Source organism: Xiphophorus hellerii, chromosome 4 (assembly GCF_003331165.1).
Source record: "Xiphophorus hellerii strain 12219 chromosome 4, Xiphophorus_hellerii-4.1, whole genome shotgun sequence".
In the NCBI taxonomy this organism is placed as follows: domain Eukaryota; kingdom Metazoa; phylum Chordata; class Actinopteri; order Cyprinodontiformes; family Poeciliidae; genus Xiphophorus; species Xiphophorus hellerii.
The window spans coordinates 16,859,165-17,147,522 of NC_045675.1; the positions used below are offsets into that span (position 1 = coordinate 16,859,165).

At 38.7% G+C, this 288,358-nt stretch overlaps 1 protein-coding gene and 4 long non-coding RNA genes across 9 annotated transcripts; 3 read left to right on the forward strand and 2 right to left on the reverse strand.

The window, feature by feature from the left end:
- The first annotated feature begins 1,909 nt into the window (after positions 1-1,909).
- On the forward strand, positions 1,910-226,123 carry zfhx3b (zinc finger homeobox 3b). 5 transcript variants are annotated; one of them, XM_032559863.1, is made up of 14 exons: positions 1,910-2,172; positions 19,418-19,452; positions 43,662-43,732; positions 71,015-71,357; positions 131,399-133,912; positions 134,076-134,655; positions 137,683-138,176; positions 162,867-163,098; positions 197,718-197,825; positions 208,881-209,017; positions 209,552-209,752; positions 213,068-213,191; positions 213,604-219,123; positions 219,497-226,123. In XM_032559863.1, the coding sequence occupies exons 5-14, from the start codon at positions 131,435-131,437 to the stop codon at positions 221,218-221,220; spliced, it is 11,598 nt and encodes a 3,865-aa protein (XP_032415754.1). In that variant the 5' UTR covers positions 1,910-2,172; positions 19,418-19,452; positions 43,662-43,732; positions 71,015-71,357; positions 131,399-131,434; the 3' UTR covers positions 221,221-226,123. The 5 variants fall into 5 exon arrangements, with proteins under 5 accessions (XP_032415754.1, XP_032415755.1, XP_032415756.1 ...); XM_032559864.1 differs by lacking the exons at positions 1,910-2,172; positions 19,418-19,452 and having other exon boundaries at positions 42,859-43,732; XM_032559865.1 differs by lacking the exons at positions 1,910-2,172; positions 19,418-19,452; positions 43,662-43,732; positions 71,015-71,357 and adding exons at positions 83,758-85,127; positions 94,563-94,620.
- On the reverse strand, positions 46,580-48,402 carry LOC116718166 (uncharacterized). Its single transcript, XR_004338889.1, has 2 exons — positions 47,771-48,402; positions 46,580-47,468 (listed from the first exon to the last, which is right to left on the reverse strand). It is a non-coding gene; the product is annotated as an uncharacterized LOC116718166 (long non-coding RNA).
- On the reverse strand, positions 79,242-94,550 carry LOC116718167 (uncharacterized). The gene is made up of 2 exons (XR_004338890.1): positions 85,358-94,550; positions 79,242-83,761 (listed from the first exon to the last, which is right to left on the reverse strand). It is a non-coding gene; the product is annotated as an uncharacterized LOC116718167 (long non-coding RNA).
- A 29,769-nt stretch (positions 226,124-255,892) lies between the features above and the next one.
- LOC116719015 (uncharacterized) lies at positions 255,893-270,295 on the forward strand. Its single transcript, XR_004339049.1, has 3 exons — positions 255,893-255,903; positions 263,808-263,809; positions 267,816-270,295. It is a non-coding gene; the product is annotated as an uncharacterized LOC116719015 (long non-coding RNA).
- Positions 270,296-280,404: 10,109 nt separating this feature from the next.
- Positions 280,405-283,065, forward strand: LOC116718097 (uncharacterized). Its single transcript, XR_004338870.1, has 2 exons — positions 280,405-281,102; positions 281,199-283,065. It is a non-coding gene; the product is annotated as an uncharacterized LOC116718097 (long non-coding RNA).
- Positions 283,066-288,358: the final 5,293 nt, after the last annotated feature.

The window sequence follows — 288,358 nt, forward strand, 5'->3', positions numbered from 1 at the left end:
CTTTAAAAAAATAACAGAAGGAAGTTTTTATGATTATGATGGTGTTAAAATGATTGAGATGCGCTGGTAATACCACTGCAGTAATTTTCCAGCTCTACTTAAGTTCTAATGTCAGTGATAGAACGGTTCAGCCTGGCTTGGGGTGAAATTATTTCTCTTTGCATGTGAAGTAGATATGCATCCTGTGGTTGAGAATTTGGTAACTGGTTCAGCACAGACATTAGTGTAGCTAAATGCAGCACAGGTTGTGTCACCTGTATGGCCATTGGTGTGTAATATTTGCAAATAAGTTGTGTTCACTCAGTAAATCTGCTTTTGTTTCAGCGTTTGGGATTTTAACTCTTGCATTGGTGTCACAGCACACTTAATATCAGTTATTTTTCTGGATAGTTGTGTTTCCGTTGTGTTAGTCTGTTGCTCCCGCTGCAGAAAAGGGGCAGTGCTGATGGTGCTGACAGAGTCTTGAGGGTCCACTCTGCAGTCATGACTTCGCCTGGACGTTTAATCCCACGGGGCCACACTGCAGCAGTCTGTTGACCAGCGGGGCAAGTTGAGCTTACGCAGGCACTTTAAGACTGTGTGAGCTCCCTTTTTCACTGTCTACGTCTAAAGATTATGCTAATACACATTTGTCCATTCATATTTTGTTGTAAACAGTAGGTTAAATAAACGAACACAGCCATTATTTTAAAAATATTTTTTTCATTTTTGTTTTCTAAATCACTAAATACAACTCAATAACAAAAGGAAGTCGATGTTAGAAACACAGACTGGTGTTCTGTCTTTGTAGTGTTTTTAGTTATTCTCCTCAGTACACACAGATGTATCATAAACTCGTGTTTTTATTCGACTGCAGGAGTGTATGTAAAAAAAAAAATGTGAAAAATTGTAAAATGTTGTGGATTCAGTTCAGTGTTTTTTTGTGTGGAGTGGATTCATTTTGCACAAAATATGGCAGCGTGATTTGGGATTGCTTGGAGCCAGCAGTGATGTCATTAGGCAGCACCTTGGATGATAAGGCAATCCCAGGCACTGAATAAATAAATAAATTAAAATCATTTCTTATGTATTCTTTTCACCTCCCTGCACAACCCTTCTCTCCCGAAGCCTGACCCCCTCATCCCTACCCCCAACTGCCCACCTCCCCTAAGTACACATATCACAAATACAACCCTTATGTAGTCGTCACCGCTGCTCCCTTCCCCCTGCATGTCCACAGGCATATCAGGGAGGGGGGGAAAAAAATGAATGCAGGTTTTTAATAAATAATGTATCCTACTAATATGCATTCAGGTGGAGTCAGTCTTCGGCCCATCTCGCGCACATCCGCAAAGAGGAAAAATATAGAATCCAAGAAGGGAAAGCTTTCCTCCTGAACTGAAATCGTTGACGGCTCGATAATAGGCTAAAACAACGAGCACGAGAGTGAAAGAGTCAGAGAGGGAGAGAATGATGAGAGAGAGGGAACCGGGAAAGAAGAGGTGAAGGGGGGGTAAGAGAGAGGGAGAGAGTGGCAAGCATATTATAACTCATCCATGTGGATCACCCTAGTAGATTGGGAGCAATCCCTTGTTGAAATTGTCTTCTAAACACTTAGAGAGAAGGAGACAGAACGGAGCGGCCAGCCCATCTCAGTGTGCCTGTGTGTGTGCTCTCACACTGCCTGCTATCCCAGCCAAGGTAGAGAGACCTTTGACAGACTGCGTGTAGGGGTGGGCGTGTGTGTATGTGTGTTTCACCTTGCTCCAGTGTGTGTTGCCTATCTTGTCAGGCAGCCAGCAAGTGTGTGATGGTGTGTGTGTATGTGTTTGAGCAAGAGGGAGAGAGAAGATGCATCTGAGTGTGTGTGTGGTGGAGGAGGTGGTGGGTATTATGCACCCTGGATGTTGCCTCGTGCTTTAAACAGTTGCCTACAAGCCCAGGTAGTGTGTGCCGGCTTCTAAATAAGCAGCACATTCACCGTCCCCTTCAGGACGGGAGGCAAGGCTGCAGAGTGTGAAATCAGACTAATACAGTGGCGTAGGACTGAGCAGGAGCAGGAAGAAGCTCCCGCATGACTTACTCAGACTAGAGGGGTAGAGAGAGAGGGGTAGAGAGAGAGAGAGAGGACAAGAACCAGCAGAAGATAAAGAGGGGATTGGACATCAGAGATAAAAGGGAAAAAACAGAAAGGTCAGTATTTTTTATTTTAATTGATTTTATTTAGTTATTTCTTCTCTGTGGATGCTTCCTTTAAGTCTTTCCTACTTTCAGTGGAGTTAGTGTGGAGCTGGGACTGAGCCTGTGACTGTTCTGATTTGCTAGAGAAAGTATTGATTGTAAGTTTGTGGGAAGTGTGGTTATTTGATCCTGCCAGGTGAGAACAGATAGAGTGGAGGTGGGGGGACGAGTATAGAGTGGCCTAACCTTATATTTAGTATGTGTATATGTAAGAGTGTGGAGTATATATTTTTTGTTTGCATAACTCTGTATGTGTCTAGATTTAGTTTTACTGTACATGGTGTGCACCTGCATTCTGTGTACTTTGCTTTCTTTTTTAAAATTTTCTGAATTTATGCTAACAGCTAAGGTAGATGTGCATATACCTGTGGAAGTGCAGAGATTGGAAAGTCTAGGGGTGAATGAGACAATACTCCACAGAATCAAATGGGTCATGATGGGGCGGAAAAAGAGGACTTTTCATCTCCAGTTTGTGTGTATGACGTAAAGAAAAGATGCCAGTGACAGACAGACGGTGTAAAGCTCGAAACACAGCGAACAGTCAGTATGTCATGCGGCGACGTGCTATCCAATCACAGCCTGCGTGCACATATACAGAAAGACCATGTGACCATGGCGCACACACAAGATGGTGTCCACAGTTACTGTACGGAAATTTTTGTCCACAATATAATTCAGAAAGTTTTTTCTTTATCAATTAGTTTTAAATGTTTATTCATCAGACTTCTTACATCTTAAACATTTTGTCATGGAGTTGCAATTCTAATTAATATTGTATTGATAGCAATAGCAGGGACTTTTTTTTCCAAAAAGCATATTTTTAAGCAGGAAGGAAAAGCAAAACTGTCAACATACAGATGTGTTCAACCACACACACAGGCACAGGAAAAGTGAAAAAGCCCAGACTACCAAATTGTCAGCAATACTAAAGACATCAACACAAAAATTTCAGCCATCCATCACAGCTGTCGGCCTTTTTCTGTGGCGACAGTGATTTATTCCAGGGCTGAAATTATTTGGAGTCTCTTGCTCCCTAACTCACTGGCTCTGTCGCTTACATTCACTGACACACACACACACGCACACACCCCTACCATGCACAGCCACTCCTCCAGTCTTAATAGGTGTTGGATTTGTCCTGTTGTAAATTTCTGAAGTAGAGATGTGATGTATATGGAATTATATATGTCCTCTTAAAAAGCTGACCTTACTAATATCTTCTTGGGTATGTTGTGTGCTGGGTGCTAACAATGTTTCATCTATGATGAACCCTCGTCAGTGTGTGACAACAAATACTCACAATGTTTCTTTAAAAGACGATTTAATCAAATCTCTAGCCTGCAGAATAAATTTAAGTTTAATTTTTTTATATATATATTTTAAGAACTAACATTTCAAATGTCACATTGCAAACTTTATTAGATTTTACTTTTCTTCATACAGATGAAAATAAGTTTAAGTCTTAAATTTCTTGTTTAAAATATTGAAATTAAACTATATATATACTGTATATTTCCTACAAATCCCCATTCAAAAGACTAGACTTACCCACCAACTGAGACAAGAGATAAAAAGTGTTCAACTGTATTTTTTCACTTCAGTTACAGCAGATTGTATTAAAAATCAGTCATGTTTAATAGATGTCAGCGTTTCTCTTTTTTTGCAGCACTGTAATGATGTAAATAAAAATAAAATCTGTCACACAGTGGTGACCCAAATTCTAAACTCCCCTATAAATTCCACACAGGAAGTGGCAGGCGTTTCTCTAAGACTATTTTTGACATGTGTGTTAGCCATGCATCTAGCAGAATAAATGCGGAGACATTAATTAAAACTGATATGCAGTGAGTATTCTTTCACATACTGTGCTTGTTTGTTTGTAGAAATTATGAGCAAAACAGCTGCCCACAGCAGTGCTAGTTTGACCCCCCTCCTTTATTTTTAATACCACTGTCATTTCATTTCCTTTCTTTTCTGCACAGCCTCTCTGGTATTCTTTTCAGATGTCGGATGATAAATCAGGTCTTTTGTGCTGGAGCATTTATAAGTCAGTCCAATGCCCCTAATAACCCCACTCTTCCAACAAGCGCACACACTTCTCTAAGCTTGTGCTCTACCTCTAAGCCTTAGTCCAAGCCCTATGGCTGCGTTTTAAGATTGGCGTGTGCATGTCTTTCTTCAAGTGGGTACATGCACATGGAGTCACGTGGCGTTGCGCTCACTGCTGTTGTTTTTGGTGGATGGGTGTTTTGTTTGATTTGCTTAAACATGCCAGTTTTGCACATGCATGGTCAGGAGCCATCAGCTCTTGATATTTTCGTCTTCATTGCTGATCCGAGGTGGCCTGTGTGGTTATGGAGTTGAGCAGAGCACAGATTGCGTGGTTATGTGTCAGCTCTGCTCTGGCCTTTTTTATATCTGGAGAAATGATGTTTGTGCTGGCATTGAAATCGGCCAAGGGGGTCACTCGGGCTCAGTCAGAGACAAAACTCTGAGCGTGCCTTATGTTAACAGAATCCAGCGCACATTAAAAATGAAACATCTGGTTGTCTTGTTGAGCAAAATACATCTGAGGGAGTGAGGAGTTGGCAGAAAATAAATAGCTAATTGAAATTTAAATTAATCTTCACAGAAAATTTACATGAACTCAAAGAAACTTTAAACACTAAAAAGTTCCACAAAGACAGAGTATGATGTACATTATTAACCAGCCAATCATTGCAGTCCAGATGCAGTGGAAGTCATATGATGCCTTTGTGATTCAGGCTGCCTGGGCTTCTGCATAGTGATTGAGCTCAGCCTAAGGTCTGGGCCTTGTCATGATAAGGTGCCAAACTTAGCTTTACTTCTAAAATCCTGGATTAATGCCTGCTTTAAGAGCTTAGCATGGTCATCCATTCAGACATGCACTGGATTGACTGGCCTACCCTGGTTGCCTGTTATCTTCTTTGAAGTTCTACAAGCACAGTACACTATGAAGCACCACCACTTGCTGTGGGTATTCATCATGTCCCCTACTAAGACTTTTTACCTTATAGAAGCTTTTTAATTATGTTCCACCCCCCCAATACAATTATTATTTATTTCTGTAATCAAACAAAGCAGTGCACAATTTTTATAAAATTTATTTTTCATTTTTATGGCAGGATTCTGTTTTATAGAGTCACTTTAACATGTGGCCACAGCTAAATAATGTAATATCAGTTTGCATTTATTTGTTTTCCACTAGCAGCGGACGATGTGGGTCTCTGGGAAAGAGTTAGTTTCAGTCCCTTTCCCACACAATTGTTTACCTATTAACTTTAAGAATTTTAAGTCTTATTCACTTTAAAATAGATTTTTATGAAATTATTTATGTATGTTTCTAAAATGCTTGCTGCAAAAACAGCTGTTTTTTAAAGAAGTCATCAAAACCAAAAGATGACCCACAATCTTATGAAAGTACATTTTTGCTGCTGATTTTGAAATGCATAAAAAATAAAGATGTGCAGCCTGGACGTAAAGCTTGCCGTAATTTGCTCTGACATGCTGGGTGTCCGGCGTTATGTTCGAGGTGAAGCTATGACATTATTTTTAAATTGTTGCATATTAGTTATCTGCATAAAGGATTCCGCAAATTAAAACACCACCCGGTCGTCTCTATGGTTGTTCTCACTATCATGAGTCTTTGTCATATTTGTTTGAAAGGCTACAATGTCTTAAAATGTGGCAGAAGATATGTTAGTATTTTTGCTATTGATTAAACAAATATCCTGTTATACTTTGGCTTTTTGTTGTTTATACTACTTTCCATTCAAGGAAAATAGAATGGATGTGAAAACAGTTCAATGCACTCTTTCATGTCCTCTCACTTCTCTGAGCCTCAATATTAAAAGAACATTGTGCTAATATTTGGCTATTATTTCAGTCGTACTAGAAAAGGCAGAATTAATATTTGTTTTTCTTTCTTCCTTTATATTTTTACTCAAAAAATACTTTCTTGAAAAATGCTTCTGATTTTACCTGTACTTTGAGAGACAAAGTGTGCAATAGAGCTAAAAAAGCAAAATTTTCATGAGGTTTTTTTTAAAAAAACATGATTTGTAATATTACAAGTACTCTCTTTTAGTAAATAAGTTTTTTCTCAATTATAGGTACCTGTTCTCTTTATGAAATATATTCAGGGAAGGCGGTGCAGTGATTAAATGCAAACTACAAGCAAGTGATTGTGAGGCAGATTTTTGAGTCTAACTAAAATGTCCATAAACTCCATGTTGGATTTGGCCTTAGGGACAGAATGTCAGAAATACAGTGTGAAAAGTCTTATAAGGACTTTGTGATGTTTTAGACTGAGTAAAAATTATTCTTGATTCCTATCTTACATTGTGTCTGACATTTTTGCACCTTTATTTTCCATGAAAATAAAGGTAGAATATTTGTAAAACTGGCTAAGTGTATTTCCGATCATGATAATTGTCATCATTATCATTCGCACTAGTAATTGAAGCAGTAGTAACAAAAGTAGCATTAGTAGTACAATTAAAACTACCAGTTTTAATTGTAATTAATTGTAAAGTGTAACTCTTGGGTATGACAGATTTTGTCACTTTACTCTTGACATTTTCTGCTGCATATCCTATTATCCATTTTTGTAAGATAAGTAGGTAACTAAGGTATTTAAAAATGTGTTCAATGAGGCAGGTGGTGTTTTTTTTTTTACAGTTTCACCAACAGAAGTTTTGAATGGAATAGCTCCTGATAATCTACAGTCACAGTTTGTTTTTCATCTTGTGCTGTTGGTAAGAGTAACGATAAAGGAGTTTGGAGCTATGTTGATTCCATCTTGACTACTCTGCAATAACTCAGGAGTGGAGGAGAGGGCGGGGTGGTGGGCAGCCACCATTTTACTCCTTCAATCCTCCTCCGCTACCACTGGAATATAATCTGCTGTCTCCTGACCTTCAAATCATGCAACGCTAGAGCCATTTCAATTGGCCTGTCCACCATTAACGTGAAACGCCCTCTAAACACTCTGCTTCTGCTCATGGAAGATTTCCCTTCTCCCAGCATGTTTTCCTTCCGCGTTCCACGCTCCGTTGTTCCATATCTTCTTCTGTTTCCATCATGCCCCCTGGATCCTCACAGCTGTGGAAGGTGGGAACCTCTTGCACTTTAGAACTGTGCCACCACAGGAGATACTGCTGGTCAAAAGATGGGAATGGGAAATATTCCATTTGTTGTTCTCTGAAATGTTTGTGTTGCACCAAATGAACAAAGAAAAACCGTTTTAGAATACATTGTAAACAGACTATTTTCTTTTTCAGAATATTGGAGTTCACATATGACATTCATCCATGAACTGCTCAACCACAGTGCTTTAACCCACTAGTTTTTTGAAAACAAAAAGACAAATTTTTATTTGAATAAAATATGAAGGCAAAAAAAATTAAACTCTGATTTCTGTCCAACAAATATGTAAGGAAGCTCTTAAAATATTATGAACCTACATTTTGCAGTTTTTAAGGAAGTGCCAAATCCCTTGTCATAGTGCATCACATTTACAAATCAGACGGGTCCCCCTTCGTACTCCAAAAAATGTAAGGAAGATGCACTGATTGGAGCATAAAATCCCACTCCAAAGCTCAGCATGTTATGTTGCCAGTAGATGGATAGATCTATTATTGAAAAAGGACATATTTGATATGATCTGAATATTAAAAATATATCAGAGGGCAAACAACGTTCATTGCTGCCATCTGATCTGTGCTGAGAGATGTGTGTCAAATCTCAAGGGAGAAGCTTTATTCGGCAGGGTCAAGGGGTTTTCTAAGTGCTTGATGAGATGCAAGAAGTTTTATTTTTATTATATTTTTGCTGTTTGGTTAGCATTAAAGTATCACTGGTGCCTTTTAAACAGGATCTTTATCATCAGCCCAATTGCTAATTATTTTACCATCATGAACACAGATGAATGTATTATGACCTAGAAATCTTCTGACAACAAAATATCTTCACAAACACTCATATTTCAGCATATTTTCCCTCCATATGATGTTGTTTTCCTGTTTTTGCTCTGACTGATTTTATTTCATCTTGTCACTGTTTATTATCATCTGTCTAGGGCAGTGACAAATGTAAATGTGACTTAATGCAGCTGTATGACTGATTGTGCAGCAGCTTTAGTAAGGTGGGCAAACTGGTGAGACTGGTTTGTTTATAAAGTCAGTGTTTCTTGGCCACATATAAGTCCTCATCTTAAAGCTTCTGTGTAGTCTATTCCACTGGTTGTTATTACGTATAATAAATGTATTTATGATTAATGACTCCATTGGGGTTTATCCATAATGCTATGACCTCAAGGTAAAATTGAAATGCATGCACTGGATGTAGAGCATTTGTATATTATTGCTCAATATACTTAGCAGCCATTACATTTGTTGGCCCTGGTGAAAATAAAACAGAAGGCTATGGGGTTTCAAATCAACAGGGCCACTCTAAGAAATGGACTTATTGGAATTGCATTAAGTTGATTAGACTGAGAAATGAATACTGTTTACAATGGAGCAGTGTTAAACACTCTTGTTTCTCCCAGCTATAGTAGTGCATCGACAGTCAGTCAGCATCAATTAAAGCTCCTGATCTGTATATCCTGAGAGCCTGGTCCTGTTGTCTTCTAATAAAGCCAAGCCTGTGGCGGCAGAATGTTTCATTTCCTCCTAGAGATTGCCCCCAGTAATGCCGAGCACTTATCATAGTCCAGGAAAAAGGCTGTAACGACACAACAGTCAGATGCTTGATGCCCAGATCAAACCGAGGCCAGATGATGAAGCACGTCTGAGCACCATGTCAACATTTTACACTGCAAAAATACCTGATACGTTAGAAGAAGATGACTTTAAATTTCATGTTGTGCTCCAAACTCTGTAGTTAAAAAAAAAAAAGTGACAAAGTTGTTCACTTAATAGGTTTTTCCATATCTAAGGTTTGGGGAATACAAGGTATTTGGGGAATATTATAAGCGGTTGCATGTGTCTGTTTGTTCAGATGAAAATGAAAAATGGGGTCTGGGAAATACAGGGTTGTGAAGGGGGCCAAGCTGTCCCTGGCCATTCATTCTCTCTGGCCCCTCTGTCTAATTAATGGGGCACATTCATACACGTTATTGCACCAGAGGGTCTGTCACTCATTAATCATGTGACCTTCTGTGGCACATTTAATGACCTTGGAGGAGTAGATCAGCTGGAGATGGCCGAAGCTGTGGAATTAAATTGTTTCTGGAAGTGGTCATGGCCACATCAGGTGCTTTAACAGCCTCTCTGCTCGGGCCCTCTCCTGTGCCTCATCTGAAGGATCTTTGCAGGCTCTGCAACCAAGATGGGAAAGAAAACTCTAGGGCTGTGGTCTAGATTAGGGAAAGAAACAATGTCAAAGTAAAAAAAAAAAAGTTTTTTTTATTCTAATAGAATAAACAATGAAAAAGATGCACACATTTCTTGTAAACATGCACTCTCCATACCTTAATGAAAATGTCATGATTTTCAAATATATTTTTTTCTATTAAGTACAAACATGAGAATGTTGCAAATCCTTTGCAGGCTTAGGAATTACACATTTGTCTATAAAACATTTTCAAGTAAATAGAAAAGCTTAAGTGCAGCCTAATGTTTGTATATTTTGATTTGAACCCCAATTTAAAGGTTATGCATCCTTACTTCTGTATTATCACTCCTCAAATTCATGTTTATTGAAGATTTATAGAGTTGGAATGATCATGCAGTTAGCAGAGGGTCAAAATGAATCAATCTTTTTTGTTTTATTTATTAAAAATGTTGTTGACAACTGAAATGAAATATTTTTCTTAGACCATAATACTGGTCTAAAATACTTAAACCTGTCCTCCGTCTGAGACACTTTTAATTGAGACTTGAAGGATGCAGCTCTGGAGGCTGGCTTAATTTCCTCCGGCAGGAAAGTAGTCATTAAGCAAACAAAAAAAAAAAAAATACAGTCGGCCCTACCACAGGTTTTTCAGCAGAGATGACAGGAATGGTATGTTTTCTGTTTTGCAATCTACCTTCTTATTTCTGTGTTAAGTCTAAATTATTATTTTGGAGTGCATAAATTTGACCTGAAATGAAAAAGCATCAAAATACAAAAATAAAATCACATTAAATTGTGTTTTAGGTCAAGAAATTATATATTCTGTTCATTTTTAAACAGCTACAGTTTGTTGTGAAGGGTAACTAAGGGTCACTGCAGTGGAAGATTGACCAGTTTATTAATGCAATAATTCTGTGATCTAACTAAAGCACTGATGTAATTTGAGCCTCCTAACTGCATAATGTTATTGGGGGGAAAGCAATATTCAAATTCTTCTTTTTTTGCAGAAATGTGAATACTGATGTTGTCTAAAAGAATTATTCAGTGGAGTTATTAAAACAAGACAAAAGAAAATGTCTAGGCTAAAGACAACTTCCACAGTATCCGTTTTTTCCTACAAAAGAGTAAAGCTGGAGGATTTTCCATATAATGAATGCCCATGTTGTTTATATAGCAGGTCTGCAATTAATGTTTGCGCAGCACCAAAATGGTACTTATGTTTTGTTGCATGTTTAAATGTGGAGAAAGAAAAAAAAGTAATTAACAACAAACTTTAAAAAAATAAGTAAAAGAATCTCCCACAATTCCACATTCCACTATGTAAAAAGTACTGAAACATGTTGTTGTTCTGCAAACTTTCAGGATTCCACTTCATGCAGGAATTCTCTTACAGTGAGGTTTGGAAATTCCCTTTTTTAAATTTTTTTTAACCTTTTTTTTACTGTCCTGATCACTGCATGTCATAAGATAAACATGAGTTATTTTTTTAGCCTTGCTTTTCCGAGTTTTAGTTGTTTTAAACGTCTTTGCCCTATGTATAATATGAGTTAGTTTAGTCCAGTGGCTGTATCTTGACATTTTCTTAGGAAGATCAACACACGTCTGACTCACTTGAAAGCCATGTTCTGTTGTCTTTCCCTTTTTGATATCACTAATGGAAATCGGCCCTTTATTAGATATTTATACTACAGGGCAACAGAAAGGCATGGATTATTAAAGTAACCAGAGACTTTGACTTAAAAATGTGAAATTGTGAAAGAACAAAAAAGCCAAAAAAAAAAGGCATCATAGGAATTGTTAGTGAGATCAGTATTTGTGGCATGTGTGTATTTTTTGCATATCTTTTACAGGGGTTATTTCATAGGCTATAAATAGCATACATTTACTGCATCATGTTAGACGCTACCACATTCTTAGTCGCTTGATAGGCACCATCTTTCAATTAACATTTTATTAACATTTTAGGAAAAAAATCCCAATTTCTTTGCATCCAAAGTTTAAACACAGATCTCGTTATGGCTGCCACCTTCTGTTCACAGCGGCAGCGTGAAAATGTTGGCTTTCTTCTCAGTGACATTGAAATGGAAGGATTTTGTTTATCCCCGTCTTTGTTTATTTAACATTTTGCTCAGTGGGGGGAGTTTCAGATAGATTGTTTTCAAGACAGTCCCTGCAGACAGCGAGCAAACACACTACAGCTTCATCAAACAGAACAATCTTCAACTTTCCCCTTCTGCAGCGTGCAGGGAAATGTGACTGAGAGGAACATCATAATGGAATATGATTGAAAATGATCGGCGTAATTTTTGCGTGCATCTGTAACAGTATGCCAGCGTTGTTTTTTTTCAGAGGATTTATTTAGAATCATGTGTAAGTGTACCCTTACATAGAAAAAGAAAGCACAGTGATGGATGAAAACATTTCATTTTCATGTGGCAAACATTTGCAAGTTGGGTTATTAATGGATTCATGCGTGTGTGATGGATTGTCGATGTGCAGGGATTGTTTTATTTCCTTGCCAAGGAAGCGTCAACAGAAATTGTGGCACATGAAATTCAACTTGAAAAACAGGGAGGGAGCTAAAATAAATCTTTGTGAGCTGAAAAGTGAGTTAACCCCCCTGGTATGAAATGAGTTCGGAATTGAGTTCATTTCACATGTTTGACTCGTCTTTGTGTAAATGTGAGCAGGGCGAGAGCTGATGGAAGCAGCAGCGTTTTGAAATGTATTTATAACAAAAGAGAGAGAATCTGTTGTCAAAAGTGGCATCTTCAGTGTCAGCATGCAGATGTTCAAAGCTTGCAAGGGACAGTTATGAACTTTTGCAACTTCACTCATTAAAACGCATCAAATCAAACACACAGAGGCTGTGCCATTACCCCCTCTCCCTCTGTCTGCCTCACTGCTGTCGTTCGTCTCCTTCCACCATCCCATTTCTCCTTGTCGTAAGCGCAGGCCTGATTAATATTTTTCACCGTCCTGTAACCATGGCAATAAGGTCACTGCATATGATACTTAATTGAATCTTCCCTGTGCTTTTGTGTGCGCCTCCACTGTCCGGGCAATAAAAATCTTCCGCTGATGACTCCGAGCCCCTTTTCTGCTCCCCTCCATCTTTCTCTTCATGTTTGGCCCATGAATTTATTCATTTGTTTCCTCTTTCTTGTGCCCCCCTCCCCACCTTCCCTCTTTCATTCCTGACCTCTCTCTGACCTAGTCTTCCTTGTCTTGGTGTAGTATTTTTTTTTTTCCTTTTTCCTCTTCAAACACTGTTTTTGCGCAGGTTAGTCGCTTGTTAATGTGTTGAGTTCAAATCTTTTTGTGTGTGTGTGTTCTGTTGTTTGCAGAACAACACTTGATGGATTATTGCTTTTTAATGTCAGAGTAATGCACAGCAGGTCCTCTCAGCTTGGCCTTTTTTTGCCCTACTCTGGTCTTCTTAATGCTTACTCTTTTTCTCCCCATGTAAGAATTTGCATACTCAAATCAGTCTCGGGCACAATTGTTAAATTGATTTCAAATGACACTGATGACTGAAGTGGGGAAACAAAGAGGCCGGCAACCAGGAAACCGCTGGGTACACAAAGTAAGCCTCTGACACAGGTTGCTCTCTGAGCAGGTGCTCTGATTAATGCCTAACAAATTGGGGTTCTCTAAGATCTGGTCGTAAGTGGGAGACATGTTTCCTCTTCACACAATGCAAGGGCCAACACATAAACACACCCTGATGGAGTCTTTGTTCATGCTGGTGTGGGGGTAATCCAGGACAAGAGGGCATGCAGGGTTACATTGGGAAAACACCAGCATGACTAAACAGTAAAAAAGCAAAGGGAAGGAAGGAACTGTTTTATGGGGATCCTGGAATAAAAATACTAACAGGCTTGCCTTATAAGATATATAGTATATTTTAATTTCATGTCCTTCTATTCTGTATGTAAAAGTTCTCCTTTGTCGTAAACTGTTTTTGAGGTTATTCATGTTAGTTTTTCTCTCAGTGAAGTAACTAGAGTTGGATAGGGTAACCAGATATTGCACTTAAGTTGGAGCAATATCATTTGAAATAATGTTACGCATGTAAGATCAGGACCTCAGAGGTTTTTTAGAGAACATTAAAGAACACCTCATCACAGTGGAGGTGCCAGCCTCATGGTGTTGGGTGAGACAGGTAAGCTGGTCAGAGTGCATGGGAAGATGAATCCAGCTGAATACACTCATGACCTGGGCACAAGTTTATCTTCCAACAGAAAAGCATCCCCAAACACACAGTCATATCTGCAATAGCATGACTGAGATGAAAGCATTGCTATTGTTAAAAAGTCTAGATTTAAAGTCTATTTAAAATATGTACCAAACCTTTAAAAAACAATGTTCTTAAACCCGATTTGTCCAATCTGAATGAGCAACAGCGATTCTACAGAGAATAAGAAACAAAAAACAGTTTGTTTCTATGCAAAGATGATAGATACACACCTAAAACATTTGCAACCATAATTGCAATGAATGTATTATCCAGAGAGGGGAAAGGGAGGCACAAATACATTTGCATCCCTACCTGCCTGATTTAAAAAATAAAAAAAATAAAAATTGTTTCATGACGTAAAACAAAATGTTTGTAAAATTAGCAAAATGTGAACATTTTGAGTATAAATGTGTTTTTTTTCTGTTAGATGCCTTATGCCGCTTTGATAACACAGAGAATGACTGATAGTATAATTAAATTTATACTTTGCTGTATTCCTCGCAGGCCATGTTTGTGAAAGGTCAATACTTGCTAACATCTCTCCAGAATTAAGGACTTACTGTAATAAAACTGTGACAGTGATCTTGGGTCAATCATTAAGCTCAAATTAAATGAACTAGTCCAGTTTGTCAGAGGAGAAAAAAAAAATACAAATCAGATCTGACACATGCATCATAAAATAACCATTAGCTGTTACCTGCAATTTGAAGTGACAGTATATCAATAATGTCACTTGGAAAATGGGACAGGTTTGTTGTTGTCTTTAAATCACCCGAAACTCCATGCAGCAGAGGAGTATGCAGGTACTGGAATTGCATTAAGGCTTGATGGTAATGGCCACGGTGGAAGCAGTGGGACACGAGAGAAGCAGGGGAGAACATCATTCACTCCTCACTTGGTCACAGACTTTTCACGTCTGACTTCGTAACAAACTCAACATTAAATGTTCTTTTTTAATAATTAGCAAAAATGTTTCCAAAATATTTTCCCCATTCAGCCTATTTCTCATTATCTCACAATTATTTGGTAGACTAAAAGATGTGCATCTGTGTTAGCCCAAACGATTGCAATATAGAATAAAATGCATGTGTATTGGAAAAATCTGTTAAAATATTCTTTTTACCCGACTATTTAATCTACGAGGCCTTTTGATCACTCACCATGCAAACGGCCTCATTCAAAGATACATAAGCACACATTCAAACTGTGCAAACAACCACCCCCTTTCCTTACTGATGGGGCATTTGTGTACAATCACACTTAATGTTGCATATGAATGGGCCTCTTAATGAATGGGACATGCATACGGTCTCTGCCAGCTTTGAGGGCCGAGAGCGGAGCACGTGTCCTTTCTGCTGTTTGTCATGGAAGCATGTGGAGGCTATAGTGTGCCCATCTGTTCCCCCGACACACACACTCCTCAGCCACCTAATTTCTGCCATGCGTCGGTGTAACAGGCGAGCATTGTGGCAACAAGTGTCTCTACATTACCACGCTTGCCAGCTCCCCTCACTTGGCAGTGAGCCCGCTCAGCTGCCCTGCCCTCTTGTGAGAAAAAGCCTTGATTGTGCCAGAGGGAGAGAGCCGAGGGGGCCCGACCGGGAGGAGGGACGAGGAGGGGGAGGGATTTGATTTACATACTCCAGCTTATGTGGCACTCATCTGATTTTAAACAGCTCCAAAGCAATTAAGGGTTATTAATCCTTTTGTTTGTTTGTTTTATTTTTTTTCTTTCTCCCAGAGGCATGATGCTGCAGTAGCAGAATCTGAGGCACAGTGCCACCTGTGAGGGCTCCATGTGGGAATGTCAGCTCAACACAGGGTGTTTCTCTCAGCCTTCGTTCCCATTCATGCCTACTGACACAGCTGTGCTCTGTGTGTAAACAAACACAGCACCAGCTTGGCACTGCAAGGGAAGGTACTTTGGCAAAGACCCAGATCTGGAGTGTGCAGCTGGTGATGGCGTGCAGGGGCCATGGGCTGCTTATCCTAATTGTTCTAATTATGACAACAGTTTCTTTCATTTGATATAATCTGCAGAATTGAAGCACTTAATTAAATTTGTATCAGGGCAAGGCAAGTGCTAGAATGTGTTTCCACTGGAATTTTTTGTTGATTTAGCTTTAAGGGCTTCACTCCGTGTAATGGGAAATGCACTATAAATGTGATACAACTGCATGATATCGCAGATTATGATTCTTTATCTCGACACGTGTGTATTAATGTTTTTTATTTTTATTTTTATTTGTCCGTATATACTACCGACCACTGAGAGGAAATGAATAATATAAAATGATTTAGAATACATTTTCAACTATAACAGCATTCTAATGAGTGGATGTGATGAGGCAGGTATTTTAAATAAGACATAATGCAGAAAATAACATTGTCTCAAGGTCAATTGTGGTGCAGTAATGAGGGCTTGGCTTGGGAAACATTCTTCAAATATTTATTTCTGCATCATCCATTACTCACTCAGGAGGCAGCGCTGTGTTAAGAGACCCTCACTACGGTGAAAATGCATCACAGAGAGCAAAAGGAAGACAGGCATGGCGTAGAATGTGAATGTTCTCATGTCCATTCTTGTGGCCGAACGACCCTCCTCACTTGGTATAGAAAAACACTTACTGGTAATGTAAATAGCAAGGCAGCATAAATCAGGGGACACGTGCGGCCTGGGAGAGTATTGTGTAATAGTTATAGCGAAATGAAGTGGCATTGGGATCAATATCCTACTATATCTCACTCTGGCGTAATGGCACAGAGGGAAACTGGAGGCCAGGGGAGTCTGATCCCTCCACCCCACTATGGGCCTATAAATCTGCCCGACCCGCAGACTGCTTATTAAAGTACATACACAATCGGCAGCAGCCATCCAAAATAGCAAGCTTACTTACTGACCTGAAGTCAGGGGAATGGATGCCTTTACCTTGTTAAGGAGCGGGGTTACAGATTGATTGGCATTGTCTCATTATCCTGCACAGGGAGGTAAGGAAAAGTTGCATTATTTATAACATTGAAATAATTTACTACTGAACATTGAAAATATGTTTTCACTGTTACTAAGTTAAAACAACTTAATAACAGTTAAAGATTTCTCTTAAATTAATACTCGTTGTTTTATCTTTTAAGAGACTAATGTCTTAGTTCTTCTTAGCAGTACACTTCTAAGTTGAATAAAAGTAACTTGTAAATCTTAAATTCCTTCCTTGTTAAATCAGGAATTACAATTTTTTGAGTTCCTTTATCTTGTTAGCTAAACCTAGGACTGATTACAAGAATATGAGTAGAACTTGCCTGAAAACATGATATTTTTAAAAGCAGGTAATGCCTGTAGCATCACCAAGACAGAGTTGCTTGAGTGGAGGCCTCATTACTCCTTTCTAAAAGTTTTGCATGTATGCTTGTACATTCGGCAAGCCACATATTTAATAAAATGTTAGGCATGCAAGTCAAAATCTCTTTCAATGAGTCAACAGTGATTTCTTCTTGCTGAGTTAACTAAAAATGACGTTTCAAATTTTAATGTTTAATCAGATTTTTGTGGTCAAGCACCAACAAGCGGTCCGGTTTGCTTTTGACATTCTGGGCTGATAACTATGCACTTCGTTTTTGTGATAAGATTACCTTGGTCATAACAGTTGAAACTAAATGTTTAAATATACAATGTAAATAGACACAATCACATTGTTTCTTACTGCCCAATGTCAATTCAAACTAAACTTTTACTGTTGTGGACAGTTATGATTATTAACATTTCCTCTATGTCAAATGCCAGATTAATTAAGGACACAATATTTGAGAAATATTTCTATTAATTTATCCACTTTCAGAATTTTTAATAGACCTCTTTATTGTTTAAGCTGTATGACTTTGATCAGATATTTTGGGTATACTTCTCTGTGGTAAATTATGCTTTTTACTCTTTTTGGTGGGGGGGTGATTTGCATATTTTGTGTCAAAGCGTATTCATTTCTGGGACACAGAACCCTTCCCCTTCCTGGCTTGTATGAAGGCTTTACATTTCTATGACGTTTATACTTGCACATATTTGTTTATACAGACAAACTGCTCACCTTCAACCATCTGGAAATGGAAATCCAATGTTCTCTTCCTTGCCAGATTTCTTTTGATTTTCCCATAAATATGGAGAGTTTGAAGTGTTTCTCCATGTGACTTAAGCTACCTTCCAGTTACCTCACAAGTCAGAGCTCAGGGATGGATCTAATGTCAGAAATGAGGTAATAGCATTCTGATTAAGAAGTTGGAATTTCAACACAGCAATGCTCAAAAACATTGTTTTCAAACATAATTTTAGGCTTTACTTTCTATAAGCAAATATCACTATTAATTTGTTAAGGTTAGAGTTGCAGGCGCTAGGTAACATTGATTTTATTAGCACTTCTTGTCTTGTAAAATACACATTTTCACCACATCTTACTGCTGTTGATACGAGGAGCGGCCATATTGAAATGCGAAGTTGTGGGTAGTCGGAGTTGCTCCCAGTTTCCCAGTGGGAAATCTGACTTGGAAGGGCATTCCAGTTGATTTTTTTTATGGGAAAGTCTGAATTTTCCAGTTCCGAATGCAGCTGGAATGTGGAATTTACCTGTCACAGGCTTACAAAGCCATGACATCACCATCATGTAGGCTTTTTCAAACTGTTTAAAAATACAGTAATCTGAGGTTATATTAACTTCTATCCTTGAATATTAGATGTGAAAATTGTCTGTTCTCTCATTATTAATGAGCAAATAGAATTAAGTTTGGCTAAGGCAGAAATATTTTAGTCTCATTTAATAGATGACAAAAAAGGGATATGTGGTTTTTATGCAATGTATGTAATTTACCTGGCTCCAATTCAATATACAAATTGAATTAAACAATTTGTATGTTGTTTAATTTTTAAAAAATGCCATTAGTGTATGACTGCATGAGTATCATTTTTGCAATAACATTCAATGGAAAGGATGCCACTGCATGTTGCAATTTCACTATGTACAGGCTGTTAGTGTGCAGATCACTTTGTATTCTCGTGAGATGTTTGCGGGTGATCATTCGAGTGGGAGAAGTACATTTTAAACAAGTAAGGGACAGTGCATTGGACTGTCTAAAGTGCTGTAATAAAGTGGTCTAAATAATGAAAATGCCGTCGGTGTGTGAAAGACGAGTAGTTTTTGATTTACATTTAGATTTTCTCTGACAAAGATTGTATTTTTAACATAGCTTTTATGTATTTTTTTGCATAATGTGTTTGTAGATTGTCCTTTTATCAACCTCAGGTTGTAATAACTTTATAAAAAAGAATATAGAACCTGAAGGCAAAAATAAGTGCAAAATACAAATATAATGGCTGCCTGTGATTTTCCAAATTATTCAGGTTTTATCCATTTATTTATAAGATCTTGTTGAAGCTTAGCACAGCCCTGAGGCAGAAGGATGTTGGCAAAAGGTTGCGAATTGTAATTGTAATAAAATAAAAGGAAAAACAAGAACAATGGTTTACTTCAGTATTATCTCAGATCTTTTTTTCCAGTAGGTTATTTTGTGAACTGCTGAAGACTGTGGACAGTAAAAAACATGTCTTGTATTTTACAGGACCATGAAGACATCTTTGCCCTGTTTCAGAGTGGGTAAGTGATTCTTTTACACATTTTTTTAATCACTGGAAATCTTTTTCTCTGAAACAAGATCCTTTGATTTGAAGGAAGCAATAATGATTTGGAATGTGAAGTATGAGCAATGCTTCAGAATATTTTAACTAATCCATCTAAAATGTATGAACATATAATCTATGTATGTTTTTCTTCTAAATCCAAAAATATTATTTAAATATCAGTATAATGTAAATATCAATTACACTGAACCAGTAAAATCTTCTCATTTGCTATGGAGTTTTTCCTCTTCAAATTTTGACCGTTTAGCCAGTTCTAACTGTTTAAAGTACACCACTTAATAAAACCTTAGAAAATAATTAAAATTCATGACGGGTCAAAAGCCTTACTTTAAATAAAACCATAATAGATTCAATTTCAAAATTATTTGGGGTTTTAAAGAAAGATTTAAAAAAAACAACAACAACATGGACCATAGGTCAATCTTCTGGTGTCTTACTGGGACCATAAGGTTGACCTTTGGCATGCTACCTTTGGCATGCTATCCTATTAAATAAATCATTAGATCAGCTGATTATTCATTCATTCAGTTTTGTCAAGTCTTTGCACCTTGTGGAAGGCGTCGGTAAGCACGACCTCCTTTAAGCAATTCATTCCACATCTAAAAATTAATATATGGTTTAATGCCTACAAAATAGAGAAAGGCTATATAAAGACATTGAAGCTCTTCCACCATGCAATTTCCACTCTCTGAAATGTCATTAAAATTAGAGGAGATGTGAAAGTCAAGAGAAAAAATCCAAGAAAACTTTCACACGTAGGTACATGTGGTAGACAGAAAAAGAGTGCAAAATCTGTAGGGACCTGCTGGAAAACATCTGATATGTAGTCTCCGTGCAACACCGATGCATAAATAGCTTCAACATAGAAGAGCAGAAGTAATAACTTCAAAAAATACCTGGGACTGGTTTACAAGATTCAGAACCTAACATCTGAATAATTATATTCATTTTGTAAATAAATCTGCTTGACACAGATTCATATACTGATTCAAAATGAGTCACAGTGGAGGCAGCATTTGTAAAACCTTATAAATGCTGTGTACCTTGCTTTATTACAAAATGGAATATGCTAGAAACTTCTCCTCTTTGAAAACACCTTATTCCTTTAATATGCATCTAAAAGTGAAACAATAGAAAATGTACAATGTAAAACAACAGGTTCAAGACTTAAACAAATTTTGTGACTGCTAGGGGCCTCAGGAGAACATCAGTTAATTTCACAAATGAATTTTTTTACATACTGAAAAATAAAATAAAATCCATTATTATTTCAAAAGTTAACATAAATTACTTTTAGTATCTTGCTTTCTGCTGCTTGTATGTGCACCCAGGGTCACATTTCAGGCACACTACTCCTTCTATGTCAACAAGTAGCTGAGTTTTTCTTTTTTTTTTTTTTTTTTTTTGCCATAGTTGCTGGTGAGCAATACAATAATTTTCTCATCATCTCTTACACTACCAAGTGTGGAATAACTACAAAGGTGTTTGTTTGGAAATGGGCGCCACAAAACTGCTCTGGACCTCATAGAGATATGATCTGGCTCTGTCCTGTAATGGTAACCACAGTCATTTTCTGTTTCAGTTCTCCAGCAAAATAGTTCATTAATTACATCTAGAAAATCAAAATGGGTTTTATAGTACTGTTGAAATTTAGTTTTTATCTGCTGACAAGGCAAATGGCAACACAGTATAAAATAATGTGATGCTTTACTAAAAAAAATATTTTGTGACTCCCAAAGCAATTGTTTTAAAACTCAATGCAAAAAAAAAAAAGAAATAGGAGTCACATGTCAGTAATGCAAAGTGTTCTATGGTTAAAAGTTGTGCATAAGAAAACATTCACATGATTAGGTGAATAGATAATAAGCAGCACATAATTTTTTTTATGTGCCATACCTTTTTTACCCTGTGGTGGCAGTAGTTTACAGGACGTCCTGGCAATGTTGGAGATTCTCCTTTTGACCTTCCTAAATAAAAGTGTCCTAAATGTAATGAAAAAGATGCAGATGTCATAAGGTGAGTTAGGAGAAGTAAACAGAATTTCTATAATAGAAAAATTAGTTGATGCCAAAATAAAAACTTGAAAGAATGTCACATAGATGTTTCTGAATGTTATTGTTATTGCAGACAACTGTTTACAAAATGTATGATCCTAAATATTATGTTTGTATCTGACAATATATGCTTAATATTTGTCTGATCTGCCAGTCAGTGGAAATAAAAACACAGTTAATGAGATTAACCTCTTCCAAACAGCTGAAAACATTGCAATATTACAAAATACAGGCTAATCGAAAGAAAAGACATTTATTTTACTCTAAATTGTGGAAACAGAAACTTTTTGTCATTTGAAAAACTATTTTGTCTTTGTTTTGAGTATTATGTAGGAAAATTGTGTCTCGTTCTAATTTAGACAATGTCTACAGACATACACTTGTCTCAATCTGAATGAAATATTTATTTGAGTAATTTAAGAAATGAAAATTGTAATAACATTCTTTCATTGTTGTGTCAGAAAATCTAAACATGAACTAAGTTAATTATTTATTTAATCTTTATTCTATTGCACTGTTATATACCGGACAGGATTTTAAAATCGTAAGATTTTGCAATAACAAATTTGAAGTTAAACTATTGGCAATAAATAAATAAAATAAAAATACATTAAATCCAAATTGAATTTAGAATTAGGAATTTTGAATTTAAATTTTAAAATAGATAAAATTATTATGTTAGTCAAACTGGGCATTCCCTTTACAATCTTACACAAAACTAGTACTTCTAAACTCGTACCAGTACAAGGTTAGACTGATGGTGAGGCTATGTGATCAGTAGATATGTACTACTTCATTTTTTTATAAGACCACATCGAGATTGTCATTTAAAATAAATGATAAATCAAGAAATGCTCTCTGAATCTTACATTTATAAAGATCTAAGTGATCTGTGAACTTGACCTATAACAAGCCTTTCCCCTCACACCCACCTTTCCACCCCTGCACACACACACACACACACACCCACACACCCCCACACACGCACACACACGCGCCCACACATCCCACGCACGCCTTCAGCTCTTCACTGAGTGTGTGTTTGCCTGCGAGTCTGTCACCGTCCATGGCCTTGACCTTGCTGAAGGTCTTAGCAGTCACCAGACAGTGATGACAGTGGTCTCCTTTTTGGAGTAAATGTTTTAGTATGAAAACTGACCTAGAAGAGAAAATTGACACAAACAAGCCTGCAGAACAGCTACTTTTTAAAATCCACTACAGGTGTTCCCACAATGCAAACTTGATTTTTGGAAATCACATGTAAATATTCAGTCAGCCTGACCTTTTGGTCTGTCTGTGTGAGGATCTTTGACCAGTGTCTGACCTATAATCCTCTCCTAAATGATTTGACAATAGAGAGACCTATTGATCTTGTCAGACCCTGTTTGCAAAGGGTCAAGAGCCTGATGTGCAGTGCAGCTCTTCTTGGTGTGTTTAGGTAAAATGGTGTCACCAATGCTGAATGAGGCACCTTTGTCTTTCCACAACCTGCAGTGTTTGTGCTGCTTAATAAGTGGATCAGGCTTCTGTTTCCATTCTTGGGGCAGAGAGGCTTCATACGTCAGATCCTACGTCACTTGCTTTGCTGCATTAGTAATGATTACAAAGAAGCTCTGTGCTAAAATTGAAAAAATAACACATTAGGAGTCATGTGGCAGGCTCAGGAAATGGCTTCTTTTTCTCTTTAACACAGCACAAATTGCTTAAAGTAAAACGTATGCCTACAAGCTCTGGTTACCTGTCCTATTAAACATGCTGCTTTTAAAATTGTGAAAAAAAGAAAAGAATAACTGCATACTCTTTCTCAGAGCTCTCGCTGCAGCCCCTGGGTGGCTCCTCTGTGTTCACAAAGAGACGCTTTGGCAGCTCCTACATCTGGCCAGACAGAGAAAACATGGAGAGATTCTCCCGCTGACCACTAGTCTCCCCATCTTGCGTAATAAAACCATCCCTCGCTCTCTTTTCTCTCTCTCTCTCGTGCTCTCCTGGATTCTTTTGGAGTGACTGCTGTTGGAGCAACATCTGGAATGAGCAGCAGTTTTCTTTCCCTGTGTTTTTTTGGGGGGAGATTTAGGCCCCCGATAATCCGTCTCCCTCCTCATTAAAGGGGCTGAATAAACACAGGCCTCTTCCAGTTGTTCCTATGAATTTCCTTACCAGGCGTCAGGAGACCGAAGTGGGGGCTACTGGATCAAAGCTGCCGGCAGCCGTGGGTGAAAAGAGTGAGAGTGCGTTCCGGGGTTGGGCCCATTACCTTTCTCCCTGGGAACCCTGGAGACTCCTAGGTCACTGGCTGTCAGCTCTTTGGCCCAAACTCAGCAGAGAGAAGAAAGAGTAGAGGAGAGAGAGAAAAAAAGAAAACATTTTTTTTTTTAACAAAAGTTGCCTAGAGGAGATGCACAGATGTTGTATTGTCTGTGTGCTTAAAAGAAGGATAGCAAATTAAGAAATACAATGCTGAGATTTTTTCAGCAAACTTGAATTTTCTGTAATGTTGTGTGTAAATCTTTTTCAAGTGTGTTTTTAAATAAGTGCTCACTGATGATGTCTACCAGGTAGAATTTGTTTTTGTCCTAGGGGTTTAACATGAGCTCTCTGTGCATTTGTCCGACTTCAGCGTGTTTGACTGATGATTGATGATTGAACACAGGAATCTGTAGAGTTTAGAGATCAGGTCAAACTTTCGGGCCCATCAAGCCGTCCATGAGCAGCTTTTGTACATTTTGAGGTTGCTTTGTTCCACTGCAGGAGGTCATTGTTTTGTTGTTGCCCTGAATGTAATGGTTCACATGAATTCCACACCAAAAGGCTTTTAGTATTTTCTTCAGAGTCGAGCTGGATATAGAGCTGGTCAGAGTTGTTGCCTATGTTCACATCTGCCACTAAAATGATGGATGCCTTTGTCTCCTATGGATGAAGGTCCAGGAAAAACAAAACAAAAAACCCCAGCATGGCATAGATGAAAGAAAGTACACTAGTTTCTCATTTTATCTCGTAAAAATGCTGAATTCCTAAGGAACTTTTAATTTGTACTTTAATCCCAGAGCTATAACTGAAACTGTGGTTTTGTTTTTTCGACAGATGAAACTAAGGCTGAACTTTTTAAAAATAATGTCTACTGTAAAATATGGTGAGAGATCTGTGATGCTGTGGGCCCATTTCTCCTCCATAGGCATTTTAAATCACGTTCTCGTGTATACCAGATTTTAAATAGAAAAATCTTGGCTTTCTCATTATAGTAAACATAGCTTTTTCATGGATATCTCAGCAAAATTAGACAAAGAAATCAAGTAGCTCTCAGAACCCAGGCCTAAATCCTAGATAATAAGACATAACCTGCTAGAGATGCCAGAAATTGTACTCAAGCATGAGTAGCACTACTTCAGTGTATTTCTACTCAAGCAGAGACAAAAATAAGTCATCAAAAAATTCACAATATTACAGCAAATTAAAAAAAAAAAAAAACCCACAATATTACTGTATAAAAATAACAAAATTACACATTCGACCAGAAGAAAATAAAATTCAAACCTCACTTTTCCACAACACAAAACCTTTGGAACCAATATGTAAAGCAAGCATATGCTAGTAAAACAGTGGAAGAAAAATAGTTCCACTTACAATTTATACTCTTTATTTTATCTCCAAAAAGGCACAACAGGCTCAACAGATGGAAAATAAAATTAGAACAGTGAACCTGCGGTTTTGATTAAAACATGTTTGTTTTTTTATTCAGTTAAGTAACTCAAGGTGGGTAGTCAGAATTTTTATGCAGGGAAGAGTAGTGTAACTTCCTAATAAAATTACTCAAGTAGAAGTAAAAAGCTTGATACAGTAAAATTATTACTATTATTACTTTTTTCCCCAAAATACTACTCAAGTAAATGTTACTGCATAAATGAAACTAGTTACCACCCACCTCTGATAAGCTGTGAGGTGAGTTGAAGAGAAGAACATCTAAGAGAAGACCCAAGACTCTGGAGGATCTAGGGATATTGTGAAATAAATAGTTAAATATCACTCTGTGTTCTCCAGCTGTGGGAAGTGTTATTGGAGAAGAATAACTGTTATTGACAGCAAGGGTGCCAGCAGTTCTGCCACCGGCAATTGTCTTAAAAACTGCAATTACTTTACATGAAATGTTGACTCAATGACTGTGCTTCTCCAATAAAATCAAAATTTATTTTAAGCCATTTTATACATCTTTTTCAGGAGTGAACTTTTTTGTGTTAGCCCTCTAACATGTTGAAAAAACATGGTGCAAATGTATGTGTGCCTCTCTAATGCAGTGACCCCTGAGTAGCATTAATTTTCTAATTCCCTCACACATCCTGGCAATCAAGTTATAGGTTCGCTTCAAAAGTTTGCAGTAGAGGCAATTAAAGAAAAACCAAAAAGCTTGGAAATAGGAGCAGGGTAATCAACATAGGAAAAGGGTGATGCCTTGGACTGCAATTGTTACTCACTAACTCAGAAAGATGATAAAATTGATCAAATTGCATCCCCTATGGTTCAAAGGGAAAAAAAATGCCAGTATTAAATGGTCAATGTAATTAACTTGCTTGGCCACTAGCTGCGTGGTGGGAGCAGCTGCGGCTGGATATAGTGTTTGTGTTTGTATATGTGCACTCTGCGTGTATGTGTACAAATGGCCCTGTGGTCGTCATCAGGCCCCCATCAGCCCCTCCATTAGTTACTGAGCTGCGGGTCTGCGTTGCAGCCCACCTGCACTGAATACAGATTAGGGTAGGAGCATGGACTGCAAGCGCAATGAAGACAAACGCGCACGTGAGCTCTCACAAAAGACAACATTACCATATTATCTGCTTTGACACGCCGTGACATATTTTGAAACACAGGCTTGCAATTAAAGCCGAGACAGAACTGTTGCATCATGGGCTTAAATTAACCGCGAGACCATTCAGCTGCTTCTGTATGTTTCCTCTGGCTGACACAAAACATCTGTCACTGAACAAACACCAGAGCTTCTGGAGACCACTTTATCTGACGCCAGCACATCATAGCTTACACGTTCTGAAATAACGTCACACACAGCAGAGTACACACACCGGCAGCCATGCACAAAGGCAAACATGGCTGCATGGCGATCGTCTTCTTCTGGAGTCGCAGGCTCACACGCTCGTGACAAGAAATCTGCTGGCGGTCATTACGTCGGGCCGAGTAAACTCGGGGCCGCCACGCTGACAGATAGCGTTTTCACGTGCTCTGCTCCTGCCAGAAGCAGGTGTTTATGATCCATAAGACATTGCCTTAAAATTTCAAAACAAATGGTTTTGGTATTAAACTATGTGCAAAAATTTATTTTAAACGATGACCTTAAGCTATTTTCTGATTTAGATCCATATGTCCAAAGGAAAAAAAAAAAAAAGAATTAGCTGTCCAGATTGAGATCAAGGTTAGAGAGCAATGTTTTGCCCTGGAGTTCAAGCAGAACCTGTAGGGCATGGGGACTGGGGGAAGGAGAGAGAGGCTGTGTGATGGCTTCAGTGTGTCTCTGTGGCAGTGCAATGGGACTCTTGGGAGACCCAGGTCAGGAGCCCCCGCCTCCAATCCCCTCCCACCCCCACATTACTGTGCCATTTAAAGCCACCCAGCATCTATTTCCTCCAATAAAAACTAATAACCTTTTCTGTCGGAAATCACGGCAGCTCTTGAGTGCTGGAGCAGAGGCCTGGCTGGATGGCCTGTAATTGCGGCCCTGTAGTTTCCCTTTAGTTTATTTTTTGCACTGTTTTGGATTTGATTTTTTTTTTTTTACCCTGTCCTCTTGGTGCTCTGAGCTTTGTGGCTGATTGCCTGCACAGCTCACCCCACACTCAGTAATCAGACAGCAGCTAGAGAGGGGGCAAAACAGCAACTCAAGGACCTTTTATAATTGGGAGGGATTTGGGGGGCAGTACGACTTTACATTTGGTGACAGAATTGGTTGTGATGGTGACCGCACATGCCGAATAACAGGTATGCCGAAGCCCCCTCTGCAGTCCAGTCATTGTGAGGTGGCTATGAATAGTTTGTACATACCGTATTCTTGTTCTGGAACTGTCCATTTGCCACTGAGACTGGCATATTTGGTAATAGGCTAAAACCATCCATCTCCACATTTTGCACACATTTTCACCGATGCTTGAATGATACTCCACCATTCATTTATGGTAATGTTTTACAGAAAGGTTGTTATTTCAAATATTCAAAGTGTCAAATGTTGGTTACGTACTTTTCGTTTTTTGGCAGTGTTTTCAGCTTGTTTTGCATTTGTGTAAGTAACCTGAGATGGAAATAGGTTTTTAGGCATCTCTCGGTACATGTAACTGACTTTGTGACCACCGGCAGATGAAGTAACATTGCTTTTACCATTGCAATATTTTTCTGCAGAAAACATAGAATATGACTCTCACACTCTCATTGTACACACCTACATAATTTTACAGACAAGTCCCATTTTTCACCTGGAAACAGAACCTCCCAACATCAGCTTGATCAAATCTAAACAGGACAGTGGAGGAACCCGCAAACTAGTAAAAATATAAGAACCATTTATAAAACATAAATAATCATCTAACATACACTAAAAAAGGGGTTTTTTAATCCAAAAAGGACTGGTAGCATATTCAACATTTATTGATTATAAATATGATCATTTTTTCTTGGAGATATTTGTTATATCTTTTCTCGCTATTATCACATGTTTCAACTTAAAATAATTTTATATCCAAATCTCCCTTTGTGTGGTGGTTGTAGTTACAATGAACAGTTTGCTCAAAAATATTGAGGAGTTTATTTCACTATACCAAAATCAAATACCATTCATATAAGAGTGTTCTGCACCAGAGTGAAGTTCAGTGGGTTCGTGATGATTTGGTGGACAAAGGAAAATTGAATCTTTGAGCAGAACTAATGTTTGGGTTATAACAACTGCTTTGGTTTTAATTATTTCACCAGGTTTTTCAGTAAGTTGCTTCTGTATCATATTTTGATAGAATTGCAATCATCTGTACTTTCAAAGTTTTTGCTTTTGTATTCATATATGCTCATAAGGCTACCTAGAGATGTTTGGACAAAGAAGCCACAGGCAATAAAACAATATTTAGCATCTGTAAAAGAACAAATGTTAATGGTTTCCACAATGTTTGGCACAATTTTGGCATATCCTTTTTGTGTAAGAAGGCTAATTTTCTCTTTTGATCTTGCAGAGCAAGGTAGTTCTGGGAATTTAAGAAGCGCTGCGAACTTAAATTTAAAACACGGATGTCAATGGCTGCTTTGTCATCTGTGGACTACAAACTGTGGTCAGATGAGCTCGATTTGTTGCTGGATATTTTTTCACTTAAAGCACTAAACTTGACAAGAAACTTAGAGGAATTCAATTTGTGAGTTAAACATTGTAATGACAGATCAATAGTAATTATGGAGCCTTCATGCCTGACAAAAGACAGCACTGTGTATAAACTACTGCTTGTGACCTGTGTGAGCACAGTTATGAATGTGAGCATAGGCTCTTGTCAGTGTGGGTTAATTAGAATTGTGTAATATAGGGGTGTATTTTTCAGACACATGAAACCCAACACTGCAGTGTCAATTTATGCAGCTTTCTTTATTTATTCATAAAGCTGGTTCTTTTAGCTAACTAAGTCTTTCTTGCAAAGAAAAAACTGATTGTATTGAAGAGAAGCTTCACAAAGTATTTAGGTGAGAAAAATATGTGTTGATGTTTTTGAAGAAAAATCCTAAATCTTCACAGGAGGGACTATAATATGGCATTTTCAGGAGTTTTTCTATCACCATGGTGTGTGCGGGTGGTATAATTCATTCTAAAATACAAAAAAGCAAACTCACTTTATATGTCCTATTTTTTCACATTCAAAGCTGGTTTAAGTTTGCTTTGTTATAATAAAACATTTTCATTTCTTAATTTCATCATTCAGTGGACTTAATCAGTTCAACAAGTTTATTGCTTATCACGTTAAAGTCTTTCCAACTGCAAAAGAAATCGAAAATGGGCTTATTTAATAGAAGACTTATGATCCTAAGATGTGGTGTTATTACTTCAAATTTGCTGCAATTACAAATTAAGGATGAATTTCTTAAGCTAAAGAAAACCATAGTTATCACTTACCTTTTGTAGCCTTTCTTACTTGTCTCAGTAACACATAAATAAAATGTGTTTAAAAAAAGAGGAATCCTGGAGTGTTTTCTAAATGGCAAAAATGAAAAAAGAAAAATACTAAAATCTGAAATTTGGTGGTTTATTCCCACCTTTAACAGAACAGACACACACATATAAGGAAAACTATATCTCTTTTTCACAAATTAGTTGCTCAGCATTCTATGGCTATTGTTGCCTGACTGAACTCTTCACAATACAGCACACATTTTTACGGAAAGTGAAAGTGCATCAGTGATGGCCAAGTCCATGAGCACATGCTACAAGCTTGCTTTAGCAGCTTTGCTTAAAACAATAGAAACTGTTGCCAATTTTCCTTAAAATAATAATTTAAAAAAGATAACTCTTTTTATCAGAGAACCCCTGTCCAATATTTCTGTCTTTTTCACATGAGTTTGAGCACAAAAAATGTGCAGTTTTATTTGTGCAATTTATAATTGCTTTTTTCCTTAATAATTTATTTTTTTACTTATATTTGTGGATGCACTGGTTAAATGTATATTACTTGAAACAAGTTTTCTAAAACAGGCTCATCACCACTTAGTTTTGGGCTTTAGACCATACAACAGTTGGGTCTCTTCATCCTTGGACTTTCCCTGAACCCCCTTTATCTTTTCAAAAGTTTATGTAGAACTGAATGGACTCTTGAGTCTTGAGAGTGTTTTTAACCTCCTATATTTTTGCTAAATGCAGTGCTGGCCACTTTTATTGGCACTCCTAGTGAATATGTGTCAAACCCCCTTTAAACAAATGAAACTAACCTTTAAATTGAGCAAATTTATTTAGTGGCATTAAGAAAAAAAAAAAAAATCACACAAAAGAAGAACTTTTTGTCATTTTTCCAGACTATTTTTTCCATGCACTATTCCCTTCAGCTCAACCCACAGATTTTCTTGGATTTAGTTCCTGTGACTAAGTTGATCATTAAAGAAGGTTCATTACCAAGTTTAGATACTCGGTACCAAATAATTTTTTGTTTTCTGATGTAGATCATCAGATTCTTCTTTAAAGTGTCTCACTTTTTCACAGAGTTATTGATGCTGCACACTCCAACAATTATCCCAGGGTCTTTCAAAGAGAAACTGGCTCATAACTTTATAGATCATTTGCCATATTTTACAGTAATCATGAGATACTTTTCTATATATTCATCCTTTATTTCATGCCAGATCCAACAGGCCATCCTGTCTGTTGCAGCAAAATAAAGGTGGATCCTTTTCATGCTAGGTAATGGCTAAAAAAATGACCTCTGTGTCACGTAATACATATACCCCATATAAACATGGGATTTTTCCCCATTGAATAAATGTCCTCAGAGTAAAGGTTATACAGTGAGGTTAGGGAAGTGCAAGGAAAACTATATTTTTATGGGATTTTACAGAATGTTGTCAATGACAGTCTTACCTGAATTTCAAGTCTCTGATTGTTTACCATAAAAGATGTTCAATTTTATTTCAAACTGTTTTCTTTCAACTTTTCTGAGGTGATAATACTGAAATCACATTCTCAATTTTTTTTAACACTGGACACATTTATCTTGTGTTATCTTCTGTTCAATTGAAAAGAATTAACACCACCAACATTTTTCTTGGGAGGTAGAATTGCCAGGAAAACAATTAGACAACTACAGTTTGTTTACCTTTAAACAGGTACTAAAGCTGTGTACAAAAATGAAGTTGATGGCTACATTAGAGAGAAAACACTCTATCACAAACTTTGAACATCATATCTAAGATGCTCTGAATATGACATGTGATGCAACTAAGTAAAAGGGTTGCTTTGCCTAATAAATCGACCTTTTCCGCTTGCTTTTCTGTGCTTTGTTCTCTCTATGTATTTCTGTTTTTGTGTTACGCACCATCACTGCATGTTTGTGTGCACACTTCCTTAATTGCATTAAGAGGATGACGCACTTTCTTACTCTGTTTAAGCTCACTTTAATTGCCTCTGAATGGTGCTCTGGGGAAGCAGGGACTGACGGTACAATGTGGACATGCAATTAGCTAGCTTTCATAAGGCGCTCCAGGGAAAAAGAGAGGGTTTCAGTTCATGGAGGAATTTCACACACAAGGCAGCGAATGCTATTTTGTGTCACTGATGTGGTGGCATCTTGATGGAATGGCATTTTATTCTTTAAAAAAATGAGACTTATAGAAGAACCAAATAGAGAAAAATCAATTTACCAAGAAAAAGGAGAAAAAATGGGCAGAAAAGCACCAGTTTATATAAAAGGTTAGGTGCATTTAGAAAAGAGGTGAGAAAAAGATGGATATGTAGGCAGGTGTGATAGGAATAAAATACATTAAAAAAGAAGCATGGCAAATTTTGCCATAGTGAAAAAGTTGTTCTATAGTCCTATCCATATTTTTAATAATAACGTTATCCGTTTAGCAGTTTTCTATGGCTGATCATTACATGAACCGAGAAAAATACTTTGTAAACAGAATCAATGATAGCTACCATAGTTTAGCACTCAGCTAAGCTATGGTATATATATATATTACATATATTATGTAGTTAGTGAATTGAAAGAAAAGGAAAAATAGCCCTAAAATGGAACAAGTTAATGTTATAAGACTGTCAGTGCTCAAATTGCTAATTAGAAGGAAATTTGAATGACTTAAATCTCTGATAAACTCAGCTTTGGCTTCCTGTAAGGCCTCTAAGCTCCAGCTTGGAACAGTTTTAAGCATCAGCAATGAAAAAAACGTATATTTATGTCATTTTATCCTAAACTAATTTATCTCTGCCCAGACACACGTCTTACTTTAGTCATTCTTAAGGACAGTGGAAGTGCCAATGAGCACTGTGACCAGTTGCGAGCCTTTGCAGCACAGTGGTGGAGACCAGTTGATTTTATGTTGTGTCTGGTGTCTGGGAAAGTCCTTGGCTTGGAGCAAGACAGTGGTGGCAAGACCAGTTGGAGGAATAAACAGCTGCAGCGGCAGGGCATTGTGTGTGGAGCTGCCTTCTCTCTCAGGATGGTGGAAGTAGCACTGGTGTGTTCGCAGAATCAGAGGCAGCGTTTCTTTTGGGGTCTTTATGATTATTTAGATTCCTTCTGCATGTTTTCAGATAAGCCTGGGTCAGCATTTATTCTTTGGCCAGCATGCAGCAGCCTAAATGCTAAGCTGAATATTGACTTTGGATCCAGGGTTACTTTAAAGATGCAGAACCTTTCTTCTCTGCCAGAAAAGATGGCGTCTCACATGACTGTGTCGCGTCACTGCAGTCCCCTATAGTAAAGTGACAGACTTCCTTCAAGGGTAGGTTTTGGTAAAACATGATGTCACAGTGAAACCCCTCCTCTTCTTTTTTAAACTGAAAGTGTGTTATTACAGTGCATTCTGGGATTCAGAGTTTTTATACCAGTCTCTTTGTTCCCTGTACATAATTCAGTTCTTCATGGCTGGGTCCCAACAGCACATCTTTTCTACTCAACAAACATGATAACCAAACAGAAAACATTTGTGAATAACTTAATACACCTTAAAAATACTGTACATAAATGCAAAAATACTTGTAACCCTATTTCTTTTAACTCTTAATAAGCATGTAAAAACTTTAAAACTTTCTAAGATTTAGTTTGTTCTGCCATTTTTGTTACACTCACATACACGTTTCATGTAATCAAACAAATATTCTCAGAGAAAGGTAACATGCGTAAATAAAGCAGGGAGTTTTTGAAATAATGTTTTTGGTTATCAAAGGAAGTGAGAAAAAGTAACCATTCCTGTTTTCAAATAATTAACTGTGATTAATCAAACCTTGAAGTGATACTCATCAGATCTCTAAAATGAAGAGATTAAATTTATCTAACCTCTCTGACAACACAAAAGAAGCTACATGATCTAAAAAAGAAACAGATTATGCCCTAATCAAAAGGAATTCAGGAACAGGTGCAAAACAAAATCACTGACATCCATCACTCTGGAATTAGGTGTATATGTAGACTGTACTCCAGATTCCAGATGGTCATTTCTTAATAAAACAAAGATGAGGTTAATATGCAAAAGTTTGTGAAAAACTTAGTGAATTCAAAAGTACATGATTCTCAATTATTTACAAAGGGTTAAATTACTAAAGTATTTTATTCTATAACTGTAAACATACTGTAAATACATTGACTTCATCTAACATTGAGCCAGCTAGCAATTATATAGGAAATACCCCTGTAATCATCAGTTTATGATGCTTTACCTAGATTTTGACGAGTTTTACCATGCATTTTCCATGTGGGTAATTTTTACACAGCATTAAAAGTACAATATGTGGTTATGCGCCGAGTTAAAGATATTGTTGTAATGCAGATCAGAGACTTTTCATATTAGATAATGTAATAGGTACGTAAAGCAAAACCCCCTGTCTCCTTTCTTTTGCTCTTGTAGTCATTCTTTATGCCCTTCTCCACACTCCCACCCCCACCTTTTTTTATTTTTCTATAACACCCCACCACCTCTACGCTACCCTGATACCCCTTCCTCCTGTCTTGGACAATCCTTTCCTGTGTATTGCTGTCTTTCCTGTTCTTCCTCTCTCTCTGTCTGTCTGTCTGTCTGTCTCATCCCGGCTCCATTCTCCCTGTCCCTCCCTCCACTCTTCTTCATTTAATAGTGGACCTCAGCGCGGTTGCCATGTCGACCAGCCGGCATATTACTATGGCAACCACTCGGAGCGAGACAAGGCTGCTGATTAGGGAGAGATGTCTAGTGTTGCCTGGCCAGTGGAGGGTGGGGGAGAAAAGGAGGGAAACTGTTGGGGGGTGTCAGAGAAGGTGGCGGTGGGGGTTTATTATAGACCTGATCATTGTGTGTGTGTGCACGTGTGTGTTTATTGGAGAGTGTGTGTTGAACGTGTGTATGTCTCAAAATAGAAATTTACAGAGGTTGGTTGGATTTCAAGTAACTAGCTAAAGGACATTTTACCTTAGACTTTATATCATGGCTACCTGCATTTATTTACTTTTCAAAGGCCTTTTTGCTTTCTGTAAATACATTTGATTTAATTTAATGTATTACTGCTTGAAATCTAATATGGTTTTAATTCATATTTTAATAATAATTAAAAAATCATTAAAAATTGCATAATCATTGCACAAGAATGATCTTATTTACAGCATTGAAATGGAGCTCCTCTGGTTTATTTTGTGATCTCAAGGCATTCTGAACCAAACTAAACGCTGCTGGTTGTATTTGGGCAGGTTCATATCCAGTGTTATGACATGTGAGCGAGGGAGCAGGGAGAGCTTTTTAAGAGCTAAACCCGCCTCCAAGAACACTAATGAACACTGTGAGGATGCCTGAGACCTCCCAGATCCATCAGAGAAACTAATTACAAGATCCAATTAAAGAGAGAGAGAAAAAGAAGAAGGGGATAGAGAGAAAAAAGGGGGGCTGGGAGGGCTAGAAGATGACGGGGTCCCTCTTTACCATTGACCAAGCCAAGCCGTCAGCTCATTCAAGGCATTAATTATAGCTTATTTATTATTCATCCTTGAGCTAAATAAGAGCATGACATTTCAATAACAATAATAAGGGCAGAAAAAAGGCAGCGCAAACTACAGACTTACTAATTGCAGTACTCAGAGATTAAACGACTGGAAAAATGTTGTTATTTACTTATTCATAACACTGAGAACAGTCATAAGAGCAGAGCGAAGCACTTTGCTGGAAATGAGTCTAAGGGGGTTCTCTCATGATCTCCCCAGTGGACATAATCCTCAATGAAACCAGGATGACATGCTTTCCTTAACAAGTGTTGCGATCAGTATCACAGGGCAAACTGTTCTCTGTGGTGACTGAGCCTCATTAGTCCAAGGGGAGGAATTTGGTAAAGTGATGCAAAAATGTTTACATCAGACACAATAAGGGAAATAATTAAATTAATAACTTGAAAGACAATCTTACATCTTAGCTATTTAATTGCAAGATTATATCCTACCTTTTCATACTGTGAATATTTCTACAAATATTGACTTATTTAACTCATGTCCCTGTGTCTTCACTCCTCCTCGTCCTTAAGCTGAACTTGCAGGCCACCTATTTGTGCTGCCAACTCTTGGCCTCATTGACTGCGGCAGAGGTGAAGAATATCACATAATCATGAAGTGGATAAGGCATTACGCTCATCACAAATTATGAATGAGTTTTACTACGTGGCAGCCCAGCGGACTACAGCTCGGTTTAAGTGACTGTCACAGGGGTTTGCAGCTCCTTTCTCATTTTCTTGTTTAAAGCAGCCCCCCATCTCTCGTTCCTGAAGCTAAAATTTAATAAGCCTGCCTGGGTTAACATCTGGAATCTGTGCATTACATCTCTCATTACGTTTTCTTCTTTTTCCTCTATGCATTAGGATTTACTTTAAGATCAAATAAGAGAAGTTTCTGGTTTACTCTATGAAGCTAAAGGTCAATGTTATCCAAATCCAGTGAACCGTTGATGCATTTCACATTGAAATATATCAAGAAACTGATATTGAAAATGCAAGGCTGGCCGTAGTCTAGCTGGTATAAATCACATTTAAAAGGGAGATGGATTATTCTTACCCATTAACCTTTAATTATGAAGATATTTCATATTCTCTTAGGTAATTTATTTTCCTGGAATTGACATCTATGTTTGATTGTAACATTTTCATGTTAGACCACAGGATTCAACCATTATGAGTCTGCCTGGGAAGTTATTTTGTGAAACATGCAACTGTAGCCACACATTTTTGCTGTAATTTATTTATTTATTTTTTTGGTTTCCATTTTATTTTTTTTCTTTAGTCATCTGAAAAGCTTTCATGGTGCTTAAGACCACTAGAGTGTTCACTCTAGTGGTCTTAAGCACCACCAGTCTCCAGTTAACTATTCAGTTCCTTGTTTCATTTTCTCTATTATAATCTTGTCCTTGAATCTTATAGGAGCCTTATTAATGTTGTTAGTTGAATGAAGCAGCCACAGAGGTGGTATAAATGAATAGTCAGTATTAAAAGATAGGTCAAAGACATGTTAAGAGATGAATTTTGGTTTCCTTTTATCTTAAATGTTCAATCTCATGAAACCGAAAATTGTGTTAAAACTGTTAGTTTCATCAGCAGTTTTTTTTGTGTAAAATAGTCATACCACTTAAACATTTTTAAAAGTAGAGCAGGATTTTGACGTGGAAGAAAATGGATACGAATTTCCTGTAACTTTTACAAATTGATTTATGTAAAGTGGGGGATGCTTTTTTTTCTGATTTCCCTTAAATAATATCCAGTGCAGCTCAATGGTTTCAGAAATCACCTAACTTGTCTACCCGCCTGTTATTTAATGTTTTAATGAGCACAGATGTTCGGTGAAGGCCTCAAAAGTTTAGCCATAATTAATCCACAGTATGTGATCATTGTACCTGCTTTTTCTTATATATGTTGTATGCTTAGTTAATATGAATTTGCTTATGTGTGTTTTTTTAATTATTTAATTTATTATGTTTTCTGCTTTATGATCTACTTTGCAATCTTTTGATGCTTCCAGGCTAGGTCATTTTTGAAAATTATGATTTGTTCTCAGTCACTTACCAGGTAAAATAAAGTTTAAAATAAAAAGATAAAATAACATAATTACAGATGCAGCCAAGGAGCTCATGTTGGAGCTGCAAAGATCTACACCTGAGTTTATCAGGGAGAGGGATGTGGATTAAATGCATGGCAATCCTGTTAGAGGCTGTGGAACACTTTGGATCTGAGTAAAGGTTTGCCCAGGTTCAGCAAGACATTGACTGTAAACGCAAAGTAAGTTGTACAATAAATTGCTTAGATTAAAGAATATTATTTTGCTTGAGTAGCCCGGTCAAAGTTCAGACCTAAAGAAACGGGGGAAATTTGTAGCAACACTTGGATTAGATTTTTACATATGCTCGTCCTATAACCTGAATGAACATCAGTTATTTTAAAGTTTATCTCTGACACAAACTGGCAGACATATCCCAAAACACTTTTCTATAAATGCAGTAAAAGGTGATTCTACAAAGTGTTGACTCAGGAGTTATGAATACAAATTCACATCATATTTTTCAGATTTTATTTACAAAAAATGTAGACAACTATGTAGAATTTCTCCTCAACTTTCTAGTTGTATTTCCTTCCTCTTGTGATGTGCCGAAATGCAAAAGAAAATCCGTCGTGTGAATACTTCTGCAAGGGACAGTATTTCATATAAATGCAGCTAAGCACACGACTGAATTTCACACTGACAGATATAAACTTGCAGAGTTGTAAATAAAAAGGAATCAGTCGCCCAGGTGACCTGAGGAAGACAAACATTTTTATTTTACTATTTCTGATTTTCCTTTCATGTCATTTAGTTTAAATCTTAGTTGTTTTTTTTCCTTGGAGAAGGATATTTTTACCACTTATCAGCTGATACAGCCAATTTTATTGACTCTTTGGTGACTTTTCCATACAGTTGCCTCACATTTTTTGAGTGGTTGTAGGACTTTAGTTGAAATGAGGGTTTCTCTTTTTCTGTGATACACAAAACAAGTAACGGTGCTATTTCTTGAATTTTAAATTGCATTTATCCAGTCAGATAAACAGAACAATGATAAAACAACATGCTAGCTTTACTCTGTACACTGTAAATAATTTCCTCTTCATTCACTGTGCTTTTAACTCTGTCACAGAAACGATGCGGGAAAGCATCCCAACGATTACACCCATTTAGGTCATAATTAGGCGATCACATCAGAAAAACAGACAAACACATTGGCATATTGCTTCCTCAACACCCTCACCAAAATACATACACACTGACCAGATCCCACCCCCTCGGGGCTGTGGGGCAGTGCTTGAGCGATGTGTCCCCAGGGGGCTGATATTTTATAGTTTGTGTCCATCAGTGCTGTAGCCTGGGGCGCAAGGGTTGACAGTAAGTGCTCTCAACACCGGTGACACTGATTCATCTGAGCCATGACACACATGAGAGGAGAAAGGGGAGGAGGATCAGCCAGAAAAGAAAAATTCTGAGCTTAAAAATATTGTAATTCATACAGCACACCGAATCATGTTCAAGTAGATTATACTATCGCCTAGCATCAAATTGTTTTATGTTTTGTAGGTTTAGGTTTATTTACTAAAAGTCAAAGGTTTGTACTATGATATAGTGGACTAATATAGGCCAGCCTTGGCTAGACTAGAAAGATTGGCTCGAGGAAGAGACTCCAATCTAACATGGCATTTCAATTTCTCATTCCCCGTTATGGCTGTGCTGTGCACTGCTGAGCCTCTTCTACATATATATAGGAAGGACGCCTCTGAACCCCAGCTTTCTAGATGCGCATACTAAGCAATCAATGTGTCACCTCTTCCTGACAATCCTATTTTTGTTGTATGGGGGCCGTGCTCATTTTTTCTTGTCAGCAGAAGGTAATTTGCTGTATTGTGATTCAGTCCTAAAACTTGGTGACGAGGTGTCTGATAAGTCACTACCTCCCTTCGGTACACCCCCACCGCCCCTTACCCCCAGCATCCCTGCCACAATACGGAAAATCCAAAGGTAGCACCCCAACCCCCATTCTATCCACACCCTGCTGCACCCCCACACCTCTGTCCCGTTCTTCCTACACCAAGTCCAACATAGTTGTATCAAGGCAGGCTGCTAAATTAGATAAGCAGGACTGTGGTGCAGCGGCCCTGATTAATAAAAGATGCGGCATTCCCTGGGGATGGCCCCTCTGAGGGCTGAGCAGAATCTACCCACAGACAATAGAGGTTGCTTGCACACAATGAACAGGAAATGGAGAGAATGAACCAATCATGGAAATATAACATTTGAAAAAGAACTATCCTGTGACCCTCTTGAGCATTATGCATGCATTGATGCAAATTAAGTCTTGAGAACCTTAACAATTACTTGTAAACCTGCAGCTGACTCTAAAGGTGTATATGAAGATGCATTATGTTCATGCCCACAGAAATGGATGAAGTAAGTTAGACACGTTTGGGCAGTGCGCAGGACCTTGCCAAATAAACTTGGTGAGTCTGTAGTTTAACTGACAACATGTAGTTTTAAACCAAGCTCTTGAAATAATAAGGCTCCCTAAGGACTTATGTGGTACAGACAGGAGTGATATTTTCAGTAGAAGGAACATGACAGCAGATGGAAGGTGAAAGGCATAGTTATCCTGAGAGCAGAAATCGCCAATTTACGACAAAAAAAAAACATTGTAGAAAAAAGTCAGCCTACATTTATAATTTAAGCTAAAAATATTCATATCTCTGACAAATTTAGATGTAAAATTATTTTCATTCAGCCAAGAACTTTGCCACTGGAAATGAGACAGGCAGGTTTCATGGAAATGACTTTGTCATTTCCAGTAAAACAATGCAAAAGTGAGTTTTGAAAAAAAGCTGTTTTATTTACATTTGATAAAAAAATGACATTTCAAAAAATATTCACAATTTTCTCAATAATTAGTTGATATTTTTCATCACAGCAATTTTACTATTCTTATAATTGTTAACTAGCTTTTAGCATGTCTTCAATGGTACATCCACACTATACTTTAGGTTATGAGTTCTCAGTATTTTAGATCGGAAAACCTTTTTGCCATTAAAACTAAAACACGTCTTCTGTCAAATTCAGTCAGGGCTCTTGCCGGACAATATCAAACAAATTGTTAGAATTACTTCCAGTTGAAATAAAAATATTACTTAAAATCTAAATCTAGCATGAGTATGAATAATTTTGGGCTCAATAGCAAATCCACTAATATTTGGTGAAATAATAAAAAAAGAATTTTACTGATGAAATCAGAACTGACTTTTCTTAAAGTCAGTGTTAGATACAAGTATGATGTCAAGCCCGCTTCTGAGGATAAACTTACTCTTTCTTACTACTATATATGTAGTATGTATTGATACATCTGATTAAAATATTGAAAATGACAGAAAAATACTTAATGGTCATAGCAAATTTGTAATCAGAAAATCATTATTATGTAGGCTATTTTTTTTGGGGGGGGGAAACTACATTGTTTCCCAAAACAATTACCAATAGACTATAGAAGCTTGACTGCAGGGAATAATTTTATGAGATTATTTTATACATATTTCACCCACAGCTTTATATCTTTGTTTAGGATAATAGTCCATGGTAAATTCCCATATGTAAAGCATACTGTATGAGAATCCTGAAACACTCTTTGTAAATTTATACAATCATTGTAAAGAAAAGGTATATTGGGCATCATTTCTAGCATTTCAATTCATAAACTTTATTGTTACAATGATATGAAATCATTGAATTTAAAGGGGATGTTATTTCATTTAACTTTGACTATATGCTCGAATGCATACTTTAGAAATCACAGATCCACAAGCCTCCATAAAAACCAAATTGAGTATTTCACTTGGCTGGTACACATTCCATTGGCCATTCAAAGCATCAACATAAACAAGGTTAAAAAGTTTTTTCTACCACTGGAGATTATAAAAAGCCTAATACTCAACCATTTTTTTACATCCACAAGTCTCATGTTGTCATGTAATTTCAGCTTTTCAGAGTTCTATTCATGTTTGTCACCTAATGCCTTTGTTACTCGGAGGACATTATCTCTCTCATTGCTCATTTTTATAAGTGAGCCAGCAGTGAACCAGTTGCCTATGGAGACCAGTGAAATCAAGGTTGTATAACTACCTGACTTTCTTTTCTAAAGTGAGCTTAAATTGAGCATTTAAGCTGTTTTTTTAATTGCTCATCGTGATGCAAAATTGTTCTCAGAAACCTTCCTGCCAGATGGGTTTACCAGCCAAATAAAGAGCTACTTACATGCTGAACATTCACCATTAAAGCATCACAACAAAGCCTTGTTGGTGCACATCTACCTCATCCAATCAGACTGCATGCTACATTCTACCACGAACTCTGGTGTGTGATTACTGCATGGATCATGAGCACTTAAGCATTTATCTTTAAATAACCTCCACTACTGTCCCCCCTATTGGTAGTGAACAATAGTGAGATGTGTCTAATTTTCAGCAAGATAATGGTAGTCATATTGAGATGAAAAAGGTCAGGGGTTGGCTCGTAAGGTTCTGATTGGCTCAGAGCATCCCTTTGCCCCCCGGAGATAAAATGGAAAGTGATATTTCATTTATAACCCCGCCTTTGCTTAGCAGTTGTAGATGATGAGGAGACCCACTGCTGCAATGATTGGAGTGTAGCCACCAGTCAAATGCTAAGCACAAAAAATTATGCCTGGGATCCCTTGCATCAGTGGGTTTTTGTGTGTGGGTGCGTGGGGGGTGCGCGTGCGTGCGTGTGTGTGTCTGTGTTTCCAGATCAGACATATGGTGTATATATTTTCTCATTCTGTTTTTAATATTTAAGAATTCAAATTTTCTTTATACCCCTCCAACCAGAAAAGATTGATGGATTTTGTTTATACATATGTATAGGATGCTGAAATGAAGTTGAACCTATCTTTGACCTTTATCTTCTCACATGTTCTCACTGAGCTACAGTTGTAACACTATGCATTGCTTTAGCTTTTATAAAATGATTCTTTGATCATTAGAATAAGCATGGCTTTAGTTATTTTTCTTCACTTCATTGGAAGCTCATAATAGAGGTAATTCTGATATAGTACCTTATTAATAACACAGCATAAACATTTAGTTTCATATTCCTCAAATCACAGTACAGTTTTATATCCTGCTTGTCAGCTTGCATCTTTCTGGCCTGGTTTCTGCTCTATGTTGATGATGTTTTTTTTTTTTTTTGCTTTAATATCCACCCTGAAGGCTCGATGCATCACATTATGCAGTGACCCTAGCTATATTTTGCACTGAACAGTTCAGCCAGTGGGAGTGGCCGGAGCTTGTTGAGGAAGCTGCCCTTTAAGGTCATTGCAACGGTCATGTGATAGGCCAGTGGAGCCCCCTGAGCCATATGACAAACCGAGCTGCCAGACCAAGGTGTGTGTCTGGGGTGTTTTTCCACAAAGCATTCTATAAAAGTGTAACTGGGCTGTATTTGCCCTTTTCTCCTGCTATGTGTTCAGCCAACAGGCCCCTGAAGATCTCTTAAAAAGTGCTGATCCACAGAGCTGGGTTGGTGCTCTTGTAATCCTTCCAGCTCAGCCCCACCTCCCCTCATGTTCCGACCGTTTCCACCGCCTCCTCTTCCCTCACATTCCCCCACTCTTCCCCAGATGACGCCTGGTGTTGGTGTGAGGGACAAGGTGATGCTCTAATGTCGTCAAGCACTAATGTGAGCTAATTAGCCCACATTAGAGCATGACTAAATAAGGCGTAAGTGTTGCTAATTGGTCGGCAATGAAAACAATAACTGTTGTTCCTGCCTAGAGGCTCTGGGGTACTGAGCGGCTGGGACACAAGGGACCTGGGGACCTGGAGACCCTGGCACTAGGCCAGCAAAAGGCACCGGCAACATCAGTCAACTGCCTTCATGCTTGAGTCACACACCACTTGGCACTGCTGCTCTCATGCTCCCTCTACCCCACACCCACCACCCAGCCCAACAGTTACTCTCCCTGCAGCCGTCACCAGCAAACAGTAAGCTCTACATGACAAGCACAGACAAACTCAGTCTGTCTGTGGAGCCATCATACATCACAGCATTAATAAACATGAATTAGTAATGGCACAATTAGATGGGGCTGTACTGACATTTACTGGTACAATAATGGTGTGCTCCTTTCGACAGCCGCCTTTGGCCTTTAGTGGAGCTCCAGCAGACCTTAGACATTTAGATATGATGGGTGGAATGGGGAGAACTGTCTCAGTCAGTTTGTATCTTAATCACATTTTTGGTCCAAAGGGTGTGACTCCAGACTGTGTTTTTATATTCTCCAACAAATGGTACAATAATGATTAACAGTATTAGTCAGGCTATGTTCCGTGCATAAATGCATGCATATTGTGTGTTTGTTTCCCCTTTAGGTTGCAGCCTGGTCAGTGTGTGAAGACAATATTTGAACAGCCTGGCCTGCTCGAGCTGCTTTGGACCAAAGGTATGTTTGGAACAGACAGACCATCTCTGACACAGAGTGAATAGAATAATCTCCCAGTTCTTTGAGCATTCTCTGTCAGATAGTATTTGAACCACTGTCATAACAATAAGACATTACCTTGTTGTTTTTGCTATGTGGAATTATGCAGTATTTTCTGCTGTGAACCTAAAAATAATAAGAAAAAATAATCTGTTCCTATTATCAGAAAATTTTCTTTGAAATCTTAATGTTAACTTGGGTTAAGCACAGCTTTTCTGCTATGTGTGTTTTTTTTAATGTGCTTTGCAAGTCAATTTGACTTATCAGTTTGAAACTGATCAAAGTAATGCATCAACACAATAAAGTTTATGATTAGAGGAGCTAAACAGCTTAACCGCGCGCCAAGTGTCTAGTGGCTTTCTCCTTTTCCCTCTCAAACCAGTAGCTTTTCATCCTTGCTGTCATTCTTCTTCTGGGTTTTACTGCTTTCCCAGGGGACTCATGTGCTTTTGTTAGCTTTTCTGTGTACACACATGGCCTAATTAGTTGATTAGTTCAGCTCGACTGGCTTGTTAATTGAATAGTAATTTATGTTTGATGTGTCTAATGAATACCCTAATTTGATGTTTGGCACTCATCCAAAGGTTTGTTTTTGACAGAAGGAATTAATCAAAAGAATGAATGGAAAGATGAAAACGACTTAGTGCGCAAATTTTGCCTTGATAGCACATGAATTAAGTCTTTGAGTGAGGTGATAATGCTCATGAGTTTATCTTTGTGTAATTAAGCTGTTGTAGACAATAGGATTACCAATGTGTATAAAGGGCAAATCATGATCAGTAACACAATGTTTTGTTCTAGGGGTCAAAACTGTTGTCGAATACTTTTTATATAATAATTCATGCACTGGCCACAATGAGAGGCAATGTCAATCATGATAAAACAAGATGCAAAGGAAGATATTGATTATAGCTTTTTCTATGCTTCGACGGGGGGGAGGGTAATTAAGTATTTCAGACTTGTTTTATACACTTCAATTTTAATTAGTCAAACTATTTATTGACTTTTTAAAAAAATCAAGAATACTTTAATTAAATTTTTAGAGTAATGTTTTTAGGGATTTTGAGCAATCGTCTGGTGACCTTAACCAGTGAAAACATTAATTGCAGGTGGCTCATATACCTGCTAAGACGTTTGTTAGACTTGGCAATATAATGAAAAATGAAAAGAAGAGCTTATGTTTGTTCACCTTAAGAAAGCTCTTAAAACAAGAATGGCACTTTATTGTTATACTACATTGTGAAAAAAATAAAACGTACCCATTTAGTTGAACTTTTTCTTTGATAGGTAGACAGTTGAGATTTTGCATTGCATCAATATTACTGTTATTATATTATGCAGTGATATAATTCTCTAATTTTAATGTATACAATACTGCAGGGAATAAATAACACTTGACCCAATAAAACACAATACTTTGCACAGAAAGGTACATCCTTTTTCTTCAACCTTTTCTTTCACTTGTTCTAATAATGTTGCTATAGTATCTAAAAGTTTTGTGCAATTTATCATGTAACCATAATTTTAGTTATATACTTTCATGATTCATAATTTGTGCATTGATCAAACAAAGCCAAGGTGTTAATTACTTGTCCTAACTTCAGATTCAGCTTCTACATCTTCTACTTACTGATTCTTGTGCCTCATTTTCTATGTACCTGACTTAAACTTCAGCTCAAGATCTGAATTTAAATAAACTATTGCATCCTACCTCTCACTGGAAAACAATACTTTTGCATTATTATTCACTTACATTTAGGTTTTAATGAAATTTGTTTTGAATGTCTGGAAAATGTTTGACTCTCAGAACATTGCATATGTTGCAAAACAATGGAGTTCTTACTAATCTTGCTGTTGTCTAGAAGGCATAATCTATTTAAGCTTTATGCCTGTTAAATAAGAACAACCAATGTTTATAAATGAATGGGAGGAATTGGTGGAATTACATATTCCTCATTATAACCACAGTCCTCAGTTAACTTTGTGATAACCCAAAACAATGTAGTGCCGAAGTAGAAGGGAAGTGTTTTCATAAATAAAAATATAACTAAAAGTATAGAAAACATTCTATTCGGTTCTTTTTACGTTGATGCAATTAATAAAAATCGGTTCCATATTCCTTCAGAAACCCCCAATATAGTCTTTTCAATTGGAAATGTTATGCTACATGTGTAATTGAAACCCATCCACCAATGAGAGAACATTATTCAGAGAAGCATAGAAACTTTGGAGAAGTCGCAGACATCTACTGCTCAGAATAACAGCCAGGACTCTTGTTCTTTGTGCACTCTACAAGTCTGGTCTTTATGAAAGAGTGGCAGAAAGTAAGCAATTGTTAATGGAAGGAAGTCTCCCTTGCTGACTGCCACAAGCCTTGAAGAAGGCATTGAAAATTGCTTGGGGTGGGGTGAAGGGTTGTAAAACATTGTCATAGCAGCATAATGCTGTGGGTATGTTTTACTACACACCTAATGATATTTAAAGGGTTGATTGATAGAGCTAAGTAGTCCTGGAAGGTAAATCTCTTTAGTGGCTGCAAAAGACCTGAAACCTTTGTGTATATTCACTTTGTAGCAGAACAATAACATAAACTTACTGCAAATACAGTTTTAAGTTATTTCTGGTGTGTTTGCAATCTCTTAGCAAATTAAGTCTAATCTAAGTTGCATGTGTAGCAACTTTTATGCTTAGCATCTCACTTGATTATAGGATTTTGACTAAGGCATTCTTACACATCAATGAGCTTAATCATAACCAATACTCTGGCTGTAGAGGGCTGTTTTAAAATTACTGAAAAGCAAAACTGAATTCAAATACACACCGTAGTTCTCAGATTTTTATTTGTGTAGTCTTTCTATCCTTTTCCTTTTGGCTCACAATAATGCATCATTTGTATCAAAAGGTCAGCTGATAAAATTTTATCAAAATTTAAAAGTCACCATAAATCCTTTATCCTCTGAGATGTGCAATGTGTGTTTTTTGTTAATTCATTAGGAAAATTGTTTACAAGTGTCTCTTGCCCTTAATAAGCCTTGATAAGCCAACGTCCTTTTTTTTTTTTTTTTTTTTTTAGCTTGGTCAGAGAGGCATGAGCCATCAGGCCTTTTCATTGAGTGCTTCCACACTAGTCTCCAGAGCACATGAGTTCATGTGCATCAAGGTCTTTCCCTACAGTTCGTTTGAGGAATTCATCTTCCTTCAGATCCTCATTTATGCACAACACATCTTATTTAAAAACCAATCAATGAAACTTGATTTCCCCACAGCACGAGGGAATCACAGCAAAAGCTTTTGACTTGTCCTCCAGCGCAGGGCAGATTGTGGCCTTGTACTTGTGTTGAGTCATCCAGTGAGTCATCGCTTCAGTAAATCTCCTACTTGTGTTTTAAATGTAAAGCAATCATCCAATTTAGTGAATTCCCAGACAGTAAAAAGTAATCCAAAAAGCCAGCCATCCACGTGTTTACAAAGCGGCAGCAATCCTGTATGTTGAAGATGGTCTTCATACTGCCATGTTTGTCTTTTGGTATTAACATCGCCTTTACATGCTTTTGCAGTTCTTCTTCCATAATGATGATGTGGAATTATTCCTCTCCTGAATGTTAAGGATGTTTCAGGAAATGTAAGTTTTGATCATTTTGCAGCAATTAGATTGTGTGCTCTCAGATGCCTCCGTCTCTTCTTCAAGAGTTTCTTTCTAGGAATAACAGAAAAACAAAAATCAAGCTGTACTTAGACATAAACCTCTATGAATTTGTTTATATTATCATCACTTATCATCTTATCATCCCACACAAATTTATGGAAAGCAATCTCATTTGACCTCATGCAGTCATGCACATGCAGTAGCGTACCTGTTTGTGTTACATGCTATAACAGGCCTGAACTAGAGCAGGAATTTTACAAAGTTATTCCCACTTTTTCTGTCATCATTCACTGTCTCGAAACTGTCATCAGTTGCCGTCGCTCCCTCCCCTTTGTTAATGAGAAAGCAATTACCATTTGTTTTCCTTAGTCCCAACGGCCTAGCAGCGTTTTCCGAAATCTGCATCCTCACCTGCTTCCATCTCTGCGTCCGCCTCTCCCTCAGTCTCTTCCAACCTTCCACCTCTTTTCCTTTTCACTGTGGTTGCAGACTCGCTCTCCTTTGCCATCCTCTATGCAGCCTCTCTCTTTTGCTCCTCCCACCTCTGAGCTCTAGGCTGTTCTGGGTTTTAGACGGATCACTCTCACAATGCCTGATCAATACAGGTATTGATCTGCTGGCAAAATGTTTATAAAATCATTATGGGCAACAGCAGTTCAGTGGGGACGGAAGGCGGGGCCACAAGACAGCCAACATTCCATATCATTCGCCTGCAAGAGAGCTTGCACACATCTGATTGGCTGCCTGTCTTGTGCCATGCGAAGGATAAGACTGGCACATTTTGCCAGTTTTTTATATCTTTGCTTAGTGCACAACAACTCTTCTTAGATTCAACAACACTTTCTAGACTGCAAATGTTTTGATCAGCAGTTTAATATGAGTCATTTCACTCTGCCTGCAAAGTAATATCACCTGCTCCCACTCTTTGTACAGTAGATTAATTTAGGAAGCAGCAAGGGACTTTAATTTATTGATTCATGTTGTACCTCTGCTTTTCTCTGAGAAAAAAAATATAGAAAACCCAAATTAAGAGGATACGTTCTGCAGTACTCTGATTACTGCCCATTCTTTCTGTCATGACCACCCCAGAAATTTTGTACCTGCCTTGATCCCCCACTCCCTACAACCTCCTCCTGTGCTCTGTTGTACAGCAATAACAATCTGTCACTTTGCTTGGGAAAGATTGACGGGGCAAGCGACTCGAACACCACAACACTTCAGCTCTGCGCAACTGCGTGGCAGATTCATTGCTTTCGGGAGACTTTGTAATCCACAAACGTGCTTTTGCTCATGTCTTGTTGATCGATGATCTATGAGATCTTCATTAAACAGAGGAGATTATTCCAGCATGCAGCACAACATGGTGTAAAGTTTTCCAGAAACACAACTCTTGTTGAAGCAGATGAACATCTGTGAGCCATAAGGCCAGGCAGCCAGTGTGACCCAGAGTCAACCTCACCACTCTGGGACGTCTGACTGCGCCTGCTCTCCTCCCTCTCTGGCACCAATCCAAGACCCAGATGCCCAGACGCTGGCTCAGACCACAAGGTCTGGTCCTGCCCGTCTTCTATTAATAGACAATGTTCAACAAATTATGAGAGATACTGCATGCTACACCAACTGCTTAAATGTTGCATGTTTTAATTTGTATGTTTCTGCTTTGGCCAACTTGTAGGGAACCATATTATGTCCACACTTGCTTAGGCAGACACAAGCATTTGCGAGCACATCCAAAAAGTGTCACTCACACATACTGCAAAGTGGTGATTACTCTAACACGTACAGAACTGGCCACAGACCATTCATTACCATAACATGTTGCAATGAAGTTTAATCCCTCATCATGTTGTCTGTGGTTGGAGAGCGGCATGTGGCTGTTATCCTCCTCTACTCCAGATGTCTCCCAGTCTGTGTCTCCTCAGTGCTGCACTAGACTGAAGACATGAAATTCAGTATGGCACATTTAGACATTTCCTTCCATTTTTTCCATCCCAGCTTTTCTTTCCCCTCATAAAATCATTTTGACCCCATCCATCTTTGTTTCTTGCCTTCCTCCCTGATCCCATTTTCCACCTTCTGTTCCTTCTTCCACATACCCCCCCTCCCATCTTCACAAGAGTATGTTATTTATTTCATCTGAAAGCAGAGGCTCTTTGGTGCATGCTTCTCACAGAAATCAATTTCAGCTCAGACAGCATAACCAAACAAAGCACTACACTCATTTCAGCACGGGCAGAGTTGTAACCCATCTCTCTCATTTTCTCCCTCCTGCTCCTTTATTGGAAGACATTTTGTTCTCACTCTGATGCCATTATGTCAATCACTGCAGACATGTCGTGATGTGTGGATGCAGCTGCTAAATGAGTCATGGCAAGCAATGATCATTAGAGACTGCAGAGTTTATATATGTGCTAATGTGTTTTTGCATACAATTGTCACCTTTTTCTCTGCATGAATATTTTAAAATTGTCTTTTTTTTTATTCATTGTCACTCACTTGCATGTGGGCGTGCGTGTGTGTATGTGAGTGAGACCCTTCATGTCTGTTGAGACTTTAACAAATGTTTTTTTTCAGAGTCTCCACTGCTTTACAAAATTACAACATATAGTGTAGATCACAAGCAGAATTCTTGCACCATGGGATGAATGAGAGGCTGGAGCTTCCCACTCTCCACTGCCAGCAGCCCACTTTATACCACAGTCAAGACCACCAGTTAATGCAGCTGTTGGATCGTCCTCTTTCCTTGCTCTGCCTTTATTGATTTCAGTCAGACACAGAGACAGACAGAAAGAAAGGGCCTTTTCAGGAAGAAGTTAAATGGTCAAGTAGCGGGTGGAGGGTGGCTTTCACCACTTTATTGACGAGGTGGAAAAATGTCACTATTATGGAGGCCCTTGCAGCAGATAGCGAGCTGATTGGATGAGTGCCCCCAGGTCAGAGTAGAGCACATTCCCCCCCGCAACCAAACGAGAGCAAATAAAAGGGCAGAGTAATCCGCTTGAATTGCAGGTGAGATTTCTCTCTACCAGTCCCCTCTTTATGCCACATTTTTCTGGATGCATGAGTGTTGGCGAATGTGGACCAAGTCCTGATCTCTGGTGAACTTCCTCCCACTGAACGGCTCTCAGAGCATTTTACGCATTCACATAAATGTTGAAGCTGTACCACAAATTCATAGTAAGACCACCTGAAAATGGGTAGGAGATGAAGAAGCTAATGCAACTTGGAGAGGACTTTTTTCCATTCCCTCAAATACACATTAGTTAGGAATGACAGAATGGACCTATTTGTTTAATCAACATTCTGTACTGCTATTGTACCAGCAGTCAGACAATGCATAAATTTGGTATGTTCACATGTAGCATGCACTTTTATGTGGCTCTATATAGACAGGTTTAAACTAGACAAGCATTCCTCATCCTTTTTTATATTTTAATACCTCTTTTTTGCAGTTAAAACTTTTACAAAGTTTATGTAGCAAGTCCACTTTAACTGTACTAATGTCATAGGTCAAGCACAAATATGTACGAGATGTGCAGGACATCAAAAGCACACTAATAATGGTCCATCTATAAATGCCTAAAAAGTATTGACAAATAAAAAAAGGTTTTGGAGTGATATAGTCAAATTACAAACTTAAATCTGTGTGAGAAACTGGGACATATGATTAAACTTGCTGATCATGGTTGAAAATTCACCAGTGTGACTGAATTAAAACAATTCTACAAAGAAGAGCAGGCCCAAATCCCTCCACAGTGATGTAATGCCAGTTATCAGAAACTACTTACATGAAATGTTTTTTAGTCAGACATCACCTACAAACCCTTCTAGGACCAAATTGCCAGAAAAGCAGATTCTCATCATACAAAAAGGTCAACAAGACAGACCTTTTCAATGTCCAACACCCAAAACACTGAAAATGTAGCGAGCTCACCAAAAGTGAAAGCATACTATTTTATAAACTACATTCAAAAATATGACTGATAATACGTTATAAATCTAAATGTCAAAATTTAACAGTGATACATTTTTAGTGTTACCAACTTTGAAGTAGTGAAGGCATTCATGACTGTTAAATGTGGTGAATCCATAGATGTTCATTATTTTTACAAAATTTGAAAGACAGTGGAGGGAGGTTAAAATAACAGGTTTAGTACAGTCCACTTCAGAGGGATCCAAATTTCTAATACTCCAAATATTATGTAACATGCCTAGTGTGAACATATGAATGCTTGCTTTTCTCCTCTAGGTAAGTGTCACCATGGTCAATGTGCAATCACAAAATTTCTGGTTGCATGGGATAGATGAAAAAAATTGTCACAAGCCTTGCAGTAAAGTAGACAATTGAGGGGCTGGTTGATCTTCAATAAGCGTCTAACAGGGGGGAAGGAGACAGATAGTTGTTCCTGCAGAAAGTCTCTTTTAAGACTCTAAATTAGGAATCTTACTCAAGAGGATCCAAATACACGATGTGTGGTTGATGTACCCAGTGCATCTGATTTTCAGACTTTTCTAAGTTTGAGCAAAGGATACCTTTCCCTAAGTGTAGGAAGACCCCAAAGGGAAGTCGACCCAAAGCAAGCTGTGTTATTTACCACCAAGCAGGTGTTTCGTTTTTCAATTTCTGCACAAGGGAAAAAAGAGAGAGCATTGATTAGAAAAATAAAAGCAAACCATATGCTAGAAAAATTTGCAAAGAAAGAATTTATGCTCAGCACACAAAAATGAAATCGGAGAGACTTGTGAGACTGAGAGTCCTTAACAGAGATGCAGTTGTGAGTCCTGACAAACGGTTCAAATACAAGCCACCATGCCTTCTGACGTCAATCAGTCTAATTAGCCCTGCATATCCTCTGTTTAGCCCTGCCTAGAAGCACAAGACAGACCTCTGGAAAGGTCAGCATGCCACAGCAGACAGAGCTGTGCTTAAACAGAAGCAAAATGGTTTCTTTTCTAAATTGATTCTAGTTCAAATCAGACAAGACTATGTTGTGTTGAGCCACTTAAAGACTTAATGGAAAGGCAGCAGTCACTATTAAGGGGGCTTTTAAAACAAGACATTAACAAACAAAAACTGCTCTGGTGACATCTGGACCTGGGCCCAAAGAGCAGCTTGTCACATGTAAGATCTGCCCGTCTCTATCTTCATCTCTTTCTGCTCTTTCTGGTCTATTTCCTTTCTCTTGTGTCTCTTTATCTCCTGCTGTGCTTGAGGCACAGTCTGTACATCCACATCTGGACGCAAAGACTCAGATGAACAGAGAAAATTCATCATAACTCTGTAGGAAACTTTTTTTCCCCCCACGCATGGTAAAACTTGAAATATCACTTCTCTCATGTTGACACAAAACTGTATGAAATAAATATTTTCTCTTTGTTTCCACAAAGTAAATCAAGTACCATTATCTCTGGACCCCTGGGGCATTTTATCTGTTTTACACCCTCTTTTAAAAAAATAAAATAAAATAAAATAACACAACAGACATGTCACAGTCATGTATACATAGAGGGAAACATCTGAGTTTGCCAACACCCACACGCAGGCATCTGCATAGTGCACATTCACTACCTCCCTTTTGCTGAATGCATAATATATGTAATGAAATAATGTTTCCAGTGGGGATGGTTTTGGCTGGGGGATGGAGATGTGTGGTGAATATCAATTTGCTACCCCCAGACTCCCTGGTTCAATTGGCGTGATGGTAGGGGGTAAATGAATATGTGGAAGTGAGAGAAGCTTTATCCCTCTGCCCAGAGCAACAGTAGATGGAGGCGGGGTCCTTGAGAGTCTCACTCCAAACTTGTAAACTTAAGGTTTTTACTGCTGATTTGTCGAGCACACTATCAGTTTTATTTTTTCTAATAGGCACTATTTGCTACTTACTAAATTATGATATCCACTATAATATGTTACAAAAATAGCCTGATGTCTCATTATATTGTACGAATGCAGGCGAGACCATTGACTGGCAAGACCAACTAGTTTCATTCACTTTACAAATCCCAAAAGGCAATGTTTTTTACTCTAATACCCCGACATAAAATCTAAAATCTGCCCTCAAAAATTGCCTGATCTGTAGATGTAGTCTGACTCTGTGTAATTTAATCTCAGTCTGCTCTGTGAAGAACTAAGAGGAATGTTTATAGAGGAGGTTAGTGAACTACTGTAGTAGCAACATAAAGATAAAGAAACACAATAAAGAGGTTAGGGATGAAGTTAAAATTTTCCATTGAAGCAGAAATGCAAGTCAAAATTTCTTAGTTTTGTCTTAACGCTGGTTAGCTTTAAGGTGTGTTTGAAATGTTAGCAAAAGGTCAGTGTCCTGCACCCAGAGGGGAAACTGGATCCAAAGCAAAAATACCTTTTTAAGGAGTGAAAAAGATTTTGTACTGAATTCAAAATTTAATTGGGATCCTATATAACAATGCCAATAAATTAAAAATATAAACTATTTGAAAGTCTCTGAGGTTTGTTAGAGAATGCTTGTAAAAAAAACTCGACTCGTCAGACTCTCTAAATGGTTCAAATCGCGCTGCGCTAGACCCTCGAAACACACCGCAACAGGCCCTCCACGTGCCTCCAAATAGACTTCTTTCTAGCTATCAAACTGCACTATTATTTGTTGGTTAATAACATAACATCATATTAAAAAATGATGTGTAATATTGAAAATGTGAAACAGACTGTACATTCCTAAATCAAATCCTATATACAAAAACATTAACCGATTTTGGTCAACAAATTCCATGATATCTCAATGAAAATCTGCAAGGAGGTAAATTATTTCCACCCCCCGTGCCTCACCTTGACTGACTCCAGTGTGCTCATCTGTTCCATCTCGCCTGACTGAAGATGCTGCGTCTCTCCGTCAGCCGGGGCTTTGATGTTTTAAACATTACTATTAATAATGTTTTGAGCATCAGAATTAATTGCTCTGCAACTCTGTCCTGTTCTCTTCATCCTAAGTGGAGGTATGCATAAATCAAACCTAACTACCTTTGTCTTGAAATTTTGAGGTCAGGAGTTTGGGATGAAACCAAACTTTTACATATTTGTGAAGTTCTGCTAGTGTGTCTGTTGAGAGCTTGTGAGAATGAAGCAGTGTCGCTTTGAATTTGTTGGTTGAGTTAATTACATGTTGACGTATGTGCCACTTGTGCCTTTTGAAAATGAGGCTGGTGGTTGCGTGATATGATGAGTTTGGAACAGTTTTGTTAGAAGTTTGATGTAATTTCTATGTCCCCTTAGTCTTTGTCCCAAATCTGATGAAGCAGTGCTTCTAAATATAGAATGCATGAAGTTTTGGCATAATTACTATACTGCTATATCTGTCAGTTTATTATTATTTTTTTAACAAAAGCAGAAATACTGGGCCTGTCAAATCTTTGGTTTTGGGATGTCGCTCATAGCAAGATGTGGCAACTTTTGAATTAGTTTGAATCAGTCGTCAGAGAGGTATTTTTGTGACTTCCAGATGTTCTGTTATCTATAACTCCCAGCTGTGTTCGAAGAGCTTAAATGAGCTGGAAAGTTCCTGTCCAAGTTCTGTTACACTCATCAGGCTTTGAGAAATGTAATTACTGCCTTTTTGAGTTCATGTCGCTTAGCAACTCCCTCCTAAATAAACACACACATAAAAATCTCTTCCATTTTCATTTAGCCACACCTCTTATACACCAAACACCTCCTCTGGAGTGGCTTTGGCAGTGTCCAGGCTGCAGGGGCCCTGTAATCTGAAGACAGAGTGAGGAATGTGTGAAGCATCCAAGGAAACATGAACTGCTATTTTCCCACAAGTATGAAAAAATAGAGGTTACGGCTGTGGAATCTTTCTGACGCAATCAGTTAGTGGGATGGCCTTGGTACGTTTGGGATTTGGACTAGGGCTTTGGCCAGGACGCTGTTAAAGTCTTAGAACTTAAAGATCTAAACTGGGAAAGTGAGAGAGCTGCTGACAGAGGTAAAAATCAAATGAGGAAAACCGGATGAAAACATTCATGAACTGGCCCCAACTCCCCAATTGGGAACATTCTATTGTTCCTGCTTATTTCATTTTTTTTAACAGGCATCTATTGGGCACCAAATTAATTGTATGTTGGTCAAACAATCATTAAAAACACAGAGAACAGAGTGGCTTTTGCAGAGCTGTGTGTGGGAACAAAGAGCTAAAACAGGAGAAAGCGTCACTGAAGAGGCCCCAAGAGCTCTTCCTACAGACCCAAATGATTACCATTCTCCTGTTGGCTCTGCCATTCTTCATGCATTAGACAGAAGATGAAGTTCTCAAACACAGAAACGGAACAAACTTCAATGAGTCTGTTACTTTCCTGATCTAATTATGCCTGCACCCATAATCACTGTTATATTCATCACAGTGGTGCGTATTTATAGGGTCTGTTTTCATCATACTCTAATCTCACTCTGAAATTCCCAAGCAGGAAGACAAAGCATGGAGTGGAGGATATGGATGGGAATGCCATTATATATTTTTATGTTTAGGATACCATTAGGGTATGACTGCCTCCTTTATTTTTTCTGGATTTTTGTCTTCTGTACATAACATGCATTCAGCTTGGTTTTAATTTTCACTTCGCCTATGTCAGTTTGCTAAATGCCAATGTAAGTCATACCTCCAACTCCTGCTACTTATGTGGCATCATAGAAAAAAATCTGAAGGAATCAGACAAGATATTAGAAAGAGAATAAAGAACTTTAAAGTTAAAAAAAATCTAACTGATCATTTTGTGCAGTTTTCAGATGCCTGGAAGGTGTCATGTTTATCCGTTGAAACATTTGGGCGCAAGTAGAAAAAATCCTGGAAGATCATCCTGTTTTTTTGTCCCAGAGATTAACATGATTGAACTGAGATGAATCTATCAACACAAGAGCAACATACATTCTGAATATCTTTGCTAAGGGGGTTAAGAAACTGTTTTTGTACACTGTCAAGGAAGTCATTTACTATAATTGGTGGAAAGGCCCCTCTGCAAGGTAGAAGCTATTGCACCTAAAGCAACACAAAAAACAGTAACAGTATACAAATGCCTCGTTTCCACCGAGCAGTACAGGATGGGACGTTTTCATTTGCTATTTCATGGGTATATCCAGAAAGTGCTTTCTATGGATAAATGAGCCAAAATTCCAGCAAACCATTGCGAGAAGCTTGTGGGAAAATTATTGGTTCACCAAAGTCATATAAGGTCAAAAGGGAAATTCTTAAGTAAATTTATGAAAAAAATACATATATATCTCATTATTTTTGTATCTTTAATAGGTATTTATTATAATTGTACAAAAAAACTGAAATGAAACTAGTCTAAATTCATGTCAAAGTGAAAAAATAAAATGTTTGTCTTTTTATACTGTGTATATTTGGATTGAACTGTATGTCTTCATCCCTTCAATATTGCAACCTCAACAAAAAACTCTGTCTTCCTGTCTTTCTTTTCTCTAAATCCCTTCTTCCCATTTTATTCTTGCTCCAAAAGAGCCCGCTGAATCCTGTTCTGTGCCCCCACAATGTTGCTCCCAGTATTTGGATATATATTTAACACCCACATGTGAGGCCTGGTAGAAGTGCCTTGGGAATGGAAAGAAAAACAAGCATGCCCTCTGTCCTGGCCCTTTAGAGCTGGCCTGCTATAAATACCTCCGGGTGGCGCGCCGGTTCCAGCACCAATGGCATGGGAACCTCTCCCCCCTCCTCTGGTCCATTGCTTGGCCACTCATGTCTTGTCTGGGAAGCTTGGAACTCTTTAGCCAAACAGCCTAGCCTAAAGGGTGGGTGGGTGAGAAGGTGTGTGCAAAATGTGCAGTGCAGGAAAAAAAAAAAGTAAAAAAATCAACAGAAAACGCAGGCCTTTGTAGCATTGATGGTCTTCCTGGTTGTTTTGTCTGCTCCGTATAGGAGCATCCCCGTGTCTTTTTGCTTTCTCCCGTCCTGTCATCTCTCTTTTCAAAAGACTTCATGTATACTGCATTTATTCTGTTTTGCCTTATGAAGATTGTATGAATATGTGCTTTTCAAAGCGTGAAAAAAAAAGAGATCCCCCCCTTTCAATGCTGCGGTGAAGCGTTTGTTATGTTACTCCCCCAAAAATTGATTTAGACTTTTCAAAGGTTTGTTCTTCTCAACGCTGTCGATGCACGACAGGCTCAACTCATATTCTCAGAGTTTGAGGTAATAGTTTTAAACTGACAGACTAAACAGACTCTCCGGCTGTTCCACCTCTATGGAATGAATAGTTTTATGTGCACAACCGTACACACAAAGGCTGTGTGAATGATTTCATCTCTTGATCATTTTTTTTTTCTCTTTTTCATTTTGGGACTTCAAGAGATTTTGGAAGCTGAAAGTTTACATCCTATTGGTCCTTATTTTTTAACCCAAAATCTTCTAATTGTTGTTCAGTATATCATATTCAGGACACATGATGTGCATGCCTTGTACTTTTAAAATCATAGATATGTTCTTTACTTTTGCACACAAAGTGCACTTTTTATCTGGTTATTTACCAAACTAAATCCACACATTGAATATCTCAGCTATTCCTCCCCAAACGTCTTCCGCCATCCTAGTTCTGTCCCTTTTTCTCTCTCCTTTGCCTAATGCTCCACATTTCTCTCTCTCTCTCCTACAAGTCTTACTTGTTATTTTTTTGTACAAGGTCCTTTAATTAAGTTTGACATAAGCACAGGGATTAAATATGCGGTTGAGCCGGGAGAGAAAGGCGCTCTGTTACAATTTCAAGGCCAGCTGTAAAATGGAACCAGATTGCAACACTTGGAGCTGGAAAGTTTGTAGAAGGAGGTTTCTAGCACAGCCAAGAGACTACTGAGTGTCCAGCCAAAAACATTAATATTAAAGCTCCTTAGGCAGAGAACTAACACTAAGTCCGATCCAATGATTATTTCTTTTCTTGCTAAAATACTACCATTGCCTCGAGCAATGTGTTAAAAGTTGTCTGTCCGGCCAGATGAGTGATAAACCTACATGGCAAAACTCTGCTGCCAAAAGCTTTCTAGAAAACATAGTTAGCTGCACATTTATGGTCCATGGGTTTAATGTATTATTTCCTTTGGGAAACAACAGCTAATTTGTCTGCTAGTTTGTACATAGTTATCACTTGTAAACAAAATCGTTTGAATGAAACCAGATGTCTTCATTTAAAGTCACAGCTTTTGTTATTAAGCAAGCAAGTTAATTAATTTCACAAATGAGGACAAAACCTTCAGTCTTTAACTTCTATGCATGGGCCTGTATGAGATCTTCAATTATGAGAACTTGATGTTAACAATATATCACATTCTCATAGTATTTACACAAAAAACTTATAAAATAATTTAATTGCACAAAACCAAGCCACCCTCTGAGGTACTTTGGTTTTGTGCTCCAACTGTGTTCTTTGAACACAAAAAATGCTTTTCAAAAGATTACCATAAATGTATAATTTACCAACTTATTTTTTTCCAATTTTTTTTTCCAGATTCCATTATTATCGCAGTCCTCACTATACATAGAACATATTAAGAAATATAATAAGACTAAATCAAATACTTTTTGGAAAACTGTATTTGATTAATGACAACTCTAAGACATCTCTGACATGGAATCCAAGGATTATGCATTATTTAGGTGTGATTATGACCCATTCCTCCAAACTATCTTCAAATGTTGAAGGCTCTAGGGGTTCTTTCTTTGCTCTTTATGAGATCTTCAGCTGTGTACAATACTGTGACATATGTGACAAAACCCTTTGGCAAATACTGCAGTTGGAGGAGTTTCACTGGAGCTTGACTCGGTGTGTGCCAATACAAACATCCCCATACCACATGGTCGCGCGTTAACAGTTCCACTTCAGTCCGACTGTGTTGGGCCGTTTATGCAGCCCACATCATGATGTTCCCACCTGCAAACTTGACGTTTGCAGTAAAATAAAGGGATGAGGTGCAGAACCGTTCCATTCCCAAACATGACGAGTGCATTGACACCGTAGAGTTCAGCTTTGGCGTGATGTCATCAGTCTATATTATCCTAGTATTTTGCTGGCTCGTTCAAGTTGTCTGCAACAAGTTTTAAACAAGTGTCAAGCTGTAATCATGTTCTTACTTCAGCAAGATCTTCTGCAGTGAGTTTGCATGAAGGCCATTACTGTTAAAGGAATTACTTATCATTTTCACAGGGAAAAGCTGTTCCTGCTATTCCCAAGTCTTTCTTGAGTTGTCTGTGAAAGCTCCTTGGCTGCTAGATAGCTCTTTTGATTTTTATTTTTTACTCCTCTCCAAGAAATCTTGTGAGGGGCACCTGGTCATGACTGGTTTATGGTGAAATTATGTTCTTTCCAATTTTGAATTATGGATTCAGTGGCACATGCTAGAACATTCGGAAGTTAAGAAATGCTTTGGTAACCATTGCCATTAGTGTGATTTGCAACAGTAAGATATTTTTGTGAAGGCCTCTTTGCTTTTACCAGCTGTACCACTCTGAGCAATACTTCGGAAATGAGAGACATTTTTACAGGCCATGATAATCTTAAACCAGAAAACCTTGAATACTTTCTAAATATTGAAAGATTTTCTAAATATTGACTAGTTGTCTTTTTGTACATTATTTCCCTAATGTGCTCAATACTTATCCCATGTTTCATTCCCCTTCTTTGAAATTAAGTTAAATTATTGATTAGTTTTTTTTTGTTGTTGTTTTTGTATGTGTGAATTTCTTGGGTTGTTACTAAAATCCAGTTTGAAGTTCATGTCAATAGAAATATTAGAAACAAATTTCCAAAAACTTTGACATGTTCAAGAACTATTTTAAACGCTGTATACCATAAGATGTATTTTTATATCTGGAGGAATGAACAAAGTCATTAAAAACAGAACAAAAATGGTAGTAATTTCTGTATTTAATTTAAAGAGTAAAAGTAGAGAAGATAATTATTAACCTGGCCTAATTGAATTTTCATAAGCCTAGCCAGGCTTATTCTGACATAAAAATAAAATCACATTCATGTCAATGAAGCAAGAGAGTGAAGACAGAAAATCAACAATGGATCCTAAATTAAAATATATATGGGCTATTACTTATTTTTATAATATCTATAATATTAATTTATTATTTTGTTTCTGAAGCAAAATATTAAGCAAATAATTAACACCTACTGAATTCAGTGGTAGTGTTCATGTTTTTACTGAACTGAATATTTATGTTTTTATCCGCCTGCTTTTTATAGTGACAAGATCACAGCGAACCAAAAGGTATCGATATAGATTCTAATCAATGTAAGTTTTTTTTTACACTTAAAATGTTTCAAAAACATTTATTTGTTGTTCTTTTAACTGAGGCAAAAACAGTCGCCTTCTTTTAGCCAGCTGATCCACATAGGCAGCAACAGGTCAGGGAGGGGCAGTGCTGTGTTACTGACATTGTTTCTTATTAAAAAAAAACCCACACTCATTTCTTCACACACCATGTGAAGAAATGATATGATAGAACATTTTAATAGTTTTCAAAACATAAATATTTTTCATTTCTTGATATGCTGTAACACCAGTCTTTTAACCATGTGAAGAAAAAGTGATCACAACTCTAAACCATACTGCATCAGGAAGAACACATTCCACATGCTATCACTCAATCACTGACACCAAATATAGAAATATAGGGTAAGATCAGCCCCAAGTGCACCGAGCGTGTCAATAGGATTTTCTTCTGTTTTGAACTCTGAGAGGTCTCACATGGAACTTTGCATTCTTAAATAACTCTAGCAAAATGCTTTAATCTTAATGAGTCTGAACAGCAAATCTCTCATCTGCAGCAAAAAGGATTAGGAATTCAGGAAAAAAAAGGAGAGAGACCGACGTTCCACTTTGATGAATTGTGTTTCGAAAATCCCTGGGCATAAAGTTCCCCCAGTGAACAAAGCATAAGACGAGAACGGATGCTTTTTTAAACAACACAACTTATCTGTGAAAAACAGAACATGCATTTAAGTGAAAACACAAAAGCAGAGCTGATTCCCCTCCTCTGCCAATGATAAAAGTGACTAACTCCTTTTCTCCAATCTGCTTTGCTACTTTTGGAATCAAACCTGGAGTAGCTTTGCACAAATTATTGTGCATTGTGTTTTCGGTGCCTCATCAGTGTTTATTTATTCTGCCTGATGCATTCTGCCATTGTTAAGAGTAAATAAATGACTTCATAATTTTTTTTGCCTCCTGGTAAAAGCTTAAAATGGATGATGCTGTGATGAAAAAGGAAGCTGATGAGCCCAGGCAGTTTAAGTGCCAAAAAAATGGGGCTTCTGAAACCACAAAAAAGCGTCTGCTGCTTCCTCTGTACTCTGCTGTGGGTTTCCGTGTTGTTTGAGGAAGATGAGCTTTTCCAGTTTAGTTATAAATTTTAGCTATTTAAACATGCCATTATGCGGAGGTGTTTATTTGTATTTGATTTATGCATTATTGATAATATGTTAATGTAATCCAAATCAAAGCAGTTTGGTGTTTACTTGATTAATTATTACGCTGTGGTGTAATTTCCCCAAACAGGCTCTCTGAGTGGTTGGGGTTAGAGCAGTAAGCCTCTGGCTTGTTCAGAATGCTCCAACTACAAAGAGCCTTGCTGCCCTGGGACCTGGTCTGGGTTCCCCCCTTCCAACCCAACACCCACCCCTTTAAATGCCCCCAGGCCTTCAGAAATACCCTAGCTAATGTCTGCTGCATTCATTTTACCTTTGCTTTCAAATCCACTCCTCCTTTTGTTCCCTGTAATAGACAAATCCATGTCTTGCCGATGCAGGTCAAGCATATAATCTATATAAATAAAAAAAATTCTCAGCTATAAAGGTTTTTGAAGTCAATAAGAATATCAGTAAATGGGTTAAATGGCTAGCTGCATGCAAGTATTCTATTATTTTGTGTTGTGAAGACATCAGCGTGTTGGCAGAGTAGTTGTGAGTATTACCATCCCACTTGCCCTGTATTGATCTCCCACTTGCATGCATATCCACTCCACCACATTGAGCCCAAACACCTGGTCACCAGAATGTTGTGAATGACAGATAACATCTGTGAAGTCTTCTGCTATCACAGGAAACATTGTTCCTATCTCCTCCTCCTTGCCCCCTTCCTCCCCATGTCCTGCTCATAAGCACATCCTTCTTATCGATTTCTCATTAACCCCTTCTAGACTGTGAGTATCTCCCCATCCAGACACGCAGACATCAGGAGATTGATTAACAACATAATGACATCACTATGGCTGCCTGTTCTCATCAGTTTGACCAGGAGATCCTGTCCCTGTTCTGCACTCCTCCTTTATGTTTCCAGGCTTCCGTCCTTTTTTTTTGTTTTCCTCGATACTCAGAAACACTTTCTTTACTTTCCCCTACAGTTTCCTTCTCATCCTCTGCATTTTCTTCCTTTTAGTTTCCCAATATTTTTTTAAATGGCACTCATCCTCAAAGCCAGCAGTGACTTTTGATATGGGTGATGAAGCTCAACGATCTGAGTGGCACGGCCAGTAGAGGAGCTACACTCATGCTACGGAGAGAAAAAGTTAGGTGTCAATGGGTTTTCTATAGCTTTTTTACTTCTCCTGCCAATTTTGAGTTGGCCTTCTCCTACACTGTGTGCAGTGTACACTGTCAGAACTGTAAAATAAATAAATAAAATGGCTGGTAACACTGAACTTGCTATTTGAGTTGCTATTGATGTCTAATTAATGGGCTATTTATGTGTAAAGAAGTTACTGAAAACTGAAAAACTGAAAAGATTCTTATTTTTCTTGACCAAAATAAGGGACTCACTCCGCTGGACCACCATTCACACAAGAGTCACTGTTGAGCATGTACAGTATCTTCCTGTTTAGTTTCACAATGGCAGAAGAGACGCGTGTGTACGTTTGGAGGCATTCTACGTGTATGGCTGCCACTTACGTGTTAATTGGTGCGTACGTCAGCAGTTAGCTTCTGTAATATTTGTGTTTTGGTGCAAGAGAATAGTTTTGAAGTTGCAGTGAGGACGCGTACAAAATTCAAAATAAACTCATCTCTACTGGGGGATGGGTGTTTTTAGATTTCTCTTTTCTGCCTCACAGTCTGCTAAAGACATGCCCGCTTGCAGAATGCTGTGTCTGTTTTAGTATGTGTTCCCTCTCTTTCTTTTCCAACAGCTCTGGTGGCAGAATATAGTGTGCGTTTGTTCGGTTATGTTGTTCCAAACCACAATGGAAGTAAGTTAGAAAAAGCAGTTGATTTAAGCATGGCATGCCTCCATCAGTCCCAGTCTCTGATGTACAAAGAGCCCAGAGGAAGGAGCTTCACAGCTGTTTGTAAACTATGAGAACAGGAAAGGTCAACAAAGTAATGCAGCGCGCTTTTTTTGTAACACATTTTCATCTCTCTCTTTTCCATAGTGAGACAGCAGGGCTGCACCCTGCCTCAGTAGTACTGGTGCATTTAAATTACTGTTCTTGCCTGGAGAATAATGGTGAAAGCATAACCCTATTGTATTCTTTGATAAACTCTGGAAAATGCATGGTATAAGCTGGGAGAGAGGCACGGTTTAAGGGCACAATTGCCTTGCAAATCTACCATGGCAAAGTTTTTTTTTTTCTGAAGGGAGAGAGGGAGGAAAAGAGGAAGGGAGCGATGACGGGAAAGAATGGTGGAAAAGGGAGATAGAGGATCTTGCATGTGGGGACAGTCGAAGGGGGGACTGAAGGGGAGTCTCAGTTTCAGGGACATGTGTTATCTGTGGGTGCAGAGGCCTTTGTTTGTGGGGCACAGAGGTGTAGATTTCTTCTCCATGTCAGTGCCTTTATTTGGGGCTCAGCACTCAGGGGACAATAGAGGACTAATCCACTCGTGAATCAGGATTAATATTCAAACCACAAATATTAATTCACAGTGCAAATAAAGGAAATGCAGAATCTGTCAAAAAACTCTCAAACAAATAAAGAACAAAACAGCCAGCGATGTTTGACCAAAAAATACCCTTTCAAAGTCTTTTCATACGTGTGCATTATTTTGACCGGGGGCCTGCCGACTTGCCTCAGCATTCTGTTTGATTTCAGTATTAATCTTTATAATGAGTTTCTATAGAAGAGTGAGAGCTGGAGGAAGCTGAAGAGCCGCATGTTGTTTTTGGCTATTCTCCTCACTAAGCTCTGGATTTAAGATCTGGATTTGAATATTTATGATTGAAAATAATGGGGGTTATAAAAATAAGTCCCTGCAGAGCCGGGCTGTAAGTTATAGGGGGTAGACGCAATGCCTCCCACATGAAAGGAGCCTGAAGAAGTTGGCCACTATAGTCTGATGCCAGTGAAAGCCTATGGTTCTTCATTCTGGCCCAATTGAGAGTTTGATCCTGCTGAAGATTTATGATCCCAATAGTGTCATTCACTCTCAGCGCTTGCAACAGTGCAGAATTTATTAGAATTAAGTTATTTAGTGCAGTTTACTTTAACACAAGACGAGAGAAAACAAACCAGCCCTCTGGGTGAGATCATTTGACTTGCTTCAAACACAGTTGGACTTGTTTTGAGATTGAAACAAGTGATAGTGTTTGTAACTGACAGTTGAGTGACTTACAGGATTCAAGAAAATGTTTTAAACATGCTAGTTTGAATATAAAACAAATGACACTTTGCCTCCCAGTGCCAGTTTTTCTCTCTTTTTTTTTTTGCATCCTCAGATGCTGATATTCAACAGAAGTGTGAAAGTAATATCTGCTTTCCCTGTTTGTGTCTCACCAGGAGAGTAAAAGACAAAAATCCCGATGGACACCTATTTATTAGTATTAGATCATTCATTTTATGTATAGAAATAATAAAATACTAATGTTCTGACAAGCCATCTCAGTCTGATATTTCTTTATTTTCTTTTAAATTACAAGCTTAGTAGTTTTGAAACATCTGGCAAAAATATAGAATTTGTTTATCTATTAAACATTTTTCCCATTTAAATTTCACTTTGGCCTGCATGGTGGCGCATTTATTTCCTTGCAGTAAGAAGGTGCCAGGTTTGAATTTCGGCCTGTGATTAGTCCAGGGGGCTTTGCTTCTTTTCCCTGTGCAAAACCTACTACTACTATTCAAAAACTTGCATATTGGGGCGATGGGTTTCTCTAAATTGCCCTTGGTGATGGACACAAGACCTGTCGGGGTGTTTTTTGCCTCTTGCCCACTGACAACTGGAGACAGGCACTAGGCCTCTGCAACCAAGAAATGCTAAGTGGATTTAGACAATTGATGTCTAAACCCATTTGTATTTAGGCTTTAAAAATTGTCCTAAAAGGTACCTTTTCCAGACTATTTTTAGTCTAGAAAAGTACTTGAATCAAAGGATTGGATGGAAAACTGTGAGTTACTAATAACCCTATAATTATTTGTCCAGAGTGGCTATAAAAGAGGGAGAATAAAGTTTTTTACACAAGATTAGTTTTTCAATATAGTCTGAAAAAGCAACCATGCGTGTCCACAACACAGCCCTTTCTGCACACACACATACACATAGGCACAGTAATCCCACAATGGGGGGTAGAAGCCTGTTGTACACCAACCTACAAAAACCATTGTGATGTTCAAAGGGGCTTCATGGAGGCTCTGGCCATTGATAAGCTCTAATGTTATAAAAAAAACTGTAAACTTCATCTTTTATACATAGTAACATAATGTGAAAGGTCATCTTATCTTAATCCTCAAATCAGCAGCATCCAGGCCCATGCCCCCTCCCCATTTTTCATGAAGTTAAAGAAATAATCTTAGAAGGCACTCCAAAGAAAGCCTGCATTATCTTCTCCACTAGGTCCAATCAGAAGATGTCATTAAAGTGTGCCATGAATGCACTGTCAGGAATGATTATTTCTCTTTTCTAATCGGCCTCAATCATATCACAGAATCAGCTGGACTGTGAGCTCGTGGTGAGAAGTGTTATTATGTCCAGTGATTAATCATCAAGCACTACCTTATCCCTCTCAGACACACAGCAGACTGCTTGCCTGTTCACAGACAAAAAAAAAAGAAGACATAAAAACTTTCATCTGCATGCTATTTGCTTCATTTTCTCTACTCTCATAACTGCGTCTGTTAAGGTAGATGGTCTATGTATTTTGTGAACACCATACCTGTTGTTTTAGGAGCTGTGTTACTCTGCAGCTCTGCAGTCTAATGAGAGTCAAAAAGCAACAGTAATAAGGCATCACTGCTTTTTGTTTTTATATGGTTTATCCTTTTTAGTGAACAATTCAAAGACTAACTATCTTGTTTTGACTAGTCCTTCTTGATCTGTTTCAGCATGCCCCTTCCATACCTACCAACAGAAATTTTTATCAGCTTAAAACAAAAGCTCCATAGAAATTGAGGAGAAATCATGTACACAGTTACATGCTGAATTAATGCAGGTCAAAGAGGTTATTATCTCAAGTTTCAGTTTGTGCAATTTGTTCCTCAGGAATCCTTTGTTCTTGACTAAAAGTGTGTCAAATGTAGACACATTGTGAAATATTTATTCCATGACTGAAAATCATATTAGAGTGTCGTTGTTTGTTTCGTTTTTCCATTCCACCCCTAATTTGCCAACAGTTACAGGGTTTTTGGCAAAGTCTTACAAACAGACATCAACTTTAACACAGTATACCCCATCCTGTAGCCTTAATTAGAAAGAAATTGTAAACAACCACGCCTGCCTTTTCTTTTGCAGATTATCCATACTTTATGACTGAGCGTTTGAAGTTATGAGGGATTCTGAATCAGCACTGCAGGAGCGGTACTCTTATAGGACATTGTTGTCTTCAATTATTTTCAGTCATATTCCCGTCTCTAAGAGGCAGAGGGTCATTTATTATTTAAAGATGCAATCGCTGCTGTTTATCTGAGATTTTTTAAAACCGGGTTATCTCTTCACATAGCATTTTTTTGATTAAACGGAACAAAGTGCAATAAAACGCAGTTTCAAATAGACGCCTGTCTCTCCAGAGCAAGAGCTCATCTGCCATTAATGTGATTTAATATGTACGGTGGCAAGCAGTTGCAGAGAGACGAGAGTTAACGAGCAACAGAGATGCTTTAGTATGTACATAAAGGGGCTTGCACAGACACTAACGGGCACAAACACACACAAATACACACATAGTTACTGACTAACAATCTCATATATTTGTCTCCCTATGTTGTAGTAAAGGAGATGGCAGGCTCAAAGAAGAGATGCCAACTTTTGGAGTTAGCTCTGTTTGAACAATGACTGATTAGTGCCTTCTGCATTTAACTTAAAAATCTTGGATGCAAACATCAACAAAAGCTGAAAGAAAAAAATGCATTCTAAAACAATCTGAAGAATATTATTTGCTAAATACAGAATTTTTTAAGCAATTATTTTTGTACTCTGTAACAACAGATTGTTAAACAACAGTTACAACTGTTGTTGCAACTGTTGTTGCAATTTAACAATTAGTTATTTTGAATAATTTCCAAATAGACATCTGCCAAACCTGAATCCCAGCCTGATATTACATTAAAATCTATGTGATTAGAACTCCATCCATTGCTTTACAGTGCTGCTTTACATTGTTCTTAAAAGGAACAGATATTCTAGCAAAATGGCTTTTCGCTATAAAATGTGTATTATCTATTTAATAAAACAATCTCTATCTGTTTCTTTATTTTATTAGTGGAACAGAAAATGTGGAGAAATAATGAAGAACATTGATTTTGATCCCCATTTAAATATTCCTCAGAAAATAGGATGAGCCATGCCTTGGTGCAATACTGTTCTATTGTTCCATCTTCCTTTTTGTCATGTTCATTGTGATTTTTAGATGTAGTAAGTGGTCCAGGTCTGCTCTGGTTTTTAAGTTGAATGGTTTGATTTTCTGGCAGTTTTGCATTAGAATAAATTTGCCAGAATAAAATGTGTGGTTTATGTCCTATAAGCTGCTGTATAGAGTAGATATTATGTCAAAGTAAAGAAAATGAAGATAAGACTTCACAAAGTAGTGAGTGGTACAAATCTGACTCCAAGCGTTCAGCTTGCTGTGGAAAAAAACTGCCCTGCACAAAGTTTGATGGCCCATATACAACATTTTTTTTAAGAATGAACAGTCACTGTCTCTGTCTTGCTGCTACATCTCACTCTTCTCAAATCCCAAATCCCCACAGCTCCTCTGGTGGACCCTCTTATGTTCACTTGTATCCACAAGCTGCACTATCACTGCTGTTAGTTCCAATGCTTAACTTTACCCTGAAGTCTTTGCCCCTGAGACCCTGGTGTTAGGAGATTAGTCTAACCTCAGCCGAAGCAGACAAACTGCAATCAATACCTGATAGGAACAATTCACCCGGGTCAGCTGACCTCGTATGCCACTAACGGTAACCTTAGTAAAGTCCTAACACTTCCAGGGTGACTGACCCCTGACGACCTGGGCAGATAAGGTCAGTCTGGCCTGAGTGACCCAGAGCCAAGAGGCCACTGTCCAGTTAGTCTAGCTGTCTTATAATGAAGTGGTCAGTATTGCCTTTCTGTCACTCAGCAATTACCAGGAGAGATATGGAGTCATAGATACGTGCTGAATGCACGCAGAATCACTAGCCACAGAATTACATTCATGAGGCAAAGTACCGGTAAAGTGACATGTAAACTACTCTAATATTGCCTCGTAATGACTGGGAGCAAAATGGATCGAAAGGAGTCTGACGATTGCAATGGAGCTGCTTTACATCAGAGTGTGCAGGCACAGGAAAACTCCACAGTAAAACTCATAACTAATAGCTGCTTTTAAAAGTCTGATGTTTTGTTCATTTAGAAAAGCTAAGCTGCCACAATGAGTTTTTTTTGTGACGAAGTGCTACAAATTCCTTAAATATCAGTGAACATCAGTCAATGCTAAACACCTGATGAATGCTCAGTCTACAGGAATCAATGTATAGATGATGTAGGTGTAACGAAGAGACGGAGCTGTGACCACATTAAAGGACAAACAAACATTCGCCTCTTCTGGCCATTTGTGCTCTTTCGATACAGGTCATGGAAAAGGGAAATCCCCAAAGCCACCCAGCTGCTGCCATCACACACTCTGTGCATTCTTGTATCTAACTATTTAGTTGTCAGTGATTTGGTTAAGTGGAATTGACTTTTATCTGCGGTGTGCTGTGGGGCTGCCACTGGCAATTCAGAATCCCCCTTCCTCAGCTCCTGTTTTAGCCCGGTGTCACATCCAGCACATTGCTATTGGCAGCTGAGCCGGGCCTAATCAATACCCCAGGTCAGGGATCGCCCGCGGCTCTGCTGTGGGTGGGCTATTGATCCGACACACACACTCCCACAGGTCTCACCCAACAAACCTTGGAAGTCGTGGCCTTGGATGGAGCACGAGAGACACGAAGGCAGGGATGACAAATTAACAGCGCTGCTCTTCTTCTGCTGTAACTGCTGACAAAACAGTGTCATAAAAATAATTTAGTTATTGATTAGCAAGTGAGACACTATGCCCCCCCTTATTTAAAATAGCTTGAAAGAAACATTATTGAAATTGATATTTCAATTGGATTCTAAGAAGCTGAAGTCAGGAAAAAAACTAACAAAAAACAAATGAAACATTTCAGCTGCGTGTAGCTTACAGTCACACTCGACCTCCGCTGCTGTCGGCCTGTTGTTTTTCTCCCCTTTCCACCGATCTTAGTTTGTCTTCTCTTTGTGGATACTCTGTCGTCACTCTATCAGACCTGCAGCCAGAGACACTCAAGTTATTTTTCAGCTGCAGTTTTAAATGTTGCTCCCAGAGCTCCTTATCAGCGCCACACGAAGAACTCATGGGAACAATTAAACACAGGCTTTAACTCCAGCCTAACCACAGAGGTAAAAACCATTGCACAGTGCTTCCAAATGGATGTAGCTTCAAAAGAGCAATTCAGTTATCACAAGCTGTCTGCCGATCCCAGCCGTATTCCCAAACTAACTCTCAGTCACTGTGGAACTATTGGAACATATGACAAGCATATTTACCCAGCTTCACAAACCAGGCCCTCGTGGTTTTCAAAGCCTTTTTTTTAAGACGCATTTTTTTATTATTATTGCTGGAATTGACAGTTGAATAAATAAGTATTGTTTATGAGACTTTGTTGTCATGTGTTGGAGATCCTCTGCAGTACAGGCAATTATATATGCTATTACAGGAACACGACTTGTTCCAGTTACAGGGAAATTAAGTTTCTCTGCAAATCTTCTTTTCATTTTTCATCTGAAAAGTCTTCAGTGGTATGAGAAAAGAAATTACTCACAGCAGTTCATTTGCTATTAAATATAATCTTGAAATCATGCGAGGCTGTCCAGCAGTGGTAGCATACAAATAATTATAGATTAATTTTGTTGACTCTGAAAACAGATGATTAATTTTGAAGTCTTGATGGAAATCATACTGCTCTGGTTTGCCTCCCCTGAAAGACATTTATTATGTGCTCATATTTCCGGGATGAGGCACAGAAACTGCGGAGCTTACAGAGGACTGCCATGGAACTTTTGTTTTCCTTTGTTGTAATGTTTTCCAAGTGTGTTGAAAAATCTTCCTAAGTAAGGTTTTTCTTTCTCTTCTCTTCTTACTCTAGGCGATGGTGTCATCTTGATATGCTGTTCGTGTGACCTGGGAGTCCCTAAACCCCTAACCACATAGCTTTGGAAAACCCTGGAAATACCTGGAATTCTAGGAGTATCTCACCAAAACAACTTCAGGTGCCCAGGCACCGAAACAATAGCTTTACGCTTTTCATTCATTTTTCTGCATACAAAGAGGAACCATCGCAATATTAGTAACAGTGGTTGGCCATCCATGTCCACAAGAAGCGTGCTGAGACCAAGAGGGCGTGACCTTTCTGCATGCTGACTTCAAACAAACACCCGAATTGGAGACACAGTCAGAGAGGGGACACTCAGAGCAAAAACCTCCATCAGGTAAGGCTGTGAAGACCCCACTGCTTATACAGACCTGTAACTGAGGTCTTTAACATTTTATGGTCTTTGAAGCTAACTTGCTCCCCACATGGTTAGTTTGTTTTTGGATTTGGTGCGAAGCAATGTCTGGCTGAGAAATATCCCATTTCCATGCCCTGTTTTCTGCTTGTTGCTCTTGGATTAGAGGTTCTGAACATGTAGAAATTTCCTTCCATCCATGCGCACTGCAGGTTAGAAGCTTAGGACTCATATTGGCAACTTTATTAGCTTCAGCAATATGTTATAGGAAGCATTGCTTTATGCAGTCACTTTTGCATTAATCATCTTCTCAGTTTCAGTCACACATATCTATGACGACAGAACAAAGCCACGGTTTTCACAGGTTTTCTATCACATATTTTATCACCATCAAATTAACCTCACAATCATGCTGTGGGTGTGTAAACATTGAGGCAGTTCGTAGGAAAATTGAAAATCTCACTAATAGCTCACTACATCTCCCAAGCAGCTGATTTGAAACAAAACTGTTTTACAGTGAAGTTTGAGCAAAAATATTGTGAAGAGTTTAAAGTCTGCAGAGGAATAATTTTGTTTCTGTTGAGTTTGATGGTAATTGGCTACTGCTAATGAAAACCAATCAAATATTTACTAAAAATTAAATAAGTTGTAACTGCTAATGTGATAGTTTTCCAGCACACAGTCACTGACAATCTCCACAAGAACCACAAGCCATGAACGGTCACTGCGACCGGAGTTGACTTTATCCAAGCAAGTGAATAGAAAGTTGAGTGGAAGGAAAAATGTGAAAGGAAAAGGTACTCAAGCTCTATGTTTAACCTGTCACATGCCGTGTGTGTGACCACATGTTAACCAGAGACTGTGTTAGTGTTAGTGAAATATAGGTAAGGTGGAAAAAGGACAGGGCCTTTTCTCACTAATCTCAAATTAGCATTTCAGATTTATTCAAATTTAGATTTTCATTTATAAACAAGGTCCTAGGGTCTGGAGAAAGAGTGAGATTTGGACTGATGCACTGCTTGAGGTCCAGTGTGAATTTCACTAGTCAGTGATGATTTGGTGACCCATGTCTTCTGCCTAGTCAGCCCGTTGTGTTTTATTAAGCCACTGTCTCTTAAAGCTACCTGGGCTTCTTTAACACCTCAGCTGAGTCACAGATTGATAGTCTCCATGTAAAGCTGCATTTATGTAGTAATTCTTTAAAAAGCAACCCTGACCATGTATCTCAGAGTCTGTATTGTACAATACATAGACATACCTTTCAGTTGACATTTCAATGTAAAAAACACTTATTTTTTTATTGATCTTATGTAATAATATTTTCAGCAAGTTTCAAGTCAATCTTTCAATGACATTTGAATTTATTGGGATACTTCTGTGTGTGTATATTTATATATCTATTACAACAGACATACAGAACAAAATGTAATATGTTGGCGTGTGTGTGAGTGTGTGAGAGGGGAAGGCTGAGTCTGTTCATCCATTTCACTAAATTTGACATGGTGCTGTGTGGACAGAGCTGTTCTGAGTCAGATGCGTGATATTTTCTGTCTGTTAGCAATACTTAAAATATAAAATTGTTTGTTAAAAGGGAGAAGAAAGAAAAGAAAGCAAGCCATGAAATGAGGCAAAATTCAACAGCAACCTTCTTGAAGGATGTGTTTTCTGAGCATCTTTGTTTGTTCATGTTATGACAGGAACTGTGAGATCATTTTAGCAGTTTCTCTGCAAACCAGACATTAAGTCACATTAACCAACCACTACTTTGCTTATCTCTTTACCAGTGTAACATCCTGCTGTTCAGATTTATTTTTTAAAATACATGCATTTTTTGCACATATTCCATAAATATTACTTGATTGAGAGGAGACAGTTACCATGATCCCATCAGAAACAGGGAAGGTGCACATGCCAACATGTGGCTAATGTATGCAGTTACACATAGTTAATGTGAAATGAAGTGCTGTCTGCAAAGTCTTATGTGTTGTGCACTAGGGACCTTTTGAAAATAATCTGAACTTATTAAAAATCAGCTTCAAAATGACCTCAAAGTAACATTTACAAACTATGCGTTTTCATGTTTTCATCCTGAAAGAAGTGTGTATGCTGTCATATTTAAATGTTTAAAATCTTAGAAAATCCAAAGTGGATTTTTTGCTGTTAAATTGTGACCACAAGCTCACATTGTATGTTTGTGTGTTTATTGAAAGAGTTTTTGGTACGTTTGTGAGTTTGATATGAAAAATGTCAATTTTCTGATGCATAGACACCTAACTTCTGATTTTAGTTTGCCAATACATCTCTCTGTTGACATTCAAGTCCTGGACCCAAGTTATTGGCACTGTACCAAATAATTTTGTTTTTGAAAACATGTTTTCATTTCTCTGCAGTGACTTTGACTCAAACGATATCAGATATCCTTCATTCAAAAGGTAAAACTGTTTATCGATGACACAAAGAGGAGATTGTTCTTCACTTGAAATTATGTCTGATAATAAGAGAAATTGGTTCATGAAATCAAGGAAGAATATTTTAACAATGGAAGAAAATATGGCAAAACCAGCAGGAGATGAGTCACTTGGATTTAAGGATCTAAACACACTTGTTTTGATAATGAGAATAAGGACAAGCAAACAAAGATACAGTAAGTCTGTGTTTTATTTTATTATGAAAACATGTTAAGGTTGCATATATAAAAACATACAAACAATAAAAAAATATTTATTAACGCAGAAATCGTCACTGTCGCAATCTGGAAATAATTTTCAATAAAATCTGAATTAAGATCAAACAGATCAGCTGCCTTCCAAGGAGGGGAATGATAATAAAGCCGAATACAGGAGAAAAAAGGATTTCCATCTGGGGGGAAGCATCATCCCTCCCGCCTTCCTGCGTGCTGAAAGAGGGCTCCAGGGCTCCGACACTCGACCTTATTTTCACTGTTCTTCTGCAGCCAGGGTTTCTCCCCTTGTGCAAGCCTTCTCTGTTCAGAAAAAAAGGCATGCATGATTTTATACATGAAAGACATATGTAATTGGACAGTGGTGCCCATGCTATATACATTTGCATTTCTAAACAGGACCTGTAAAAAGCTGTTTCCTGTTTCCCTCGGCCTTCCCTCTTGCAGACTTGTATTTGCAGGTAGTAAGAAGCTTGACATTAAAAGGTGGAATAAACGCAGGTTGATACAGTTGTTGTAACTCACATGAATGTTCAAAATGCTCAGAACCTGCCAGAATATGGCTCATAACTCCACGTCATCAGTATAGCTCAGACACTTTGTAGTAGCCTGAAGAAAAAAACAAGATGATTTGGATTTGTACTCCAATCTGTCTTTGTAAATTGATGTGGGCTGAAGCACTAAAAGTAATACATTTAGGATTGTTAATAAAGCCTCTCTGACAATACAATATCATTTTTCATGCAATAGTTTTCATGAATAGTACCATCAAATTTCAGTCAGGCTTGTTTTATTCATCAAAGAAAAGCGTAGGCATAATTATTATTTTCTGTTAATCATGTCTTTCAGCTAAACAAATACACCCCCAAAATACACCAACCTGAAGATTTTAATTTGGATGTTTCTGACTATTTTGTTCCTTTTTGTCAATTTTGTCTCAGGAAGAAAGTTGGAGTCTGTAGAAATGATCATTACCAGAGTACAGCATAAAACTGACTTTTGAGTGGCAAAACGAATCCCATTGTTGAAAATGTCCACAAGTCATGTAGGAGAAAAAACAAATGTAAATGAAGGTTCTCTGGTCAGAGCAGACCCAAATCAAACCTTGTCTTACATGCAAAGAGGTTATGATTGGCATAAAGCTAGCCCTGTGCATCATCCAAGCTCAGACCTCAGTGAAACATGGCTTTATTTTGCAGTGGGGATGATCTTCAGCATAGACTAGGAAGTTGGTCAAAGGAGATGGGATAATGGATGAAGCTTAATGAAGAGTAATCCTGTAAGAAAGTATGTCAGGCACTGTAAAAGACTTGAGACTGGGATGTCACCTTACAACAGAGTTATGATCCGATGCATACATTTTTCATCTATACATTAAGTCAATCCCCAGACCGATATCCAGTTAAGAATTCATAACAAAGCTTGAAATTTGATCTTCATAGACTCTCCATCAAATCTGACTGAGACTGAGCTGACTGGCAATAAAAACTGAACAAATTCTTCTTCTTCTAGATTTGCCAATTGGGTCGAACTATCACCCAAAAGATCTGAATCTGGAATCCATCAAAAACAAGGTTCTACAAAGTGCTGATTCGAGGACACTAATCACATATTCTGTAATTATAAGATTCTTATTGTTTTCATATTTTTTCTTAGACTTCCATGTATTATTTTTCTTTCACTTCACAATTATGCACCAGCTTATGTTGGTCTATCAAATAAAATTCCAGTGAAATATATTTAAGTCTGTGGTTGAAACCTAAAATAAGTATAAAATTAAAAGCTTGTCAACACTCTTAGAAGGTACCATTTTGCTAAAATGTCAACTAGTCTCCATAAATACCTGCCTAAAAGAATCCCCTTGAACATTAATACATAATGTACTGGTAACAGGCTTCCAATAGTCCTGCATGAAATTATTAGAGTTATAAAACAGGTTCAAGATGTGTATATAAACTGAGCTTTCATGAAGTGAAGAAATGTATGATTCTGTGCACACATGTAATCCTGTCAGATGTGAAAGAGAATATGAAGTCACTGCTGGTCATCTGACCCGGGGGAAGGCGTGACCTTTTGGATCAGAAAAACAGTTTTTTTTATGTTGACATGTTTTTTCTGTTATAAACAGAAGCAATGGCTTGTTTAGATGGTCAAGCTTTGGTTTATATATGATCAAAATGTTGATGTGGCCATATTTAGCTTTTTGTTATATTCATCTAACGTGGTGTAATCCACACCAATGCCATAATTTGTATGCAGGTGTTAAAGTAACTAAATAGTTGTTGCTATGGAATCTTTTATGGTTAAAAAAAAATAATTAAATAAATAATAATAATAATAATCACATTTTACACACAACAGATGCAAAAAAAAATCTAAATCAAAATAAGAATTTTTTTTCCCCATGACTTCAAGGTCATCCGCATTGCAAACTTCTATGACATGTAAGTTGTGATAGCAGGCTGCCTTACAGCTATTTTTAATATGCGAGGCCTCTTAGGATATGTTTCTATTTAAGAACTGAGCTTATGAGGTTTGACTTCACTTTCTGTTTATGTCTCAGTGTTTATAACCAACTCTAGCATGAAAGTTAGCATTTTATGGAGTGCTGCAGACCTCTTGATTTTATGATCGTCGCTCAACCTTCGGTGGTGTACCTGTCATGCAAAAGTAAACACCTGTACTGTTAACCTTCTTTACAAGCTAACACCTTAAAAAGGAAACAGCTCTACCAGGCACTTGGTTTTATTGGTTGCAGGAACACTGAAGGCTACACTGAGGGGGGCGGGCTCACCTCTACTAAGGTATTTCAAGTTCAGAGGCCAAAGCAGTTGATGGACAAGCAAAGCTCTATGACCTCCACCCTTCCACAGCTTGCCACACACAGCAAATATCAGTGGGGCTTACCGGCAACCTGAACAAAGTTTAGAGTTTGAGAGCTTACAGAGGTTAAACGTACCTCAGTTACAGTCACATAAGTGGGGAGGTGGGCTCCCACGCTGTCTGAAGGTTTGATCCCACAAAGCTTCAAATGAGCTGCTGTGGACTGTTTTACAACAAGGAATTGTAATGTCTGTATTTCCTTTGTTTCCTTTTTTAGCAAAGAAACCCAGTGAGTGAATTCTGATGTGCAAGCAAACAGAAACTGAAATTAGATAGTATTTGAAGCTACTGAGGTCATCCTCATTCTGGATTTTCTTACTGTCTTGATTAGGTTAGTATTCCTCATTATTTGTAATTATTATTTTATTATAATTATCTATTTACGGGCAATCAGATTTGGGTGTTGTTTTCTTTTTCTTTTTTTTCAAATTCCGTTCAAAATGATTTCCTTCCTCTGCGCCACATGTCATTTATTGTTATTTTGTTTAATGAATTATTAATAGTTATTTAAAAACCAAAACAAACCAACCAACAAACAAAAAAACAGCATTCATTGTTGTTTGGTCCAAACAAGACAGATGACATCATCCATACATTATGGCTGGGATTTGGATTTGACCTCAGGGGGAAATCTTAGATCTACTTGCCTTCTGTGTCGCTTCTACCTGTCATCTTTCATCTCGTCGCGTTTTCCCCCCTTTTCATTCTTTCTCCTTTTGTTTTCTTTTCTTCTTCTGTGTGTGTGCTCCTCTTGACATCGGGAATATCAGGTCTGCAAGTTTATTACGTTTCCGTGCATATTCAGCGAGCACGAAGTGGCATTTAGAGAGGCTTGGCCTCGCAGAGGTCTGCGATTCTCCCTCTCGTCCTGTTTGGATGGTTTTACCATCAGCGGGTGCATGGCTGCTGCCTGGAGTGTTCATATGGCTCTGATTTGGGATCCCTCTGTTTCAGTGAGCCGCTCTAAAGCGCGTAAAACCCCACGGGTCTCACCCGGAGACTGTGACAGCAGCTTCGAGGATTTCTCCATTATTCACCGTATCACCCGACCTGAAACGAGCATTATTTGAAGCTCTCTACTCCATTTTCCACTTTTTTGTCAGTTACTGCTGCTTAAAAATAATTTCAGCATAACTTTTATTGAGAAGAAGTTTAACATTGAACGCTGATAAACTGTCAAAAAAAAATGTAGGGGGAAAAAAACATCTTCAAAACGAGCTTTGCTTGTGTCTTTTTATTTATAGCTATTTATTTTCTATTCGAGTTTTTGGAATTTCATCTTCAACACTTTCAAGGTACTAAAATCTGTCTGTTACCTGCAGCCTTATGCATTTAAAATAGTTAGAAAAATGTGCACAAATATCACCTAATCATTTCTGACGTTACTTAATGAATGACATCGATCTTTTAAAAGTACATATTTTTAAGATTTCTTATTTTCGTCATGTCTGTCGATATTTCAGTTTTTCATGTTTTTCTTGGAAAACAAATACAATACCATTAAAAAACGTGGTAAAAAATAGAGGATGCAAGGGTGCCAAGGATTTTTCAAAATTTAAGTTTTGTCGTATTTTTGCTTTTATATTTGGATTTGTAAATGTATTATTTTATTTTATTTTATTTTATTTTATTTTACATTATATACCAGACCTTTAAAATACTTTAACCATGCAGTCACATACACGCACTGAGCATACCATACTCATCCACAGGCACACGCACACACACACCCACATTGGGGGAGAGAGAGGATGGATTCAGACAGACAGGGGGAGACAGACAGACAGTTATGTTCGCTGCTTTGTGGCAATCTTTACGTGTTTTTAATGTTTATTGGTGTAAATCGCTGTGATCTGGATGAAACGATCTGCACAATCAACTAAAGACAGAAAAAACATCAGCGATATTTTCTAAATATTGACAGGAGAATTAAGGCTTAACAGATCTATTTCCGAAGGAAAAAAAATGTTAAATGTGTTTTTTGAATAATGCATAGGATCTTTAATAAGGTAGTACTGACAGGGCGAGTAAATGCATGAGAGAGGAGAATTGATATGGCTTCTTGTTTCTCATGTAAATGAAGCAGACTGACCAGACGGCCGGTCCACATTTATTCTGCTCCAAACTCAAAAATCAGAAACACCAGCCGCACTGTGTTTTTTTTTTCTTTCTATTTCATAGATCTGGTGTTAGGTTTGCCTCTTATGTGCTGTTTTGCTTATAGTTACTGTAGCTTCTAAGAACGAACTTTACATGTCTGTATCAAAATTGTCAAGAAATGAAGCAATCGGTCAGACGATGTGTCAATTTTCAAAAAAAAATTTAATATGAACATTTTATTTCAACAATATTTAGCAAAGGCAGCATCAGCATCAAAGTGCATCTGAATAAACTGGGAACAGACGAAGTCATCATAGGAAACAAAAGTATCTTATTCACAAAGATACGAAACAGGTAAACAAATTACAATTCAAACAGATTAGGAAAATATAAACAGTAGAAGACAAAAAACAAAAAAAAAAGCAAACAAGAAAGGCTGTGCATTTGTAACATAATCAAAAATTAGCAAATGATTGAAAGGGTCTGATAAAAACATTCAGAATAGTACGGACAAAAACTATTAATACAGAAAAAGCAACATTTGGCCAAATGTAAAAATTCACAACATTGTACATTGTATCCTCTCAGAAAGGTTCTCTGCTAACCACCCACCTGAGCACAACGTGAAGATCAAAAAAGAATAAAATATATATCTATGGATGTAAAGGGATATATGAGAGAATAAGACTGAAGAAATACCTTTAAAATAATAAAAACTCAGGTTTGTTAAAGCGACGTCTCCCCTATCCACAAGGGACCGGCTTAGAAACATGATGCTGGACGTTGCATCACCTGACGTACATTTTATTTATACCACAAAAGTTTGTTCATAAAAAATAAAATAATGACAAACCTAATTGTGTTTTTATTATTAATAATATTATTTTTAATTTCTGGATCGGCTGCTGTCATGCTGGCAGTTTAGTCCCACCTATTTCGTTTAAGTTCATGTTTAATCAAAGCTGGACTCTTGCCACACCTCATTCCTCCACTAAAAGATGCTCTTTACTAATTAGAATAGTTTCAGAAACTTCTACACACCTCTTTGGAAAAAAAATGCGAATTTAAACAGCATTGAACTTCCCAAAACGATCGCCTCTTTAACTTCTATTATCAGACAACCCGAGTGACGTTTTACATAAATGTGAGCTCCTTTTGGATGCGGTTTGAACCGCAGCACAGTGTTGGCAGGTAAAGGTAAAGGTGCGCTCTGGCAGAGACCACTTGGTCCGCAGGCGCCTGACTTGCTGTGAAACAGTTGATGCTCTGCTTGATCCCAGTGGTCAGGCTGAACATAAGAGGGCGCTCCCATTGCACCTGGCTGTGCTGCCCTATCCACCCCAGACACAGGGAGAGCCGGACGCAATGCTCCCATGTGTGATGTGGGGGTAAACGGTGCTGTCTTAACTGCTTTAGACGATAGGGAACTATATATATATATATATATATATATATATATATATATATATATATATATATTTAAACATAGGACGAATCAAATCAGCATGGAAATAAGAGCTGCGTGTACTTGAAGATGCTATAGTGAAAGTGCGCACTAACTTTATTGAAATAGAATAATGCGCGACGCCTTTTTCTTGCATCTCTAAGAGAAGCAAAAGCGAGGCGTTAAAGTGTTCCAGCATCCTGTTATTAGCTCTACTGAATGTAACATGCTTATAAATGTTTTCTTCAACCCACCAAAATATATATATATATATTGTTTTTAAAATCAGGTACAGAGTTCTCATTCTCTCCCAATTTAAATATTTTCAGAGTATAATCTCACTCACTGTGTATTCTAAAGAAACTGTGATGCCCTTTTCATCTGTGTTTACCACAGCCTCAACATACAACTCACACCGTGCAGTCGTTAATATTACAGCCTATGAACATCTTAAATCCCCCCAAATCCTTCGAAATATATTAGTCGTTATCTCTTTATAAAGTTATATGACTTTTTCTCGAACACAGCTTTTATCTTTAAATACTTTCAACCCTGCTCATTTCCTCTGTTTCCTTTTGTGCTTTGTCTGGGATTGCGCGCGCTCGTGCACGCTCGCGTGCGTGCGCGCGCGCGCCCGCGGCTCACTGCAGAGAATAACTTGTAATTCAATTTGAAAACATTAAAATAAATGTTTCTGACAAGTCGTGCACGTGCGTCTTGCTTGCGACAGCCCTCCCCCCCACCCCCATCTCTTCAAGGAGCGATTATATGGGGCTTGGCCCTCCGTCTGAATGCGCTGTTTTTGTTTCTGGCAGCTCTGGTGATGGTCAACCACTTCCACGCGCCCTCGCCTCCACGCAGCACTTTGCATTTCAAGCCACTCTGGCTTTCTTTGTCACATCCACGGGCTGTCATAGCCACAGGTTGCGTTGAATTTGCAATGCCACTCATCGATGCATGCCTATTGAGGCTGGCACGTGGACAGTTATCCTTCCCACTGAGAGGCGCAATTGAATGCTGGCAACACAAAAGCCCCCAGACCCTGTCAGCCCCCCCACCCCTACACACACCCCCTCTTCTCTTTTCACTCAAGCATAGGCCCTAAAAGCATGAAGGCCTCCGTCTGGCAGCTCCCTTTTTTGATTTAGCCCGCACCGTGCTCAATATGGCCACTGATGGAGTAATGTCAATCAGGCCTCTGCATTAATTTGTAAACTGAAGTTTGCATTGTTGCAGGGCTTTGAGCGAGCGACTGGCTGAAAGCTGCCTCCATGCAAGCCTCAAATTACACCAGACTCTTTTATTATCTGGTAGCCCCCTTTAACTCCACTAGCACGCTATTTTCGACCTATTCATTTTTACAATCTCCTTCTTCCCGAGAGAGCAGATGCGTCGCAAATCCTCGAGATTCCTGCAGTCTGCCTCTCACACATGCGGCGACTGGGAGGAGAACAAAAAAATGCAAACAGTTTGAGCGATTTATTTATTTAGTTTTATTTCTGAGGAGGGGGGCATTCTATACAGCAGATGTTGCGTTGCTTAAAAACAGGTATCAGTGGCTGTCGCTGCTTGTGGACTGCCGAGGAAATGCCGTGTTACAGCTCACCATATATTTTAGCAGCAGGGAGAGAGAGGAGACGACAGTGAGGGAGGAAGGGTGAGGGAAAAAGGGAGATTGTGATGGAAAAAGGTGGGGTAGAGGGTGGGTGAGGGAGGTGTGTGTGTGTGTGGGGGGGGGGGTGTTGGGTCCTGACCATATAGGCTACAATGTAAGAAGTTTGAGTCTCTTCAAAGGAATATAGCCTATGCTATCGGATCCGTAGAAACGCCGCATCCCGGGAGGGTGGGGGGGTTTCATAACCTCTCTAACCTTTAAGTCAAAGGGCCTTGGAGAACATAAAATATAGTCTATTTATTTCATCAGCCATCCTTCTCAAGCAGAACATCACGGAGGTCTTCAACCGGTACAGCCTTAAAATAAAAACACACCGGAAAGAATTTCTATCCGGCACAAATATGAAACACACACACACACACACACCCACCCACACACACACATCAGGTATTTTTTCTTAATCCAGTTACGATTTCTTAAACAGTGCGAGTTTTTAGGTTCGTTCTCAGGCAATATCTAGATACGACAATGTATTTCTTTTATCTATTAACTCTGCATCGGAATTTAGCACGTTGAGGTCGCGGACTAACAAATCCGTATTGTTTCAATCAGCAGAAGGCGTTCTGTGAAAGCTGCTGCCCGTGTTCGCAGTAACTTGGGCTCAGCACAGAGAGCTGTTTGCACAGAAAGTGTGTAGAAATGAGACAGAGAGGGGTTGTCCACGTTCTCAAACAACCAACAAAAAATTCTGATAAAAAGTGCAATGACAGAGTCAAGTGTTCCCTCCCCCCCCACTACAATATCTATCTGGGGGTGGGGGGGGGAAACGTCCTTAGTTTGCGAGAAAAAAGTTTGCAAATGTTCAGTTTGCTTACGTTCTGATCACCTTATAATGAGATATCAGACTGATATGTGGACACTAACACTCTTCTAAAAAAAATCCAAAACATACAACCAGAACCTCAAGAAACGTCCTGATCAGTCTGAGTCACGCATATATTTTTTTTTACAGTTATTATTGTTATTTACATGAACCCACACGTATTGACAACGTGTTCCCACAAGTTTGGTAACAGATGTCACAATGGCATGCTGGTTCATCACACCTACACTCACAAGTCTTTCTTTCACTGGTGTGCTTGGTAAGAACAAATCTATTCATATTTTTGCAAATATTGCTACACACATCTTCTTAATTTTGATTTGAAACATGAACACGTTTATGGGGGAAAGAAATGCACTGAAGCTTAAGCAGGTATTTCTGAGACGAGCTGAAGTTGCAGACATACTGTACAAATGCAAGCAGCTCTGGTGATTTTTTTTTTTTCACTTTTTGAATGAAAGCAAATATTTCAAATTGTGCTCTATTCCGTCAGATCTGCGAGATATTTCCTTTCTAGAAGTGTGTTGTGAAGCAACAAAAATCCGCGTGTACTGTGAGCTGAGAGTAAAAGGTAAATCATAGACGCTTTTATCATCCCTTTAAAAATGTACCTAATTCTTCATTTTAAAGGCAAAATTTTATTATTTTAATAAATATGACAAGAGCTTGAAGTTTAGCATTTTATAGTTCTAAATCAATAAAACCTATAACTTACGTCTAATAATTAGAGGCACTCTTTGGTCTGAGTTGTGTTTCTTGTTCTTTATTATAACCTCTTGTTCTGAGGAGAAGAAAAAGATTTTTTCTTTTAAAAAAAAAAAAAAAATTCCCGACTGAATCACTCAAGTTGAACTACGTGAACTTTATCAAAGTTGAAACACCGAAGCTGCGCCGTCAGGACAACTTCATATTAATTTTCTGCTCCCGAACTGAGGTATTTACTCTTAATGCGTAAAATATATATTTACCGGTCTAAATACACAGTTAGCTGTGATAATATGCAGGTGCCACTGTATTTACGATAAGCTCTGGTCTTTGCAGATTACAACAGCAGTTCTTGCGCCGTGCCAGCTCATGTGTTGCTGCTACTGTACAGTTCTGCGTAAAGGAAGCGCTTTAAACAAGCTCCTATTGTCGCAAAAAAAAAAAAAAAAAATTAAAATGTTTTTACTTTATTTGCTTATAATCGGTCGTTTACATGGTTGTGTGCGGTGCAGATTGCCGAGCGCTTCGTCGCTTCCGTTTCGCTCTCATCAGAAAGTCAAAGTTATGATTTTTAATAAGTTGTCAAAGCGGTCGCAAAACTCGTCAGAGACGCAACCCTGGCTCTACTTTTGAAGCGACTAAAATGCAAGCCGGGAAGTCTTAAGTAGTTGGAATAAAATAAAGCAGAGTCGCTTTTGTGCTGAAGCTGCATATAGCCTATTATATTTATTTAAAAAAAAAAAAAACGCAAAACAAAAACCCTTTTTTAAAGTGAAGAGGGGGAAAAAAGCGGTGGAAAAACGTGCGCCAGTGCCGTCGGTGTTCGCCCGCTGAGGCTGCCCGCTCCCGCATTAACTTTCACTGTCTTCCGTCTAATCAAACTCTTACTTTCCGCTGTTCGTAATTCCATATTTTCAATTCCTGATCATTACTTTCCTCTTTTTTCTACTTGTATCTATCCATCCATCCCTCCCTCCCTCCTCTATCTCCCTCCCTCCCTCCCTCTCTCTCCCGAGCCTCTCTCCTTTGCTGAATCTTATTGATCCAGAAGGCGGCTAATTAGCCCTTCCCTTCGTGCCTGTGTAATGAAGCACATGCGCACTGAATTAATCACAGCCATTTTTTGCAGGAAACTAATTAGCAGGAATAAAGATCCAAAGAGTTTTTTCTTTTCAATCATCAGATCTCACTTTCACCTCTTCCTCGCTCCCTCTAACACAAGACTCATCGCCTGCTTTGCATCCAAATTATTTTTATATCGCCTTTAACAACTAATAGTAGCCTACCTACTTCGGTTTTTTACACTCCGCAACAACAATGATCTTTCTTTTGCCACCCTAAGCGCAAACTGACCAAAAGGAGACTGCCTTGATGGGATCTTTAGCTAAATCATCTCAATACTGGATTAAAAAGCGAGGATCACAAAGCGGCAGCGAGAAATTGTAAGTTTCAACTTTGCGTTTATCTCTTTTTCCCTCTCTTGTTTCCACGATCCTATTCTCTCGCTGTGTGACTTATCTGAACCACTCTGTCTGTTCGTGGGGTTTACCGTCTGGCGGACCCGGCTATATCCTCGCTTTTAGAGAGATGACCGGCGATCACAAGTTCATTTTCATGCAAGATACTTTGCTTTTATTCTCGATCTCCTTTTTTTGATCATTCGTATCGTTACCTGTGTTTACATGAGCGTTCCGTCCTCTCCTCCTCTCATGAATGGAAGATAAGAAACGGGCAAGACAGCGATCCGCTCCAGAGCAGTTGATCGTAGAAAAACACGGTTTTAAAAACAGATTCGTGTTTTGTTTTCTGCGGTGGGATCGGGGAAATGGGTATGGAGGGCTAATGGTTGTTAAGAGACGTGTTTTAAAGCACAAATGCAACAAGGAGGTGGTGGGGGGGAAAGCTGTGCAGAGCGGACGAGGGGCAGCGGCAGCTCCACATGAGCGCAGCCCAGGGAAGGAGCTCCAAGTCCAGCCTGTGGGTCCGTGGGCGTCCGGGAAAACAGGGGGAGCATCTTTCGCTTTCTGCTCTGTTTTTCTGAACAGATTTGACACTTTCCACATCCAGAGAGTTTCGCCACCGTCGATTTCTAATAAAATCCTCTTCTGGCTGAGGACAGTTTTGTTCTTCTCCGACAACGTCTCTTGTGTGAAATGTGCAATCCCTCCGCCCAGCCTCAGCTCCGTCAGCCGCACACTTTTTCCCCCCAAACACTTTCTCCGTGTTTTAGCCCCTTTTTTTATTTTACAACAGCTGTTTGCCTCCTTTCGGTGATGTTTTTCACTCGATTCTCGCTCATTCACTGACGAAGTCACATGCAGATCGATTGACAAGCGTGTGTGTGTATGCGTGTGCGTGCGTGCGTGCGTGCATCAGGGGGGCTCGGCGTTGAGTTGAATGTGGTGTTGGTGTTGTTGATGGGGTTGGGAGAAAAAACGGAGCACCGGGTCTCCTGCGTGACAAGAGCGGATCAGCAGGACCCCGCACACGGACAGGCTGCGAGTGGGAGCTGCGTGACGAGGGATCAGACATGTGGGTTCAGGGAAGAGACAGGGAGGCTGGCTTTGCTCCCTCGAACTATACTCGGCTACCGACTCTGACTTTCAAGGGAATATTTCTTTCTCGTGGAGAGAAAATACTGCCCTTTACATCTGATCTTAGGATGTTAGAATTAATGCAAAGTAACCATCGGAAACTTTAGATGGCGGTCCAAGCTGCATCCGCGGGTGGCGTTTAGTTACAGCATCAGTTTATCTAAAAAAATAATAAAAAATAGAATAAAATGCCAAAATACGCAAAATCAGAACAAATGCAATGGGGGAAAAAAACCTGGCTGCAGTGGGAAAGAGGCCTTTTTTGACAATAACCTCACAAAATAATTAGAAAAAATAAGTAATTAAAATGCAAAAATCGGCATAAATGTAATATTAAAACATCATTTTTGGAAAGGAGGGTTCGAAGTACAGTCAGATTAACAAAAAAAAGTAGAACGATGATTATTGGGGGTTTTTTTTATCCCAGAGAAAAACAAGAAAAAAGGGTGAAACATTTTTCTTTCTTTTCTTGCGATGAACAGAGACAGTGGTACTGTTGGGGTAAAAGCTGAAGGCTGAGGGGAGTGAGGTGGTGGTGGGGTGGCAGTTGTGAGTGTGTTTGCGGGGAGTGCAAGGGGTGTGGATGTGGGGGTGGGGGGTTAGGTCAGACAGCAAGAAACAGGGGAACAGGGGTCATGGAGTGAGTACAGAGATAAAAAAGAAAGAGAGGAAACCCCCTTGCAAACAGCCAAGAGGATAATGGGGAGAGAGTTGGGTCTGGCTGGGAGAAAAAGGCTGATCTGAGTTGTTGGTGGAGGGGTTGTGTGTCTTTTTTTTTTTTTTCTATTATTATTTTTCGGAGCAGGTAGAACTCAAATAAAAAGGGGGTTCACTATTGTCAGCATCTGTGGGATTACGGATTTATTTATTGATGAGAGAATCAAAAATGGGGCCGGCTTTGATAGAATTAATCACCAAGCAGGGAGAGAAACTCCATCTACAAATGAAGAGGAGGGGAGGGCTGTTAGGGTGGGAGAGCAGAGAGGTCAGATAGCCATGGGACATAGAGGAAGAGGTCAGGTAAATAGATCCCTGCTTTTCATACAGGAGATAGGAGTAAAAGGGAAGCAAGATTCTGGCTCTCTTAAGAATAGTCACAATTCGAAATGACTTTTCATAATTTGGTTCTGCCTTCTTTGGATTTTCTGACACTGGCTTTTTCATCACAGCTTTATTTGCCTGCAGTGGGAACTTCAGATTGCCACGATCAGAAACTTATAGATGCTCTGTAGGACAAGAAGGCCGCTTCACCCCCCGCCACCCCCCAACAAAAACAACAAAAAAAAGAACACCAATAATCTCCCTTCCTGCACCGTTTGACAGGATAGCACTCCTCTCCTCCTCCTCCCCATCTTCCTCCTCCTTCTTTCCCTTCTCTGTTACAAAACAAAGACAGCAGAAAATGTTTACTGTCATTGCACCTGCCTGTTTTTTTTGTTTTTTTTTCCTGTCTTGCCACATTCTCATATTTATGTTTAATTATAACAGTTCCAGGAAAAGGTGTGGAAATGTCATGGGCCTTATTTTTTTCCATGTACTCTCTTTTCACAAAATACATCCATGTGTTCTGTTTGGTGTTGGTGGCAGCAGTTCCAGAATCCTCAACTCAGAATTATTTTCACTGAATTCCAATTAGACAGTGACGGTTTTAAAAGAGGCATTTGAAAAATAAATACGTCCAAAATAGGTATGTTTTTTAACGTTCACTTTTCTGTCTTTTATTTGTTATAGTCAAATTTTATTTAAACGTAATTTAGCAACATTTTGGTACATTTTAATCTGAGGGGGGAATGAAAGGACTTCTCATTCATGCTTCCCTCCATTTTGGTTAATTTTGTCCTTGCATGTTTTAATTATTTATTCAATTTATTTTACATATGTCCATGATTGCACGTATCTCACAATTTTTTTTGAAGATGCAGAGTAAAGTACATGTGACAACATTCTTCATTTTTATTTAAATGACTAGAGGAGCTTTGTTTGCAGCTCTTCTGCGTTTAGTAGCTGCGTTAAAGTGCAGATGTGAGGTGTTGTAGCTGCTTTTCGTGGGGAGGAACGTGGTCGTTGTGTTGAAACGTCAGTGACCATTGATTCGGCATTGTCCACCGTTTGCACTTGACCCACGTCTGTAGCAACATTTGATGCGAGGTATATTTAGAAAATTCAGATGCCATTTAACTGTATGAGTGGGAACAGAGCGTCCAGTAGTTGGGTAAATGAGATAAAGGGGGGAGCCGCAGTCGTCACGGATTGGCTTGCTCTTTGGTTTGGCGTGAGACAGCGGAGAGCTGGAGGGGGGGTAACACAGAGAAAGGAGAGAGCGCCTCTGGCTGTCATAACCCCTTCGCTTCCACACACACACACACACACACACGCACGCACACACCCCCACACACCCCCACACCGGTGCGTCTCGTTCTTCCTATCTCATTCTCGGCATCTCTGCATATTTCCCCTTCCTCGACTCCCACCTCTTCGTGTTTGGGATGTGGCACTGTGGGGGGAAATCGGTGCCACGTCTTCGGTCGGAGGGAGCCCTCTTTGGGTGAGGAGCTGGCTGGGAGCATACGTGGAATATTCAGCAAAGAAGCAGTGAGAACTGCATTTAGATATGTATGCACATAGAGGAGAAATAAAGAGTGTGTTTTTCTTTTTTTCTTTTTTTTTACTTATTAACACAATTGTTTTAATTCACCATTTTGTTTTCTTATTTATTTCCAATATCTCTAAATAAATTGCAGGTCATTTCCAATTAGTTCCCCTCTTCCGAGACAGCATCATAAAATGCCTGTAATTGTGTCGAGTGTGTATTCTCTGAAACCCAAAAGCCGGAGCAGGCGTCTTGTCTCCACCATTAGCCGTATGGATGTTTAGATGAGTGCGACTGACAGACACAGATGATGGGCTTTTCATCTGATGTATGCTTTTCAATACGACCGACTCTTCCAGTCATGCTGCATCTGAGTCCGGCAAGTACTCGTCATGGCTGTCAGAACGGGATTCAAGCTGCTCGGGGGGTGGGGGGGTGCCGGTGGTCCCAACTCAACACTGTGAGTGGGATGGATGTGATGGTCAGGTGTGTTTATGTAGGCATGCTTACAGTGTGAATGAATCCTCCACCTGATCCTTAATCCCAGCAGTCCAGAGTGTCCTCTTCATCTGCAGAGAGCCCCCTATCCTCTGCTTGTTTCTAAAATTCCCCCCTCCATGTTTCCTTTAGAGTTCGCCTCTTTTTTTTTTTATTCTTCCTCACTGTCGACTGTCTTTTATCTTTCTGAAGTGAAGTTGGCGGGGTTTCTTGTGGTTTGCTCTTTCACAACATGTTATCGTGTTAACAATCTTGGTTAAATCATTGTGGTAGACAAGATTTATGACTGAGAAGATGCACATGTGTCACAGCCTGTGTGCGCACGCGCGCGTGTGTGCAGCAGCAACGTCCGGATTTATTTGTATGCCGACATTGTAAATAAATCAGTTTCCTTTTAAGTGTGCTATGTCAAGGTCTTCTCATGGCATAATTGTGGTTTTTATCAGTATTTTGGCAAGCTTACAGGACAAAGCTGAATTTAGGTGTCATGCAGCAACCACATTCTGATTGTCTACTAGTTGTAATGTGAAAAATAGGTGAAGCTTAAAAGCAAAAGATGCTTTCTTTTTTTCCACCCTTCACTCTTCACTCGTGGATGCTGTCGAGGTGACAGAATGGGGTTGAACAATGCGTGAAATATTTATTTAAAAAAAAATTCTATTCCTTTTCTAACAATGAATTAAAGCTGTTGTATTGAGAGAAACACATTATAATATGTTCTTGTGTCCTTGAGTTGAATGTTACTTCTTGAATAGGTTTATTAGTATGCTTGCAAACCAAGCTTTTTCTTAGACGCTGCTGTCATCGCACTTATAAACTCAGTTTTTTTTGTTTTTTTCCTGTTTTACTTTACTGACTGTGAGTCAAATTCCTGTGTGATGCAAGTCCATCCATGACTGGCAGCATTCTCAAAGTGTGTGTGAGTGTGTGTGTGTTGTGGTAGAGCAGTGTGCTGACTCTATCCTGTTTGAAGCAGCAGGAGCAGCGGTTAGCTCTCGTGCTCAGAGATGTGTCTGCGGAAGCTGCATATGCCAGTATGTCAGTCAGGCAGGGATGACAGCGAACGCTCTGAGGGCTGCAAAATTAAAACGGAGCTGCATCCCGGCCACCCTCCGACCCTCTACCCCCATGCTGCTCCTCATAAGCCCACCCTTCTTTTTGGACCCTAGAGGCCAACATTCCACCCTCCGCGCTGGTGCTTATCATCACAAAGGACAGAATGCATAAAACATGGAGGACGCTTAGACAGAGGCTGCCCAGGTCGCCTCTTTCTCCCTACGCCGAGCCGCGGAACAATGTGCGGGCCCCTCTGGCCTGTGACTCTGACGACACACACGCCATCTTTTTTGTCCTCCCCCTGTTTCTTTGTCATGCTCTTCCTCTTCCTCTGTGTTACTGTGCTCTGTGGAGTGATAACTGCCCTTGCATTGTTTATCTGTGTCTGTGAAATCTCCATTGTGTAACCCAAATGTAAGTGTGTGCGAGCGCGCATACGGCTGTTCGAGAGAGTGACAGCTTTAACAAATTGACACTGCCACAGCTGCACTGCTCTTGCTTTCATGCTTCGTATTATCTGTTGCTTTATGAATGAAAAAAAAAATCATTTGGATTTTTATATTTTGAGAAAAACATAGTATTTGTCATCTGAGAGACAAAGATTCGACTGACTGAATATAAATTGCTTTGTAAACCTGTAAGAAATAGGATATGTTTTGAAGAAGATGGGCCAATGCAGTCAGATTTCTCATGTTTTTTAGATAACCTCTATTATATTTTGGTGGGTCACTCAGTGTTGCAACGTCATGGTTTGTGTGCGTGCACGTGCGTGCGGGTGTGTGTGTGGGTGTGTGTGTGTGTGTGCGCGTTTACAATTAGATTTTGACTGTTACAAAAAAAATATTAAAGTAGTAATAATAATATTTTACTTGCAGTATTTATATAACTGCTCTGTCACAACCTGTGGGTGCTTATTATTTTCAATGAGGCAGATAGACAAATAGATTGTATTATTTCATGTTGGGTGGGTTATCATTTTTTTTTGTGTGTGTTTTGCAGAATCCAGGCCAGAGTTCAGTTTTTGACTTCATATTTACCAATTTAAACTTGTCCAAGCAACTTTGGTTGGAATTGGTTCAGTTTTTCCCATCCCTGTGTGTCTGATAAGCCACGGCTGCAGGAATGCACTGCTGGGATGTGCTGGACCCCAGCAGGTCTGTGGCACTTCCTCTCTGTGTACCTCACAGCTTATCCTCCCCAGGATTATAGAGAGAAGAAAAGAAAAGGGCGATGGCAGGAGCACTCCTTCTCCTTCTCACACACCCTCTTTCCCAAATTTTTTTTTCTTAAACACACGCACAAAAATCTTAACAAAAAGAGTAATTCACTTGCAAATGTGTAGTTCCCTGTTTGAGGAGAGAAAAGGAGACTGGGAGGGGCATGTATGGAGAGATGTGGAGAAGGCTGTGATGTGCTTTTGGTATGAAGCTGAGGTTCAGTTACTGTCCCTGGGTGGTCAGAAAAACAAACTGACCTCTACTAAATATTTATAGATTATCTTAGGATTTTTTGTTAAATATATACTTTAATTTTGGAAAAAAAAAATCGAACTGTTGTAGCTATGTGTACTTTGGAGCTGCTGTAATAAGGCAGGTAGATTGTGCAGGATGTGGCTGTCGCTCCACTGTCTTCCCCTGAGGCATCTGATGCTGTTGGCTCAGTGTCGTAGGCCACTGATCTGCCAGTAGTGAAGGGGTTAAGAAGCAAGGATAGCCCTCTTTTGTCTCTGCGGCCCTCTTTGCCATTGTTGTGGTGGAATTGAGCTCGGTGCACCTCACTTGACCACAGCAAAGCAATAAAATGGCCTCTAAGTGCTGCAGCCTCCATAGTCCTCTGAAGTGTGCTCTCTTTCAGCTTCTGCTGCTTTATTTCTTCTCTTTTCCTGCATCACTGTGCAGTGTGTATGCGCCGCATGCCTACATATACTGTACATCCTTGTGTTTGCTATTATATGTATTTATTACTCATGCAAGGCTAGTCCGCGTGAGAATAGGCTCACATAGTCCTTTTTGAGACGTGCACACATCTGAACAGCGTTTTAGTTCATTTTATTTGCTTTTGTAGCAAACACACAATACACATAATAAGAGAAGATTATACCAGGTTGTATTAGAAGGTAGATGCCATGGTGCTGTTAGCACCTGTAGTCTTGGGGGGGAGAAAAAAAAAAGGCTACGTTTTTAAATAACACCTGTGAAAAATGCACATATTTAATATTTCTATGATTAAATTCAGCAGAATGCTGATAATCTTGTATATATATTCAGTGGAGTGTTTCTGGCTCTCATGAATGCCTGTAAATATCTGCACTGATCTGACCGACACCACCGCTAGATCGGTATTATAAAATTGAATGAGGATGTCCCACTGCTATGCCCGGCATATAAAAGATAGATGATTTGCAGATTTATACGCCCCAGCTTTAAGCTATTGGTCTGCGTGAATATTTAAAAAAAGAATAATTAAGATTACCATTGGACCAGTGAGACCAACATTCTCCAAATAATCCAGTTTCTCCATTTTAGAACGAGCTGCTATAAGGCTAAGTGTTAGTGCTTTTGCGTCTGATTGCACAGATGATTGTTTATAGCAGAGTTCCACCTCTGCAGACATTGTAATTAAAAAGAAGATATACTGCATGTGCGCCTGTCGCCATCCCGCCCCATCTCATCTTGTCAAATAAGCATCCAGTGCTTGCAGTGAGCATGTTGGTGGATTTATGAAAGATTCCTCATTGGCTGAATTATAATTGGCACCGTCCGGAGCGTAAACCATTTTTGCCAGGTGTCATACAGGCCGTATTAAATGTTACGCCCTCCTGCAATTAAAGCCATATTTCCTCAAAGCCACATTATATTACACCTTTATGTTTATACCGAGAGGGAGTGGGTGGGGATCTTTTTTCCTCTATGTGTGCCTCAATCTCTCCCCCTATTCTCTTGCGTTTCCTTTCCCTCACAGAACATGCCTGGTTCTCAAGCTGGATCCCACCGTACCAGAAACAAATGTTGTTTTTCATTTTCTCTGTGTTAAATGAACAAACATGAGGACTTCAGTTCCTCATAATAAATTGATTAGAGAGGAGAAGGTTCCCATGCAGCAACACAAAAACACAGATATTTGTGTATGTAGCCCGAGGAGGAGGATGAGGCATCCTCTCATCTTCTCCTCACAAAAATACATTGATTTAAAAATTAGATGTATATATTTATCCAGTGGCTGTAATTCATTCCGTAGCTGATGTTTCATTAAAATGAATGAATAAATTTCTGACACCCCGCACTCTTTGACTGTTTTCATTCTGATTTCCAGGACCACAGAGCTTAGCTTGGACCAATAGGCTGAAGGGGGGGTGAGGGAGATCCCAAGGGGCCGACTGGGGGCTAGACGGTCGCAACAGACTGGTGACCTCGGCTTTGTGACGTCATCTGCCTTGTCTGGTCACCATGGCGTTCATTTTCCCCCTACTGTTTAATGAATGAGGATGGAATCCCTCGGCTAGCCCGCACTGTTATTATTTTTTTCCTCCTCCTTCTGCTGAATGGGGAGTCTAATAGATGCCTAGGAAAGCGTTATGCACATTTATTATGGTGGCTTGGGTGTAAAGCATCCCCTGTATCACCTCATCACCTGCTGCATGGCCACAAGTCTGCTGTGGCTCAGTTTCTGTTTAATTAAAGGCGACATTTTCCAGAAAAGCTCAACGTTTGACATTTCAGTTTTACCCAGGTGGTAACAAGTGGTGTATATGTATTGTCAAGTGAAGCGATAAAACAATACGCTCACTGACCACACATAGGAAGTCAACCTGAGGTAAGAGCGAGGCTCAAAACGGATACTGGCTGTTTCAACAGTTTCTCTCCTCTCTTCGCGTGTTAAGTGCCAATCTTTTGACCAGATATGCCCTGCTTTTTCCTTCCTCTCTGCTATCATTGCACATCTGCTCATGAAGCACTTTTTTTCTCCATCCCCCCCACTGAACCATTGTAGGTAGCTCAGAACCAGCAGAGTAAATAAAAGTTTTATTTGAAGCGTATTCTGTTTTCTCAATTTAGATGTCCTTGTTTGTCAGACAAGCTTTTTATAGGAGGAGGGGTAAAAAATAAAGGCTCCTCTTACAGCTTGCTTTTTTGTTTCAGCCAGGTGTTTCCTCATGTTGGATCATGCCCTGATGGGGAACAACAGGCAACACGGCAGGTGAGAATTGAGTGTTTAGCTTTGTGGTCGATGGCATAAAAACGATAGCTTTTCGTTCTGTGGTCTTCCTGTGTCAAAAGCAGAGCTCAGAGAGACCCTACTACATGCAAGCAGGGCCGGTAAAGTTGCTCTCTGTGCTGAGGATTAACACAGGAAGCAGCCCTCGTATGCTGCAGGAGCCCTACGCTTTCTCACTCCTAGCAGTGCCAGGAGCAGGACGAGTGTGTGGATTACACAGTCTTTGTTTACACTGGAGAGAATCTGGGTTTTGTAGGGAGGGAGAGAAAAGAAGGAGGAGGTGGTCAGGGCAGGGGGAGGGCAGGCACCAGTCTCATCACTTCCTTCCTTTCTTTAAGTTTTCTCACGTTTCACTCATGAAAACAACAGGCAGGAGGAGGTTGATGAATCCTGAAACGCACACAACATCTGAAAACAGGAGTTAATTGGTTACTGGTTGCAGCCATCATCTTGGTCTTCTCCTGTTTTCCACCTGGCAGGGTGCAATTAAACAAGCCCTTACGTTTTGATCCTGATCAAGACCCAACTTTTATTTCTCACGGACCCAGAGTTTTGCTCATTATGCACATGTGCACAGATGTTTGGCTGAAGATTTTCAAATCATCAGGAGTCCTTTATCATATTCCTCTTACTTTTTAACACAAATATATAAAACAACAAACTGCCAGCTACACTGTCTCGTTGTGCCGTGTGGTCTGGGGAAAATGTACTTTCACATGACAGATGGGTATGTGGGCATTCAACAGGAAGCCTGGCTGCAGTGTTTCACAATCTCTCTAGAAACAAGAACTGAGCCGCTGCACTCTGGTGTGCCTTTTTTTTTTTCCTTTTTCTTTTTTAAATAGATGCCAGCTTGCCTGTAGTGGGTACAAGCACAGGGCGGAGGGAGGGGGCATCCCCTGCATAAGTGGACCCCTGAGACCTCCTGGAGGGGTAGAGGTGTGGCGAACGTCTGTTTTTGGCATGGCTTGTGTCAGTGTGTTTAGCGTTTGCCTGTGAGGGTATTTATATGCAAATGCTAAACAACCTATTGGGGTGGCTAATTACAGCGGGGTCTTTGTGTGTGCCACGCACTGAGAAGCAGGGAGTTTCTAGCACACCGGGCCTGGACTTCCCCTGCTTGTTTACTCATTGTCTTTCCTTATTACCCCCTCATTGACACTCCCCTTTTATGTGGCTGTGCTGTTTGCCTGCTTGCTGGCTCCTCCCCCTGTAGTGCTGGAGTTAATGTAGCAGATTAAAGAGGCAGCACTCTGACCATGTTTACTTCCTCTTTTATCTGGTGGCCGAGCTCCGCTTCACTCCGTAGCCATCCTGCCTACAGCTTTGGGCTAGCCACCACCCATTTAGGGAGGCTTCAACCTTACAGTCCTCTCACTCTCACTTACAACTAATGCTCGGCTAATTACTTTGGGTGATAAAAAATGCATTTAGGTCAGGTTCTAATGCGATGCAAATTTATGAGCAGGCAGAAGCAAATATTAACTTGTAGAGTGACGGATAGTCGCTGGATGGGGGACAAAGGTTCACCTGCCTCAACTGTCACATATGAAAATTTGTGTTTGCTATTATTGTGACTGGTGTGTTTGTTTATTTTCCAATAATTTTTTTTTTTTGTTTGTTGAGTCAGAAAACTGATGAGCTGGGACCTTTTTAGTTATTACTCCTTTCTGCTGGAACCAGTGTGATGATATGACTGCATGCAATAAGAGTTTGAATAAAGGGGAATTAAAAGTGTGGATTTGTTTTATGCTTGGACTGAATCTAGAGGTCGAAGATGAAAGAGGATCACATTTTGGAACAAAACATTTTGACATTTCTGTAAGATTTTTGTTTGTTGAATCGGTGATTAAGTTTGTCAGTATTCAGGCAAGCAGAACTTTCTGATTTAGAGTGCTATTTAAAAATGACAGCAAAAGTCTGGCTTTATAATCAATCTGTTTGGGTATAAAACTGCCAAATTTGGGCAGTTTTTGAACCACTTGTTCATCTCCTTATTTGCCCCTGCATTTTTGCTTTTTAATCTTTGCCCATCAAAATAAAATAAAAATAAATATCTGCAGTTAATCTAACTCCTTTATTACTTAGGGAAGTAGTTGTTGGAGAAGCGCTAAGCATAATAAGAGCTCCTGTTTTACAATGGTTTCTTTATTCCCCATTATGCTCTAAAAAGTGTTGAAAACATAGCAGCAGATACCAGCCCAGCTGCATTCCTGAGAAATTATTTGTCTTGTCTAAAACAAAGAGAGGGGAAGAGAACAAAGCTTTGGTTTCGTGTTTCTTCTCAGTTTGGTTTACCACCTAAGTTTCAGAGTTGGTTCCACGTTTTGCCACCACTCGTGTGCCTTTCCGTGCTAACTATACTTTCATTTGATGTAGGCTTTCACATAAATAAATTCCTATATATACTTATAAATATGAGATAGGGGGATGGGAGATTGTTTGGCCAAAGAAACCAAAGTGGATCAAAGGCCATGTGTGGGGAAGGGCTACCTTCTAGAAAACAGCTGCCCCTTTCTGCCTCTGCCTCTCACCCTGGCCTGACAGCAGATAGAAATATGAGGCCTCTCCAGACCTCTGTCCTGGGAAAAAAGGGACAGAACAGCATACATCCACTCTGAAAAGCTTTTGTTTCATCTCTCTCTGTGTCTCTCACTCTCTCTCTCTTTCTCTCACGCAGACATACAAAGAAGAAAGCACGCTGTTTTGTCTTTGCTCATTCACTCATTCAGCTACAAATAGAAATGTTCATTTCAAACGTACTCCCCTTGCAAACCTACTACATTATCATTTGCTTCATTTCTTCTTGCAGTCTGTTTGTTAAACTGTTTCATTATCTTTTCAAACCTGTTTTGCTCAATTTCTTTGTCAGTCTTACTCATTGTTTGCCCTTTTATCCCCTCCTCTTTTTTAACTTCAGCATTGTGGTTGCTCTTTCAGTTTGCCTTTCTTCTTCTACACTTATGTTCTCACCTTTCCTCAGCACATTTCCACTTTTCCACATTTCTGGGATTTCTCTGCCTCTTCTTGGCTTCGCCGGCATGTTCAAACTCTGACAGACTTGAGAAAGGCATTCAGCTCCCTAATCCAAGCTCCCTCTATCAGGAATGCTTATACGCATGATTGTGTGACCCCCAGAAGCCCAGCAACATCTGCAGGAGCCTATGGCGAGACCCCCTCACTCCCACACCCACTGTGCCCCCTGCCTTTGAGCATTCACTCACTGCCATTATTTTATTGTTTCACTTTTTTTTCATGCCTGCTACCAGGCATTGCAGTTAACCCTCTGCTGCTCAGGCCAGGCTAGCTGCAGTCCTGCACACAGAAGGAGAGGGGAACAGAAGAGGAGGGGGGCTTGCACAGCTTTTTCCCAGGAAAAGCCCCCCTGCCAGCCCATCTGGTCTTCTACATGCAACCCTGCCCCTCATACTGTTTACTTGTGCATTCCACTAATAATCAGTGTGCTCATCTACAGTTTTTTTTCATTGCTTCATTGGAGGGTTAAATCATAACTGCAGGAATTAGGATTTTATTGCACAATGCATGAGTTTGAACATTTTGATTTTGTCAGTCATGAGAGGGAACCACAGGCAGATCTGATCTGAGTGTTGTGGCAACCAAATAACTTTTTAAAATAATTTTTATGACCTTTGCCAAGTAATGGTTAAAAAGATATTTTTTACTGAGATGGTGTCTGTTTTCGGAAGCATGGATTACTGCTAAAGCACAACTGACAAAGTAAATTTGTGTTGGGCTGGAATCCAGCTACTTTAATTTGGGGTTTTTTTGTTATCTTTTTTCTTTCAAAACTGGCTAGCGTGTTACCTATGTACTCATTCTACCCTAACAATACAGTTTCTTGTCAAGATCTGGGACAGGTCTATATTTCACTTAAAGACAGATTTAGAGAAATATTTGGCAGTGTTGGATAAATTAATTAAAAAAGTAATTAGCTATAGAATGAAGTTATTTCTTTGAAAAAGGAACTGAGTTAGTAACTAAGTTGCAATTTTAAAAAAAGTAACTAATTAAATGAGAAATCATTGAGAGGACCAGCAAACATGTTTAAATATGTAAAAGCATTTGGATCACCTTCTTATTAAATTATGAAGTGTATGTTCAAATGCTTATTATAAAACTGAGTATTCAATAAACACATACTTAACAGAACAAATTAAAAACAGGAAACTGTACATTAATCTAAACCATTCAAATGTTATTGTGTGATATGAAACAAGATACCAATTCAATTACATACATAATTATATATTAAATTATTTCTACATTTGTAATACTAAAACAATAAAACAAAGTAAATGTTTTAAAGTTTTTGATAGTTATTGGACATCAACAGGTTGCAACTGATTATTAAATATGTGTAAAATTAAGTTGGACTTGGAAAACATTGCAGTGCTAATTAAATTAGCCAAGCTATCACATCCATTGTATCTTAGTGAAGTTCTCTTTAATAGTGTTTATCCATGCTGAGTCCATTACATGTGATCCTAATTTGAAATGAAATGTGAATTGAAATCAAGCTGAAATTGCTTGGGTGGTGCTGCTCCTTCTCCTTCATTCACCGAGTTCATGCTAGGTGTTTTGATTGTACCTGCTAGCATCATCACCGCAGCCCTGCGGTGTTGATGCTAAACTAGTTTTGTCTTAGTTTAATCACCAAGACAAATAATAGTCTTGGTGACTAGTTTTGTTGAAATGTGATGTTGAGTTGCTCTGTGAGATTTAAGTTCCTTAATAAGTAACGACATTGTTCTGGGGGCATAATTTACATTTCACATTGACATATTTGCCTTTTATGTCTGAGAGAAATATGGCGTCTGTATTTCCACTTAAAGAATTCTTTGAATTACCTGGACTCTCCATCACTGTGTCTGCCTTTCTGTTTATGTGTGCTCAATGTGGGTATCTGTTTGTATGAAGTTACCAGTATTTGCTCACTTCTTGCAGGGTCATGGGGGTGTTGGAGCCTATCTCCAGTGACCAGTGAGTGACACACAGGACAAACAACCATTCATGCTTGCACTCATACCTACCAGCAATTTAGAGTTAGCAGTCAACATTACATTCATGCTTTTGAACTTTGAGTTGCAGCCAGAATAGCTGGAGAAAACCCAAGCATGCATGGGGAGAACATGCAAACTTAAGACTGTTTCATTGGGACGTCCTTGCTAGGAGGCAACCATGCTAATTACTGGCTAAGATACAAAAAACATCAAACTTTTAGGGATTTCACCTTTTTATTTATGAACAAAATGTGCTGTCTATCCCTTGGTTTATGTTCTTGAAACAGGAACCGTGGGAACAATCTTAGAAGGCATAAATTAAGACAGCCTAAATTTTGATCATAAAACACACAGTCTCATAGACTTGTGGAGTAGGAACTAATGTGGCTGGGGAAAGCTGTTTGTTTAACATTAGCAACATATCAGTAGCTCATGTGGTGCAAATCTTTGTTATACTTGTCACGTCAAAGATGGAGTATGTTTAAGTGGAATTAAGGGAAAGCAGCTGCCGCCTTGACAACCATGAAGTCAGAGGTGGGACTAATTTGCATATTTATATGTGGATGTTTATTTTATGAGTTAAGTCATTCTGAGGTATGCTTATTGAGGATTGCAAAGCAGGAAATAGTCTGGATATTCAATGTTCATTCACCGTATACATATTGTACGTATGTCCAGCACACCACATAGTCAGAAGTGATTAGGTCTGAGTTGCTGGGATGGATGTTGAGAAGTTACATTGTGTCATATTTCAAGGTATCTTGTATACTCTAGGAATCTAGTGGACTTCTTTTCACTACGCAACAGACCCTCTCAGTTGAGGTTAGAACAATGAATGTATGTATTTCTATAAAAAGCTGGGTGAATACAAATAAAATTTAACACAGGCCGTTTATAAAATTAATGTTTCTCCAACAACCCACTGTTTTAAACTTATCATCCAAGCTGTTTCCTGAACACAAATTTGCCTTTTTGTCTTTACTTGTACTCTGTACCCTCAAGATCCATTGTGCCTTACTTATTTAAACATGTCTTTGATTGAATTAATGGTAAATTGCAGCTCCCTCATTGCTATGTTTAAAGACATGTTTCAGGATTTCACAATGGTTTAAATGGGCTGGGCTCCATAGAGCCAAATTGGATCTGGGTATGTAAATACTCCTTTGATGTTTAATGAGAAACAAAGTTAGCTAATTATAGCAGCTCTGAGAAACATGAGGAGGACAGTGGGAAATGTTTCCATCACTCCCTAGCTCTATAGATTACTGCCTAATTGCCTCAATCGAATCAGGCGGAGACATTAGCCAGAGAGGCAGAGAGTGAGAGAGAAACATGGGGATGGGGCTGATTACACATATCCGTCGGTGGCTCTTTAGATAATCCAACAGAGGACCAGCAAGCCGGCCGCTCTGACTTCGTATGAGACTGTCTGTCTTCTTTAGACAGCACGTCTCCCGTGGCTTGCACCCCTCCCCCTCTGCAGTTTTGAAGGTGAGGATAGCAGGGTACTGTTTTTTCTCCTGCCACGCCAGCCAGCTGCAGAGGTGATTCATACTCTCATGCGGAAGTTTTTCCAACTATAATTACATGTAATTCTGACACATGTTTATGCCTGATTTTACCAGACAGCTTCTCCACTAATGATAAAGTAGTGCAGAACTTCCGCCTAAACATTTGTTACAAAATTGTTTTTCTGCATTATGATTGTATGTTGTAATTTTAAGTACAAGCCGGAAATGTACTATGGCAGTTTGCCTGTCCTGTTCACAACTGTAAAAATAGTTTGTTTTTGTTTTGTTGTTGTTTTTTTTTTTACTTTATACTGAGTATAACCATGGGGGAGGAAGTTGAAGGGTTCACTTTATTCTGGGAATTCCTTTAATTCCTGTTAATGTTTGTGCTGGGGAAAAAAACTGTAAATGTGCATCCTGCTAATATTTTGGCAGCAGGGCACAGGGACTAAGAAGTTCCACTGTATCTGTTTCATCCTCAGAGCACAGTGATATTGAGGTCAGCTGTCCAAAATGATCTCATGTAAAGGAATTGGCGAGTCAGCAGGGTCAGAGCAGAACCGCCATGACGACACTTTCTCCACGGTGATAACGCTTGCCCTTCTTTCCCTTCCCTTCACTTCCTTTATATGGGAATAGCAGAGAGGGGCTGGACTGTGTCTGTCTCCTCTAACTGTTTGTAAAAATGAAGTGGCGTCGTGTCCTAACAGAATCACACCTTTGCAGCTCTGACAAGTCAAATCTTAAACTTCAGACTGCATGAATCAACATGAAACCTCTGATCCTGGATGTAATAAAGACAGGTCTTTTTCCAGGAAGGATTCTATGGACCACAGCATGAGAGCCATATGTAGTCGCTCTGTTTGTGGATCCCAGACCCTGCAAATTCTTCTTTTACTATTCTGTTGGGAAAGTAGACTCTGTAAACAGCTAATGGCACTCATGCAGGAAGGGCCGGAAATGCTGGGGTGTCTGTCTCACTTGTCCAGATATTTAGCATGGCCACGCTGGGTGGGAGTCTTTGGAAAGTCACTCAGCTTCTTGTCATTGGATGATGTTTGGGGAGACCTTTAAAAGCAGCTTAAAGTGACTTTTCTGTGTGTCTTGCTCCCAGGTCACGTGCTACCAGGTGTTAGCAGCTTATCTTTGCATTATTCCCTAAAAATCAGCCAAATATGTTCAGCCTCTTTCAATTTCTCCCTCTTCCCGTACTTTCTCGTTTTCTTCTGTGTCTCCCTCCCTCTCTCTCTCGCTCACGCACACACATGTTCCCATAATTTATGACTGCCGGGTCCTTGATCAATTGATAGCAGGGAATCCTTTGGTAAATAGAGTTTTAGACACATTGCCAATAGACCTGGGCTATTGATTGGTGTGTAAATTAAAAACTTAATCAGGTCTCTGAGATAAGATTTATCTCCGCTCCAAGCAAATTACAGGCCTGACTTGGAGACGTAAAGGCAGGCCAGTTGGCAGTTAAGCGCCTCCCCTTTGATGATGCCAAGTTTGAACTTGGATCTTCATCCTCCTCCAATGTCACAATGAGTGCCACTCCTCACCAAAGCTGGTGGTTTACCTCATGAAATCCCCTGTAGAATGGACCATGACAACTTTGTTCACACTCACTAGATAAATGTTTTTTTCTGGTAGTTTAAGCGGTACCAACATAGTAGTTTCAATGTATTTTTAATTAGGTTGATCCAGTAGGATGTTGTTTCATTTCTTTATGACTTTGTTCTGTTTTGCAGTTTGTCAATAACCTTTTTTCTGCCCACTCTTTGTCTGTGATAAGAAATGCAAATCATGAAACCTTATGTTTTATTTTTTTTCAATTATAATCTCATCTCCTTGAGATCGTTTTACAGCACAACACATTCACGGACATTCGTACAAGCATATAGTATTGTCCATATTTTATATGTATTAAGACAATCCTTGGGATTGTGCATTGATCAGTTTATGGATTTCCACAGTAATTGCAGAGGGGAGATTTTCTGTCTCTGTTCTTGTTCATTATTAATATTGGGAAATCTGTATTCATTCAAAATGTCTGAGTATAATTTCAGATTAAAACAACAAGTGAAGTTTCAATTCACACCAGCAGATACAGAGCAGCCTGTATTTCTAGAACATAGATAAGACATCATTAGAGGTACCTCCACAGGTATCTTTGCAGTCCCTAATTAAAACACATACTTTTTATGCTTTGTGATTAAAACCAGAATTAGGCTCCACTCAGGGATTATAGCACTTTCCATTATCTCTGCCTGTATTTCTCATATAAAGAAGCCATAAAAATGACATTGACCCAGAGAAAGATACAGAGAGATAGTGGAAGAGCAAGATGGAGAGCAGATTGTTGAGGAGGTCACAAGTCCATTAGCAGATAACTGTAAATATACATAAATATAATAAAGTGTGCAATACCCCTGAGGGGTGTCATGTTAAAGAAGACTATGTTAGCATCTTTCTGGTTTTGTGATTGGTTGAATAAGTATAGCAGGTCTCCAAAAGTGTGACATAATCCAACCCAGGCAATGGCTACATAATGGTGGCCAACGTCTCCCTTTGTCTGCTTGTGGGGGAGGCTGAGAACATCAGTAATAGGCTTTTTGCCTGATAAGCCCGGAAAATACTCGTTTAGTTAGTAAAAGTGCAGAGGGATCTTGGCCTGATAAACCCGCTGTTTCCTTCTGTAATACCCAACAGCTAAAATCAATAGTTGGGATAATTCTCTTGCTAGTTGCCCAGTCTTCTTTATCTGCAGCCTTCTCCAATCTGTATACATGGGTGTTTTTGTTGGCTGGACTGTGCTTCGGTGTGTATTAATTATATAGAATAAATAACTTATGTATGAATGACTTTGAGCTTGCACACATTTTTCTTAATTACCATAATCACTGCCCTGATTTTGTAATTGTAATCCACCCTATACCAAACTGATCATTGCCCAGTATGATACATGGCAACTTTGTTGTTATTTTGTTTGCTATAGGGTTCAAATAATGTGGATGAAACTCCTGCCAATTAGCTCAGTTGTTGTCTCTGAGTAGGTACATGTATAAATCTGGTGGGAGGAAGTATCTGTCAGCACTAATTCAATCCTGCATAGAGTCTTGTGCTCTGTCAACACACATGCTCTATGTTCTGACAGAGGTGCTTGATTAGACTTAAAAACACAGCACAGGTAGTTCCTTGAACAAAGCCACAGGATTGAAAGGATCCAACTGGAAGCAAGAGAGGATTGTAAAGATTTAGGGGCAAATGCAATGGGTTGATCTCGTTGATGAGGAATATCATATTCTATTTTACAAGATATCTTTTTTAGAGTCCGACTTTTCAGTCGTACTCTCTTTTGTATAATCTTCCTGGCCCATAAAGGTCTACCATTATACATAATCAAACCAGAAAATTCCTCACAACTCTGCTTTCCTGCTTTAGCCAGTGTCCTCGTTTGGCTGGCAAGCTCCTCCATAGTTAGTTTCTCCATAATCTGTGTGGCCATCTCAGTGCTGCCGTAAAATATGGCCTCAGGTGTTAGTCGCTGAGGTGGTTAGCCTGCGACATGGTTACCTAAAGTGCAGTGTATTAAAAAGCAGTCAGGGTCCTGGATCACAGTATATCACACGGGGAGAGGCAGCGATAAGGCGTGCCTACCCTCCAACAGATCAATGAAGGTTACTGACATCATATCACAAAGTGAAAGCAAGTGCTACACCAGTAGCTATTTATCAGCAGTGGGTCGAACATGAAAGGGAGTTGAAGGGAAGGAGGGGACTTGGCACCACCTCAATGTTGGTGGCTTCAGTGCTGACGCCACCTGTCTGACCAGGCTTCTCTCAGGGACAGTAGTGACTATTGCTGTCCATGTGATCCTCTTATTCATTTGAAACGGACATTTCCAAACTTATTACTGCTAGTATTTAGGTAACCATAACACATTGCACATATTGGATTCTGTTCATAGTTTTCATTAATCATTTTTGCTGAAATATTATACCAGAATATCAGTGTTTGAAACATCAACATTCTTTGGTGTGATGCCTTCTCTTCTTTCCCATTTCCCTCCATCCTATTGGTCATCACATTATGTGTCTTAAAACCCCCATTTTCCTTACGTGTCTGCATTAGTATTGTAATATTGAGCTGCTTGTATGCGAAAATGCACCTTTCCAGGCCCACGCCTAGGAGATCATGCTTACAGGTACTGTATGAGTTCCATTTATCAGCTGCCTGGGGCACAATGTGGAGGATTTCCCCCAATGGGTTAGTGTGTAACTGCTCTGTCAATACATGCTTGTCAAGTCTGGGAGAGTGTGGAGGAAAAAAGGCCCCTTACTCCAACACACTGAAGCCACTTATTGAGCAGCCAATAGCTATTTACCTCTTGACGGTGGCAGGCAGAGAAGGGGCCCAGCGAGGCAGGAGGAACTCTGTGGCTCACTACACCACCACCAGGATTATGTTGCTGCTGCTGCAGCTTGCTCCATTCGGGGTGAGGAAGCAGAACCAGTGGCTCAGGCAGAGGACAGGGAGGTCTGTGTTTACATGGAGCAGGTTGTTCTCTCCTGGCTCCCGGTCTTTGCAGGTTCTGGCTGTGTGTGTGCGCTGCTTGCTGCTGTAAAGCCCTGCTTCCTCTCTGGAATCTCGGTGTTGACAGAGCGCATCTGGGTCCTGGGAGAGCTTCCAGCCTGCTGGTTCCTCACATGTACACATAAAGAGAGAGAGAAGGTGGAGCGGGGAGTAAGACAGATAGAGCACAGGCTTCTGTTAAAATGCTGTGTAAATCTACCTTTTGCTTTGTTCACTAACTGACCCATGAACCCATTCCTCAGTCTGTTCCCCTCCCTTGTTCGCCACAGGCACCCAAGTGTGGTATTTTATTATTTAATTTTTTTTATGAATGGTTGTTTTGTTGGGTGTTTCTTTTATCGTCTCCTGCTTTGATTCAACAAAGACAAAAATGCTGTCAAGGAGGTGTTTTTCTTTTCTCTCCTCACTTTGTTTGGTTAGACCTTCTTGCTCCAGTGAAATATCACCATTTTTGTGGTGCTTTGGAGATCCCTTTTGGTGTGTTCTGAGTTGCCGGTCGCCTGTCTGGACTTGCCCTGTACACCTGAGTCAGAGCGATAAGTTAACTCTCAAAGCGCTATTTTGGAAGAAAATAACTTAACCTTAAAAGCTAATATTTGCCAGATACGCATGTATAACTTAAATTCCACACTTTCTTCCATCAAAAATGTTTCCTCTCACAGCCATCAATGTTGTCCAAGCGCATTAAACTGAAGTGATATGTCAGTTTTGCCCAAAGTAAGCCATACAAGAGAAGAACCGTGAGATGACCTGCTGTTAGAGAACAGCTGTGCAAACAGTGAGAGGGGGGAAAAGAACAAGAAAAACACATTATATCAACATTTAACAACAGTTGCTCTGTAATCTGGTATTACTTCCACAAGCAAAGGAGGGGCCTGTGTCAGGCCAAAATGAACTTGGATACTGTTGTGGCAGGAGGAAGCCGAGTGCTTTGGAGAGGTTAGCCTAAGATGTGAAGGTCTACACACTCATCTTAATCCTTGGGGCTTGCACCTAATCGCTTTTGATGTGCTTGTGAACATGACCTGCTGCAACATTCCAGTCCTGAAGTTTAGAAGACAAGGACTGAGTTCAGCAGAGAGAAGATAAAGTGGAGAGTAGAACAATATCAGTCCTGGTTTTCAGGTCTTACTGGCTGCCAGCCTTGTCAATAGTGCCAGGGGTAAAAGGACTAACCTGTAATCAACTCTGAAAAATCTTTACACCTCCAAGCTCTTTCTGTACTGCACTTTTGTGTGTGTGGGGGTGTGCGTGTGCGTGTGAGCGCAGGTGCACGTCTTTATTGCATGTGCTGTAATGTGTAAACTGGCACTATATTATGGGAAATTCCAGTGAAAGAGAGAAGTCGAACAGAGAAGGGTCTGTCTTATGGGTTTGTTGTGGGTGGCATCATTGTGCATAATTTCAGCTCACAATGACCCCCATGCACGTTTCTGTTCCAGTCTGTGTTGGATGATGAGATGATGGCATACAGTACTCCTAAAACGAGGATTTTCTTTCTTGTGTTTGTTGAGCATGTGGAAGTTTTAGCAGAGGTGGAACATTGTCAAGCAAGGTTTTAAGTGACTCAGGAAGAATTAGCTGAGACGAGGTTGGCAGCCATCCACACTGACACAGCACAAGGATGGGAAGTGAATAAAACTAACAGAGGATCGACATGTGAGGAGACATGACGAGGCATCTGCTAGTGGAGCACGTGTACACTTACATGCGCTCACACACAAACAATTGCACACACTCTGATGTAGAAAGTACACTGTTAAATCTTGCCAAAGCACTGGTGTAAAGTGCAAGCAGTGCACATGCAAGCCTCTTCCTGTTTTGTCCCTGTGTGTGTGTGTTTATGTGTTTGCGTGTGCCGTAGTGTGGTTCAGGTGCGGTTAATGTTGGCACCAGATCTTCACGCCGGCGGCAATAAACAACAGAGCAGGCAGGAGGCCAGATGCAGCTCCACAAACTTTTAACCTCTCCCTCAGCTAATCCCTCGCCACACTAGTAACTCTTTCTTTTTTTAACTCCTCCTTTCACCTCTCACTCGCTCTCCGTTCTTTCTTTCTCCTCCTACTCCTGCCTTCTTTCTTTCTCTCTCACCCCTTTAGTCCCTTTCTCCTTTTAACTGAAGTCAGCTTACTGACCTCTAAATAAAGGCTGGAACCACTACAGCTGTTACCAACTTCAAACAGCCAGTGGCTGAGATTGGAGGCTGTGCGGGTGTCAGGGGTAGAAATAATGTGCCTATTAAAACTAACTTAGGACCCTGTTTTCTCTTTAGTCTTGCTGGGCCTGAGATAACCACAACAAACTAGGCTTGATACTTACTTGAGTTCAACCAGAACAGTCTCTGTGAAGCAAGTCCTGCCTAACCATAAAGTAAGAGATAAGACAAAGACACTGTTGGTATTGAGTCCCCTGTACCTTTGTAACTTCCACACTTTGATACGATCTTTTCATGGCAAAGGGCTGCAACAATGGGTCATTGGATTTGGCGCCAGTTGCATCATTTGACTGGACGTCACCTAATCTAACTTCATGCAAAACCACTGAGGCCCCTAAAGGATAAAGTGGTGCTTAGTTCTCTATTCAACAATATTCTTTTTATGGTACTTTTTCCTGGCAACCACAGCAAAAACAGACTGAAGGTTTAAAGAAATGACAAGTTCAGCTGGGTACACTAAAGGTTTGAAACAGATAAGTGTGTGTTGCTTCATAATTTTTTTGTGGTATGTATTTGTGGAAAAATGTTCCAGTTCACAATGAATCATCCACATCAAGACTGTATTAATAGCACTTGTAAAAATGGAAGTTGTCGCCTGTCCAAACACTGTACAATATGTTTTTATGATGTAAAAAGTGAGCCAGAGTTGAAATCTAAAGTGTCACAGTTTAAGTCACTCTGTCTGTCTCTGACTAAAGGTTTGTGTGATTTGTTGTTGACAAAGATCCAAACAATACCATCAAAACATGGTTCAAAATCCATGCTACAAACACCACTGAAAGTACATGGGTTGCTTTTAATTATAGTCAGAATTGTTTTTGCATCAATCATCTATGTACAAGGTAAATACAAAGCTTAATACAAGCCAAAGAAAGGACTTGTCCAAACGCACTGATATTTACTTCATTAGAAACTTCTTAGTGCAGTGAAAACATTTTGAGAACTCCCAGTATAAATTATGGAAGAAATGTGAACGGGAACATGTGCTAGTGTAGTTTACTTACTATTAAAGTCAGAGCAGGAATCTGAGCACAGCACCAAACCCAACTTAATCATGTTCCAGTTTTAGGTCAGCAAACCTACAGGATATGGTAACAACTGCAGTAGCTACTCTTGGCAATAGCTAAAGAGAGTGTATTTCTTTCCATTTTCTGAATGTATTCACTAAGAGATGTTGCATTACACTGTGTGAGATACAAACCATACAGTGTTAAAATAAGCTGGTTAATACTACAGCTTTGACCTTGTTTTTAAAAAGCTGAAGTAGTATTGGATTTTGAAGTTTGCGGTTGGTGAGAAACCTTCCACTTTTCCACTTCAAGTTTAGAATTCAGAGGACTTTCTGTCTATTTTTCCAACTTGTAACTGGGAAATTTAGACTACAAAGTAAAAACTAAATGCACAATTACATTCAATTCTTCAAGTAAATGTACTAAATACAGCAAACCTATAAAGTCCTTGTAATATACACTTTGTGTGGTTGTACTTGGAAGTGTCTACTGACACCCTGCATGTTCTACTCTAAGTAATTTTAAAATGTCTTTGATTCCCAGCGTTTTAGCTTAACTTATCAAACTGGGAAACCTTTTCTAGAGGCTAACGTCTAAGGCTTTGATTCACATAATGAAAAAACAACATATAAGACAAGATACTACAAAATGAACAATTAAACAATACCGGGTAGTTCTGTTAATCTGCATTATCTACCCTTGCACTTGTGGAAAATTCTACTTGAAGCCCATGCCTAATTTCAGTAATGACATTAATCAGTGCTAAACATTAATCAGTGCAATGTTTCTGCTCAGTGCAGAAAGGCTACAAAGCACACTCAGTGCTTTGTAGCCTAAATTACATATTATTAGTCAGTTGTTATAACTTTTGGATTTCAATTAGGTTTGCATATTATGTACTACTTACTTGATCTCAGTTGTGTGTATTCTTGCAGAGATAGGGATCGTTTTTTTCCATTACAGGCTCTGGCTTTTAGTAAAAAAATAAATACATGTTGATAGTGTAACACTACGATGTGAATTGAATCGGTGTTATCGTAGAATAAGAGGTCGTGGGTGGAGAAAGAGCAGAACACTGAGAGGGAATAGCGTAGCGGTCCAGACTTTTATTGAACCTCCATTTTAACAGAACAGAACCCGTCTCGGGCACACCTAAAAAAAAACCAATGAAGAAGAAAGAAACGGCTCCTCTTAAAGGCACAGCACAATTCCTTAACTATGGATCAACTGTAGTAACTGATCTTGTATATAATCACATTAATTCAAAAGGAAAAAATAAATCATCTTACAATAGGTTATTCTTTTTCTAAACTTTTACAGGTAAAAAAGGAGCAGTGTCCTAAGTTGAAATGGATAAAGGAAAAAAAAAACAACATTCTTATCAGGTTAAGTTGTGTTGAAAGTATGCACAGAATGCATTCCAGCTTGAAGCAGGTCAAGCAAATATAGGAATGGGCATAAAATTCCTTGTGTTACACCTGAGAGGCTGGGCAGATGGTGACTGCAAGCTAAGAGAATGCAGAGTCCAAATCTCTGTCGACAAGTTGTGCCTCCTGCCCTGCTCCTCCTGGGGAATGTGTTACTTAATGGGCCACAAAACTGCCTGGAGACCGCAGCTCTCTTATCACTGATATTAGATGACCCTGCAAAAACAGAGAAAAAAAAAAAAAAAAACAGGAACCCATTGCACAAAATAGGATCCTTGCAGAAAACAGGGTAAGCTTTTTCTTTCTTTTTTTGTGGACATAACGATAGAATGGTGGGTAATGTTATCTCGTTCACAGTTACAAGAATCCTGCTTGCAGAGTCTAAGGGTTTCGAGTTTCTAATATGTATATAAAGTTTCATTGCACAATGGCTCTTTTGTCTCAAGCAAACTGAACACTCCCCCTCCTTTTTTCCCTCTCTCCTCTTGTAAAAAAAATGCATTCATGACTTGTGGGGCTTTGAGGACTCAGGTTTCTGCTATCTTTTTGTGCCATGTCGTCACTCGCCCTCGTGAGTCGAAATGTGCATCTTGCACAGACAGGCGCACAGCCAGGGCTGCTTCCAGCTATGGATTAGGGAGAATCCAAGAAACAACGAACTCTTGACAAAACAGCAGCGTGACAGGTAACTGCAGTTGCGCTGTGGAGAGACGAGGCAGACGATAATTACAGAGCTTTTTGTTTTCTGGGCACTCTTCACTGGCTACTTAAGTGCCTGATCTGAAATCTGTGCCTTGTAATTACAGTAGTGGGCCCCATTAGGGCAGAGGTCTTGGTGGGGATTATTCTCCTTCTCTTCTTTCCACGATGCGTGTGTGTGAGACACGGAGAAAAAGAAAGACCTCCCTACCTTCTAATGCGTCATGTACAAACCACAGCAGCCAGAGCAGGAGGAGGAGCAGGAATTAGCCTTCCCCTTGTCAGATTGCCATGTGTGCGCACCAGTGTTCACACTTGCTGCTTGATCCTAAGGCCACCTAGATTGTATTATGACCCCATGCTTAGTAAGTCTGCCTCTCTCTTGCTCCAGCACCTTAGCATATCCTTTCTTGATGCAGATAGTTTTGTATTGATTTGTGACAGATGTGACTTGGCATGTGTTATGTCAAGGGGACTTTTTGGCACTCCATCTGTGAAGTTGGGCTGTGGCTATGGGTGAAGCTGGTCTGAACACCTCCAGAACTGTGTCACCAGGTTAATGGAAGAAGGCCAGGAGATTTACCAATGAAGATCAGCGGATAAACCTGGGTGCAGCCTTGGCACATGACCATATGAGCAAATAAAGAAGCATGTTGAACATTAAAACAAACGGAGGACAACACTGGATGTAAAGTGGGTCACAAAACAAGGGGCAAGCAAATAACTCCAACCTTTTGGCACACAAATGCAGATCTAGCAGGCAACTTTAGACGGATCCTGCCTCTTTAAGCTTCTAATAGTTTCTTAAGCACTGGCTTTAGTGCATGTTAAACCAGGATTACCCAATCAATTATGGTGAAGACAAACAAGGATTACTTAAAACAGTACATTTTTCATGCTAAGAGACCAAAAGCAGGTTAATTGGAAGAAGCAGCACTGCTGTTGATGGGAAGAGCGCTCAGGATGAGGCCATCCAGGAGGAATTCCCATATATATATATATATATATATATATATATATATATGTATATATGTTTTTGTTGTTGCTATAAGCATCATGTGATGAACAGCAGCTTTTGGGAGGGTGTGGAGTTGATCAGCCCCCGAGCTCACACGTTCGCCCTTTCTCCGAACTCTTCCTTTGTTTACATTTTAATCACAATCGACAGCTGTAACCTTCTTCATAATACCCAGCAAGTAAGGGCATATATAGTTGCCAAACCAGATTCACGCATTCATGTGTGACTCTGTTTACATATTTGGTTCTCTCTAAGCTACCACACACCCTTTAAATACAGGAACGTACAACCTTAGAAGCTTGCAATTTGTGATCACCATCAGTGTGACGACGCATCCAGCTCATGGAGCTACTTTGTGCATAGTGCTAGTTTTATCAAAATGAGATGCAATGACATTTTAGCAATACTGTTAAAAAACAGAAGGAATCACTTTTATTTTATTGTCTTCACAAGCAGAGTAAATGTTTCATAAATTACATACTTAATGCAAATTATTTCAGTAAAGTTTTGACTATTCCATATGCTGTTTTTTTATGTTTGTCTAATTTTAAGGTGGTCCAAATGCCAAAAAATCAGTAAGTTTGTGTGATTTTACAAATAGAATAATAATGTAATAATTATCAAACTGTGCTTTAATGAATGTTTGTATAGGTATTCAATTTAAATTTGACAGATATTTAGATTTTAAAGAAGAAATGGCCAAATTTGGTCCATATTCATTAAAGAGTGTGAAATAAACTTTGTAGCAGATGGCAACTTTAAAGTCCTTTCCAGTTGATAGTTTGTAAAGTTCAGCTTTACAAACTATTTAAAACTTACAGGGGACTTCATCCAGGCCTATGTGTTGTTGTCTAAAGTGACAAGTCTTTAGGTGATTTTTTTTAACTCACTCTGTCTACTTTAAAACACTCCCTTTCTTATCTGGGACTAATAACATTTGTTTATATTTGCATCATCAGGTGAAGTCAAATGATGTCAGCTTTTTGAGAAAGACTTTTCTTGAATATTAAATTTGCAAAGTATTAATATCGTGGAACCCCATACCAATCATGCATTTTATAAAGTGTTTGTTTAAAGGACTGCAGCCAGCAGAAAGAAGCTAGCTTGGCGACACATAATGCAATTTAATTGGTGAAAATTCCACCTTAACCTCTGCACATATTTATCATCAATGATCTCAAAAAATTCCATTCAGTGACTTAGTCCATCTTTTTCTTTTTTGCAATCACACAAATACATTTATACATAAACATCCCTAATACAGTATTCGTCTTGCTGTCAGTCAGTGCTGAGCTACTTGTGACTAACAGACCTCATTCTTATAAAAGGTCATCACTTGGAAAGAAAGAATCAGCTGTCTTTGTGGAAAGCAACTTTTCCTACAGTATTCGATGTATCTGTCAGTCAGTCTTCTCCAAAAAGACATTGTCTTGCAGATTGAATTTGTGGCATGCACACTTGTGGTTCTCATCTCCAAAAAGATGAGATACCTGCCTCCCCCCTCCATTCTTGTTTTACAACCAAAGCTGAACAGGAAGCAAAGTCAAAGATATACCCTCCTTCCAAAAAAGATATTTCCACCCCATTTTGAAATGAATCTTACTTAATTAAGAAGCAATGAGAGTCAACAGACAGCATTCATTAATTAGCCAGAGCAGGCTGCTGTAACCAGATCTACTGCATTAATGACAACAGCCCTGTGAAAAGCATCATTGTTCTCTGGATAATTGTCCTTTTAGTTAACGTGGCCCAGGAAAGCTTTCCTTGTTAAAGAAGCTGGCTGGGACCAAGGACAGCCGGAGGCAGGGAGGGGACTGGGACTGACACTGGCCCAGTGCCCAATGTGTGACAAGCCCACTTGTGTACCCTATGCTGAAATCCTTTTGGCATGTACTGGAATTAGCAGTCCCCAGGGTGTGGCACCAGGGGGTTGGTCATTAATTATATACCCTGAATCTTAACGAATGAGTAGCAATCAATAAAATAAAGGAGATGCATGCAAATAAGATGCTGATTATACTGCCTAATGACATGACATGCTGTTGAGATGAAGGGAAAATAGGAGGGAGAATAAAAAAGGAAGCAGTCAGCGATGGAGAAGAGGTTTGGCAACAAGTCTGTGTTGTTTCATTAGCTTGTTAGATGTAATTTTTCATCTCATCATTTAAGTTTTATGTTCGTCTTTGAGACAGAGTGCAGTACCTGCCAGCCAGGAAGCAGAGTGAGAACTAAGAATTGGTTTTACTGGAATTTGTTGAAGCTCCTAGGAAGCTGAAGGGATGTTAACAGCACCACTGAGAGACTGATAAAGGTGACAGGGAAAGAAGACGATGTTAGTTAACCTGCTTGAAACTCTGGCCCTTCACTGAATCTAAAAGGCCAGCTGGAGTTGTTGGAAACCTTATACCTGCCTTTAAGCTGAGAGGGAGGCCAGCCAAGAATTAATCACTACCTCATCCTACTTGTCACCAAGGATACTGTCTACCTCCATTCATAGCAAGCACGAGAGGGCAAGAAAGAAGGACAGAGAGGGGAGGGGATAAACAATTCTGACAGTGTTTGTCACAAAAAAGCTCAACACAATTATGGAGGAAGTACTATCCTCTTAGACACCAATAAACATTTTAGTTTGTGTGATAGATGTATAGAACATATACGGTACCTGCATCACTATAAAAATATATGCCATCCATACAGGGGAAACTTCATATGCTTTTTAAAACACTGACAATGGATGTTGTATAAAAAGTTGAACCATGTTATGTCATTTTCTAATCAGAGTCAGATGTAAAGTTAGCCATCATTAGCAGAGAAAAGCATATTTGACCACTTCATTATTATGCCTTAGTTTTTCCAATTGGTATAAATATCATGTAACAAACTGGGATTTGACATTTATGGTTTTTCTGTCATGGACTTTCAGTTTCCCTTGGAACAGTGCAATTTGAGCCTTTGCCAGTTCAATAGGCCAGGACAGTCCAAGGAGAGGACAGGGAACAGGTGGTGACCCTGCACAATCTGGGAGTATATTATTGACCAGGGTCCAGCACCCAGATTGATTACTTTATTGTATTGCCATGAACCTCACCGGCCAGAAACCTCGGATTGACCCTGACTGGACAGAGCATAACACCGACCCTCACCTTAGCTAAAGAGTTATGTGGCTTTGACCCGCTTCCTAATGGGGAGGTCTTGACCCGTTCATGAACTGGCCTCAGTAAACAGTTGAAATGGGCCCACTGCTCTCCCGCCACCTTTGTGTCATCACAGGTAATTTAAAGGCTTGAAGGTTGGACCGAAGGTAGGGTCTCATTGGGGGATATCTCGTTTTTTGGAGGTTTTTTTTGTATTCTCACATTAAACCTTCTTCTGACACAACTCAGCTTGTTGTGTGAGCAAGCAGGAGAGAGCAAAGCAAAACAGTGTTAATCTTTACCACATTGTACCATAACTCTTGGAAAACCATCTGTTGCTACCTAATATTTGGTTTTTCAGCTTATGGTAAATAAATGAAAGTCACAGTAAACTGAATTATAGCACAGAATTGTAAAAGATGTACTGTAATATTCATGATAAAAAGTCCAAATTAAATTGTTTTTATTGATTGTCTGCTTTCCAAACTTTCACAGCGATATTGGAATTTAGCTGTGCCTTGTGTGGTGCAGCTGCTTTCTGGGCTGGATGCCATTTAGATGAACCTCATGCCCTGCGTGAACAGGGTGAGACAACAGGCAACACAGGGGAAGCAGCCTTTACTCTAGTGGAGGCTGTTTCCTCTACCATCATTTCCTACTTCCATTTAGCTGACAGACAGAATATCTGTCAGGCAGGTTTTTCCTGTGCTTTACATGCTTTTTCTAGTTGTCAGCTGCAGCTTTTCACCAGAAATAAACAAGCATACACTTAGTAAGCTGGGTAAACAGTTGACTCTGAAATGCCTCTCCTTCCACCTCCTTCCTTGCTGTCTCTGTTCTTGTGTTGCTCTTGTTTAATTTGTTCGTTTCTTCAGTTGAAGTTCCCCCAGATTACCATCAAAAGGTGCATGGTGTGGAAAGGAAGTGCGAATGTTTGACTGTGGCAGTCTTATTTTTAACAATGCATGATGCATCACTGAACAACTACAAGAACAACTTCCCACTTTAATTCTCATTGCAATTTTTAGCATTTTCCCCCTTCCCACCAAATAAATTGGAGGCTTTGCTGCTGAGTTGATCTGCTCAGTCTTTGAAGTGGATCTTAACGCCCTGTTTCAAGTAGGATGTGAAGCTTGCTTCTCTATTGTGAAAACCTCTGTGCATGACTGAGATCATTGTCAAGGGAACTTTCTCACTGCATTACTTGCAGTACTTTTCAAGGAGTAAATATTTGCTTTCGGCTCTTTTTTTAGGATTATTCTCTGTTGCTCATAATTAATGCCGCAGAACATACAACCTTAAATGAAAAGATTAGATATTGCAGAAAATGTAGGGAGTATCGTTTATGAGAGTGCCTTGATTACCTCCTCAAAAAGGGGAACACATGACTGCACTTACACAACTGCTCAATAATAACTGATAATAACAGAGTGATTGCCTGGACAAACAGATGTTCTGCTAAATACATTCTTCGTCAAAGGGTGTATTTGCACACGTGTTTCTCTGGTCCTGTTTGTTGCTTAAAAAGATTTTAACCAATCAATTCAGCAAGCGGTCATGTTGTCGACATTACGCAGCTTTCATCGCAGCATTTCTGATGCTTCGGCAAAAAGCACTTGAGCTCCATCACCCACCTTCCTTTAACTCTGTCCCAATTAACACTCAGCCCCCATTACATTGATTGGGAGAGGTGTGTTATTGGTTTGGTGGACCATGAACACATTGATCATATTGACCCACCACATGAACCATGAGAAAGTGTTGAGCTGCAGATTTCTTATAGTACAGAATTACCATTGAACATGAAGTTGTAGCACCATGTGTGTATTTGCTTGAGACTTTGTGTAGATTAGATGTACAGTGGGGAAAATAATGTGAATTTGTCCATTTTTGTCCTTTGTAAATATATTTTATTAATGGATATTTACATGAAATTCACATGGTAACAAGTAATCCACAAAAAACTCAATCAATCAGATATGTAATAAAGTTGAATGACACAAAATCAGTATTGAGCACATGAATAAAAGGTCAAAAAAAGGCACTAAAGCCTTTAAATCAGCTGAAACCTGCTAGTATTTAGAAAACAACTCTACTCCTTATCAGTGCCAATTCATATTTGTCTGTCTGGCCCTAATTTATTGCTTATAATAAAAAGATTTTCTCATTGTCAGAGTATCACACAAGGAGAATGCCATGATCAGTAAAAACAAAGACCTCTTTCAAAACCTCAACTTTCTTGCTGTTAAACCTGCTTATAGGGTTGGTTTATAAATTTCTAAACTTCTTAAAGTAATTGAGGCCTTATTCTGGAAATGGATAGAACATCATATCATCATAAATTTGCTTCAGCAACCTGCTCCTTGCAAAGTTTCTTCAAAAGGAGTCAAAAAAGTAATCAGAACAATTTAAGGAGACCTGGACCATTCACAGGGAGATTTCAAAGGACAGCAAGTTCTGTTCTTCCATTAAAATAATAAGCAATGCATTCAACTGCCATAGACTGCCATTCTCAATGAGAAAGACTCCACTGGTGATAAAAATGTATGCTGAAGTGTCTGTTTAAGATTTGGTGGAGAGTATTGGGATAAAATAAGGAAATAGTGGAAGAAAATGAAATAGAGGTGGGAGCATCATAGAACGTTTTCTCCCACCTTATAACTAATAACCCTTATTAGTTATTATTATAAAAACTTGTATGTTTTTAATATTATTTTCATAATTTATTTGTATGTGTGAATGGCTTTTCTTATTACCTACTGCTGGTGTGAATTTCATATCAACAGGACTATAATTGACAAGTTTAATACTTATTTTCCCCTCTATATGTATTTTCCTTTTCACTCTGGGTGTGGTTGTCCTGTTTTCAGATTTCAGGTCATTGGCTTTTATGTGGTTTTTGCAAAACTAATAGGCCCATGTCACGCCTAAAATATGTTTTTTGGGGATGCTTTACCGTTAAAACATTGCTTCCCCTCTGCAAATAATCCTTGTGCAGTCCCCTGTAACCCAAAACACATACCCCTGTAGCTAGGCAAAAGGGCACAGCACTGCCCCACCTCAAGCAGACGCACCTGGCATCTGCCAGTCCATTCCAATTACTTCTCCTCAATTACAGGTTATGAACCAATTAGTCTTCCTATCGTCTTACACTGTCCCTATCATTCTCTGTTCTCACAGATCAAAAATAGGGGCGTCTCTTAGACATGGGGCAGAGAATCTTATTATGCGGGACATGACTGATCTAAGCGACTTGGCGTTCAGCACAGTTTGAGTAAAATTACAGTGTTCTTATGTTACTGGGCTACGTCTGCGTGCGTCTGTTTGTGTGTGTGTTGAAGATATAATTGTGACATGTAAATACCTCATCCAGAACAGCTGTCTGGAGGCATTTGCCTTAGCAAACTCCAACATGCACATGCATTGTAAGGAACACATTCCAGGGACAGTTATAGCTGTCAGTTTGTAATTTGTAGTAGCACTCAACTTGAACTTTCAGGGTGAGCCAGTTGGCCCTGGTGTAATTCTCACCTCCTTGCTGACATGTTTATTTTGTGTGTATGTTAAAGGAGGTGAGCACAAAATGTGGACAAGCAAGTTTGCTCATGCTCACATGAATGAATGGGGTTTTTTTGTCCGTATTGTTCTTTCATTTTTATACCCCATTTCTATTTTGGTGTTTTGTGTCATGTGTCTCATGTACAAAAATCTGAATCCTCACTCTTGTTCCTCATTTCCCATTTTTTTTGTTGGCTGATGTGAAGAACAACAACTTATAAACAGCACTCTAGCTTACAGTGCCTTATAAAAACTCATTCCCCCTAAATGTTTTCTGCATTTTGTTAAGTGATAACCCATAGACTTGATGGATGAACACAAAGTAGTGCATTTTTGTGATGTGACAAAAACATGTTATTTATTAACATTAAAAGTCTATGAAGTTGGTATTCAGCCCCTCTCAGTCAATATTTTTGCAACAATTACAGCTGTAAGGCTTTTGGGATATGTCTCTACCAGCTTTGTACGTCTAAAGAATAATATGTATGCCTTTGTTCTATACAAAATAACATAATCTCAGTTTGGTTACAGAACATCTGTTAATGTTCATCTTCAACTCTTGCCACAGATTCTCAATTGGATCAAGGTCTGAACTTTGAGTAGGCCCTTTAAGATCCCTTTCACAAAACACTTACGGTGGGATTAAAGCATCTTTTTGCCACCTCCATGTAATTTCTGAAAGGACCAATATGGCAAGAGTGGAGGAGTCAGCCCAACTCTATTATGTTTTTGGCTTGGCTTTAGTCACATGCCCAAAGCTGACTTATATAGAGGGAAACCTAGCTTCACAGTTTGTGGGAGTGATATAGTGATGATGTAAGGTTTGTGTGATCAGAAAGCAACAGTAGTTTAAAATGTAAACAAGACTCAGAAATAAAGTCCAAAGAGAAGAGTAAGAAAGTGAGATAAATCGTTTAGACTTGTCTTCACGATTCTATTTGTTCACTTTTGCAGAAATTACATTACCTGTTAAATTTCACTGGACTATTTTCAGTGATTAGGTAATGCAGTTGTATTTTTTTTCTTATCAGAATTACAGGAGATGAATGCTAATACATACCATACCTTTCTAGTTTTTACCATGTAAAAAAATGTTAAATAGAAATTTTTTTCCACTTCACTGGGTTGGTCTATCTCATAAAATCCTATTACAATACATGAAAGTTTGTGACTGTAATGTGACATAATGTGAAAAAGTTTCAGGAGTATAAATAAATTTTTCATGCACTATATAATTAAAAGTATATTAATTATATAAAAAGTAATTATTTCTAAACAACCACTTGTGATTTGTGATCTTACAGCTTTCTCTTTCTTCCAGTATTGGAGGGATGCCCAAAGTCGATCCTCGAGGGCCGGCATCCTGCATGTTTTAGTTCTCTCCCTGGTGAACTTTTTCAGCATGTAAATGTCCTTCTTAGGCCTTCTAAAGAGCCATCATTTGATCCAGGTGCGTTAAACCAGGGAGAGAACTAAAACATGCAGGATGCCGGCCCTCGAGGACCAACTTTGGACACCCCTGCGTATCTTATCTCATCACAGTGTTAGATTTTGTTTGTCTTAGTGGTCACGATGGTCTTTAAAGTCACAGCAGTTATATCATTGATTCCTTAAACAAATGTCTCCCAAAGTCAACAGGATGCCTAGTAAGACTGGCTTCTTTTATTCTCAGATAGGAAAACACGTCATGTATTATTTTATCTTACTGATATGTATAGTGATATTAATGTGTTTTCTACTCTGTGTGTTTTTCTGCTTCTTGGTCTCTAAACCATCTTGTAATCTCTGTGAATGTGCATACACACAGGGAAGTCTTTAGCCTGCTCTTTCTGTCTATTTAGTCAGAAATTTCCATGCTAGGACCCATTTCACTGTGCCTCTCTTCTCCCTAACCTTTTTTTGCTGTTATTCAGTGCAATACGCAGAAGTGTAGGCTGAAACGATATGTAGTACAGTTGTGCGGTAAAATACTTGCTTGTGCCTCTATGAGAAACCCGCTATTGCTGGCTGGAGCACTATGATCCTCAGGCTAATTACTCAGCAGTGTAAACAATAATATTGCAGGTTGTAGTCAGTGTAATAATACTGTAGGTTTGTTTGAATGTAGTCATTTGTACTGTCCCTCAGTTCAGTCTTGTCTCAGTATTTTATTTTTTCAAACTACGCCTTTTGTACCAAAACAAAATTACAAATTAACTTTTCTTGTGCCAAATATCTCATTCTGGAGAGTACGCTGAAGAAGTTAAGGGAGGTTTCTGCTAGTCTGATTTGCTCACACATGCATGCATTCAAGTTGACGGAAACTTCAGAGTGCCCAGGCGCAAAAAGATGTGTGCCTGTCCTCTGAGGAATGTGTGGGTTCTCTTGCAGCAATTGACCCTCAGACCCTTGGCTCACGTGACTGAAATTCCATTCACAGACACACACAGACTGCATAGACACAACACTCAGACCCTCAGATGCTTTTATCTCCCTGCTCAGAAATAGAAGGTACGCCTCTTGAAAATACTGCAATAACACCCACAACCCCCTCACAGCTCACTAACAAGAAAACATGCAGTCAAATGCCAGTAAACAATACAAATTTAAAAAGAGGCTGCGTTTGATCCCTCAACATGAGAGTTTTACCATGAAAACTATGGAAGACTGGGGCTTCTGTGCTCTGCAGCTTAGCCTTGGTTTGGCTATAGTTTGTTCAGCAGGCTTCCCAGCTGGGGCCCAGATGTGTCAGCCATGTCATGCAGAGCTGCGAGGCACAAGATAAGAGGTTGATGGTAGGCCTGCTCCCTGGTCTCGGGTCTGTTTCGGAGCGGTTCAACCCGATGTTGCGGTCGGTGCGATGTGAACTTTGACAGCCTATGTCATGCTTAATGCCTCACTTCCCAAATACAGCTCACTAGGGCTGATTTATATCTACCAGGTGTTACGGCGTGTAAGCAACTCGAGGATGAGAGGAGGCATGTGGCCTTTTCATTAAAGCAGACGAACAAGGGCTGCAGTGTGTGCGCAGCAGAGATGGTGGGACAGCAGGCTGGTCTTTCTCAAATATAGCTCCACGCCACTGTCACAACACTCAGACCCAGCTGGGAGAGGAGAGGAAGAAAAGGAACTTATTAACACACTCCACAACTCTCAACATATTCCCTTCGGATTTTGCTTCTCCCTTGCTCTTGTTTGGCACTGTGTTGTACTCCCTTTAAAAGAGATGTCATTTTTAAATGCCTTTTTTTTTCTTCTTCTTTTGTGTGTGTATGCTTGAGTGTAAAATGCCTTTGTGCCAAAGTTTAAAGCGAGGCCCATCCTCACCAGAACTTAATGTCTGCTTGCAGCACAGATTCAAGCACCTTGTAACCATAGAGAGAGATGCAATTTGCCTGGAATGCATTAACTGTCCTCACCTTCATTTTCATTACAAGTAACCTTTTTCTGTTGTGAAATCTGACAACAGCTTCAGCTCTTCCAGTGCCTCAGATTTAGTGTTTATGAACACATAGGCGTAATAAAGTGAAAAGTGCAGTCTTTTAATCACATTTTTCTGTGTGTTCCTGACAGCAGCAGTGCTTCTCTTTACACAAGGGTATCTGTGCACTATGGTCTGCTTTGTCAGTGCTCAGCTTTGCTACAGAAATCCTGTTTGATGTTTCTTACACACTTCAGAGTCAAGTGCTGAGGTGTCTTTCAGCATTGCCCTCCAGGCCACCTTGTTATACACTTAACAAGTTGTTTTTCCTTTGTTTTCCTTCCCCTTTCCACTGTTGACTGTTCCTCATCCCAGCTTTGCTCTGAAGGAATTTGATTTACCTTCCAACATTTGCCTTGGAATCCTTCCTTGTAAACTGTAAGGCAAGCCCTGTCCTCCTTTTAGAATGACGATTGCATCAAAAGTTGATTTATGAGTACAGAGTTTACAAAATCACTGGTATGAAGATCAGACATGTCTCATGCAATAACAGCATGTCTTTTTGATCTTCTGTTAAACAAAAAAAAAATATTAAAAAATATTCAATTCAGAGTTTATGCTGTTGTGTAGAATTTTGTTCCTTAGTTCTGCAACAGTTTTGTATTAATCATGTGCTGTTTTGAGTAGATAATGAATGAAGTGGCTTAATTAGAGCACTCACTCGGGAAATGTATTCCTGTTTGACACAACAATGGCTTTCTATGAGAAGTCAGTGGCTCTAGTCATCCAATAACTTTTTAGCAGACCATATGTCTATTATATGTGCATTTATATATTTTTCACCTTTGTGTCATGCTATACTCACAGAATTTAAGGCTTTTATTTAGTTGACCATAATAGATTGTAAAGTGTCATACATGGTTTTCAACCTTTTTCTTTACACAGCATTGTTATTACCCTTATTGCCCTGTTACCCTAGAAAAAACTAACGCTATATATTTCCCTGGGTGACAATGAAACACAGTAGTGGCAGCATCATGTTGCATAGGCAGACCTAAATTCAGTTGAGAACTTGTCGAGACTTAAAAATGATCTTTTGTAGATCTTCACCATCCCATCTGACTGAGCTTGAACTATTTTGCAAAGAAATGAGTAAAAATTTGAGATATGCAAATCTCATATTAATTTTCTAGCAACACATATGAACTACTTTGTGATGGTGTGTCCATAAAAACCCACAATTCATTAAAACTTTGTAATGTGACAACATGCAAATAAGCTTAAAGGGTATGAATACTTTTGCCAGGCATTGTCAAAGTTCACATTGTATCATATTTCTCCTGTGTGTTTTATCCATTTGCAGTCACGATATGTAATTTCTCTTACATAAGATAAATAATCGTTCCTAGGATGGACATTTTTAAGTTGAGGAGAGGAAGGAGGCAGAGGCAAACATTTCCCACCGTGGTTTATTGTTTGAAACAAGAGCAGTCCTTTCCCAGGATAAGGGCCTCTTCAAGGCAGAGGGGAATTTGGACCAGCCTTGATATTATAAAAAAAGAATCTGTGTAGCAGAAAGAGTTTTGCTTTTCCTTTTTAAGTCTTTGTCATTAATGACTTTAGCAAATGTGAAGTGGAGAGTGAACGGTTTAGCTGAACAAGGTCTTTAAAGCAACCCTCTAATTATTTATCCAGGATATCCTACTCTAGAATTAGACTTTCATGTTTTTTTCTGCAACAAAATAATTTCCACAGAATGGTTTCACTGGGACACTCTAATCCACGCTTTATGTGCATGTGTGTCATTGGTGTCTCTGTGCGTGTGTCTGGATATGTGCTCACTCACATGATATGGTATATGCCCACACACGCTTATGTGGATAGAACTGCACTGCTCCTCAGTAAGAGGTGCGTAAAAGAGATAGTGAGTTTCCATTTTCCACACATAACACTGCATGACTTCCCTCCTCGCTGCTCTCACTACAGAACGCTTTCACCCACATTACTCAGGTTTCCTGGTCATTTGGCCTTCACATGCCTTCTAAAAGGGATCTTATCACTCTACTCAGGTTTACACACTTAACCGAACACTGCCCCTAACTCTCTGACTTTCTGTCTGATCTAACTCACTCCTCATAGTCCTGCAGTGTGTGCCAACTTAGCCTGCTAAATGCTGATGTTTATGTCACACTGCATATGTGATTTTATTTTACTTATATTTTGAGTACTCACAGAAAGTACGTTTTCTTTCCCGATCACTTTGCATGTCTTTGTTCGAAAAAACTAATTGTTGCGCTTTTGTTTCTGCCCCTTTAAGAAACCACATGAGTGGATATTTGCCTAATTCCAGGTGCCTGTGAAGCCTGTGTTTTTCCAGGTGCAGGACTGGCTCATTACTAAGGTATTTGTTTTCCAGATTGCACAGTAACGCTTAGCATTATAGACATGTCATCCATGTCCCCATTCTATCTGTCGGGGCATGATTTTCACAAACAGTCCATATTCTCTCTCTCTGTACCCTCGCGTTTAATGTAAAGGGCTGCTTGTAATTCTTTAGAAACATTTGAGAAGGCTGAGATTGTTCCTTGGTTCATGGTAGGGGGTTTGAAGGGTCCCTCTTTTTCCCTTTTTGTTGTTTTGTACTCTGTATGCTAAACTGTTTCATCGATTTATAATAAATGTAGAGGCGATAGTAATGACGTCTTCCTGTTCACCGCAGTCTCTCAAGTTTTTTTTGGGTGGCAAGGCAATAAAGGAGAGCAGTAAGACGTCTGTGTGGTGCTGGAATTCAGATGTAGCCACATCGGATGGGCAGCATGAAAGACCCTCTAAAACATTTACATAAAGCCTTACAATTGTGATAATAAACCATTTTATCACTAGGCTCTGAATCAATATTGTGGCTTCTTAAGGTTTAATATTTCAATGGTATTGATCATTTTAACAACTGTGTTTGTGGTTGCCTTGCCTAAGCTGATGCGCTGCCGAACAGTGTGTATGTGCTCCTGTATGGTTGTTAATATGGTTGTTCTTAATCGGTTATTCTCAATTTTGTGTTTTCTAACAGTGACTCAAACGAGTTTCCCACTTCTGGAAATAGGGTGGTGGATTATTTGAACTTGATCAGCTGCTTCTGTGCACAATATTCTGCCCACGGTCTATAACAATATCCTCAACCCTCGCTTGGTATCAACTTCAAAAAATAAAAGAAAGAAATTAACTCAGTGCAAACACGGGCCCCTGAAAGCACTGTAGTTTGCAGATTTCACTTCCATCCTCTCCAGAGAGAAAGTCTGCTTCCCGCATTTATAAATAGCGGCAGATCTGATAATTAGTAGAAATGAAGGACCTGGGGCTCCAAGAATTTGATCAGCACATTTTCCCCTTGTCCGTGACCTTTCATTGGACATGTATCTTTGGCTTCCCGGCTTTGTGTCTAGCGCCGTATCTTAATCTAATCTTACATCTTTCTTTCCTTTTTATTTGCAGACACGCAGAAGCCCAGTAGTACACATGTCGTTTTTAGAAGTTTTTCACTTTTCTAAATTCAGAAGAATCCCAAAGAATTAAAGATTAGCTCCTGAAAGATAAAGGCACAGAGCACGACTTTCCTCTCAGCCTTACTTGATTCCGCTCTGTGAGAAAGTCAGAGGTCCGTGCTAAAGGATGTGAAGCTCCATGTCAAACCGTTTCAAATCACTCAACACCCATGTCTGTTGGTCTAAAATTGAGCCGAAATGGAGGATGTGTATCTAACCAATCTGATGAGTATTTGAAAATCTCTCCCACTCTATCTTGCAATTTTACAGCCACCCCACTGTGTGTGGATGTCAACCAGTGCACTGTGCATGGGGTTGCCTGGGGGTGAACATTAGTTTGTGCCCAATAGCCCTTCTCTGATTTTACATCACTATCGTAATTTCAAGGATAATTTATGCACTTATAAATTACAAAGCTTTCTAAGCAAACCACATGAGACACAGGAGAAAAATAACAGTGCAATCTTTATGAATGAAAAGTGGTAAGAAGTTGCCTTTGTAGAATTTCCTTGTAAGTTTTTCTGTCTTTTTCAAATATATGTGTTAAAAAATGGAAAGTTTTGCTGTGATTTACTGACATTTTTACCCCAGACAGTCATAAGAATTCATAAGAAAGAGTATATCCTTTTTGCCTGCTCATATTTCATTTCTTTTCCTGTATGAGCGGTTTTCATATTTGTTCTTGAAGTGCACCAGAACACTGCAACCCCCTCTCCCTGTTTGCTAATTGGTGGGAGCCTGGGAGCTTCCTGCTGTGCGTTCACAGCTTCTCTCTTTGCTTTGCCACCCCACCAGGTCTTTCACCATCGCTCTGCAGAACCCAGTAATTAACCCTCAGCTAATTAACTACTTCTAATTACACTAGTGCGCTGTTTCCATCACACCTTTGGAAACTGGACGAACTCTGATGCAGTATCAGTCTTTTCTTCAGTTTGACTCAAACCTGTCTCTATCACTGAATCCCACCACCTTGTTCAGCTCTGATTTTACTGCTTTGGTCTCTTAGGTAACTTTTTCCATTTTTTTTCCCATTTCCATTTGCAGTGTTGAATGGATTTGCACAATGTGATAGAGTTGTGTAAAGGGTAAAAATAATTTTGCACATTCTGCTTCAGGTCCACTGATTTTATGCAACAAGTTAATTTATTTTTCAAATTCCTACAAAAATTGAGAGATGTTGAAGTACATTTAGTCTGGTTAGACTGTGTTAACTATTTTTGTCATACTTTATATTTTGTATGACAACCAACAGCTACCAACAAGCGTGACGGTGAACTACATGCCTCGATTCAGACGTACTTGAGAAATTTTCCCAGACGTGTCAGGGAAGAGTCTCCTGCACATACACTCTCTGCTGTAAACACACATGACTGTTCCTCCATGCCTCAGACTCGACACAGCGCTAGCTATTTCTGTTTCACAGACTGATAGCTCCCACTGAACATCATTGATTTTACGGGAAGCCCTGTTTACAGGCTGAGTGCCATCGACCTGAGGTGACTTTTTACCTCCTGCAGTTAGAGCATCCTTATGTCTGCATTAGTGGAAGAAAAGGCTGAACATTTACAATTCACAATTAACAACACTGTGTAGATGAGCAGTTGTCACAATTGCAATTTGGGGGAAAAAGAGAACAAGTACTGCTAAGATATTTTAGTAATTTTTTGTAATATTTTTAGTAAATTTTATTTATTTTTGTGGCCTACTAAAGTTACTCTTAAAGTTACTTGGTGATAGTAAAATACTGGGAGGTATTCTCTTTTTGACTGGCATTTTTTTCAGTAAAATATTTGCCTGTTTGATATTTGATCCTATTTGAATGTTGCAATTATTCATTTCATGGATACATTCATTTCTTTTTTTTTTTTTAAACATTAGTCTGGCGAGCTATTAAGATTTCTTTCTTAATGAGTTGATTCAGGAAATAATTTAGGCAAGACACATAAATCTTAGTGCAACACATTTACATTTCCCTCATTGTTAGAGTGCTGTGTTGAAGCAAGGATTCACTAAGCTAACGTTAAAGTGAATGCATGCCTTTATTGGTGATTAAGTGGAACAAACCTGGGAGATAAACCCAGGCTTCTCTCTGCCCGAGGACTACAATAGTTCCCTCGTCAATGAGCATGTCCCTGGTGCAACATCAAAAGCCTTCCCCTGCTTTATCAATAAGAATCCTTCCTTCCCACATCTTCCTGTAACTTGCTTAGCGTTCACGCCATTGATTTTTCAATAAGCGCCCCTTACCCTGCGGTGGCTGGCCTGGCTCTGTGATGGCTCAGAGACTAGACACAGACAAGCTACATCACTGAGGAACAATTGAGAATCAGATCTGCTGTATTGTTAGTGGTCCTTGAGGCATATAAAGTAGCTCTGTCTTTTCTGTTTCAAACAGGAGGTCTCTCATTGCTGACGTACAGTATATTCGGATAGAAGTTTTAGTCTCTGTCCTGCCTATAATTTTTGCAGCTTGTGTGAGAGCTTATTCTCTCAGGACCCCCTTGAAAACAGTGGTACTCTAGAGGCACTAACAAGGCTTCAAAGCAAGTCATCAGCCGTGCTTATAATCAAATGGTTCCTTGGCCTTAAATTCTTACCCTGCATGGTAAATCACACCAAATGAAAAGACCTGTAACTTAGATCTAACTAACTAAAACAACCAAATGACATCCAAATTGTGGCATTGCTCATAAGATCAGAAGCTGATTTAAAAGAGATTAAAGTTTTCCTGTTATTACTCAGAAGTTGTGTAATAATGTCTTTTTTCATGAGAAGAAGAAAGCAAAACAATCCTGGCAAGTGTCTTTGAAGGAAGGTGGCACTAGAGGGTGATTTCTACTGTCTGGCACACTCTCTTTTAGATCAGCTTAGGAATCCAGCCTTTTCTTCCTTGTGATTATCTCATATTGTCAACTGAAGCTTGTTTTGGCTGCACACAGCCTGCTTATTGTGAACTTAGTGGGCCCACATTTAGAACTACAATGCAGCCTAGGCTGCAGGGGCCATGGCTTAATGACTTGTTGTGCTGCCAGCATGCAAAAAGAATTGTTTTATTTCTGGATATGACATGATACTGCATATCTGTCCATAATAATGCTTGGTTGTAGTCACCTTCAGCGGGCTCCTCCTTCATTTTGATTTGTGGTTATTAACATAGTCAGCACTCAGAGACTCCAGCCTCCTCCACTTCCCCTCTCCTTCGACTGCGTCTCTGTGTCTGTCTCCTGTACTTGTTTAGTGCCTCCCAGAGATTAAAGCTTTTCCTGCTTTAAACAGGTGTCACTGAGCCAGGCAGACATCCAAGAGACAAACAGTTTTATATCAGTTGGGCCCATCTGCGACTTTCCGACTCCAGACAATCCCATTGCTCATCTGTAACCACTGTAGGTTATTGAATTACACCATCTTGATTTTAAAGGGCAATCCTGTTTTCTGTAAGCAGTGGGCACACCAAGCTAGCTCAGAGCTTCACCTCTGATCAAGAGTCATTGTGTTACCCTGACTACTGCTAATTGCTTGTGGTATCTTAGAAATGTAATGGGAACTGAGGGCTACATACTCTCAGTACAGTAGCCCACACTGTACTCAGCTTGTTCACACTTATCAAGGCCAAAAGCAGGTCATTGTTAAGCAGCAGTCTCAACTCCTAATCATGCGTTTGTGCAAACCTCCCCGTCATAGCAACAACTGGAACGTGAAGGAATGGGTTAATAAATAATAAAAATAATGCATGAACTATTCCACGTTTTGATGTGGGAATATTTTCCCGTGAGACATTTCTTTCAGGCAGCTCTCATTTCTGTCCTTTTTCCACTTAATTTTGCACAATTTATCCTCTTGCTTTTAGCTTGAAGAATCACTCGGCTTGAAGTGGCTTTTCTTTTTTTTCTTCTTGCACTCCTCAGCCGTCTGTCCATTTGTGTGAAATGGCCGTTGAGCTCATAGCCTCTTATTAATGGAGCAGATAATAAATACAGACCAGTAGGGCTAGTATCCCCTCACTCAATATGGCAGCCATCTTTAAATCATGTCTGGTTGTATAAAGCAATCTTGTTAATAAGCCAGCAAGTCTACCATCTTCAATATCTCATCAAATTATATGCAAACTAGATCAAAGTTAGTTCATTCAGCATTAAAAATCTTACAACTTGTACATCCTTTGATAAATGCATGCACATTTCCAACGTTTATTTGTTAGTTTCTTTTTAACTTTCTTTGTTTATTTTGGTTTCCACTGCCCTTCCTTTATTATGTCTTACTTGAATTATATTTTATGTTGCTTAATATAGTTTAGTTTATGGTCTCTTACAGTTAATAATAAAGCCTTAACACAAATTAACATCTTTAAAATAGCTGCGCATTATTTTTGTAGTGGGAGAGATTATAGGTTGAAGAGGTACTTTGCACAAGGGGTACTTTTCATCAGACATTCATGAATAGGCAGACAGACATTATCAATCTCTCCTCTTGCTCAGTGGTTAATGTGTTAGGCTGTGGGGGTAGACTTTATTCTGATCACAGCTGAAATTTGCATCTCTAAGTAAATAAGTAAATAAATCAAGTGCAAGCACTGAATTTGCTAATCAACCGAGACATGGCAGTGAGCTTGGTGCCGGGAAACTTTACTCATGTAATATTCAGCACTGGTGGGTTAAAGGGCAGCCCAGAGTTATTGGCTTCAGCCCGATTGCCCCCTTTAATCAATGTTGGCTGCATCCCTTTAATAAAATTATTAGCTCAGCAGTATCTTGTGTTATCATTTTATCTCTTCTGCGCTCTAAATTGCAGCCTGTGTTGGGCCTCTCAGATGCTCGGGGCATGGCCAGCTCCCGAAAGCTCAGCTCCCATTTATTATTTCAGAGGCGGATGATGGCTGGAGCGTTTGAAACCAGGCTAAGCTCAGAGGTTATTGGATGCAAGATCTAAACACAGCTGCAGTGAAGTCCCAACCCATCTTATGTATTTTGAGCTCCAAAAAAAAAAATCCAGCCTTTTATTGCTGCTGTTAGTTTAGGCATTCCTGTCCCAATAATACACATGATTTATATTTTTCCTTTTTTACTGCAGCTGTAGTTGGAGTAATAACTGTAATACTGCTAACAATTTTTTAAACAACACATTTTCACCTTTTCTACAAGTTATGTAAATGTGTGATGTGCTGATGGGTGGCTTCTCAGTGTCTAATTATCTCACAAGGAATCTATTTGATCTATTAAGTTAGTCTGACTGCAAGTTAATTAAAAACGGATGTAGGATTTGCAGAATATAAGATTAAGGGTGTTGTTTGGAAGGTGAAGATAAAAGATGGTGCTTTTGTGATATGGCAGGAAGATGAATCGTGGATGGCTTATTAGTGCTTGTCTCAGGTATTGTGTTTAAGTGCCTAATCTAGCGTAATGAGTAGGGTGTCAGCTTTCCAATTATATCTCAGAGTTTTGGCTCTTGTTTAATTTGCCATGCTTTTGATATTCTTTTCTTTTACGGGTTCTATGCATAGGTTTTATATTTCTCTGTTTGTTTGTTTTTTCAATTGAGAGAGTAATTTTGCTTAAAATATGGACATTTGTTTCTAGCTTTGACATGGAAATGTGTACCATATCTACAATTTATTAACCTCTTATATGTATCTTTGCAGGCCTAGATGCGATGAACGCCTCATGTAGGCATCAGCATGGACAGCTGTGAGTCTCCCGTGGTTTCTGGGACAGAGGATGGGCTCAGCTCCTCCCAACAGCAGCAACCACCACAGCCCTGGAACGATCACTCAAGCTCACAGGTCACTTGCACCAACCAGGCCCCTTCTCTGGATGCCCTGTCCCTCTCTGGGTCGTACCCTTCTCAGCCCCTGAACTCCATTGCCCCTCATGACGGGGTGAGAGACCTACAGTCACAGCAGCCGCAGCCAAAACAGACATTACCCCAGGCTCACCGTGATAGCTCTGCCATTGGCCAGCTGCATTCCAGGAGAGAGGGTCTTGAAGAAGTGGTGCAGGAGGGAGTGAGCTGTGAAGAGGAAGAATCTGAGGACTTAGATGAAATGGAGATTGACAGCTGTTTTCCAAGTCTTCAGCCCTTTCCTGGAGTGCCAATAACTTCAGGGGGAGGAGGTATGCCCACTCTTTTGCGACATCAGCCCACACAACAGCAGGGACCACCTGAGAGTGGGAGTGAAGAAGGAGAGGAGGAAGAGGAAGAGGAGAGTAGTGATGTGGAAAACCTGACTGGAGAGATAGTCTACCAGCCAGATGGCTCAGCATACATTGTGGAGAGCCTCAGTCAATTGATCCAAAGTAGTGGAAGTATGGTACCTGGCCTGCTTCCTACAAACTCTGTCACAAGTGGGGCAAAACCGGGAGAACCTTCTGGGGTTTCATCCTCAGTCTACCCACAGATCATCAACACTTTCCACATAGCATCGTCTTTTGGGAAGTGGTTTGGTAACTCGGACCAAGGTTTTCCCAATACCTCATCAATGGCAGGCCTCAGCCCTGTCCTGCACAGTTTTCGTGTCTTTGATGTGCGGCACAAAAGCAACAAGGATTACCTGAACAGCGATGGGTCTGCCAAGAAGTCCTGCGTATCCAAAGATGTTCCCAACAATGTGGATTTTTCCAAATTTGATGGGCTAGCCCTTTATGGAAAGGGTAAGCCCATTCTAATGTGTTTTCTCTGCAAGTTGTCCTTTGGCTATGCTCGTTCCTTTGCCACTCATGCTGTCCATGATCACCGCATGACACTGTGTGAAGATGAACGGCAGCTGTTAGGGGACAAGCATGCCTCTGCCATCATCCAGGGCATTGGGAAGGACAAGGAGCCCCTTATTAGCTTCCTGGAACCAAAAAATAGGAGCAGTCCTCTGCCACCTACCTTGCTACCCATTAACTCTGGACAGAGCTTCTATGGTACATTTAGTGGTGTTCATCTGGAGCCTGGAAATAGCAGTGGGGGCAGTGAGACCCTCCTAAACAAAGACTCTGACTCTGGCCTTCAACAACAGCAGCAGCAACAAACACCACTTGGTTCAGTCCTTTCTATAGGTGGACTAAGTGTTTCCAAAGCATCCACTCTTACCTCTTCTCCTGGCTCTGCCAAAGACTCCAGTGCCCTGCCCAAACAGGGAGGGAGAATAGAGGAGCCTGTGAGGAAAGAGTTGGCATACAAGGGAGAAGATATGAGAACTGAGGGACATGAAAGCAATGTGCATCTATCCAACCAGTTGGGGGGCTCAGAAGAAGAGGATGAACTATTGTTAGGGGAAGAGGAAGATGAGGTGGAAGCAGAAAGCACTGCAGTGGCCTGTGGTGGTAACAGTAGCAGCGGTGGGAGTGAGGTGGGGGAACCAGCTGTCTCAAACCAAAGCAATTCCAAATCTCCTTTATTATTGCCTAGTAGCACTCTCCAGCCTTCTGCCTGCACCTCTGCAGTCAGTTCCATGCTCAACAGCAAAGCCCTTGCTTCCATTTCCTCCTCTGTCAAGGAAGAGGCTTCAGCTGCAGATGGTGGAGGGAGGACATCAGAGCTCCCTCTGAGCTTTAACTGCCAGGGACCAACAGTTCCCATGGCAATAGCGGCAGCTGCCGTCAGAAGGAGCGAGGATGACACTGCTGGCACTTCTTCCTCACCTCTGTCCACCATTGCTGCTGCTGATGAAAGTGCCAATCGAGATAGTGCCACAGCTCCAGAACCAAATGATTGCCCAGCAGAAGGAGAGGATGAAAATGGAGCCCTTCTGCATCATCACCATATACACCACCATCATCATCACCTCCACCCGTCATCTCATGGTCACTCCCTCTCCCTCCCAGGGGGTTCTTGTGACATCACAGGGATGGGGGAGTGTTCACAGAACCATGGCCCAGGTGGGAGTGGAGGAAGCGGAGTAGAGTGTCCCAAATGTGATACCGTTCTAGGGTCATCACGTTCTTTAGGGGGTCATATGACCATGATGCATTCACGCAACTCATGCAAGACACTAAAGTGTCCCAAATGCAATTGGCATTATAAGTACCAGCAGACATTGGAGGCCCATATGAAAGAGAAACACCCAGACTCTGGAGGCTCCTGTGTGTATTGCAGCAGTGGTCAGAGTCACCCTCGTTTGGCTCGTGGTGAAAGTTATACCTGTGGATACAAGCCCTTCCGGTGTGAGGTAAGAATACAGAAAAAGTTCTAATGCTCCTTTTTAAGAGTTGCATATGCTTTTTAGTTTTGTTAATTTAGATGGATAAATTAAAATAATGTACAATTTTAGCCAAGAATTATGTCTCTATAGCATTATTACACTTAAAGAGAAAATATTATTTGTTCTTCAGGTGTGTAACTATTCCACTACGACAAAGGGCAACTTAAGTATCCACATGCAATCGGATAAGCACTTAAACAACATGCAGACACTGCAGAATGGAGGCTCTATTGGCTCTGCACAGGAGCAGGTCTTTGGACATACCCCAGGTGGAGTGGTGGCTGTACCTTCAGTGACGCAGGCCAGCAGCCATCATACTCCACACCATCATCCGACGCAGTCGTCCACTCACATGTCTGTGCCATGTGGAGCCCCCTCGCCAACAAAGCCGAAGAGCAAACCTACCTGGCGGTGTGAAGTTTGTGACTATGAAACCAACGTTGCTCGGAATCTACGCATCCACATGACCAGTGAAAAGCACATGCACAACATGATGCTTCTTCAACAAAATGTGACTCAGATGCAGCATGGGCGACTTGGCTTAGGAGCCATGCCCTCACCATCTGAGGCTGAGCTTTACCAATATTACCTGACCCAGAACATGAGCCTTCCACCAGGCCTTAAGATAGATCCAGCTGGACCAGAAGCCCAGTTCCTGATGGGGAGTTTTCATCTGGATCCCAGCATGGCTACCTTGGCGCCTGCACTCGGTGAGTCACAGCTTGCTTCTCTAGATTTTAAAAACATTCTTAGTTTCCCAACACTCAAAGCAAAATTTTATTTCCATTGATTGTTGTACACATGTTGTGGGAAAACATCTTGGCAAACGTCTTGGCAAAATCAGGAGAAATACAGACCATATGTTCCCGCCTTTTCAGCTAGATATACAGGACTGATAATTGTAAATGTTGGTTAGTCATGTTTTAATTGTGTTTCTACCGTTCATAAAAACCTTTTTGGTTCATATGGCCATTCCTGGAAGCAAAATGTGTATAATGTGATACAAAGACTCTAAAAATAATTGATTCTTCTACCTTTCATAGTCTTGGTGAGTTAATGCCTCATATACTGCCCCTGCACAGGACATTTTTTTAATCCCAGTTTTGCTTCCTCCTGGTGGATTTCAAACTATTACTTTCTGTTCCTACAGTGTATGTGTTCTACTACCATTGGGTCCCGCAGGATTTCTGACCATTACCCCTGCTTCCACACAAGCTGATACAATAGTTCCATTAATTTAGTTCCCTCCCCCCATCCTCCTTTAAAATGGATCTTTCAGTTTTTTAAGGTGGGATTATATGAAGTATATCCAAGTTGTTAGAATATTGCCTTTTGCATACAGCTATAGTATTAGGAAGCAGGGAAGGAGGCTGACAGGTCACTCAAACTCCTCTGAATAGGAGCTCAGATGAGCTAAATTTTGGAATGTTAGATAATGTTCCCCAATAAATCTATGAGCAAACTACTCTACTTTAATATTATTTGACAAGTACGTAAATCCTCAGATAATGTATTATCTAATGGTATATAAGACAAGAAACGGATGATAGTTATTGTTTGTTGCTCTCTCTTTGCATTGCTGAAGATATTTAGTGTTGCGCGTAACACTGAAAGCTGTGGGGGTAATCAGTCCCAATTCTCACTTGTACTAAAATTATGATATGAGAAGATGATTTTCAGAATTAAAGAATAAGATTAGGAGAGTGATAATTTGTGGCATAATCTATGCTAAAGAGTGAAGCAGTACTACAGCAGACATCTATTTAAAACTACTGGTTAAAAGATAATCTATAATTTGTAAAAACCTATTGTTACATAAAAGCAGATTGGTTGACAGTGTGCATTTCTTTCTGCTTTTATAATAATAGTAAAAAGTAGTATGGAAATAGTTGCACAACTTTCAGTCAATACCTTGAACAAATGATCTACAACCAAATTCACTGATGCAGGGTACATATCTATAGTAAATCAATAAATCCATCTAGGTATCAAGCATGAAGTCACGAAGGAAGGGAAGGCATGAGATGCAGAACAGTACTAGCATACTACATCAGCATGTCGGTGCATCTGTTAGTGAGTATAAGCAGCTATGACTGGGTCTGCAAATGATTTCAGAGGACTTCTCAAAGGTCTCTCTCTCTTTGCTATAAAAGCCCAGGTAACAGCCTGCCTTTTGCAGCAATAAATAAAAAGGAGCTGCTGGTATTAATTTAGTGTAAAGCCAGGCTAGGTCAGGCCTGCATACTCAGTCTGGGCAGTGAAAGATTAAAGAACAGCAAATAAAGGCAAAAGTGTCACCTCTTACCTAATTTCTTTTTGGCCCATTGTGAGTTGACATGCTCTTTTTATTGCCTCTGTTCTATTTTATGTAATTGTTTTAATGTGTTTTAAATATTTGTTTTGAACAGCAGTTTTTGGCAAACTTTCTGTCTTTTTTAACATGCTTTGAAAATAAATTGGATTTGGATTTTATAATTATTTGTTTTTAACGTTGGGGCATGATTTATATTGTTGGTGGCAGGGCACGTATCCTAACACTGGGACTAAAGACATTCATTCTGTTAAGATAATTAAAAAAAACCTTGCATATTGTTTAAATTGTAACATTTAATTGTATAATTGACACAAGGTGTTTACATGAGGGCTATAAAAACACACACATAAACCCTTTGTTTTCCTAAGATTTCCTGTTTTGGGTCAGGTAAGAGTACCACAAATTTTCTATTAGCTAAATACATTACAGACATAACATTATCGAGGATGTTTTATTACTTTCTTCAAAGTCGTAAATCCACATGCACTAAAATTGCTATGCCTTGGGGCGTGCTGTGGTGGCGCAGGGGGTTAGCACGCCCTACGTTTGGAGGCCTTAGTCCTCGACGCGGACGTCGCGGGTTCGACTCCCGGACCCGACGACCTTTGCCCCCTCTCCTCCCCCTCCTTCCTGTCTGCCTACTGTGGAAAAAATACGAGCCACTAGCGCCGCAAAAACTCTTCGGAGAAAAAAAAAAAATTGCTATGCCTTTAAACTGTTTGTGATAGCTGAGATGATGAGGTCATGGTTTGTTTTTTTCTTTATGTCTCATCTTTGGAAAATCTAAAGAAATCAGCAAAGATAGATCAGGATGAGAACTGCAGATCTCCAGTTCTGTTTCATCCCTGGGCACAATTGATATGATGCTACCTGTCAATCAATCCAGATGCCAGAAAGTGGCATGTTCATCAATTCTAATAATGACATGCGAACATAAACTACATAAACTAAATGTCCAGTCATCAGATCATTCAGAAAGAGGGCAGGTTCTTTCTTACTCCTTTGTCCATGACAGATTAAAGTTTGTCAATGTAGTCAGGGCCTAAAACCTTATTGTCAAAGATGTGTCTTGTTGTAAACTTAAAGTGTTTGACCTTGATGAGCATTATTGCTTTTGCAAGCCTTAGAGTCGCATCAAAACTTTGAAGCACATGGGTGGCAGCATAATTGATTTATTGGTGTGAGAGAGACTTGTGCTCTTGACGAGCTAGATGACATCATAGGGAAAGAAATTTATATAATGGAGCAAAACATTAACAAAATCCCAAATCACATAGTATTATGTCAAATAGTGAAAACAAAAAAGATTATTTGTTTTTTCTACAGTGTAGATAAACACTACTGTAATGATCACAGTGTGTTAGCAATCAGTGTAATAATCTAGCTACACTTTCCTTCATTTTCTTTTTGCTTTTTCCTGTAGGTGGGGAAATCCCAGTGGATGTGCGTCTTGGCGGTGGGCAGCTGGTGTCTGAGGAACTGATGACTCTTGGAGAAAGTCTATCACAGACCACAGATCCCTCCCTCAAGCTCTTTCAGTGTGCTGTGTGCAATCGCTTCACCACTGACAACCTGGATGTGCTAGGCATGCATATGGGTGCCGAACGCAGCCTGCCAGAGGAGGAGTGGCGTGCCGTGGTGGGAGACTCTCATCAGTGCAAGTTGTGCCACTACACAACTCAGCTTAAAGCCAACTTCCAGCTGCATTGCAAAACAGACAAGCATGTGCAGAAGTACCAGCTTGTTGCTCACATCAAAGAAGGGGGCAAAGGCAATGAATGGCGCCTGAAGTGTGTGGCAATAGGCAATCCAGTGCACCTAAAGTGCAATGCCTGTGACTACTACACAAACAGCCTGGAGAAGCTGAGGATGCACACTGTCAATTCACGCCATGAGGCCAGCCTCAAACTGTATAAGGTCAGTGGTTTTTAAGTTATTTTTAATCACACGTGACACTCAGCCTTTTTTTTTTTCTTTCTAAGTTTGTCAGTTGATTTTTTGATTTACACATTGGTCAATTTGGTAATCTGGATGTGTCCTGCAAAACGTATTTGTTATAAGTTTAAAAATGTCTGGGAGAAGTATGATGGTCCTGTTATACATAGCAGTTTTTATTGTCTTTTTTGAGAAGTTGGAACATCATAGAGTTTTGCAGAAAGGGTGAAACGCTTATTCAATAATCTCCATGCTAACTTGATCTGCCTCAGCAAGACTTAATAAATGTTCTTGTGTTGCCGACATCACCACCAGCTGTTCTCTAGAGGCATGAATAACATCTTTGTTGTGTAGCTGTCATACAGAAGCCGGCCCCACTAGTGCCCTGAGAAGAACATGGCAGGACAAGCTGGCTTGGAAGCTTAGGACTAAATCACTTGGTAGACGAATGAAGAAGTGTTAGGAGACAGAGGTTTGGTGCTAATACTCCTCTGAGCGGGAAGGGCTGAATTGTTCTCGACAGCCGTATTGATTTTTGCTGGACTTGGAGCTTCACCTTCTCCTCTAATCATTCCATAATAGCCAGTGGATGAACACTCTCCGAACAAATGGCCATAAATCTAACAGGCCTGATTCCACTTAGGTGCCTATCCTGTATGTCTGCGGCTTTGGCTAGTCTGCGCTTAACCCAAACTGGCATAGTTGCACATATGCACAAGACACACAAGCACTGGCAACACATATGTGGTGTCAACTTAGGCAACATGCTCAAGAAAAGCACCATCTTTCTACAGCTATAGAATATATTTTTAGGAAGTTCCTTATTGTCATTAACCAGTTTGGATTAATGACAGACTGGGATTTTATTTCAATTATTGCATTCCTTTGCACCTGTGGCACCTTATCTGTTACAAGAAATATCTAAAGATGAGAGAAAGAAAGACATGCTTTCTACCTCGAGCATGGGCTCTTAATTACACAAAAAACTGAGCTTAAAAATCTCATCAATTTAAAAGCCTAGTAGCATGACAAATGATCTCTCAGACTCTGTGGCATGACAAACATGTTTTCAACAAAGGGTTTTTGTACTGAAATAACAGGAAGAATAAATAAATCAACTTTTGGTTTTGTTAAAAAGGCAGGTGAAATAGAGTGCTTCGGTTGCATCTGTTACAGAGGACCAGGGAGGTTTTTGGATTGTCATATTTTGTTAAGCAAAACACATTTCATTCAAAGATTTTGATTTTTTTTTGGTCTATTTCTAGAAAATTTATATTCCTCTAAATATGTGTAGTTATTTGAACTTTAGGGACAAAATTATAATGCATGTGTGACCTTGGATCCAATTTGACAGATTCGGGCATGTTATCTCTCAACATCACACTTTTACAGAGGAGAACGTTGTTCTTGTAGAACACGGCTCTTCTTATTGTCTTGTAGCTATATCTTTGCTATGACCCTAATGATCTAAAGAAATTGTGTGTTCTTTTCTTTTACTATATTTCTTCACACAAGCTTTTTAGGAGAGGAAATACACATGTCACACAAGAGTTCAGGCTGTGAGGGATTAAATATGTACAACACATCCAGGGATGATCTTCTTTTTTTTTTTTTTTACTTAAGCCTCTTAAGATGGCTCCATATTTCTTAAAACCAATTGGTTTTCTAAGACTGTGTGCATTTGTCCAGAAATCACCTGCTCCATAAACCAGAGAAAATCTTAGTTCTTGTAAGCTCTGCCTCATCCCCTACACAACTCAGAAACAAAGATGAGCACAAGTCGACAGGATTCATTACAGTAGTTTATGACTTACCAATGTGACAAATACATGGTTGTGAGGTTTTTTCAGCTGCACAGTTTTCTTACTCCTTTAGATTTACAGTTCTGGTTGAGATACTGACAGCCAAAAATCTGCCTTGCCCACCAATGCCTGCAAAGACCTCTTAGTTTATTCATGGATGAAAAAAGAGAAAATCAAAACAGGGATAAAATAAATCATCAACTCAGCATAAACATGCTGTAAGATGTGGGACATGCTCGGGACACTTCACCCAAATCAAACTGGTTTGCATTAAACTAGGCCTTTGTGTGTGCAGCTCCATATAAATTGGAGCCTGTAATTACTGGAATTAAAAAGGAAGGTTTAAACTGAGAGCTAAGTTAGATGGGATAATTTCAGAGTCTGTGGTATGTGGCCCATATTAGGGCTTTCTAAAAATATCACCCCCACCACCCCATGTATCGGAATGTTTTAGGAGGCCACAGAATGATCCAGCAACTTATCCTGACCACTGGACCACCACACAGCATGGGCTGATTCTGTCTACTTTCTAAACGGTATTCCTCAATTGAAATACACTCTTTGTGAGAACTGCGTTCTGTCTACTGAGCCATGTAATCTGAAGCTTTCTTTCACCTTCTTATTTTCCCGAAGAGATTTAATGTGATGGGAATCAATCTAGAATGGTCACTCCTGAATTCAAACCCATGTTATGTTGCTGTGCGGATAACCTCAGATGATCATCTTCGGTTTGCACAACTCAAATAAAATATATTTGTAGCTTAACTTTGACGTTGATCCTGAAAAAAACCTGCTTTACAGCTGGACATTTACATAATATTTTACATGTGTAGGGATAATCCCTTATGATAATATGTGGCAATGACAGGCTAATCCTTTTTCACAACCTGCTTGCTCTAACAAGCGGGAGAGGATGGGGCCTAACCAGGCCTAGCTATAGGCCTCAGCTTGCATTGAAGGGTTGGAAGAAAGGGGAGAACATGGGGGGAGGTGGGGTTTGCTGGCTACCTTCCTTGTCTCGGGGGCCGGTGCAATCGGCAGTAATTGAGATTGATTGGATGTTATTTTTCCTCTTGCAAATGTAGTCCATTAGCTTGGCACATGCATAATCAGTTTAGAGCACAGTTAGCCGAATGTAATCATGTTCCTTGGTGTCTGCTAGCACAAAATCCACTCCAGATGCCAGTTGGCTACGGAAAGATGGGGAGAAAGTGCCGTCACTATCAAACGTGGAATCTTAAACTGAGAACGTCTCGACATCCCTTCCTGTATCCTGGTCCTGCTCTATTGAGCACACCTAACTGTAAAATATTTTCTCCTTCCTCTGTTTGCCATACATTCTCATTCAAAAACCAGTGTTTATTCCCTCAAAAAGCGTCACTTTACATCCTATGATCTGTCCATCAACAGAGATAACAATTTTTGCAGTTACCTGCAGTTGTTTTATCTCTTGTTATGACTGAAATGAAGCAAGTAAAATTTAAAGACATGTCAGTCTTCTGCAAAGTCAAATAATCCCTACAAATGATAATTGAGGAGTGAAGGGTTTAACATAAATGAAAGGATTAGTTGTTACATGCATTAAGTGTTTCCTTGATTATCCTTCTCAACAAACTGGAACGAGAGGCTTGATTATCTCACATTTTAATGATCATGAGTGATGAGATTGACTCCAAGCCCTTTTATAATACCAGTTATGTAAAGTTTGAAAAAAGAAAAAGAAAACAGATTCTATTGTTGTATTCAAAGTTAAATTCCCTAAAACAAGGGCTCGGTTGAAAAGAGTATGACTCTTCATGATTAAAAAATTTAATTAGGCATAGTGATATTGTTTAAGCTGCTTATTTGATGACTTGTATATGATATTGATTTCTTTTTTTTTTTGGTTTCCTCCAAGACTTTCCCACTTACTATTTTTTCTCTGATCTTGCAATGATGACAGTGAACATGATCTAAGCATACTAAAAGTTGAGTGGAAGAAAAACTGTTTCAGAAAAAGGTGTGTAAGAGATGGGGATTAAGATAGGCCTGAATGGACTGTGTTGCAAAGCCCATTCAAAACATTTAGGGTGACTCATAGGCCACCCTAAATGACTACAGACTACATCTAGAGTTGAGTCTTCAAGAGGTACAGGCTTATCCAACACAAGAGCTACACTGACGCGTTACTTGCATTAAGTCTAAAACACATCGTCCTTGAAATAAGACCTTGTGAAATTTAACTGTATAAATAAAGGTGAAAAAAAATAAACAACATGCCCATGTGCTTGATTGGCCAGCAAACTGGCCTTACCTAAATCTGTACAAGTATTACTACACATTTACTGGTGTAATAATATTGTTCTAAGAAAACAGAATTTCGGTTTTCCTTAGCAGTGAGACTTAATAATAAGAATCAACAGAATAAATCCTTCTGATATAAGAGTTTCACTTTTTGGATTGAATCAATTAAATAAATCAGCAGTCAGTGATATTTAAATTTATTTAGATGTACCTGTGGAGTTGAAGTAGATGTTACTCTGTCAAACATCACAGGAAAAAATTGTGGCAGATAAGTGACTGAGATGTCCCGAGTGATCTCCCAGGAGAGCCTTGTCTTAATCACTCAGAATTCCTGCAAGATGATGAGTAGAAAGTGGACGGATGGACAGAGAGGAGAAAGGGTGGAAAGTGGGGGTGGTGGTGGCGATGGAGGGGGTTTACAGGAGGGTTCGACGGATAGATACTTTGCTAATTATCATGGCTAGCCTATGATTGTTCAGTAATAGTGCTCAGTGGGAAAGGTTGTAGCAGTTCCAGGAAGAGCTGCGCTCTGATTTACTGGTACTACTGCTCTAATAAAGCGTGAGCTGCACATCCTGGGAGACAGCCCATTCTCTTCTTTCACATTCACAAGCGTGTGAATGCACACAAAGAGACGGACAGGCACATACTCACAACCAATCTAAAATTGAACAGGAATCACAAAATGTAGTGTTTTAATAGTTTATAGCAAAGACAGATTTGTAAACACAACATACCCACAACAAGCCTTATTGTTTACTTCTACAGCCCGTAACACGAGGTTCCTTGTGTTGGGTATCAGTAGTTGCTTACAGGGGATTGAATGCCAGCATCCTCACTCAAACCAGTCTCAGTCTTTAACAAGAAAAGACTGGCATTCATCTTAAAATCAAGGTATTTTGAAGAGGGAAAAGTAAAGGAGGACTGGTAGGGCTTTGTGTTTGGCGGGGTGCAGGAAGTTTACAACCTTTTAAGCTTCCACTCCTCAGAAAGGCCAAGGAGGGGGTCAGGGATTGACCCGTAACACAGCTGTTGTTGCTGGTTGCGTTAATTGTACACACAAAAGCTCAACAGAGGTTATTCCTGAGACTAACACATAGATGGTGAACAAAAATAAACAAGACGCACACAGAAATCTGTTCTTTTCCCATGAAGCTCCTATTATTTTAGCAGTTCTTCTAAAAAGCTATAATAGTTGAAACTTATTTAAAAATTTTTATTTGCTTTCTTTGGGGAAACGTGCCAGAGTACTCTGCTCTCTGCTAACGTGTAAGAAATCTGGTGATCCTGCTATCGGAGTGTGATCAGCAGAGAGGGGTGATTGGTGTTTAAGAAAGGAAAGGAATAGGAAGCAATGTTATATTAACTTGTGCGGCTGAGATCATCGCAGTTCAAGACAGAGATAAGCGCCACTAAATGTGGATAGTTTTATCAACATCAGAAGTGATGTATGATGTAGAAATGCAGTTTGTGAATCACACCATATTACTCTTAGTTTTACATAAAAGTGGCTTTCTCTAATTCATTTCTCCTGGAAAACGAATATTTTTCCTTAGTAAATATTTCTTTGGCCCGTATCTTCACAATTGTTTCAGCGAATGAAAGTGTCAGCGTGCAAAGGTGCAAGAAAAAAACAATTTACCATGGGAAACACGTCACACTCTGAAAGAAGACAGATGAGTAGTCTGATGTGTCTAGGATTAAAAACTTCCGATCATTGTCACCATGCTCTGATCTGAGCGGTACGGATGCATCTGATTACAGCAGTGTTTAGCTCCTCACAGCAGACTGACTGCTGTGATGGCAGTCCCACATACAGCGGAATATGTGTCTCTTCTTTCAGAGCATCAAACAGGGATTTTGTGCGTCTAGAAACTGATGTCTCCATGCTGTGTTGCTATCAGTTGTCTGCTCGTTGAAGAAAACTGCTATTTAAAATTTCTTTCCCAAAAGATTTTTATTTCTTTATTTTTTTATTAAACCAACAGGTCTGTCTTCCAACAAGAAAATGTATAGTGCTGTCTATGCTGCAGTGTTGTTCTTATGACAAACCACGAAATTAAGTTTTGTTTTGGAGAAACTTCTTCCTGCACTTACTGGAAGCTCTCTGTATCTAATGTTGTACAATAGCTTTACCTAAGTAAAACTATTGTTGTCTTCAATGCGACATCTGAGTCTTACTTGAGTTTACAGATTTGTTGGCAAACTGCAGTACACAAAGTGTCATTCAATGAATTACTTTCAAATCAAATAAACTGTCATGTTTTTCCCCCTTGTTGTCACTCGGCACTCAGCCAAAAACGGCAAATACTAAATAATTGCAATTTCTGGAAGACACATGCTATGTGGATCAATACTTACATGAGTTCAGATATATTTTTGACATTTCAATTGGAGATCTAGAGGGCTTTATAAATCAAATTTATTATTATTATTATTATTATTAATGATTTTTCTATCTTGAGATTAACATTTTGTCCATCACTATTTTACTTTGTAGTTATTCAAATTTAGCACTTTTATTGGCACCCAGACAACTTTTATTGAGATTTTCTTAGATTAAAATAGTTTGAGCCATCAATCAAACTTTGGTTTCTTTCTATTTTAAGAAATAGAACAAAGTTCAAACAACAGATACTCCCTTTAGGAATCTGCATTTAATGGACAATGACAAAGGCTGATTTGACAAGTTCAACTCGCATGCATTTTTTTTTTTTTTAAAAAAAAGAGCTCATAATAAAAATGCTGAGAACAAGTTATTTTGAAGTCAAGTTAATTTCAGCCTTGTTCAATATTTGCATCATACATGTAGTAAGAAAAGTCAATTGTACAAATATATTTAAGGTGACTCAAATGTTATGAAATTTGCAGAATAAACTTTGGCAAATTGACTGAAAGAGTACATAAAAGGAAAAATGTGTAGGAGGCCTGTACTATGTACCTTAAATTAAACTTAGAAATTATGTAAAGCATGTGTAAAAAATGCGTTATCTTATTGTTTAGTTATCACAGGATGGCTGAAGCTCCTGTCGTCTGCCAGAAGGTGCTGACTCAGAAGTTAACACAAGCAATTGGCAGGTAAATGCTGCCCTGATGAGGCCAGGTGGAGGTTCCTCTGAATGTATTTAGCTCCTAAGCTGCAGGGATGGAGAAAGTGAGGCAGACAAGCCTGCCGGCTGTGTGCCATCAATACATCAGTGGCTTAGCCACCAGATTAATGGCCTCAGAGTGGTCAGAGCCACAAAACTACTCAGTTCTGAGGACTGTGTTCAGTAGAGCTGTACATAAAGGGAAGTTCAGTTAAAGAGACAGATGAATAGAGGAGGAAGTCTTGGCTGCAGGAATGAGTACATGGGGACCCATTCTCCCTGGGTTTGGCATTTTGGGTAGGGTCATGGGAGGGATAAATCTTAGATATGGATAGATATGTTCCCCTGCTTCTTTCACTTTCCTGAACTTTTCTCGCTCCACTTCTATTCACAAAGTTTCTGAGGCTAATGGAGCTCAAATCTATGCATTTTTTCCCACTGATGGGTTTTAGACCTTGTGTGAGAGGATGATGATGATGATGTGAAGGGCTATTGAATATAACGCAAATTCCTTTTTTTCCTTTGTGTCAACATGACCAAAGTCTGACCCTTTAAAAGAGTGTCAAAGTCAAGAATTTTTATTTGAAATCTTGGAGCCTCTGGCTGGCTCTTCTTTGAAAATTGAATAGCCATCTCTTCCTGAATTTCATGGCTCCGGTTGTCCATCCATGTTTTGCCTAATTGCTGTGTGCTGGAGTCCAGTGCAGGGAGTTGTAAATCTCCCGGTGTTATGCAGACAATGTTTTTTCCAGATGGAGAAGAAAAGATTTCATCCTTTTGTAATTAAGCGGTGCAGGCCAGGGTGTCATGCGGTTTTTATTAGGAGTTCTGGAAAAATTGTTTCCCACCTTGTTTTCTCATTATGCCTTTTATTCCTGAATACAAAAGATGGATAAACTAGAATATGGAAACAAAAGACTTTGCAAAGAATATAATACATTGAACAAAATATATATTATATGAAAAGAACAATACGGCATTGTGAAAGCTAGTGTGTGGTGGAGACAAAGGACAGACTTATTGTTATGGCACTAAAGCTAATGCTTGGTCTCCCTAAAGATGAAGTTAATTTTAATTAGATGAATACTTGCAAATGTTAACTTTAGCAACAATACCATCTAGACTTTAACAGATTTATTTCTGAAGTAGGGTGAAGGAACGCTGAGAGGTGAGACTGACTGAAAGATGCCCTTAAAGGTTGGGGACAAGAATGTTCTTTAGCTTCTCAGGAGCACAGATACTTTATGGTTCGAACATTCCTTTATGACACTCTGATGCCCAGAATAGACTCAGTGGTGTTTGAAGGAAAAAAGAGAGATTAACTACCCTTCCTGTAAGCTCCTCCCAAGCATATCATCTCTCATCTATACTCACCTTAACCTCAGCTTGCTTCATTTTTGTGGCGAGCCTCAGTATAATGCTGTGACACTGTTTCACAGTCCTTTGTTCTGCAGGTTCTAGCCGTTTTGAACATTTGTCATTTATCAAGTCCTGCTTCTATCTCTTCCTCCGTGAGGATCTCCAGTGGACATTTAAGAGTCTTTCCTAGATCACACTTCAACATCCCTTTTCCCTGCGACCCATAAACTGCTTTTTTTTTTTTTAGCAATGTCACCAGATTCACTGGACAGTTTTCCCTAAAAATGAATGCCTAATAAATTAAATTCGGATTTCACCTTTAAGTGGCCAGTTTCTCTCACAAACTAGGAATTTCCCTAAGTTATCCTTCCTTGAAGTGAATCATGTTAAACTAATCTGAGCCATAAGGACGGCCTGTGCAGCTGCAGATGAAATGAGAACTCTGGGAGCTGTTAAAGTTTGGACATGAAATTGTGAGATCTGGAATGCAAATGATTATTCAAATGATCAGTGTTTAATTTGCATGCAGAAAGCCACGAGGGAGAGGGAATCTTATTAAGTTTTGTAAAGCAAAATATTGTATTATTTGTTTATGTTTCAGAAGTGAAAATGTATTAATTTCCCTATTCCAGTGGGGCCAAAATATCTCTTTCTGAATATCTCTCCATCTCTCACACACACACCCATTGACAAAGACTTCACCAAACTAGTATTCATCCATTTTAATGATCAAACCTACAAGAAAATGTTTTTGATGGGAAATCTGGAAAGTTTCACAGAAATAATAAATATTTAACTATAAGAAAATGTCAAAATGTCATTATTGCAATGTCAGTTATTAGAAAATAATTAGGCTTCAATCTTAAAAACTTAAGAATTTTAAAAAGGAAGATTAATTAGGATATTAAATTACTGAAGAATCATATCAGATATTTGTACACCTCTGTCATCTTGTCTTCTAGATCAGCATAGCTTTTCCTCTAATTTTTCCTCCATTTATAGTCTAATTTGCTGTTTTTAGTTTTTGCTGTCAAACCTGACTTGTTCATCTCATATTTTTAGAATAAACTAGCAAAAAGTCTTTTGGTGTTTTGGACTGATTTTTCTTTATGTCAAGCTTTCTTTATTTTTAAAATTGTTAGGTTAGGACTGTGACTGAGCTGCAGATTTAAGTTGTAGATGACATCTGTGACTGGATAATAGAAGATGGATCAAATCATTTGTTGTGAGTCCTGTTTTGATAATTTATCACAGGAAAGCAGAGTGGCTTAAGGCATCAAACTAGCCACAATCAGTGCACATAGTTTAAAGAGATTAGCCCTTCCATCTGGAAGGGAGGTTAGGGCTTTTTTTAAATGAGAGATCCAGCGTTGGAGTATTCCCAGTATTCAACTTAACTTTTAAATCATTAAACATGATGAAGCCATCTCCCCAAAGTCAGAGGTTTATATACGAAAATCAAACACCATCTGCCATTTCTGATCAGACCCAACAGCCATCAGGCCGGGGTTACCAAGGCAGAACAGGGAAAGCCATTAACTGCCAATCACTGCATCGATCGACAAGCCAGTCCAGCACTACCACCCCGTCCCAACACCCGCGCCCAACCTCTGCCCATGGACACACACGCGCACTTCATCAGCCTTTACTGTACAGTGAACACGTGCACGAACAGATGCACCCAGGCTTGCTGTCAGTGCATTCTCTGGCTTTAACATTTGGTCCGGTTTGTATCTTCGTTTTTGCTTAAACTGTATTATCTCTGAATTATCTTTTGTCTAGAATGCAGGATCAACATTGTGCACAGCTCAGATAAAGTCAACCTCGCTTTCTAATGTATCAGATCAGCACAGAATGTGTGGTTGAAGGACGGTCAAAATGCTGTGCAAAAGAACTTTTATTCTGGCCATATTTTTTTTTTTTAGGTCTTTATTATCAAAATTCATCTCAGGAAAGTCCACTGCCCCATCGGAATAGGAATGTGTGCTTCACTCTGGTCAATCTCTGTCCACGTTTTTGGAGTCAACCTTTAGATAAAAAAGGAACTAATAGAGCCAGTGAAGGGCAAAAAGGAAAGAAGAAGATTGATTTTTTTTTTCTCTTTGCCATTTTCAGTACTATTGCCAGAGCGGAGGGTCATTAGAAGAATATTTTCCTACTTCCCAGTTTAATAGAGACGCTGTATATCAGAGTGATCTGGATCAGAGGTCAGGGCAGGGGGGAGCAATTAAAGAATATAGATCCAGAAGCTTGGAGCCTGTTCCATTGTGTAAGTGTTGTTGGCAAAAATGGACAGGTGAGCTAAAGAAGAGGCAGAGGCTGTTTGTATTGAACACTGTGGTATTAATTTATTGGATTTTGTTGCTGAGAAACTGAAATATTACATTAGTGCCAAGCACAATTCCTTTTGCATGCACACCTTTTGGCCTGTGCAATATGCTCTCACGCCGTCAATAATTATTTACAATTTCCCATAAACGAGACCACTGATGAGTGATGTTTTCCATCTTTAATTGTTTATTTTATTTTATTCATAGCAAATGGATTGTCTTTTTCTCTTTCTTGGTTTTAGTTTGGTCGGCCCTCTCTGGGGTCGCACAATATCCAGAGACAGAGCAGATATGATGGATGTGGCCTGGGGCCTATGTGCTCGCTCTGCGTCTGCGGTGGCCTCATCATCGGCCACATGGGGGGAGGGCGGAGAGGGAGGCAGAGAGACACAAACCAGACCAGCCATTTTCTTCATTCTGCTCATAAATATTTGTGTAACCAATTTATAAACAGCAGAGAGAGAGAAGAGATCAAAGTGAACTCTAACGCCTATATCTAAAACTAGGGGTTTTCAGCCATTTGCACAATGTGCTCATATCTACGAAGGCCAAAGCAATGGGTTACAGTGTGTCTTTGCAAGAACTGAGAAACAGAGCTAGTAATGGAGCGAGATACTTTTTTTCTGGTAAAATGAACTAGTTTTGTTTTCTACAACCATATAACCAAGTCAGAGCCACATCTGACTGACACCGTAAACCTCAAACCACAGTATTATTATTTAAAAAAAAGATTTTATGCCACTAGTACCTTTTATCACAGTGACCAGACCAGAAACAGAGAGACAAAAGAGATAAAATATGCAGAAGATCCCAAGATCTGAAATTGACCTCTTCACAGCTGGATTTTGGACCATAAACCTCTTTACTGAGTCGACAAAATATAAAACAAACTTCATAATTTATTTCAGTAACCCTACAAACAGATGCAGACAGAATTAGCTCTGTTAATTCTGTAGCTGTTAATTTACCCTTCAAGAGTCTTACACATAAGTCCCAACATTACTCATGAACCTAGAAAATGTAGGTTTTCTTTGGCATTACTTTGCATCTATTACAAAATAGATCAATCTGTTGAAGGTACATTTGTGAGAGCAACTGTCCAAAAGGGGGTTTTGTGAGGAGAAAATAAACATCTGTGGTTTGGGTGTGACAATCTGCATATGTTTGGTATAAACAGACTTTTCATAACTTCATATGCAAACATGAACAGAATGACGCATTTATCTCTTCCCAAATTGCTAGTTCTATAGATCCCATTCTATCTCAGTATGCAGCTTCATTATTCAGCCTATGCTTTATGCAAATACGAAGTGGCAAAAGTTGTTCTGCTTTGCTTACCTGATTAAAAACTTTTAACAGAGGCAGACGTAAAAGCCAATAAGATGATGTACCAGTGACTACTTTAGGATGAACAATGACAGAGCGAGAAGGAGTTCTTGTTCATCACTCCATCTGCTCTTGCAAATATCTGGTTTGGCTGTGGCAAGAATTCTGCTCCATTACTTTTTGTTAGGTGGTTTATCTTCTGTCTGCTATTATTTTCTGTTGTTCTTCATGTAATTTGTGGAACAGCAGATGATCTGAATTGATGTTTCCAGTTATGACTTTCTGCACCAGATCTTTATATGTCTATATTTACCAGCTGTTAGCTAAACTCCGTCCTTTGTGTCGTCTCTATAGTGGGTAATTCCGATCAGGTAGGCAGGCATTGTAGGAGGGCGTTATGCTGCAGAAAGTTTTCCCCCCATGGTGTGTCTGAGCTTCTGTGCGGGGAGTTCAAAGTCCTGCTGAACATCAGAGGGCTGATGCTGAGTGAGACTGACTAGCTCCAGCCTGTGGTCTGGGAAGGGTTACTGAATTATTACTGATGGTTTCAGGGGTAACTGTCCAACCACGTGACCGGGGAATATTAATCATTTATTTGATTGTCCGCATGTGCTGATTAATCAAATTGAGTCGGATCTAGAGGATTAACTACTTTATTATTACCCCTGTAAGAACAGATAAGAGGTAAGACTATAAAATATTTTATTCCATTTATCATTTATTTTTAGATCCCTGCTGATGATGGAGAATTAAAAACGAAGGCGAAATTAGGCAGAACAGCAACACGAGGAAGCTGTTCAGGGAGAAGGATAGAGGTTTGATGTGAAACGGGAAAATTTCTCTCCACAGGGTTTAGTATTTCTGAAGATGGGGGGAAGAGGCACGGCTTATTACTTGAAAAATGGCACAGAAAAAAAGTTAAGCGGCTGGGAGGGAGATGCTGGAGAGAAAAAGGGGGCGGAGAGATATGAGGAACAGGAAGTTAATGGGAAAGTGATAGCTGTCTCCACCTGGAGTACAGCCTGAGCTGTGTGTTAGGAAGGGAGGCAAAGCAAGGGAAAGAAGGGAGCTTCTGCAGCTGACTCCTTTTCTGTACTCTGGTTTGGGTAAGTTTGGCTCTCACACCACGTATATCTAGTTAAACTTATCCAACAACGGCACTTTTTCCTGTTTACCTCACTCACTATCTGTGCAGTATATAAATTCTCAATCTGCCAACTGTTTAATGTGTTATGTCATGTGGTAATGCCTTTGATTCCAACATGCCTCCGTTTGTAAATACAAGAGGCACTCAAAAGGCTGTGGTTTCTTTACAAGCATGGCGCCCCCGGCACTTTGGTTGGGAATGCATTGAGAGAGAGAAGGATTGAAAGAGTGAGGGAGGGAGCGAGAGGTGGTTGGAAACTGTATACACTTCCCGTTGCTCCTCTGCCAACCCCTCTCCCGGCTGCCGCTGGTTGTGCAGGCAGGCGCTGAGCAAGAAATGTGAGAAGGAGGAGTATGTCCTCTCTCCTGACTAAACACAGCACCTTAATTATGCACTTTTCAGCAGGTTTTACCTTTAACACTTTCCTCCCGGGGTTGAGATTAGTGCTCACCATGCTTGATTTACTGCACAATTACTGAACAAGAGTTCTACCTAATCAATAAACAGGAAGGGGAAAAGTGGTAGTCTTTGATGTATAGTTTTAAATTTCTTGCACGATTGAGCAGAGTATATGGTGTGGCAGCTGCGAGGAAGCTTGGGTGCAATGCCAGTCTATGAATTAACTTCTCTGCCAGCTGTACATCTTTGTGTTATTACACAGAATCTCTAATGTTTATGGCAGGTGCCATGCTATTGAGAAGTGTTTCAATACTCTAGTACAATAAGGTATGGACAGGTTGCAGTATTAATTCATAAAAGAAAAAAATAAACATTTATTGCAGCTGCATGATTAGCTAAATAGTTAAAGGAGTGTGCTTATGGAATTGATTTTATGCAGAAGTTGGCATTTTTAAGGTAGTTGTTTGAAAAATCCACAGATAGATTGGAAATCAGCAATTTTTTCCCAAAGTCATCAACAATCACTGATTTAAAAAAAAAGAAACTAGCTCACTGTTAAATATGACTAAGTCCCTTACAAGAAATCAAGTTTAAACTTTGAGCAAAGTAAAAAGAGCAAACAGGGCCACCAACACCCCATCTTGTTTTGCTGTTGCCAACTACAGAATGGTCATTCTTAAGGTACTCTGTGTTTATTTTCCAAAATTTCTAATAAAGAAGAAACCTAGGTCTTATTCGCATTACAAATAATCTATACCAAGCTTCTTTTGAGTACCACTTAAGGCACTCAAAAGTGTACCGTTGGTGACACTGTGGAAAAGTGTCACCAACGGTACACCTACCACAGTTTGAGAACCACACCTTTACAAAGTAGTCATAAACTCATTGACCACTCTAGAAAACATCCCCTTTGTTAGTGCAGATCATGTTAAAAATAAAAAATAAAGGAGAGAGAGAAATCTCTTGTTTTGCATTGGTATGCTCTATATTTGATGTCCTGGAAGCCACCAGAATGACCTCTGTGATGACACTTGCTAATGGCATTTGGAGTTATTTTAGGAAGCTTCAGCTGACTGTTCATCAACACTTTCTGGGGCTTAAAAAGCTTTTTGCCTGCCTGACCAAAGCAATATGACTCGTCCAATTAGCCTGGTTTATGTTCGATTTTTAGTTATGACAACTATATCTTAGCAGCAATTATACAGCACTCGGAATGATGAGGGTTTAGGTTATTGATGCTTAATTGATCATTCTGATCAATAAGAACTTTTGTATTTTTTTTTGTATGTAAAGTGATTTTCTTTGTCATCTAACGAATGGGCCAAGCACAGACTCTGTGTTAGAGTGTTAGTAACACAGATTTCTGTGTTTGTGTTCTGTGTTACTAAAGCAATGTTCAATGATCCACCTGGGTATGTTCATAAAAAGAGGATTTTCAGCACAGCATATAGATGTATTATGAACGCTATTATCAATCTGAAAAGTTGTTTTTTGCCAGTTGGAGTTTGGATTCTTCTAGTTAATTTACATTGGTTTCAAGACTATAGGAATCAAAACAAGGACTTTAAAAGACTGATTCTCAAATGTTTTGTTGAATGAAAGAATATGCATTTAGTTTGCATCTTCTTAGTTAAAAGTAGGAAGGAGTTAATAGGTGAAAAGGTGGGTGTTTACTTTTTCAGCTGCTTGATGAACCCTCCATCAAGGTACTTTTTGTACCATGAAAAGGAACCCACATATTCACCTACTTTGTATATTCACCTCCACTCAACCCCACTCATTAATTTTCATTTTAAGAAGAAGACCTCTCAAAGGGCACATTGCTCCTTTTGTCAGTGTAGTGCTGCTAATAAAGATAGCTGCGTACGGCTGGGTTAAATATTGACACAGGCTGAGCACATCATCACCGTTCTTAATTAGCTGGTGTCTCTAGTAAGGCTGTGCGAGGGCAGTGCATGAAAAACGAAACATTTCCCCCACTTGAAATCTCGCACCACCCTCCTCTCCTCAAAACATATTTCTATGAATTTTACATAAGAAAGGATACGGGATAGTCAGAAAACATACAGTGTTACAGCTATCACAGCCTTATTGCATAGCCTCAAGCTGCAACCAATTATGTGTTAATGAAATATTTACAATACCAAACTGAGAACGCCAGGGGTGAGAGCGAGATAATACAAGCCTGAGGAGACTGGATTCTGTGTCTTCTCTCCACTCCACTGTTTTATCTGTATGAAAGGTAGAACAGGAGATTGGCAAATGACAAAAGGCTCACGAGGAAGAATGTGGGTACAGCTGCTGTTTAGAGGGTTTTTCAGTCACCTCTACTGCTGTGGAAACATTTCATACTGAGAATTCACCAGGCCTTAAAAAAGAAACAGGTAGCTGCAATAGTGACTCACAGAATGTCCAAGTCAGGCATGTCCAGCTGCAGCCCTCCAGTCCCTGATTTCAACTGGCAACTCTCTCACAGGATGTTGGCATGTGGATCTGCATTCACTGCAGTGTGTGATGTTTGTTCTCAAGGACTAATTGTGTTTGGGTAATGTTCCTGCTCTGAATTTAATTCTCACTGACTACATTAATCATTACAAGTGGTGTTTGCTTGTATCTTAATCCAACACCCTGCCAACCCATGATTCCCCATCTCCATTTCTTTTTCTTAAGACTATCACCAAACTCTCTGTCATTCTTCATTTCCATCTAACAAGCTTTCTCCTTCTCACATGTGAAGCACCTTAACAAGGTGCTGCATCTACTGTACGCCAAGGAAGTGACAAGTAACTCATATTTTACTAAAAGTTCAGCTTAGTTACAGTTGTTAATAGATAAACACAGTCATATCACTTAACGTCTCCAGACAGCTCTAAATACTGGTGTTATGCTTTTATTGCAACCTGATAATCCTCTAGATTTCAAGGAAGTTGTGCATGCAGATGTAAACTGATAGTTTGTCTACCTGTTCATTTTAATTCTGTATTGACTAACTTCATCCGGTTTGTTTTGCAAATAATACATTTTCACTTGAGACTATGTCAAGTTATTGTACTCCCAGAACATGGATGTCTGTGACATGCTACTGTTGGCCCAATTCCTTACATTTGTCTAAGAGTAGTATAAATTTACATAATAAAAATTTCTGTTAGATAGCTTTCTTGTTTGTAAATTAATAAACAAAAAACTGAGTTAGGGCTTTGAGGTGTCATGTTTGTGCTTGAGGATTTTGAAGTAGGTTTTTTTCTTAAGAAAAATCAAAAGTGTATAAAGTGTTTATTTTTCTTTGGTGTATTAATAAACTCTTGATTGTTTCTTGAATCTCTACCTTAATTTGACAAGTTGAAGCATCTGATTGTCTTATTTATGAGGGAAGTTAGGATGGAGTTGGCTTGGTGGATTGGGCTTAATAAAATGAGCTGAGCAAAAAAAAAAAAAAGTAACCCTTATGGTCTGTTGGTTTGACTATGTTTTGACCCTCACCTGGTCATGACATATGTATCATGACTGACAGAAGAGTTGGTTTCAAGCAGGTTACATTAGATTTCTGTGTTTTTAAAATGGAGTGCAGCTCTCCAGGGAGAGCTTTGATTAGAACTACTGCTCCTCCAATTTGAAAGGAGTCAGTTGCAGTGGCTTGTGTATTTTACCAGGATGCCTCTTGGGCTCCTTTCTTTGGGGGTTTTCCAGGCACGCCCCAAAAGGCAGAGACTCTGAGATAGACATAGAACATGCTGGAGGGACTGTAAATACAATTTGGCATGAGGACATCTTGGAATCCCCCAGAATGAACTGGCAAGGCTTGGATGGATGCTTCTGGCAGCCCAATAATAGTCAAAGGAATTTTCCTCAAGCCAAAGCTCTAACTCTAAAAGAAAGAAGGAGTTACATACTATGGTATCTCAAAATGTCAACATCTCTATCTGCTCCAGTATGGCTCTATAAAATATCTTTCTTTAGTGTGCATGGGGAGTAATTGACTCTGTTGTCCAAAAATGGAGCTCTCATTACGATTTGCCTCACCTGGTTTCCAGGTGGTACCTTGTCACTACATTATCTCAGAAAGTGGTGTAGCAGTTGATGTGGTACCCCATGACTCCACCCTGCTCTCTCCACCTGCAGGTAATCTGGTTGTACTGCAGTTCTGGCAGGCTCCTCCCAGCATGGATTTCATAAAAACTCCAGGAGGTTAAACTGTTAATTAGCTACTGAAAGAAGAGGCCAGCAGCTTGCTGTTAATTTGTTTCACTCGCTTCTTTCTTATTTAAAAAAAAAAAAAAAAAGACATCATTTCCTGCCTGTTTTGGAGTCATTTCTATATGTCACAAAAGCTGGACCCCGCTCATTAGAAGGGAGAAAAATGTGTTTATCCGGCTATGATTAAAAGTGTACATTATGTATGTAGAGCCATGCTTATCCAAATGTTCTTAATGAGAGAGACCCTAGGCGCCAGTGTGGGGCTCCTGTGGGCATAGACCCAGGCTCGTTATCACTACACAGGGCATTGATCTCTCAACCGCCTGCTTGCTTATCCTCCCTCTCCTCAGCCTTTCAAAAACAGCGAGCTGCACATGAATTATGTGGACACATTGATCAGCTGATTGAGAGCTATTGTTTAGAGGCCTGGGTCATTATTGAAGGAGGGATTACCCAACTCTTGTTTTGTGCGTGCATGTAGGAGAGTGTATTACTCAGCTCCTTGTCACAGCACACACTCCCTTTAGCTCACCTTGGACTTGCAGTGGCTGCATAAATGTCCGCACACACTTGGACACGCAGAGCACATATGCTTGAACCTACACAATCAACGTGGTCCAAATGACTGGCTACATTGATTGCCTTCCATCTGCAATTATGTTCCCATTGTTTACTTTGCAGCATCTTACTCATTCAAACGGAATTCAATAATTATTGCTTTATTTAATGTAAAAGTAAGTAAGAGTGGTGGGTGTGGAGCACCAATAGCTGTGTTGTCTTTAAGTGTGTCCATGACCACCCCTCCAAAAAGGACTTTGTTTCTATGGTTAATGTTAAGTAATTCTCTCCTAGGACATCTAGAGTTATCCATCTTTACCTTTCTAATTTTCCTAAGGCCACAGAGGTCCGTTCCGTTTCTGTATCCACTCCAAGAGACAAATATACAGGCTGTTTTTATCCACCGGTAGTGATGGATCATTTCTGCAGTAAAGGAAGCAACATAGCACATTATGGGCTTTGAGACACAGGGACAGGATGCAGTGGAGGGGTGGCTGGGATTAAAGAGCAAAGGGAACGAAAGGACACGGGTGGGGATGAGGTTCAGGAAGCGGTAGGTATGCAGTTTATGCCTGGAATACACAGTCTCCTTAAGCCACAACCTAACTTTTAGGCGTGTTGTAACTTGCAGTGCCTAATTCAAAGCAGCCAATGTACTTGGCACCCAGTGGGGGCCTTTGTGGTTTAAGCTGTTGTTCGTGCTGCTGGCAGACAGAACATCACCAGCCAAGACTGCAAGAACTGACTGCTTTTAGTCACTGCTTTGCTAAATAACCGGCTTGTGTTCCAGGGGAATCCCGGTGCACAAGCTATGATAATCAAGATCCCAGTAGATTTCTGTGAATGGACTTACTCACACATGCACACCCCCCCACGTACACCCACCCACACACACACACACACACACACACACACACACACGCCGGCTGACTAACTTTGTAGATATTTAATTTGATGAAACTATTCTCAGCTCTGTATCTATATGGTCATACCGACAAGGAGTATTTTCTTCTGCTTCTTACTGTTGTGAATTTTTCAACGCTACAGGACACTCTACCTTGTCTTCCTTCATAGAGAATAACGGTTATGTCATACTTTATAACTACCACTATGACCTCACTGTGGTCGCATAACAAAAGGTGCTGTATGACTTATTCCAACAGGAAGTCAAAACTTGATTCGTACCTCTGTGATTTCAATGATATAATTTTCTCATGTCTGCCTTGTTACAGTACTTTGCATGGCGTCAGGTGTGAATTGTAGCTTTCTAAACCATGTATGCCTCTCATAAAATGCACGTATGCATGTGCCCACACATACACACACAGTCAGAGGAGAGCTTTTAGTGCTGAGAATCAGGGAGACAATTACAAAGCAATATCCAAGCAGATACTCGCTGGCTCTCACAGGGAATTTGGCAGCTCTCTTGGAATTGATAGCTATTTAGCTCACAGATAGTAATCTGTTTTAATGCATTAATTTTGTATTAACAGCACTGCCAAATTTAATGGTGGAAATTAGGCTATGATCATAATGGCATGTGACTGTGTGAGTGTGTTTTTGTGTGTCTGTGGATGAACAGTCCTGATGCTCTTTTTGTCTATACTTTTGCATGTGTTTGTTGCAGTCGCGTGCTATATTACTGGCTCCTTTGGGAGCCATTCTTTGAAATTACCGGCTTTCTTTCTCCCTTCCACCCTTCCAGTAATACCCCCTTAATCTTGTATTAGCTGGACTCTCCCGGCAACCACACTATTCTGTGTTAAAGGTGCACTTTTACTTTGCATTTAAGTGGCTGGAAATGCAGATGTACGCCGTGCCCTGGGTGGGTGTCGTAACTGATACAGGCATGTGTATGCCCACTCAGAGGGCAAGGAGCAGCATGGAGTTGTGAGAGAGAGGATGGGGTGGTGCCCACACCGCCCCTGTCCCTCTTTACCTGAAAAAGCACAGAGCCCTGCTTCAGCCTCCACAATGAGAGATGAGGGCCTTCATCAGGGAGAGAGGTTTAAAATGCCTCGATTGCAATTTTAGACCATGAAGATAAAATAAAGCTGAGAACTGGACCTTCTAGCACTATGAACACCTACAGTGCCTTGCAAAAGTATTGACACCCCTTGAACTTGTTGTTACAAGTACTGTACAAATGCCAGTACTTTACTGGGAGTTTATTTAACAGACTACTAAAAATAGTACATAACTCTGATGTGCAAAGAAAGGATGAAATAATGCAACAAGAAGCCTTAAAGCTGTGGCATTCATTTGTATTCAATCTGCTTTGATCTTGTACCTCGTAATAAAAATTTAATGTATCTCAGTATAAATGCAGTTGTTTTGGTTCTCGAATCTGTTGTGATCAGACCAAGAATTAACATTTTGTTCCACATGCAGAGTTTCCCTTCCCACCGGTGGAGGGAAATTAAAACCACACATCACTGTTGACACAAACTCTCACTGTGAAACATGGCAGTGGCAGCATCATGCTGTGTGAATGTTATTCTTCAGTAGGAACAGGAAAGCTAGAGGACCAGAAATAACTAAAATAAGAATAAAATTGATACTCACAGATAAATTATCCAGTCTGACTGAGATTATGCTTTTTTAAAAAATGATTAAGGATAACTTTTAACGGTGCCAAAATAGACAAACTACAATAGGTTGAAAACTGTAATCTCAGCAGAAGGTGTTCCTATGAAATATTGACCCCGGTGACTGGATAAAAACACATGCCACCCCTTTCATATTTCATTTCAGAAATTTTTTTTTTTTTGAAAAGCATTAATTATTTTTTCTCCAATTTATCACTGTGCACTTCTTCCATTAGTTTGTCACCTAAAATCACCACAACACTCCAAGTCTTGATTGTGATTTGACAGAAGTTAAAGGAAATATAATTTCGTAAATAGTGGTTGAATGTTTTAAGATTCTTGTTGATGGACTAATCTGTAGAGTTTTGTCCCTTTCCATTAACATAAATTAAATTTTGCTTAAAATAATTGTCATCTATCAACTTATCGTTGCTAACATATTTTGTTTTACACATATACTATTATTATGCTTTTAGTATGTCTCCCTTTTGTTGCTTTACAGCCAGTCTTACATTAAAATCCCTCAGCTGCACCCACTACTTAAATGCGGTAAGTGCTACTGAAATCACTGCAACCCAGGCAATCAAGCGCCCACACCCCCACCCCAAAGCACCACAGCACCCCTCCTGTTGGGGCCTTGATAGGGCAGTAAGAGACCCCAGAGTCAGGCAGCACAAGTCCTCCTAGGCCAACATGACTTTTTCATTAAGCTGCCAAATTCCTCCTCTCGAGTTGGAGGTGATTTATCAACCGGGGACTTCATTGAAGGTTCATAGGAAACAGACACAAGCCCTGTCTCATGCATTATTATCTTTCACATGCAAAGTGTGGATGTCTGAGTGAGACCTGGAGCTGGCCTGAGAGAATATCCAATATATATTTGTGCTTTTAGATGTGATCCTAGGAATCTCGCATGGATAATTCAAGGAATCCACTGAGAATCAGAGAAAGCTTGTGAGCGCGATGATCAGAGGGCTGCTGGCTGTCTCTGTGCTGCTCTCTTATGCAATACACAATTATGTCTAAGACTTAGGTCCTGAATGCTAAATGAGCAGAGACCACCTCGCTCTTCATTAGGCATGATTCCCTTCCTGTTTCACTGACGCTGAAATGCCCCAGACTGCTGGAGGTCACGGCCAATGCAGAGATGGTGAAAGTGTTGGTTTACAGGTGTAATCATTTGAGATAGTAGACAGAGCTACAAGCAGCAGGGCAGGCTGCTTTTGGCCCCACTGAGACCATCTCCCTGACCAGTCAGGTTTATAGTGAATTATGGTCGATTGCTGGGCAGGCGGTCTCGAGTTCACTCCTATATAAACCTTGTGCTTTTTATGGGGAACTATAAAACTCCCAGGATTTTTTTCCCCCTTCCTCATGAGACTGGCTTTGAAGTTGCAGTCAGGTGCTGTCATTTTTTAAAACTTGTCTTCTCGTAGATTTTTGGAGCCTTGAGTCATTTGCGGCAGCAGCCCTTTTTAATTCAAGACATCTGCTGTGACTAAAAGCAATTTGACTGATTTGCTGTCATCTATAACTGAATCTGTCTCATATTTCCCTCTACCTTATTTCTGATGCAATATTTGTGTGGAGCGCATAAAGGAGGAGAAGGAGGAGGGCCCCCACAGTATCCAGCAACACCTATTCATGACATCATGGATGGCTTAAAACGAGGCGAGAAAGGAGAGCACACAGAGCTTTTTACAATCACCTAATAACTCTATTACACTGAGCTGTGGGGCTCACAAAGAGGAAAAAAAATCTCCTATTCCTTTTCCTGGAAGCGGTGTCTTAATGCACATTTTAGGTGTAGAAGTGAGAAATGTGAAACCAAAAAGAATGAAACACAATAGCTCAGAAAACCCCATGGCAACATTACAATATTGCCAGAAAATTAAACATTAGGAGAAAAGGACAAGAGCATTTTAGGGAGGCATAATATTGTTATGACTTTTTTCTGTACCAGGCTGTCAACACCTGATTTGAAGGTAATGCAGTTAAATGTGTGATATTTCCATTGCTTTTACATCTTACAGCCAACGGAACGGGCCATCTAGTTCAGGAGAGGGTAGCTCAATTTCCTTTTCATAAGTAGAACCATATTCTGATCATGCAGGTGAACATTTAGGGCAAATAAAGTAAAAGGATTATATTCTGAAGGTGTGGATGAAAAATACTCAGCAGTCAGCTAACAGCAGTAGATTTGTTCTCTAAGCTTAATCTTACCCAGGCTTAGTTTTCCACAAACCATTTTAGTTGATTTTAAAGTTGTGATGTGTTCATGTCCTGTTCGATTTTTCTTTCATTTCTATTAATAATTTGTTTGTTTAACCGTTGCCTTCAAACACCGGACATTAAGGGAAAAATCATTTTAATGGTATAAAAGGTTGACCAGTCTTTGTCTTAATTTATCCCAGAAAAATAGATTGACATTTTTACTGTCTTAGCCAATAAGCTCACAGTAATAAGGCATCAATTTAGAACTTTTTAGAATTTAAAAACTTTTACTTTTCAAATCATCCAAAAATAATTAGAACATGATGACGTTAACAAAGATATTTTCCCCTATCAAAACGTGGGAAACACTACATACACAGGGGTCAAGAAAATTAAAGGGAAAAGAGGAAAACTTGGGGTCTGACATTGATTTTATCCACAGAAATTCACAGCAAGACATCACAGTTTCATATGAGTATGACAAATGACAGGCGTGACACATACAGAGTGAGGGACTTTTATTGCATACATGCATCAGTGTGATGCTTTAGGATAATGGTCAATAACTCCATTGCTCACACCAGGCCGGTCCATATTGTGTTGGCCTTGCATCATTGATTGAGTCATGCAGGAGGTAATTAGATTGGGGCTTGGTGGTGTGACGAGTGGTTGTGGTGGCACGGTGTCACTATGGGGTGTTATGCATGTTGTGACTTTACAGAGGGACAGGCTGGAGGCCGGACAGGGCATGCTGTTAAATGTCGGGGTCAATACTGGTGCCGATTTTCTGTTTTGGGAAGATTGTCCTCCTGTTGGGGAATGTTCTGTTTTCCCTCAGATTGTACTCAGTCCCCCCTCCTGCCTCACCACAGGCTGACTTTCCCTCTGTTTCTCTATGAGAGTGAGAATTTAACTCGCTATGATCAATATTTAGTATCCCATGCGTGAAACAGGCAGATGTTTGGAGTTTCCTTTTTCAGAGACGGGAAGCTTCTGTTGAGTGAAGGGGATCAATGCTTCCTTCCGTCTGTGAGGCTGCGGACCCACGGCTTCTGAAGGATGGCTGATGCTATTCCTGCCCACCCTTGGGCCCCCTGAGATTTGCGTGCCTCCCTGGCTTCTCCTGTCCTGTTAGCCCATGAAACAGACACTCACTCAGACAAGTGTGCAGTCCAAACAGTTGTCTTGAAGTGAAAGAGGTCTGGATGTTAAACAACGGGCCCGTGATTGGGAATTGATTTGTTCATTTGCCAGCTGTGTGAGTGAAAGTGAGTCGGTGGTGCCTGGCCAGCTATCTGCCATCCACAATAACTTCTTTCTTCTCTCTCTTTCTCGTCTCTCTCTCCCTCTCTTTTGCTCCGTCGTTCTTCTTTACTCTCTCAGCACCTGCAGCAGCACGAAAATGCGGTGGAGGGAGATGCCTGCTACTACCACTGTGTGCTGTGCAACTACTCGACCAAGGCCAAACTCAACCTCATCCAACATGTGCGCTCCATGAAGCACCAACGCAGCGAGAGCCTCAGGAAGCTTCAGCGCTTGCAGAAGGGCCTGCCGGAGGAGGACGAGGACCTTAGCTCCATTTTCACCATCCGCAAATGCCCTTCTTCAGACACAGGTCAGGACATGACCTTTTGGTTCTTTACGTGTAAATTAATTTGTTTTTTTTATTCTTTTATGCAGCTTTATTCATGAACTGTCATCAAGTGGCTCAGTTAGGAAGCTTCATATGTCCTATCTGATGTGTGCACCTAAACCTTTCGATTTTCGTGTTACTTTTTTGTTTATTTGAATATTCCTACGTTTGGACAGCCTTTTTACCCTGATTGAACTAAATGAGAAAAATAAGCAACATATGCATAACTTTTTTCATTCAATTTTTAGCTGCAAATATGATTTACAACAAAATATTCCTGCCAAGGCACAACTCCCGGTTAATGGAAGCTGTCCTTTTTAGCCATTAGAGACACATTAAGATAGAACATTATGTATGGAGAAGGAGACGCTGAACAACAGCAGTGGCTTTCTAAACAAGTACACCAAAAAACAGACACTGCCTCTACTGTAGCATGGCTAAAACAAAGTGCCTCCACTGTCCATTTATTACGGACTGATTGGGAGGAGTGAGCTGTGGTCAATTAACACGCTTTCTTAGTAGAGATTTGGTTTTCTAATCACTTTAAGTTCTGTGTCTTGACAAAGGGCCTCTATTGTGTGTCCCTCCAAGAAGGAACCATTTACTTCCCTCGCACACATACTCGCTGTCTGTTATGTGGGTGAAAAAAAGGGCCAGCCTGTGAAGACGCTTTGTTCCAAGGAGGCAGGGATAATGAAGCCAGCGGCCGGGAAATTGCGCAAAAGGCAGTCACAGATCTGAAGCAAATCATTAGAGAACATATTTAGCTGAGCAATTAGGGACAATTAAGCTTTCTGCTCACTGCACTCCAAATATGTTAATGACTACAGTACAGTGGACAGGCGAACATGCAAAGGCAAGAGGAAGGGGCATTTAGGTTAAAAGGGATGGGGGTAGGGATATTTCTTTTTGTATTCAGGATAGAGAGAAGAGTTGTGCTGTTTGCAAATTGTTTTTAGTAAATGATAGACCATTTACGTTGTCCTCCTCTTTTTTTTTTAACTTTTACGTCTTAGAAGGCCATATCTATAGCCAAATTAGGAATTCAAGCTTTGAGTCAGGCAGTGTGCATTACACATGTACAAATGCTTACAGCCCTTCAGAACCTCATCGAATTACAAGAAGCCTCACTTACTAAAACAGACCACTGGAACCTTTTTCCTGTCAGAGTGTTTATAGGGTAGTCATGCAGTCTGATAATGACTCAAGGACAAAATTAATTGTAAAACCTGTCCTTTTCTTTATAAGACCTGCAGCTTTACTATAGTGTTTAATTATTCGACGGAGTACACACTAGCTTAGATGTATCATTGACTAAATGTTTCCTTCATAAAATTTTCTGAATTTTCACATGCCAACAGGACATTCAGTGAGAATAACTAGAATGTTATCAAAAGTAACATCCCAAAGTGAATATTATTTATTTATTTATTTATTTTTTATACATTTTGAGTTTCAAAAATCTGCATGGACTCAAAAAAGTTGCTTCTCATGTTTTTCTATCTGGTTAGCTTTTTGTTGACCTTATTGACACACATCAATCTGGTGCTGAAAGTGTTACTGCCTGAAAACCCAGTGTGTGCTGTTTTGGATAAATCACTTCCTTTGTTCTTTTATATGCTTATATTTGTGAGTTAAAGTTGGTATTGTTGCCACCTATTGGCAGGGCATGGGCACTCCATCATTTTGGGGCTGAATATTTATTTCTGATCCGGTCAAACATTCTTTTCCAATTAGGGAAATAATCCAATGACGATCTTCTAGTTTTAGCATGTTTTAGACACTTAATACTCATTTTACTTTTCAGTCTTTGTCAGAAATATTTTGTCTAAACATGTACAAGATCAGTGCAAATTGCTGTAGTCCTATTTTTAGCAGTATCTCAGTCTTGAACTTCAGATATAAGCAGTTTTAGTAAAATTACCATAATGAGATTACAATTTAATTGTCTTGCTTTTGCATTATAAAGCTTTACTAACTGTTTCTATCCTCTTGTAACAATAAGATTTAAGTAAATTTGCATTTCTCACCTAAATTTGTACCACTCATCCAAACTTGAATTTTGTAGTTGCCAACTGTTATTTTGGAAATAATTAGATTTTATTCAAATTAAATAAGTAAATTAATACAATTTCCCAGAATAAAGACTTTTAAACGGTCAATGTTTGGTGAATGTAGATACATATTATTTACAACATAGGAAAAAACATTTAACAATACCCTTGAAGTAATATAGTTGGGGTATTTTTTTACTCTTCTGCTTTCTAAAACCATGATCAAATTCAAGATCAGTGACTGTGACCCAGTATTATTTACAGGAGTCAATTATTTAGTAACACCCCTGTTTGTTTAACACAGTGAAAACATACTTATTTTGATTTAAATTACCACCACAGTAACAGTCTTCAACTGTAATATCCAAAAGTTCTTACTTCACACTTTCTACTGGATAGCCACAGCTGTGTAGTTTGTCTTAAAGCAGCATCCTCTTTTCTGAGCCCAAGCCTTTCCTTCTTTTGAGCAATACTTCATTATTCTCTCTCTGCCACTTATTTTACACTTCTGTCTTTTGTATTTTTGGGATAGATGCTACAGTGGTTGAACATTGACTGGTTTCTGAGTTGATCGAGGATTTTTGAGTCATCTATTTGGGTCGTATTACTTTCTGGTTTGGTCTAGGAACTCTTTCTCTGCTGGTTTAGGTGTTAGGTTTATACCTCACTTCCTCACATACCCTTCAAAATAAAATAAAAATCAAACACATGTTGCAAATATTGACAGGAGGTAGGAAATCTCTTACTTTTTTTTTAACAACAAAGGCATAATTCTGAACCACATCACTGAGCACTGTGTATAATACTTATTTCCATATCATGGCTTCTCATGAGGATGCAGCAAATATGGACATCAGGAATTTGGAGCCTCAAATCTCCACTTAGCATAAAGTTCAAAGAAAGCAAGAACAGCAGAACTTTTATTTTTAATTAGAATATACATTCACAAAAGTCCCTGCATTGTTTTCATTCTTGCTTATACTATAAATGTGCTGCTTAGGCATGTTGCTCTGTGGCCCCATCTTCATTTGTCTTCTTTAACCCTTTATCTGTGGCGAAACAAAGGAAGTCTCCAAGGGACCTCAGTCTCACACATCTGCTATGTGTGCAAAGGTCACTGAGTAAACCTTGTGTTTGACACTGAAGATTAGACACCCGCACTAATCTTCAGTTTTAAGAAAAGTGGCTCAATATGAACAGATATTCAGAGAAGATGGCGACATGCATGGGACACATTCACGGGAGATGAAAGGTGCTTCTGGATCCCGAGAGCAAAATGTGTCGTGCGTTTAGATGTTCAGTGACAAAAAGAGCGAGGCATTCGGTGCTAGATGTCATCTTTCCAGGCTCTACATAGAAAGTCATATGGACACTCAGAATAAAAATGGATGCAAGTCCAGATGGAAAAACATGTTTGGTTAGCTCACATTTAAGAACTATTGGCACACTCCCACCTACAATGACTCTATTTCATTCGAATGATACTCCCAGGGCATATAGCTCTGTGACACATTGGGGTTTCTTAGCACTTAATCAAATACCATTATTTTTTTAGCATAGAGCAGAATGAGAGCATAACTTTAAAAAGGGCAAAGTAAACTGAAGAGTGATGCTTGGTTTTTGCCTGCCTATGAAATAGACGAGGAGACAAAAGCAGGGGCGCAGAGTGTTTGAAGATGGTGAAATATTAGTATTTTTCTGGTGTGTGTATAAATGTGATTTTTATGCATGTGTATGAAGGAGGCAGAGATGGAGAACAAACGTGACAGTGAGGATTAGCTCCTGCTGTAAATCTGCCTCAGTCACAGATGGCAGGCCCTTGATCGCTGGGCTGTGACGGCTTGGCTCTCTTCGCAGAAGGAAATCCCTGTCTGCGAGCCGCAGAAGCTGGAAAGTAGAGGAACAGGGCTGGGGCCACCTGGGAAGCCATAAGTCATTGTGTTTTGTCTGAGTGAAAGTAAATACTTGAGTGTTTTAAGTTAAACAATTGTTTTTGGAGGTGTTATTCTTCCATTTGTTACACATACTGCTTTGTAGTTCTTCTAATTGAAGTGTAAATCCCCAAACTAGATCAGCATCCCTTCATTTACTACTTTTAGAATCTGTCTACATGTCTGCAAACATAACTGCCTTTTTAATCTCATGCGTAACATTTAATGACTAAGAAAGCAGATTTCTGAGATCTCTATTTCTTTAAATAAGCTGTAGGTTAGCTCAAAAACTGTGCCCAGACTAAGATTCGACCATCCACGTCCAAGAGGCTACACATTACTTTTAAGAAGAGTTTTCATAGAATTCCAAGATGGCTTCTTTCATTAAAATATATTATAAAAGTATATTAGTTTAAATAGGAGTCCTCAATACAGTGTTAGATCAAAAAATAATGTATAATATGGATAATGGTTTTTTTATAGGACACTGTTGTGTAAATACCTAAATATTTAGATATTTAATATATGAGTCAGCTGTTTTTAGTGAATTTCTGCCATAAGTTTCTCTTAATGCATATGATTCTGACCTTTTTGTTTGACGAAAATCTTATCAATACATGACTATAAAGGCCTAATGTTTCAATTATGATACAAAAAGGAAAGTATTTTGGGTTTTGCTTTGTTAATGTCTCAGATAAACAGGTTTTTAATGTAGAACTTTATCCTATTTTTATAGCAGACAATAAATAGTTAGAATGTTCCCTAAAGATAAAAAACTGATGAATGTGGAAAATAACTTTTTAAAGCATAGATGATAAATTAGTTTTTTAATGGTAGTTAATTGACTTAAGAGAACTAATATACTGAGTATTCTACTGTTTCATCTTCTGCTTCTGGTCGTTTTTGCACCAGATCAAAGATGAGTTTTTTTTTTCTTTCTTCTGCCCTCCTCTCATACAATCTGTGACCTGTGGCCATGCTACAACTTTGAAATTCAGGTACAATCAGAGGTGAGCCAGGCCACGCTTGGATGGCATGCAACGTCCAGAGTCTGAGCTTTTGCTCCCCACAGGCAAGAGTGAAACAGACGGTAGCCGTTTCTGGAATGTCTTTCTTTATTCATGCTTGTTAAAATGCAAAGCAAACCTTTCCAGAAACAGGATATTGTAGCCCCCAACCACCAGACCCTTTCTACATGCCACATTATGGGCGATCTGAAAGTAAGTTGTATGGGCAGACACTGCTGCAATGCGCTTTTAATAAAGACTGTTATTGCCCCACTGATGCAGAGTGGATATGAGGATGAGGGCTGTGCAGGCCTGGATGAGCAGGGCCCCAGAGGGCCCACAGCTCACTCAGACCTCTGTCAGTCGCCTGCCTTCTAATCCCTGTCCGAAGGGCTTCAAGGCAGCATAGGAAATTGTTTGCTGTCTGCACAACGTGCCAGGAAATTCATAAATACATTACTTTTCATTTTGAAAATATTACAGAAGACTAGACATTTATTAAAAAGCCAAAATGATGGCTTTATAGATTTTCCAGTGTAGGATTTTAGCATTTATGTGACCCCTCTGCTAAAACTACCACACTGAAGTCTCCTGCCTCCTCTGTCACTGGCTTGATATAAAATCCTCCCTGTGCCCCTCTTGTTAAGGCAAATTGACCTAAAAGCCACCACTTTAACTGCCCCAGTTATAGTGGGGCGCATAGGAATGTATGCGCCCCATTTGGGCGCATGCAAATGGGGCGCATACATGTATTGTGTTCAGATTTTTATTGCCACTCCTGACTGACACTCTGTTCTGAAAATACAGACAATTTTGGTGGACTTTACTCCCTCCCAGATGAACAAAAGATGACCAATATCATAAATATACAAAGAAGAGGATATTTGTGAAGTGACGGAGAAACTCTGTTAGTTTAGCAGCTCAACATGGAGAGCCGTACCCATGGCAGGACCTCCGAGTTTGTGCTCTGTATGTTTTCTGGCCTGGGCGTAACTTCTTTCACTGTCAGTTATGTCACGTGGGTGTGAGTATGCACCAGATTTTACTTTGCAAACTCACATGCCCATAAACGAGGCACACACCTAGGTGTCTGCACTGAAATTCAGGCCATGTGTGGCTGCAGGAGGCTCTCCCTGTCATCGAGATCATTTTTAGAGGAGGCCGAAAGCACATTATAATATTGGTTTCCCCCTCTCTTGTCATTACTGCACGCTCTCTTTGAAAGCTGATCCAAAAGATAGACAGTCCATCAGGAGACTGTCATCTCATTTGTACTTACTAAACGTGTTAATGAGTTCTATTTTCGGGGGCCAGAGGCTTTGCTGCTGGATACTGGAGCAGAGGTGGCGTTCAGTGGTGTGAGGTGCTGGATTGAATGATCCGGAGGAGCTCGCAGGGAGGAGATGGGGGTAATGCAGTAGCCTCGCTGCCCCTCATGTCAGTCACTCAGAGTGACCACAGCCTCCACAGGGTCTGTCAGTCAGGGCTGAGGCGGGAAGTCTGTGGTTACAGACAGACAGCGGAGGAGGGAATAGATTAGGTGCCAGAGACATAATGGTTGTGATGGGTTTAATTATAGCAGCGGTCATGTCTCTGTCACAGGTAGATGAGATGAAGAAGAAACAGATTTCCAGCCTTCAGATGAAAGTTTTGTATTTATGTATGTAAGCATTTTTATGCACCTATCTTACCAAGTAAACAATCCAGCAGTTATAATTTGCCATATAAGTGTGTTAATGTCATATCAACATTGGCTTGTTAAGCATGACTTATTTTGAATAAAAACATATACGTTTTTAAACGTTTTAAGCCAGAGTATCTTGTAATTTTTGTAGTCTAAATCATTGTTGTTTTACTTTTCTGAAGATTTTTCTCTCTCTATTTTGAACGTGTGCCTGACCATGACCGTATTTGTGTTGTGTTCGTAAAAACAAGAGGAATGTTGACACATAGAGGACAAAAGAAGAGGTCAAAAACACCTATAGTAGATGAACAAAATCTGAAAGTCATGGATAAAATAAAACACAATTAAAGAAAAACCATACATTAGAGTAAGGCTGCACAATATGTTGTGCATATACCATGAACACCTAATATATTCTAAGTGTATGCTATACCAAATGCTACAACAGTTGATCTTTTTAATTGTTTTAATTCACAGTACAAAGACTCATGCTGCCATTTTATGTAATAGACCAAGACAAAGTAGTCTTGTGAAATAGAAAAATATGTATATAGATATGAAATATATATATATTTCTAAAAAATCTTAAATTGCTTTAAAACCTTAGATCTGCTAGATCAAATCCATGATTGACCAACTCTTCAATGTTTTCTACATCCTATTTTTGCAATATATCTGAGTTTACATTGAATTGTTGTTTGCTTCACAATATAGCTCTGGATTTTTGCCCTGTTGTTGGAAGTGGAACCTTGGCCCAACTCTCCAGTGTTGTATAAAGTACTGAAATCTCAGAGTCAAGTAAAAGTACAAGTACCTCTCCAAAATATGACTTTGGTAAAAGTCGAAGTCACTGACTGAAATGTTACTTGAGTAAAAGTCTTAAAGTATTTGAAACTTCTTGTACTTAAGTATGGAAATTACTGTAAAAATGGATGTACTCAAGTAATGTAATGAAAAGTACAAGTAAAAAGTAAAACAAAGCAAATGCAGTTTGAATGACATTTTTTATATTTTGGTAAACTTGTCAAATACACTTAAAATAATGTACCCAACCAAGTGCAGGCAAAATTAAACCTGCTAATAGATATACCTGCAGGCATCATTTAGTTAAGAAAATTAGGTGCTTTACCTATAGCACAAGGTTAACTTAACCTGCTTTACAACTGAACCAGCTTCTTAGTATACCCTCCAGGACAGAAAATACAAAGTTTTTGTAAGCCTTAAGTTTTCCCTTCAAGTAAGGTCAGTGCTGAAAATGAGAAAAATAAATAGTACAGAAAATGCGGCCAACATGAAGAAAAAGAGCTGTTACGATTACTCTACTTCACAAATCAGTGAATCAGTCAATGCTACAGTCAGTAGGTGGTGCACACAACTGGTCATTATGCAAAAGAAAAAAAGAATTGGGAGGGAAATGCAGCTTATTGGCATCTGTAAACCTGGTTTTGAACTTGCATGCCTTTCCTATATTCGTTAAATTTAGTCTAAATTGCTATCGCTATGGCTTCTGTCCCCCCTTGAACAGAGGAGTCTAGGTAGCCTGCTACAGTCAACATTAGGCCTAAGCTAAATACACCACATGTGGAACTGAAACAATGCCAAACAAAGTTCATTTATGGTCAAGATTTCACAATACAGTAGTGCCTAGTGACCAAGCTATAGTTACTGAAACAGGAGGATTATAACCATTTCATAAGAAGTTACCTCGATGTGTTTCTTCAAGTTGGACGGGGAGTTTTTGTAAGATAGAATTTCCATGTGACTGCTACTGATTGCGAGACTTGCTTTGTGTTTAATGGGAGAAGCGAAACAGGTGTATCCTAATTAAAAGTAAAGAAATCAAGAAATGGCAAAAAATGTGGAATGAAGATAAGAAAGGAAGAAGATTATATGAAGTACAAAAGTCAGTTTGAATTCGAAGCATTAATGAACGAAACAGAAGAGAAGAAATAATAATTAGTAGATTAAGAGTAGGTCATACCTACTTAAATGACATGCTTTATAAAATAGGGAGGAAAAATAATGATAAATGTGAGAGATGTGGAGAGAAAGAAAATGTAGAACACATATTGATGAACTGTAAGTCAAATGAACTCGAAAGGGAAGAATTAAAGAGAATAGTTAGAAATATGGGGCATGAATGGAATCTTAAAGGTATATTAGGAAATGAAGGAAACATAACAGATATTCACAAATTAAGGAAAGCATTGTTTATTTATCTTAAGAATACAAAATTAAAAAGTAGAATTTAATAGATATGAAGTAATGCTACTACACACTCATGTACAGTAGGTGGCGGTATGCACCTTAAAGTTGCTTGTGATCCGCCATAATAGAAAAGAAGAAGAAGAAGAAGTATCCTATTGGTGGTGATGAACAAGCCCAGGCAAGCAGGCTACGGACTTTGTTCGGTAGCCTGCTTGCTACTTGCTAATCAGTAGGTGGGGTCAAAACACTTGCGTTTCTCTCTCTCGCTTTTTTGTAACGAGTAACTAAACCACACATTGAAAATGTATCGGAGTAAAAGTACGCAATTAAGTTCGGAAATATAGTGAAGTAAAAGTGAAAGTCATCAAAAATTTTCATACTCCAGGAAAGTATGAAGTACTCCAAAATATACTTAAGTAAAGTAGTGAAGTATTTTTACTTCGTTACTATACAACACTGCAACTCTCAAATCTTTTGTAGCCTCTAACAGGTTTTCTTGCATATATATCATTATGTACTTTTATCTCTGAGCAGCTTCTTTGTGCTGCTGAAGAAAAGCATCTCCATAGCATAATGATGGGACAACCATGTGTCACAGTGAGGATGGTGTGCTCAGGGTGATATGCAGGGTTGTTATCCCACCAAACACATTGTTTACGTCTAGGCCAAAAAATACACTTGGACCTCATTTTAGTAGATCATGTCAAGTTTGTCTTTTAACAGTGGCATTCTTCTTGCTGTTCTTCCATGAAGTCTATTTTAGCAGAGTACATTATGAATAGTTTTACATACAAATAATTCTCCTCTATGCCAAGGTTACAGTGGAGGTATAGGATGTCAATTTAGGTAGAAGGCCATGATTTGGTAGCTTTACTGTTGTGCTACCTTATTTCAAACCTTTCCACAACATAACATAAGAGTTTGATTTTATTTAGAGGGATCAGATTTAAGGGGTCCACATGCAAACTAATGCCATACATTTCCTATTTTGTTTGTAATAAAGTTTAAAAACCTTGCATTCTTTATCTTTCACTCCACAGTTATGAGCTACTTTGTTTTTATCATATAGAATTCCTCAGAGATACATTAACATTGTGTTGTTAATGTAGGAAAATGTAATATTTTTCAAAGGCACAGTAGTTCCTTTGGAATCACCAAGTTAATGGTGAAATACAAATATGTGCTATTATTATTGATTTTCAGATTTAACTAAAGAAACAAACAAAAAAATACAGATCTAGTCGGACAAGCTTCCGTGAACAAAATCTTTAAAGATATAATTTTAAATGAGCTCTGTGCTTAGTTGTCTGTTAGCTGTACAAATAACACCAGTTCATGCCATGAATTTTGAAATGGGTTTGTGTGTAAAAAATTCTAAATCATAAAAAGCAGGATTATTAATATGGAAAAAAGTGAAAAGAAATGAGGAGTGACTCAAAAGTTTTGCACTGTCTATGCTGGCAAAAATGATCAGTTATGTTTACACTAAACTCCAGATACTCCCTCTCTTGTTTGTAGTTGTAATATTTCATTTTTTAAAGGTTTCCTAAATAATCCTTACTTGAACTTTCCCCTAAGGCTCACATTATCACTGTACATTCAGCCCCTTCTCATCTGTGATATTGATTGTAGCGCAAGTGTATGCCAGGTAATCTAGGAAATACGACCAATAAATTGTTATACACTTGGATTGCTTCATTTGTTTCAGTGTTTTGGTATTGGGTTTAACAATGCTGCTTGCTGTCAGAATTAGGCAGCTCAATTTGACCATAGGCAACATCAGGGTGGAAACAGGGGGAAAGTTTGGGAAGTATTGAGCCTAAGCAGAAAAGTTTTATTTAGCCATTTTTAATAAGGCTGTTTTTGCCCCCCAGAGATAACTAGTGGATCAAAGGGCATGATCTGTTCAGCTTGGGGTCCAGCAGAGATGATCAGCTTTGCTGACAGCAAAACAAAAGCGGAGTGAAGGATGCCCTATCTGGCCTCCACTCCGAAGGCTCCATTAGAATAAAGGCAGATGAAACAAAGACTGGCTAACAGCACATATGTTGTAAATCATTATCTGCTGTCTGATAGATGGACACGAGGAGAGAACTGAGCCTACAGAAGGGTGTTTGTGAACAGCTGCTTAATTTGCAGTTTTATGTTTTGCTAGTTACATGCGAAGAAAACATCATTACTGTCCAAAAAACATTTAAACAGGAATCGCACACACACGCCGACACGCACACACATCCATGTTTCCGATGCATTAGCAAAGAGTCCCCTCCAGTGCCTCAACCACATCAACTAAAAGCAGCCAGGCAGATGGCAGCAATGAGAGAAGTGCAGAAATAATTCAATAGTGAACCTCTCTAACCTTTACCTGTGGGCGTGAGCACCAGTCATTGATTCATGCAGTGCTTGACAGCACACTACACACCACCTGAGGAGGGTGAGAGGAGGATGGATGAAGAGAAATGGATGAGTTTGGTGAAAAACACAAAAAGGATAATGTGAGTGGGAGGACAGCTTTGCAGTGTGTTGGTGTGTGTGACATTAGAGGGAACTTTCCACAGATGGATACTGAAAATTATTCTGGATTTGACTAGTTTCCTCTAACACCCCAGCTGCCAGGCTCTCCCCTCAGCTGGATGTTGGCAGCAAACAAACAGTTTCACACCAGGTTCGGTAGTGACGCCACAGGAGGATGCCACTGATCACACAGCACTTTCAGATCTAAGGCTTTCAGAAGCTTGCTTTTGGATTATAAACACAGCCGTCTTGTCTTAAACAAGACTTAGCAGACATTAATTATTCAATTAAAGCAAAGTTTTTTTAAAGATTTGTTCATGATTTCAACAACACAGAAGATGTAACTGCCTGCTTTTCAAAAGATGATCCAAGACTCAGATGGGACATTATCCATGTTCCTTTTGGTCCGCCAGATATCACTGTTTGTGTTTGTCTGAGCTTTAAGCTCAGAGAAGCAGAATGTCTTGGGTAAGCATTTGGGATTAATGAGATTTAACCTGGGCAGGTAAATGAAGCCTGTCATTCACACTCTAAGTGCACACCTGGACTTCAGAAAGAATTTGAGGGCAATGAAAATGTTTCAACCAATCAAATATTAGTTTGTCTCAAACAAATTTCCATGTTATTTTGTATGTATTGTCAGAAGAGTTTTTTTTTAAGAAATAAACTTTCCAAGTAGACATGATTATTAAAGAATATGTACATAATTTACTCACATTTAGCTTTGAAGATTTCTCTGTTATGAGAAGCAACACAGGATATTCAGCAAAATGATTCTTTGTTCGTAGTCGGAACAAAGAATCAACTACGGACAACTATAAAAAGTTCCAACTATAAAAAGTTGGAAATCCTTTCTAATTTTTTGTAGTTGGAAAGGATTTCTTTCTGTTGACGTCACAGACAAAACATAAGGACCTTAAAATAAAAAAGGCTCTCATTCCTCAATTTATTGTTGATGTACGCATTGCTTTTATCTGTTCTCTGTATATTTATTCATTTGAAACATTAAGATCCGTTGACCCATAATCTGAAAAGCAAGCAAATGTCAACCTTCATACCTGCTGCCCAGTAAGCATGAAGCAGGATGCATCAAGTAAATTCGGCAGCACAGTGACCGTTATGGGAGGAGGCCTTCTTTATTATTAGAATGTGCTTAAATCAAATAGTGTTTTAAAAAAAATATGTTGTTATATTAAAATTATGTTGAGCTCAGTAATTATTCTAGATTTACTAATCATGATTTGTCTGATAAAATGAGGACAAGGAAAATAATTTCACTTTTAGTTTTATTTTCCTATACTAATAGTCTTTGGTTGATGAATAATTCACCATGTTTTTTGTAACTAATAGGAGATCGTTGTAATACCACAAACCATCTAAAGTACAAGAACTATAGAGCTGCAGGATTAACATGTTTTGCTTTTACCTACATTTTTCTTCTCTGAATCAGTTTTGTTAACATTTAGTGACTGTTTAAAAACAGACCATGTTTTCTGTTAACTGTTGAAAACAGAGTTTTGCTTGCGTCAGAAAAAAACCCCCAAAGTTTTATTTGCAATGTGATGTGAAATCTTGAAAATATTAAGTATTCTTGAAGATATTTTCTTTCTAATCCAGGTTGGTCAAACCTGTAAAGCAGTTCCTGGCTGAGTGAGGGTTTCTTGGGAAATGAGCCCTTATCATGCATATGGTGAATATTTCAAGCAGTTGGGAAAGCTGAGATGGGGCACATATTTGTGTGTGAAATGTTGAACAGAGAACACAGCGAAAGTGTCTGAATCCATGTCACAAGTCGCTGTCAGTCTAACATACGAGCCTGCACTCTGAGGCTTTACTCGATTAAAGGTGATACAGGGGCCAGGACGGCAGCCAGAATTAAGAAAAATGGGCTGGTTTTTGTCATGTTAAACCGGCCAAAAGAATCTAATTAGACGAGGGAGAGTGAATGGCAATAGCGTCTTTGTTTAAGGGCCCTATGCAGTCACTTTTTTAAGGCCTTTGTTCATTGGCCACAATAGCATCAGTTTGTGCTCTTGTTCTGGGATCTTCTTTTTTTTCTGACTCTGCAGTCAGTTCCTGTCCGTTCCACTTTGTCTCGCTTCACCTCCATGCTCTGGTACTCAGAGTGAGGACCGGGCAAAAAACGTACCCCCCTGCTCCTCCACTTTATCATAATCCACCCCAAACCTCCATTCCTTCCTTCGTCATCATCGTTATCCTCTACAGTTCATTCTACCCGATTTGTTTTTCTCTCTGCTCTACTGTCGTAAATAGGTAGTGAGGGGAATCATTTACATGTCATCTTTCTAATGATTTAGATATTTACTTAGATTATTTTTATGGCAAGCTTTTCAGAAGGTAGAAAGTAGAATATAATGAGAGTACAAAGTTCTTTGTTGTTTTGTTGTTTTTTTTTGGTCATATGTCGCTCCACCATTGAGGCAAAATAGCCATAAATTGAAATCACTAATAATTTAACAACCCTCCAAATTGGTGCACTATTGAAAAGTACTTGACATGTGTAACCATTGAGGTATAAGTCACCTCTTAACGACAATTTATCCTTTCTTATTGTGTTTTTTTTTTTTTCTATCTGAAGATAGGAGCCATATTTGAATTATATGAGCCATTCAACAAAGAGAAGCACTCACCCTCCATGATAATTTCTTCACAAGTAATTAAGCCTTCTCTTAGTACTAGATAATAGTTCATAAAATAGAATTTCATTTGTAGATCTTCTGTGATGGAAAATGTAGCTATATTCTCACCAGCAACTTTGTTAGGTACGCCTGCTCAACTGCCTGTCAAGACAATTAGCCCATCACATGAGAGGAAGTCAGCACCAACATGGAAAATTGAAACAGACGAGCCACTGCTCTAGATCACACTGACTACCACTTGTATCAGCAAAGAACAGAAAACTGCAATTCGGCTTCCCAATATTTCTCAATAATCGATACTGCCTGGTCCCCTGGGTCTGGATTTCAGGGGCAGCAGTCATATGATAGGGTTAAAATTTGATGTAAAGCATGGATCCATCTTGACTGGTACAAACAGCTCAGGGTGGTAATGGTGGTGTAATGCTGTAGGGAATATTTTCTTGGGCCCATTAGTACCAAGTGATCTTAATTAAAATGGCACAACCTATCTGAGCATTGCTGCTGACCACTCCACCCTTCTGCAACCACAGGGTTCCTATCTTCTGATGGCTAATTCCAGCAGGATAATGTACCATGTCACAAGGCGCAAGTCATCTAAATCTGGTTTCATGAACCTGACACCATATCTCAGTCCAGAAGTGCCTCTTTGGGATGTGTAGGGACTGGAGAATCATATCTTGGATGTGCAAATTTGCTATATGGATGCCACAAAGGAGCTGTAAAAAGAACACCTACTTGGTAGTAGTGTTGTGTAAATAATAAAGCAGCTGCTGAGTATAGAACTGGATAAATTCGTGTATGAAAGGAAAGGAAGCATATTTCTAAAGATGCCTCTAAAGTACGGTCTATCACAAGCAAATTTTTGTTCAAAAAAATATAACAACACACCTCGGTGTATTGAGTGGACTGTTAACGGCTCTGTGACTTACGAAAGTGTAATCATGCATGGTAAAACCGGGCTCAAGTCACTAACCAAGGAGCAATCTTGTGTGCATTTAAGTGTCCTTTTCTTGTTGCAAAGGTCATTCATAACTTAGTCACGCTACTGATGTACAGTGAGAGATATTGATTGATTAATGCATTAAGTGCTCACAATCCATTAGGTTCTGTGAAAGAGACTGGAGAAAAGACTCCTCTCACCATGTATTTTCACCTCTCTGTGTTGTTCAAAGGGCATGGTTTTTTTTCCTCCTGGCAAACTTTGAAGGGACAAAAGACAGAATATCTGCCAAGTAATGCATTTAAAAAAAGATTGGTTCTCATAAGTGTCAGTTCAATTAGTCTGAAAAGCTTGACAAGAGATTGCTCTTACATTAGCCTCCTGCTCATGCTGACCCAAAAAGAATATGTTTATGGGCTTCACTTGAAGTAAAATGAGCGCAGTTTAGCGGTTAGTGTTTAGTGTTTAGAAAAGGCTCTGGGATTAAAAGGATTGCATGTTCACCCAATACTGCCATCTGCTATTTCAAGGTGTAGTCCTGACGGCTGTTATTCATTCAACGAGGTGTATGCATTTGTAGACGAATTCGGTTTCTGTTTTGAACCAATTTCTTAGATAAATTAGAGTAAACCCAGGAATGTGTGTAACTGAAAAAAATATTCCAGAGTGGATTTTTGCACAGTTCCTCAGAGGGAAAGGCTCCTCTGTGTTACAACTCACCGACAAGAAAGAGGCAACCTTTATTGTCTGTGCCCTAAGCAGGTATGCCTGTGTAAGAGGCCTGAGAGTCAGTCATTACCTTCGAAACATAGGCTGCATTAGAGATTCATAACAGTGTGCCATCTCTGCACCTTTCATCTCTACCAGGGCCAGCTCCATTAGGATCTTTTATCTTTGTGCTGATGGCTGCTGTTGATAATGGGGCTGCCGAGAAATCCCAAAAACTAAAGACTCAACTGTATTGGGTCTCTTTTTTCCTCAACATACGGTCAAAGATATGTAAACTCCTGTTTGCTGCATTAAAAGCCTAAATGCAATATTTCTTCCACTTTTCAGATGTTTATCTTAAAAATGATATCTATTATTTGAAGTTTCTTCCCTGCTTTGAATCTATCCTGCTGTGAATGCAGCCTGTCTTTTAACATCCACCACCTTTAAAACTGCAATCACATTGTAGTGATAAACATGAAGAAAACTAAAATATGTAAATCATAAAAACCCCATAAATATTCCTCGAGCACTGTTTTCGAGCATCTGCTGCCATCTAACTGCATAAGCTTTGGAAGGTTAAATGTTGCTAATATATTGGTATTACTGAGCCCCCTATGCAACTGCTTTAATGATATCCCATGCAAAGCCTCATTGAAAGCTTTGCTTTTGGGCAGACAAACATGACTTTATAATGGTATAGTAATTCACGCAAGCCAATGTTTTTCAAATGTTACCGTAATTATGAAAAATATTCATACGTTTCCCCTACATTGCCATTGCGGCACAAATCTCATTTCCAAGGCGAAGCGGGGAAGGAACACACTGAATAATCATTGTGTTTAATGCTCTGGTCATAATCCCAGGTTTTATGATGGTTTTCTAATGATTTTCTAATGATGTTAAATATTAGTAGAGAGTATAGCCATAATTTGAACACATGCGGCCATTTTTTTTCCCCGGCGCTCTATCAGCACACCCGATTGCAACTACAATGAATATTGCACTGGGAATGAGATTTAAGGGCCATCCCTTTCGGTGTTTTATTTTGCCGTCTCCCCTTCTGCCATAAATCCTCATTGCTGTGCTCCTGAAACCTCCGCCCTTGTCTGGCTTTCCCAGGTGGGAATACAATTAGGTGCAGGGGCCATTTCATTCAATGCCATTGTCTGTCCACTGCAGTCATCCGTTTCTAAAAAGAAGTAAAAACAAAACAAAACAAAAAAACCCATGGGGAATATTAAAAACGAGGAAGCAAAAGGGGAAAAAATAGTAAAAAATGTACACAAGGACTGAGAAAATATTCAGTTTTCGGAGGTTATCCAAACTTTGTTTGTGATGAACAACAATGCTGAGCAAAATATGTATTGCAGACAAAGGCTTTGTCTCCTTCCTGTGCTTTTTCGATGAATTACACCTCTCCACCCCCTACCCCAAGCTTTTTAATTAAATGGCTGCAGCTCCATCTCTCTATCCGTAGCTCCCCATTACAGGGGCTAGATAAGGGATTGCTATCTGTAGCATGTTAAGAAAGGCTGCTGGGCAGCCAAGCCTCATGAAATTTGTCACAAGATCTCATTTTCCTCATTGCCAGACGTGATGCTTATAATTGATGTGGAGGCAGCAGTAATTTATTGGCCGTCCGCAATTATCATCCCCTTCTAGCAGGGGGATGTGACTGCAATTTATAAGTCTGTGCATGTGTGTTGTTGTGTGGAGGTGGGTGGGTGTTGGGGGTGACATTATGTCTTATAAATGAACACAAAAACATGTTTCTTCTTATTGTGTGGTAGGCAAGTGAGTCTGTGTGTTTGCTCCTTCAGAATGCACATTTGGAAGGAGCTCATTATAAACAATATGGGGGCTTTAATGCAGCTCCAGTTTGTTCATTTGAGGTGCAGAGACTGTCAATGTGCCAGCTGGACTTTCACACTCAGCCAGGGGGTGGAAAGCCAACCAGAAGCCTGGGAGGTGAGGAGGTGGGGGTCAATGAGGACAGGCCAGAGGGGCAGAAGGGACTGCTGCTGCAACCTATTGTCTACAGCTACCCCTTATGTCTTTAGGGTATGTTTCCAAATTATGACAGCATTAATCCCTGAGGTAGTTTGTCAATAATGTGGCTTCCAGAGACGAGTACACTTAATGCTGTTATTTACCAAGATGCTTGGGTTTTTTTATTTTCCCCCTCTTTAATATTTTCTATAATGCTTCTAGTTTCATGAGTGTACATAAAGTCTCTGAAGGAAAGAAACCAAAGTCTCTATATTACACTAAATGGATGAGAATTTTTAAAACACAGCTGAACCTTCCTGTCTTTTGCTTACGTTCACAAAGGCCAAAATGATCTAAATAGCTCATCTTTAAAATACCCATCCTATTTAATTCAGAGGAATTATTTTTAAAAATTGTGTTCATTTCTTTGGAGCATGTAAAAAATGAGAACCTAAAAGTCACTGAGATCCACTATTATTCATTATTATAAAGCCTACATTTTCTTAAGGCCTTAGGCTACTCAGGATGCAGCCTGTATTTCTGTTCAGAGTCAAAATCACTTCTCCTGCTTCCGACAACTGCTTATGTCTCATGTTCTTTCCCTCCTCTGAGACTCTTTGATATTGTCTGTTCTGAACACGAGTCACAGGTTTACTGGCTGGTGCACAGATATTCCTGTTGCACAGTGGTAAGCTCCATGGTCAAAGTGGATTGCTGTCATGCCATGTTGAGGTAGAGAAAGAAGAAGACGGCTGTCACCAGAATCCAGGGCGAGCATGCTTCAAAATGGAACCGGTTTGTTTTGTATACCTGCTCGCCTGTTGTGTGCAGTTGCCAAATTAGACTTTCAAATCAAGAAGCCAGTGGGAGACCAAGACTCTAGTTTCTCCTTCCCTTTAATAATCATCCCTGTTTACTCTTCAGGGAGTCATCTTTATATATTTTTTTTTCTTAAACGCGCCCTCTAAGCAGGGAGACGGTCTTTAATAAAGCAAGCAGGCAGTGCACCATTTCAACATGTGAATTACACAGGAGAGAATTGAGAGATGGAAGCAATAGAGGAACACCAGAGGAGCGGGATTGGGGGGCCTGCCGCTACACCCTTCATGCTATTATCTTTATGGCATAGCAAAACACGCTTCAGGCAATCAGCATGAAATTGTTAATTGCTCAGCCCACTTGTGTGCCGCTCGGGGGACAGGGGCATACAGGAGGTCCCACACAGAGTAAGAAAGAGCTGTCCGTCTGACTGCCTGTTCATCTGGCCCCCCACTCGACATTTAACACTGTCCGATGAATCCGTTTTCTCTGTGCTGCTCCCAGTGAACTCCACAGGCAGATTTTCTTTTTTTCCACATGGTGTATTTAAAGAAATAATCATGGAATATGTTTGTGTTACAGCTCAGTGGGCGTAGTTGCAGATAATAGCTCTTTGTCATCATCTTCCCTATATCTATATTTACTTATCTTGCAGACACATAAGAATGAATCTGTAGCATTTCCCTAGTGGATTTAAGGGGCCTATGTGTGAGGCCTGTGTGTGGTGTTTATGCAGAGTGCAATGCAAGTTGTTTTGGAGCTAAGGAAGCACAACTAAGGCGTAAGTGAACTAAAAACCTGCCTAAAACATTAATTAATGGGATGCATTAATGGGATATTGGTAAATGAAGAACTCTTTTTGTTGTTCTTCTTTTTCTTACACTCTCCTACTTTTGAAGAGGTGGCTCCAGGTGTCTTAGAGGAGGATATTTAAGACATCTTTTTAAAATGAACACCACCCCTCCTGTTACATGCTCAGTCATAATATAATGCCCCTCCTCTCTGGCTATCGGTTTTGTTCCTGTTGGAAAAGAGAGGCAGAAAGAGCAAGGTTACATGGGCGTCATATTAATGGGCCCTGTCATGCGCGTGGATCGTCTTAGGCGTGGAGGAGGATGAGCGCTCAGAAGGTGTTGTCTTCAAATAGGATTTCTGCGAGTGAGACATCCTCGTTGGTTGATATCCCCCCTCCGAGCAGCCACTTTCTTATAGAATGATCTGTTATTAGGCAAATGAAGTGCTGCGGGCCCAACAGTAAATCCCTCCACTTTGTCATGGTGTGCTTTCAGTTATCTCACCCGACTCCTTCATTCATTGCTGATGTTCTACCCACTTCACCACGTTATACCAGGCAACCACAGCCTAGTGTTTGAAGTCTGTCACCCCTTTTTGAGCATGGATGACAGAGGAAGGATTCCAAGTTGTAATCTGTGCCTTCTTAAAAGGCACACTGATCTTAGAAAAATAGTCGGCTTTCACCTTAAGACTTGTCTTTAAGTCGAAGACTTATACAACGGGACACTGAACCCATGGAGGCAATGTTCATATATTCTCATTTGAACCCGTTATAATTCACATAACAAGCTGATTTCCTTTTCTTCATCTGGGATTGATAAATTCCAGTAATTAAAGTTATTTTTTTTTTAACATAACCTTTACATAAAGTTTTAATTGTTGGTTGTATTAAACAATTCAACTAAATATTTTTTTTTCCCCAAAAAAACTTTCGTTTGACTTAAACCTGTATTCCTGACCCCATGATAGAGGGAAGCTAGTTGAGATTGTAAGTGGGTATGGTAAAAGAGAAGCGGGTAGGATGCATTGTAACTGCTAGACAGGAATTGATTGCATTAATTGATATGCCAATATGTAAGCTTGTTACATCCACCATTGCTAAGGATGATGGCTAACAGGTCCAGCTGATCAATGGAACCAATAAAGGCTTCATCCATTAATGAGGAATGTGGTAATTAATGTTATCCCTAAACCAATTACCTCAGGCGGTGCATCTTCAGGAGAGCCCAGCAAATAGTCCAACCAGGTTATCTCTGTTACACTCTTGGCAATTTTCACATGCTCACTCCTTAGTCTGCTCTGAGTTAGCATGGCTGTAAAGCTGTAATCTTTCCCAGAGTGTTCACAGCATTTAAAACAAAATGTTAAACAATGCTGAAGGTTATCAGCCAAATTAGAATTGTTTTCTGAATGGAGACCTCCTTAACAATGTGTTAAAGTCATGCTAACTGATCTGCTGACTGAGGACTGCAATAATAAAATCAATCAAACTCATTGTCCGACCAAATCCCATTCATCTCAAATGTGTCTTTGAAATTTGAAGCTGAAGTTATACAGTTGTGGTTGGATCCTCTTCTTCATGTCAGACTATACATTTTTCTAGTTTTATTTGACTTTATCTGAAACTTTCAGCTGATGAGCAAAGTTTCAAATGCCACCCTGCTGTCAGATAGCAAAAACCTTAGTCACCCTCATTGTGTTTGCTTATTTCATTTATATGACATAGATAAAATACAATTTGGATTTCATAGCTTGATCCATCAGCTTGGTCAAACAGTGCTACAACTGTGGCAATTCTTGCTCTGCTGGTGACCCGACTTTGAAAACTAATTAAAGATAAGTCAATAAAAAAGATCTGATGTTTGCTGTTTTCTTGTACCTATTTACACGCTCTAAATAACTTGATGAGCAGCTCTCAAATGTACAATTTGTTGTATGCTTGCTCATAAACATGTGCTCATCAATTTATCTCTTAGTGGTGAAAGTCTTATAAAAATATGGAAAGGTTTGTTTGTTTTTATACTGTCACTGTTCCTGCCTCCACTGATTTAACAGAACAGGAAACTACACAATGTGTGAAATGATGACTTATTAGTTTGGACAAGCCCTTCAGACCAAAATCCAGTTTATCTAATGGGTGTTGCACAAGTGCAGAAAGGTTCATCTGTCTCTCTGGCCATTATCTGAAGCCTTAATCGGGACTTACAACACGGCAGGCTAAATAAACAGTAAGTAAGTTGTCTAGGGTGGAGGAACGTCAATGCCTGCAACTTGCTCAAGCCTTCCCTTTGAATGGTTCTGTATTGACCCCTAAGGACCCCACGAGAATTCCCTAATTGAAAATTAATATCGAATCAATGCAGCTGGCCATTTGCATATTGATTATAAACATCCAGGAAGGCACCAAGTATGTCTGGGATCAATAGGGCCCTTCTGCAGCAGGCCGAGAGCACTACATCACATGGCAGCTGCCTGCTCCTGAGGTTAATGACTGCTGCTTGTTAAGGAGTTCTTGTCAGGTAGAATCCAGCTGTGGGGTCTTTTGGCTAAAGCTAGGAAAGTGAATGAAGAAGTAAACTTTAATGGAAGAATGTAGAGAAGGATAATCTAGCACATTCTTTAAAAACCATAGTGATGTTTGAGCATATTTGGTGTTGTCAGACTTTATTGTGTGTGTTATGTATTTTGGCTTGGTGCCCTATTGCTGAACCCTGATTAAAACAAACCTTGAAGATACCTATATAGTAGTCTATCCACAAAAACTGAATATTGTATAAAAGTGCAATATTTTTTGCCAGTCATCTCAGAAAGTGAAACTCATATGTTCTATAGAATCATATATTCCAAGCCTTTGTTTATTGTAATTTTGAGGACTATGACTTGTACGCAATGAAAACCCGAAATTCAGTGTCTCAGAAAATTAGAATACTGTGAAAAGGTCATTATTGGAAACTCATGGTGTCACACCCTTATCAGCTAATTAACTCAAAACACTCCCTAAGTTTCCTGAGCCTTTAAATGATCTCTCACTCTGAGTCTGTTGGCTGCACAATCATGAGGAAGAAAGCTGACTTGACAGATGTTAAGATAACGGTCATCGACACCCTTCACAAGGAGGGTGAGCCACAGAAGGTCATTGCTGAAGAAGCTGGTTGTTCAGAGTTCTATGTCCAAGCAGTACCTAAACAGAACATTGAGTGGAAGGAAGAAGTGTGGTAGAAAAAGATGCAACAACAGGGAGAACTGCAGTCTTGAAAGAATTGTCAAGCAAACTCCATTCCCTCTGCTGACGATCTGTATGTAGATGCTGATTTTATTTTCCATCAGGACATGACACCTGTCCCCACTGCCAAAGGTATCAAAAGCTGGTTCAGTGACCATGGTATTCCTGTTCTTGATGGCCAACAAATTCCCCTGACCTGAACCCCATAGAAAATATATGGGCTGCTAAGAGGAAGATGAGAGACACCAGAACCAACAAGACAGATGACCTGACTCCAGCTATCTGGGCTTTGATTACACTTATGCAGTGCTACAGGCTGATAACCTCCATGCCATGGCACATTGATCTGTAGATTCATGCAAGAGGAGGCCCAATCAAGTACTGAGTGAATAGAAATGTACTGTACATACTTTTCAGAAGTCTGAAATTTGTGTTTAAGGCATTATTTGTTTTGATTGGTCTAATGTAATATTGAAATTTTCCAAGAAACTGAATTTTTTTCCAGGGGGTGGGGCATGGGGTATTTATCTGCAAGCCATAATGATTAAAATGGCAAAAAATAAAAGCTCGAAATATTTTACTTTGTGCTTAAAATGTCCATTTCCCTTTCTGAAACGACTGGCAAGAAATGTTGCACTTTCACGCACAATCCTAATTTCTTTAAATGTGCTAGTACTTTGAGTCACAAATTAGGATTTAACACAGATTAAATTAAAACTCCTCTTATTTTCCACAAGTTTAGAAAAATTGAAGAAGTGAAGGCAGGTACTCCCAATTGACCCAAAAAAGTGTATGTAGAAGAAATAACAGGTCCTGCCAGCTGCACATTACACAGTGTGACAGAACCATTCCTCACTTACAGGGTTAGCTTCAATAAACTAACGGATCTTTCACAAACTGATTCTCTGAAACTGCAGGAACCAGAAGACCTGGTGTGAAACACATGTTAGAGCAGCTTATCCTCCAGTCTATGAAAGATAAGGTTTTGAATTAATGTCTGTGCAGTTTGAGTCCACTCTTCCTTTGCTGGAGCCCACCCCCCTCCAGCCCAGCCCCATGCGCTGCACTGGGAGATGGGGTCTGGTACCCAAGAATGGAGTGCTGGGCCCAGAAAACCAGGCTGCATCTGATTGCTTCATTACAGACCCTTTCATTGACTTGGTTGCACTGAACTGATGAACTCAGGCAGTGGACAAGAGCACATAATGGGTAGAAATGAATTCTCATCACAGCCTTCTCAAGAGGCCACCGGTCCTGTCTTGAGCCAACAGAGACCATGGCTGAATGAAGAGGAGGGATCTGTATTGGTGCCTATTCATGAGCAAGAGCCAGGACTGAGGCTGAGGGCATGATGGAGCTTTAGGATGTTGGATCAGTACACAGGGGAGGAACCACAAATCCACAGAGAGCCATATTATCGTAGGCAGGGTGTTTTAATGATTAGTTTAGTGATTAGTGTTTGCTTTCTCCTGGTAACTGACACCCCTGGCATAACATTTTCTCAATTGTTTACTCCAACAGTTCTCCAGAGACAGCCCTTTGCTAGTTAGAGGCCCTGCCTTTAGGCCTTATAGTTGCAACAAAATGCCAACCAGCGAGATAAATAATTAAATTTGTACCTTACTGGGCTCTCACCCCAGCTCTCAAACTTTTGGCTAATGAGTGAGAAGAGTCTTCCGCAGCAAAGACAATAAGAGCTCCTATTATATTAAAAATAACTATAACAGCAACACTAACAACAGCATGCATATACAATAAAAATGCAAGATGTGGTAAAACATGATACCAATTTAGCAGGAGGCCAGGTCTCTGTAGGGGTGAGACTGTTAATTCCCTGACCATGCCTCTGAGAGGGTATGAACCTCACCACCCAGACCCACTTATTTCCATAAGTCTGTGCTCAGTCAGCATTAAACAGAGGAGAGACTGTACTGGAAGAGCTGGTGTCCTGTGAGTACTTATTATGCTCAAAACACCAATGGTTCTCTGTGAAAGTTAAAGTTACATTAAATAATGTTGCGTTGTATCATCCTATCGTCCTGCGAATATGCAAGACTCAGAAATCCACTGACAGAGTTAGCTGGCACCTTTCTGAGAGTGCGCTCTGCTCTGTCCTCTTTATGCCCGCTGCCATGAAGCCCCCACCCCAACATTCATACCTGTTCACTCAGCACAAATTGGATGCTGCAAAGCCATTTAATTGGCCTCTACTTCAGAATCCAAGGACATGTGAACTGTCTCTCTAATTTCTGCTCCCCTACAGAGCTGTTCTTGGCTGTATTTTTTAAAAACTTTTTTTTGTCAAGGTAAGGGTGTGTTAAAGCTTTTGGACATCAGACAGCCTTAAAACCCAAAAAGAATCAAAATAATAATTTGACCTCAGTGATTGAGATTTTTCTCTTTTAGTACTGGGTAAAAAACACATGAGCAGTATGAGACACTACAAGTCACTTTGTTTCTTTTTTATTTCTAAGAGATTTTGATTTTGTGTGATGTCATCTTTCTTTTCTTTCTTTCTTCTTTCCTCCTTTCTGTCCTTCCTTCCTTTTCCCTTTCCTTGCTTTCTTCCTTCCTTCTTTTCCTTCTTTCTTTCCTTCCCTTCTGTCTCTCTTTCTTCCATTTTCTCTTTCTTGTCTTGTCTTCTCCCTCTCTTGTGGCTGAGCCAAAGTTAACTGAGTAGCAATGTTTGACTGTAATCACTCCAAGGCTCCTTCTCTGGAGAGCGGCACAGCGGGCAGCACAGTTCCTTCCCTGTAGGAGGTTTCAGCTCACTTTCTCAGTCTTACAGCAAAGCAAAATTTGCTTGCATTCAATCACACCTGTTTAAACTTTATAGCATTTTCTTATAGGTTAATTAATCCACTAATAATCAGCAATAGTTAACAGCAGTTGTAAAGGAAGTTATTTAATCTGTACTTGTTTTTAATGTCAAGTGCCTGATATTTTTGACATTCAAATAACTCTTTTTATTAGGCACTGCATTCCAGCATCTTCATGTCTAACATTCCAGCCTCTAATTGTACCCTATGCTTTGCAAATAAAACTTTAAAATCTTTGTATAATTAAAGAAGTAAACGACTCAGGCACAATTATGTGAAAGTAAATTACTACAAATAAATTAAAAAGATGCTAATCACATGAGATGTTTTTTTTTTCACCTGCCCTAAGCCTTTGCCAAAGGATCAAGGGCAAAATACTGTATCTCAGTGGACTTTTAGTTGTGATGAACCTATGCACCGATTTTGTATAACATTATGAACAGTTGCCTAATAGTTGATCCAAAATAGCCCTCACCCAGTGTGGCATAGATTCTCTTGGACCCTTGAAGGGGCACTGTGGTATCTGGCACCAGGATGTTAGCAGCAGAATTTTTTTAAAGTCCTGTAAATTGTGAGGTGGATTGGATTTGTTTATGCAGCATACAGATGCTTGATTGGATTGAGATCTGGGAAATTTGGAGGCTACATTGACATCTTATATTCTGTTGTACCTCTCAAGTCATTCTTGAAGCATTCCTCTCTTGTGGCTGGAAACATTATTCTGCTGAATGAGCCCAAAGACATAACTGAGTATTCTCTTTCAAAAGGCTTTGAAGGTCTTAAGCAATGCTCAGGTTGGTGCTAATTTAATACAAACCTCTGTAAGAATGACAGGAATCAAGGTTAACTAGCAGAACATTTTCCAAGGCATCGCTTTGCCTGCACTGGATTGGCTTCTTCCTATAAGTACATCCTGGTGCTAGCAGACTGTAAACCCCCTACAAGATCTACGGTTTTTACCTACTGTGACCATCAGAATGTGGCCCTTGTTATTCACTAAGTGATCACAAGGTTAAGCCTGATTGGTGCATGATCAGTGTTGCTGTTGTTTCCTTTAACTTCACAAGTATACCAGGAGTCTCTGTGGATTTGAAGGTTTGATTTTTTTTTTATCAGTGTTTTTGGATTGTGATGTTTTCTTAAATTCAATTAGTCTAATTGCATTTTCTATAAGTGCACTGAAAAATGCCTTGTGTTTATTTAAAGCGAAAGGCAGTCTGCCTGTTACACACTTATTGATAGCAGCATACAAGGTAGTTACTATTACTTTGCTGCTGAGAGTGAAAATAAAGATTTTCTGAATTAAAAGGATCCTCAGACGATAGCTCAGGCTAATTGTGTTGGATCTTGCATATATCTCTAGTTGTACATCGTTTGTAAGGGCTAAATGCTGATCAGTTAGGAAGGCCTTTACAAGCAGTGTCCTGAGTGTGTGTTTTTGGGACTGCTCTGCTGCCAGAGAGTCTGATAGCTCTTGAATTATTTATTTATCAGGCTGCTGGACAGTAGTCACAGCGACCTGGGCCCCTTAGTGGCTCCTCTGCACTGGCCATTAACGGACAGGGGAAGGGGTGCTAATGAGCAGGGGGCACTCTGTGTGTAGGACCAGAGTTTTCTAACCTTCCAATTTTTTGTTCCTCTTGCACACTGACCCGCCATGGTGAATAAAGACACAGCAAAGATTTGCAAAGATCTGAGTGCAGAACTTTTTAATTAGGTAGAAAAAAAATGAGGTTAGCCGAAGAAAAAGATTGGGGTGGAAAAGAAAGATAGAAACAACCAGCCGTTTTCCTATTAAGGCGAAATGTCAAGCGCAGTGGTGGAGCAATAGTCTGTGTGCATCCCTTTGTTGTCCTCCCTGACATTGAAGGCTAATTTTTCATGGTTATTTGAACTGGAAAATGAAAGAGAGGTTTGTGATTATTTCCTATAAATGACAACACAATCGCATTACGCTTCAGTACAAACACAGAGAGGATATTGCCTTTTCATATTTCATGTGAAAGTAATGGATGGTCTATGCAAAGAGGGGCAGAAAGAAAGACAAATGGTAAAAGAAAGCTTCCTATGTTTGATTTGTGTTAGAAATTGAATAGATGGAGGTGGAGTGAGCTTTTATTTTTTTCCCTTTGCCCAATATGTGGTTGCTCTCTCAGGATGTTTTAAAGTGCCTCTGCAGTGTAATCATTGGATTTCTTTAGCAATTAGCTATGAGTAACCAGCCAGTTGCAACCAAGAAGAAAAGTTTCCCTCCACATCCACTACAGTCTCTGCAAGAAAAATTTATATCAACACTAAGGTATCCTCATGTGCTTTCTCCATCCATAAATGTATAGCGGCATGATGTAACAAACAGAAATAAGTGTAATAAATGAATAAATAAAATGAAACACATCACACCTTTCTCCACCTTTCCTTTCTACTAACATATAACATCTGAACTCAGCAAGCCTCTCAACCTTTTGAGAGCTAACACGCATCAATGCTACCCTACATTTTAGATTTGAAATAAAATTGATTAGCAAAATTGGTATTCATAACCTTGTTGGATTCTGTTTTATCTCTGCGTACGCTTTCATAAACAAACAGACGGTCAAGCTCAGGGCTTTGGATGGAAACGGGGAGGCAATATGACCACAGAGGAGGATGGCAAACCCGCCTACTCTTGGGAGGCAAGCTGAGAAATATGTTTGTGTACTTTAAGTTTACAAAGATTTGAAGAACTGAAAGAAGTGGGGTGTGGGGTCTTGTACCAGCAGGACTCATGTAAATAGGACTCATGTGGGAGCTATAAGCCGGACTCTAAGCACGCGCAGAGGTAGGGGCTGCATACATCCCGCCATGGCAACATTGATTTTCTGAGCTAATACCACCACAGAACGGTCCACAGGCAGATGGAAGCACTACAAAGATATGCAAATGGTACATTCGATAAATCGACAGACAGAGATCTTTTTCAGACAGTTCACTGTACTGGTCTGCAGTGCCTAAAAGGAGAGATAAACAGATAAGTACCTGTTAATGGACACAGATATACACAAGTGTGCACACTCAGTGAAACATAGGGGGACCTGCCTGCTACCTGAAAAAACTTGGATCAATGGGAGAAATTCATGTTAAGCAGTGGGGCTTCAGAAAAGCCCATGAAATAAGTGCTCGGACCATTCAGGATTATCTTTTCATATGAAAAGGCCTTTTTAATGTGTCACGCTGCATTTTGTTATTTTCAAGGCTTCCCTCAAGAAAGCTTTTTGCACTATATCTTTGTATGGTAAAAAAAAAAAAAAAATTGTGGGTATAGTTACATTCAGTGCACTTATTAGTTAGATATGAAACAAAAGCTGCTGGGTGTATGTCATATATAATAGATGTGGGCTGTCTTGTTAAGCCCAGCAGGCTGTATGTGGCATAGTCTCTGTGGAGAAAGGCTCTGAAGCTTACTATACCTGGTAATTAAAGAGATTTTGTGGCAAAAGCCAAACATCAGGAGAGATGAACTATGAACAGAAGAGCTGTGACAGTTTCAGGTTATGTGATTTTTGTGTGTCCCTCTTCGCCAAATGAAAAATCAATACATTTTCCGGGTTATACATATTCAGAATGTCCACCGTGCTTCCGCCCTGATGGAGAGAGGGGCCGGCGTGGTGGGGGCTGAGTCAGGAGTCGGGTGGGGGCGACGGGGGCTAGAGTGTTCGCCTGTCATAACTGTACCATCGCATTTTCCAAGCCACTGGTGAATATTTCAGAGTTGATGTGATTGCCCTTCATGACAGCGGTGATGCCTTTTTTTTTTTTTTTTCATCTATCCCCCTGCCCATGAACTGCTTGGCTCCTTTGAATAGTCACAAACAAAGTAAGGGGATTGTAGTTTGAGCTCGAGGAAAATGAAGAAAGAAAGGCGCATTAACAAAAAGAGGTTGATTTAAAAGCAGGCAGAAGTGGAAGACGATAAGCATAAATGCATGGTGAGACGGGGGGTGCAGAATAAGGGGTATAGGGGGATGGCTTGCTGTACCGAGTAACTAAAGAGGCAGAGTGACTCTTTGTGCAGGACAATGTCCCTCAGGCGGAGTAGATAAAAGAGTATTGCCCAATGATGCTTTTGCCCCTTATCCAGGCTTTCAGCCTGCCATTCTATCAGGGAAAAGGGAAAAGTACAGCCTGCATCTTCCATTGTGGATGTAATATGTGTTAGTTTGCCGCCATCATCTTAGACATTTAACAAAGTCAGGGTTGTGTGGGTGTGTGTGTGCACGTGTTGTGTGTATCAAATGGAGCTGAAGAGTGAGCAGTCCTTGCATGCTCAGTCCCCGTCTGCAGCCACATTAACCTAGATCCTCCTCTCCTTTATCACCCGAGTAAAACACAAAGACAAAAGAATTGGAGCAGCACACTTTACTTTATTTGTAATGTTTCTAAACATGTCATTACTGCAATAAGTATTTCTAATTAGTTTCCCAAGAGGTAACACATTAGGGAAAATATTTTTAATTGAATAAGTACCAAGAGCATAGAAAATGGTTAAATGAGCTGCAATGAGAGTGCTTTTTAAATCTTTTTTATCTCCCATAACACGGAACAATATTGACTTTGAGATGTAAGGGGAATCAGAATGAGGACCTATAGGTTGGCGTGATGTGCATGTACCAAAGATGAAGCAATGGCTCAAATAAGGAGGGGTTACTGACACGCTTCCATTGCAGCTCCTAAAGCTGTCTGTGATTAACTTGCTCTATAAAGTTTTTTTTTCCTTATTAGCTGCCTTAACTCTTTACCCCTCCTCCACCCGCTGCACCTTCTCCTCCGCTGCTCTTGCACCCTTTTCGTTCCTCCTGCCCTCAGCCCATTGGAGACACAAAGTATTCATTCACATTTGGATCCTGAGGTCAGAGCAGGGCCAGCAGGGAGAGACCAGTGAGTCCCCCATAGACAGGTCAGGAATCTAACACTTAACTGACCAGCAGCACCGAAGTAGCCTTACTCGTCTTTCCTTTCAAAAACCGTGATACTGTGTGGGAGAGCAGGGAGCGAGGGCATATGTGAGTGGAGCACAGAGACAAAATAGACATTCATTTTGCATGAGCCAAGCTCCCTCACATTCGGTGCATTCATTTTCTGAGATATTACCACAGTGGATGCTTTAATTTGATGGAAGTATTGTTGCTTAGATTTCAATTTTTCTACATATCAGTTTGAGTGTTTTGACAGCCATTTCAAATATATATGTATATATTCAGTGTGTCCATTCTTAATTTAGTTTTAGTTAATAAGTAATGCAAGTGGCAATTATTGTTTCTGATAATATCACCCTACAGTTTATTAGATGTTCATAAGGAACACACATTTTGTCTTTGTTTTTGGACGTTTTTCTCAGTTGAGGTTTTATGAGGTGCACCTTGTGTAGGAGAGGAGACAGCTTCTAACAGTGTCGGTGAAGGTGGGGGTATTAAAAGTTGGAAGGGTTTTGCTGTTTATTTTGCTTTAGAAGAGGGAGGAGTGTCCTGTGTACGGAGTGCAGAGGTGCTGATATGAGGAGCGGACAATGCATGAAAGCTCTCAGCATGGGTCCTATGTCTCATTGTCCCATGGTACCCTCCTGTCACTTTCATTTTGCGCCCTCTAGTCCAGAGTCAGGCCAACTTTAATACATGGAAGGGGAGCACTGGGTGTTGGGGGAGGCTGAGGGGGATGCTTAAAAGACGAAGTAGGGGAGAAAGATGGAGTCTCTGAAGTGTGAAATAAGATTGCTTTTTATCCGACAGAACAGCGCTATGGAAAAGGAAGCTGTCCACCCTGGGATAAAGCATGGGGGGGCGCACACCTATCTGATTTACTGTACAACCCTGTGACACCTGGCTAAAACTGATGACAGCAGCTTTGATAATGATAATGAGAGTAATGAGGGCTTATGGACAGAGCCACAGCCAGAAGGAGGCAGAACGCAACCTTCCTTCCAAGAACTCAGGAGCCCGGCAGAGGAAGAAGTTCAACTCATTCCTCACAGGGGTGATCCTGGGCACATGCATGTCAAACGGCAGCAGGCATTAGTGTTATTGTCTGAGAACTGAATATGCAGCAGAAAATAGTTTGAGAACCACGGGAGCCGTTTTCAGGTGGGACTGCAGTTCCGCACTTTTAAAAGGCAGTTACCATCATAGCGGTATATTCAGCTGAGGCCGCGGACGGAGGAGGAGCCTGACCCAGTGAAAGATATCCAGAGTGACTATTATTACTTGCTGCTGCTCTTCTCTACAGTCTGGGAAGGAATACTGGAAAGTGCAGTGGTTACCATCAATTATTTATTAGGCCGTTTGTGCTTGTCAGTCTGATTAGCATTAGTGTAATCACTGCTCTTCGGGGGGAAAAGGAAGACTGCTCTCTCTCATCTGAAGGTAATCTTTCCATTTTCAGTGTCTCATCTTCACCGGACAGCTTTTGCATAGCATCTGCTTTTGTCATCTCCACATATTTCTTCCCGTTTTCCTTTCCCCATGTGTTTCTGTCTGATGCTGTTCAGCCCCTTCCCCCCGCACCTCATTAATGTGTGCGAGCAAGTTGCTCTCTCCCAGCTTGTATAGAGTGACACCTATGGGTTTGAGTAGGCCTTTGCAGTCACAGGCAAGGAAGAAAAACTCATGGGGAAAGGCTGCAAAGCGCCTGAATGATGTTCGTGTGTGTGGGGGGGTGTGCGTGCGTGTGTGTGTGTGTGTGTGTGTGTGTCTGTCTGGGAGACGCTGAAACAGAGAGCCCATGAACTGTCCCCACTGAGTGACTGGCAGAGCAGGGCTGAAATTTATATGCTCAGAACAGATGAGTTTAATCTTTGTGTCGGCAATAGGCTTATTCAGCTTGCATGATTAGATTAATGGAACTGTTTCATATCATTGTATTAGAATGGTTAATGAAGACAATTAATTAGAAGACAACCTTCAGGCTATTGTCCTTTACATCTTTCAGATTTGGGTTAGAAATGGCCCAGTGCCATAGCTTTGAGTGTTTCTCCTAATCTATTTCCAGAGTTAATCTGCAGCTGCAGTTTTAGTGTCTCTTCCATTTGCATCCTACTCTTAGGCCACTCGTGACCTTTCATTAATTAAAGTCGACCTAGCTTTAATCATTCTGTAATGCGGTTGTAGATGAGACAAGAAATGGGCAAAACCATTTGCCGCTTAGAGATGTGAAAGCGCTGCTGGAATCATACGTCTGCATTTCTGTATAAATTATGTATGGGGTTCTGTGTTGTGCAGGCTCAAATTGTCATGCATGTTGATTAAACATCTCGATAAAGCAGAATAAAAAACATGATGGGGGAAGAAACGTATGCGTACACATACGTGCAGGTAACGTGTTTGTGCTCGATTTTGGGGGCGGGTACACGGAAGCTAAATAGCTTTAAAATGTAGGCTGCCTATCACAGTAATGTTTGAGAACAAAGTAAGTATTGATGTGTGGGTGGAGAATTAGTCTCACTACATGTGTCACATAGCAGAAAATGACACATTGCCCCAATTTTAAAGGTTAAAAAAATTTACCTGGGGATTATTTTGTAATCTAAGCACCTATGCAACCGCACAGCATCCCAATTCTCATGCAGCCGTGGATATTTATGCAGACATGAGGTAGATGGAATTAAACGACCCTGCACAAGATTTTGGACTCTTTTAGAGAACAATTGGTGTTTCTTTCAGCAGCCCGGAATGTTCTAGATAGAATTTAGATTTTTTACATTTAAAGAATTTTTAAAAATTACGTAATTATTTCTATTCTATGTGTTAGCCTTGCCTTTAAAAATGTTTATTTAAACAATGGATTGCCAGAATCCTTACACTTCTGAATCCTCTCAGACAGCTGTTTCCTACAACAACTGTATTGGTGAGCAGCAAGTGCTTGCTAGTTTGTGGTTGGGAATGTAAAATGTGTTTCCCATTCAATTATTGTATTGTTTTTTTGTTATTGTTTTTTGTTATAGCATGCAGTGAAACAGTTGTGTGAAAAGTTATGTTTCTTATTCCAGTAATTTTCTTGTAACAATTAATTTTTAAGCAACTGAAGATTTGCCGTGAATTTTGTTTGTTTGTTTGTTTTAGGATATATCTCAGTTATGACCCTGTCCTTAATAAGCAGGTTTGTTGATGAGCAGGAGCATTCACTAATTGAGAGAATTAACAGGGAGTGATGAGGGACAGAGTAATGTTATGAATGCGGTTTTGGCTCATGGTATTCCTGTAGTGAGCTCAAACTAGATGCGCGATGACTGCAGGGCTGAATACTTGACCAGGATATTTCAGTAGCTGTTGTACTTTTGTCAATATATCAATAGCTCATAGAGTAGAGACCGAGGCATGAAAGCATTTTCAAAAGAGCATTTAAGTACATTTGCTGAGAATTAGCTGACTTGTGTAATAACTGATAAAGCCTATCGACTGCGGCCTAGTTTACTGTTGTCAAATCAATGCTGTTGCATGCAAGTCTCTCTACTTTTAAACAAACTTAACAGGCAGAGGGGATGTTCACAGGGCACTGGAGGGAAATAAACATGATTGATGCGCTTTTTATTATCTGTTTTTGCTATCTTTTCCTCTGTGTGTTACTTACAAATGGAGTTATTGGATATCCATTGTTGGGACTTTGACGCTCCTAAATGGCCCTGATATATCGAGCTAATGCTTTTAAGATGGTTACAGGGGATTTCTGACTTTGACTTGGCATAAAAATACATTGAATTTTTGGCCTGAAAGTTTTAAATATTTATGACTTTTTTAATAGTAGAATAACAGAAGAGAAAGTGGGTTATTGGTATTGGTTAGTAATTTAGCAGATTGCAGCAGGGGACAGTAAAATGTGTGTGAGAGAATGGTGTGTGATAAAACTTCTATTTCTTGAAGGATGCAGTTATTTTTCCATCTACTAGAACACATGTCTTTTTTTTCTTTTTGCAGTTTTGTATCCATACTAAATAAGAATATAAAAAACATTCTTTCCTCTATGAATCAATATTTGTTTTCCTCTTCCCTCATGATTCAACTGATTTAATAATTCAAGTCTGACTAAATATTAGTGTTATCAGATACTACAGCAATAGAAAGCAGATTCTGTCCTCTTTGTCTGCTAGCCTTGCAACTATGTGTCAGCAAATGTAATTGTTGTGAGCTCCTATAGAAAAAAAAATTGCTGCCGTCCCTTTAAGTGCTTCCACCAATTCTGATGGTGTGGTGATTTACATATTCCGGTCTCCCTCCCCCTTCAGGAGAGCTGAGCGAGGATGTGGAGGCTGCTAGTGAGACCACCACAGATCAGGAGGACCAAACCAAAGACAGAGAAAGTGGGGGGGAGAAGGAGCTCACCAAAGGGACAGGTAAGGCCAACATTAAAACACTATTTTTCAGGGAGCACTATACACAGCTGCATGGCTGCAACTCCTGAGAGATGTAAACGATTGACCTTTTGTCTAACTAAATTAAACTTACTTTAATAAATTAAAACAAAAAACTTCACAGGCTGTTTTAAAATTATACTATTCAAATCAACAACACTGCACACTACAAATTGCGCTAGGAACAATACAGATAGGGTAAGCAGTCAATCTATGTGATAAGTTGAGGTGTCATGTGACTCTTGTTTTGTTTTTGCTCAATAGATGAGCAGGGCCTGTGTGCAGACTCCCATGTGATCCTCATTCTCAACTTTGCGGCACACAGAGTTGGACACTAGCAATACTGAATGCATAGGATGTTTTTTTAATACTGGGATTTCTATTTCTATGTTTATCTATTATGTTGTGTGTATGTGTGTGTGTGGAGAGGGTGGGGGGGGGTGTCTTTAGCAGGGGCCTGAGCTCAGGTTCAGGGGAGGGGTCTCTGGTCTGAATTTCTCATTAAGCTTGCTGCTTTTCATTCTTTGAATGTTAAACACTTTCAGAAACCACATGGAAAGTTTTAAGGAGTTCTGTTATTAGTTTTAAACCATACTCTTTAAATACTTTTGCTGAAATGCACACAGAGACTTTCCGAGAGCTTAATTGCATGATAATATTTACATCATTTCAAATTTCATCAAACAGCATAGCTGTGAAAGCTTTGGCATACTTGCAAGAAGTGTTAAAGTAACTAGAACATGTAATGGAGTCCCAATATTATGTTACCATTAGGGATGGGCAATTGTTTTGTTGTTCACTGCTATTAGAATATAGAAATTGATGATCCTTGCAAACCCCCAAAGGCCTACAGTCTGACATTATTGCTTGGATGGGTATTTCTGCAGAATTGTATTTTTTCCACTGCTGATTCCCTAAGAGCATCAAATATTATAAACTGTGATTAAATGCAATTAATACATATCATTTAATGGTACTTGCACTATCTAATGTGAATCATGTGCTAATAAAGCCTATTTGTTAATGAGTATATTTTATTTATTTATTAATTGTGCTTATGATGCTCTGACTACATGCAGAGAGAAATGACATTTTAAATTCATTTTATCATGACTTCTATTATTGCAACTAACAATAACATTTTAAGTTTATTTTGTTAGCTCATAGTGGTTATGATTCTCCACTAAGACAATATAATCTTTTAAACATGTCTGCAGCTTTACACACATATTTTGTCATGACTTAATATGCTAAAACAAATGTTAGCAAACTGAATGTAGCTGTAATATTGTTTGGAGCAAGTATTAAAAATAATAGAAAAAAAATTGTTTTTCTACAAATTGACAGAGGCATGAAAACAATGAAACTCCAATAAATGAGAAGCAAGTTCACTTCAATTCAAAATGAGGTTCTTTCCCATTATGTACCATGCATGTGCATCAGAGCATCAAAGTGCATCAAGCTCAAAAAGCTTCATTTATTTACTGATTGCCTTGCTTTTCTTTGTTGTCTTTTTTTTAAGATAGGAAAATTTAACCTTGTTGCAGTTCTCTCTTCTCAGCTCAGCTAAATCTCAATGGCTGTAATACCAACGACAAAGCTGCGAGTTTAGACGTCTAGTATGCCATAGAAAGGGTGCTTGATTTTAATGACTCTGAACAGTTTCAGGCCTAGATAGATGCTCTTCACTTGTCTAACTTCTTGCGTCTCATTTCCTTGTCTAACTGTGAGGTGTTTTGATTTACACGAGTCAGGTTAAAAGCTGCAAAATAATCCGTACCTTTTGCATACCAAAGTTTCTATAAAGTACAGATTAAAAAAAAAAAACTTCATCACAGTGTTTGAAGCCTTGCCTTTGTAAAACATCTTTGATATTTGAACTTCTATTTTAAATGAGGCTGAGTTGTTTGTGCTCTTTGAAAGGGCGACACTCCTCTTTGATGGAAGAAATAATGATATGCATGCCTGACTGAATATGGCTAAAAGTATGTTTTAGCACATCAAAATAAAGCACTTTAAAAAGCATTAAAATGAGCTGGCCGATTAATAATTCACTCATACCTGTGGTGCACAGGAAGACGACTCCTTGCATTAGGATTCCTCCTTTTTGAAAGGCATGCAATTTGATACAAGCATATTCAGTTCCTTTCCTCCTCTGTCAGTCACTAATCAGCAAATAAGAGTGTTTCTGTGTTTTCACAAAAGAAATATGTGCTTGCATATGAAAAATTTACAGCTTCCCCGCAGCTTATTAGAAACGCTTAGTTAAAAATAGCATTGCATTAGGGAACCAGGTCTGAGGTTCTGTTTGATGTCAGTGGAAAGGAAGGTGGGTGGGTAGGATGGTGTGGTGGGTTCAAGGCTGTGTTGGGAAAAGTAGACAGCTTGAGTTTAATAGGAAGGGCTTTTTTTTTGTACTTCCTGCATATTTAGAAATACAATACCAATTCCGAAGAAAATGCAGAGAACCTCCAACTTTTGTTGGAGCAATGCCTCACAATGCATTTGGTGAGCAGAGGAGCACTTGTTTCAGCTGTTGATTATCAGTTAATGTTGCATAGGATGTTACAACACGGCTGATCTGTTATCAATCAGAAAAGGTGTTCAGTCTCCTAATGTCCGACCCAGAGATCTTTCTAAAATTCATCATTAGAACGAGTGAAATACTTATTCTCATCGTTGTCATGTTGCTGTTTGGAACGGAGCGCAACATTGTTCCCTTTACAAATGACAGCCACTGTCAGATAGACAGCATTAGTGAACACAAGGGGGAAAAAAAGCTTCCTCCCTTTTTAAAGCCACTGTCAATCTTATTTTCTCTTTCTTGTTGCACAGCTCCTCAGTATTCATTAAAATCATTTAGAGGTACATCAGAAGTCTTTGTAAAATGCATATGTATTTGGCCTGTCATCTCTTGAAAGATGTCTTCATTATTCCATAGCTTTTTATTTGTTGCAGGGACAAAACACGTTTGAGCATGTAAAGGCATACAATATATTTAGATGTCTTTTGCTTAAAAAACACTGTATGTTGTGCAACTTTTGAATTATCATAATTGCATTCAGACTCGGATAGAAAAAAAATGTAAATTCAAAAGTAATTTGAAATGGCATGTGAATGCTAGCTATAGCTGACACTGAAGGGTCATCTTAAATGATATGCATAAAATATGTATAAATTGATAACACTCCCATTTTTCTCCTTGCCTGTTCCACTCCTAGTGGGGAATCTACGGATTAAGGCATACGATCAGGATCCTTACCTTTATTAAAGCAGATGATGTATTTCTGCAGCACTTGCATGAATCCATAAGAATGCAGCTGGAAGTGAGGCAGGCTGAAAGTCAGTGTGGGTTAGAGAAGAAGGTGATGAGAGCTTGAAGTGATAAAGGGGGGTAAAAAATGGAAATTGTTAATACACCTAGAGGCTCGGACACAGTGTGATCTAAGATATTTAGCATACACGGTATGGCGAAGGTTTTTACTAAACGGTATGGAAGAGATGAGGAGTTGCATTAAGAAGAGGACGAGTATAGCTTCTCTAAAAAGTATACTGTCTCAGTTCTGGGCTTTAGTGGAAGTTGATAAATAATTCCTCCTTGCCTTCCCCTATATTCAATTTACACAAGCTAGAACAAGGTGGTGGAGGCAAAGGGTGAAAAATTATATTTTTGTGTGGGTCATCCACACTCTGTGAACTGTAACACCTCAGGGAACAGACAGACTTATAAGTAGGCTAAAATAAATGGTTAACATGGACCGAACAATAAATAAACTGTTTTGTTTATTATTTGTATAGGACAATTTGTAAAACAATGCACAGTTTTAAAGACAATTTAAAATATTTTTATCTGCCTAATTAAAATTAATATGTGTCATTTTGCAACTTCATACACAAAAGCTGGAGAATTTATTTTCTAACATGCATATTTTGTTGGTCTTTTTTACTCTTAAGCTATTAGGGATATTGTGTAGGTGTGTTTTGACACAGTTATGTCTTGCACCAATTAAATGTGACACACAAATTCTAATTCAGTCTGCTCTTGGCTGGAGTATACAGTATTTACACAACCTGTACATAAATATTTATGCCCTTTGTTGAATTCATCAGACTTCATCATGCCACCTCTAACCACACTTCATTCATAATAATTTTAATCAGAATCAAATGTTATTCAAAACACTGAATGTAGCGGCGGGGGGAGGGGGGGGGGTCTTTCACAAAGATCATACAAGAGTATCAATAATATACATTCCCAAACAGACTCTTTGAGCTCTTTGTATTACTGCAGTTTTTGGTTTAGTTCCTTTTTTAAAATCACACAGATGTATCCAGAAAGAAACTCCAAATTATCTTCAGCTAAATCTCAACACTAAAACTGAATGGCTGTCTGACTGAAGACTGAGCAGCTGCAGTGCATGTGCTTACAATACACAGCCTGCGTGTGTGTGTGTGTGGGGGGGGGGGGGTGTGCATGTAAGTATCTGTGTGTGCTTCTGGCTCCATATCCACCTGCTGTTTGGGTCGATGTGCTTCAGCGAGCACATCTGCACATTCAGGTGTTCTGTGGGTAGGAGAAGCAGATGTGCTTTACACGTTGCGGCGGCTGCATGTAATCTGGATAATGAAGCTGATGATTAGCATCCCCTAGACGCAACACTGTGGCATTGCAGCCCGCTCAATTTTTTATTCAGCTCTGTTTTGTGCTGCTAGCCTTTTGGCGTGGCATATCCAGAAACACACAAATCAAATGATTCGAATTGCTCTCCGCCTAACATTGTGCATATGCAGATTTTATTTGAGCACCGTTGAATTTGAAATTGCACAACTCAACTCAGTTATAATTCAATTATTCAGGTTTAGAATGGCCACTTTAACTTTTGGGTCATTCAGAATAGTGGTGATTTGTTATTGCTAACAATAACAAAACAGGGAGGAACCTGGGAGATGGAGCAGTGGAAACGTTTACATAATCATGTCACGTCCTTCCAGTGTTTGTCATCCCTTAAATTATAATTCCTTTTGTCTTTGAAGATAATAGGCCATAAATTGTCCTTGTTTGTTAGCCACCTCCCTGAAAGCTCAGTGTTTATGAGTCTTCCACAGGGTTTCTAACATTCAGAGCTGTGTCCTGCTAAGGCGAAGCACTTCTCTTTCTATTATACATTGAAGCCTACGAAATAGTAAGAATTTGTAGGCTTCTAAAAATTCTCCCCATATCTGGACATTTTAACTTCCTCATAACTTACAGATTTTAGTTTTTTGCTCTTTGCAAAATAAAAATGTGTGTATTTTTGCTTCCACATCCCTAGTTGAAATCTGCTCTGTTGGGTCTTGCTGCATAGTAATTACCACAGAAATAAAAGACGAAATGGAGCACTGCCCTTTATTGCTTTGGGCACCGACTCAGGCCGCAGATTAAAAACCCGGTTAGGAGTGGAAGCGGGGTGGTGGGGCGAGAGAAAAGGCAATATTGTTAACATAGCAAAGACAGAAAATGACTCGTAGCACTGTGGGAGTTGAATCATCTCCATATTAATAGCCAACTCGCCATGGGAATAGAGGTGAGGATTTCACGCAGCGCGAGAAGCTGAAGGGCGTTGCAGGGTCTCGGCGCGTTGAAGGTGAAAGGTTTCAGTAGGAATGCTTCTCAGAGCATCCCGGAGTCCCAACATGAACAGGTTAATCTTTCACTCTACAACATGGCATGGACAGGATGTATGATCTTTTATGATGTTAGCAACATAGGCCTGAACCTGCCAGGGCATGAAATTGTAATCAAGCAATAGAAGCTGCAGAGAAGACATCCACCTTATCTCAGCTACTGGGGATGCTATTCAAAACACCAGCCACCTTTTTCCATTTAATACCGCTTGGTATGCTGTTTATTTTTATTTCTAAAATATGGATAACCTGTCAAAAAGACGTACGTTAGGGGCAGGTGTGATTTTTGCACTCATGGAAGATTTCAATGGTAGATGACCTATTGTGGTTAATCCAGCCTCTGCTGTGTCAGTCACTCTGTCCAGCAGCCATCTTTTTTCCACTTGAAAGCACAACAAGGCAGCAAGAATTTGCTCCAGAGACCGGCGCAGAACGCTGGCAGCCCCCTTTGCTGCTTGACTAATACAGTCCAGCTACGAAAGAGAGACAAGGTGCCAAAGACCAATTCACTTACGGGACTCGACAGCAGAAAAGCCTTTGGTTTACGGAAAAGGGGCATGAATTAATAATCACCTTATTGGCTTGCGGTTTTATTTTTTTCTTTTCTCCTGCTCTGTATGCCCTGCTGGTGCTTTCACACAATAGCCATCTTTTGCATTTGATGGAAGATGTTTATCGCAGCTGAACGTTCTCTATCTCGTGAAGGTGCAAAAGAAGACATTAAAAAAGAATATCTGACAAACATTAAGGTTTAATGCACATTGACTTTTATGTTGACTGTACACGATTTGCAAGACTGAGTTTTAATTGGTGAATGTCTTGTAGATTTATATAAGCTCCTAATAATATTTCTCCTAATCAGCGATTCATTGGTGAAATCAGAGAAAAATTTAAGAGTCCTTCATCTTCTTTCTTTAAACATTTTTGTTAGCCTTTCTTTGTTTCAAATATATTTATCTTTTAATCCACATGCCACCTTTTCTGATTGTATTTAAGTTTAAAAAACGGTCCTTTCATCAGACACTACAGATAAAAGTATCTAAGTAAATAAAATGAAAATGTTATTTTTGTTTTTTTATAACCAGAAAGTATGACTCTTTGTCAGCAGTTGATATTTAAAGCATGTCCCACTGAGGCCTGCTTTTATTCCCGCTTGTGGTAATCACTGCCCCTTTGGTAGTCCTCTGCACAGTTTTAGTCATTGTTTTTGAGCCAACTCTTGCATCATTTTTGGACATAAATGAGGGAATAAACCTAAACTAAAATTGTTTTGATTTGATCTCAGTTCTAGGTTTTGCAGTGTTTCAAAAAAATCTTTTCATTGCCCATGACAAGAAAAAACTATGGAAACAGTAGTTGTATGTTAGTCACGGGCTGCTGATGATAGTGTTGCTCTGTTCCTTAGAGAAGCAATGGATCAGATTTATGAAGTCCTAATTAGCCATGACAGAGACTGCACCAGAGAAAGGCCTGTGCAGCTCCTCACCTTACACGCCTTCCCTCTCACCTACACTTAAGCATGAAGCACCTCATCCACAAAACACAGATCTTTATCAACTTTCAGAACAAAAACAGCCACTTGTTGCACCTCTGGTGCTAATTGAGCAGGTCTGAAAGCATAATTGTTATGCTTATTCTCTTAATCATTCGACTGAGAGGAGGTTTGATACTTTCCTTACTGTATTTGTAGCTGTACATTTATGATTTTACTCTCCTGAAGTTACTAGCTCAACCCTCACTAAAAACGTAAATACACACATTAATCATTTATCAGTTTCTATATTTGCTTCTCTTTTAATCTCTTTTATGTTGGAAGGCGTGAAAGCATCTTTCCTTACTTTGTGGGTGTTGATGTTAATTATAGTCAAGGAACTGCTTGTTGAAATAATGAGCTGCTGAAGGAGAGCGGAAACGACCCTGTGCAGATTGCATACTCAAAAACACTTCTTTTTTTTTTAAAGTGTGAACTTCAGCTCCATATAAAATTTGTCTGTGCAAAACAATTCACCTAAACTGGAATCTGGATCCCAAACCTAAAATGACTAAAGTTCTCTAAAACAGGACCAGAGATGACAATTTTCTTTATCTAACAAGAGGACTTCAGGCAGAAGAAAGTGTGGACTGGAGCAGAGTTGGAGGATGAATTGGTGAGCACAGTGCCATGACTGAAAGGTTAATGTCAACGAATGGGAGGTTCTTTTTGTTTAACATTTCCTTTGTTTATTGGTGGATGTGTTTAATAGGATTGAGTGTGACTGCACCCTAATAGGGTCTCCATGGCTGATCTCAGTGTCTCTGGGAGATCTTACAGACTCCTCTGTCCTAAGCCAGGTCTCCCACTGGGTAATCACCTCAACTGCCCTCATCCTGATTGGAGCTGACATTTTAATGTCTGGAGTAGGAGTGTGGTCAGCCCTGTTTAACCTGACCCCCCCATTGCCATACCACCCCTCCTTTACCAGTGGCCTCTGTTCTCAATTTGCCCCTTAAGAACTGTACAAATCAGGCCAAATTTAACTCTTTATAGGGCTGTTAGGGGTTTGTGAGACAACTCCTTAAGTTTCTCAATAAACACTTTCCACTGGAGCTACGGCTGCAGTTTCACTTCACAGATTCTCTGTGGCTTTAGCTTTTCAGTTAACACTGGAAAAGCTTTAGTGGAACATGCTTAGCTGTTCCACTAAAGTTACACCTCTACAGTGCCAAATGTTGGTTATCCTTTTCTGTTGTTTTAAGTGGATTATGTTTAAAGTGGCTTGCAAGAGATTATTTGGAAAGCCTTGCTTTGCAGAGGAAGAATAAAAAAAAGAAAAACATTATTTTGGTTATTTCAGCATTGTTTGTATTTAAATGGGTCTGCAATCTGATTTCATGTGTGAGCCAGTGAAGCACTTGAAGTCTCTTTAGAGAATGGAAAAGACTGACACATACCTGACAATCACTGTAGTCTTACTGTTTCCTTGCAAAAAGTTGCTGATGAATATGCTTGGATATGACTAATCTAGAGCTATTGTGTGTTTTGTTTGAGCCTTAAACGTACATTAAAAGGTTTTAGCATGTTTATATGAAACTTTTCTTTCTTTGATTATTAAAGATTGGCTTCATGACACCTTTTACATACATTTTATGAAACAAACCTCAACTGTTGGTCAAGTCTCACATGACCTGAATGAGACTCTGTCATCAACACATGTTGATGTTGTTTGTTTGATGTTGTTGTTTGATATCACATTAGACCAATCAAATACAGGTGTTTTAAGCACAAATGTCAGGCTTTTGAAAAGTGTGTACGTATTTATGCACTCACAGTGTTTGGTTGAGCCTCCTCTTGCATGAATCTCCACATCAGTATGCCATGGCATAGAGGTGATCATCCTGTGGCACTGCGTAGGTGCAGTAGAAGCCCAGATTGCTTTCATAGCTGCCTTCAGGTCATCTGCCTTGTTGGGTCTGGTGTCTCTCATTGTTCTCTTAACAACAGCTCATAGATCTGCTATGGAGTTCAGGTCAGGAGATTTTGCTGGTCAATCAAGAATAGGAATGGTCACTGCACCAGCTTTTAGTACCTGTGGAAGTGTGGACAGGTGCCAAGTCTTGCTGGAAAATAAAATCAGCATCTTCATACAGCTTGTAATGAGAGGTGAGCATGAGTGCTCCAGAATTTCCTGGTAGACGGCTACATTGACTGTAGACTTCAGAAAGCATAATGGACCAACACCAAATGATATGGCATCAAAAACCATCACTGACTGTGGAAACTTCATACTGGACTTCAAGCAACATGGATTCTGTGCCTTGCCACTCTTCCTTCAGACCCTGTGACATTAATTTCCAAATGAAATGCAGAACTTACTTTAATTTAGAAAATAACACTGGACCATTTCGTAACAGTCCAGTTCCTTTGCCTATGTAAGATCCCTCTGATGTCGTCACTGGTTTAGTAGTGGCTTGACACAGGGAATGTGACACTTGTAGCCCATGTCTAGTATATGTCTTTGTGCGTTGGCTCTTCTGGAATGGATTTCTCTTGACAATCCTCTTAAGGCTGCAGTTCTTCCTGCTGCTGGTGCACCTTTTCTCACCACACTTCTTTTTTCTACTCAATTTACTGTTAATATGCCAGGATACAGACCAGCTTCTTCAACAATGACCTTTCATGACTTCACCTCCCTGTGAAGGGTGTCGATGACTGTCTCTTGGATGTTTTGTCAAGTCAGCTTTCTTACCAATGATTGTGTAGCCTACTGACCCAGAGTGAGAGACTGTTTAATGGCTCAGGAAACCTTTGCAGGTGTTTTGAGTTAATTAGCTGATTAAAATATGACACCATCAATTCCCATTAATGACCTTTTTCACAATATTCTAGTTTTCTGAAAAACTGAATTTTGGGCTTTTATTATCTGCAAGCCATAATTGTCAACATTACAAGAGATAGATAATGAGTTTCACTTTTTGAGATGACTGGCATGAAATATATTACTTTATTGCTGCATCTTGTTTATTTGATATGTACTAGTACACAGGGTCGCTGTATAGGGGGAAAAGTTATGACAATTCTAAGGGCCCCATACACAAAACATTTGTTTCGTTCATTTATTTTTTTTTAGTTCATAACCTTTAGTTATACACTGAAGTTCTAGTAAAACATGATTTTGGATTATCTAGAGATGCCTTTTCAAGCCGCCACACACTATATGATGCAATTTGATTCAGATGTTATGGAATAAATATTGTGAATAAATGTATTAGAAACATTACAAACAAAAAAGATTGTCCTAAGTATGTTAATTAATTCATATTAACCCCTTAAACAGTGAGCACGGCTAAGAAATCAAATTGGACCACTTCACGTCTTGCTGTAAAATGTATATAGTGAGGGACAATGTAAGAGATAAAAGTAGCAATTATTGTGCTGCAATTTTCCATATGATAAAATATCAAACAAATGTACACAGAGGCAAGTCACATCTTGGTGCGTAGATGTTGACAGAGATCTCTGCCCCTCTGCAAAACATGAGAACATCTAATGGTCAAAATCAAAGTAAGAATCTCATATGATGTGACATTTTGTAATGACGTGAAACTTAAATCTTGTGCTATGGTGTTGTTTTGATTCCACAACTCGAGACTCAAATGGCCCATCAGTTGGCATTGGTAGTGCATTCCATAACTGTTTTTTATTGCTAATAATTTTCCTGCCCAATTCCCATTAAATGCACTTAAATCACATCTGAGAAAGACATCCAAAGGCTCTTTATTCTCACTGTTATTGATCTGGTATCAAGCTGCCAGGTTCTCAAATTGTCCTAACATATCTGTTGTTCCCTCTTAGTCCTTTTGCTTATATGTTTGTTTCTATTGGAATATTTTCAGGTGCGTCTGGCCACTTGGAACGGCACCAGTCGGATTCTCCTCTTCCCTCCAAAAGGCCCTCTTCCCGCTCGGAGGTCTCTGACACCCCGCTTTCCTTGAAGCGACCCAGGACAGCTGAAAAGGGAACTGCAGAGCAGGTCGGCATTAAAAAACACAGTTTTTTTTTTATTTATTTTTTTATATATTGACAGCCTATATGGCCTATAACTTGTTTTTAAAAAGTCTACTTTCCTTTGAATTAAGGGCATCTAGCTAAAGGTTATCTCGTCATTAATTACCAAGACATCATTAAAAGTCTCAAGCTTATGAATCAGTTCAATATAAACCTCTACAAGTAATTCTCAGTGCTGAGCTTTTTTATGTTATGCAGATTTTCTTCTTTTAGATCTACTCAAAATTAATTTAGCAAATCTGCTAGGCCAGCACTGCTAATTGTGCATAAGCTGGAAAATCAATATGGTATTTGACAGATGAGACCACTTTCAAGTGGGTGCCAACTGCCAAGACTCGGCGCTGCTCACTTTTCCACATGTGTGGGTGTGATCAGAGCAGTCTGCTGTTAGAGGGGAGTGCCAATACTCTTCCCCCTGAGATACAGATTCTACTAAGACAAGTATCCTGGTTTCACCATGTTAACCTTTTGGTTCTTTTGTCTCTGCCACCACCTCCAGATGTACCAGTGCCCCTACTGCAAATTCACCAACACGGACCTGAATCGCCTCAGAATGCACGTGATGACACAGCACTCTGTTCAGCCAATGTTACGCTGCCCACTGTGCCAGGACATGCTCAATAATAAGATTCACCTGCAGTTCCACCTCACACACCTCCACAGTGTTGCACCCGACTGTGTTGACAAGCTAATAGCCACAGTAAGTCCTGAGTTATTACAAATACTTTGAATGTGACTGGATGTAGAAGGACTGGGAATGTTGAGAGGGTTTAGGTAACCAGTTTCATGAGTGCATTTCTGTGATTATTGTTTTGTTGTACTCCTAGGTGCCTTCAAACATCTAATGTGAGCGTCTCAAAGAGAACAGTATTTGTTTTAATCTGCACCAAGCAGGCATTTCTTTTCACTATTTCAATATATCCTAATATCTCGTAATAAAATGGGAGAAAAAAATTCAAAGATGTGCTCTAGTTTTCTGAGCCAGTATATGTAAGGAACTAATTAAACTCAGACTTTGTAAAAACCAAGATGTTTAAACCATAACACAAGAGTTTAAGTAAAGCAAATAATATACTATATTGTAAAATATTATGCCTTACAACAGTATCTATGATCCTTGAACATTTTTTATGTTAAAACCATAAACTTCAATTTAAGCTAATTGAAGTTTATGGTTGCTAGTTTTGTTGTGCCACACTATTTTGAAATCAGGTGATAGATTTAACAATGTCCTGTGAGAATTTAAAACTTTGAGTATCTTTATATAACATTATCCTGCTTTAAGCTTTCCACACATCCATCCCTGGCCTGCCTGGGGTTTTTACCATGGTTTTCACAGTGTTCTCTAACGAACCTCTGAGACCTTCACAGAACAGTTATATTAATATCATTATAAAGTTAGTTACTTGCAGGCGGACATCATTTACTAATGAGGTGACTTCTGAAGGCACTTGGCTGAAGCTGATTTTATCTAGTTATTCGTTATTGCATGCAATACATGGGTATTTAAACACCATGCATTGCATAGAGCAGTTCTAATAAAGTATATTAAAGTTAAAGGGGTAAATAAGACTACTGTAGTTGATCCTGCAGATCTCTTTAGTTTTTAAACTTTGGATTCATACATTGTTAGCTACTCATTTATTTTCTCAACAACTTCAATGAATTTGGAGACTAATTTTAGTCTCTGAGGAGTAGCTTTGTTCTGGTCAAAGCAAGACCTTTTGATTATAATTGTAATATTTGTGACACAGATCAACCAATAAATAATTAATAGCTGAACATAAAATGGAGATATTATTTGTTACCTATTCAGTAGCAAATAACAGAATCACTTTTAAAGTAAATAAAATATTACAATTGTAGTTTTTGTGATGTGTGAAATCAGTGACTCTCAATTTATATTATTTTTGCTCTTGTTTTCTCAAGACAAAACAATCTTTGCTTTATTTAAAACACATCCAGGTTGAATAATCAATCAAAAATTCCCAATTTGCTTCTAAATCAAACAGCAAATCTTTGTTCTCTCCCATGCTCTGAGGCTAAATAACACGCTGAACAATCACACTATAAAACATTTCTCTGTCTGCTTCCTAGCCATTTTCATCCCCTATCTAGAAAGTAAATGACATGCACATTAGTATGGTAGATAGCAATATTTATTTCTTTTATAGCGCTAGTAATGTACTGAAACACTACAAGGGGAGACAGAACAGAGGTAATATAACACACATAAAAGCCTGAACCTTTTTACAGCTGGTGAATGCAGATGGAAATATACTTCATCCCTTTCGCATGTCTTCTTAAAATACCCTAATTAATTCTGAGATAGGTGACTTTTATTTCTTTCCAAGTGTGCATACTGATGCATTTACTCTCCCTTAATTCATTTGTTTTCTTTGCACTTCTTTTTATTTTTTTTCTTGTGTTTTTTTCTTATATATAAAATACATCGACTTGTTTAGTCTGCTCGCCTTCATTCCAGGTCTCATTTTCTTTTTGCATTAGTTAGGGGTGATGAAAATAATTGTGCTTCATTAATTCTGAGACTGACTGGATGATAGCAATTTTAAACTATGTCTGCCAATTAGGCAGTCTGAATTAAAAGTGACCTTGGGATCAACTCTTTCACCTAACTGTTTAATGAAGCCATTGTTTAGAAACTGGCAGGTTTCTTTTATAAATCAAATATTTGTTTGTCATTTTTGTAAGTTTTATTGGTGTTTTGATGTCATACATGTAATTTTCAGATGTTTTAGGATTTTAACATTAAATCTAAAATGTATTTTAATTAAATGGGCAGATACTGACATTTTTACAGTATTACGATTCCAGTTCATATTAGACCTGTAGCATATAATTGTTATATATGATGTAAAAAAAAAATAACACTAGAAAAGAAAAGAAATGAGAACAAAACATCCAAGATTGCTGCAGGAAGTTAATAAAGAGTTGTCACTTTTAGTTTGAAATTCCAGACAGAGGATTCAAGGCAAAAGGTAGTGCTAAGCTCAAATTTGAGTTCATATATTTAGGATTTACATGGCATCTTATGCAGTGAGGAGGAGTAAATAAAAAGAAATGTCTATGTTTATGCCAGCTGCCTATAAAGGGATTTAACAGCTGTTTGTTGTGAAACCATACAACCAGAAATTAGTCATAGTAGTAAGTGAACACTTGTGACAAAAACTGCGATTCGAAACATTAAAATTCAGGCAGAATTCACATAAACATTTATGCTTCAATACTGACCTGCATTGTCCCTCTGATGTGTCGTTCATTACCCAGTTCCTCCCAACACCTATGCCAGCAGAAAAGTCTATTTTGAATTACTAAATCGGGTTTTTTCAACTGTGTTTGTATTACTCTGCACTATGTATACAGTCAGGTAGCTGACAAAGTATGATTTTGAGGACAGGTTGTCTTGTCACTAAAACTTTATAAGTCAATCTAGTTTTCCCACAGCATGATGTTATTTGGCTCTGAAAAACAATTTCTATCAAATGCTACACATGTGTTGGATGGACGAAAAGTTAAAACACTCATATATTAGCAACCTGTATATGCAGTCGCTCTCTTCATTTCACTCAGACACACAGAAGAAAGAAAAAAAATGCTTTAAAAGAAAGCATTTTTATACTTGGTAAAGATTATGCTCTCAGACACTAGCTCCGGCCATACATGGATTAAACACATTTCTGTTTATAGTTTTTTTGCTTTGTTTTTTTTTTTGACTGCAGATCCATATCATTCATCATTACCCATATACGTTACTCACTTTCTGTTTTTACAGAGCGGTAACTACAAATATTTGTTCATTTCCTAAAGGTGTCTTCGAAATATTTATATAGCTCTGAAAAAATAACAAAGGTCTGATGATGTTTTCTCTTTAAATGTGATTTTGCTGGGTATGTGTTTTATCTGGCCATTTGACTTTTTAAACCAAATTTTAAGCATACATAGTCACTAAGTAAGATTGTTAAGACTTGAATTCTTTTGTGTTTTGTGTCTACAGGTCACAGCCACTGAGGTTCTACCAGCAAGCATGTTCATACCAGTGCCTAGTCCAGACAAAGAGTCACAGAGCACCCCACTTGCTACAGCCAACTTCATCTCTGAGGACACAAAAAAGCAGACTGGTTAGTATCTCAGTATTTGAAATATTACCTTTAAATTTTATAATATATATATTTTCTGTAATACCAACCATGGGATTTTTAAGTCATATCTTTATTTACCTTGATAAGCATTTGGCAATTGTAAATACAAAAAATATTAAGTCATAAAGAGAGCATCAGAAAATTAGGAGGCACTACAGTTTTTTCTCACTCAGCATATTAAATACGCTTTTATTCTGTGGCTCTCACAACATAACTGGTTGAATGATTGGTATTTTAACACCTTGTAATTAATCACAAGGTTGATCTTTTTGTACACATTCCTGCCTGTGGATGCACAATAAAAGTATTTTTCTCCATTACTAAATTTAATTGGAAAATAACTGCAAATGGTGATGCCTTGATAAGTAGTTCTTTGTTGATTTATTTACAGATGCCACAGATGCTGATCCAGAGAAAGGGATGTCCCTCACCACAGACATAGCTGAATCTCGCAAGTCACCTTCTGAGGATCAGCAGTCAGAAAAGGAAGATGCCACTGGATTTTTGTGCTGGAAGAAAGGCTGCAGTCAAGTGTTTAAATCCTCCAACTCTCTCCAAATGCACTTCAACGAAGTTCACAACAAAAGGCCCCAGTTGCCGGTTTCTGATCGCCATGTCTATAAGTATAGATGTAACCAGTGCAGTTTGGCCTTCAAGACTGTGGAGAAACTGCAGCTTCACTCACAGTACCATGTGATCAGAGCAGCTACTATGTGCTGCCTTTGTCAGCGGAGCTTTAGAACTCTACAAGCCTTGAAGAAGCACTTAGAAACCAGCCATTTGGAGCTGAGTGAAGCTGATATCCAGCAACTTTATGGAGGATTATTGATGAATGGGGACATTATGGCAATGGGGGATCTGGCTCTTAATGAGGAGCATGGGAGCCTGGGAGAAGATGACAAAGAGGGAGATGACAGTGACCCTGACGAAAAACAAAGTCCAACAGGCAGTGATTCTGGCTCACTACAGGAAGATTCTGGATCTGAACCCAAACGAGCACTACCTTTCAGAAAGGGCCCCAACTTTACAATGGAGAAGTTTTTGGATCCATCTCGTCCATTCAAGTGTACTGTATGCAAAGAGTCTTTTACACAGAAGAACATTCTGTTAGTTCATTATAACTCTGTCTCCCACCTACACAAGGTGAAAAGAGCTCTTCAGGAATCCACTACTGGTCAACCAGAGCCTACCAGCAGTCCTGATAATAAGCCATTTAAGTGCAGCACTTGCAATGTGGCATATAGCCAGAGTTCAACTCTGGAAATTCACATGCGCTCTGTTCTACACCAGACCAAAGCTAGGGCAGCCAAACTTGAAGCAGCTGGAGGGATCACCAGTTCTGCAAGTACAACCGGTCTAATTAGCGGAGGGTCCAGCATAACCACGTCAACAACTAGTCCAAGCCCAGCCAGTAACTCTACTCCTAGCTCAGCAAACCACAGTTCTTCTGGATCTCAGGCAGCTCAAAGTATTCATGGAGGAAATCACATGAATCAGACTCATGGCATTGAAAGTTTGGGAAATTCTTCAGCAAGCTGTCATTCTTCATCATCTGACAACCATGAAGTAAAAAAGTCTAAATTTAGTGAGATTCTCTCTGCAAGAGGGCAACAACAGCAGCTTCAGCAACAACAGCAATTGGCTCAAGCACAAGCTCAGGCTCAAGCCCAGCTTCAGCAGGAGCTTCAGCAGCAGGCTGCTCTTTTACAATCACAGCTATTCAATCCAGCACTTCTGCAGCACTTCCCAATGACAACTGATGCACTTCTGCCGCTGCAGCAGCAGCAATTACTGTTTCCTTTCTACATCCCTGGAGCAGAATTTCAACTTAACCCAGATATCAACATCAGCAACTCTGTTCTCGGCCTAGCAGGATCTGCAGCTTCTGCCCTTCAAGAAGATTTAAAAAACTCAGCCCAGCAGGCCCAGCAGAGTTGCTTGCAGCAGCAATTAATGCATCATCACCTACAACAGCAGCACCAACAGCAGCAGCATCAACAGCAACAGCAGCAACAGCAAGCTCACTCACAGGTTCAAGGGCAGATGGCTTTGCTACAGCAGAGTGCATCTCTTCTCCAGCAGGCTGAAAAAAAGCAGAAACATTCCTCCTCAAAAGATGAAAAAGATAAAGAAATACTAAAAGAGAAAGATGTAACTGAGAAAAGTGAGGACAATATAAACAAAGATTCCACTGAAAGCAAACCAAAAGAAAAAAAGGACATTCAGAACATTTCACTAAACATTAATCAAGATACTGGCATGCTTCCACCTAGGATTGCTTCAGATGCTCGAGGAAATGCAACTAAAGCCTTGCTGGAAAACTTTGGATTTGAATTAGTTATTCAATACAACGAAAATAAACAGAAAGCTCAGAAAAAGACAAGTGGACCTACAGGATCAGGTGGTTCAGGTGGAATAATGAAGGTTGTAGATCCCATTGAAGGATTAGAGAAACTGGAATGTGAAGTCTGTGGCAAGCTGTTTTCAAACATACTGATTCTAAAGAGTCACCAGGAGCATATCCACCAGGCTTTTTTCCCTTTTAGATCCTTGGAGAGATTTGCTAAGGAATACAGAGAGCATTATGATAAACTCTATCCACTAAGACCTCCAACACCAGAAGCTAGTCCTGCTCCTGCCCAACCTCCTCCTCCACCTCCACCTCCGCCACCACCCCAAAGAGCTCCAACACCAAATATTCCAGTCTCTGCAGCCTCACTCACTCCTCCCACTGTACCTCCTCCACAACCCCCAGTTCCAATGACACAAATACCCATGCCAATGGATTTACCCTTGTTCTCTCCACTTATGATGCAGCCCATGTCTTTGCAGTCCCTGCCCACTCAGTTGACTCCTCAGTTACCTTCTGTCGAGCCAAGCTTGGCATCAGACTTGGCCCAACTCTATCAACAACAGCTTACACCTGCCATGTTACAGCAACAGAACAAGAGGCCACGGACTCGCATCACTGATGACCAGCTTAGAGTCCTGCGACAGTACTTTGATATAAACAACTCACCAAATGAAGAACAAATTAAAGAAATGGCAGATAAGTCTGGGCTGCCACAAAAAGTGATAAAGCACTGGTTCAGAAATACACTCTTTAAAGAACGTCAGCGCAACAAGGACTCTCCTTACAATTTCAATAATCCTCCAACAACAACTCTAGAAGAAACAAAAATTGATTCCAAACCTCCTTCCCCTGAACCTCAGAAACATGAACTCTATGGAAGTAAGAGATCATCTAGAACCCGGTTTACTGACTACCAGCTAAGAGTCCTACAAGACTTCTTTGATGCAAATGCTTATCCGAAAGATGATGAATTTGAACAGCTCTCCAACCTTTTGAACCTTCCCACCCGTGTTATTGTTGTGTGGTTCCAAAATGCTCGACAAAAGGCAAGAAAGAATTATGAAAACCAGGGTGAAGGAGCTAAAGATGGAGAAAGGCGAGAACTGTCAAACGACCGATATATCCGTACATCAAATCTAAACTACCAGTGCAAGAAATGCAGTCTGGTTTTCCAGCGTATCTTTGACTTGATAAAACACCAAAAAAAGCTGTGTTATAAAGATGAAGATGAGGATGGGCAGTATGACAGCCAAAATGAGGATTCGTTGGATTTTTCCCATGACAGTTATACTCCCTCTGGGTCATCCTGTCACACACCAATGCCCTCCTCTTCAAGTCTTTGCCCTCTTCCTCCATCAACATCAGCATTTTCACAGCTCTCATCGGTTGAGAAAGAGGAAGCATCACCAGCAACCACCTCAAACCCCTATGATGAAAATCCCAAACAGCTGCCAGAAATTTCTAGTGATCCACGAGATACTCAAACTTCTATAAAGCAGGAAATCATTCTCCAAAACCAGTCTGAGCCCCAACATACTAGATCTCAGAGAGAGGAAAAGATGCATGTCTCTAAGGCTGTCAAGCATTCATCATTGTCTCAGCAACAGCAGCAGTGTGGCCCATCATCTTCTCAGACAACCCACGCATCCTCACAAAGCTCCCACTTGGGTCTCAATCCACACCTATCCTCTGCTACACAGCAGCTGGCACAGCAGATGATTCCATACCAGTGTGAGCAGTGCAAGATTGGCTTTCCATCCTTTGAGCACTGGCAAGAACACCAGCAACTGCACTTTCTCTCTGTGCAAAATCAGTTCATCCATCCTCAATTCCTTGATCGTCCACTTGACATGCCCTTTATGCTGTTTGATCCCAGCAATCCTCTACTGGCAACCCAGCTTCTCTCTGGTGCAATGCCTCAGATACCCAGCAGTTCTGCCACCTCTCCATCCACTCCAACCTCCACCATGAATTCCCTGAAAAGAAAGCTTGAAGAAAAGGCTAGTACTAGCCCTGGAGAGAATGACAGTGCAAATAGTGGAGAGGAACCACAGAGAGACAAGCGGCTCAGAACCACCATTACACCTGAGCAACTAGAGATCCTATATCAGAAGTATTTATTAGACTCAAACCCCACTCGTAAAATGCTTGATCACATTGCTCATGAGGTGGGATTAAAAAAGAGAGTTGTGCAAGTGTGGTTCCAAAATACTAGAGCAAGAGAGAGAAAAGGCCAGTTCAGGGCTGTAGGGCCAGCCCAAGCTCATCGTAGGTGCCCATTTTGCCGAGCTCTATTCAAGGCAAAAACGGCCCTTGAGGCACACATTAGATCTCGTCACTGGCATGAAGCCAAACGTGCTGGATACAATTTAACTCTCACTGGTTTGTTACCTGAGCAGGAGAGCATGCAAATTAAAATGGATGTTTTGGATACATCAGGCTATTCCCAACTAGCCTCAACAGTGAACAGTGATGGACAAAGCTCCTCTATGTCTCCAGTAAATAAAAGCATGGATCTGTCTCCCAGGGGTCTGCTGAGCCCTTCATCCATCAAAGTCGAAGGAATGGAAGACTTTGAGGGTGCAACAATGTCCTCTGTGAACCTCAGCTTTGATCAAAACAAACTGGATAATGACGACTGTTCATCTGTGAACACAGCAATCACAGACACGACTACAGGGGATGAAGCCAATGCAGATAATGACAGTGCTGATGCAAAGCCCAGCCAAAATAGTGGTGATTACCTATCCAAGTCTGGAGGTACAGCCACTATGCTTGAAAATGATGACCAAATGTCATCAGGGTTAGTAAGCCCTGCAACAAGCTTTTATGCTAAGGACTATGACAATGAAAATATGATTGATCACAGTGAGACATCCAGCCTGGCTGACCCCTGCTCACCAAGCCCTGGAGCCTCAGGTACCAGGAGCATTGACAGTGGAGACAGACCAGGACAAAAGCGTTTCCGGACCCAAATGACGAACCTCCAGCTGAAAGTGTTGAAGTCTTGCTTTAATGACTACAGAACACCCACTATGCTGGAGTGTGAGGTACTTGGCAATGACATTGGACTTCCAAAGAGAGTGGTTCAAGTGTGGTTTCAAAATGCTCGCGCCAAGGAGAAAAAGGCAAAACTGAACATGGCTAAGCACTTTGGAATAAACCAGACATCTTACGAGGGGCCAAAGACTGAATGCACATTGTGTGCCGTTAAGTACAGTGCTCGCCTTTCTGTTCGTGATCATATATTCTCTCAACAACACATATCCAAGGTGAAAGATACCATTGGGAGCCAGATTGATAAAGAAAAAGAATATTTTGACCCAGCTACTGTTCGCCAGCTCATGGCCCAGCAAGAGATGGATCGCATTAAGAAGGCCAATGAAGTTTTGGGTCTGGCACAACAGCAGGCCATGCAGCAGCAGGGGATGTTTGATAACCCTGCTATGCAGGCTCTGAATCTCCAGTCAGCCTACCCAAATCTGCAAGGCATCCCACCTGTACTTTTGCCAGGGGTTGGTAGCCCTTCTCTATCCAGCTTTAACTCATCTAATTCAGGTATGTCATTGTTTCAAACTGACTGAATACCAGACTTTACATGCCATACAAAGAAACTTGAAACTAATAATAGACATCTTGAAGAAATATTACATTTCTCTTGCCCTTCTATCAGTTGCATGAATTTCTTTAATATATTGATTTTTTACTATTCTTGATATGCTGAAGAGGTTTACACTCTTGTTACAAGAAATTAGCTAACTTGACTGACTTTCATTTATAAAAATTAAATGAGCCATTGCCATTTATATATCAGCAATCTTCTTTATTCTTCTATGTGTACTAAATAAAATGCCTTGTTTTTTCTCTTTGCAACTGTTAATGGTACTTTATGTGGGTTTAATATTTGTTGTTTTTTCTGACAAACTTTCAGCTTTAACTCCTCCAAAACCCTCAAACCTCCTGAATATGACGGGTGCCAGTGTTCCCTCACCAAGCCTGCCCACTTCTGGATTGCCTAATAAACCTCCCTCTTCAGCATCTCTTGCAGCATCGAGCCCTGCCCAGATCAACACATCTGCTTCTCATTCAAGCCCTACGCCCACATCGAGCTCCACTTCCTCCACTACCCCATCAGGCTTACGACCTGGACCCCACAAGGAACGTGATGTTGAAAGTTTAAGAGAGAAGGAGAAGGATAAACCCAAGGAAAAGACAGAAAAACCCTCAACTCCATCTTCAACTGGAAGCACCCCAGCCCCTTCCACTTCTGCTGCAAGTGCCAAGAAGGAGAAACCAGACACAGCTGTTCCTGCCACCTCCATGCCAACACCTGGTATGGAGTATGTGGTAGATCCTGCCCAGCTTCAAGCTCTGCAGGCTGCTTTAGCATCAGACCCCACAGCTCTCCTTACAAATCAGTTTTTACCTTACTTCATGCCAGGCTTTTCCCCTTATTACACTCCACAGATCCCTGGGGCTCTCCAGGGGGGCTATCTGCAACCAATGTATGGTATGGAAAGTCTTTTCCCATATAACCCAGCATTGTCCCAAGCACTCATGGGTCTTTCTCCAGGTTCACTATTGCAGCATTACCAGCAATATCAGCAAAGCTTACAGGAGGCACTACAGCAGCAGCAGCGGCAGCTTCAACAGATCCAGCAACCCAAGGCAAGCCAAACTGCAGCTCCTACTCAAAACTTAGGGAATCGCAAAGAGGCTGCCAAAGATTCAGTAAAAACAGAGGAGCAAAAGAGCAACCCCCACAGTGAAACCCCCATATCCTCCTCCTCCCATAACAAAGTATCTTCTGAGCAGAACGAGATAGATGACAAAGCTATGGACCTTCATCTAGACCAGTACATTGTCCCCAAGGTGCAGAGTAAACTTGCCTGTCGCAAGTGTCAAGCTGTTTTCATCAAGGAAGAAGCAGCTATTACCCACATTAAATCTAACTGTTACTTTGGTCAATCTGTGGCAAATCTGCAAGAGGTATTGCTGCGTGTCCCCGGTGGCGTAGGTGGAGGGGGCGGAAGTCTCTATGACTGCTTGGCTTGTGACACTACGTTGGATGGAGAGAAAGCACTCAGTCAACACCTGGAATCGGCATTGCACAAACACAGAACAATCAAGCGATCAGTCAGAAATGCCAAAGAGCACGCTACTAGTTTATTACCTCACTCTTCAGCCTGCTTCCCCAGTCCTAACACCGCATCTACCTCGCAGTCTGCCACTCATCCCATCAGCAGCCCATCTCCCTTGCCAACAACATCAGCCACCATGCCATCCTCTGCTGTCTCCACTTCCCTGTGCTCTTCCTCTAAGGCCCAACTCAATACCGCAGCTGTCGGCAAACCCTGGCCCCAGGTCCCCTTCTCCAGAGCTTCAGCTGGAAAGCCCAGTGCTAGTCCCTCCTCCTCTTTTCCTCCAGTGTCCTCACCCTCAACGGTTACCTCAAGTTCATTGAGCACCTCAGGAGTTCAGACCTCGATACCAACAGACGTCTTTACTGACGAGTCTGACTCTGACAGCAGTCAGAAGTCAGCAGATAGGCAGGGCAGGGCAACAGAGGAGCCGCAGCAGCCTACCTATGTCAAAGACAGTAATAGTTGTAGTAGTAACCTGGCTAGTGTAGGAACAGACTCCATCAGATTGTAAAAGAGCTTTCAGTGATGGACAATATTTAAAAAAAATACAAAGAAAATGACAAAAAAACACAAAAAATCATAAAAAGCAGCAATGTTAAAAATACATTAAAAGTATACAAACCAGTTTCAGAAAAAGATGTGTAAAGACTAACTGCAATTCCAAAGCTTGTAACCAAAAATTAAATGTTAGTGGATTGTTTTCCCATATCAACATGCTGGTTTTTATTTTTTTTATTTTTTCATTTTCTTTATGTTTAACCCAACTGAAATCCAGGCATACTAAGGTGTGAGGACAAGAAAGATCAAAGATCACAGCAGTTATATTTTATGTAATAGTGGAAAAATGCTGTACTGTAAGGCAGTGTACTGCCTCAAAGTTGGCAAATGGCCCAATAGCCCTTTTTTAAGGAATGCAAGTAAGTAACCCAATACTTTCTACTAAGAGCACAGTCACTAAAAGCCAGTATGTACTGTATGGGAGAATAGTCTGTTCAGTTCAGTTTTCTTGCTACTTAAGCATTCAGATACCAATGGCTTGCAAAGGTAAAAGAATAATGTAATGTCTATTTTATTCTCAGGTCAACAGCTCAAAGATGTTTTTTTTCTGTTACAGAGACTCACGTTTTACTTTTTTTTCCAATAAGATGATTTTTTTTTTTTCTTCCTTAACTTGATTTAACAACAAAGTTTTATGTTAAATTTAATTTAACAAGGCATTTCTTCTGGGCATTTTAAAGGATTAATGATTAATATTCCTAATTTTAAAATCCTCATAAAGTGAGGAATTCCCATTATATCCAGATAAGCATTGCAGACATAGTAATGGGCAATTTGAAAAGACTTTTGATAAAAAAAAATAAATAAATAAAACCTTCTGTATTTATGATAGATATGAGCATTTTTGGTGTTGAGTAGATTGTTGCATTGGAAATTGATTTCAACAGTATGGTAGATTGGGGAAAAAACTTTGTGTACATTTAACTTTTGTATTGTCTAATTTTAAGACACTTCATTTGATGTTGACTTGGTCATTCCAATAGTCTAGGTTAATGAGAGGTAATTTATCTAAACATTGTTTCTGTCTTATCAAACTCTTGTGAAACATTCTCCCAAATGCCCCTCTTGACAAGGCAGGATCCTCTTTAGGATCAAAATTTATTTAATTTTGTGATGTGGTTGGTATTGTTCAAACCAAATGATCCTGGGTGAAATACTGAGAGATTTATTTTTAATTTAATTTTTGTGTTAACTTTGTGCACTTGTCAGACTCCTAATTGTCATTCTTCTTATTTCTTTCTTCGCACTTATTTTCTCTTCTGCTCTGTGTTTGTAGTCATGTATACTACAAAGCAGGTATATTGTTCTTCATGTTGAGTGGCTACATTGTTTTTTTTGTTTGTTTTGTCAGTTTTGTTTTCATAAATGAAAAAAAGATTACTACTAATAATTCTCACGCTTTAAGACAAAAGAAAATCCAAAGACTAAACACTTTCACCATTGGTGCATAAAGATGAGAAAAGAGGCTTCTTTATACTTGAGAATTTGTTGCTGTTTTTTGAGGAAAGAACACAAAGTTTTAAAAGTTAAAGGAGTACGTATCCAAGTTGCCATTTCTGCTTGTTCGCAAGCAAGCGGGTAGCTTTTTTACGTAAATAACCAAAAACCAAAAAGGGCCCTTGTCCTTGCATTGTGGAGTAGCACCGTTACAGAGCCATTGCAGTTTGTAAGATAGAGGTTATTGATTTTTGTTTGACTTTTGTCACATTTAAATGTCCATTTTTTTAAAGAAAATGTATAAGGTCTGGTCTTCAAGGACATACGTTTTGCTGCTAATGTAGATTTTTGAAAAAACAAAAATGAAAAAAATTAATACCTAGATGCATGCTCATTTTGCTTTTGGCTAAGCTTTAACTAAAACAAACAATAAACCAATTTCTTGCCTCTGCAACACTTTTTTTTTTTCTTGTTGCAAAAACGGAACTTTGAAGACTGTGAATATTTGTTCCAAAGGACATTTTGCGGAGTTTCTTTTTGAACAGACCAATGTTTAAAGCCAATGATCTATAACGTTTGTAAAGAACAGTGCATTCCAAATATCACTATGGATTTTTCTTAAGCAAGGACTGATCAATCTAATTTCATTTGATTGTTTTTATTTTCACAATCTATTTTCTCTCATTTTTTAAAATGACTGTAAACTGTTGTGTATATTTTTTGCATAGTTGGTTGCTGAACACAGCGACTTCTGTATGTCATTTTGTGCTGGCATGGAACATGGCTGAAAATCCCTCCATCCAATCAAGGTTGTTGCTTACTTGTTAAGCAAGTAACAGTGGTTACCAAAAAATGTATATAATACATCTGGTACTGATGTGTCTCATGTTTTGATTTTTTTTTCTACATTATTGCCATTCAACCTCCCCCTAGTCTCAGAGGGAATCAATGGCTTTTTGCTGAGGTCTTGTCACCCTTTCCCATGAGGTCTAATAGTGACTTGTTTCATGTTTGTGCAGGGTACCACTTCCACTCTTAGATTACAGGTTTTTAGGGGCATCTTCAGTCCAAAGCATTATTTCTGCTGAAGAGTTGGAAGTTTATTTCATTTTATTGAAGATGTCCTTTGCTTTCAAACACTTCGGATGCTCTCATATCCAAAGAAGTCATCTAATTAATTTTGCTGGAAAGGAAATGGTTGGGTATAGGTGCCCGCATCTTCTCATTTAATGATGTGAAACAAGATTTTCTAGACCAAAACCAAGGTGTCTTTAAATTTTTTGAGTAAAAAACTTTTGGTCAATATTAACTCTAATGAATACAAGGCACAATCTCTAAAGTGTTTAAAAAAGTGCTACTTCTGGCAGAAAAATGTGACTTGGTGTTAATACCTTGCTGTGCTGTTGATGTCAGTAGCTCTAGTCTTCAAGCTTGAAAATTCTCAAATCCAGTTCCTTGGAATACTGTTAATGTGTACCTTAAGTTATCCAGTTTACTGTCTCAACTATGTTTTGTTTTCATATTTTATTTTTTAAAGATTGTTAAATATATATTGTTATTTTCTTTTGTTTGCAATTTGCTTTAATTTCTGTATATTACTTTTAATCATAAATTAACACTAGCTTTAATTTGAATTGCTGAAATTAAGAAAAACAAACTAAAATGACCTGGCCACTTTATGGTGTGACAATGTTCTTTATATTCACTGTTTCAATGTTATTGTTTGTTCTCTGTTTACTCAAAGTGTAATCATGTGGGCTCTCTTGTGGACCACAAAGTTGAGGTCTCCACAATAGACTGATGCTAGTATGGGTGTGTTTTGTGTGCCTGTGTGTATCTGTGTGTATTTCAGAAGAGCCAGCATCAATTCAACTTTTTTTTTCTTGTTTGCCTTTTTATTTTTTCATATGTTACACACCAAATAAACAGAACCACAAAGCTGGATTGTGATAAAATTCTAAACAAATCAAACTGAAACATAATAGCTCTTAACGAGAATGATGAAACCGAAGCACTGAGCAGTTTTTAACATTGATTGAATACGTTAATGTGGCCAAAGCTTTTATGCAGTTGTGACAAAAAAGCGACAATTTCTGCCCCGTACAAGTGCATATTTTATAGTGGCTACAATAAAATATATGCGAGTTACACATTGGGATACATTTAATGGACACTTGCAAGAGAAAGACAAAGACAAGATTTTGCTGTAGAGGTCATTTTTTTGCCCACTGTGAAACATGTACCTGTATACAAATATAGATATATTTAAAGACATTTTTTTTCTCTTTTTTTTTTTTTTGTCTTTGAGATGAAGAAAGAATGAAAATGAATAATACGGACTCTGGGAAGCTTTGGAGACCTCGTTAGGAGGACACGAGAGGCTGCGGGCACACCAAAACTGGGCACGGGAGCCAAAGGCAGGCTCAAAACAGCTTTAAAAACCACCTCTTTATTTGATTACTGACATCTCTGTAATGGGAATGGACTCTGGATCCAATGGACTCGTGTGACACAGAGGGAAGTCTTTAAATGAAACTGAACTTTAAGTGGCTCCAGCTGCCTCTAACCTCCCCCATCCCCTCCCTCCATCTGTCCTTTCTTTCTCTAGCTCTGCCTCAGCTTCTGCTCTTTGATGGACATTTTTCAGATTTCAGGACAGAATGGACAGAGATGCTTGCTTCATTTCTTCCTCTTCATGTTGCTACCCGTTTAATTTTCTTGTGCTTGTCTCTGGTTGACAAGTACAGCTCTCCAGTCAAACGGCGACTCACCCCTCTCTGTGTTGGTTACATAATCTAAATAGGGAAATTATTAACATAGAGAGGGGAAGAGTTCTCAGACCTGTCTTTCTTAGAGGCAGACACTAAAAAAAGCATAATAACCAAAATTACCAACCAAACTAACAACCAAACAACCATTTGCTCCAGCTTCAAAGATGAACTGTTACCTGGAGCGCTCTGTTCTTTTTGTGACTTCTGGTGCCACAATGTTTTTTTATGCTTTTAGTTTTTTTTCCTTTAATTACTCCTCCTTTGAGCCTCATAAGCATGGCTCTGTGGCTCCAGGAAGCCCATCTGAGGGTAGAAAAAAACAGCCTTGCAATGTACAAAAAAGAGCAAGTTAAACCAAAAATGTTGTTCTTGATGTCTTTTCTATACTGTAGTCTTGTTAGTTTTTTTTTTGTTTTTTTTGTTACTGTAATTATATGAAGATTTCCAGACTGTACCAAATTACATGGAAACTAACATACATACAACCACATGGAACTTCAGACTTTTAAAGAAACTTTTGTCACAAAACCTTGTTGTCCTAGTTAAGTTGATTGTAGATGGTAATTGAATATACTCCTTTGAAAATATTTCATCAAGTATGTTTCTTGCTCATTGTGATACATTAAAAAAGTATGAGCATAAACTGCACTGTTTGGACTCGTTTTTGAGTGTCGCGAGAGTGGAACACTTCCAGTGAGGTATGCGTGTTTTAACTTTTCAACCAGAGGCATCAGATGTTTGGCCCAAGGTCCATTTAAGGCCTGAGAATAATTTTGTACTGCTGCAATTCAAAAACTGTACAGATCTGACCCTGTATTTGGTTAATAGAGATTTTAAAAACATACTGAGAAATTTAACTTATTCAAATGTAAAATCAATATCAGAAATTTTATAACGGTCAACCCAATGTACTTAGGATATTGTATGCCTTTCTTTTGATAAGCAAACAAAAGAAAGGCATTATAATTCAGATTTATAATGATTTACTCATCCTATTAACCAAAAATCTGACTGCTGTATTTCGCAAAAATATTTGTATTTCCTTTTTGCTGGACAATGAAGGCTGTCTCTATTCTATTCTATTATTGAAGAAGTAAAAATTAAACATTTAACTGAAAATTTGGTTTGGGCTTTTTATTAAAAAAAATCTAACCAAAATATTATTAGGCTCATGAGTACTAACTTGATCATTTTGGCTCATTTGCATTTATTAATTTTAATCAACATGTGCTCATGTAAATGAACAGCATGGGGTCTCCCAGAGCATCAGCGTTATTTAAATTATTTAATTCTGTCCTTTATGACTACAAATCTAACCTGAATGGCCTGCGAAAAATTGCTGGCCTTTGTCGTTTATTATATTAAGACAGAGTGAAGTGTTTGTAAGAAAATATACTGGATAACAACCTGTAGCCAAGCACAGAATAGAACAGAATTTTCTATCTAGTGAGTCCATGTCAAATTGGCTCTTTGTCCCTTGCTATTTAATGTTCGTTTTGAGGATAACGGAACAGATTGTATACACTTGCAGGATGCTTGCAGGATGTCTGTCTGTGTAACATGGATTTTTGTGGCATCTGAGCTGAAACCAGAACCGAAAGAAGTAAAAGCAAATTGGTACTGCTTTGGCAGCAGAAGACGTGACACATGCTGACTGGTTACTGTTTATTCAGACTTTCCTTTAATGTTCCCTCCAAACTTAACAGCATAATGTGTTGGGATACTTACACCAAAACAAACAAGCAACTGAACAAAAAAAATCTGCTACTCTTGAATCCTATTGAAAAAAGATTATAACCTTTGCCTACATAACTCCGTACTATCAATGACAAGATTGACATTTTGCAACATTTTCCATGTATGGAGGAGCATTTTCAGCACCTGATGCAAAATACAAAGAAATGCATTTTCACACACTTATGTTTGTCTAAGATTATAAAACTTTTACAGACATTTTTCCCCTGTTGATTTATATTTGTGTTGTTGTGAAAAAACAGCAAGATCAAAAACTTGGAACAAACGCTGTCCAAATTGAAGAGTTGCATTCTTTTTAGGACCCAGCCTATAAACATTGAGCTGTAAAGTTTAAATTGGATATTGTGACAGAACTTTGGTTTACATGACAAAATCTGGATTTCAAAGAACATCCCTCAAAAGGCAATTGACATTCACACTTACTAAAACAATGACAAATGTTCACGTTGCTGACCAGTGCTTGATTAAATGTGGATTTAGATGAAAAAGAATTATGATCTGCCTGTGCTGCTTGTTCCAAAGGACTGGTGCTGAAATGTAAGTGGTCAGCCTTAGCTTCTGTTAAACTTAACTTGTAGTTAGATCTGTTTGTGCATATTAAGTTTCACTTTTTAAGTATAATGAATTTGAGTTATTTTCATTAATATGTAGTGCGATCTTGTTAGAGCCCTTCATCACCTGAAATGCTTTCAGCAAATGTGTGACATTAACACCAGCAGTAAGAATTATTAGTGGGCCAGCCTAATATGTACATGTTAAGCAACAACTGTGAACTTCTTAATAAGAAGTGGCAGTGTGTTGCTAATGTAATCAGAACCATTAACAACCATGCTTGATGAAACATCCTAAAATGAGATGCTTTTTGATATTCTTACACATCCTTTAAGTGTTGATCTTGAAGAAACCACACACCTATTAACACTTTGTTAAAGCTTTTAATAATGTGTAGCTACTTAAAAATGTCCTGTTGTTTTAGGAACAAAAAGTCACAGTTACTTGAGTTCTTCAATTTTAATCTTTTGTTTTTTTGTTTTGTTTTGTTTGTTTTTTTTTTAGAGATTTTAACTTTAATATTTCTAAATGCTCATGAGTTGATTAAACTACAATATAGTTGGATTTCTATGGTCTTTTAATGTTTGTTAAAATCCCACCAATTTGCAAGGGTATTAAAAAAACATTACAATTTTACTTTAAGATTGCAGAAAGAAATGAACATCTTGTTGCAAGCAACAGGCAAGATTCACTGGCCATGTTGAGCCAATTAACACGCAAGGGCACATCCCGAATGAATTAAAATACCCTAATCCGATCAGTGTGAAAGGCAAGGCCATTTCCTTCACAGGCCTGGACCAGATGGCACTCACACTTGGAGGCTCCACTGAAACAGGCCAGGCTCAGTCACACAGTGTGAAATTGGGTTAACGCCTGCGTTTAACATAGGCCCTCGGCAATGTGAGGTCTGAAGCCCATTTTCCCCAGGCCTCAAGGTACAGGGTCCACCTTGCCAATTGTTGGCCCCCTATTTAATTACTATTCTCAATGCACATCACTAACTTAGCCATTACAGCCAAAGGTGCTGCTTACAGCTTCCTATTGCCATACACCTTCTTCGACAAGTAAATATTTGACAGTACACAATGAAGCTACTGTAATTCACTTATTTCTTATGCTTTCCTGTGATTGCCTTTTCCACTCGTTAACTAAAATTCACAAATGGTAAGCACAAATTCTTTTCATTGATGGAAAAAAAAAAAAATTGAAATTTAGCTTAGTTGCCTCCCGTTTCTCTTGAACATTTCTGTAGTGACTTCGTAATTTCCAATGAATTCTGTTTCCATACAAGGTCTCAAAACTCACGTGTAATTCAGATAAACTAAGACATTAGGTCAAAGGAATTTATTTTAGAAGCTAAGAAAAGAAATGGTCTATGATCAGATAGTGCAAACAAATCTGCTATAGAGTAACTTTAATACATTTAAAACACTCACAATTCTTCCCAAGATTGACGGTTAGTGTTAATAGCTGGTAGAAAATGTTTTTGGCCTAAAAATATATTCTATAGCAGAGTACCCACATGGAGCTCACTCTTTAATAGTACATTTTTTGCAATCAAGAGAATTTAGGATTTTATCTGGTACATCAGTTTAAACTGTTTTGGTTCAGTTTATAGGTTTTTAAACAGCATAATCAATGAAGTTCTCAGTTTTTCCTCATCATTACACAGTATTGACCACAATCTTTCAAAATGTTGCAGGGCCTATAAAAAGTATTGACTCCCTCAGACTCTTTACCCTTTTATTTAAAAAAAAAATACTAAAAACAAAACTTTAAAGCTGGGTATGCAACTTTTATTTAAAAAAATGTTTTTTACATATTTGTTAAAACTGTTACTATAAAATAAGAAATCATTTGTGAAAAGATCGGGTTCCTCTACCTCCTCCCAGTGCAACTATTACAGTTTGAAGAAATGCACCTCTCCTGGTCAAAAAGAAGTCTGAGCCAGTTTCAGTGCTGTCAATCAACTCTGGGTATGCGCTCCACAATGTATTAATGGTAGAGAAACATCTTCTATTACAGGAAAACCATTTATCTGCCATCGTCAGTGGCCATGCTAACTAGCCTGCGCATTCATGTTAGACTCTACTGTCACATAGCACAGAGCAGGGGGGAAAACAAATAGATTGAAATTATTTCACTGCTCTGCTATCAACCAGGCTTTGTTGCACTGTATCTATCCTAAAGACATGCAACACTATGTTATCATATTATATCATAGACTCTAATTGTATTCTATATGTCAGGTTTTGAGGTTTTTCAATGCAGAGGTTTAACTTTTTACTTTGCAAGAACAGTAGCTTCTGGCCTTTCCCATATTTCCTCTGTATCAGCTTTCAATTACTGCAGGGAGTCAATTGTATAAATGTCTCAACAAAAAGACTTTGAAGCTGTTGGAGCCTTGTCTTAAACGAAAACTGTTGGGATTTGCATTTGGCACAATAAAGGAAGAAAACAAGGAGCAAAGGCTTTGCAGACCTGAAAACCACCACACATTTCTTCATTCAAATTTTCTAAAGAACATCCAGTCTCCATTTTAATTAAGAAAGGGCAATTCCTCTGTTAATGAGGCCTTTAAGAAAACCACTAGCACTAATTCAAATGTCATATTTAAATTATACATCATGCTGAAGAATTAGGGGGGAAAAGTTTTAGGCATGTACAGCAGGCAAATGCAACCCAAATCTGACTCCCTTTTTTTTTTTCTTTTTTGACCAAATGCGACCCATATCCAACTTTTTCACAGCAGCCTGAACAGCCCAATTCCGATCCTTTAACCTCCACCCCCCCAAAAAACATCTGACTTGTGCCACTTTGATATGTGATGCTAAACTAGATGCGTATCTGATTGTTTTCAACATCTCTGCCATCTGTTTTGTTAAGAAATGTATATATTTTCATTTGCGATTTCCTTAAGAATAAATTTTCATCATGTAATGTACATATATTTTTAGTTTTTTTCTTATACAAGTGTTTGTTTTTTTTACATTTCGTCGTCTCCTTTTTTAAACTTCTCCTTATGTATTTCTGCCTCATTATGCAAATGAGGTGGGGCAGTGTCTTAAGGCTTCAACTTCTGCCTATTGGCTGGTTAGCATTTCACTCTACTTGGCCTCTTTGTTGAGGCCAAGTAGAGTGAAACCTACCACCATACTATGATACATATAAAAACATGCATCATAATTATGCACCAGAAGAAGCAGATACCATAAATTCACATGTAAACAATGGCTGAAAATTTTAAATATGAAATTATGAAAGTAATCCGTGTCATTAAATCGCATCACTTCACAATACCATCATTCTTGTTTCTGACTACGCATCCAAACAGGTTTCTCTACAGGAGCTGCGACCAATGTTCCACAAAAGGCCATTGCTATTAGTTGAATGTTCTTTTTATTAACTTCCTTCATTTTGGTATGATCTTGTAACAAATAATGTCAGCTTTAAATAACTTTAAAATCAATTTATAATCAGAAACATTCATTATTACTTCTGTAAACTGTGTACTGCGTGGCATTTAAGTTCTTCTTCTGTGCACGTGTGTCGCTTTGGGGTTGCAAAGTTCCTCTCATGCTTGTGGGTGTATATTATACTGATGTGCTCAGTCAGCAATGTTGATATTTTTCTTTAACCAGTCTGCTTTCACTGTCCTGTTTTTGCATTTGTAGACAACATGAATACTATTGAGGAGCGCCTTAGACATTGTAAGGAATTATGTACATTTGTGCGATTCATCACAAAATTCCTACAAGGATTGGAAAATTATTTTTTTTTCATGCTCAGTCAATGTTATCTTCTTCGTCGAACCATTAGATTGATACACATACTTCTCTACCATGTTTTCTGCCAGTATGTTTTCATATGTCAGAGAGCAACACATATATGCGGGGTCTTGTGTGTACTGAAGAGAATGTCCTGCAACTACATGACATGACTGTTCAACTTTGGATTAAGCATATGAGAGCTTAAACTATTCACAACAGAAGTTCAGTTGTATCATTCAGCAGTATAAACGACCATGCAAAAAAAACTGTTTTTCAGCTAAAGTAATTGTGTTTTAGCAAAAAAAAAGTTTTGCCAGCAAAAAATCAGAATTGAGCATCAAGAGCTGCACTGTGAATGTAGCTAAAAGCTGTCTGTAGGTAGTCAGCCATAGCCTTATAAATTTTATCATGTAAACAGTAAATACTGTGGATCTGCAAGGTGGATTGGTGACTAAGCCAATAAAATACCTTACTAATCAGGACTGCTTTGCACATGAGTAACTTGTGCAAAGCCACTGTCAAAGGTTAAACCCTAACAGGCAGTCTGGAGAATTACCAAAGTAGACCATGAAAAATGAGAATTTCACTGAAGAGCATGCAAGGTACATAGTCTTTGATACAACTACACCTCGTCCCTATTTTCCACCCCCTCTTCTTTTTTGTGCCTTGTCGCATTCTCTTCGTTCAGCGTCAAAGAAAAGATAAGCTGTTGTCTTAAAGACAGATCAAACTAATTCTATGTATATGCTCTATAAGATATTTGAAATATTTTCAAATTTCTGAACTTGAGGCCAGAATTAAAATTAGACAGATCGAGATTTAAACTTCATTTCATTCCAAACAATTTCTTTTACACACCAAGGAAGTTTAAATCTAGATCGGTTTTATTTTAATTCTGTCCTCAACTTCGGAAATTAGAAAAGATTTCAAATACCTTCACATCATGTTTATACAAGGAAAAATGGCACAATCTGAAGACTGGGGGCTGGGTTCAACAGCTAGGTCCTCTTCCCATGTTTTGCAGCCAGGTGGGATCCATGCTCGGGAAGATGAGGAAGGTGCCTTGGCAGATTCCAAGCCTTGTCAAGGCTCTCCCATCTCCTGAACACAGGATCAGGTGTCGCCACTTTCACAGTGCCTTCTGGTTCTGTTTAATAGGAAATGAAGTACATCAGAAGAACTCTGTTCGAAACTGAGCCAGAATGGGCCCTGACAGGCAGGGATATCAGCCTGTGACGGCAGTCAGTAATTGAATGATCGGCTCCCCCCTTACTCATAATGAAGAGAATATGTGCTGGGAATGTGTTTGTCCTTCTCCATCCTTCATCTGCCCTTTTGCCTTTCCTCACCCCCTTCTCTTTCTTACCCCTTAATAAATCATTTGTGGGAGCAGAAAATGGGGATAATTTTACTTCACTTCAAAGTGCTTCTCATCGTGTCATTTCTGTAACCTCAAAGTGATGATGCATTAAGAAAGGCTTTGGTGAGAGCTGCCTCAAAGTGTTTTCCCTTGAAACAAAGCTGTGCTGATGGTATCGTGAGAGGCTGAGCTGAAGTACATGAGAGATCAATTATCACACCTCATTTTGTTCTCATATGCAAAATGATAATGGGTGGACCATGTCCATCCTGAACCATCAGGTGGTGTATCGTCTCTCTGTAAATGTGTTTCACAGATTTTTTTGAAGGGGTCTGCGAAATGTTTTAAACGCCTAAACAGCACAGGGGAAGGAATTTGCCTCCTCCTTGATCTGGCTTCAAATGTCCTTCTGTGAAAAAGGTTTAAGAGTAATAAAACAAGCTAAATAAAGCTGATACTTGGCATGATTTCACCACAACACTTGTAAACACCGTTGTCGTATAGTTTGATTTTCCCCTCGTTCCTTGCGCATCCGTGCATGTTTCATTGAGCCGTGGTGACATTTGTACCACAAATCAGGCTTTTGCTTAAGTCATGGGTAAGGAAAGGTGATGCAGTAAAGGAAGTGAGAGGCACCACTTTAAGATGCAGCATCAGATTTTGCATTGCTGTGAGGAAAATATCGAGTCTGTGAGGAATTCTTAATACAATAATTGTATTGAGACTCGCTCTTCTTAATATTTCCTTTGGTTTCTTTTTTTTTTTTAAACCTGAAACAAATGCAGTACTGAGCCTGGAATGCCTGTCAGACTGGGCCCTGACCCTGGGCTGGCTGCTATAATGATGGGAAGATGAAAGAACCAGAGCCATTCCCAGGCTGCCCTGTTAGGGGGAGCAAGCCTGTGAAATGGAGAGATAATGGAGACCAGGTGTGCTGTGGATGCAGGAGACACCGCTCAGTCAGTATGAGAGCTCCTCTCAGTAGAGGGAGGGTAAACTACCCCTGCTGGAAATTAGTCAGACCCTAATCTTCTTTTTGGTTTGAAACTGGAAACATAAATACGCCATAAATGTTTAATAATGTCCATGGAAGAAAACACTGTCATCAGGCAACACTGCATTTCATTAATGCATCAAAACTGTTTTATTCAGAAATAGTAAAAGATACCAAGAGGGTATTTTTTTAATTGTGTGCCTGTGTCAGCCATAAACATGGTAGTTTTAATATGTTTGAACATTTACCTCTTGTGTTCACCATTAATTTAAGTATTGAAAATGTTAGCAAAAGGTCAAGGCGGATCAGCAACAAAAGTGTTTCCAATTGGATCCAATTGGACAGGCTTGCTAAGCTCGTCTGTAATTACAATCTAATTAGCAAGCAGCTAACTGAATCCAACATGCAATTTAACATAAAAAATTAACTCTTCACAAGAAGCCCCTATCAGAGTAAAGATTGCAACAGATCTTGTGGGAGAAATAGTTAACCCTACTTCTGTTCTTGACAGGAGGTCACCAAACCATTGACCTGTCACCTGAGTGTTGAATGGCTAAATAGAAACAAGTTAATATAAGTTTTCATTAGCTCCTTCCACACAACAGCTTTTTGAAGGATAGCTATAAAACATTAGCTACATATAAGTGGAAATTCTCTCATCAGCATGCATTGTCTTCTTGGGATTAGTTCATAATTAAATCTAAAAAGCCCCTAAAAAGACTTCTTTTTAAATGACTGAATCACCCACAAAGAAAGAAGAGGCAGACAGTCATTATATGACCAAGCACCCAAAGGCAGGACCTGACAATATGGAGCCACTGCAGAAGGAAGTATATATCATATTCTGTTTGGCTAGTCAAATTGCCATCACTAAGAAAGGTCTAACTCCCTGTGTAGATCATGTGTGTTTCATGTGCTGGAATTCAGTCCTTATCTTTATACGTATAGAAGTTTGAGAGCATGCACAAAAGGTTGCGAGATTTAAACAAAAGCTCCTATTCTACAGAATGGAGCTTTGTCAGAATGAAGACTTGTCAGCTAAAACCTGACAAGTCTTGCCTGTGCTTTGTGAATAACATTTATGAGTTAAAGCACAAGTTCTTTTATTTGCATACTTACCCTCATTTATCTCAAAAAGAGAGAAATTATGTTTGAATAAAAATAGTAAAACTTTGTCAAAACTAGAATTGAATAATCAGGTTTCCCTTTTCCTAGTCAAGAAACAAGCATGCACAGCAATCCACAACCATGACAAAAATGTTACACCTAAAAGACATAACTATCTGACAACTAAAACAAAATCAAATGTGATTTGTTAATGAGAAAACAGCAAATATACGTATAAATAACATAAAAATATAAAATGATAGAATTGTAAACTTGAAAATAAAAAGTATTCAGCCTTAACACAAATAAACATAAAACATAAAACTATATTTGTTTTCTGATTAAACCTATGGCAGTGCCAAAAAACTACATTAAAACTATAAATAATAAGACAGACAAGATAACATTACATTTTACATTTGATATACACACAAATAAAGTAATCAAAAAAGTCTGGCGAAGTGAAAGCAATTTTCTAAAAGGTTGAGGTCAAGCATCTGGCTAAAACCTAACTTTTTATTTACCTGAGTCTAGATTTTCATCTCTCAGTTTGGTTTTTATGGTGCGTCTTGGCCAAGATCTTACAAAGTCAAAAAATCTTATGCCATAATAAAAGGGTGCATATCTCTAACAACAATCACCTGCTTCTTTTTATCATTCAAATGTCGATGGTAACAGATTTTATTTGTGATGATATTTTATTTTTCACAAGTGTGAAATGACATTTTTATTTAGCTGAAAAGGGTAGCAAATAATATATCCTGTTTGGCCCTCAAACCTGGGCTCTTCAACTTTGAGCACTTTTTACTTTTTGCAAAGTTAACTGACCACATCATCTTCAGCCACCTAATGATATTTCAGTTGTTCAGATTGGCTAATGTCCCTTTCAGAGCTGAGGTACATAGCTTTTTAGAGTCTTCATATATCCATCTATCCATCCACCTATTTATCCACCCACTTATCCAGTGTCGGGTTGTGGAAGCAATTTAAGAGGCCCAAACTTCCCTCTCTCCACTCACTTGGGTCAGCTCCTTCAGGGGATTGTCAAGGTTTATTCCCTCCAGCATGTCCTGGGTCTTCCTCTAAGTCTCCTCCCAGTAGAAAGCATTCTACGCTTTTCCAGGTCAAGTCCATCTCGGATTTGGAGGTACTGATCATCCCAGCTGCTTCAGACTTGACTGCAAACTGCTCCAGCGAAAGCTGGAGATCATGATCTGATGAAGCCAACAGGTCCACATCATTTGCAAAAAGCAGAAACCCGATCCTGAGGCAACTATACAGATCACATAACACCTTTACTCCCCCCTAGAAATTCTATGTAGAAGGGTTACAATTGGAATCTGTGACAAAGGACAACCTTGGCAGAGTGCAACTCTCACCGGAAAAAAGCCAGATTTACTACCAGAAATGTGGGCCAAGCACAATAACCGGTCATGCAGGGACCTAACAGCTAAAATCAAGGGGCCTGGTACTCCACACTCCTGAAGATTCGCTCTCAGGGCTCACAAAGGTACATGGCCTTCTCCAGGCCCATAAAACACTTTAGACTGGTTGGGCGAACTCTCTTGAACCTTCCAGGTCTTACTGCAGGTGTAGAGCTGGTACAATTTTTTTATGGTTACGACGAAAGTAACTCTGTTTCCTCCTGAACCTGAAGTTTGACTATCTGGTGGCCCGTCCTCTCCAGAACTCCTGAAACCCTCAGCACAAGAGATTGTAGAGCCCAAACCAAAGTCCCCAGACTCCACTTCCTCACTGGAAGACATGCTGGTGGGATTGAGGAGGTTAGTGGGACATCATGAGTCAGTGATGTCCCCACGTATCGAGCCAAGTCACGATGTTCAGCACATCATTTCCACCATACACTATTTGGCTATACTTTGTCTGATCCTTCACCGAGGGTCTGTTTGCGAAGAACGACTCTACTGGGGGCATGAATCCCCTGACAACGTAGATCCTGGATCACTGGGACACTGAAACCCTCCACCATAATAAGGTGGCAGCCCAGGGAGGGGGAAATTAATATCAGCTGGTGAAATGAGATTAATTGAATGGACAGAGCATTTCAGCCACCGACTGGTAGTCACTTGTCAATATTAATTAGAGTTTCAATAATTTTTATAATATACACTTCTTATTTATCATTTATGTTTTAAAAATTGTTCAATCAAATTTGGCTTGACTGATCTTGACTACAAAAAAGGAGAAATTTCTAATAAGTGTCACATTTAATGCTTTTGTCATCTCTCCTCCTCATTTTCTGTTCCATACTGGTTTCTTCATGTAGCACCACCCACACAGTAACAGGAGTCAGTGTAACATTGTCTGAGCAGTTTGTTGCTCCACAATTCCTCAAGTTGTGAATCATCAGGCAATTAGTCTGCACCACACTGCCTGAAGCACATCCAAAGCTTCAACACAAACTCATGCAAACCCAGGCTATCCTCTGGTTTGCCTTTTTATCAGTCTTTCCATCTTCTTCAAAGGAACATGACACTCTTAACGTATCGAGCCAAGGTCACAGAACAGCCATTTCAAACTGCCGCCTACTGCAGCAGTGTGAAAGTAATAAGGCCACCATTTAAAATGCTTCACTTATCAGATTCATATAACAAATGCTGGGCAATCTTCCCACAACGTACTCTTTCCCTCTCTCCTTCCTTTGATATATTAATTTTTGACCAAATGTCCCCGCTTGACTACTGTAATGAGGTATGATATATTGAGCCTTAGTCGTTGCCATGGAGACAACCATCCCCTCTTACTTGTCATTAGAGCACAAACAAGTTCTGGCATCTAATGTCATTCCAGTCAACATGACGGAGAGCGATGAGAAAGAGAGAGACTGCTGGAGCGCTTTCTCTCTTCCCTTGGTTGGAATTGTTTTTGTGTGTCTGCGTCATTTGGATTTCAGTTCATGCCATAGGCCGGTGGACTTTGTGCAGAATCATTGTCAGGTCATACACCTGGGGAGAGACACATTCATTGTTCTCTTTGTATGCTCTGCAAATCAAAGTACTTTGATGTTGGTCTGCAAGAGAAAGCATGTGGATGCCATGGAGTAATTACCTGTCAGGCATTTCCTCTGCTCGATGTGTCCGATGTCTTTGCAGTTGACTGGAAATGTACAATTTACAGTCTTTGCTTTGGAAAATAGAATGAGAAGTGCTCATTTTTAAGTCTCTCATAACAAATTTCTTTCTCAAAATAATTTAACTACGGTAGTGCTGATGAAAAATAATTCATCTTGGTATTCTCATTTTCCCCACCATCGAGAAAAGAAGGCAGACAAATTAACAGCAGCTTCAAAACAGAGAGAAAAAACTGGAAAAAAGAAACAAATGAGCTTCATCACAACTGGGCTAATGTTCTGTAGCTCCCTTTCTGTCTCTCTGTTTGCTCACTTAAAGCCATGCTAAGATAATGACATTGTAGCTCCATAGTAGTTCTACAGATGCTTGGGAATATTCCAGTTCATTTTATTTTCATTTAGTATAAAGCTTTATACTTGTCTCGGCATGAAAGCGTGCTTCACTTTCAGATGTTTCTTTTTCCCTCATTTCAGTTTTAATCAGAGGCTGTTTTTTTAGCCCTGTTGTTCAAGGTGAAAGTGTAGCCGCATGCCTCCCGTCTCTTTTCTCTGAACATAATCTCTTCCTCACACAGAACAATAATCCTACCTTATTTTCTCTCTCACTGTGGCTCTTTTATTACTTCCAGGTGTTAAGGCTCTACCATCCTTGCAAGCAGATGTGCTGGGGGGACTCTTTGTTTGGAGCTGTGCTATTCCAAACCGAATATTCATCTTGCAATACTCTGATGGAAAGCAACATGAAAAAAATACCAAAATAAAAACTAGGTGAATGAGTATTTGCATTAAAGACAGGCAGTGACAGACAGAAGAGATTGTGGAGAACCAAATGGAATACAGATCAAACCTGTAAGTTATGTGCACAGAGGAAAGTCACAAAAGAAACTCCAACTCATAAATAAATAGGCAGAAAGCAACATAAAAAAGAAACTATACATTATTTAAACATTTCTTTTTTTAGTGATCTGTGTATTGACTGGTCAGTTGGCGTGCACATGTGCTTTTTGTTAGTTTTTGGTAATAATAAAGAAAATTCTAAAATAATAAATACAGTACATTTAAAACACAAAACCTTGTGCCATTGGGTTACTGTTTTAAACTTTTACCTTTTTCCTGCAAGTAGCTTAACTGAGATCACAAGTACCTGCAATGAAAAGTGGCAGGAAATTGACTAAAGCATTGGAAATCAATTGAAAGTAAATGTGCTCTCTAACTAAAAGTGAACAGCTGATCGCTCCCCTTGGTAGGTCTCTGAATGTGCATTTCTTGCTTTGTGTATTCACTCTCCTCGCTTTATCCAAAAATCTGATTCTCTCTCTCTCTCTGCTGCAAGGATTAGAATGTGTATGCCTCCAGTACATAATTTATTTTCTGAATTACCAACAAAGAAGAGAATTTCAGTAGACATGGACCACATGTCTGTGTAAAACATGATGAAAGATGTTGTCTTTGACCAAATTCTTTGGGAAGATGTTGCTGTTATCACTGTAAAGCTGTCTCCTCAAACAGAGGAAAAATAATAAATAAATAAATGCAAGACCAAAAACAAGCAATGTTTTATCCTTTAAAAAAAGTGTTTGTTGCTTTCTATGTGCATCTACACTTTTTTGGTGGAAAAATAGTTCAAGACAGCACAAAAAGTGTTTTATTGGCTACCTAGACTTATGAAAACAGAAATATTTTTGTAGGTTTTCATTCAGTGTTTCTCTCTCTCTTTCTCTCCATATATATATACTGTATATAGTCTATGGTATCAAAGCTGCTAACATTAATGCTAGCTGTAATGCATATACAAATATGAATGAAGACTTGTTCAAACATTTATTTTTTTTATTGTGAAGCTCCTCTCTGATCCTGTTTCATAAATTGTAAGAAACCAAAGATCAAATGCAAAATAAAGAAACACACACACACTCAAAATAATAATAATGTAAAAGTTATGAAGAGGGTTCCCACCCCCTACTTGCTTTCATGGGAGTGTGACCAGTAAGGGGTTAAATCCGTCGCCCTATAAAAAGGAGCTGTTCATAAAATGGAGGAATAAGAAGCAGAAATAATATTTCAAGTATGATTAGTTCATCCGCAGGGCACCTTGTGCGATTGAGAAAGCGGGTGAGAAAGGGTGGGGGTATTGTGCAAGGCAAGCAGTAAATTATATCTAGCCTTTGAATGATTCCTGCAGATCCTATTACGACAGTGAGGGAAACTAGGGAGTGGTGGGAGGTGTGGTCGGGAGGGGGATTGGGCAGTTGGGAGAGAGAAAAGCAGCAGAACGAATCGGATGAATTCTGATGAATTCTGTTTCCAGCTGTCCGAATGATGGGGGGCAGAGAGGTTGTCTTTGGAGGGGGTTGGGTTGCAAAAAAGGGACAATAAAACAATAATGTATTCTGTACCTAAAGTCATGCACATATTCAAACATACAGACAAATAGTATGCTTTGTTTTGATTTTTTTCCCCCCACTTTTACTCTAGGCATCACACTCAGCAAATTTTACAGTCAACGTGCCAAACTGAGAAAAACACTGTCTCCTATTACTACCCCCTTGCACTTCCCCACCCTCTCTGAATATTTGAGAGGCGCTTGTCTGCCATTTGTCACTTTGACTGGTGATATAGTAGCTGATAGTGGCATTAATGTGCTGCAGCAGAAGATAGTCCTCACAGGGAAACAGAGATACTAAATTTATTCAGCCTGCTCCTCCATTTTACCAACAGATGCCAAATATTGTTCATGAAGCCTCCTTTCTTTCTTAGTACAAAGAAAAACCACTTAACCACTGGTAGAGTGTTGCACCATAAACCAAAAAAGAAAGAAAATAAATTTTCAGTAGAACTTGGATAAGTAACTACTTTTTACTCTATATTTCCATGTTCTGTTGCTCAAAAGTAAAAGCACTGTTCGGTTTTGTCATTTTAAATTAATGTTTGTAGGGTTTTGTGATGCACCATTGCACTTACGGATTTGTTTCTTACATAAAAATCAAATGAAAAACAAAAATGCAAATCCTCTTTCGGTATAGTTGTAATTTATTCTTTTTATTCTTTCTATCTCTCGGCTCCACATAAAAATAACATCACCCTAAAAAATAAAATAACACAAAAAATAGTAACATAATGTATAACTAAAAAAGACAATTGACTCAATACACAGAATTTAATATATGGCAATTATAACATTTGTGGGAGGTTTAGCTATCACTTCCAAAGTATATTAACACAAGTGTTGACATATGCCACCAAAAGCTAAAAATTCCTTGTTGCTTGGTTATAAAATGTGAAAGTATTTCAAATAAAAAATTAATATATTAACAGTCAATAGCTTTCTTGCACTGATTTACGTTGACTTCACTTCACCTACAAATAAAGTCTTTTGGAAATTAGTTTATCCAATGCACAGGCCAAACATTACAAGGACTAACAAGAAAAAATAGATCAAATGTCAGAGCTGAAAACACAAAACTGAGGTCAGTTGGGGAAAGTTTCAACACTTTTTCAGGTCATTTCCTCATATTAACAAACTTATGTTTATTTTAAATTTTTCATGAAGAAAAACACATAAGTATTAACTCATCTACCTGTCCAAATATATACACATAAACTTGATCAACTTAATGAATAGGGTTTAATATGATGTCAGTTCACCTTTTGCGAATATAGCTTAAACCGCTCTGGGACAGCCTTTCTAAAAGGTTTAGGAGTGTGCTTAGTGGAAATTTTTTTACCATTCTTCCGGAAGAGCATTCATAAGGTCAGGCACTGATGTTGGAAGATAAGGCCTGGCTTGCAGTCTTTACTGTAAGTCATCCCAAAGGCTCTGTCCAGCAAATTTCTTCCACACTTAACTTGCTCATCCATGTCTCTAAGGACCTGGCTTTGTGCACTGGTTGGAACGTGAAGGGGCCATCCCCACACTGTTCCCACAATGTAGTAAGCTTGAAATATAAAATGACTTAGCAAACTGAAGAACTGAGACTTGCTTTCGAGTCCCAAATGACTGAAACAGCCTCATACCATAATTACATGTGCACCAAATTTTGACACATTGGGATTAGGAAAGAGTTGTCAGACAAGTATAGTCTTCCTGGAAACAACTCACCATTAAAGTAAGAGAAAGAGAGCCATGATTCATCATTCCAGTAAACAAGTCTCCACTGTTCTAGTGTCCAGAGTTAATATGTTTTATGTCACTGCATCCAAGTCTTGACTTCCTAAGGCTCCCAGTTGCTTCTACTTGGTTGTGACATCACCAACGTTTAAGTGTGGAATATTTAATTTCAAAGAAATTTCATGACTGGACTTATTACTCAGGTGACATCCTATCATGGCACCACACTAGAATTCACTAAGCACCTGAAAGTGACTCAGTTTTTCCCAAATATTTGTAGAACAAGCATGTGTGCCTACTTCACTTCTGGCCATTATTATAACACTTGATATCAATGATTTAAAGTCAAGTTATTTTGATGAGCAAATACCTTTGACTAAATAGTATATCAGTCTTATGGATTTTTCACACTGAGGAATACTTACTGTTAACATAGTTTTAATAGCACTATAAGAATAAGTTTAAAGTTGCTCCAATGTTTTAAAAATTATATTAGTAGTAGTAATTCTGCCAGTGAAATTTGTCACATGATAAAAATACTTGAATGATTCTAAAATATTTTTTGAAAAATTGATTAAACAGTAATATGAACATTGATTAAACGGTAATATGAACTTTGAAATAGATAAGAATAGGGAAGAATAGTCATGTTTCATGTATGTCTGAAAATTAGCACACTTTAAGTATACTGTTTTGTAACAATGGTAGCCTGGCTGTGCACAGTGTATGCTGGAATTAAATTAGTAAATATTTAAATACATTTTAATAATATAAAAGGAGATTTATTACTATGAGGTTACATGTGATAGTATTTTTTTCTTAGCAAGTTTAGAAAATGCTGTTTTGCTGCATGACTGATGCTTCTTAAGTTATATTTTTATGTCCATGAAAACATTTTTTGAATTAGTGTCCCATTTCAAAGTGGGATACTTAAACCATTCTTTTTTTTTAAGTACCATGTGACTGGGGTACAAGTCTAGAAATTGAAATTCAGATTAAGAAGAAATAACAGAAGAAACAACAAAAGCTCCAGTTTCTAACAAAATTTCGGTCACTGTTGAGTAAAATGGAGAATCGAGTCAGAATATCACTGGCAAGTGAGTAACATGAATGACAATAGCAGTGGTTGCAATTTAATGCTAACAGCAAAAGTCTTAACATGCTGGGAGAATAAAAATGAAAGAATTCTGGACCTAACCCCTCCGATTTAATTACAAATTTAAATTTTCCATAATGGATTGTGATATCTCAAGTCACCAAAATCCATCACTTTGAAGGGTTTTATTCCTCAATTAACCTGTCACCCCGTCCACAACCACCACAGTGTGTCTTTCTGCAGGGCTTCAAACAGAAAAAAAATCTAATTACTTTCAATATAACTAAGATTGATAATCCAAGCGTTTTTTTAATGCATACACTGACCTACAATCTCCAAGTTTTGATTACAGATGGCGATGAAAGCCTACATGAGTCACCAGAAAGGGTTTTTCCTCATTTGTTGAATCTGTTTAGCATATGACATTCACGTCAGAATGTGTGAATGACCTATGAAGAAATTTGAGAAAGCCAGAATTAATTCTGTCATCTATTCCAGGCTTTAAACTGAATGTTGCTTACTCAGCTGCATTATCACAGAGACAAACATCAGAACTGTGTCAACAGCCATAATTTATGCTGCATGTTTTGAAAGGATGTATAAAAAGCATTCTAAAACAACTAGAGGAAACTAGTTAGTTTCACAACCAATAAACAAGAAAAAGACATATTGTCACACAGTTTTTTCATCTGAACCTTTATAAACTAAGCTTAGAAAACCACATATGCAGGCTTGGACAAAAATGGAAAACCGGGGACATCTTTGGGTTAAATACGGTACTCAAAAGTTTGATGTCCCGCTGATAGTCCACAGCTGACTGGCCAAAACATATGTGTACAATACATAGTCTATACACAGAAAAAGTGAAGGCAGAAAAAGGGAGAGGATATACCAAAACAAAAAATGCAAGTGTTGAGTCACACATGGGATGCCCAAAATTTCTTTTTCCAGATATTCTGAAGCACATGTTAACTTGCCTTCTATATTTTAATCTAAAAAAATACAAATGTAACAATTTGGCATGAGTGTTAATGTAGTGGTTTCCAGAATTTGTTCAAAATCTTCATTATATCAACCTTTTAAAACAACTGCATGTTTAACTGAATGTTTAAGAAAGAGTTCATAACAGATGAGGAGACGTAAAGAATGACAGACATGCTCTATATTATGTGTCCTGTCTACATACGTTATAATTCTTGACCAAAGGCCATATAAGACACAAGTCTTTGCCTAATGACTGAAGATATTTCATTTTATAAGAACTGAATCCATGACATTACTTGGTAAAATGTATATGGAACAAAAGTTTTTGGAATATTACAGACTCTACATTACAATTGCTTCCAGCTGATCCCCACAGAAAACAACATAGAACCACACCTGAAACTCAAGTTAACCAACTCATTGTCATGGAGTGACTTTTGAATTTACAAAATGATAACTAATTGGCTAATGACCATTAGAAAATCAAATGGTCAGAAACATATAAGATAAGATAAGATAAGATTTATTGTCATTGTCATCAACAGATTACAACGAGATTGAGATTTGCTCAACTCGAGTTAAGATGCAGGTTATGTGTATATACATAATATACAAAGATAAAGAAATAAATAGTACAAAATGAGAAATAAATAGACATCAGAAGATGGCTGCAGCGCCTGGAGGTGTCGCAACAGAATTTACATTTTTAACAAAGTGGTGTCAAGAGCAGAAGTTCTTATGCCTTTGAATTTAGTGCCATGATTGCCATTGGGTAAAAACTGTTTTTTAGGCGACTTGTCCTGGTTTTTATTGCTCTGCATCTCTTGCCTGATGGCAGCAGCTGGAAGAGACCATGGCCAGGGTGTGAAGAGTCATTTAAAATGTCCAAAACTTTCTTGTGGAGCCTGGAAGTGTAAATCTGTTCCATAGTGGGGAGGGGGCAGCCTATGGTTCTCTCTGCTGCCCTAACAACCCTCTGGAGCGCCTTCTTGTCCGCAGATGTGCTACTGCCGTACCAGACACACAGACTGTATATGCAGGCCAAGTAGAGAAAATAAAATAATTGCTGTTGCTACTTCTGATTATTCCAACCACAATTTATTGCTAGTACATGGCTTTTTAATGCTTATTTTAAGAATCTCAATTGGGAACATCAGACTAGAATGACACCTGCTCTTACATTCATACTGCTGACAGCAGAAGGCACATTTAGCACAGCTACTACTCATGTTTCACTCTTCAGCTTTGACATATGTCATGTTCATCTCTGTTGACAACAGCCATGTCTTCTTGTGGATCAGTTGGCTGGCGTATAGCATCTTGTGTTCAGCCAAAGAAGCGAACGCCACAGCTGAGAACTAATGACAGCACTTAGGCTCTCCAAGAATCCGCTACTCTATTGGCAGCTTCGCTGACACCCTAGCAGTGTCAATAAAGTATTAAGCTAGAAGAGCTTCTTTTTGTTTTAGTAGTTTGTATTTTTAAGACATTTAAGAAAAATAATGCCTTAGTACATTTCTTTTACAATTTACTATTGGTTTCAATACAAAACATTGCAAAAGTATAAATAAACTATAAATAATTTCATATTTTTAAGTTAAAATCTCAGAAGGGGTGCATTTGTGTTAATCCCTCGAGACTACCCTGTGTTATTCAAATCCAACTAAAATACTTTCAAGTTGACAAGTATCAGCCACCTTTGATACTTGTCAAAGTATCCATCCATTCATCTGCAAAGATGAATGAATGGATGAATTCAATCTAGATCCTGGGTATGATAACATTTTAGATAGGTAAAGGGGTAATACTTGTGGAAAATATGCAAAGCATTAACTTTATTCACTGACGCAATGTTGGCATACATTTTTGTTTTCGAGTTTAAGAATGTGTTCTCTACCGTTTTGGTTCAATTCAGCTTCCTTTGAATGGGGAACTTAGTTAGGAAATAACTGCCTTAAAAGGTTAATGCATAAAGGGGAGATGTTAGTTCAAATCAGTGTCACCATGTATTCATAATAACTGTTGGATAAACAGTTTACAAGCAGAGGGCTCCAACAGAGGGCAGATGCACACTGTGCCTATAAGAAGCTATGTAAGTAAAGTGAACTAAGAAAAATGCATCACCATTGACTTTTTACATATTTTCTCTGATTCCTTACATGCTGCTCAAAGCTTCAGATATTTTAGATGTCATTCATAAACTGAAACAGCATCACTAAAATGATTTTTATAGCCCAATTATATTCACTGGTACCACCTGTTTAAATGTAGATCCAAAGCAAAGCCAAAACAATTTAAAACAAAGAAATCAACAGAGATACAGCCTATTGACAACAGCCTGCTGCAATGGAACAGCATTATGAAAACTATTTTAAACATGGTCTTTTCAGCTACTTAAACTATATGCTTCCTTGTGTGCTGATGTCTATTATCTGCCACAGGGTACAATTAATTTGTGAGCAGAATATGAATATTCTGTGATGAATATGTGCAAGCCTAGAGCAGGTTGGATTTGCCTCTGTGATATGGCCCAACTCTGGTAGAAATCAAAACAGAACTTCCAAATTAAATTTTCACTGGAGTAGAAATGTTTCAGAAATTATACGAGCAATTCACTATTAGTTTCTTTTTCTAAATAATTGCTGCTTTTTATAGAGTCCCTTTATCGTCATCGACTGAGCAATGAAATGGATTTTAGCAGCCAATATCCTGTTCTTTCTATACTGAATATCAGTCAATCAATCAATCAAATTTTATTTGTATAGCACATTTCAGCAGCAAGACATTTCAAAGTGCTTTACATCATTACAAACACAGAAACACAATGCAACATAGAATCAATAATCAAAACAAAGCATTAAGTCAAGTTCCATCAATAAATTTGTAATTGATTACATTTCAAATACAATTCTAAACAGGTGGGTTTTTAGTTGAGATTTAAAAGAAGTCAGTGTTTCAGCTGTTTTACAGTTTTCTGGAAGTTTGTTCCAAATTTGTGGTGCATAGATGCTGAAAGCTGCTTCTCCTCATTTGGTTCTGGTTCTGGGGATGCAGAGCAGACCAGAACCGGAAGACCTGAGAAGTCTGGAAGGTTGATACAACAACAGCAGATCTTTAATGTATTGTGGTGCTATATGGCTTTTATATATATGGCTTTTAATAGCTTTAACTGTTTTAAGTTTAAGTGTTATAAACAAATCTCTTTGGAATTTGACTTGTTCTGTTTGAATGCAACAAACTGAGTTGAAACTGAGAATAGGTTACCTATTTCTACACAAACATTCTCTTATTGATCATGTAAAAAATCCCAACAAAATTTACTGCTTGTGTTGTGGCATGTTATAATGCGTACATTTTTCTGTTTCTCCTTACTATATGGTTTTAAAAACATCATTCAAGTTTCACCTTGATAGAGGACAAATCAAGCACATTCAGTTGATTATTTAATGTCTAAGTTAGATATATTTTAGAAAACCTTTCCATTATTTGGTATTGGTAAACATGTCCATACGTAACATTTAGTTGTCCAAAGAAATTTAAATATATATATATATTTCATCACATTCGTTGTTTATTTTGATCATTTAGCCTTAAAAAGCTTAATGCTTAAGTATATCTCAATGTGACTTTTGTTAAAGTGTTTTGTTGGGAGAACATTAGGTAATTGGAATTCTAATTGCACTTTCAATAAAGTTTCACATGTTAATAAATCATTATAATTGCACAGAATAAACATGCTGAATGCACACTTGGTTCTAATGTATGTCAGGAGTAGCCCTGATTTATTAATCTGCACTGTTTGCCAAAGCTTGCTCTGAAAAAGACTCCCGTCTCTATAAATGTCACCAAAAAAACCATTCTTGGGGGTCTAACTTATTAATCTATTCCAAAGACACAGAAGACTGGAGGAGCACATAAACGCAGACAGTAGTAAATGTCAAGATTATGAAGACCAACAAGCAAGCCAAGGAGCTGTGAGCATGTAGAAAAAATGTTTTTAAAATTTATAATGAGTCATCTGCCCGCGGGCATAATGCACTTATAGCCAGGAGTCGTGTAGCTGTTGACTGTTCTGTACTTTTGTAATCATTCAAATTTAATTAAAGGCTTAAGGAGAAAATGGCCTGAGTTGACAGTATAATGAGTTGCCCAGGGACATCTTTTTAATAATCTTAGTTTGTAACAAAGCTGTTACCAAGTCATGGTAGTACTATAAGCCTTGCCTGTCCACTTCTGCCGGTCAGATAATTCACACCAGCCCCAAGGAGTAAGCTCTTTTTATGAAATTCTTCTGACTAAAGAGATGATTTCATTTTTTTCCATCATTTTTAATTAACATCAACAAAAGTTGTAAATCTAAGAATAAAGTGTCATTAGTATTTTTCTCACCTTGGAATAGTCTTCTTACTTCAAGAAAATAAATTAATAACTTGTTTTAAAACTTTTTTCATATTTTGTTCTTTTAAAATAAGGTTTTGCATTTGTTTAATATGTATTTACTGGCCCGGTCCAATAAACTGGCATTTAGTTAAGTCTATAAAGTCCATCTTCTCAAAAAGCAGGTCATCCAGTCTGTCTGGTCTTGGTTGTAATGCTAGAGCACGGCTTATTTCACGAGCAAGTTCTGGCATCAATCCAATGAAGCTGTCTTTTATACAGCCACTTTAAGCGCTTGACACTGCAGGTCTTCTTTTCAACAGCAGACTTTGTCACAGCAAAAACCTGCTTCTCTTCTACAAGTGGCAGTTTAAAAAGAGTTGTAGATGAGGTATATTCTTCATATATAGTCCTATGTAAATAATGTTACTTTATTAGAATTTTTAAAGCATTTTTCAAGTTCATGTAATATGTTTATTCCACAGCTATCGTTAGTTATATGTGTACAGTGTTACTGGAAAATATTCACACAGACTTGGCCATTAACTATTTGATTCTGGTGTGTTTGCAATGGGATGCATCTAAACGTTGCAGGAGAGTAGTACTTGAAGACTGGAGTTGCAGACTCCTGCTCTAACACTTAAAATTGAGCTCCTGCAAAACTACATGAGGAAAAAAAGCACTCAAGGGCATCTGGTTTCCACAGAACTTCCTTGAAAAGATTTTGTAGCTTAATTTGAGGTCACCCCAATTAATTCAGTTCACTGAAAAGGACTTGGAGTGGAACACACTTCTGTATTTAAGTTGACAGTGCACATCAGCAGTTAATTCAAATGATGTATCTATAGGCTTTCATGACAGCATTGTGTCAAAGCACAAATCTGGGAAAATTTGGCACCACTGAACATCCCAAAAAAGCACTGTGGTCTTTATTTATTGGAAATGGAAGAAATTTGGAGTTGCCAAGGGCATTATTATCTGAATGCATTAACTCAAGTAATCAGGAATGAAGGGTATTTATCACAGATTATAGGAATCTCTGTGGTAATGGTGTTTTAGATGGTATTCCGTTAATTATGCCTTTTTGGTAAAGGGACCAGATGAACATTGCAACCAGTTTAAACTTTCAGAATCCAAAACTCATTGTCTCACAGGAGGAATCATAATTCTCTAGTCTTAATCACTTGTTTAACTCGATTCCTACTGTCAAGCATGGCAGTGGCAGTATCATGCTGTTCTGCAGTAAGAACTGGATGACAAGTCTGCATAGAAGGTAAGATGACAGCAACCAAATACATTTATAATAGACTTTTATTTTTATTTAACTAGGTGAGTTATCAAGAAAAATTCTTATTTACAAGAATAATCTGGCAGAGGCATGTAGTCTTTATTGATACTTGAACAATAAACAAGCCTCCAGCCACTAGATGGCAGCAGCGCTCAAACTAATTACCATACTGCCTGTTCAATCCACGAATGGAAAGAGCCTACACAGTCACATTGACGTACAGAACTTACGAAGAGAGACTGAGAAATTTGTGACAACAAAAATAGAAACAGCAGCAGAGTTAAGTAAAGTAAGAGACAGCAGCCAGCAGAAAAAGACTACTACAACGAACCGGGCGCCTCATGGATTAACTGCAGTGGTAGACTCTTTGCAAGTCAGCTTCTGTGTTCGGGGATAAGCGGCTCGGTCATTTCCGGTCTATAAAATGTCATTTTACACTAGGTGCTTGCAAGGCTTGCCCAAAAAGGTGGGTTGAAGAAAAAACAGGAAGATGATTATAAAATTCAGAAGATATAGGAGAAAGAAGAAATGGAAAGGAGGAAAGAGTGATAACAAGAGGAAAGAGTGATAACAAGGTTAAGATTTGGATATACAGGACTTAATTATACACTTTTTAAAATTCAAAAGCATACTACTGGCATATGTGATCACTGTGGAATATATGAAACAATTGAACATGTTATATTAGAATATCATATGAAAGATAGAGAAGATATATGAGGAGATAGTTTGAATGTATTAAGGAAAAGGTTAATTTAGTAGATATTTTGAGGAAGAATTTGGGGAGTAAACATATACAAATAGTTATTCGATTTTTAAAGAAAACTAATTTATTTCATAGAATTTGATTATAGTAGGTGTGGTTGTGAATGTGTGTATGATATAGATGGGTAGAATATAAAGTTATGTACAAATATGTATATTTGTGTGTGTGCATCTATCTATCTATCTATCTATCTATCTATCTATCTATCTATCTATCTATCTATCTATCTATCTATCTATCTATCTATCTATCTATCTATCTATCTATCTATACAGTACAGACCAAAAGTTTGGACACACCTTCTAATTAAAATGGGTTTTCTTTATTTTCATGACTATTTATAAGGCAATAAATCCCACTTATTAACCTGACAGGGCACACCTATGAAGTGAAAACCATTTCAGGTGACTACCTCTTGAAGATCATCAAGAAAATGCAGAGTGTGTGCAAAGCAGTAATCACAGCAAAAGGTTGCTACTTTGAAGAAACTAGAATATAAGGGGAATTTTCAGTTGTTTTACACTTTTTTGTTTAGTGCATATTTCCACATGTGTTATTCATAGTTTTGATGCCTTCAGTGTGAATCTACAATGTCAATAGTCATGAAAATAAAGGAAACTCATTGAATTAAAAGGTATATATGCACACCTTTCTAATTCTTTCTAATATATATATATATATATATATATATATACTGTATATATATACAGTACAGACCAAAAGTTTGGACACACCTTTTAATTCAATGAGTTTCCTTTATTTTCATGACTATTGACATTGTAGATTCACACTGAAGGCATCAAAACTATGAATAACACATGTGGAAATATGCACTAAACAAAAAAGTGTAAAACAACTGAAAATACCCCTTATATTCTAGTTTCTTCAAAGTAGCAACCTTTTGCTGTGATTACTGCTTTGCACACACTCTGCATTTTCTTGATGAGCTTCAAGAGGTAGTCACCTGAAATGGCTTTCACTTCACAGGTGTGCCCTGTCAGGTTAATAAGTGGGATTTCTTGCCTTATAAATAGTCATGAAAATAAAGAAAACCCATTGAATTAGAAAGGTGTGTCCAAACTTTTGGTCTGTACTGTGTATATATAGGGGCAAGTGGCAGGTCCCTGCATCCTCAGCACTTCCTCTAATCTTACATAGACAGATACCTGCTTTGGGTCAGATGTAAGCTGACCTAAAGTAGGCTACTTATCTGTAAACAATGAGGCCCCACTCACACACAGCAGTGACTTTATATAATCTGATGGACAATTTCAGAATCTCATCTTGGTTCAGTATTTTAAGTAAAGGCATGTAAATGAAACAGGTAGAAAGACAGAGGAGATGGGTTATGTCCTTCCTACACAGTCCCATCACAGGGCCAACATGAGGGAAATATAATGCACATTCTTAAGTTTAAATTAGAATCACCAAATATTTTAATGGTTATGTTTCTCTTTTTTTAGGCTGAGTGAACAGATTTGCTTGACCTTCTATGTTTCATGAAAGCTTGTCTTACTGTCAAGATAAGAATTATACCAAATGTAAATGCATATATAGGGACATAGATAACTCCTTTTTATGAGCACATTCTACACATAAATAAATTAAAGTTTTACTACAGTACAGTACATTTTGACCATGTGCAAATGCATTGCTCTTTCACCTATGTTTGTCTCGAGAAATAAGACAGTAGTCAGAGAAGCTGATGCTTACCGCAATACCCTGAATAAAAAATGCACAAACAGTTTGTTCATCTTTTTCTTTTAACCTATAACCTTTATTGAAAACAGGTGTATTGTTGTTTATAATAATACACACTCCAACATTAATCTTTCTGTGGGGTTGAAAAGTAGAATTTCATTCAGTATATTTCAGTTTCCCTGTTTGTGATGCATAATACACAGTATTGCTTTGAATACAACACATACAATATTATTTTTTGTGCACTTAACCTTGACTATGACTGACATATCTCTTCAAATCTTTTCACTTTAGCTATCATTATGTTTTACTAGTTGTAACTGCAATTTAGTATTAGCTGGAAATTTTCAATTTAGTTTTAAAACTTATACATCACTATTGAATTCCATCTCTATTGTTAATTAAGTAGCCAACAGGTGGAGCTGTGTCATTCTCAGTTAGCTGGGACATAATTTTTTTCTTCTGTTTTGGGAATATTGTTGCAAAAAATCTAATGAATAAATGTCGGCTATGTGGATTAGGTAGTGTACTTTTACATAAAGTGGTGTGAAAAAGTGTTTGCCTGCTTCGTGATTTCCTCTTTTTTTGCATGTTTGTCACCATTCAGTGTTTCAGAACATGAAACCATGTTAAATATATTTTAAAGATACATAAGCAAACACAAAAGGCAGTTTTTCAGGTCTACCTTAGCAGCAACAATTGCAATGAACAGCAACAGCACTGTGGAGAAATTTTGACCCATTCATCTTTGCAGAATTGTTCTAATTTAGCCATAGGTCATGCCACAGCATCTCAATAAGATTCAGACCAGGACTTTGAATAGGCCACTCCGAAGTCATGTTTGGATCATTGTTCTGCTGCAGAACTCAAATTGGTTTCAGCTTGAGAACACAAACAGATGGCTGGGCATTCTCCTTCAGAATTTATATTTTTGGTAGACAGCAGAATTCATGGTTCCATTTATCACAGCATATCTTCCAGATCCTGAAGTATCAAAACTGCCCAGATTATCAAACTACCACCACCATGTTTTACTTATGATGTGATGCTCTTTGTCTTAAATGCAGTGTTACTTTTACAACTGAAAGAGTTAAACTTTTGTCTTGTCAGTCCACAGAATGTTTTCCTACAAGTCTTGGGGATCATCAAGATGTGTTCTGGAAAATTGAGATGAGCCTTAATGTTCTGCTTGTTCAGCCGAGAGACTGAACACAGTACTTTAATCCTGTTATTTTATTTTGTCGTAAGTCTTTGCATTCACTCTGAGTGTCCTTCACATATAAACCCTAACATTTAACAGCCTCATGCATTACAATCACTAAAGTTAAATATATTATTAAGCACATGTTTAAGTGAAAACAGTTTAAAATCTTGAAATATTTAATTATGACAGGAATGGTGTATTACTTCTACTTTTAATTGTACTCTACAATATTAATGGGATCTGTCTTATAATGTAATAATGTACCATTAGTACTTGCACATGACAGTAAATTGGAATTAAATTGAATAACAACTATGTTTTTGTCATCACAATTTGTCTGTAGCATTCACTGTTTAACCAGCATTATCTTCAGTTAAAGGCTTTATCACAATAGTTAAAAACTTTCAAGCTTAGTATCTGAAGCTTTGACCGTAACATCAATTGTGTTCATCTGCAGGCTTCTTTCTCTCTAAGTTTCAACCAGTTCCAAATTTATTACACGGCCCTGTCAGAGATAAGGCGAACTAGGGGGATGTTGGTGTATCCACAGGAGTTAAATAGATAGGTGGTATCAAGATAATCCAGTAGGTCAAGGCTACTCTACAAGAAGATATATTGTAGCAAAGAAGAATTTTTTATACTCCCTTCACATTCCACCTTACCCTGACTTATATTTTCACCACTCACATTAGAGGAGAAAAAACAGACCAGTCTGTTTCTTACATTCAGTTTTCTATTTGAATTTATTTTTCAGATCATTTTAAAGTTTTGTTTCAGTAAGAAACATTTTGAATTTAGCAGTAACCTTGTCTGTTTTATGACTCCATGCCAACTTGGAAGACACTGCTCTTTGTAGAACTCACACAACAGCATGTTTTGAACTCTGCAAAGGAGGATTCAAGTGTCTTATTAAACCCATTTATCATTGCAAATTCAGCTTCCCCAGGCAGTCGAGAGCTCTACAGAGAAACATTGGCAAGTCAGTTTACTGCACTTGTCATAAATAGGAAATTTTAATGATTTACCATTGTGATTTCTGTGCGTTGATCTTGAGAGGATATTTAAGGAAATATTTATTTATATTAATAGAACTACATTAATGCCCTTATATCAACTGGGCATTCTATCCTCAAAGAGAGAATGGATGTCTCAAAGTTACCTTCAATTCTCCACCATTTCATGATTGAAATTTAAATACAATACAAAGTAAAACTTTGCTATTGTTGGTGGTATTTGCAAGGTTTACCTGGTTAGTGCCGATATTATTTATTTCAATGTGAAAGTTTACCGTACTGTAAAAAAAAAAAAGAAGATAAAAACAGGCTTCCAACCTGAAAAGACACGCACAAAGAGAAAGTAGCTGTTAGAAAGTTTATTTGACAAATAACAATCTTTGATGCTCGGACCCCAGCAGAAGAAGTGGTGCTGCTAATCGTTGTCGTAGAGAATGAGCCGCTGTAGATAAAGATTATGGACGTCTTCCTCCTGGGGCGTGGACACTGGTTGTGGCGAAGATGCCGAAGAACTGAAAGGATACTGAAGAAGTCGAGAGTTGAAAGTGGACAAGGGGTGGAGGTGGGTTGAAGCTCGACTGAGGAGCAGGTGTAGAAAGGATGCCGGACTTTAAGAAGGAAGCAAAGCCCGATGACTGGAAGAGATGAGGAGAAGAAGACCAACACCAACAAGCTGTGGAGGAGGAGCTTGATGAGGTGATTAGCTGGGCAGGTGAGATGAAGAGTCTTCCAGTTTGAATTTACTGCTAGGCTTCATATTTACAGGTGTGTGGTGTATTTTATATGCTCTTTTTTCAGTCACATACCCCAGACGATTTACGTTTTACTGACCCTGCAATTACAAGCAACAAAATGGAGCTGGAAGATATTGAACAAAAGCTAAATATGAGAGAAGTCACACTGCTTACTCAAAGAATGGTCCAAAATCAAAGGCAGTAAAATCTTAATTAAAATATCATGTTGGTTTTAGGTTGGGCCTATAATTTAAGTAAATTAGTTGGGTCGGCTTGCAATCGGACACAATGCTTATGTGCTAAAAACATTAAGAGCATGGTTTTGCACTGGTAGACATGACTGAATAATTTTTTTTTTGGTAAAAATATTTTTTTCTATTTTTCTATGACAAGGACTATGTCAGGAAATTTACTATTTCAATTAGCTAACATATTAGTCTAGATGACATAAAGTACATAAGGTGAAAAGCTTATGGGAATTTTTTATTTTTTTCCCTTCTAGCATGATTACTACTTGAATAGTTTTTTGTTTTACGGACAAAAAAGCCGTGAGTTCAAAATCTTTCCAAGGTAATATGTTATTAACTTAGCACATGGTTAATAAAAGGTAGTGTATCCTGAAAGCATGAAAGGTTCATCAGTGCTGTTTTATGAATTAGCACTGTTACATCAAAAAGCTTTTTACCACAGAGCAAAGTTCATGAAATATTTTCATCTGTAAGGAAAATGTCCATTTTACAAGGTGCCTATCTGAAGAGACATTAAATACTGCTGGCCTTACTGTCTTCATATTTATAATTTATTATTTTTTTCTCTTTTGCTACACAGCTTGATCATTTATTTAATCGTCTTTCATAAAAAATATAAAAAAAGTTTTACTTATGAGCAAAAGAATGGTCTTTGTATGCCTGACATAATGTCCCTACAATTTCATTAAAACTTTTTTTTAAACCTGAAATGTATTTTTTTTTAAATCATATCAACACTTTATTTCCAGACTTTTAGAAAATTTGGTACAATCCTTTAATGAAGCATCTTTATTATAATCTATGCCAAATAATAGGTATATGCCAAATAATACAACTTTTTCATGAGTAAGGAGTTAACACAGTCAAATTAAATGCATCACAAAATGCACTGTGTAGACAAACCAACTTTTCTGAAAAGTTAGCTCTTGTTTATAATACTTACATCTATGTTGATTGCACAGTCTATGTTCTTACTGCTAATTTCTTACCAATCTTTTAATGACCCAAACCCTGGAAAAATAGCGAATTAACAAAGGAAAGGAGAGAAGACTGTAGCCATGCAGATATTTTACTTTAGTTTAAATCCCCTTAGAAAAGATGTGTAATCCATTTATTATTAGGAAGCAATTAATAATATTCAGACTGTGATTTAAACTCCCAGTATCAATAAATGTTTCAAAAACTTTGCCTCTGAAACACCAAAGGCATGCAGAATTTTTTGACCCTATGTAATCATCTAATTAGACAATATCAGTTTCTTACAGTTAGTTCATGAATAGCACCTCTCATCAGAAACAAGATCCTAAACTCGGTTTCAACCTCTGCTTTCATCAAACATCTTTGATCTTCTGGCAGGATGTGGGAGATCCTTGTATCAATGCAAGAAAAAATAATTAGCACTTAGATTATGTATGTGTTTGTGTTGTGTGGGTGTGTGTGTGTGTGAGAGAGAGAGAGTGCATCTGTGAGCACAGCAAGTTGCAGAAGATGGAATGGATTTGACGAAGATGAGAAGCTGTCTGTTTGTGGTCAGAGAATACGGCACACTGCTTGTGTTGGGTGATACTTGATCTGATGTTAATGTGCTGCTGTGTGTGTGGGAGGGGGAAAGCTGAAACAGGCAGTGGGAAAGATGGGCAGATAATCCCGTCCGCTTGATGAGACTGAATGCTAGGATTGATTGATCGCCTAATCATAGAAGGAAATGGGCCTGAAAATGAATGGGGACTCTGCCCCTGGCTTGCTGTGGAGCTGGCTAGTTGGGTTGGAGGGGATGTTAGCTGCAGAAAGACATGGTCTTAATGTGCATGAGACCTGATTTCATTTGTGTCTGATATACAGTTATATGATCCTTGCTAAATGATCAAATAAAAAAAGGAAGAGGGAGAACAGGGAAGGGGAGGGTGTAAATCAAGGTTTATTGCAGGAATATTACTTTTTCATCTCATCTGAAATGGATGCTTTGAGAAAAGAGCAAGAATAAAAATCCATCATCAGTGTAGAATTGATGGAACTATGTGTTGGTACAGAAACCCTCAGTCCTGGATCTAGTTGACTGACTATTGATATTAGATTGTTTCATGTGACAATACTTGGTTTGTTGTAGTTTTTCAACAAGTCAAACTTTTTACAAGTAAATTTGTGGTTTTATAAGGGTCAAACTTAAATTTTGTTGCATTTTATTTTATACTAATCTGTTGCATACTTGCTGAAAGAAAGACAAGGATTCAATGAAGGAATATGCTAACTCAGAGACCAGTTTGTTGGAGAAAACTTACTTTGAATTTTTTTTTTTCCAAATAGGTTTACCAAATGTAATATTTAGCTGGATGTAATTCTCTCAGAAAGATTCTATGAGAAGTAAAATTTTTTGTACCAGAAACATGGCTTTTTTTTTCTTTTTGTCTGGCTTGATGTTTGTTGATCAAAATAAGTTTTTCCCCAGAAAAGTAGTTTTTGCATATTTATAGTTCCATTAGAGCAGGGGTCTCAAACTCCAGGCCTCGAGGGCCGCAGTCCTGCAGTTTTTAGATGTGCCACAGGTACAAAACACTGGAATGAAATGACTTAATGACCTCCTCCTTGTGTAGATCAGTTTTCCAGAGCCTTAATGAACTAATTATTCTGTTCAGGTGTGGTGCAGCAGAGGCACATCTAAAAGTTGCAGGACTGCGGCCCTCGAGGACTGGAGTTTGAGACCCCTGCATTAGAGCATGACATTTATTTGAGCTTGATGCACTCTGGTTTTCATTCGTAAATCTTAAGAGCATAGCTGATAATCTTTTGTATTTTTATAAAATATGCAAAGTCATTGAAATTGATTATTACAATCTGTAAATAACTATGCAGTCTGGCTTAAAAACTTTATTTATTTTAGTTTTTTTTAGGCAAGGATATTGTGTAATGTGGTGATTTTTGTATGGTTTTGTACTTTACTTATACATATTTGATATGCTGACACACACAACTTTGGACTTGTTAGAGGGAGTACTTACTTTTTAATTCTGTATGGAATTAGTTGGGCCTCTTCCTCTGTCTCCCTCTAGTGTGCAGGTTGTGTTGGATTGTGGCTGGGTCATACTTTCTTGTGATTGAGAGCTTGAAGCTTGAGAGTGGAACATCTAAAGGGTAAGACATAAATGTAAAGGGGATAAAGTGATCAATAGAATTGATCAGTAAGTCAATCCTGGGCTCATATTTGTCTTTGTTTACACTTTAGCACTGCTGTTGAGTTTAACTGAGCATGCGGTGACCAGCCACCTTAGGAACCCTCTAAAAGCTGGACTCACGTGAATCATTGATTGACATGCTGATTATCCTAGGAGCTGTTGATATTCCAGATGTTAGCTAATCTAAACACTAAAGATGATTGGTATTTGGTTGCTGGTTTTTACTAAATTAAAAATAAATAAAATCTTAAAGTGACAGGGTAGCAATCCTATAACTATCCTATTTTTTTTTTATTGCTGGAGCTTTTTTGATTTGTCTCTACCAGTTGTCTCTGGTAAATAATATTAGAAATGTAAGACATTAGAAATATAAGCAATGTACTTATCTGCAAAAAAATGTTTACTGATCCAAAATTAAAATATAATTTAATATACACATCTGTATATATGATATATTTACTATTTACAAGTAAATATTTAAGAGGTTTACTGTTTTACAAATTTCCAACATGTAATGTGAGTGTAAAGATAACTGTATATCATTGCTATTAATGGAGAAAGTGAGGGACCCTTTAATCAGTGGGACTAAATGTAAACTTATTTTTTATATATATATTTCCATCATTTACCAACTGCGAGTTTGTTCAAACTTTCACAAGATTTTTCAAATATGTACAGTATACTCAACAGCTTAAACCATACAATTTTCTACGTTTTGGGGCAATCAACAATCAGCTGATGGTAAGCTGACTTTACATTTCTGAAACAGATTGCAGGATTTCCCCAATGTATTATAGGCCACTTGGTTTTACTTTTGACCCCACCAGGTTAGGTTTTTTTTTTTTTAAGACTTTATAGTTGGTGTTTAGGTATTGTTGATAATGTCTTCCTATAGCACACAATTACCTAGTGAGATTTTTTAATTTTATAACTCAAAAACACTGAAAATCGCTGGATGACTGCCCTAGAGTCAATACCACTAGGCTTGGCTAGTTGTATGGGGGAAACCCTGAATTGCATCCCATGATTAGAGATCATACTTTGATATATTGTCTGCAGACAGAAAAATAGCAATTTTTACAGTGATATACAGACTATGCAACAGTTTTTGTTGTTGTTGTTGTTTTTATTGGATTCTCAAAAGGTCCTTTCCTACTCACGTTGGTAAGCCACCGGAGTTCTTCAGGAGAAAACTTTCTGAGTTCAAGTCATCCCAAGCCACAATGCAAAAAGCCTCCACTACATCAGCCAAAGCCCTGGAGGCTTCTTACGCGGTGTCTTTGCTCGTTGCTAAAGCCAAAAAACCGTTCACCATAGCGGAAGACCTACTGCTCCCCGCTGCTGTTGTATTGGCCGAAACTATGCTGGACAAAAAATCAGCGGATACATTAAAATCCCCTTACATTAAAAGTCTTCCTAAAAAATATGGTCAGTCATGACATTGAACCCTTAGTATTTTTTGCATGATTGTCCTTGGCAGTCATGTCACCTCTAAATGTGTGGAGGCTGATATGACAATCATGTGAACATATCCAGGGTATTAGAGTTAAGCTGGCTTATTAAATATCACATTGATAAATATTTCATTTGACATTGGCCATATCTGACGATCAAGAAGTGAGTCAGTTAAGTAGCCAAAGACTGACACTGAATAATGATTTAAACAGAAATAAATACAATATGCAATCATGAAGTATTTTAACATTTGTTGTCTAAACACAAGATTTTTTAAAGTTATGTTTAGAAACTTATTTACAACTTCATCTTTCATTAAGCATTATATTGTACAGTGGAGGGCTGAGTGATATGGAACAAGTGTTTAAATTTCTAAATGTATTTTACAGTAAAATCAACATCTTAAATTTAACATAAATTTCTTTCTTCACAAAAAAACACTTCACTTCGAAAGACAAACCAGATTATTTAGGCATAAGAAAAATTATGAACACAATTTGCAGTTGAAAAATAGATGCACAAAAAGAGACCAGATAGTTTTGCCTAATCAATTTGCATTACTTACATTTTTTAATTCCCTTACAATCAAAACAATTTCATGTTACAGTTAATAAATATCCAATTAACTAGCTATTACATAGAAACTTAATAGCTGACATCTAGATTCAGGAAAACTAATCACTTATGTCTAGGCTTGATATATGTTACTTATGAATGATCAGTGAATTATGTATTTTATTTTAAAAAATATATAGATATATGCTTAATGGAACTTTTCAGCAGCCCCTCACAACGCTCCACTTTACTCCAATTAGCCTGAATCCATATGTGTGGTGGTTAAATGGAAGGATTTAGTAAAAGGGGGGTTTGATCTAGACTTCCCCTGTTAACTGAAATAATTGATATTATCAGATTCTGGTGATTAATGGGCTTATGAACTTGAATCAGGGCTAAGTAGCTTTTGTTGAATGTAAAGCAGTCAAATTATTTGAAGTATGTCCGTGGAGTCGAAGTAAAGAAGGAAAAAGAGATGGAAAAAACATTAAATAAGCGTATCTTTTTGCAATCTCAAATACAGACGTAAACTATCACAAATTGCTTTGCTTTTTTGACATTTTGATTTTGTATTTTTAAGTCATGCTTAAAAAACTTTGGTAGTTTACATTTTTTCCGCTATAGGGATTTGAACATTCCCAATAGTGAATAATTTAGCAGAAGTGTTTTCTTTAAATGAATTTCAACATGTGCAATATATATATATGTATATATTTTTTTATTTTTTATATTTCTTTATTTAATCAGGTAAACCCCGTTGAGATCTAGATCTCATTTTCAAGAGGGACCTGAGCAAAAAATTTGCAATACATAGCAACCTGGTTACAAGATAAAAACAATTAATATGTATATATATATATATATATATATATATATATATATATATATATATATATATATATATTTGTTGTTGTTGTTGTAAAAACCTAATTTAATATCACATATACAAGATTCTATATTTTGATACCCAAAAATTTAAATTAAGTCATCACGCTTTTTATGATGACTGTATGTGAGTCTTTCCGGTTCCTAAATGCGTTGTGTTCATGTTCTACATTTTAGATAGTGATTGCACAGCTTTGTATTCATTATGAAGGACCTGCTGATCCATTTGCTTTATAGATTTTTTAAATAATGTTTGTTATTGATGGATACAGTATATGGGGCAGTATAGAAATTCTTGATCAGCATGCATTTAAAAGTTCTTTGGAAACACCAATCAACCTTAAACTGTGTACATAATGATTATAGTATATTGTCTAGTACACAAATAAACACTCAAATTAAAGGTGCTGGCTGAAGTGTGAGCAAGTTAGAAGAGCTACCAAAATTGATCAAACATAAATTATACTGCACCACTGTGAATGAGGAGGTGCTGCATGAGGTTGCAGGATATGAGCTTTTCATCATGTATTATTAAGGATTAAACATTGTGATTTAAGAAAATTCACAAATGTCATTGATCTTCTTTTTGTTGACAAGACAGAGTTTTTACCTGCTATCATCTTACAGTTACACAGGTTTTTAAGTAAGTCAAAGGACCAGTTAAATACTCTGCCAAGTATTTGTTTTTAGTTTTTGCCTTTGATGTTTTCTCTTTCCTTTTTTCCTGACTATTGTCAATGGACCTTACCACAACCGACCCACGTGACCGCAAGTCTCACAAACAAAGTCTCGCGGCACGATGTTTCTACGTAAACATGACTGATTAGTGCATAATTTCTACCGGATTTTCACAATATATCAGCTACTACAATGGACAGAGGAACTAACAAGTTCATGTCATCATCTGGGAGGAGGTTACTGGTTTCTCTGTCACAAGCTGGTTGCAAACCTGAGGCCAGCAGGTGTCAGTCAGTTATGGTAGATCTGAAATTTGGTTTGATGACGTCAATATGAGAAGCTACAGACTGATAGGAGGAACCAAAGAACTCTGTAAAGGTAAAAGCAAATCTTCTGAAGTTGGGATATAATTAATTTAATTTCACATAATTATCGCCATTTGTTTGTTAAAATTTTATGAAATATATTTGTTCTATTTGATGTTTGTTGTGAATGACGTAAACTCACAAACGAACGAGGTTATTAGTCCAACGTTTAGAAACTACAGCGGCTGTAATGCGCCACAGCAAAGGGAAACAAAGGTAAAATAACCCGAACAGGTGATCAACTCAAAACCACTCCTACCTTTTTAGTCTCTCTCTCTCTCTTTGTAGTTTAAGCACACCTGTTACCGTGGCAACCGCCTGCGCCCCGCAAGACGAGCAAAGATTACGTTAAAATCATAACATTCAGTCCGTTACGATATCAAGTTTCCAGGCTTGATATTTATTTCTCGATTATTAATCAGCGCTTCCCTGAACACAGCGATGGTTGATTGACTAGCTGTACTTGGTGCTAGCTTGGCTAACATGAGTAACAGTTTAGTCCAAAGCCTTTTCTGCTAAAATAAAATCTCTAGTGTATGTCAGAAACAGTAGACATTGCATATTGATCTGTTTAGCTAACGTAAGACTGTGTAGCAGACAGGCTTCAAGGTGTAGAAGTTGTATCAGTTCTGCCATTATGCTGTACTTAGCTAACAGGAAGCGTGTCTTTGTGAGACGGCCACGCACGTGACCACGTAGAATGGGCATCAGCCAATGAAACGCGGCCCCTCTGGTAAGGTCCATGCTAACATAAAGCTGGAGTTTGGATTCTTTTTTTGGTTTCTGTTTGGCATTTTTATATATGTTTGTGAACATTATTATACATTAACATTTATATCTGGTATCGCTGTTGATTTGCAGCAACAGGGTCCTGGGTTCAAATCCCTGTTAGAGATCTTTCTGCATGGAGTTTGCATGTTCTCTGGGTTCTTTCTGGGTACTCCAGCTTCCTCCTACAGTCCAAAAACATAATTGTTAGGTTAATTGGTCTCTCTAAATTCTCCTTAGTTGTGATTGTGAATGTGCATGGTTGTTTGTCCTGTTTGTCTCTGTGCTGGACTGGTGACCTGTCCAAGGCGTAATCCACTTCTCACTCGTTGACCGCTGGAAATTGGCATCAGCATAACACAAGGATAAGCATATTAGATAATAGATTGATGTTTGTTAAGATGAAAATATAAAATAGGAACCATAATGAGAAAAAATTACCCATGTGTTGTGAAATAACACCAACTTTTTCACTTAATTTAAGTGTTGCTGTCTTGATTAAGTCTTCACATAAAACTAGATCTTAAGTCTTTGCATGCCTGTCTCTCATCATTTTGGATGCTGATTGATGAAGCGATTTTCAACCCTTTCAACCCAAATGCAGCTGTGGTTTGCTGTTTTTTTTATTTATTTATTTTTTGTCTGCCTTTGGTTTCTTCTCTGGTAAGCCTGCATTGCTTTCTTTGTGTCTCTCTGCAGACAGTGAGCTGATATCATCCTTTGAAAAGGTAATGATCCCACTGTGTTGAGATTGTGCATGTGTGCTGCACAGTGTAATGGTCTGGCTTTTTATTGCCTGCCGCATACTAATCTTGCAGCTGAAGGAATGAGATGACACCTGCAGGGGGATGTGTATGAGAGGCAGCCTCACATGAAAGAATGGCCATTAAAAATGATCAAAGAAATTACTGCAGTTGGCTGCACAACACTGCTCTCACGGTTGGCTAGGTGTACATCCCTCTGCCCTACAATGTATATACTCTGACATACATAAACACTCATGGATGCATGGACTTTGTCTAATTAGTTTATGCCTTTGATGGATATTTTTAAATGATCCATTGTGGAAATGTCCTGCAACATGGTTGCCTAAGGCTCCTCAAAGTTTATACACCCACACTTTCAGGAACAAAATCAAATACATTTGAAATGATAGTCTCTTTTCTATAACCCCACACATTACCATAAATGCTATTTCCAACTGGACTTTTTAAAGACATTTCTTAGCAGCCTTTTGTTATAAAGAAATAGCCGCAACATATTTTTTTATTACAGTCTCTCATTTTAGAGGCATATTACTCTTTAGAATGCATTTAAGAAAATTAAACCCTTTGCAACATCTACAGTAGAACCACTATTGAGTTTTTGGGCAAATGCTGGGAGACTTGCTGGTTAACTTGACCAAGCCGTATGTAGATACTCAGCTTTGTCTTTGTAATGTCAACATTCATCATGAATGTACAAAGGTTGCGACAATGTGAATTGCCATTTTTCTCTTTTAGAGTGGAGTCTACCATGCATGGGGAATTTTTAAAATCTGTGATCTGAATTTCCTTCTTAGACTAACTTAATTTTCTCCGCAAGGTATTTGATTATTAGCAAGGCATAATTGTTGATTTCCTGGACCTGTTCTTGCGATTGAGTGGACTTCTCAGAACTTGTGATTCAATTTCTTGCTCAATTTTAGCATAAAGCTTGATTAGTAGGTAGATGGAGTGCAGGCCTATGTAGAACGACAGTTTAGACAAAGCATCTCTTTGGTATATGCAGCATTTTCAGGCCTTCCTTTTCTGTTTGTCTGTGGTCTGTTTTACAACTGTGTGGCTGAATGGGTTGGTTGGGAATTTCACTGGTGTTTCATGTGTCTGGGGGTGAGAAATATAATTCATTAGATAGTATCCACTTGTGATGTATGATGTATGCACAGAAAGTGAATCCAATGTTTATTCATGACTTTCAAGGCAATGCCTTTACAAAGCTCTTGGATTTTCTTTTAACGAAGAAAACTACATGAGATTGAGACTTCAGTTTTAAGGCATACAGACCTTCCTGCAGCTTCGATTTCCTTGTCTCTTTTACTTTTATGCACTGGCATATGCTCTCTTATCTCTTGCCCACGTCTTTTTCTTTTATGATATATTTAAAATTTTCTCTGTTTTTGTCAAAAGAAATCTGTTTGACTCTTAGAAAAAGCAGCAGTTATTTCCTTCTGATTTTACTAGACTGTCTTCTCATCTTGCTTCTGCACATAACTAAAAACTTGAATATGAATTTAGATCATTTTTTTAAAATCATGTGATTATATATGACAGCCGCAAACACATTTTCAGTGTGCATATTCATATATTAATCCTCCCCAAGTCTTAAGAGATGCTTTTCTACTCGTAGCACAGTTTGGGGGGTCACACTGAATCTGTGTGTGCTTTTACGTATCAGGCTGACCAGACACCCCGCTTACCCACTGTCCGACCGTGATATTTGCTGCGCTCTTCCTGAGCGTCACGGTAAGACTGTGGAAAGATTAAATAATTGCAACAGTGTCAACTTTTACTTGCTTATTGCCACCTTTATTGAAATTTTAACTGCCATCACTTTAAACAAAATATTGTTTTTAATTTGACTCCAAAGTATTATTTGCTGTTTGAAAAGCACAAATCTGTAACGCTCTTTGGAAAATGGGACGTTCTACCGCAAAAACAGAAACAAGTCGCGAGAACATAAACAGAGAATAACCATAAATTTTCAAGAAAATACAGAATTTTTTTCCCCTCCAAAGTATACTATTAATCCAGCAATCTTTGTGTTTTAATTTAGCTTGTTTACAGAAAAAATCTGTAAACTTACAGCTGAATAACCAGGCATGTTTTACTATTCACACACTTATTATTGGTTTCGGTCTATATGATGACAGTTTGAAAGGAACACATGGCTAATTTGCATTGCCATTGCAAATTACCCCACGCTAGTAATGGGCTGCTGGAAAAAGAGACCTGGTCTGCTCAGCTGTAGACCAGATACTCTCCTATAGTTTGTTGCTCCTCGGTTCAAGCATAGTTTGAGACATACACACCTTCCAGTGACATTAGTGGGTCTGGCTTGGCTCACACAGTGGACTTAGTCAGGATTAGAACATGGTGTTAACCTCCAAAATATGAAAGTGGTTTATTACAGAATTGTCAATAAAGCAAAAAAACAAAATGTACAAGAAATTTGTTGAATCTAAAGGTAGAAATAATAAAAATGTGTTTAACCATTTGACAAAAAATAACTGCAAAATTACTAGGCAATAGTGGCGGAGGAGGAGATGGAAACAAGAAAGTGTGATATTTAAAGGCAAACATCAACAATTGACAAGAAAATCAAATGGCTTCTGGAAAGTCTGGTCCCTGTCCACAAAATGTTTTTATTTGTCAGGTTGGCTTGTATTGTTTTTTTCTGCACATTTGTGCTTATATTTAGTTGTGAGATTCATAAGGTGACAGTTGCTGCTTCTAAAGAGGTGCAAGTTTGAATTAAATCAGTAATTGTTCAATCAGGAAATGTGAAACTGTTGATTTAGTTTTGAATATTCAATGTGAACTATAGACAAGACATTTATCTCGCTTTGTGTCTAAGATTACAGTGTAGCATATGTTGGGATTTTGAATTTAGCATTTATTATATCTCTCTAATAACCATGCACCCTTGCCCTGAGTAATGCATACACTAACCTTATATAAGAAAAAAATGCAAATGCAGGAATGGCTGCAAATGCCAGGGAGAGCTAGAGGGAGAGGGCAGGTGAATGAAGGGGAAAGAGACAGGAGCCGGCATATCCAACTGATTGTTGTGCTGTCAAATTGATTTGCATGACAAAGGCTGCTCTAATTGCAACACTTTTCTGCAACATACTGATAATACAGAACAGGACGACTAAAAGAGACAAAGGAGGTTTTATTAAGAAGGATTTCCTGGGTGCTTTTTTGAGATGCACCACCATCTTCTGTTTCAGGAGAGTTACTTTCAGTGAAGTGTGTCTCTATCTGCTATGACATATTTGTCATAATTGCTCCAGCAATCATTGTCAGAAGTTGTTGTTTGAAAATATACAAATATGGACACTGATGCAGTTTAGTGATGCCAATATTTAGCAGTGCTTTTTTAGTAATGATACTTACTTGAATTGGATGTAAAACAAAGACCAAACTGCAATGTCTTAGCTTAGTTGTTACATTTGCCCCAGAAAACCGCGAACAAAGTGGGCGATTATGCAAAATCGACTTTGAGATCATGTTGAAACATGATCTCATTAAACATATACCTGGAGTGTTGCTTAGAATGTTGCAATAGCATCCTAAAATTCTAGATTTTAGGGCATGCCACCTTTATCAAAATCTGATGATTACAACTCTAAAATGTGTTATTTTGGATTTTCTTTAGCATGATGTGATATGAAATGAAATGAACAGGCAATTTGCTTCTTAAATGTCTGCTGAAACGAGGGCTGAACTTCACCATTTGACATGATCTATTGCTGCCAGAGCCACTGCTGTTCCAAAAAATTATTATAACAGATGTGAATTATTTAACCACAAGCTCTCCATAACCACATCATAATCTCTGTGCACATTTATACTGACTATTTTTTGGTACATAACATAATTAAGCTATTCTGATAAAGTTTACATCTAAAAGGACAACAGTGTTTCCACTGCTTTAATATCTAAGATAAATCAGATATTTATCTTATACTGGGTGACAACAGTTTTTTATGTAATATCAAGTTAGGAGTTTTTATTGTGTTTTAAATTCCACAATGATGTTTGACATAGCAAATTATACATATAGATCTTAGGTGCACAGAAAAACTGGAAATCATGGGTAAATGAAATGTGCATTTAACTAACGAGTTCCTCATGTAAAGCTATGGAGGTACTTGGTACTTTTGCCATTCACTTAAAATGAATCAAACACACAAGCCAACAACTCCAAAACACTCAAGCAGACAAGCTGTGACCAGTAACATGGTGATACTTGTTTCGCTAATGCCACATACTAAATACAACTCGTTCATTTCAAGACTGCATAAACTTCACCTTGCCTTTAATGTAGGAATTAGGAAAACAGTAACTTGTCACCACCTCTGGATGCCGTTGTTCGTAAGCACATTTTGGACATATGACAACATTCTTTCTTCAAGATGCGCTCTATCTTCTTATGACAGCTGAAGCATCCCCTTTCGTTTATTCTTTTAGATGGGACCCACCCGGGGGGGAAGGGGTGATGGTGGAGCATCACCCCATGATGCTGTACAGTAAGAAAAAAATATTGTTGTACTGCAGGAACAGTATAACAGAAAATTTAAATGGTTTTGAAACCGTGACTTACAGTATACTTTGAAACCGGTAATCAGCCCATGCAAAGTCCACATAACTGTTTTCCATCTTTTTATCTCATGAAGTTGTAATCACTCTTTAGTTGAGAAGATTTTGCATTATTGTCCTTCTGCTGGTCTTGGGTCTAATATCCTCTCCCTGATTCTTTCTCTTTCTATTGTGACAATAACTTTTTTTTCATAAAGTACATGGAAAGGATGTGGTGTGCACAACTTCTGTACAGAAATTAAAAAGGATTGGGTCATTCCTTGTATTAATTAGCAAGTAATGTAAAATAGGACACCACCACAACAACAACAGTAGTATTCTTTTTTAAAAAGTCACTTTGTTTAGAGATATTAATTTTGTCAGTACAACATTTTCAGGAAGATAAAAAGTTTAATTTGAACATCAAAAACCTACCAATTAAGCTACCAGAAATGGATTATTTGCATTTGTTTGTGACCAAATTAGTTTTATTTAGTTTTTTTTGTTTTTGTTAAGACATATGTCCACATTTATTTTGTTCTACATGTGAAAAACCAACTCCAGCCAAGGATCTTGTGGTATAGCACAATATTTAGCACAATATTTACAATAACTCATACACAACCACATGATACAGTATGCAATAGATTGTTCCTACTACATAGTTTTGAAAAAACAGGATAGAGTGGTTGCAAATATATTATAAAGCCCTGATTTAGAACAAGGTCTGCAATGGTGAGAGAAGAAGTTTTTAATTTTCATCATTCAAAAATGTTATTTGACACATTGACTGACTTTGGAGAAAATCTAGGAACTAATTTTCAGTATGTTGTAGTGCATTATTAATTTCATACTAAGAAGAAAAGCTGATCCGCTTCCTGGCAATTTTCTGCCTTCATTATCACTTAACACATTATTTTTTTTATGTTAAAAAATGACAAATTGTAATACAGAAATATGTTCACAAGTGTTAAATTAACTCTTAACACCTTTGTTCTCAATTATTGTCAGAGCTTTGTGATCCACAAAGCTCTGACAATAATGTGCAAGTATGTAAAAAATAAACCACAAGTCAAGGACACATTTTAAAGTAATTTGATTTCTGGACACCACCTACAAACCCTCCTAAGATTTAACAACCTATAGGGTCACAGATCCAATTTTGGCAACTACTGAAATAAACAATTTTGATTGGTCACGTCAGCTACAACTGACTCCACAGTAACCACTGTAAATTACATGAGTGATATTTTTTCTATGTTTACATGAAAGGCACATGCTTTGGTTTTTAGATTACCAACATGTCAAAAAAAATCATATACATGGGTCATATTATATATTACATGCGTCAGAAATTAAGTTTAATAAGTCTAGTTAATTTTCAGTGTAGCATAGTTGCTTCCGCAGATCCATTGGCATGAACATTTAAGTTTTGTTATTTTCAATTACTTATAACTTAAAACAGTGTCCTTTACCAAGACATGAGCAATGTTGCCTATTTCTATTCTCTGAGTTTCTTTCTCCCAAGCTTTCACCACCAAATGTTGATTTTTCAGCATGATTTTAACCACACAGGTTTTCTCTAGATAGTGCAATAAATTTTTGAGTTACATTTTGTTCCTAGAGTTTCCCACTCACAGGTTCATGGTGTTTCAGATGGACTTCAGCATTGTTAGATAAGTGTGGCATGCGAGACAGGAAACACCATGCCTCAGTACTGTAGCAGTCTGACATGCTGAGCTCAGGAGAGTAGTTTGGCAGCTGTAGTGCATCAGGTCAATGCTAGCAGAACAGGCAGAAGCAGGGGAGTAATAGGATTTCACCAAGCAAAATCTGCATATTTCTATAAGACCACACACATAAAAGGATGAAGTGAAACCAGAGGAGGAAAAAAGTGAAGAAAATAAGAGGTCATTCAATGAAAAAAAAAAAGAAATGGAATAAATAAGTTGGCTTCCTGATATTAAACAAACTTTACTATTCAAGTTTTGGGTTTCATAGAGGCAAACTATAACATTTAATTTTTTTACTTCAACTTAGTAAGAGTTTGTGAGCTTTTTATTGTATTTCTAATGGATTATCCAACGTACTCACATTTTTGAAACATGATATTTTCTATTTCTATGTAATCAATGACATTATGCACAGCACAACAACTCAGTTTATTAGTTCATGTTATTATAGTTTTATGCGTTCATAAAATCTTATTTCTGGAATCCTGATTTGACCTAGATTAAATTACAATTGGCACCAGAATAAATTCAGAAAGTGCCAATGGCATGTTCTACAGCTTACAAGCTATATCTATAGTGAATCTGATTGATTTTACAGAAAAGTCCGGGGAGTCTTTGTCTTATAATTTGAGAAAATGCATTGAAATAGTACCAGTTTTTGGTCTATTTGAACACGAGAATGCGTAGCAAGTGTTTTAATGCCATTGCTGTTCAATCTCTTTGTAAAGACGTTGGTGAATGCTTTAAGTGCCTATAAAGATCTCAAATGTGAAGTAACTCCCCACTAAAACTATTAAAGTATATGCACTGGCTGATGATATAGTCTGCATTACAAAGCCAGGGCATGAGAGTGATGGTGTTAACTTTCTGCTGCCTTAATGGGAGAGTGAGCTGTCAGAGACATGCATGTAATGGCTCCCTTGCCAGCTGCCCAGTTCAGGCCATGTGGGACCAGCACAGACAAGCCATTCTTTCACACTGTCTCATCTTCAGCACTTGCACTTATTCCTCCTTTTTTTCTCTTTTTTTTTCTGATATTTTCGATGCCTTTGTCTTATCCGTCCTTTCACAAGCTTCTGTTTTAAACTCGGCTCTGAATAGGGATCATGGAAGCTCTTGAACCTTTTTTCTTCCATTTGCCTGACACTAAACTGTCCACTTGCCAACGATCCCATACAATTATACAGTATCTCAGAGAATATGTAGGACCCATAAGGGGCATTTAGTAACTGGTTCCCACAGGATCTCCTGCTCTTCTTGGTATTTCTCATGGGTAGTCAATCTTTACTATTTGAAACAGGCTGCTTCTCACCAAACGAAGCAGAATAGTCGAACTGTAATGGTACATCTTTATCTCTGACATAGTACACTTTGAGTACTGCACTTTGTCTGTGTTTCCTCCTCGGTGTGTCCTTGACATTCATTTAAGACTTCAGTTTTATTGAAGAAACAGGGCTTTGTTGCTTTGACATTTTAACGTTATATTACTAAAGACATTACACCAGGCCACTAGACATTATCTAACTTGTTAGGTAGTTCTTTGTGTGCTAATGTTATTATGTAGGACCATCTCATCTGTTGTCTGAAATGTATGTTCACTCTGCGGGTGAAGCTTCCACCTTCTCCTCTTTGTCTCCTCACCTAATCAGTCTTGAAGCAATCATCCCTAGAGGCCATCAGTTATGACAGTTCTTTCATCAGCCATTACGGCTAGTGCTAATGGTGTCCTCGTACTGACTTTAAAAACTTATTATCATACTGTGTATGCTGATTGACAGTTGACCTTCACAGTACTTTATGAAACGCTGGACAGATACATTGGGTCACTGCAGTTGCTTCCATGACAGCATATTAATAACAATCTGATAGAATTGCTGGGAACCAATTAATCTACTGACTTCACACAAGACAGTGGCTAAGGAAACATTCCTGTTGCTTAGTTGGACAAAACAGTTGTCACACATATTGTTGTGAAAAAATTGCATGTACCTATCACTGGTATAGACATGATGTTAATTCTGGACTTTAATACTTTAAACCATTGTTTTTCTTAGGATGGAACATATTACCCAAGATTTTAAATAATTTGCAAAACCTAAATTAGGATGGATGCAGAAGGTTGTATATTTTATAGAATTTTTCTAATTTATACAAGGTTGGAGGTTGGGCAAATCTTAGCAGTTTTCACTGTGGCTATGATTCTGGCTGTATATTTAACCACTCATCTTGGGGAAATAGTTTGATTAAATTGGTTGGCTTTCTGTGTTTTTTGAGCACAGTCCACACATTTCCCAGATTTTGGGTTTGGGCAAGAAAAAAAAAGAGAACTATTCTTAAAAATCTGATCCTTGCCAGGAACTTAACTGATTTAGATGGACTGTAATAATTCAGCCAAGAAGAGCAGCCCACCAGAAATATGCCAGAACCTTGTTGACATTAGTTGCTACCACTATCCTTCGGCTAGTGTATAATATGCTAGGGAACATTAAACTAAATACTGATAATGCTACATATATATTTTTAGCTTGTATGTTTTTAGCTGTTACTTTCAGTTGTTAGGAAAATGCTGTATCAAAAATAAATTTGACGTCTTGAAATTGGCCTCTGTCTCTATAAGAAGCTCTTACTCTTTCTGACACAACAATTCTCCTCCAGGATGCCATTTACAGCCATTCTTAAAAGTGTTGGAGTGAGAAGTAGTTTGCATGATGCACAGTTCCACCAGGTGTTTACTATTTTTTGCTGTCACTTGTCTGGAAGAGTTGTGTGGGGTTGTTATGGCCAAGGGGTTCTCTGTGGGACGGGCCTGCTGCTCTAAGAAGGAACTTTGTGGAAATAGGTGGCGCTTTGTTTTGTTAGAGCAAGCACTTAGGCACCCCATATGGTTGCCATGGGAGATTAAGGATTTTTCAAACATGTCTGAAAGAGTCAAAACAACACTCTCAATATGTTTTTGATAAGGGGATAACATTATAATGTGATATAGAGTCAAAAAGGTCAGTTTTGCATAATACCCCATTTTCAAATGCAAACCTAAGAACACATTTAATATAGTTTTATGCCCATTATGATTCTATGCAAATAATCAAAATGTTTGCATTATGATTGCAAACAGTAACAGTTTATTCTATAGCTGTAGGTTTTGTCTGCTGACAATGTGTTGAGCCAAAGACAGATGTTATATGTCTGCAAATTCGTTGTAGAGGTGATTTACTAATGCAAGGGACGATAAGGTAGTAGATAACTTAGTTTTTTCACTTAGCCCAAGTATTACACACAGAAAACATGTTATATTTTTAGGCAAAATTTTGTAATCTTTTAATCTTGAATTTTGCTGGACAGCATAATGAATAGCTTTGTGTAGTTATCACTAAAGCAAGACTTATTTTAAAAGGTGTTGCTAAAAAAAACTAACCACTTGCATAAAGTGGCTCTTCATTGTACATTTTATAATCAGAGGTTCTAAGGAAGTCAAGTGGTATTGTGACATCCACTTGAAATTGTTTTTTTTAGTGATTATATCTCATTGGTTTAGAGTTTGATTTGAAGTTCTGAGAAACATCAGTCATTGCACGTAATATCCTATTGTCAGTTGAATGTGAAAAAATGTAGTAAACTGTTTTTCTTATTGCTTTTTTATTACTGTGAACAGATGCAAATGACCTTTTCTAAATGAGTTTGAAATGTATGATTCTAGAAGTAAGCATGAAATTAAACTCATAATATACAGACACTATTATCCTGCTGAGATATATAACTTTGTGATTTTTTTGTCCCACCTGTTACCAATGGAGCTTGTGTTTTCATTTCATATTGACCTCTGGATATGATAGCTAATTAAACATTTTGATAGGAGAGTGAGGAAATGAGGGCTCTGTTTGTTCAGAGAGAGATAACATTCAGAGAGTAACCAAAGCATGGCAGAACAGCCTGGCAATATTACCTCACGTTGAGCTGCATAATAAAGAGGGCTCGCATGCATATTAATATCAGCACTCTGCATAATGTCTAGATCTTATGACAGACTCAGAAATACACTGACATCTCACTGGTATTGCTTAACCTCTTCTGCTTTATTATTTGCATCCACATTCTCTTATGCTGGCAGAGATCTCCCTTAAGCCTGTCCTCACCCATGTCAACTTCACCGGCCCTGGCTGCCACCCACTTTCTCACACACTACCAGTTTTCACTCTTTAAAAACGCATGGTGGAGGTATGTGATGCCAAATGAGCTCCTCGTTACCCCCCTCCCTCCCGCTCGGTTAGTAGACGCTTTTGGAAGAACTACAGCGACATCTGCATGTGCCATGATTACAAAGCGCCAGGCTCATACCCAACAAATTCGCTGGGCCTCCCCCTGCCACTCTGCTACTCATCTCTACAACCCTTGCCCCCCGGTCCTGCGGCACTCGTTATTCAAATTACTAAACATGGTTAATTGTGTGAGGCGTAAAGCTCACTTCATTTGAATATTCTGTCTAGGAGGGAGGTTAGGGGGGGTGCCATGCAGAGGGAGGAGAATTAAAGAAGTGTGCCTGGGAAAGGGAGAGGGTGGGTAAAGAGTTTGAGAGAGAGGAGGGGGGTGCGTGCAACTGAAACTACAGATCTCAGAGGAAAAAAAAACACACTGTTTTTGTTTTGTTTTTTACAGTGAAAGTTGCCAATGAGTACGATATTGTTTACAACAATTTTAACTCCCCTCAAGTCAAAACCTAAACTGTGAATTTGATAGTATATTTTAAGTAATTTATTTCTTATGAAACTTCAGTTATTTTGCCTAGAATGCTATGAAGTGTTGAAGGTCTGAAAAAGGTGTGCATTTCTTCATTCATTATTAACGTGTGGTGATTGTCTTTTCAAAAGCTCCAAATTTTGCCACATATTTTGTTTGTGTGTGATTTGTCTGCGATTCATCACAGGTATTTGACATATTCAGGAGCTTTAAGTCATTAACACTAAAGCGTATTTTGAGCTTATTTAAATGTAATTGTCTAAAGATATTAAACTGGTGCAAATTGATCCTCCTAAGTGAAAAGGTTTGTTTTCATTCTTCAGCTTGTTTAAATGAAACACAGAACTTGACTTGTACCATTTGCAATGCTCTAATCTTATTGAATATATTGAATGAATCCAGTGCATATAATTTCAACTAAATAACTTTACATTCTTGATCCATAATTTTACTTTTAAAAGTCAGAAATTGCAATAATCAAATTTCTGTTTCGCTTTACAAATCAACAAACATCCATTAGTTCTACATGAACAGACATTCGCTGTATCTGCGATGGCCTCTTGCATAGATTATAACGCGACTAATTATTCCTCGTTCGAAAGGCTGAAAGCAATTATTTTTTCATAAAGTCATTTTGAAATAAACAAATTGGCAGATTGTCTGAATCAAGCACACTTCTTTGAAGATTGTCATCGCTTAATGAGCTGTTTTTTTTTTTCCAATTTTTTTTTTTGTCGGTTTCCACTCCCTCGCTCTCGTCTGCCATTTGCCCGTATGCTTTGGCGGTTAATGATATGCAAATGAAATATGCATAAAACCGCTCTGTTGTAGGATGATTAAGCATAGAAGACATTAGCCAGTGCCCGCTACAGTGTCTCTCTGCTGCATTCCACTTCCACCAAGCGCCACTCTTTCGAAGATTAACAATTCTAATGCACTAATAATGAGAATAACACAAATAGTATCCAGTTTGACAGAAATTAGATCCCTGTAAGGTTTCTTCTCAGCCCAGTTTTGTAAGATCCAGAGCCAGGATACGCAGATGTCTTCAGACATGATAGATGGTGCTACAAAGAGCACGCACAAAGTAAAGAGACCAGGTTTCCCAGGAAAAAGTGCCTTGAACATGACTCGCAATGCAGGAGCTTTTCTCTCCGGTGTTTGTGAGTACTGTAGCATTATTTGACTACTGGCATATAACGAAGGAAGAAAAATATCCCCGTTCTTTCCTTCTCTCTCTCTCTCCCTCTCTCAAACACACACAGATACACTCCACCCCCCATTCCATCCTGCTCTCTTGTGCAAGCCCTCTTTTTTTGTAATCCATTTGTGCAATGAAGATGCTCCACAATTAACATCCCCCATGGAATCAAATAAAAGGGTGATTATCCAGCGTTGATTAGTTCCGAGTGATTAAAATATCCACGTGATTCCATCTGATGAATATAGAAGAAATGCGCCAGCAGTTACTAATTACGCTGTTAATCGCGTTTGTCGCGATCCTGATTAGTGCGTTTAAAATGCCCGAAAAGATGCCATCTTTTAAATGATCTTTCTTGAGTCGTGCAGATGGGAGATTCAGACATATTGATTGCTCCAATGTTTTGTAGCAAGGAAAAAGACGTCAAAATCCCTCTCTTAATTATTCATCTTGTACAACCATGGTGTTCTTCCAAATAAATCCCAGGAAAAAAATGCAGTTTGAAGGGGACCAGCTGATGAATATCCATGCGTTGCTAATTACTATTTTAATTCCATGTGCATGTTAATAATAAAGCGTAATTGATGAAATCCTCCGATGTGTCTTTGCAGCGATGCCCATCTGTGCCCGGTGCCAGCAGAACTGGGACCAGAGAAACATTCCTTGCGACCCAGAGAGTATGTCTAGCTGTGGTTCAGACCAGTTGTTAGGTCTGTGTTGCATCTGTTTATGATAGTTTAGCGCAGGAAGGAAAATCCTCTAAGGGTGGAGTTTGTTCAGTTCTTTTGGGTGGTTGGCAAGAAAGGGGCAGAAAAAAGTCAAAGCGATGTGGGTGTGGAGGATGTAATGAGTTCCCACGGCCTCAGTACCCCCAGTGTGGTTGCATGCAGGCCAGCACCTCCCCCCCTGAATGTCTCTCGTACTCAGGTTTCCTCCTCATTTCAATCTCTTGTGTGCCCGTTTCACAACACCCCAGTAGTTTCTGTGCCAACTATCTCACTGTTATTGTAATACTGGTAAGGTTGAAACTGTAGTATTTAAAGACCTTCATTATCATTTTACATATAGATGTATAACGGAAACGAATGCATTCCACTGTGCTATTTTTATGTGCAGAAATATGTCCCTTTACAAGATGATGATGTTGCCACAGTGCAAGTGAAATTTGTTTACATCTGCACATTTAAAATAAGGATAAAAGTTAGTATAACCAACTGTCCATTGATAATTTCTTTTTGGAGTTGATTAAGATACATCCTTATGTTTGTATCTTTGTTGTCTCTCTCTTTCATGTCTTTGGCATTGTAAACAGCTGCCATTGAGAATCAGCCACAGTCCCCCAGGTCCATTCTTTCCTCCTCCTCCTTTTGCCACTAGCAGATTGGTGGCATCTGTTGCAGTGGTAGACACTGAACGTTGCTGCCAGCCAGTTTAGTGTAGAATGGCAGTTTACACAGGGGAAAATGATGAGTAAAAGGGGAAGGGTGGTGGAATAAGAAAGCTTTCGCTTTATGTCCTTTTACTAAAAGTCAGACTCTTTGCTGCTTTCCTCGTGACATATACTCCTTTTTGATTTTGTTGATGTTGCTTCTCTTCTTCATTATGAAGTCTATTGTTTACATATTAAAACTGTTTCTTTGAATGACAGCCTAATTAACGATGCTAATTTTGCTCTAATTAGTCCTATCTTCTCTGCAAGGTCTCCTCCTGTTTGTTCGTTCTCTTTTGTTTTTACCAGCTGATACGCGAAGGGTATCCCATCGTGCCGATTGGGTTTAATAACGGTATATCTCCAGTGTCCTTTGCCAGTTTTCATGCCAGATGCCATCACGTTCCCGCCGGTAAACCAATCGAGACTCAAAACTGCCGAATTATTTGTCCCTGGCAATCCTCCAAGGTAGGAAATTTTGCCTGCGTATTTAAATGCCAACCGTGAGACTGGTTCATCATTTCCCAAAGGGTACATCCTTAACTCCTAACGAAAGGAATGGCATGGTGTCTCCTGCCCAGATGGCTGACTGCCTGGCATCACAAGCGGTAGCTCCGATGGATAGTGAGAGAGTGAGAATGAGTCAGTGGGAGGAGTTTTCTGTGCCACCGCCACTCCCCGTTATCCCAACAAAACAGCTCAAAGTTTTTTGCTTTTTTTAAAATTTTTTTATGGAATGTCATTATTCATAAATCCTGAGTCAACTCTGTCTCCACCTCCCATTTCTTGTGTGCTTGGCATCCATTATCAAGACTGGACTTCCGGTCTCACATCTTTGGTAATTAACTCTATGGTTGCACTCTAGAGAGCTGAACATCCACCCCATTACCTCAATTTTGGCGCTAGGTTTTAACAGCTTTTCCATTTCAGTACATCTCAACATTAGGTTTTATTGTCAAGTCTTCAACGTAAGTTTGTTAGTCCTCCAAATCGGCATTGAAGATAGAATGGAAGGATGTCTGGTGATCCATATCTGCAATCATAAGATGACCTTCTATCCTAAAAAAGTAAAATAAAAATATCCAGAAGTCTGGCGCTATCAAAACGACAGCAGCCTTTTTGTCCTCCGAGCTATATCTATCAGCAAATCCCTGAGCGAACAGTAGTCCGTCTTGATGCTAGCACTGAATGGATGGCACTGTGCCAACTTCTCCCTGCCATCAGGCGCGTTCGCTCCTTGTTTCCCTTATTTGCCCATCCCCTTTCTATCTCTGTCCCTCTCTTGCTCACCCTCCTCCTCTTCAGTAGTTTTCTTCCACATGCGCCCATTACACCCATCCTTCCTTGCCCTCTTTTTTTCCTGTCTGCTGCTTTACACTAATTACCATTTGTGCTAATTGGTTCCAATAGCCAGAGATCGAAGATAACAGCTCTAAATAAAAGTTTTTGATCAGGTCTGCTGAGTCAAACCTTTTAACCTTGATGCCTTACATTAGTGATTCTCAGTTTTGCCTTTCCTCTGCACTGGTCCTCAATCCAGTCTCTTTTTGGTGCAGTAAAACCAGAGTGGACTGTTTGTGCCACAGTGCAAAGTGAAGGACCTCAAGCTATCTGACTGTAGCTGATTAAAGCGGACTTTTACTGGCTGATCCTACTGCACAATATTGCCCAGGCAGTTTAATATTTAGCGTCATTCATCTAATCTCCTTTTTCTTCCTCTTCTTGTCTTGCAATTTCCCTAATTAAGTCTTTCTTGTTTTATTGTCACTCTAGATAGTTCCCATCCCCCTATTAACAATCTCATTAGGTTTCTTTAGCTTTTTCAAAATTGCTTGTTTCGCTTAACGGTGTATTTTAATCCCATGTATTACTGCTACTTGTGTGAGACATGGCAAATAAACAATTTATGAATAATTGTATATTGCAATAGTTTTGATAATACGCTGCATACTTAACTATCTCAAATACAATGACTTTCTAGTATTTTTTATTTACAGCTTTTACGAGATTGAAGGCAAGCAACAGAAGTGGTTAAATTAATAGATAAAGGGATTTTTTCCCTTGAGAGAATTGCAGCGTGCTCTTAATTAGCAATGCACTGGATTGCTTAATTAGTCAAAACAGATTTGAGTAATTAATATAAGTTTTACTTGTATTTACAAATGACTCCATGAGATATTTTTTCTAACTCTGAGATGCTTTATCTTTGTTTATTGTGTTTGCATTCTGTGATTGTTTTGGTTGTTCAATCAAAGACAAAGGTTTGACTTAAACTCAAAAGAGCTTACAGGGATTAAAATATAATATTCATTATTGTTAGATATTCTTTATTTTATTATTAACTAAAAAGTAGCAACTGGGCAATTGAGGCAACAAGAGGACTTCATTATGCAAATTGATGGGATTTGCATAATGTCTTATCCCCTGAATATGCAAATGAACCGTATAATTTATGAGTGCCTGCGTCTGCCTCAGTGTTCTCATAACTTACAAAGAGTTTTTTTTTTTTTTTTTTTCACACGTCTCCCCTCCTATACCGGCTGGCATGGCGTGCGCCACACTCACAAACCAGACCTGTACTAAACAAGCACACCCACAAAAGGGGTTGCAGGCTGGGTACTGTGACTGACTGGGAAAACTTGTCTGGCAGATGGGTGGGAAAATAAGGAGGTATGGGGAGTATGGGCGAAATGTTTCGAGGGGTACAAATCACACTAGAAATGCTCAACAGAAAATGTTAATTCTCTAAAAAAAGCTCTGCGAAACCAAACAAATGAAGATGCAAAACAAAGGCGGAAGATTTCACCTGGGCACAACAGCTGCAGTTTCTGACTTTTTTATTTATCTTGTAGGAAAGCGAATGTTATGTCCTTTCTTTGATGCCCGCTTTTATGTGGATTTTTTTCTACTTACGACTGGAGCTGGCAGCTTTTTCCTGTTGTGGAGGATTTCTACATGAGTCAGTTCAATGATTGCAGCTGGCTGGGCGAGAGAAGGAAGCGCAGAAGGAGAGAGAGGCTATGTCTCAAGGCATGTGTGTGGGTTCCAGTCAGTCTCTCCCAGTGCCCTGTGATGCCACCACTCAACCCAGCCAAGACCAGATCAGAGCATCCAGGCTGTATCCAGGGAGACGAGAAGCAGACAGTGTTGTATAAACTGCTGAGGTTTGGCCACCTTATTTTCCCAGGAGGATCATGATTGCGGCAATTATTCCGATGCAAATCATTTGTAATGATTGGTCTGCTTTGCATGCTTAATAGATAGCAAAAGACAAAGAAATTTCTGCGGCAATCTTGAAGAAAAGAAGCCAGTGAGGACAGCGCTGGAAAAAGAACCGTCCATTGCAATGAGGACATATTGAAAAAAGAAAATCTGATTCTTCCTCAGGTTGTCAAGCAAGAAAAATTGCTGAAATGTAATATTTTTGTGACTTTCACCACACATCTATGTTCATTGTGATCTGGAAGATGTAAGTGTCAGCATTTTTTAATACTTTGACACTGCCATGCTTATGGTTATAGATCTATGGCAGTGCCAAGAACACTTAATTGAACTCAAAAACAGTTGTACTTGTCTATTTCAATATCATTTTAAATTGACTCTGTTGCAGCAAATGCCCGTTTGTGTGTTAAGGACAGAGGGACAAAGGAAACGTCATTATGTAATTCAGCAACTACCCTCATTGCACTGATGCGTGCACTCACACATATACACGGACGGGCTGTTTGTCTTTGTGTAAAACTTTTTCTATACACTCTCAAACTGTTTTTCATCTCCGTAATCTCAGCTCATAACTTTTCTAATTTGACTTAAATATTCTGTCTGTATTTTTTAAATGTAGTCGTTTACAATTCGTCCCACATAACAGCATTTACACTAAATCAGTTTTATGTATGTTATTTGTGTGGTAATTAAATTTTGTTTCAGCATTTCACAAGTATTATGTGCCTTACACTATTCTTTTTTGATCGCTTATGAATGTGTAAAAAGTATACTTCAGAACTATAAGTTTGTCATAATGACTTGAGATCAGGGTCCTGTCATGTTAATATGCATACTCATGAAATTTTCAGACTTTTTTTTTTTGGTAAAAATAACAGCTAAACAACTGAATCTGTTTGTATTTTGCTCCTTACAACCGGAATAAAACAACATTTAGTTATTATTATTATTATTGGTATGGATTCTTTTATACTTAAAATTTAATATGAACACTCTAAAATATTTGAGATTCATAGTACTAGTACTAAATGGAAATTGACCTAAGGTTGGCACTCAAGGTGCAAGAATACAGACACTTGTTGAATTACTTACTGCCTACCACTTTCAAAAGGTAACAGTATGTTATGTTTTTAACCTGTATGTCATGCTAGAATGTACTTCTCTCATCCAAAAACAGACCTGGAGTGTTGCTTTGATTTTTTCATGCATGTTTGAGAAATCTTTGAATCTCCCATGGCAACCATTCAGGGGTGCCTAAACGCTTGCTCTTTCAAGGCGCCATCTATTTTCACAAAGGTCTGCAGCCAAGCTTCTGGTTCACATAGTGCCCCATGACCTGCCCCACAAACCTCTGCCAGACTAGCAACAGCAGCAATTAGCAAACACCTGGTGAAACTGGACATCTGCTGAGCTTATCATACAAACCACTTCTCAGTCCAACACTGAATGGTTGTAAACAACATAATGGATGAACACTGTTGTGATAACATTCTAAAGGCGGAGTTTCGGGAAGAGTAGGAGCTTCTTCAAGAGAGAAAGGTCTATTTCAAGATGTCAAATTTCTATCAAGTTGTATACAACATTTTTATAATTGAATGTATCATAGCAACTGGATTGTACTATAAAATGGCAAAAATCTTTATGTCTTGGCTAATACACAGTCAGGTTCCACAATGGTTCTTGTTTTATTGTGTTCTGTTTTAAGTTATTTTAGCATTTATGTTATGTTTTGATATTTTATCTCATGATGTTTTATTGTCTTTTAAGCTGCTTTATGTTGTTAAAGCCCCATCTTGGGACATGCAATACAAATTAGCCAAGGGTATAAATGTAATAGCGTCCAGTATTTGTTTACATGTAACACTTATCCCCATGCAAATTTCAATAAAGAAAATAATCTTGTCATGTTTGACTAATTTTGCTTTTTGATGTCAAAGTTGAACCACTTTGGCACCAAGCATTTTGTAAAATAGCTAACTTTCCAGCAAACACTTGATTATATACTTTTAAAAATATGTCTAGGTCAGTAATATTTAAGTCATTCACTCATTAAAATTTATCTAGCAAAAACATAAAAGCCCACTGTTAGAGGAGGAATCTTGTCTCTTTGTATAAGACAAAACATTTGAGTTTGCAGTTGTAATGAGCGAGGTGACGCCTGTGTCCTGGACTAGCTGAGATCCTTGTTAATTATCATTTATCCTATTAGATGATGGTGTTTTTTAAACTTCCAAAATGTCTTGGTATGCTGAAGCATTCAGAGTTCCTTTCACTAGAACTAAGGAGCCAAGCCCAGCTCCTGATAAACAACCCCACACCATATTTCCCCCTCTACCAAACTTTACATTTGGCACAATGCAATCAGACAAGTACCGTTGTCCTGGCAACTGCCAAACCAGACTCATCCATCAGATTGCCAGATGGAGAAGCGTGATTTGCCACTCCAGAGAATGGGCCTCCACAACGCTAGAATCCAGTGGCGGCGTGCTTTACACCACTGCGTCTGACTCTTTGCATTGCACTTGGTGATGCATGGCTTGGATGCAGCTGTTCGACCATGGAAACCCATTCCATGAAGCTCTCTGCTCACTGTTTTTGAGCTAATCTGAAGGCCATAAGAAATTTGGGGATCTGTAGTGATTGGCGCTGCAGAAAGTTGGCGACCCCTTTGTACTCCAATTTTAACTCCAGCATTCCTATTTCATGTTCCTAAATCAGAAACTTAAAAAGACCACCAAGTCAACCTGGTGCTCATGCAGAACAAATTCACCATAGTGGGAGCTAAAGCATGCTTTCACCTTCATATGTTTGCTTGAATCTGTCCGTATTTGCCTAAATCCTTAGCCTTTTCTTACTAACCTATTCTTTCAAATTTGCCCCTTTTCCAGCTTGATGTTCCACATATCAAGGCCCAAGGGCATACAAGTAGAGTGCCAGCTGATATGCTGAATCTCCACAATTTAGAATTCCATTTTAAAGGAAGCTGACATATTTGTTTTACACCAGCATGCACATTTGTGATGAGTCTAATTGTGAAACAATCACAACTCTGAAGTGACTTGGGGCTGTGTTAAACAATTAACTGCTGCATGCAAAGCATATTAATGTAGTTGTAAGCAATCATGCATTATTTAAACTGGACTGACAGATTAAGACTCTTGTAGCTCCTCTATAATTTATCTGCATTAAAGCTTTATCAGTTTTGCTGGAATAAACAGTGGGCACATGATGAGATGTAAGATACAACAGCTTGACACTTGTGCATAGCTTTGCTGTCTTTTCATCTTTACATCTTTAGCCCATGCTTGGTTTGTGTGGATGATAAAAAGAAACTGCATTTTATTTTGTTGGCAACTTTCTTAAAAATTTTTCTCAACCCCTTGAAAACAAAGTCCTTCGTCAAAGCATAGTGTGGATCTTGCTTATTTGCTAAGCTTGATTTTAACCATCTTAGTTTAGTTGTAACAAGGTATATGGGCTGAAAATATTGAACATTCAGCATAGTTTTTTAAGTAAATATGGATAATGACAGGAAAACCTGAAATAGCTATTTAATATATGTCCATCAAAGTGTGTTTGGAGGAAAAGTAATTCATCTTGTGAACTGGTAGCTCTAATAAAATATATATTTGGCAAGTCAAACCCAGCATTCATCATTTTATGCACACATAACAGCATATTTGAAGTGGATAACTCAACCAATTTGCCACAGTCCTGGGTTGTTTGGGTTTGGGGTTTACTTACTTTAGGCTAGTCTAGTCTTATTTAGATGAGATCACTTCAGTTTTGTTTTATGCATTTAGTTGGGGCCTGCCATAGCAAAACACAGGAGAGCATTAAAATGCCTTACAAAGCAAGGCATTTCAATACCTCCATGCAATGCATGGAAGGCAGCTATTACTCTACACCTCAAAATAACTGCTGCTTCTTTTCACCGTTAATGCGGCTCGTAACGTTGCGTGCACCCCCACAAAATATATATATCAAAACCTGGCTGGATGTCGGCATGCAGGCTATTACTTCTGTTGGCATTTCGAGTAACTATGGCAACGAGCCAAATTCAAATCAAAACAAATTCTAACTGACACTGCTTTATGTCAGACTCGAAAGAGGGATAGAATTTTGCCCCCTCTGTGTCTCACTCACACATGACAGTTTTCAGAGAGGATTAATTACCATTCCAATAGAACACTGAGGTGGGCAGAGATGTAGAGAACTACAGAGATGGCGGTACACTCAGTTCCTAGAGAGGAGGGAAGAGCTTCCAGTCAGAACTACAGATAAGCCACATTGCCTGAACAACTATGGACAAGTATATATGTTTTGTAATATATTTACCACCAATTAACCCCCCCCCCCCCCCCCCCCAAAAAAAAAAACCCCAAACATTTTCACTTTTTTGCAAAATTCAACAACTGCACAATTCTTGTAAAATAGTGCAAGATAAGTAGTATTTTAAAAGAGCAGAAGAAATCCTATGTTTTTTGGACAACAACAATATTTGGTTTTAATCGGTTGCAAAGAGATGAGCGCGTTTTCTGGTAACCAAGTGCCACGAAGTACACGCGATTTTTACTTTTGCAAAAGTAAAAATCACAAGGCAGTTCACTAACATTAGCAAAAACATTGCTAATGTAGCCACTTCGCACATTAGCAGTAGTCTTTTGCCTAAAATAGGCCTTGTAGCTATCCTTTTTATTTATTAGCCATACTTAACACACTGATTGGAGGAAGTCAATGTAAGACAACATTCTAGTTATACCCCACATTCCACTGGCAGCAATTAGGCTAACATTAACATTTTGGATAATTTTAGCTTATGCACTAGTTTTAACATACTTAATGGGGTAAGTAATAACAATATTTGTTGTTAATCTGTTGCTAAGAGATGAGCACGTTTTCTGGTAAACAAGTGCCACGAAGCAAACATCTGATTTTTACTTTTGCAAAATTCACCGACTGCACTATTCTTAAGTAGTATGTAGTGTAAGATGACTAGTATTTCAAAAGAGCAGAAGACATGTTGTGTTTTTTGAACTACAAGATTTGTTGTTAATCTGTTGCTAAGAGATGAGCACGTTTTCTGGTAACTATAGTGCCACGAAGTAAACATCTGATTTTTACTTTTGTAAAATTTACCAACTGTAAATTTCTTGTGTCTAATCAGATAAGCAGTATTTTTAAAAGAGCTTATGTTTTATAAACAATAACATTAGTTGTTAATAATTAGGTGTTGAGAGATTTTGCGCTTTTTTGTGGTAACGAATTGCCACGAAGTATAAATCAGATTTTTACTTTTGTGTTAAATGTTTGTTTTGTAATATATTTACCACCAATGATAAAAAAAAAGAAAAACCATTTCACACTTCTGAAAAATTAAAAAACTGAACAATTCTGGTTAAGGAGTATTTTAAAAGAGCAGAAGAAATCTTATGTTTTTTGAACAACAACAATATTTGGTGTTAATCTGTTGCTAAGAGATGAGCCCCTTTTCTAGTAACCAAGTGCCACGAAGTGAACTTGATTTTTACTTTTGCAAAAGTAAAAATCAGAAGGCAGTTCATTAACATTAGCACAACCTTTGGTAATGTAGCTACTACCCACATTAGTTGGGTCGGACTCTCAGGTCCAGTGCTTAACTGGTTTGAATCTTACATAAAGAACAGGGATTTCTTTGTTTCAATTGAAAACTTTTCATCAAAGAGGTCAAAGGACACATGTGGGGTACCTCAAGGTTCAATCCTAGGACCCCTTTTATTCAATATTTATATGCTCCCACTAGCTCAGGTTATAACAGGAAATAATGTTAGCTACCATAACTATGCAGATGACACACAGCTCTACATTACGATGTCACCAGGTGACTCAGAGCCCATCCAATCACTGAACAGATGCTTAGAACAGATAAATGTGTGGATGTGCCAAAACTTTCTCCAGCTGAACAGAAACAAAACTGAAGTTATTATTTTTGGACCTAAAGAGGAACTATCTAGAGTCAATGCACAGCTTCAGTTATTACAACTGAAAACCAGCGATCAGGCCCGAAACCTGGGAGTAGTGATGGACTCTGACCTGAACCTCCAGAGCCACATAAAGACAGTTACAAAGTCGGCCTTCTATCACCTGAAGAACATTTCCAGGATTAAAGGACTAATGTCTCAGCCAGATCTAGAGAAACTCATCCATGCGTTCATCTTCAGTCGTATTGATTATTGCAACAGCTTCTTCACAGGTCTGTCCAACAAATCAATTAAACAGCTGCAGCTGATCCAGAATGCTGCTGCTCGCGTTCTCACTAAAACCAGGAAGATAGAGCACATAACACCAGTTTTAAAGTCCCTACACTGGCTCCCTGTAGCTCAAAGAATAGACTTTAAAATACTGTTGTTAGTTTACAAATCACTGAATGGCTTAGCACCACAATACATTAAAGATCTGCTGTTATTGTATCAACCTTCCAGACCTCTCAGGTCTTCCGGTTCTGGTCTGCTCTGCATCTCCAGAACCAGAACCAAACGAGGAGAAGCAGCTTTCAGCATCTATGCACCACAAATTTGGAACAAACTTCCAGAAAACTGTAAAACAGCTGAAACACTGACTTCTTTTAAATCTCAACTAAAAACCCACCTGTTTAGGATTGTATTTGAAATGTAATCAATTACAAATTTATTGATGGAACTTGACTTAAGGCTGTGTTTTGATTATTGATTCTATGTTGCTTTGTGTTTCTGTGTTTGTAATGATGTAAAGCACTTTGAAATGCCTTGCTGCTGAAATGTGCTATACAAATAAAATTAGATTGATTGATTGATTGATTAGCAGTAGCCTTTTCCCTAAAATTTATTAGCCATGTTGAGCACACTGAATGAATTAAGTCAATGTAAAACAACAACATGCTAGTTATACCGCACATTCCACTGGCAGTACTTAGGCTAACATTAGCATGTTGGCTAATTTTAGCGTATGCACTAATTTTAACATGCTTAATGGGGTAAGTCCATGTTATTCAACATATTTGTGACTCTCCACATGCTTTTGAGTACTTTCTAGCTTGATAATTCGTTGTCTACCATGGCATTGTTTGGTCATGGTTATTTGTTGTTTTTTTGTGTTTATCTTATTTATAATCTTGTTTTACTGTTTTCAGTATTATGTTTTTTGGGGTTCTTTATTTTTTTGATGGAGAACACTTTGGTCC

Excerpts from the sequence above, each read along its gene's own strand:
- zfhx3b (XM_032559863.1), top strand. The coding sequence starts at position 131,435 with ATGGACAGCTGTGAGTCTCCCGTGGTTTCTGGGACAGAGGATGGGCTC. Across the intron at positions 133,913-134,075 it reads ACAAGCCCTTCCGGTGTGAG|GTGTGTAACTATTCCACTAC; the intron begins GTAAGAATACAG and ends TTTGTTCTTCAG. Across the intron at positions 138,177-162,866 it reads CCAGCCTCAAACTGTATAAG|CACCTGCAGCAGCACGAAAA; the intron begins GTCAGTGGTTTT and ends TTACTCTCTCAG.